This window comes from Hemicordylus capensis, chromosome 1 (assembly GCF_027244095.1).
Source record: "Hemicordylus capensis ecotype Gifberg chromosome 1, rHemCap1.1.pri, whole genome shotgun sequence".
NCBI lineage: Eukaryota > Metazoa > Chordata > Lepidosauria > Squamata > Cordylidae > Hemicordylus > Hemicordylus capensis.
The window spans coordinates 138064609-138341353 of NC_069657.1; the positions used below are offsets into that span (position 1 = coordinate 138064609).

Genomic DNA, 276745 nt, shown 5'->3' on the forward strand with positions numbered 1-276745 from the left:
TCTTGTACTTGGGGGGGGGGGGGGGAATCCCCGGCCACCAACTTCTAAGCTATCCCAGATCTAGTTTTTTGCTTTCCGTGGCTGCGGCAGCTCAGTGCAGCTGGCCACGAAAGGCAAGGCACAATAGCCTGCCCTGCCCCTTAGGCCATATTCTGCTGACATTGCCCCCTTTTTGTCTTTTTTCTCATCTGCCCCTCATGACGTGCACTATGCTTGCCTCACTGATGCCACCACTTCTCTCTCTCTCTCCCTCCCCCCCAACTATTTTTATTGAAAGGAATTATATGGTTTACAAACATTTTTCACCAGTATCCCCCAGTATCCCCCTCCCCTCCCTGTGCCAGCCCTCCCCACCCCAAGCCTGCCTTCTCCCCCCCATGCCAGTTGGGGAGAAGTGAGAAAACAAAGGAGAGACAGAAGGAAAGAGAGAGAGAGAGAGAGAGAAGAAAGACAGAAGGAAGAGAGGAAAAGAAAAGAAAGTAGAGCAGGAACACACACCTTTGCATCTTTAGACATAAGTAAGTTTTTTTAAGGCTCTTATTGTATGTATAGTTGAAGGAAGTTGTCCATTTTTTTGACCATTTATCTGATTTATTTGTCTTGACAAGGGCCCATTTTTCATGTGCTGCTAATTCAAGCAGGCCATGCACCCAGTCCTCAATCCTTGGGGGACTGGGGTGTTTTTCATTGCTGAAATATGTGTTGTTTGGCCACTAGCAGGCCTCTCCATAGCCATTGTTTAGAACTTGGATTTAGTCCCCAAGTAGGGATGTGTGAGCTGGCTCAATTTGAACTGTGGTTTGAATCAAGCCAGCCTGGTTCAGCCGGTCCAAATTCAGATCAGCTCAGCCCCGGTTCTAAGACCCGGTCCGTGTGGTAGTTTGGGGGTATGCTTGTAAAAGGAAATCTGACGAGGATCCAAGTAAAGGGGGCATTCCCTATCCTAAAGGCTGCGGTGTGTGTGAGAGAAGGGCTCTCTGTAACTTAGTGAAGGCCGGTGGAGACCAGCAGCAGATATCGGCAGTGGCAGCAGCTCCTCCAAGCTCCCTGCCAGCCTCCTAAAAGACAGCCTGGGTCAGCGAAGGCCCAGTTCGGGCTGTCATTCAGGAGGCCAGTGGGTGCTTTGAGGAGCCCCTGCTGCCAACCCCTACTGCCTCCGGCGCCAGCCTCCACTGGCCTCTGCTAAGGTACAGAAGACCCTTCTCTCCCACCCCCCAGCCTTTAGGATGGGGAATGCCCCCTTTGGGCATTCCTCATTGGATTCCCTTTTACAAGTATACCCCCGAAACCGGCCTGCAAACCAATTTGGCCCAGTTGGATGGCCAAACCAGACTGGACCCGGTTCAGATGGACCTGGAGCTGGACCAGGCCAGGTTGGTTTGAATCTGGTCCAGATTTGAACTGAATCAGCCAAACTGGCAACTCGCACATCCCCATTCCCAAGTAGTTGGGATGTACCCCAATACTGTACTGAAGTCCTTCAGTTTGAGAGAGGTAGCCATTACTAGATTAATTCTAATATTAACCTCCTTCCAGCAGCACCAGCCTCACTCTCTTGAGTGCTCTCTACCTGCCCTCCTACCAGTGCCCTTGCAGTAGAAGCGTGCATCTGGCTTCTTTAATGCTAAGTTGGGCACTGTCTGCCATCACTGCTAAAGCAGCAGCTACTAGCTGCTGATCCTTAGCCCAGGATGCATACTGTCCTGGAATAAACATAGAACATACAAACAACCCTGCTGGATCAGGCTCAAGGCCTATCTTGTTCAGCATCCTGTTTCCCACAGTGGCCTACCAGATGCCTCTGAGAAGCCCACAGGCAAGAGGTGAGGGCATCCCTCTCTCCTGCTGTTGCTCCATTGCAACTGGTATTTAGAGGCACCTTTCCTCATTGGCTGGAGCTGGCCTATAGCCATCAGCCTTGTGGCTTGCCTCATCACATTGCCCCAGATAGTCCAATGGGACCTGTGAATTTAGTTAGCCTGCATAGTTCAGAAGTTGGTTTTTGTGGCTCTTTTTCCAGAATATTTCCCCTGAGTGTGTCTAATACATCCCACTGTTTGTTTGTTTGTTTCTTTTTCTATGTAAACTGCTTTGGAAACTTTTGTTGAAAAGTGGTATATATGTATTTGTTGTTGTACCAGTGCTTGGGGAAACCCCTTGTGACAGTTCCTTTAGCTACTGTTTTTAGGAGGCTACAGCGCTCATTGGATTAAAATTGGAGAAAGTAAGTGGATGGAGCTAGTCCATTTCATAAATTGCCCCCCTATTTCAGATCTATTCACACATTATGTTAAGTGCACATACAATCTGTATACAATGTACCCATGTACAGATATCCACTCATTATGTTCAACACACACAGATACAGACACTTTATATCTGTATCCTTTTAAAATGAGCACATGTACAGTCATTCACACAAAAACATGTACACAGGCAGGTTCAGATGATACTTCACCTGTTGGCCAACCACACAAGAAAAAGATGTTAGTGTGCATGCCCTCCCCCTTTCATGGTGTACTGGGGAGTCCTTCCCTAATTGTGTCGGGGGTGGTTCATCTTAACAATTCCTCCTCTATACATGGCCCAAATGCACTTTGTAGAGCAGCAGTGAATGTCCCCAGCCATGTGATTAGGGAATTGCTCCCAGATGTGCCATGTGGGACTCAAGAAATATCTGAATTGGCCCTATGTGTACAGCCAATTGTACACATATGCACAACATAATGCCTGGATAAGGCTCTCCTCTCCCATAATTTAAGTACTGGTAGAACCAGATTTCAGAAGGGCCTGGTATTGGGAGGGGGGCTGAAACTGGGAGAATAAGGACACAAAGGGAGAGAAAGAGTCAGGGCCGTACTGGGGGCACTGAGAGGGCGTTGGGATGTATGTGGGGAGGGCGCCAAGTTTTGAGCAGAATGGGTGCTTAAGGGTGGAAGTATGCACTGCTGCTGAGTGTGGCGGGGCATGCACCCTCCGGGTGGGCGCACCAGGAATATGCCCTGTTGCCCTGTGGGCCAGTCCGAGCCTGGAAAGAGTTCTACTCCACTTCCTCCATTGTCAAGGATCACAATTTGTTTCATTGTTTGCAAGCATCTATTCTGCTGATGTTTTTGCAGTTTCTCATTTTATATTATATAAAATGAAGCTTGCAGGAGAGAAGAGGAGAGACAACATCTGCTCCTAGGTAGACCCCTGGGTGAGAGACTGGGTGCCTGCCTGTTTGCTTCTCCTGCTGCCCCCCTGTCTGTTATCTGGCCCCAGGACTGGCTGCTGTGCTGAGGTGAGGCCTTGCAGGACTGGGGCCCAGGGAGGAGGGTGACTTGGTAGTTTCCTGGATTTCATCTGCCTAGAGCTGCCTGCTCAGGGCTATATAGGGTTCTGCCAGTGACTTCAGCCCCACAGAAGCTTGCAGGAGAGAAGAGGAGAGACAACATCTGCTCCTAGGTAGACCCCAGGGTGAGAGACTGGGTGCCTGCCTGTTTGCTTCTCCTGATGCCCCCCTGTCTGTTATCTGCCCCCCAGAACTGGCTGCTGTGCTGAGGTGAGTGAGGCCTTGCAGGATTGGGGCCCGGGGAGGAGGGTGACTTGGCAGTTTCCTTGAGTCCATCTGCCTAGAGCTGCCTGCTCAGGGCTATATAGGGTTCTGCCAGTGGCGGCGGGGTCGCCACCAAAGGGGTGACACCAAAGGGGGTCACCCCTTTGGGGGAGCCACTTTGGGGGATGGTGAGGGCCAGGTCCTCTGGCCCAGGTATTTGTATGTGGGGGGCCATTTAATAGTGGGGCTTCTGTTTTAATTTGTCCTGGGTGAGATAGTCCTATGATGTGTCTGGGCTTACCTGGAGATGTGGAGACAGGAGGTGTGTCCACTGACTATGGGGTGGCCATTTTGGTGGTGGTGGGGAACAGAAGAAGTAAAGTTGGCAGGTCAGCAGGCCGTTACAGGGGAAGGGGACTTAGAAATCTAATAGCTGTTTCCCCTTCTGGCTGTCCTGCCAGCTCTTTGACCTTGTGGAGCTGTGCCGACCACCCTTGGAACCTCACCTTGCTCCTCTGTAATGCCAGGTCAGTCCAGAATAAATCAGAAACCATCCATGATTTGATTCTGGATGAAGGTGCCGACCTGGTATCTGGGGGAGGCTGGGGGCCCAGTGTGGTCCCAGCTTCTCCCTCCAGCGTACTCTGTTGAGGAGTGGGTGAGGGACTGTGGGTGGGGAGGTGGAGTGGCTGTGGTCTATAAGAATAACCTTTCCCTTACCAGGATCCCTGTTAGAGTGTCGGACCATATCGAATGTGTGTACTTAAGTCTGGGGACCAGGTATAGACTGTGACTTCTGTTGATGTACCGATCACCCCGCTGCTCAACAGAGTCCCTAACTGAGCTGACAGACTTGGTCTCGGACTTGGTGTTGGAGTCCCCCAGGCTTGTGGTGCTGGGGGACTTCAATGTTCACTTTGGGACTGATTTGTCCGGGGCGGCTCAGGAGTTCATAGCAGCCATGACAACTATGGGCCTATCCCAAGTGGTCTTGGGGCCGACACACATTGCTGGTCACATGCTTGATTTGGTCTTTCACTCTGATCAGGGTGATGTTCCGTGGGTGGGGATCCTGTGACTTCCCATTGTCATGGACGGACCACCATCTGGTTAAGGTTGGACTCACAATCACTTCTCACCTTCGTGGGGGTGAGGGACCTATTAGGATGGTCCGCCCGAGAAGGTTATTGGATCCCATAGGATTTCAAGAAGCCTTGGAGGGATTTAGTGTTGGCTCCGCTGGTGATCCTGTTGATGACCTGGTGGAGAATTAGAACAGCAAATTCACTGGGGCAGTAGAAATGATTGCTCCTAAGCGTCCTCTCAGCCAGGCTGGTCTCTAGGTCATCTATGAGAGACCATATTACTCCTGTATTGAAGGAGTTACACTGGCTGCCGATATGTTTCCGGGCAAAATACAAGGTGTTCGTTATAACCTATAAAACCCTAAACAGCTTGGGCCCTGGGTATTTAAGAGAACATCTTCTTCGTTATGTACCCCACCGCCCATTGAGATCATCAGGAGAGGTCTGTCTGCATTTGCCACCGGCTCATCTGGTGGCTACTCAGGGAGGGGCCTTCTCCATTGCTGCCCCGAGCCTTTGGAATGTGCTCCCTAGTGAAATAAGAGCCTCCCCATCTCTTTTAAAAAGTCTTTAAAGGTCTGTTCACCCAGGCTTTTAGCTGATACTGTTTTGATTGTTTTGAATGTTTTAGAATATTGTTTTTTAAAAAATTATTGTGTATTAAATTTCTTGTTTTTGTTTTTAATTAATGTTTTAATGTTTTTATCTTGTTGTAAACCACCCAGAGATGTACGTTTTGGGTGATATAAAAATATGTTAAATAAATAAAATAATAAATTATGCTGATGCCTGTGAGTGTGGTTGCAAAGAAGCTTGTGCAGTACTACGGGAGATTATTGTTAAATAAGCATCAATCTTTATTACGGTCACAGACCAACATAAAGTTAAAAGAGAAAGTAGCTAAAAGTATCCAGGATAGAATATCTAAAACCAAATGGCAGTTGCTATTAAAACCTGTCTGTCACATTTCAAAGCCAGGATGTATAATGATTACTATACAATTACAAATACAATTTGCAATTACATGTTAAAAGTTAGGATAGATAAAAGTGATTACGTATAAAATGGTACTACAAGGACTAAAAATACTAAAAAATAGTAAAAATAGAATCACTCCTGAGAAGTGGTAAAAATCATAAAAATGCATAAAAAGCATTAAAAAAGAAGGGGGATAAAGTTGTAATAAGGTTAAAGGATATGGGAAGAGAGAAATATATAAAATCCTGAGTAATAAAACTGGAAAACAGCCAGATTGGAGGTTGTAAGGAGCAGTGAAAAGGGAGGTGCATGAGCAATTGCAGGGCCTGCCCAGAGTCACCGGGAGTCAGATTAAGGCTGGTAGGAATCACTGCCTGCCATCCGTCAACAAATGCTGATGGCAGCCGCATAGTACCTGGCAGTGACACTATATGTGATGACAGGCTTAGAGTCAGAGAGTAGCAGGGAGCTGTAGAATTGGCTCGGATGACCTGGATACTTGCTTAACAATGGAAGGATGAGGGAGGCACAGATGTCTCTATAGAACAAGCAGTATAGAAGAACATGCTCAGTGGTTTCGACCTGCCCTAAGCCACAGGGGCATAGTCGCTCTGCAAATGGGGTCCTTCTATAACGGCTTTCTAGCACTGCTGAGAGGAGGCCGTGGCAGTGAGCCAAAGTGAACGCCCTTCTATGCTTTGGAACCACCAGTTGGGTGAGATATGCTGCTGGAGATGCAGAATTAAGCCTGTCACAGATATGAAATTTTGGGACACCGATGAGATCTGTTTGGCACTCAATGTCTATAATGTGCTGCTTGATGGTTGCTTTTGCCTGATCGTAGCCCATGTTGAGCAAGGTCAAGGGGGAAAGGCCCAGAGTAGCTATATTTGTCTCGATTGTCTGGCTCCAGGTAGATTGATAATCGTCATGTAGGGTTAGGGGGGCAAGACCAATTGGGCAAAAGGATAGTCTGAGCCAATAACAGAGAATAGCCACCCACACTCTAGCCTCCAGTTTGATCAGGCCTGTCTCCAGGCGCAGAGTGGCATTGGAGTCAAATCTCAGTACTTGAAACACTGCCCTCAGGAATTTAGGTTGTACAAGTTCCAGGGTTGTGATGTTGGGAAAGGAGCCCAATTGAGCACCATAGAGGAGCTGAGCTAGTGACTTGGCTATGAACAGTTCAAGACCCGCAGGTACAAAATGGCCTCCTCTTGTCCGCAGGAATTTAAGGATGGCAGAGGAGCTTCTCTGGCATTTAAAGTCACGTGTTCTCCATGAGCTTTCCTAGAGCCGTCAGAATGAAAAACTACTCCCAAGTATTTGAAGTTGTAACTTGCTCAATCTTATGTCCCTCAGTCCACCAGGAGTGAATCTTGGGCCTCCAGGCGAAGGCCATAATTTTAGTTTTGTGGTAATTGATTTCCAGGTAGTCCTCCCTGCAGTGCAACATCAGGGCCCTCAGTACTCTTCTAAGGCCAGTAGAGGTCCTTGAGAGTATGGCTGCATCATCCACATATAACAGGATGGCAATGTGTCTCCCCGCGAACTTTGGAGGGTGGAAATATGGGTTGCTAAGCTGGCCCACCATAGAGAATGTAGAAATTGAAGAGGAGTGGGGCCAAAGTTCATCCTTGTTTGACTCCCTTCTGAGTTGGAACGGCTCTTGTGAGGTTGCCTTGGGGGCTAAATCTCATCTTGAGTGATGTATCTACATGCAGGGTGCGAAGAAGGTATAACAGGTGCTGGTCAATGGAGGAGGCTTCCAACTTCTCCCATAATTTGACTTGTGAGATGGACACAAAATGCTAGATCCAGTCACATTGATATTGACAACCATTACCACTCTCCCCACCCCTACAGCCACCCCTCTCGGTGAACTTGTGCAAGGGCAGTGAGCTCCTGCAGAAAATAAAATAACATAAAATTAACAAGTACAACACACACATACAAACCTCTAAAAGCAAGCCACACTATAAGCTGAGATCCTATGCAGTCTTACTTGGGAGGAAGTCCATTGAACTAAAGCATTTACTTCTGATAATCCCAGCAAGCCTGCAAACTGTTCTCAAAACTCAGGAAATCAGCTGCTATTTTATGATACGTATATATACTTTAAGCCTGAAACATTAAGATAAGATGTGAAAACAGGCTGTGGCTGTGCGATACGGTATGCGATACAGTGACCCTGTATGCAATTATACAGTGTCAAAACCCAGATCGTACCAATGCACAGTAAGCTTATACAGTACATTGTGAAGCAATTTCAAGTTGCAGTCTGGAAAGCCTAATCAGCTAAATTAATCTGCTAAAATAAAATGCTAGAACCCCATTCTCCGGTCAGATTGATATTCACAACCACCACCAGATGCCGCTCTTTCTGGGTCAAATTACCGGAACCTGAGAATATATCTTTCCTCTCCTCCCAGTTCTCCTGTTCGTAGTGAAACTTCCGTGTTGCTGATGGGTATTGTAAACAAGCGGACTTTTGGAATTGTCATAGCTCTTGAGGAAAAACTATCTTCAAAAACAGAAAGGAGAAACGGAACTGTTTCTAGAACTACTAGATAGATGATGAGTTCTTGGACAATCTTGAAAACTGTTTATGACTAAAGAGAGAAATCTTCTGCATTCCAGATTAAGAAACTTTCTGAGTGAGTTTATTTTGTTGTTTCAGCCCAGAAATGCCACCAATATTCCCAGGTAAGTGTGTTTGGAATTATAGTTGATCTTGTGGTAGCAAGCTTGACTTGTCCCCTTAGCTCAGCAGGGTCTGCCCTGGTTGCATCTGAATGGGAGACCAGAAGTGTGAGCACTGTCAGATATTCCCCTCAGGGGATGGAGCCGCTCTTGGAAGATGATCTAGATTGCAAGTTCCCTCCCTGGCAGCATCTCCAAGATAGGACAAGTTTTGGTTTTTTTTAGAGGACAAGATTTTTTTTATTGAACCAACAAACTACCGGCTGAGAGAGATTCCTGCCTGCAACCTTAGAGAAGCTGCTGCCAGTCTGTATAGATAGATAGACCAATGGTCTGACTCAGTATATGGCAGCTTCCTATGTAACCACTTCCAAGAAGCGCATTGCCTCCTGCTGTCCTCTTCAGATCAGCTAGAGAGTGTAAAAGTCCTTTTGGCTTTCTAGGGCATAGCTAGGGGAGAGGGGGCCGTGTTCGTTGCTCTCTCTGGTGCCCCCCCCCCAGTGTGGGAGATAATGAAGAAAATAGGGAGGGGTGTAGCTGGAGGACCCTCAGGAGCTGGGGGCCATTGTTCTTTGAACCCTTTCGCTCAATTATAGCTACGCCCTGAGACTTAAGCAGCCAAACTGTGTGCAGTTGGGCAACCATTGCTAATTGGACATGCAGTATTGTGAGAAGGGAACTTGGAGAGAGAGTGTCATTGGCCCGAAAAGAGAAGCAGCTGCTATGATTTTCAGACTGTGCTTGAAGAGAGAAGAACATTCTTGACAGGATTACAATATCTGGGTTGCCAAACTGTTGGTGAGATTAGAATTAAGAAATGGGGAGGATGACCTAATGGAAGGAAATAGGTGTCAAGGTGATGTCTGAACAGGAAGAGAATTCCACCCCCCCCCATTCATCCTATAGTAGCATGTTACAGGAACCTCTTTCGTGTTTTAATGAAAATGGATTCATATTCAGTTCAGCTTATTGCAATCTTTGATCAGATATACACATTTCAATCCAAACCCAAATAAAAAGAACCTTGGGGTAAATATTACTACAGATAGATAGATAGATAGATAGATAGATAGATAGATAGATAGATATAATGTGTAAAAAAACTATTACATTAAAATAAAATATAATAAAATGAAACAAACTAAAAAACCTAAAGCACACCATGTAGGAGCCACCTAATGGCGCAGCAAGAGGTTGCCGGTTCAAATCCCCACTGGTATGTTTCCTAGACTATGGGAAAGATAGACTACATAGAAACATGGCAGCAGCAATATAGGAAGATGCTGAAAGGCATCTCACACTGCGCAGGAGAAGGCGATGGTAAACCCCTCCTGTATTCTGCTAAAGAAAACCACAGGGCTCTGTGGGCGCCAGGAGTTGACACCGACTCGATGGCACACTTTACTGTAGCATACCATGTACAGATCTTAATCGCAGCTGTACAGAATCCGGTTACCTGATACATTACATCGGGGTGTTTATTGAAGAGAAGTAAATTTATATAAAACTCTTCAGAATTATTTGGGTATCTAGAAATGAGAAGAGTAGTGTACTAATTTATCTAAAACGTAAATCAAAGTAAAAAGAACAATACAAGAGCACGTGGACAACTATCTCAATATCGCCAGTCCCACAGCGACACAGTCTTTCCAGACAGGGAACTCTCTTGAACCTATTCGCCAACACCACAGAGGGCAGCATGTCCAGCCAAGACAATGTCAGGGCTCTTCTATGTGTTGGCATGTCAGATTTTACAAATATTTAGCTGGTTTTTGCAAAGGCTTAGCAACTCCAAACCTCACATAGCTTGATGCCTGACTTGGATCTAACTTGTGTTCCATATCAATAAAGCACTGCTTAAGGATCACCTTGGTGTTATCATAACCCAGAGGGAGTAGATATTCCATTGACAAACCATATGATTTAAGCTTTTCAACAATTAAATACATCCAATCAGAGGGATATTCATCCTTAAAAATTAAGGGGGCTAACCTAGAAGGAAAAAAGATCAGTCTCAACCATAAGTTGAAAATATCCATCCATCCACTTTATTACGGCCAACGGCCAAATAAAATAAAACAACTACAGAATAATACAATCAGGTTACAGAGTAAAAGCAGATAATAATACAATAAAACAAAAAGAAAGCAAATACTAATACAGTAAACCTTCACCAAATTTCTGCTACTCAAACCCTGCATCACTCCTTTCGACCCTTCTCTGCCGTAGTTTGCCTGCTATAAAGCAGAACTTTGCAACTCTCAAGGAAATAGAATCGTTCAAATCCGCCAATAAAAAATCTACTTTCACTTGCTCTGAAGCTGACCCACACTGACTTAATACAGGGGTAATTAACTCTTCTCTGAGAAGTTGAAAATATGAATCCAGGCACATGTCTCCAAACTTAACAGGCCTGCTTCCAGTCACAACTTAGCATTAGGCACATAACTGGGAATTGAAAAACTGGCCCTAAGAAACTTAGACTGTACCCTCTATATATTCAAATCTGAAAGATATAAAGAATTCACCACTCTAATGATTTAAGATGGTGTGTCTGAGCTTGCTCCTCTGTTGGTATTAGTAGATTTTCATTTAAAAACCTTGAAGCATATGATGTGAGGAAGGATTGATTAATACAGCCTCTTTAACTTGCTGGCTAAACAAGAACAATTAATAACAGCATGCAAAACTTCACAAGTCTAAAACAGATGCTGGCTTAGTCCATTTTAGGGAGCAGAATGGGTTTACCATAAGAGGATTATTCCAGTTTATTTTTGATAAATTAATTCTCTTACAGTGTGCGTTGTGGTGTGTAGGCTGTTCTTTAAGGGGCAGAAGATGCAGAAAGCAAGGGAAGCTGACTGAAGTGCAGTTCTTTTGCTAAAGGGAACTGTATCGATGGCATCGGTCCTTTCCCCACTCTGATTCTCACACCAACTCCTTGATTCTGTGCTCACCATCACTAAACACAGATTTGAATATCTATTATGCTCATAGGTGTGCAAAAGATGATGGGCATTAATAGCCTTCCTTGACCCAGCGTATCAATTAATGGTGAAAATGCCCAAAAGATACCTCACCATTGTCAGCTATGAAAATTATGAGTCAATATTATTATTATTATTATTTATTTACACAGTCAGACAGATGTTATTGACTGGTTTGTTTTATACAGACATCGAGTCCTTCCCAAGGACCTGGGATGGCTGAATTTTATTGTCAATGTTGTTGCTGTTATAGATATCGTCACAGAAAATAGGCTGTTCCCAGTAAAGCGGCTTTTTGTAATTGGCTGATGGTGATTTCTGTGGCCCCTATGGTGTTGAGGTGCTCTTCAACGTCTTTTGGAACTGCACTCAGGGCAGCAATTACCACTGGGATTATTTTGGTCTTTTTCTGCCACAGCCTTTCAATTTCAATTTGTAGATCTTTGTATTTGGTGATTTTTTCTATTTCTTTTTCTTCTATTCTGCTATCCCCTGGTATTGCTATGTCGATTATTTTGACTTTCTTTCTTCTCGACTACAGTTATATCTGGTGTATTGTGTGGTAGATGTTTGTCTGTTTGTAGTTGGAAGTCCCATAATATTTTTACATCTTCATTTTCTTCAACTTTTTCTATTTGATGGTCCCACCAATTTTTGGCTACAGGTAGCTTGTATTTTTTGCAGATGTTCCAGTGTATCATCCCTGCTACCTTGTCATGCCTTTGTTTGTAGTCAGTCTGTGTGATCTTTTTACAACAGCTGGTTAGGTGGTCCACGGTTTCATCTGCTTCTTTACAAAGGCGGCACTTGCTGTTTGTGGTGGATTTTTCGACTTTGGCTCTTATTGCATTTGTTCGTAGTGCCTGTTCTTGTGCAGCCAGTATTAAACCCTCAGTTTCTTTCTTCAAGTTGCCATTCTTAATCCATTGCCAGGTCTTGCTGATGTCTGATTTTCCACTTACATTGTGCAAATATTGACCATGTAGGGGCTTATTTTTCCATTTTTCTGCTCGGTTCTTGACTTGTTCTTTCTTGTAGGCCTGCTTTGTTTCGTTGGTGTTGAATAGTTTCTTGTTATTGACCATTTGAAGTGCATCTTCTTCACTGTCCTTGATATATTCTTCAAGGCCTCTTTTCTCTTCCTCTACTGTTTGATGGGCTTGCAGCATTCCTCTTCCACCTGAGCTGCAAGGGAGGTATAGCCTATCGACATCACTGCGGGAGTGCAGAGCATGATTGATGGTCATGATTTTCCTGGTCTTACGATCTAGCATCTCTAGCTCTGCCTGAGTCCAGTCTATTATTCCTGCAGTGTATCTGATAATAGGTGTAGCCCAGGTGTTTATGGCTTGTATGGTGTTCCCGCCATTGAGTTTGGACTTTAGGATTTTTCTAACTCTCCTGATGTATTCACTTCCAATTTTTCTTTTTATTATTTATTTATTTATTCAATTTCTATACTGCCCTTCCAATAATTGCTCATGGCGGTTTACACAGAGAAATAATAAATAAATAAGATAGGTCCCTGTCCCTAAAGGGCTCACAATCTAAAAAGAAACATAAGATATACACCAGCAACAGTCACTGGAGGTACTGTGCTGGGGGTGGATAGGGCCAGTTACTCTCCCTCTGCTCAATAAAGAGAATCACCACGTTTAAAAAGTGCCTCTTTGCCAAGTTAGCAAGGGTGTGTGTGGTGTGTTTGATCCCCTGCCTCTAATGTAATTCCAATCTAATGTGCTGAGTGGGAACTTGCAGCTCCCATCCATAAGACCTATCAGCTGGCTCCAGCTTACTTCTGGCTCAAGGTTCTTGTGTGGGTGAGGTCCCTGAGTTTTGGCTTCACATAACAACTTGTTTTATGTATGTAAGTTTGTACACACTTCTGTCCCTGGACCGTTTACAGCAAAATAAAACAAATTAAAACTTTAAAACAATTAAAAACCGCAAATCTGGTTAATGAACTCAAAGAGTTCATTTATTTCTTATTAGTAAGAAATTTCTTACTAGTAAGAAATAAATGGTAGTAAGAAATAAATGAACTTTTTGAGTAAATATAGAATTTTGTTGAAGGTATTTCAATGCTAAGGTGATATATGTATTATTGTGATTTGGTTCACTGTAGATTTCTCCTGATGAAGTCCTGCTTAAGCAGGAGGAAACAGGTTAAAAGCTACCTAGGACACTGGTAGAGCAAGAATCTGAACAAGAATCTATGAGAGTGAAGACCAATAAGGACTTTGAAAGAACCACAAAGATTGTCTTTTACATTATATTCCTTCATTATATAGCATTTTACATGCATAAATAAATTTTGGATACAATATTTGACTTTCAAGTAACAACATTCGGGACTCATGAAATAGAAATTATCTCTCCCACAATTCTCTCAAAATTCCATGTGTTTCATCATTGTATGTAAATTTATTATAGGAGTTTTAATTGATTACTTGTGTTAAAAACATTTATATATTTGGTCAATTGCAAATGTTAATTGAATTGAAAAGATTTATTGAATTGTAATTTTGGTATAAATTTTGGTATAACCCATTTAATATGCTTTCCATGTGAGTTTTGGAACAGATAACTATACACGATGCATATATATTTCTTTATGTATATGGTCTGCTTTCATGGTCCATGTATCCTCTAATTCTTTATCCAGTTCTGTAGCCTGGCTGTTAGCCAAACCTAGTTCTGTAGCCCGGCTGTTAACCAGGGTTAAGAGTGGGAGCGCACACTTAACCCCCATTCCTTGGTCATGTGGTCACAGAGATGGGTATCTAGAGTGCCCATCTCAGGGGGGAATCCCCCAATGCACTGTGCTTATTGTGTGATGCATTGTGAAATTCCTGGAGGCTGGGAAGCATTGGCTCCCGGGAAAGCTGTTTGTGCGTGTGGCCAAGAGGTGGCAGGAAGGGCATGGAGATCACTGAGTAGGTTGGGGAGGGGACACCCCACACACACTTATTTTCTTATTTTATTTTATTTATTACATTTATAAACTGCCCCATCCGAAGGCTCTGGGTGGTGTACAACAAATTTAAAAAGACATAAAAGCACACACCATTTAAGACAGTGCTGAAACCGATTCAGAAAACGATTCAGAAACTTAGAAAGAAAACGATTCAGAAACCTTGGAAGGCCAGGCTAAACAAGTAAGGGATTTGTAAGCTTCTGATTTGGTGCAATCCTTTTGTTCTCCTCTCTTCTTAGCTAGCATCCCCACCAATGTAAGAATTTTTGATGTCCAGGAAGACTTTGATATGGGAGCACTTCCAAACAAGTGAGCATTGATGTGCAGGCTGAGGTGGTACAGCCCCATTAGAGGACCATACTATTTGTACACATGTGAATTTAGTTCTTGCTTAACTGTCAGTTATTCCTCTCTGTACCAGTTTGCGTGTCCCATTTTCTCGTTATGGGCATGGGCATTGCTTCTGGAAGAAGTCTGGTGCCTGCAAAAATGTAAGACTTGAATACAACCTACTTTTGTATATTTTTCCAAACATTTTTAGAAAGTGCAAATTTGGCAATAGGTAATGTTTGCTGATTTTCTTCTTGGGTCCATCCACAATATTTAATAATGAATACTGTCTGAATTAGATTACAGGGAGAAATACAGAGACTGTGTTAGAAAGAAATACCAGACACCAGAAGATGGGAATGCTTGCCACAGGGCTCATCTGTATCTAAATGAAAGATGCACTAAACTAATTAGTGCAAATGTAAAGGAAGGAGAGCATGACATATTGAACAGGCCATGGAGACATACAGGGATCATATCGGAGCAAACAGCTGCTATTACCATAGATTCCCTCTTTGGTGAAGACACTGACAGAGCGCAGACAGCTGTGCTTCTGGGAGCGGCTGGTGTTGGGAAAACCACGATGGCAAGAAAGATCTTGCTGGACTGGGCAGCTGGAAGGCTCTTTCCTGACAGATTTGATTCTGTATTCTACTTAAGCTGTAGGCAAATGAATCTTGTTGTAGGGCAGACTAGTTTGGCTGACTTGAGTTTAAATAGCCACCCTGAATTTACTCAAAAAGAAGCACAACAAGAACTTCTAATGAGTCCTGGTAGACTGCTCTTCATAGTTGATGGCTTTGATGAACTGAATTGTTCCACTGAGCAAGAGGAAGGCAACCTGAGTACTGATCCCCATGAGAGGAAGCCAGTGGGAATCCTGCTGAGCAGTTTATTCCAGAAAACTCTTCTTCCCGAGGCCTGCTTAATAATCACAACCAGGCCAAATGCTTTGGGGAACCTTGAGAAGTGCTTACAATCTCCTTGCTATGTGGAGCTCCTGGGATTTTCTGAGGAGGGGAAAGAAGAATATTTCCACAAGTTCTTTGGGGATAAAGCATTGGCCACACAGGCTCTTAATTACGTTAAAGGGAATGAAGCATTTTGGACTGCATGCTTTGTCCCTAGTGCGTGCTGGCTTATCTGCACTGTGATGAAACAACAGTTAAGTGGTAGGGAAGATCTAGTGCCAATGTGTGAAAACCTCACTGCAGTGTATGCACTCTCTCTCTCTCATTTGTTGACTGAGTCTCCCTGCAATAGATCAGAGCAACAGAATGTGAGAGGGTTTTGCTCACTGGCTGCTGATGGAATCTTGCAAAAGAGAGCCTTGTTCAAGGAAGACGAGATCCGGAAGCAAGGTTTAGATCCTCTCTCTTCCACTTTGTGTGAGCATCTTTTTCAAAAAGATCCTGATTGTTCTGGCATCTACAGCTTCATCCACTTCAGTCTGCAAGAGTTTCTTGCCGCTTTGTTCTGCCTTTTTGAAGATGGCCCTGAAGATTCTCAGACCACCAAGCAAGATATCAACGTGTTGCTTGAAAGCTGTCACAAAGATCAAGGAGATGTAACCTTAATTGTGCAATTCATCTGTGGCCTTTTAAACAGAGAAATAATGCAATATATAAAAGACCAATTTGGGTGGAAAATATCCTCTGCGGTTAAGACTAATGTACTGGAGTGGCTTAAAGGAGACACACAGAAAACATTAGCTTATCCCAATTATGATCAACTGGAGCTCTTTCATGCTTTGTATGAGAACCATGAGGAGGAATTTGTTCGAAGTGCACTTGCTCATTTGACTGAAATAACAATGGACAGGTTGAAATTTACACCCATGGATCAAGCGGTTCTCTCTTTTTGCATAAAGAACTGCTTAAATTTGGAGGCCCTTTCCCTGTATACATGTGTGTTTCTGTCAAAGGACCATGAGGCAGAAGAACTTCTGGGATTGTCTAGCTGGTCATCTCAGTAAGTATTACTGGAACCGTCACATCTATCTTCTATATATTTAACTCTCTTAAACATACCCGTCGCTAATCCCATGCGTGGCAGCTCTCATGAGAGTTTGTGAGCAGCTGCATGGATAGTGACGGGGATGGGACGGGAGAAAATAGTGGGGAGCAGGCAGCGGGTAGCAGGCGGTGGCTGGCCAAGCCGACCACCAGGAGGAAGAGGAGGAGGTGGTGGCGGGCCGGGCCAGCCGCCGGGAGCAGGAGGAAGAGGAGGCGGCAACAGGCCTGCTGTAAGGAGGAGGCAGCAGCGGGCTGGGCTGGCCACCAGAAGGCAGTGGCCGCTTCCTGAGTGGGCGGCGGGAGAAGGTGGCGGGCCGGCTTTCCAGCCAGCCCACCAACCAGAAAGCGCAGGGGGCAAAAAGCGGGGGTGGGGAGAAGAAGCTGACCGGCCAGCCAAAAAGCCGGGTATGCCGGCAGGGTGGGGGGGAGAAACAGGTGGTGGGTGGGCTGGCCGGAGGGGCAGATGCTCTGTGCCCAGCCCAGCTAGTTTATTACTATTTGGCAGCTTTTCATATAACTGCTTCCTGATAATGAACTTTAGCACAGGAGCGCTGCAAACATTAGTGCAGTTAACATGATTTTTTCCTTTACTTTACTGAAGGAAAATCATTATTTGGTTCATTTTTAAAATTCTTTTGCAAATCCTCATTGCTGCTTAATCCTCCTCCTGGTTTTCCTCTCAAGATCTAGATTAAATTTGTGTTAAATTTGTAGGACATTTCTGGGCAGAGATCTTGACTTAGTGTAGGACATTGGGTATAATGTCTATGGACCGAATCCTGCCCCATGACTGTGTAAGGTGTTCACACAGCTGTTAATGGGGTAAGACAAGTGTCCTACCCAGCGTGCTCTTGGTCTTCATTCATGTTCTAGCAAAAACCTCAGTGGTGGGGGGAGGGAGTGATCATCTGTGAGACAGGATCTGAGTAGGGCAGGACAGCTTTTCCTCCTTTCTCATTAAAGTACTGGGTAGGATCCTACCCAGTTCCCATCTCACAGCCCATCACTCCCTCCCCGTGTACCTAGGTTTTTGCTAGCACATGACTGAAAATTGGGAGCACACACAGCTCCTGATGCTGGGTAGGATGCTTGTCCTATCCCATTAACGCTTGCATGGACAGCCCTTATATCATTTGGTAGTATAATGTAGAATAGAATAGAATCCAACTTCTCTTTCAGATGCCTCCACCTACCAAAGAAGGGATTAGACTAGTTAGATTAGGAGGCTCACCTAGGATTCAGTTATGTCATAGCATTTCCATTCCTACCATACATATCCTGATTGCACTTTTCAGAGAAACATCACATCTGCTGCCTGATACACATCTGGGCAACACTGTCTGAGTGCAGAGCATGGGTGGGAAGCCGGGAAGGGATGGGATAACTGAGTGGAAGAGCCCAGTGCAGATGCAAACTCTTCCAGGACATTCACCAAGCAAACCCCCTGACACAGCATATCTGTTCTACACATTTAAACTATGTTGAGACTTATTTAATTGGCATGATGATTGATTCCCCAGCCAATGAATTTTGGAAAGTGTAAACTTTGGGAAAGCCTAGGCCAGGGGTCTCAAACTGCAGCCCTCCTGCTGCTGTTGGCCTACAACTCCCATCATTCCTGGCTACTGGCCATTGTGACTGGGGATGATGGGTGCTGTAGTTGATCAACAGCTGGAGGGCTCCAATTTGAGACCCCTGGCTTGGGGCTTTCTTACAAAGAATTCTCAGCATCCTCACAATACATCAACTTCCTGTTTGTTTTTGGAAGAAGCAGTGAAGCAAAACCTGTTTCGGACCTATTTTAAATGTGCTGCATAGGTGAGTGTTTGTTATTTACTATCTCAATAAGCAGAATGCATCAATAAGCCTGTATTATATCCATGATACTCTTGATATATTTTTTTTGGGTGGGGGGGGGATACGGTGAATCATGTGGTGAGAAACCCTTCTGTCTTTTTAGACCATGTCAGAAGACACGGAAGCATTCACCAATTTATCTGCTCTGCGAAGCGCTGAAAGACTCAAACAGTAAAATAAAGAAACTGGAGTAAGCCATGATAGCCTTCCCCCCTGTCCTGTCTCCTCACTTTTTCTCGAGTTACGTATCAGTCTGGTTCTTCTGCCATTATTCACTGAATGTGCCATAATGAGGTTCAGGTATTTCCACTGCAGTGGCTGAATGGGGCTGAATGCCCATACCCACAGAGCTGCTGCAAAAGTGAGCTGGATGAGTGGCAAGTGGATCTGTGTATGGTCATGTACGTTTGGGGAGGCTACAAAGGTCTGCCTGCTAGAGCACTTGTCGTATAGCAACAGAGAGCCACTCAAGCAATATGTATGTATGTATGTATTGAATTTATATACCACCCAATATCGAAACCTCTAGATGGTATACATAATTGAAACATAATATAAAATATAAAACATTTTAAAATAATAAAAAGATAAAAACCATAATAGATAAAAACACATCAAAATTTAAAAATTTGGTATCAGTTGAAGACCTGGGAAAATAGGTACATCTTCAGGGTACTCCTAAAAACAGACAGAGAAGGAGATGCTCTTATTTCAGCAGGGAGTGCGTTCCAAAGCCCTGGGGCAGCCACAGAGAAGGCTGGGTCCCAAATTGCCATCAAATGAGTTGGCGGCAACCATAACTGGACCCCTCCAGATGATCTTAATAAGTGACAAGGTTCACGACGGAGAAGGCGCTCCCTTAAGTAACTTGGACCTAATTTCCACAGCGTCGCTGAATGCAGTGCAAATCTATTGTAGATAATTATACTAAAAGGCCCAATGCTTTTCAAGCTGCACCAGTCAAGGGAAGACATATTAAAAAAAGCAAGTAAGCCATTATTTCAGAGTTCTTTCCCTTCATACATTTTAAATCTCATTGTCTATACTGCTTTCATTTTTATTTACATTGGCTCTGGCTGACCTTGTATGTGAGGCATAATAGTCAGAGTCAATAGGAAGGAAAGGCAGGCCCAGGCAAAGACCAGCTGCCAGGGCAAGACATGGCCAGGGGCGGAGCCACCATTGAGAAAATGGGTTCAAAGAACCTGGGCCACTGCTAATCAGGGGCCGCGCCTGGCGCTCCAGCCACACCCCCTGTGTCTGACATCAGACATAGTAGCGTCTGATGTCAGATGCAGGGGGCATGGTGGGGGGCCACCGGCGGGAGGAACATGGGCCACCAGCTGGCTTCCTTGTCCAGTGAACATGGTCATGGTGGCCAAGCTTGATGTTAACCTGGAAGTCCCCCTCCCACTATTCTCAGTATAATTATTAGAGGGAAGTTGCTGGCAAAATCAACTCTGTACAGACCTGGTGTGAATCCCTGATGCAGAGCAGTCTTTAGTGTGCTTTCAGGTGTCCTGTGGGTGACGGTGGCAACTTTCTTTCCAAAATGCTCATATTAAATGGATGATGTTTTTGGAGGAAAAGAGTTTGCTAGCGTATGTGGAATGTTAAAGAACACTTCTGCGCAAACCGTCTGAGGGCCAAAAGACAGGCCAATGCCAAGGGCCAGTGCCACAGGTGTTGGTGAACAAATATTTGTGAGTAGGCTGCTGAGCTATGCACAATGAGCATCTGCAGCTACAGCCTCCTTTAAGAGAATCTGACTAGTGGGTGTCCAGAACAAGAGCTGGATTGATGGAAGTGCTTTTGTCCCACTCTGCAGGCTTGATGGATGTAAACTCACCGACAGTTGCTGTGCAGATCTCTCCACTGTTCTCTCCACATGCCAAATGCTGGTAAATCTGAGTTTACAGATGTCTAATCTGAAAGATTCTGGAGTGAGACTGCTGTGTGAAGGCCTGAGTCACCCAAACTGCAAACTAGAGAAACTTGAGTAAGAATGTTCAGATGTGCAAAATGCTATTAGATAATTGCTAAATGTCTTTGCTGTGGTTTTTTTAAATTTTAATTAAAAATAGCCATAACACCCTCTGTCTCTTAGATAAGGGTCAGTCTGGAAGAAAGTTCAACAGTTTTTAGACTAGAACCTGCATTGGCCTCTGAACTTATTTTATTGCATAAATTTATGTTTATCCCTCAGCGATGCATTTATGATATTAACTAGGCCACCTCCAATAATCTCCCTGCTAGATAGAAGCAGCCAAGTCAGACAAGTGTGTTGCAAGCACCTGGCTTTTTTTGTGAACAATGAGAATCAAGTAAGATGCAGCAGGGACAGGATCACTTGATGACGACAACAACAACTACAACTACAACTACAACAGCAACAAAGATTTCCAAAGTGGCTTACAAGGATACATAATAAATAAATAAAATGGCTCCCTGTCCCCAAAGGGCTCACAATCTAAAACGAAACATAAAATAGACACCAGCAAGTCACTGGAGGTAGTGTGCTGGGGGTGGATAGGGCCAATTACTCTCCCCCTGCTTTATAAAGAGAATCGCCATATTAAAAAGGTGCCTCTTTGCCCAGTTATCAGGGGTTAATATTGATTAATATTAATATTGATTCCTCAAACTATGTAGAAGACATTAAACAGGAATTTACTGTAGTTCGTGATCGGTCACAGAATGGGCAAAGTGACATATGTCTGGTGAGTCATCAAAGGCGACTTATACCTGGCAATTTTCAGATAAAGAGGGTGGAATAGCTGGGGCTTTTTCTGGAGGCCAGATCTGTTCATTTATCGGTGCACCCAGCCCTAGCCAGCCACATGCCCCCACAGCTGACGCCTCTGTCTGCTCGCTTATCCCTGTGATCTGCACCACAGCTAGGGATGAAAGTGGGCCATGTGCACTCTGCCCTGTCCACACAGATACAAGGTTGGGGATGAGTCCATCGCACAGTGGGAGAGCATCTGCTTTGCCTGCAGAAGGTCCCAGGTTCAATCGCTGGCAGCATCTGCAGGTAGGGTTGGGGAAGACTCCTAATTGACACCTGGAGAGCCACTGCCAGTCAGAGCAGACAATACTGAGCTAGATGGACAAATGCTCTGACTTGGTGGAAGGCAGTTTCCTATGTTTTTCCTATGTCCTCCTCAGGTGTACCATACGTTCTTTTCCAGGAGATGTAGTGGTATGGTGAGAAGCCCCATGTTGTCCATATCACTCATGCCTCTCTCTTTCAGGTTGTGGGACTGTGACCTGACCCATGCTGGCTGCAGGGATCTCGCTGTCCTTCTCGGGACCAGCCAGGCCTTGACCGAGCTGAAGCTGAGTGAGAATTCTTTGCTGGGAGATCAAGGAGTTGAGCTGCTGTGTCAAGGACTGAAACATCCCGACTGCACGCTGCAGAGCCTGGGGTGAGTAGCCAGGTGGCTTCCTCTGCGGGCAGAGACCGGCAAGACCCCTTTGCTGATACAGGAGAACTGCAACCTGAATGTGCAGGAATAGTAGCCTCATCCAGATGTTACGGAACCGCCCTGCTGTCGCCATGTACAGCGAGGTGAAGGGGGAGCAAGTCCCACCCCTGCCGCGTCAATCAGGATCGCGCCCCTCTGCTCACATTTACAGCGGGGCTTGTCTGAAGAGGGGAAAGCCCAGTGTGTGACACAGCAGGCACTTCCGCAATTGCAAGACCAGATCAGTCCAGTCTTGCAATCACAGAAATGCTCCCCCTTCACTCACCGTACACAGCTACAGTGGGGCAATGCCATAACGTCTGGATGAGGCTATTGAGACGCTGGCGCCTGGTGCTTATTTCTCCTTAACCTGCTGCATCTGCTCGCATAATAGCATCTGCGCATATGCAATCACTTTCAAATCAGGCTGAGTTAATCTTGTTCATTTGAAGGGTTGTTGCCTTTATACCATGACCAGGGCACATGGTAGTTCTCTGAACTGTGCATGGTTATCCTGATGAGGGATGTAAACACCTGGCTCTGGTTGCCAGCTGCCTCTTCCTTTCAGGGATTGCCACTGATTGCAGAACAGCCCAGCTCTCCATACTGGACCGTGGACGCTGCTTGTTTCCGGTTTTGAAACTCGAGGATCACTTTCCGTTCAGATACCTGAACTTACTTTGAAATGTTTGATATAGCATGGCGATTTCGTGTAGCATAATGCTTTGAAGAGTTAAGCATGCCTAAAGCCATTGAGATTAATCAGTTTGAACACATCTAACTCAGCACTGGACTGTAGCCTTAATTGCTTTTCATTTCAGAGTGGCTTGAATATTGCACAGAATTCAGCCTTACCTACCTCACGGGGCTGTTGTGGGGATCAAAACGAGATGGCCCTGTGTAGGGCTGCCTTGTAGGGATGTGCCTGAACCGATTCAACACCCATATCCGAACCAGTTCAGCAGGGCAGGGATCAGGTCCTTTAACAAGCAGGTAGGCAGGTCCTTACCTGCTCCTCAGCTGGCCCGCCTTTTCTGGGTGCAGCGCTTGCTTTTTCAAAAGGCCGTGCACGGCTACAGCACTGCTTCCAGCAGCCTGTGTGTACCAACAGTGCTGCCGCCACACGCGGCCCTTTGAAAAGCGAGTGCCCTGCCTGAGAAAGCGTGGGGTGGCAGAGGAGCAGGTAAAGACCTGCTTTTTAAAGAACCCAATCCCCGCCCCACCCACGGCTGCCTGAGCCGGTCCGGGCACATCCCTACTGCCTTGGACACCTTGAAGAAAATGTAGGATTAAAATGTAATCAATAAGCAGCGTCCCCTTTAGCAGGGATTCCCAGATGTTGTTGACTACAGCTATCATCACCCCCAGCCAAAGGCCACTGCAGCTGGACATGCTGGGTGTTGTAGTCGACATCTGGGCATCCCTGTTACAGGGAACGCTGCCAAAAAGAGTTGTGGGAGAATGAGACCCAAGAGAAGGGTCCTCTTGTCAATCTGTAGCATAGTTTAGGCTTCCATCCTTCACAGAGAAATTACTCACAATGCTCATGGCCAGAAAGAAAGAGCAAAGGCTGACTGAATAACAGACGTGTATTTCTGTCACCGTAACGGCACACTGAGTGCCAGGCACTAAGCCGAGAACTTTAATAAATGTGCATATAGCCTGAGCCACCCCATCACTACAGCTGAGATCTGATTGCCTGGAAATATATGGCCCGCTCTGGGAGATGCTCTCTGGGTGTGTGCTGGATTCCTCTGGCCAGGCTCCTTCCTATAACCAGACACGTTCTTCTCTCTCCTTCACTGATCACGGGCATGTAAAGTTTGCTAGCAGACCCTGTTTCTGTCACTTAAGCTGGCTGTGCTCACCCGAGCACAGTGTTCGAGTGGTGTTCTTTCTCGGAAAGGCTCTTGTGTCAATTTTTACACACTTCAGGTTAAAGGTTGTGTTTTTCCACAAGGCAAATCCTCTCCATCAAAGCCAGGTTTAGATTTTCTGGAAATCTTCTCTACTCCTTCTCCTGAATTCCTTCATGCAATGGCTGTAAAAGCTGTGGTGTACTGAATCAGTTCAGACAGCAAAGAGGATTTGAGTGGTGTTGATCCAGGCTCAGCTGGTGGCCCCATTTCCCAACAGAACAGTAAACCCAAAGGAGGGGTGTGTGAACAGCACCTGAGGCACTCTGGGAAGCTGTGAGCTGGCACCATTGGCAACAGTCATGTGAACCAATAATATTGCCTGGTGTGTGAAGTAGTGGTTATGACACAGAACGGATTCACTTGGGTCCATTTCCAGAGGGACGGAAACTGACAGAACGGAAATGTTTTCCTTCTTGTGCCATAATGCAAACCGGAACCAGCTCATCTTGGTTGCAGTTTGAAGTACAAACAGCACAAACCAGTGTGATTGGATTCAAAAGAAGGACAACAATCTACAAAGAATCCAATAATACACCTAAATTCACAATTGTATGATGGCACATCCTATAATTTACTAGCAGGATATGTGCAAAGTCTCATCAATATCTGGAGTTGTACTAAGATTCTGAAAGGAAGTAATTCATTGAAGTATAAGTATCATTATATCCAAATTTGGATGTTACACCCAAATAATAATGAAGTTGTAGCCAATGATTCACCATTCCCAAAAGGTGGAATAAAGACACATAAGCGTTCTTGTTAATGTTCAAGATAATGATAAATTCCCCAAAAAGGATATCTTCATTTGTCCTAAAGGCACCCCAAATGCATTTCGACTGAAAATAGTCTTCTTCAGTGGCTGTTGTTTTGCACTCTGGTGGTATTTTTTTTGTAACTTGTTTTGGCTATAAACTGTATTACACCAGTCATCTTAGTTCCGATATTGTGGACCATGCTGTGGATACCCATTGTCCTTCCTATGTTGATGAATTATTTCTTTTTGGAATCTTCATACAAGTCCAGATATTGATGAGATTTAACTTTGGACATACCCTGCTAGTAACTTTCAGCCACATAGGAAGGTTGTATGGTTTTTTAAGCTCATTAAGTCTTAGCTCATTTAGTCTTAGAAGCCATGAAATCATGTGTGTTTTCTGTTTTTGACATCTGTATTTACAGTTTATAATAAATGTGCCATCATATAATTGTGAATGTAGGTGTCTTACTATATTTACATAGCAGTTTTATTGGATTCTTAGTAGATGGTTGCAGTTTGAAGTACACCAGCAGCAAAGCTTCAACAAGAGGCTCAAAGAGAACTAATCATTCTCCTTAATGTAGGTTGGAAGACTGTAAGCTCACGGCTCCTGGCTGTCAGGCTCTTGCCTCTGTTCTGGGCACCAGCCAAATGCTGACAAAACTGCACCTGGGAAACAATGGACTGGGAGATGCAGGAGTGAAGCTGCTCTGTGAGGGACTGAAACATCCCAAGTGCAAACTGCAAACTCTATCGTAAGTTGGAGCTGAGTGACTCCTGGCTACGTCCTCTCGCTGTTTACTCTGTCCTGAGTAGTCTTTGGGAGATCAACAGGCCTGAAGAGCACTGCTTTGTTCCTTTGAGTGCTTCATGTTGCAGTATTGACCCTCCCCTTGGCTTCGTGCAGAGGGGAGGGCGATTTGTCCCAGCCACCCCGCACGAGGCCAGAAAAGGCAGCCCATTGGCTGGGAGTGGGCGGGGCTTGTGGGCCGTTTGCTCGGGCTGGCCCGCTCTAAGCCCTCATTCTCAAAGTTGTGGCCCTTTACCCAAAGTGAATCATGTCTCAGTGTCTTTTCTGGGGGACAACGGGGCTTTGTTCATTTCAAGAGAACACAGGAATACTACCTAGAATGTTTCTGACAGAGAGGAATAGAAATCTGATTGTAGACTTCAAATACCTATTTTTCAGATAGTCAACCCTCCCTTAACTGTACATTGATTTCTACATTGGCTGCAAATGGAAAGAAATTTACTTTATCTATCTATTTTTATACCGCCCCATCCAAAAGGCTCTGGGCGGTGCACAGGGACAAAACCCAACCCGTGACTCTATCATTTAAAAACAATCAATAAAAAAGCAAATAAACAGTTTAAAACCATCAAACAATTAAAAACAATTTATTGAACGTATTGCTGGAACATGTCCGGTCTGGGGGAGCCAGTTCTTTCATGTCAGCTTGCCATAGCATACTACAGGACGTTGGGGGTATGACCAGGCAGTGATTGAGCAACACAGATTTTGGGGTGTGTGTATTTGTCTTTTGCAGACTGGCTACTTGTGAGCTGACATCTGCCTGTTGTGGGGATCTTTCCTCTGTGTTGAGTGTCAGTCAGACATTGACAGAGCTGGTCCTGGAATACAACAAACTGGAAGACACAGGAGTGAGGCTGCTCTGTGAGGGACTCAAACAGCCAAACTGCAAACTGCAAATATTGGGGTGAGCAAGAGTTGGGTGCGTGGCGCTCTCTCTCTCTCTCTCTTTCTTTCTCATGTTTTGTTTTAAGCCTCTGTGTTGATCAGCACTACGAGGGACTGTGGCTTGCTGCATTTCCAATCATGAACATGGGATGCTGTGAAACAAGTTGCATCACAAGAGAAACAAAAGACTTTCCTCCCAGTCATGAAACTCACTGGGTGACTCTGAGCCAGTCGCATGTCTCTCAGCCTAGCCTACCTCACAGGGTTGTTGTAAGGACAAACATAACCATGTACACTTCTTTGGGCTCCTTGGAAGAAGAAAGGGATATAAGTGTAATAATTAATTAATTACTGGTGCATTTTGAAGATGAGCAATTGAAGCATATGGGGGAACATTAAAATTTATTTAAATGGCTTTAAAAAAAAAATCATAGTGATACGGATAATGATTGTTGGTTCTAAGAAGAGAAACATTTTTCTCTGACATAGCAGACAAAGAAAAGACAAAGGTGGAAAAGCCAGGCAAGAAGGGGAAGGGAAATTTGTGAGAACCATCCTCCTGCATTCTTAATGAGCTTTGGAGGTGGTGGCTCTCAGTGGCCGGTCCTGCTGGCTTCTCAGTTCTGTCAACCATTTCTGTTTCAACAGTGAGAAACGCCACTCCTAAAACAATGTGCTGTAGTCCTCTTTTAGGTTCCCAGTTACAGATTGAGGTTCAGGAGTTTAGTGTGCACTCATGTCTGCCTCCCCACTGATAGTAGAGCAGAGCCAACCAGTTTCTGTTTTCTCTTCCCTTCTAAAAAGGATCCTGGCAACAGCACTGCAACCACATAACAATACATAAGCCAGTTGGTGCAGTCTACCATCTGTGGGGATGAATGCCCATTGTGATAAGGTCTACACCCCAGGGATGGGGAATAGGCTCTATTTTCACTGCAAAACCTTCAGTTTTCTTTATGTTATCATGCTTTTATTGTCCTGACCATCAGGCCCATAGAAGCAAAATTAGCAATGGTGTTTTAAAATTTTTTAAAGCTTTTAAAAACACATAAACTACTGTAAAATTTTATCAGTCTTGTAAGCAGGATGGAAATGAAAATTGGCAGGAATGTCCTCCAAAGATTACTCCTCTATGGAGAGAATACAGCAACTTGTTCATAACCCTTTCCTCTGTGCAAAATGACTGCAATGTTAGCCTCATCATTTGGGGCTAGAGATAAAGAAGGGGTGGTAACACAGAGAAAGCAACGGTGCTAACGTGCAACAGTGCTATCACTTACTTTCCATCTTTAGGAGCAGAGATGTTGCCAGAAATCACCATGAGCATTTGTCCCCTGAGATGATATTGATGGCCAAAATCTGTGGGCCTTGCTCATGGACTATAAGGCAGTCCAGAGTTACTCGGACAGCCTTTGAATCTCATGCATGGGGAGGAGAGGGTGCACACACCCAGCATTTGTATGGCAGCACAGGTGATTCTGCTTGAGAACATGAAGGAAATGACTGCACAGCAGTACAGATTGCTACCTCCTCTGCATGAGGACTGGACTGGTCCTAGCTCTGGAGAGCAAGGGAAAGAGTGGTCTTTTCACACCAGATCTGATCTGATTCAACACAGCAATGAACAGAGTAGGGTAATTTAAAAAATCTATACAGGTTTTGACCCTGAGAAGGTGAAGCAGGCCAGTCACCTCAGCGTAAACCAAGAAGCATGTGTGTTAGCCGCTGAGCATGTTGGTCACTCCTGGGAGTGTCCAAGAGGAAACATGTGTAAACCGGAATGGCATGCAAGAATAAATGGGAGCTCCTTCCTAAATGTATGAACACAGACGGAATGTTTCAGCAGCTCTGCATAGAACAGGGAATGGGAGCTGTTCTGCGTTCTTGTATGGCAGTATGGTTCCATTCGAATGTTGGGGGAATGATGACTACTTCTAGCAGCTATAGATGGATCACTGAGCAAAACGCAGAAGGGAGAAGATAATCTTGTCCTTAATAAAGATGTTTTTTCTCTCTCTTCCAGGTTGGGGCAGTGCAATGCAACAGCTGCTTGTTGTGGGGATCTTGCATCCATTTTCGCCACCAACCAGGCTCTGATGGAGCTGGTTGTGGAATTTAACCCCCTGGGTGATTCAGGAGTGACGCTTCTGTGCCAGGGACTGAAGCATCCACGTTGCAAACTGCAGACACTAAAGCAAGTAGCAGCTGGGTTGCTCTGGGATGGGCGGTAGTGCTGAAGCCTGGCTTGGGCCTTTCAAATAAAATGAAAGGATCCTAGAAAGAAATGCTGCACCCAAAGCATGAGCCAATCCTTCTGAGCTCTCAAGAAAAATAACTGAGCAACCCATTGATGTTTCACTTGGTTCTGCTTCAGGTCACAAGGCTCTGCTTTTAGTTTTGGGGTATTTTTAAAAATGCTTTTATTAGTATTATAGAAACAGAAAAGGTTACATCTCTGAGAGTCTAACAAAACCATACAAACAGATATTATCTATAATCAACAACAAAAAGAACTCTGCTTTTAGGATGAAGGGCTGAACCAGATGATCAGAGGTCCCTCCCATCCTGACTCTCTGATTCTGTCCTCCTAATGCTCCAAAAGTTTAGCATACTTCCCTCCCATGATACTTAAATGCCCTAATACAACTAATAGCAGTGCCACTGCCAGTGTGGTCTGCTCCAGATTCAGAGTGTGAAGTTCCTCCAGCTCCTGGAAACTCCTAGGAATATGGGCTGACATGATGAAGAAAATTACTTAAAGTAGTTCCATTGGAATTAAAAGGAGAATTAGGCAATGCCTATCTTGGCCTTTTAATTTCAACGGGAACACTCTGAGTAGTGTTCTTCATCATGTCAGCGATGGAAACCAGTTTTCACTAATCCAGAGGAGCTTGTTAGAAGATATCCTCATCTGCCATAGAAAAAGATGAGGGTTCAATGAGAAAGCAACAGCATGTTATGTTGTCTGTTATATGCATAGCTCATATTTGAATACAATTGTGGGATGATCTGGGGAAACAGGGGAGGCAATCCTTCCAGCTTGTTCCTTTAATCAGAAAGGAAGTGAATACTGTGAGCTGTGAAGTTCTGGCATGCCAACTCTGCCAAACCAGAATTAAGTTCTTGGTACCAATGAAGTGGGAACTGGGAGGCCTAGAGTAATCAAGGACTTGTTCTAGTTTTGGAGTGAACCTAATATTTATTTATTTTTTTGAGTTATATACTGCCCTTCCAAAATGGCTCAGGGCAGTTTACAACAGAATAAAAGCAATTAAAACCAGTTAATTAAAATCAAAACTATAAAAACCAATTAAACATTCAAACAGTTTAAAACCCTGGAAAACCAGGGCAAACATCTAAAACAATTTAAAACAGTTTAAAAACCCTGGAAGGCCAGGCCAAACAGATAGGTTTTAAGGGCTCTCCTTAAAGACAGTAATGAACAGAAATTACGGATTTCTGCCGGGAGGGCATTCCATAGCCCAGGAGCAGCTACAGAGAAGGCCTGCCTCTGAGTCGCCACCAGATGCACCGGTGGTAACTGGAGACAGACCTCCTCAGATGACCCTAACATGCGGTGGGGAGCATGCAGAAGAAGGCACTCTCTAAGATAACTCAGACCTAAGCTGTTCAGGGCTTTAAAGGTACTAACCAGCACTTTGTATTTTGCCCTGAAACATATTGAGAGCTGTTTGTCTCTAATATGGCAACTGTCTGTCTCTCACAGCTTGTACAATTGTGACCTCAGTGCTGCTTGCGGTGGGGATCTTGCCTCTGTCCTCTGCAGCAGTCAGACACTGACAGAACTGCTACTGGGAGGCAACTCACTTGGAGACCTGGGAATGAAGCTGCTGTGTGAGGGGCTGAAACATCCAAACTGCAAATTGCAGAAACTGTGGTGAGAGCCAGCTGGATTCTTTTCTAGTCATGAGCACGTATAATACCTGGCATTGTGTTTTGTTATGGGTGCACAGTCCGGCTTTCATGATGAAATGATCTATCTTGTCCTATCCATGACTGTTTCCTTGGCTCTTGTTGAAATGAGTCTTTCTCCCCCCCCCCCCCGCCAGCCTAGTTTGGACTGTATCTGTTTTCACTAGAGCTCTTTGCCTCTGTGATCCCTCCCACACCTCCTCCAATCCACAGCTACATCATCTTCAAAGCAATGGCAACCTCTCCAACTGGCCCGATCTTGTCATCTTGGATGTTTCTCAAGGAAACTCCCTTCCTCCTCCCGTCCCACTTTTGTCCTCACTAAACCACAGGTGCCCTCTCTTCCTTCCCTCTCCAAGCCCATGTCCCCCTTTGCTATGTAAGACGTGGTCAAGCAAGGTGTGTGTTTGTGTGTTGCAGCTTGTGCGAGTCCGAAATCACAGCAGCTAGTTGTGGGGAGCTCTCTTCTGCTCTCAGCACAAACCAGATGCTGGAAGACATTGATTTATGGAACAACCAGTTGGGAGATTCAGGAGCGAGGCTGCTTTTTGAGGGGCTGAAACAACCAACCTGCAAACTTCAGATTTTGTCGTAAGAAATTTGCTTAATCAGAATGTATGATGTGTGATTTGCTTAATCAGAATGTATGATGTTTGCACATAACAATTTTATCAATGTGTGCAGATATTCTTTTTGCTGAGTGTTTGTTTTGTAATGTTAGTAAATGAGTAACAGTTAACACCAGGAGCTTTCCCAGACAGTGGGCTTTACTGCAAGGCTTTACTGTGAGTTCGAATTTGCCCCCCACAAAAGCTGATGCAAAAAGTGGATTTTTTTTAACCCCAGACATAAATCAGGCTAGTCTCTAACAAGCAATGAAAAACCTGAATCATGTGTGAAGTGCTCCCCAATATCTCGCATGGACTTCAGCGTGAATCTGACTGATGTGAGAACAGACACCCTCCATTCCAAATTAAAAGCCCCCTGTGGAAATGCTCTGGGTAATGATGAGAAGAAGATGAACATATTATTAAACTTTTCTGTACAACAGTCAATGAGGAATGGAAACTTATATCTTTTCTTCTCCATCTCCTAAAACCTGAGATACTCCTTAGGTGGCATTTCCTAGCGGATTCTATGTCATGAACATAGTGTGAACATACCAATAGCATGAAGTAGAATGAAAAAAACAAAGCAATGAATCTGAATTGTAAGAAAGCAGTAATATGTAACTGTTGTGTGTTGTTTTTTTAACAGAATGTGTAATTGCAAGTTGACAGCAGCTTCCTGTGGCGACATCTCCTCTGCTCTCTGCACCAATCAGAATCTGAAGGAGCTGCGGTTGGATGCGAATGAACTGGGAGATTCAGGGGTGATGTTGCTGTGTCAGGGGCTGAAACACCCCAATTGCAGACTGAAAAAAATAGGGTCAGTAGCAGCTAGATACTGGTTATGAAGCAGTTATTTATTTGTGATTGTGTTCTCCCAGGGACAGACATGTGCTTGACTTTAAAGGGAAAGTCTCGCATAAGGCAGCAGATGCAATAGTTTGAGTGATGGAATTCAAGCAGTGAATATGACTGCAGGTGAAGGGAATGTTTTTAGTTATACATGGACGTGAAAAGTTATACATGTGAGTGTGAGAGTGGGCATGTGCAGGTATTGATTGTGGACTGTTTGTGGACTGCATTCTGGGTCTGTTCCCAATAGACTCGATTAAAACTACCATGAGAAACATGTAGCTTTGTTACTTTATGTATAAAGATGGTGAGAAGAACCCCCAGGAAATCCTTTTCTTGAGCATCACAAGGTTTGGAACCCAGTATGTTTGTAAAGGATCAGACACCCTGTTATAATGGCATGTCTTCTTCCTTGCAGAGAACCCCAGTTGCTTCAGCTATACTGTGGGGTGGTGGAGGGTTGCCACCAGAAAAATTTCAACACCCCACCCCCGAGCAAACCTGCAAAGCCCAGAGTTTCTTGGGAGGAAGCCACACAAACTGCTTTAAGACCCCTTTTACTTTTATAGTGTACAGAGGTACCCTTAAGCTGTGAATGGTTTCTGTTGCAATGTGCAGGCACCATGAGCATTTTTCCTTCTTTTTTGTTCTCAGGTTGGACAGTGACCAGTTAACTGCAAAGACAGTGAGGATGCTGAGTGCCCTGAAAAAGATGAAGCCGGATCTCCTTATAGACATCTAGAGGGCAACAGTGAGATGGGGCAGGAACAGACAAGTAAAGAATACCAGGATAGCAACACTGGGGGGATTTCACTGAAGGGTGTCCTCTTTATGTATCAACAGAGACAATATTCTGGCTCCCCTTCCAGGTGGTAGCCAAACCAACAGGCAGGATGGGAAAGAAAAGGATATGACTCTTCCAAGATCCTCCTGGAGACCCTTCCACCTACTCCCACAGCTTGGAATTTCAGCTGCCAGCTTTCTTTATTGGTCTGGAGGCTAAATGTCTTTTGTGTGCTGAATAGAGCAGGATTCTTCATTGGCATCAAACCGAAGTGTGTCCTCCTGACTAATTGCTTATTGCACCCATGTGACACTCCAGCCAAAGCGGAATACTCTGCACGGTTCCCCCGGCACCATGTGAAGATTATCATTCTCACCATGCAGTGCTGCACTTTGCTTGGTGCTGGAGTGCTCCTTTAAGGGAAACGGAGCTGTCTTGAGCCTCTGCACTAAGTGGTTTTGTTACACCTGAAAAAACAACATTTTTTTTAAAAAACAAATGCACTACACTCAAGTTGGTTTGTGATCCAAAAGGTTTGCATGAAAACTGTGAAGCGAAGGTCATGTGCTGTGGTTTTATCCACCACCACCCCCGCCTGTCACCGCCTTATGAATGCTCTATATGTCCAAGTTGGTTTTGTGTTTGAATTGTGGAGCCTCTCAATTAGTTTGTGAATGGTCAGGAAGCTGTGTAAATCCATTGGGGCTTGTGTAGTCTCCTCCACCTGCCTTTCCCCCCAGTGTACTCTGGCCCAGACCTATTGGGGTTTTGGTGAAATGTATATCATACAGAGAGGATGCTTATTTTGCAGGGGGTCCCCCATAAGCTCATTAGGTCTAGAGTGCAAAATTTCCTAGCTATACATGCTATACAGCATCTCTGAGCTGAGGAGACAGTCACAAGCCAGCAAGTCAAACAGGAATTGAGAACAAGGCAAAGGTTACACCAAGCAGCCAGCCAGGAGAACCCTCAATATCAGGGAACCCTGATACTGAGGCAAGGCCTGCACTAGCCAGGAAACCTCCTGTACTTCCTGCTTCAGAGAGAGCCAATACTGATTCTTCAGAAACGTTCTTGCCCAGGGCTTAAAGACTAGAAACCCTGCTGCAGTGCATTGACCTGCCACAAGGGGCAGCAATGTGCATAACTTGGACCAGGCAGAACCGGACACCTATGAAAGACTGCAATGCATTCTGCGGAATCCCTTCTTTTTGACTTGCAAGAACAACTCTGTACACTGCTGCTGGTGTTATAGGTGCACCACAGGCAGTGAAATGATCAGGGAAGATGGCTGTTTGCCCTAGACAGTTGCTCTGGAGGACTAGGATCATAGGAAGCTGACGTATACAGTCAGACCATGGGTCCATCTAGCTCAGTATTGTCTACACAGACTGGCAGCAGCTTCTCCAAGGTTGCAGACAGAAGTCTTTCTCAGCCCAATCTTGGAGATGCCAGAGAGGGAACTTGGAACTTTTTGTGTGCAAATGCTCTTCCTAGCGCGGCCCCATCTCCTAAGGGGAATATCTTACAGTGCTCACACATGTCTCCCATTCAAATTAAAACCAGGGTGGACCCTGTTTAGCAAAGGGGACAATTCATGCTTGCTACCACAAGACTAGCTCTCCTCTCTCTTCACCTCCACCAGGAACCAGGGGCACACCTATCTGATTTGGGTGCCCAGACCTCCCAGCTGCAACTTCCCTCCCCGCACAAAGCCCCCCCCAACCTACTTTTGCAGGGCCTTGCCAAACCTCCATTTTTTCCCCTTTTACTACAGCCGTCACGCTGCCGAGGGGTAGCTGCTGGGGGTGAGCGGAGCAGTCCTTCTCTGCTCTTCCCCCTCCAACAGAGGCGGCAGCAGCAGCAGCTGGAGTGACACTGGGCCTGTCTGCTCAGGCCAGCCTCTTCTGCCAGCTGCAAGGCACACCTGAGAAATCATCGCAAGCCTGTCATGCCAGCACAGTTGAGAGATAGTTGCAAGCCCGTGAGGTCACAGCCTTGCAACAATCTCTCAACTGTGCAAGCACGCCTCACAGTTGGCAGAAGACGCTGGCCCGAGTGGACCGCCCCAGTGTTGCTCCGGCCACTGCAGCTGCAAAAGGGGGGATGGGGAGAGCAGAGAAGGACTGCTCTGCTCACCCCCCAGCAGCCACATCTCAGCCGCGTGGTGGCTATAATTAAAAAAAAACAAAACATGGAGGTGGGGCAGGTGCAGGACAGCTGCCAGAGGCCCACCAGCCATTTGGTGCCCCCCCCAAACATTGGAGGCCACGGACCGGGGCCCCAAGGTCTGGGGGTTAGAGCGTCTCTGCAGAAAGGGGCAGGCATTCCATTATCACAACATACAAAATGATTCAATACTGAATAACGAATGGGGTGGGGTGGGGGGAGCCATAACCTATCCAGAGCAGATCCATTAAACCACAGCAATACATAAATTCTTACAATGACCAGTAATTTCAACAGTCTTGTGCAAGAACCAGATGGACTGAAACTATAATAATTACAGATTTATTTATTTATTTGTTATTGATTTGTTTGTTATTTCTTCGTGTAAACCGCCCTGAGCCATTTTTGGAAAGGCAGTATAGAAATCAATTGAATGAATAAATGTATGAATGGATTTATAGTTATGAGGAACCAGTTTTATCTAACACTGTAGCAAATTATTGTAGGCTGGAAGGAATTTTCCTCTCCTTCCTGCCTCAGCCAGTTAATGCTTAACTCACTGACCAGTCCAAGTCAGCTCTGCAGTACGTAGAAGAATTTAGTGCTGAGTCATCCCTGTTCTGTGCTCTGAGATGCAGTCTGGCTGGTTTAAAACTCTAACTTTCAAGACCTGGAAAGCTAAGAAAAAGACTCTGGTAGGGTAAATCTCGCTGCTACCAAGTCACCACTTTAGGAAGTCTTTCCGAATGGGGTTTGGGGTGACTAGCAATCCCCATTTCCCTTTGCTCCCCTTTGTCATCATGCAAGAATAAATCTTCCCTCCGGGCGTCTGCTTGCATGTGGAGTTAATTGTTCATCTGGCGAAGCTGTCTTTGAGACATGTTTCTGCACCAGAGGGGAACGCCCCCTCACTTAGTTATTGATTAACCACCATTGGAGGCTTGAAAAAGGTAAACAAAGAAAAAAACTTTTATTCAATTATTACAGGCATTTAGCTTATAGATACACTTCAAAATACTTAGTTGTTGCAAATAATACTTCAAAAATACCCCAAATGATGCTGGGGGAGCACACTTTAAAGTTTAGTTAGTTGCAAATAACAGATATGTAGGAAATTCAAAGCAGTACACACTAAAGAAACAGAAATTCTAATGCAAATTCTTACCAAAATATTTTCTCCTGCCCTAAACTTCCGAAGCCACTAGCCTTGGCTTCCTTTTTCCTTGAACTCACCAAGCTCCTGATGAGAATCAAGCCTCCTGAAATCCTGTCTTACAAGGATCTACAGCCATTCTTCTGCAACAAAACTCCATTGCCGCATGTCCTCCTTGCTTCTCCAGCAGAGAACATCCTTTAATGTTCCCAGAATTCCCAGCAACAGCTCTCTAGGTCCCTCTCACCTGGTGTACTGATTGGTTGCGCCCTGGAGTTTACCAGCCTGTCAGTCGAGACAAGGGTCCACTTCCTGCTAACTCTTTAGAGGGAGGGGAGACTGGTCACTACACACACTGTCATGTGGAAACTTAAAATGAACCCTTCTGCCAAACAAAACACTATAATCTTGCAGATTATGACCAAAGGTACAGTACAAAGTACTCAGCAGCAGCTGCTGATGAGTGGGAAGTATTGGAAAATCCAGGAATTCCTGGCATTTCTCTAGAAATGGTTTTGGCTGTAAATATCATGGATTCTGCTGACCTTGGAAAGCAGGCATTTTGCCAGGCATTTTGCCAGGCAAAATGACTGCCTGGATTGGCTTCCCTTTGGCTCTAGCTGTCCTGACTGGTGTGTCTATGGAGCAAGGGAGCTTTGGACAGGAGACAGAAGCCAGCTGCTGTATCCGTGAGTGTGAATGTGAAAGGAATCCAAGCGGTATCTGGTTTTCCTAGACGTCTGGAATCAATAGAAGAAAGGACTCCTGGAGCTTTCCCAGGCTCTACCACGGGTTTACTGTGAGGCGGTACTGTGGGTTTGGGGCATATTGGATACTCTGATGCAAAAAAGGATACTCTGATGCATATTGGATGCTCTGATCCCAAACATAAATCAGGCTAGGCTCCAATAGGCAGGGAAAAACCGGAATTGTGTATGGAGTTCCCTCTGATATGTTGCACAAACTTTGGGGTAAATCTGGCCAATATGTGCATGCACACCCGCCATTCTGGTGGAGATGCAAGCTAATTGCCCCTTTTGGGAATGCTCCTGGGTCTTTCATGGTGGTGCAAAAGGAAGAATATTTGCAGATGCACCCTTTCCCACCAATGCAGCAATGTGATGAGAAAAGCTGTGCCTGCCTCAGTTCTCTCTTCTGCACCATGATGAAGGACAAAGGACCTTCTTAAATCCCATCTGACATGCCTTTTGGACATAGCAAAGTCCACATCAGTTCATCATGTGGCTGCTAGTCCCTAAGGAAAACTGCCTCCCTTCATACACTTTTTATTTTTCTCTTGTTCCTTTTTCAGAGCTGAAGGGCCTGTCAGAGTGTGGGGCAAACAAGGTCTTTCTGCAGGGCCATCCAGGCACACCAGGAATTCCAGGCATACCAGGAACAAGTGGGCTGCCCGGGGTGAAAGGTGACACAGGCTCTCAGGGGCCCCCAGGTGAGCAGGTGCCCTTTGCCTTTTGAGACTTGGCGCCAGGCAGAGAAGGAAGCTTATTTGCTTTGTCCCACTGATGTAGCTGAGGGAAACAAAGTCCTTGCCCCAAGGCCTGTGCTCTGCATTTAGGAGCCCCATAGCAAGGAGGGGTGGCATTAGGGGAAGGGGCAGCAAAGGATGCTGAGTGGAAGGAAGGAAGATATTCCTGGTCTTGAAAATGCTCGAAAAGAGAGGAATGTGTCAGGGAGATTGTTCACAGTTCCCTCTCTCTCCCCCTCCAGCTTCTTCGGGGCCAATTTGTGTGTTAGCAGAATGGCTGGCAGCTGCTTCTGTGTGTGACTGGGTCCCAACAGCAGCCTGAAGGAAGGGGGAACCACATGGCTCTGCCAAATGGAATGCTTCTTCCTACATCACCCTTTCCCCTTTCTGGAGGCGAGAGAATACTGGTCCGGGTGGGCTCAGCATCCTTCACCCATCTCAAATTGATCCTTCCTACAGACATTAGGAGAGTGGCCAGGATCCAGTCTCATGGCAGTGACTTCCATGCTACCCCATCAACTGAGCTGAAGAGGCGAACCCTAGGCTGTTGGGCTGTGGTGAACTTAATCTTATTCTTGTGGGCCTCGACTCCACATCATGTGTCTTGGCTAGTTATTACTATTTACTCATATTTATCTACCACTTTTCAACAGCAAATGTTCTCCTCGTGGTTTACATCGCAAAAGGTATGAAAAAAATGGTCCCCAGTCTCCAGAAGGCTCACAATCTAGAAATAACTTTGAGGGAGACACCAGCAATAACCCCTGGAGGGGCACTGTGCTGGGATGAGTGGGGACAGTTGCTCCCCACTCCTGCTAAATATGAGAAAGTCACCACTTTTAAAGGGGCTACACATTTGTGTTCATCACTTGATAATGGAAGCATTGCAATCTGTCAGAATAAGCAACACAGACTGAACAGTCATGCTGCACTTTAAATGCTAGACAGCTTGCTTGCTTTCTGACATCAGGGAGGATGTGGGGAGGAAATGTGTGAAGATGCTCAAAAATGAGGGACACTAATGAGCCCAAGTGGGGACTCTGGAATCCATACAGCCTTGAGCTGAATTTGAAACCGTGAACTCAGTTACAGTACCAGATTTCCTGCTTCCCCCTTATCTCATTGGTGCCCTTTTGTGTTGTGCTCTTTGGCTTGTCTTTTACCAGCACTGTACAGTTTGGAAAGGCTGTTTCTTTCGTGGGACATTTAAAAGAAAATGCGCTTTAGAGACATCATTGATCTCTTCCCTGCAGGGGTGAGAGGATTTTCTGGGCTACCTGGCAAAGCTGGACCCAAGGGAGAGAAAGGAGACCAAGGTAATGCTCCTACAACTCCATGCAGAATGCAAGAGCTGGTTCACAGTTGAAACCTGGCCCGCCCACTCTGACACCCCTGACCAATGCAGCTGCAATGCTGGCTGAAACTATGCCAGGAGGGGCTTTCCCCATTTCCCTAATATCTTTCACAATAGCAAGCCATTAAAATCTCCCAGATCGCTCTCAGTCTGGGAGGGCTGGCAAACCTACTGACCACCACTTCTCTTGGCAAAGCAGTGTCACCTTCATCTCCAAGTAAAGAGAGGGGGAAATAAGTCAGCATAAACCTATATGAGCCTCTAAAGAAGCACACGCGCGTCTTTCCCTTTTGGCTTGCATCATGCCCTCCCTGTCAACTCAAGCTCAGGGCTTCCAATGGGAATGGAGCACACTTTAGATACCGCAGTCTCCCTGTTTGTTTACAGGAGAAGCCTGCACTCTGGAGAGTCCTGACAGTTGTCAACAGCAAGGTATGCTGAGTCCTCAACCTCTCACGCGTTAGTCCTACTTGCTTGATGAGCTGGTGTTAGCTTCACAGCTCTCTCAATTCTAACGCCAGAAGGATGCAATCTTAGATCATGGTCTATGTTCCTGATGTTTGTTCTTCACTTTGATTCCAGGTTTTTCACAGGAGGCTTTTAAAGCCCTTTAACACACACCTCCTCTGGAATGGAGGTGCTGCATTCACATGTTGGCCAGATTTACCCTGAAGTCCCTGCAAGTTATTGGGGAGCAGTTCACACACAAGAAAAATAAAATAAAATAAAATCACAACACATGCTTCACAGTTCTCACTCAGACCTTCTGGATTGCAAAACAACTTGAACATAAGTGCATTTATGAATGAATGAATGAAAATAAATAAAATATACTTGTTCCAGAAGTGTTTGTAATTTTCTGACACGAAACAAGCCACTTATAGGCCTTTTTAGATAGTTTTTGTTTTTAAAGCCAGCACATTTTCCAGTCTGTTTTAAATTAAATATTCAGAGACTTCTCAGTCTCGCCCCACCCCCCCACCCCCATATCAAAGCCCTATGGCAAGCAGATCCCTATATATGGGGGGTAACCACAAAAAGGAATTCACAGCCTACCTAGCAATAGCTGTTCTGGATGGTCTGGTCTGGGCAGAGGGTCTGCTGCCTGCTTCCTCCTTCCTTCCTTCCTTGCTTGGGGCCTACTCGAGTTCAGGCTTCAGGGAGGCCTACTCGGAGACCTCTCTGGAAGCCCCGCCCACCCGCCAATCAGCTGAGAGGCGGGGAGAGAAGAGCTCTGCAGTTTGCAGGCTGCTCCGATCCTAGGCCTCTTTGCCGATCAGCCGGAGCTGGAGGCAAGTGGCTGAGGGGCCCTGGGGCTGGGCAGGTGGGCAATGGGGTGAGGGTGGCAGGGACTGGTATGGCGCTCCCACCTCAGTGGCGCCCGGGGCATGTGCCCCCCCTGGCCCCCCCCCAGTTACGCCTATGAGCGCATTAGCATATTACTTATATGAATACGAAGAATATGTATATACCACTTTTCAAGCTAAGTTCCCAAAGCGGTTTACATACAGAAATTAATTAATTAATTAATTAATTAATTAATTAATTAAATGTCTGCCTGTCCCCAAAGGGCTCACAGTCTAAAAAAGAAACATAAGACACCAGCAACCGCCACTGGAGGAATGCTGTGCTGGGTTTAGATAGGGCCAGTTGCTCTCCCCCTGATAAATAAAGAGAATCATCACCACTTTTAAAAGGTGCCTCTTTGCTCAGTTAGCAGGGGTGACTGCTAACTGAGCAAAGTTAGCAGTCTTCCAGAGAGCACGGTGCAACCTCCAATTATGCGGCCTCCAGAGAGCCAGAGACCCCAGTAATCTCCCCAGTACTTGGTCCCAACTTTATTTAAGGAACTGGCACCTAGTGCTCACTCTTTCTCACGTCCGGACCCCATCGACTTAGGGCCCCATGCCAGCCCAACTCACCACCAGGTATGTCAGGAGACTCATCGCCCTTTTCTTCCCCATCTCCATGAATTCCCCCCCCCCCCAAGATTCTCCTTCTGTGTGTGGATGGGTAGGTTTGGGTTGCTACAAGTAGGATAGGATGATTTGGGATTTGCCCTTTGGTTATTGGATTCTTGATCTATTTTTGACACCAGTTGGGTGGGGAAGGGAGGCAGAGGCGTAACTAGGGAAAATGGCGCCCGGGGCAAGCATTGAAATGGCGCCCCCCGCGCCCCCAACATACTGCATTATACTTAGGTTTTTCCTCACAAGCGCCTGCCGCTGCCGCCAAGCCAGGCCACTGACTGGCCGCCAGGCGCCAGCAAAGCAATGGGGGGGGCGGGGGCGTAGAAGGGACCGCTCGTGGGGGAGGGGGCGCCGACGCGCTCCCTTGACTGCTGCAGCGCTGCTGCACTGAGCAGGAAACATTTGTATTAACAAAAAATTTTTAAAAAAATTTAGATTTTTTTTTGTCATGGCGGCGCCCCCCATGTGACCAAAAAAGATGGCGCCCGGGGCACGTGCCCCCCCTGCCCCCCCTATAGTTACGCCTCTGGGCCCAGCCCCTTCCCCAGGCATGAAAACATGCTCAGACTCAGCCAAGACTCATGAGCAGAGCCATCCATCTAGAACTGGATATCATCTCAGGGGAGATGTTTCCTCTGTGATGATGACAGCTAATCTGGCTCTGGAGTGGACCACTCTTACATGAGAGTGCTTGGCCACGGAGACACACGTGTGGGCTGGAGGGCTTTTACCACCCGGCCCAAATAAAGGTTCCATCCAAGCCTCAGGGAAGGGACCTACAGCCAGTCACCTCCCTCTCAGTCCTGGCGGACTCCACCGACTGGGACATTTAACACCCCCTATAAGGAGTCTGGTTTGCTAATAACACAATCTTGTGCCCAGGGCCACCTTTAGCGGTTGCTTGGCTAGCCAGAAACTGCCACCCCCACCCCGTCAGGTACTCTCCCCAGGAGTCCCCTGCTCCAGCTTATTTGCATCAGTCCAGCCCAGCCCAGCCGGGCATGACTTGCCCCCACCTATAATCCAGCTACACACACACAAACACACACACGCTTTCACTTTCTCTCTCTGTCGATAGATATAGATATAGATATTCTATCTTTTGAATCTCTTGGTATACAGAAATACCCCAGGAGTGCAGGAGAACCTCTTGTTTGCTGTGCCCAGTCTCTCTCTCTCCAAACAACTCTCATCAGAACCATCATGACAGATTGTAAAAGAGACTCATAGACAAACTCCTGTCTAACAGGACAGATTGTAAGAACCCATTTTCATAAACATACAGTGATATTGGATCCAAGGTGCTTTTGATAGACTGCAGCTTCCACTGTGGTTTGCAGGGCAGAACTAACTCTTTGCTTTCTTTTATTTGCTCCACAGGATGAACATGTCGCCTGCCTGACCATCTCCATTTTTGTGAACAAAAAAGAATGTCAGGATTATAGGCTGTGAAAAACACCAAACCTGATCTTGTTATTACCTATAGGATTACCCATCAATTGCAGCAGTAACACTGGGGCCACATTCAGACATAATGGCTAACTGAAGTTAAAGGGAGCCAAGGTTCCAATTTTTAACTCTGCACTTCAGGCATTCGCCAAACTCCAGTTGCAGGAGATGGGGGCCCCTCCCTGCTGCTCAGCCTCCAAGCTTGATACCAGCCAACTCCATTGACAGACTGTGGGCAAAGCATCACCATGTCAGCGGGGCAGCCGTGATTGGCCACAATCTTGAAGGTGATGTGCTGAGCGTGATCATGCATTTTCAGAGCACTCCGCCTGCCCATGGCAGGGAAAGGGAATTTTGAGCCCTTTAAATGCTCTGCAATGTCTGCACTGCTTCTGCCAGCGATGGCACGGCCACCCCCACCCTCCGCAAGTAGCCCTGCACCCTGAAAGCACCACACAAGCACAAATTCTCCAGTGGTTTGAGGGCTGGAGGGTGGAATTATGCTTTCACTACAGGAAGGGGAAGTTCACAGTTGTGAGCATGGGATATGCAGACAGAGAAGGACAAAGGATGCTGGGGTGTGTGTGTGTCCCTCCATGGCAAGAGAAGATGTTGTGAGGGGTGACCCCGACAAAACAGTCCATGTAGACCCATTCAAAATCCGTTGTCTGGCAGTTTGTTGCCAAGCGGGCTAACCCCTCATGAGAGGGCCAGTCTACTGGAAATATGGCTGTGCGCTGCTCACAGAAGGGTGATTCCCAACCTCTAGACTGAACCCAAGGGGGACCTCCTTTAGTGGGGTCCCCAACTATATATGGTAGAAAACAGAACTGACACTCCACTACTTCCATCTCCCTGAATTCTTCTGAAATCTTGCATGTACCCCAGACAAGATTCTGACTCCCCATGTGCCATAGCCTGGCCGCGTGCATGACTGTGATGTGGAATGCGCCAACAAAACGTACATTTACACAATTTTTTAAATCCCAGATCCGCTCTGTGTGCCATATGCAGATAAGCGAGCAGGGGAATTGTGGGAAAGGACACTTTCCTCTTTTCCTCCTACCATGGGGCAACAAGGGTCACACGAGAGGGTGCACCCATGCATAGGTGGAGATGGTCAGGCAGGCGACATGTTTCCATGGCAGCTTGGCCTCTGTACCCGGGATCAGGAAAACAGTCTCAGGGGTACCTCTGCCCACCACTTCCCAACACACAGCAGCACAGCATAGCTCTGCTTAAGGCACCCATGGCCTGATACTCGCGTGAGCAGGTGTAGTCCATGATGGCTTTGGTAGCCATCCTTAATGCAGAGGGAAAATCGTTCCAAAAACTGGAGTGATTGTGATCCTGCTGGCCCTGCAAAACTGACAGCAATTAGCCAATCCTGTTACAATACTAATATGAACCAATCCTGTCACAACCCCTTCAATGTTTCATAACAGGAAGGAGAGAAACATTGGGGATTTTGTAACAGAATTGGTTGACACTGTAACAGGACTGACTAATTTCTGTCATTTTTGCTGAGTCATTATGTTGAGCCAGAGTATTTAAGAGCACGTTTCAGACACTAGTGTATAGCACCGAAGCTAATGTGTCACATCCAAACATCTGCTAATTTTTGAACATCTGTTTTATTTTATTTTATCTACACATTAAAGATGTCTTTGAAAAAAGCTTGTGGAATTTGGAAGATGTGTATCTCATCATCATTATACCGTCTTATTCACATAAATTCTTACAACGTATTTAAAAAAATTTTTTTTATTGTTTTAACAGAAATATAAACAAAGGGACATAAGAAAACAGAAAAAAAACCCTAAAATAAAATAACCAAACAAAGCAAATACAATGATTCTCATGACAGTCTATATCAACCTGAATTCTTTCAACCAACATCTATCGCCCTTCCTTTCCCTACTCCGAAAAATATATACCTGCAATTCTTACAATGTCTTATTGTGCAAGAGCCAAATTAATAGAAACGGCAGTGAATACAAATAAATTCTTTCATAGTTATAAGAAGGGAGCAATTTTATTTAGCACGGTCATATGGAAAATTAAAAAGAATCTTTCTGCCAAACTAAACTGCACAGTCGTGCAGATTACAGTCCAAAGTACTAATAACACTTGGTACTTTGCAGATTACTGTAAAGTACTAATAACACTTGCTGATCAGAACTCTTGCACAATCCAGGTGTGGCAAACATTGCTCTCAGAAAGATATATTATTCTTAAGCATTATTGATCCTACAGACTCTTGTGAAAGGAGGCATTGCACAATAAAGGGGCTCTACATAGTTCTGCTGACCAGGAAACTTTGGCATTTCCTCATTTCTCCATTTACAGAACTATTTAAAGTTGCACTGCAGAGAGTATACAAGGGAGTCCCACAGCCCTGAATAACAGAAGCAGCAGAGCGAGTTCTGTGAAGCAAAATGATGGCCTGGATTGGCTTTCTGCTGGCTCTAGCAGTCCTGACTGGTGTGTCTATGGAGCGAGGGAGCTTTGGACAGGAGACCGAAGCCAGCTGCTGTGCCCGTGAGTGTGAATGTGAGGGGAATGCCAAATGATAGTTGGCTAGAAAGCTGGACTCAGGACAGGGCATGGAGAAGATTGGCAAATGTACCCTCTCCTACCATGGTTGCAATATGATGAGAGAAGCGGTGCCTGCCCTAATCTATCTTCTGCACAACCATTGCAGGGCAAACCAAGGCCCTCACTGTTCCCTCCGTGAATGGCCTGATGGGTACGGCGATAGGTAGAAACTGCAGTTTAGAACCAGAATGGGTTTGAATTAAGCAGTGGTGATTCTTGAGGAGTGTTTAAAGGCTGGGGAGGGGAAAGGTTTGGCAGACTGATATGCTCTGCAATAGACAACATTCCCTGAAAAGGAGGCATCTAGCCACCACACTCCCTGTATTTTCCCTCTCACTAGCTGACGTTCTGACTAAATTTCTCCATAATACTGCATAGGGAGTAGTCTAAAGGACTACTGCATTACAATAAGACTTCATCTACTAAACTTAGTTAGGATGTCAGCCACTAAGATTAGCCTTTCTTTCAATGTCTTGTCATTCCTTTGGATTGCTAGTCCCTAAAGAAGACCGCTTTACTTCATACACTTCTTATTTTTCTCTTGTTCCTTTTTCAGAGCTGAAGGGCCTGTCAGAGTGTGGGGCAAACAAGGTCTTTCTGCAGGGCCATCCAGGCACACCAGGAATTCCAGGCATACCGGGAACAAGCGGGCTGCCTGGGGCAAAAGGTGACACAGGCCCTCAGGGGCCCCCAGGTGAGAGGGTGCCCTTTGCCTTTTGAGACTTGGTGCCAGGCTGAGAAGGAAGCTTATTTGCTTTGCTCCTTCAGAAGGAAATAGACTTCCTGCCCCAAGGCCTGTACTCTGCATTAACATGGCCCATTGAGAAAAGAGGTAGCATTATGAGAAAGGACAGCAGCAGTTTACTGAGTGCAAGAAGGAAAAAAGTTCCCTGTCCTTGGAATGCTTGATAAGAGGAGAATATGTTGGGGTGCTTTCCAGATTACTTGCTGTTTAGAAGTAAAATGCTTTGGCTTGGCAGGATCGTTTTGAAAGCGTAAATAGCTTGAACAACTCTCCTACAATGGGAAAATACAGCTACTTTTATGCAACATTGTAGGACTAATATGCAAGGATGAAATCCAAAAGAAAGCACTGGAAATGTGAGTGGCACCTTGCTGACAGTGCAGGGACTGCGATACCAAAACACAGGCAGTACGGAAGCACACTTAATGGACACATAGTGACACTGTTGTAGCATGTAATCTGGAAAGCACCAGGGACAGAGAGGCCACAATCCTCATGCTCTCTCTGCTTCAGAAGACCATCCCAGAGGGCCAATCTGTGTAAGCAGAATGGCTGGGAACTGCTTCTGTATGCTGAGTCCTGTTCTGCTCTTCTGGCAACAAGTACAAGGAAGGGAGAACCACATGGCTCGCTCAAGCCTTTCTCAAGATCCCCACTGCTCCTTGAGATAATCAGGAGGGGTTTGTCTTCGGGTGCCACCAGTTCATCTGGTGGCATCCTGGGATAGGGCCTTCTCAGTTGTTGTCCCTAGGTTGTAGAACACACTCCCTGTGAATATTTTATTTATTCATTCATTCATTTAACACATTTTTATACAGCCCAAAACACAAGTTCTCTGGGTGGTTTACAAAACAATATGAGGGGATTATCTTCCTTGAAGGCCTTCAGGGCGCTTTCCAGACTAGACCTGACAACGGGGTCAGGACGTATCTCGGAAGTGTGCTTCCACACTTCCTGTGTCGTGACACCGCAGTCCCTATGCAGACAGCAGGATACTGTTCACATTTCCAGTGCCTTGTTTTGAATTTAATCGCTGCGATATAGAGCTAGGACAGCGTATATCCAGTATGTAACAGTTGCTGTTTTTTCGGATTGCTAGTTTCCATAAGACTGCCCCCCTGCTGTTAACGTTTCGAATGTGACTTGCCTGAACAGAGGCATTTTGCTGCTGATGAGCAGCTAGTCTGGAAAGCGCCCTGGAGAGCCTTAAAGACCAATCTTTTTAGCCTGGCTTTTAATATCTAGTATTAATTTTAATTTTAACCTAGTTTTAAAATCTTCTGATTTTAATTGTTTTATTATGGGTTTTTGATTTTAATGTTATATTGTATATATTGCTGGAGAGCAAGGTACTGTGCTGTACTCCTTTTATATGTGCTTCCCTCCTGCATTTTTTGTGGTTTGGGGCAATTTTGGGGGGGGACACACAGGAACCTAACCCCTGGATTCCCACAGAGTTAAGGTTCTGTTAATTGTGGTTTCCATATTTGCGAAGAGAGCTGGTCTTGTGGTAGCAAGCATGACTTGTCCCCTTAAGCTAAGCAGGATCCGCCCTGGTTGCATACGAAAGGGAGACTAGAAGTGTGAGCTCTGTAAGATATTCCCCTTAGGGGATGGAGCCACTCTGGGAAGAGCATCTAGGCTCCAAGTTCCTTCCCTGGCATCTCCAAGATAGCGCTGAGAGAGATTCCTGCCTGCAATCTTGGAGAAGCTGCTGCCAGTCTGTGTAGACAATACTGAGCGAGATGAACCTATAGTCTGACTCAGTATATGGCAGCTTCCTATGTTCCTATGACTATAGGAGAGAATGGAACTCCTGCAAATAACAAGGACCTTTTGTAACTATCTTTAGGTTGCTCTCCTAGAAAATATTTGGCTTCCAATGCTTTCATACCATTTTGTATTTATTTAGAGTGCATGAATCAAAATGGGGGAGGAAGTGGGCCTGAGCCAGGCAATGTGGGCCCAGGCCTTTTAACAATGCCCCTGACCCTACACAGTATGTGTCCTGGATAGTTAACACATGCACGTTCATCACTTGATAATGGAAGCATCATGATCCGCGAGTGTGAATGAGCCATCTCAGATTAAGCACCACAAACTAAATACTCTCACAGCATTTAAAATGCTATGGAGCACACTCTTCTTCTGAGATGGAGATGGCATTTGTATGGGGAACATGTAATGTGTGTAGCTGCTCCAACAATGAGGAACTGTACATCTTTCACCACTAAAAAGCTGAAATGAGGACTTTAGTCCAACAGCCTTGAGCTGAATTTGAAATCACCTCAGTATCAGATTTCCCACCTCCACCTTCCACCACTGGAACCCTGGCCAAACCTTGTCCTTTGGCTCTACCTCTCTTGGCTGTTTCTTTCTCAAAATGAAAAATGTCCACTAAAGACATTGCTGATTTCTTCCCCACAGGTGAGAGAGGATCTGTTGGGACACCTGGCAAAGCTGGGCCCAAAGGAGAGAAAGGAGACCAAGGTAATGCTCCTACAACTCAGTGGAGAATGCAAAGCTGGCTCTCAGGTGAAGCCTGGCCCATTCAGGCACCCCTGACCACTGCAGCTTCCAACTTTGACTGAAGCTATTCCAGGAGAGACTTTTCCAATATTTTTCACTATATCAAGCTATTCAAACCTCCCGGATTGCTTTCAGTGGTCACCATGAGATCAATGCAGACCCTGGGCCAGTCTGGGAGGGTTGGCAACCCTGCTGACCCCGCTCATTTTGCTGCTTTATGTTGCTCAAGCTCTCAGCAAAACAGAATCAAATAGTGGCAGCTGTTATCTTGTTCTCTACTTCTCCATGCAAGGAGAGGAAAATTAAACCAGCATAAACTCATGTAATCTTATACATGGAGCCTCTAAAACAAATCTCACTCTCATTTTACTTCTGGCTTGCAAAATGCCCTCCCTGAGAGGATGGCCTCAGACCTTCCAATAGCAATGGAGCAGGCTGTAAATGCCTCAGTCTCCTCATCCCAATTCACAACACAAACTGAGGCCTTGCCTCATCACAGGCTGTCTACTGTACTGCTGCTCTAACTGGCTTAGTACATGTTTTATAGAGGGTAAAGGTAAAGTGTGCCGTCGAGTCGGTTTCAACTCCAGGTGACCACAGAGCCATGTGGTTGTCTTTGGTAGAATACAGGAGGGATTTACCATTGCCTCCTCCTGCGCAGTATGAAATGATGCCTTTCAGCATCTTCCTCCCACACAGTCTGAAATGATGCTTTCCAGCGTCTTCCTATATCGCTGCTGCCCGATATAGGTGTTTCCCATAGTCTGGGAAACATACCAGCAGGGATGCGAACCAGCAACCTCTGGCTTGATAATCAAGTCATTTCCCTGCTGCACCATTAGGCAGCTATACCCTATCCTTTAAATGGGAGTGTCCTCTGGTGTTGCAAGTGAAATACTGCAGGCTGGGTACTCCTCCCTCTGCTTCCATCCACCCAGCTGGGCTCTTCTTCCTATTTATCTTGTCTCAGTGCTAAACCTTGTTCTTTCCAGTGAGGGCTTCTGGGTTTCTCACGGCACTTCTGTGCCTGCCAAGCCATGTAATTCTGACTGAGCTGGAAATTGCCCCTGATGAATTTTCAACCTCAAATCTGGAGTGGCTGGGGATTTCAGAGGTGGTCAAAACCAAGGCTGATTCCAAGTGGGCGGGGTGAGAGTGGGGAGTGACAAATTCTTAACCCTAGTGGGCAGGAGGCAGCTGTTCTCCTTTCCTTTCAATCTTTTTACAATGCAGTACAACAAATATTTATATGCCGCTTTTCAACAGAAATTTCCAAAGCAGTTTACACAGATATAAATAAATAAAATGGTGCTCTGTCCCCAAAGGGCTCACAATCTAAAAAAAGAAATATAAGATAGACACCAGCAACAGCCACTGGAGGGATGCTGTGCTGGGGATGGATAGGGCCAGTCGCACAGCCCCGTTTGGGACTGAAATAATGCCCCCCACATCTGACATCACAGCCCCTGATTGGTGGTGGCCTGGGTTTTTTGAATCTACAATGGTGGCTCCGCCCCTGGAAAGTGCCCTGCTCAATAAAGATAATCCCCACTTTAAAAAGGTGCCTCTTTGCTCAGTTAGCAGGGGACAGTTTTTTTCCCACTGCCTTGGTGGCAGCAGTGGCAATGTGGAGGTCTTCTTGGTCAGGACAGTCACCACTGCTGCCAACTAGAAGTAAGTAATGCCCCTGAAATTATCTTGGGATTTTCCATCCTCCTCCTTAAAAACTGCTAAAATCCACCACCCTCAGCCCCACAATTCTCACAACCTGAGGCTGGGGCGGCAATTGTGGGAAGTGGCATTTCAGATCAGCTTTAGCCCAATGTGAATTTTCCTCTCTTTCTGGAGCCTCCACTTCCTCAGTGGAATGGGGATGTTGGTGCCCCAGTCTCAGCAGCCTGACATCACTTCCACCCTGTCATGTTTACATCTGGCTGAGGTACAGAGCTGCCATATGTTCCACCAGCACCAGACTGATACCTTGGGTACCATGTTGGTTCACCTTACAAGGAGTTACTTCTGTTGTTGTTGTTTTTTACAGGAGAAGCCTGCAGTTTGAAGAATCTTGCCGAATGTCAGCAGCAAGGTGTGTTTAATCATCTCCTCACCTGTTAGTCCTATCTGTTTGATGAACTGGTGTTGGCCATTCCTGTTAAAATACCCTCCACATGAAGTGGGGGAGGTGGGGTCCTATGCCTTCAAGACACCTAACAGCACTGTCTGTAATACATAGCTACCATGCCAACAGCATCTATAGGATTCCTATCTTTTAGCTTCACAGATTCATACAGTAGATTTCAGGGGGTTTCATCATTTCCCCTCTGCAAGTGTCCCTTGAAATGACAGTCTGGAAGGAAGAGGCTAGAGATCTTAATTCTTAGAATCCTCTACAAATTTCAATACCCAGGATTCTTTGGGGAAGCTGTGATGATTAAACTGGTATATCCAAACCAATAAAGGTTTGTATAACAAACAGAAGAAGCCAATTTGACTGAATGATATGGGACAAGCCATGACAACTGGATTTCAAGTACTGTAGGTATTTGTGCCTACACAAATTGAATCACATGTGGTGCAGTGGACTGATATCAAAACTATCCATTAAAAAACACCAGACATGGGAAATAACTCCAGGGTCTGCAGGCAACAGGCCAGGCTGACATACAGAACAAGGCTTTTAGGCTGCTCTCCTGCTGCAGAGAGCAGCCTAACAGAATTTCCTGACTAACTGCACTGGTGCAGCAGGAAAGTGGCAACTTTTAATGTCTTCCCCTTCCCCAAGAAGCCCTCTGTGCCAGCCCCCCCCCAAAAATATATATATACCCCTGAGGGTTGCTCAGCCTGAGGAAGGAGAAGGTGTCAACAACGGCCCTGCACCAATGCAGTTAGTTGGGGAGTTCTGTGAGGCTGCCCTCCAGTGTTCCCTCTAACAGGAATTCCCAGATATTGTGGACTACAACTCCCATAATCCCCAGCTAAAGGCCACTGCAGCTGGGGATGCTGGGAGTTATAGCAAGCAAAATCTGGGAATCCGTTAGAGCAGGGTTTCTTAACCTTGGGCCCCCAGATGGTGATGGACGACAACTCCCATCATCCCCAGCCACAACAGACATGGCTGGGGATGATGGGAGTTGTCGTCCATCAACATCTGGGGGCCAAGGTTAAGAAACCCTGCGTTAGAGGGAACACTGCTGCCCTCTCACTACATTGCACCAGTGCTCTGTATGTCAGCCAGCAGGGCGCTTTCCAGATTACACAGTGTTCAGCAGTAAAATGCTTCAGCTTGGCAAGATCATTTTGAAAATGTAAATAGCTTGTGCAAGCCTCCTACAATGGGAAAATACAGCTGGTTTTTTTGTGATGCACATGCAACATTGTAGGACTAAAACACAAGGATAAAATCCAAAAGAAGACATTGGAAATTTTTTTTAATATCCCGCTCTTCCTCCAAGGAGCCCAGAGTGGTGTGTTACATACTTAAGTTTCTCCTCACAACAACCCTGTGAAGTAGGTTAGGCTGAGAGAGAAGTGACAGGCCCAGAGTCACCCAGCTAGTTTCATGGCTCAATGGGGATTTGAACTTGGATCTCACCAGTCCTAGTCCAGCACTCTAACCACTACACCATGCTGGCTGTGAGCATGAAATGTGAAATGTGAGCAGCAGCTTGATGACAGCTCAGGGACTGTGATGTTGAAACTCAGGCAATACGGAAGCACACTTAGAGGACAGTGGTGACACTGTTGTAGTGTGTAATCTGGAAAGTGCCCAGAAGGGAAACATAGGGATGGCAAAAACCACTGGAAATAGCAGTATCAGAGAAAGCATAATAAGACAGGGAATGAAGAAGATTCCCTAGTACCAAGAATAGCAACAGGTTGTAAGTAGCCTTTCACACATCAAACTATAAAGAGATTTTCATTGAGATTTGTTCCTGTGTATGTATGTGTACACACACACACACACACACACACACACACAAGTAGAAGCAATACTAGATTACAGTTCCAGCCTCATATTACAATACTAGATTACAGTTCCAGCCTCAATGCATATTAGATCTGCACCACCACCCATGCAGTGCATTTTCAGGAGCATCTAATGCAGATCAGTTAGTCTTTAAATGCCTTTAGATATCTCTTTGCACACATTTACACTTAGTCAAGTCTGGTCATGTCAAGAGTGACACTTGGGGCACTCCACATGAAGTGCTGCTCTTAGCTGCTTCATAGTATACAACCACATTGTTCCACAACCACATTGTGCCTAATCAGAGATGGTGATTTTCAGACTTGCCACCACCAGGAAATATATTTATTTTATTTTATGTATTTAACATATTTCTATACTACATCCCACATCAGTTAGTCTGCCACAGAACTCCTGATTGTTGCAAAGGATTCTGGGGCACTTTTTAAGATGACCAGTTCAGGCAGAATACCAACTAGGTGTGCCCTCTGTCACACACAACACATATTACATTTCCAGAACTGAGTCTGAGTGAACTGGCCCACACTGTCCTTCTGAATGTTTTCCCTAGAGGCAAAAGTTTTCCCCAGAGACTGCAAGGAACTCCTGGGACATGGTGAGACGCTGAGTGGCTGGTACACCATCTACCCTGCCAGAGGGAAAGCAATGGTGGTCTTCTGTGACATGGAGACTGATGGGGGAGGCTGGCTGGTGAGTCTGACCCCTTGGAGCAACGGGCTTCTTCCTTGCTGTCTGCCTTCAGCTCATGTCAGTCCATCGAAGGCCTGAGGCAGGTGATAGAAGGATGCAAGCAAAAGGAACAGGGAGCAAGCAGGGTGGGGCCAAGCAAGGTAGGGAGTAGAGGGCACTGCTAGGGGTGGGAATGAGCAGCAAGTCTGCCCCCCAGCAGGGCTCACGGCTCTGACAGCCTATGCTGGAGCAATGATGGATGGGTGGGGGGCATAGAAGGCATTCTGCAACCCCCCCCAAATGCCCCCAGAACTGCTCCTTGAGATGATTGCCCTATTTTTTTTTTTTTTAAAACATTTATATCCCGTTCTTCCTCCAAGGAGCCCAGAGCAGTGTACTACATACTTGAGTTTCTCCTCACCACAACCCTGTGAAGTAGGTTAGGCTGAGAGAGAAGCGACTGGCCCAGAGTCACCCAGCTAGTTTCATGGCTGAATGGGGATTTGAACTCGGGTCTCCCCAGTACTAGTCCAGCACTCTAACCACTACACCACGCTGGCTCTCTATTTTACCAATGAGCTTCATGGTTCAGGAGGGACTTGAACCTGGCTTTCTCCAATTCAAGTCCAACAATCCAACCACTACAGCACACTATCAATTCCAGGCAGCGTTCATGCTGCTGCACTTTTATAAGGTGAGAGACCAGCTTAACAGCCACTGCGTTCACCTGAGGAAGCCCACCCACTGTTGTCACAGACTAAGAAATGGGCTTGCCTTCTGAATAAACCACTGAGCCATCACCTCCCTCTGTCCCTAGGTGTTTCAGAGGCGGCAAGATGGATCGGTAGATTTCTACCGTAACTGGGCATCCTACAAGAAAGGCTTTGGAAAGCAAGCATCAGAGTTCTGGCTGGGAAATGATAATATCCACCTTCTCACAAGCTCTGGTAAGTCGGGCTGGGACTTCGATCTGATGCTGAAGCATCTCCAGGGGATAGAAGAAATAACTGGGGATTTCCTAGGAATTGTGAAGGTATGTGTGGCTTACTGGAATGGTTCTTCGTATCTCCAATTCCATGGGGAAATTGTTGGGGTGTTTGATTCTTTAGCAAAGCACCAAGGAAGCTACCACTCCAGTTACAGAGTGCAGAGTTTAGTTGTTGCAGCTATTTAGAGTAACACACATGGAGATCATTGTAGAGTCTAAACTAAATTGATTTATTGGTGAAGTACATTTGAGATAGGAAAGACCTATCCTATTTATCAGCTACTATAATGAATGGGGGGGGGAGGTGTTTCCATTTTCTCTCTAGGAGGAAAGGAAGAGGACTGACTCACTACAGGAAGTACCTGAGGAGTCAAGGCAGGGGTCATAGAGGCAAGTAGGGACAGATAAGGAGATCCTCACTAACTACCTCTACTCCTAATGTCCTTAGTGGTCATTAGGATAGTTGGTGCAAAAGGTTGATGCACTGAAACTCCATCTCCAACAAAAATATATCAATGAAAATTCCAGTGTGTTGGCAGGAGCACAGGAAGGCTAACCACACAGGAAGGCTAGCCATACCTGTGTTAGCACAGGAAGGCTAAGTTACTACAGGGATAAGCTTTACAGTGGGATAAATTGTTTCCTTGATTTGAATTACTTTGTTGCAAAGAGATTTTGGAACACTGCCCTTTAATATACCCAAATTTGGAATACCGCCCTATAATATATCCAAAGAAGAGTCCTGTTCCTCCAACACACCCACAATAACATTAGCTTCTTTCTTGTGGGTTCCAGGTATGTGTACTCATTCAGCATTTGCATGCCCTTGTAGGTTCTGCTCTCCAAGTCAACATCAGCAGAGACAAGAGCCCTATCAACACACTATGTTTAACACACATACATTCTAGCCCTATTCACATTGTCTTCAACATGTGTGCAATCTATGTACAGTGTACACATGTACAGATCTATACACACATAGAGTCAGAGTATTCACACATTATGTTGAATACATGTACAGCAGTATACCTCTGTGTCTGTACCCAGGTTCACTTCCTAAATGAATGAATGTGCAGTCATTAAGACAAAAACATGTACATGTGTACAGACACCTGAATGCACTTACAACAAAATGTCTGAATAGGGCTTCTGTCTGCAGTGCAGACATACAGATCAATACACACAGTTATTCATATGTGTGATATTCATTCATACACATTCAAAGCATGTGCAGCAGTCCACTTCCTCTCTGTACCCTGCATTTTAGAGAACCTGTACCCAGGTTTACTTTTAAAGTGAACACATGAGATGAATACACCTGTACAACATAATGTCTGAATAGGGCTAAGATGGCTGGTGAAACAACATTCACTAGCTTAAGATCAACAACGCTGACACTAGCTTAAGCAATACACAACTAACTTGCACATAAGGAGACACAGAAGCAGTCTTCACCCTCAGCCCCCTGCTTAGTGAGCTGGGGGATTAACTCCAAACCATGCCTACAGAGTATACAAGGGAACAGCACTGTTACATTACAAGCCCCCTAAAAGGTGCATTACACATTTATCACACCCACAAGACAGTGTTCTGCTTGTGACTGTCCCTAAGAATGAATTGCTATTTAAAATATATCGTGCATTTCAGATTTACAAAATCAAATTTGACAGTCTAGTCCAACTTCACTTTTCTTCACTGCAGAATATGTAGATGAACAGTGTGGTTCCACAAGGGATATGGGCAGCTGTCCAGAAATAAAATTATATGAAGTGGCAAGAAGCAGAAACTCCCACTCCTTCAGGTGGTATTCTATCATTAAAAAAAGAAAAAAAAATTAAATCTCTTTATTAAAACAAATTACAATACTAAACAACATTAATCAGAACACAAATGGCATTATACATAATACATTAAAAAACCCTTTTTAAAAATAATGTGAATAATAGGCAAGTTAGTCCCCTGCAGCAAGACTATTCCTCTCCCTGTCCTGTCTTTTTATTTTTATTTTTATATATATAAAAAAATCCCACCCCTCTAGCACAATGCTGCTTAGGGCAGATCACAACAGATCACAATAACATATGAATAAACAGGCAGCAAAGCATTATTTTGAAAGGAGGACAAATTCATGGAGAACAGGCCTATCAGTGGCTACTAGTCTGGTGGCGATAGGCCACCTCCAGCCTCAGAGACAAGATGCCTATAAATACCAGTTGCAAGGAAGTAGCATTAGGAGAGAGGGCATGCTCTCATCTCTTGCCTGTGGTCTTCCCAAAGGCATCTGGTGGGCCATTGTGTGAAACAGGATGCTGGACTAGACAGTCCTTGGGCTTAATCCAGCAGGTCTGTTCTTACATTCTTATAAAGACTGGAATTCAAGTAAAACCAAGTTCAAAACACAAATATCAGGACGGTACAAGCAGTAGGCTGAAACATTTAAAAACCTCTCTAAAGATCTTTACATTTTAAAAGAAATTCTAAAAGAGGGAGCCCCCCGAAGCTTGTCTGGGGAAGCATGCCAAAGCTGAGGGGCCACAACTGAAAAAGCTCTGCTCCTGGTTCTTGCCAGCTATTCTGAGTTAATGATGGGGCCAAGAGCAGGGTCTGTGATGCAGAACAGAGGGCCCTGGCACATTTGTAAGGATGAATGAAGTCTGACTTATATAAATACAATGAATATTTATATACCGCTTTACCTCAGTATATAACTCAGCCTCAAGCTGTGTAGGGCTTTTATAGAAAAAAATGTTACATAATTGGAAGATCCAAGTTTGTAAAGAATAAAATGGGGCACTTTTTGGCAAGGAATCGAGGCATTGTTGGTCTTATTATGCTGAAAGGTCTTGCATCAGAAATCAAAACCATTATCAGTGGCTTCTTTCAGTTGAGTTGCCACAGATCCTGCAGTCTGGTGGCTGCAGATACTCCCAAATACTCCAAATCACAGATACTTCTGTGATACTCCCAAATACCCCAACTCAGAGTAATGAGATTCAGCGGCCCATTTCTTCTCCTTTCCAATCCTCATGACCTGGGACTGAAATGACTCACAGTCCCCCTACAATCATGTACCCTGGGATAAGAACCTTCTGTCTTGACTGTAATACACCCATTCCTCCTCTCTGATATTTTCCATTCTTTGGGGGATCAGGAGTACAGCAGCTGAGGATTGATGTGGAAGACTTCAACAACTCTAGAACTTATGCGACATATACCAGTTTCAGAATCTCAAGTGAGACAGAAAACTACACCCTCACGGTGGGCTCCTATTTGGATGGCAACATGGGTGAGTGACACAGAGAATGCACATTTGTTTGGGCATCTGCCTCAGGAGGTAAACATTGCCCTGCTCAGTGAGACCAAGGTCAGCTGATCTGTCTCCAAGAGCATCTAAAGAGTGACAGAATTAATAGCATGGCAGTGCTTACAATTTTATTTTTGATCCCATGCTTAACCATTCCTAGCAGTGAATGTGATTACCACAATACTTTCATACCACCACAGCACCTGTAGTTCAATGTTACAGCAGGGAAATAAATAAATTAAATGCCAGGAATTCTTAAAAAAAGGATCAAGACCAGAATACCATGTATCATATCACATGTCTGGAAAAGGGCAACTAAAAAGTAGAATGGAAAATTTTCCATATGGAAAATACTTAAGCATTTAGGACTTTAAAAAAGGAAAGAAAAAAAAAAACATTAAATGGTGGAGTCCCCTTCCACAACAAGGCAAAAGGTGTTGGGGGTTGTTAATTTTTACCCCAGAAGGTAAAATAGCAGAGCACTAAGGAATGAGCACACACTCCAGTGACAGAGTAGGTAGCAGAGGATGGTTTAGTTGTTGCAGCTATTTAAAGAAAACCCATGGAGATTCTTGTAAAACTAAATACTAAGTATTTATTGGTTAAGTATATTTGGATAGGAAAGCCTAAATCTAATCTAAAGGACTACATAATGAATAGGTAAGGAGGGAGACAAAAGTTTCCATCTGTTCTCTAAGAGGAAAGGAAGGATTGTGACTCACTCAGCACAGGAAGTGCGGAAGAGTCAGATCAGGGGTCATACAGTAGAGACAGGTAGAACAGTTAGGGAGACCCTTACTCACTATCTCTACTCCCAGTGCCCCTAGTGGTCATTAGGATAGTTGGTGCAAAAGGTCGATCTGCTAGAATTCCATCTCCAACAAAAGATGCTGTGATACCATAAAGATGATAGCCATCTAATCCTGCCTTCAGCCTCCCCTCCGTTACCTGCTACTCAGCATGTGGGAGTCCCCTGCCACTGGCCCCCACCCCATCGGCTGCCCTCTAAATCATCAAGAACTATTCTTCTCATGGGATGATTGGACAAGGACCATGCCATGCAGAGGGACAGACTGGATATGGCCTAACCAATGTATGAAACATCAGCTTCAATCAATAAGAACTTCATTAGATGCATGAAATATATAAACCCATGGGCCCAATAATGTGTTCATACACAGTAAAGGAGGGTATCCTTTACAGGGATTGTACCTCTCACTTACGCCAGACAAACAGGGCTTATGAAAATTAGCTTTTCCAGAATGACGTGGTAGAATGATAGACCATCCCAATTCTGATCCTGTCTTGCTCCTGTAAGACAGAAATAACTCCTGCTCTTCCAAAATTATTTGCTATTGCAGCTTCTTTCTCTCCTTCTTCCTCTGCCCCTTGAGTGTTTAGTTAGGGTAGAAAGGGAGTTGAAAGAGCATTACAGAACTACATATAATAAAGGGGAGGACAGATGACTTGTTATCTTGTAGGGACACGGAGGAAGAGAGAGCAAGCCCCAGTGGTCTTGTTTCAGGTTCACTCTCTGAAGAACCCTCTGCTTTTGTCAAGGGCAGGCTTTGCATTAAGGCAATGGTATTCTGTGATAGACCTCACCTTTCATCCTTGCTTCCTTCTAAGTGGGTGGAACCAGCCCATACCAGCTTGATATGGTAGAGTGCCAGCTTGGGCATTGCCCCATGAGAGATGAAGGACTGAGGATCCTTTAGGAACATCCTTGTTGGGTTAAGCAGAAATAGGCTCAATTGTTGGAGCAACAGCTGATGATAATCCTTGGAGGAGGGAGGATGCTTATCCAATCTATAGATGACATGAAGCTGTGTGTGTGTTTGTGTGTGTAACTTAGAAGATGGAATCAAAATTCAGTTTGATCTTGGCAGACTAATATTGGGCCAAAACCAACAAGATGAAATTTGGTGGAGACAGAGTTCTGTATTTGGGTAAGAAAAATCAAAGGGTAAGTACAGAACGGGGGACCTGACTTGGCAACAGTATATGTGAAAGGGTCCTAGATGTCTTAGTGGACTATTTAAAAAAAGCTAATGCAGTATTGGGATGCATTAACAGAAGCATAGTGTCGAGATCAGGAAAAATAATCATTCCACTCTGTTTTGCACTGGATAGATCTCAGTTGGAAAGGGAAGCAACCAAGTTGGTGAGGGGTCTGGAAACCAAGTCCTGTGAGGAAAGGCTGGAGAAGCTGGGTATGTTTAGCCTGCAGGAGAGAAGACTAAAGGGAGAAAAGGTAGCCAACGTCAAATTAAGGCTGACACATAGGAAGAGGAGCAGATTTGTTCTCTGGTGCTCCTGTGGGCAGGACTGGAGACAATTGATTGAAATTACAAAGAAGCAGATTTTGGTTAGACATTAGGAGGAAGTTCCTAACTGTAAGAGCTGTTTGACAGTGGAACAGCCTGCCTCATGAAGTGGTAGGTTCTTCTTCACTTGAGAGGTTTTCAAACAGAGACTGGACAGCCATCTGTCGGAGATGCTGTGGCAGTTTCCTGCACTGAGCAGAGGGGTTGGACAGAGCAGTGGACAAGGTTGAAGGAACCTCCAAGGCTCCTTCTAATTCTACAGTTCTATGAAACACCTATGTAAGAGTGGTTTGGCTGACTTAGCTCTGCTGCCAGGACCTGGACCAAGCAGAGATGAACCACGATATATTTCACTCCATCACTCTCTGGTTTGGGACTCCCGTGCTGGATCTATTTGCCTCACCACTGAACCACAAACTTCCAAGGTGCTTCATGAGATATCTTTGTGACCAGGTCAAAGCCACAGATGCAATGACTTAGCCTCTGGACCTCTGTAGGCATTTCCCCCCATTGCAATCCTAGGGTGGCTCCTCCTGAGAGTCAGATCAGAATGTTCAGGGATAGTCCTCATCGCTTCCAAGTGGTCCAGGTAAGCTTGATTTTCTGGCCTCATCAATCTGTCTATCAATCCACCATGGAATCTTCCTCACCTCCCTGACCTTCTCCATCAGGGCGTGCTTCAAGACCCTTCATGACTTCAGGTCTCTGCATGGAGACTGAGCAGTCACTCCTAGACAAGTGTGGATACTCTGCTGCAGTCTTCAGCAGCACCACAACCTCTTGAAGGCCATCCATGACTTGTACATATGAGTCCCCCTGCAGGACATCCCTACATTAATATACAGTAGAAGGAAGCATTCTTTGCTAACAATCACCAGCTCCTAGCTTTCCTTCAAGAGGATTTAGATTATAGACTTCATCTCAACACAGTTAAGTCAGGCATCTGCTCTGTCATCATCAGACTCAGAGCTAAACTGTCTCTGTCAACATATTCCCATATCAAATGGTTCCTCAGGGGTGCTCCCATTTGGGATCTCTCATCAGTTCACTGATTTCCCACATGGAAGCTCAACAAGGTTCTCATTGCCCTGACCAAGCCTTCTTTTGATACCATCCCTTTGGTCTCATTCAAACTGCTCTCCTGGAAGACCTCTTTTCTCATGGCTATCACATTGGCATACAGAGTCTCCAAGTTAGGCACACTCTTCAGTCTCTAAAGAACTCTGGCTGACATCCAGACTAAATTATGCCTGAGTAGTCCACCTTAAGTGGTGCAAATGGGGAAATGCTTGACTAACAAGCAGAAGGTTGCTGGTTTGAATCCCCACTGATATGTTTCCCAGACTCTGAGAAGCACCTATATCGGGCAGCAGCAATATACAGGTGAAACTCGGAAAATTAGAATATCGTGCAAAAGTCCATTAATTTCAGTAATGCAAATTAAAAGGTGAAACTGATATATGAGACAGACGCATTACATGCAAAGCGAGATAAGTCAAGCCTTAATTTGTTATAATTGTGATGATCATGGCGTACAGCTCATGAAAACCCCAAATCCACAATCTCAGAAAATTAGAATATTACATGGAACCAAGAAGACAAGGATTGAAGAATAGAACAATATCGGACCTCTGAAAAGTATACAGTGTACTGTGCTTGATTGGCCAGCAAACTCGCCTGACCTGACCCCATAGAGAATCTATGGGGCACTGCCAAGAGAAGGATGAGAGACATGAGACCAAACAATGCAGAATTGCTGAAGGCCGCTAATGAAGCATCCTGGTCTTCCATAATACCTCATCAGTGCCACAGGCTGATAGCATCCATGCCACTCCGCATTGAGGCAGTAATTGCTGCAAAAGGGGCCCAAACCAAGTACTGAATACATATGCATGCTTATACTCCAATGAGGCCAGGTTCTTTTCTGCCCAGCGCAACAGAGTCTCGGCTTCGCACATTAAGGGCCAAGACCTCGTTCCCCCCTGACGATTGAGATGTGCCTGGGCAAAATTTTTCTAAATTAATGGACTTTTGCACGATATTCTAATTTTCAGAGTTTCACCTGTAGGAAGATGCTGAAAGGCATCATCTCAGACTACACGGGAGGAGGCAATGGTAAACCCCTCCTGTATTCTACCAAAGAAAACCACAGGGCTCTGTGGGTACCAGGAGTCGAAATCGATTTGACGGCACACTTTACTTACTAGTCCTATTGAAATTAAGTAGTCCTTTAATATAATTTTCTGAACAGAACTGTGGAGCAACTTAGTCCAGACGCTAGCATCTGACTTTTTCAACTGGATTGTGTTATCTTCCACATAGATCCAACCTTTCTTTTGAAAGTAAATGCTGTTTTTCCACCATTCTCACAACATGATCCTGCCCTCCCCCTCACCTATCCATATCACTCTAGAGAAAAACTGTGGCACAACACTGATGTCACAAGAGCCCTTAGAGTTTATACTCATTGCACTAGGAAATTTAGATTGTCAGACTCATTATTTTTGTCTTTCAACCCGGCTATTCTGGGCTCCAACGTATCTAAATCCACAGTTTCCCATTCAAGGCCCTGTCCCTCAGATACCATGAGGCATCACAGTTCACTTGACACATTGCATAGCGACATCAGTGGACTTTTCTGTCAATGCCCCTCCCCCTCAGAAATGTCCAGGGTGGTTAAGTAGTCCTCCATTACAGTTTTTATCAGACACTACAAGCTTCATTCTCTTGCGTCAGCCAACTCCTTCGGTGGTCTCTTACCATTTTTCATACAGTGCATAATCTATGGAGTTCTCTGCCATCGGATGTCGTGATGGCTGCATTCCATGAATACTAGTTGCAGGGGAACAATGGCAGGACAGGGGGCACGCCTTCATCTTCTGTTTGTGGGCTTCCCAGGCATCTGGTGGGCCACTGTGGGAAACAGAATGCTGAACTAGACAAGCCTTGGGCCAGATCCAGGGAGGCTCTTCTTATGTTCATATGGTATGTCCCATGTAAAGGATAGCCTCTGCCCCTACCTTTACTCTTCAGAAAGAACTCTTCATGATGAATCCAATATTCAGTGGGAATAAAAGATGCAAGAAGATGTGCTGATAGCAAAGACACAATCCATGGTTCAATAATTTGAAATAGACATGATCCAATCACTTGAAGTCCATAAGCCCAGAGGGGGGGGGCGGTTCAGGCACACCCAGTGCTCACTGCTTGACATATTTACAAGATGGCACAGATTGGCATTATTGCCCTTTGCCATTGAAAACTGCATGAGATCAGAGGCGGATTAACGTAGTAGCAAATGTAGCATTTGCTACGGGCCCCACGTTTTTGAGGGCCCCGCACACCCAGCTTCCAACTGGGAATTAAAGTTAAAACTTTACTTGTTTTATTTGGTCCATGTTAGATAAAATATCCCTTTTCTGCTAAATGTGCATTTTAAGAGAAGGCCCAGCGCAGCATCTGTCCAGTGGCTGTTGCTGGTGCCTACCACATTTTTCTTTTTAGAGTGTGAGCCCTTTGGAGACAGAGAATCATCTCTCCACTCTTTATTTTTCTATGTAAAAACCACTTTGAGAATTTTGATTGAAAAACGGTATATACATGTTCACTGTTGTTGTAGTAAGTGTGGGTTTGTGGCTTGGTCTCCCATACTCCAAAATATAGCAAATGAAAAAATTGAATTACTTTACTATGCAAGTAAATATTTTACGTTTTAATATTTATGTGCATTTTAAAAAAATTTAGGGCCCCTTTATAACATATGCTACAGGCCCCACACTAGCTTAATCCGGCCCTGCATGAGATTCAGTTTTCACCTTACCTCATGATCTGATCTGATTTCCCTACTGTGTGCTCCACTGCTTGGGTTGTGGTTGGTGTTACAGAAAAGCTTGGGGTGTCCAGCACTCTTTAGACAGATTTCATTCTAGTTTTGCCCTTCACTGTTCTCCCTGGTGTAGACCTGCCCACTACATACACATAAATGTTAGCAATCAGCCTGTATAACACCCATCTTATTTTCTTCTGGGCACACACACACAAAAAGAGGCACCACTACAAAATCACAAAGTGGAAGCTTCCCTTTTCATGTTTTCCCTGTTATTTTCTCCCTTCAGGTGATTCTTTCTCAGGACACAATGGCCTGAAGTTCTCCACATGGGACAAAGACAATGACACCAATGACAAAGGAAGCTGTGCTGTGAGCTACAAGGGTGCCTGGTGGTACAGTTCCTGCCATAATTCCAACCTGAATGGCCTGTACCTCAAAGGGGAGCATACCTCTTATGCCAACGGCATCAACTGGTCTACCGGGAAGGGGTACAATTATTCTTACAAATATGTAGACATGAAAATTAGGCCTCAGTAGGTGGATGAATTTCCAAGCAGCTGATCTTTCTTCTCAGTCCTAAACCTTAGCCTGACAGAGCAGTCTCTTAATTCTGGATATGCTGATACAAAAACCTTGCAACTGCCCCTTACTGGATGTGTATGGATAATCTCCCACATCATTCAGGATCTGTTTCTTAAACTTACATAAGATCTTTTCAGACATTTTTTTAAGAGCATGCCTAGAAGTCCCGCCCCCCACCACCAGCAACAGGAAGCCTCACCCTTCTCACACTCTTCACAGTTAAGGTGTTTCTCTGAAGACAAGGCAAACACTGTAAGGACGGTTTTGGTTGTTTCCATGATGTCTGTTCATCATGGAAGCAACCATGATCATGCTTATGGTGTCTGCCTCTTCAGACAAACACCTTAACGGTGGAGCGGATCAGGGTCACAACAATTGCCTGAACAGAAAAAGAGCAGCCTAATTGATGTGTTTAGAAAACCAAAGCAACTCCATGTTTGCCCAGAATACCTCATTCTAACTTAAAGTAACCCCAGCCCAGCTCAGGGACATCACTGCCTCTCATGATCAACATCATTATCTCTCTCCACTAAATTGTATCTATGAAACTTGGTTCTCACAAGGTTCTCACTGTTCTTCGCTGACAGTTAAGAAAACAGGATTTAACCAAATAAGGAGTAATCACCAGATGAACAATGAATCATTCGCATGCGTAATAGATACTTAGACCACCATTTTATTGTCACGTATACTGTGTCTAGCGTGTCAGCATCATTCAGATTGTTTGTATAAATGTAAGATGCACCTGTAACCAAATTGTAATCAGTTTGAGAGCGTAAGCCTACTGATTACCTATTGCTAAACTGCAGTAGCAATAAAAGCCTCTAAATTATTCCCACTGAGTCTGTTTGATTGACTTAAGAGGCGGACCCAGGGACGAACCATGTTCACATCATAATGATGCTAAGTGCACAGCTGCATGAGGCCACCTTTTGTCCAGTATGGGCAGTGGTGGCTGCTGGCTGTTGGGGCTGCGGGGGGACAGCGGGAGGGGTAGCTAGGAGTAACCATAGGCGAGGTTAAAAGCAGGCAGGTCCGACCCCGAGACACGTTTTTTAAAAATGTGGAAGGGCAGTCACCAACCCATGATTTTCTCCAGTCTGTAAAGTTATTTACTTGTCTCAACCAAGATCTCCATCATTCTTACCAACACCTTACAGCTGGCTATTTAGTGCTAAATCTGCCCCTTGGTTGGCCAAGAGTAAAGGAAGCCTGTCCTTAGAATGGTTCGTGGTGGGTGTCAGTGTGGAATGAAGCAAGTTCCCTCTCTAAAGTCCCCATGCCTCTTCTTCCCCTCATAGCTCCATCCCTTGTATCAGCATTGCTTGCATTTCTTTTCCTCCTTGCAATCTCCGTGCTCTCCTCCCCATGCAGGGCTTGGAGAAGACGGCCACCTGAAGTGGGGAGGGGTCGGGTTTTTTTAGTACCTATTTGCAGTTTCACTACATTTTCAAGTTCCACTCTGCTTGAAAATACTACAAGCTATTTGCCCCGACCCGCACACACAGAGCCCACTAGTTTCCTTTCTTCTCACTAATATGCACATGCATACTTTTATTTTTTGACAAATGCAAGCCTTTTCTCTCTCTCTCTCTCTCTCTCTCTCTCTCTCTCTCTCTCTCTCTCTCTCTCACACACACACACACACACACACAAAATATATATATATATATATATATATACATTTCTGGGATATGTCCTTAGGCTGCAAACCTATACACACAAGTTTCTTGGGAGTAAGCCCCTGTGATGAAACATACATGCAGAAGCTGGAGAAAGAGTGATGGAGAGTGTGTGAGCAAGAGTTGCCATAGCAACCTAGCATGGAATGTTCAGGGAGGGATTTAAACAAGGACAGTTGGTGACAGAAAGGGAGTTGGAGCTGGGCATTGGGAGAGAGAGGTTGGACAGAATGTAGCTAAAAGAGAGATTTATTTCGTGTGGTAACTGAACAACAGAGATTGTTCAGGGGTTGTGAGAGACTTGGTTGGTGAATGTGTGGAGACTGTAGAACTAGCAGTACACTGGTGCAGTGCTCTAGAAATCTGGAGTGTTAAGCCTGGGAAAGAAACCTTGAGTGAGAAAGGTGCCCTGAAGGAAAAACTCCTGGGAGTTTTTCACACATGGCTCTATGCCTTGGGGTATCTGAAGAATGAATCTGCTTCGCAGCAGATTCAAGGCATTTTAATTCAAGGGATTAGATGGACTATTCCGCATAGCCATCAGCACCTCCATCAACACCTTCTGAGAAAGCAGAAGCCCTGGAGTTTTTTCCCCAAAAGCTGCTGGAAATAGAGGATTTTTTTACCCTGGCTAAAAATAGAGGATTTTTAAAAACTCAGGCTAAGCCAGAATTCGCAGCCTCCATTTGGGGAGAATCAAAGTCCTGTCTGTCCTGGTCCCTGGCAGGGAGGTCGGATTAAATCCAGCAAATATGTGGACTGACACACTCCAATCAGGATTGGAGGGGGGTGGGATGCCCTGTCTGTAAAACCTCCTGGTAACAGACAGAAAGCTCTGAATTATTTGACCAAGTCTGCAAACCAAGTTTAAATACCTCTGTATACACCTCCCCAAGTGTTACAATTATAAAGAAGGAAGAAGCACTCTGAGAGAATCCAACAGCTTTCTTATTTAGCAGCATTGTAGAGAAGTTGATGTGCCCTGCCTTGCAGAGATTTTTATTTCCATCCTTTGTAAACAATAAACATATTCTTATTTTGTTCTACATTTTAAGCCCTGTTTCTTTTATGCACTGAACATATACAGCTATCCTGTGCTCGCAAGACTACGTGACCAAGGAGTTAAGTACTGAGAGCAGGGTAATAAATAATCATATTATATTATATTATATTATATTATATTATATTATATTATATTATATTATATTATATTATTATTATTATTGTGGCAATGAAAGAAAGTAATAACTTAATAAATTCCCAGAACACAGAGACCAAGTTGATATAAAATAATATAAAACAAATTACCTCCCTGGACTTGGGAAGGGCATCAGGGTGGGTTTCTGGCAGTTCCCATGAATTCATTAAGGCTTTACTTGGAAACTGTATAGCTGCAATTCTGTGCAACATTTACTATATCAGATTTCAAAATTAAGCCATATAGATCCCAGACCTGACCAAATCATTCATGGTGAAGGTCTCTCCTTTCAACACTACTACTACTACTCACCGAAAAAAAAAAAAAGGTTAAAAAACCAAAATAACCACCCAACAGCAAACAAAAACTGTTATAAGGACTATAGAGTGGTGCAGCTTCTTGACTATTCTGGAATTCCCTGGTTTCCAAGCTGTGCCTGTTAGGTTGCTCATAAATAGAAGGCAAGAATGTCAGAATTCTTAAAAATTAAAAACACGTATTTATGTATTAAAGATACACATTTCAGACAGGAATAATTTGAAATTGTCCAATTAGTAATTTCAGTTAAAATATCATGTTTTATTTGGAACCTAAAAAACCCTCCCTCCCTCTCAAGGGATGAGAAAGCAAGAGGAAGATGAGGGAGCTAGCAGTACACTTTCCTTAAAGTCCAAGATCAAGGGGGAAGAAAGGTGGTGGCTGTTTGTTATGAAAACAATCCCAAGAGGAAGTGCCAGGCCACCATATTCCATCCCATTCCCACCCCATTTTCTAGATCTCTGAATGTTACTAAGATTTACTTAAGTACTAGCCAACCCTGCACAGAGCATCTGTGCACTCTTTGGGGCCCTCTTTGGGGCTGGTGGTTAACTCTTCCCCACCACCTTTTGCCCCAGTCTCTACTTCCAGAGACTGGAAGAGACTTTTGCCTCTCCTCCCCACTGCCACTTCTGCCCCCCTTTCTCCCTCCCTCCTGGGCCTTGCCTCTGCAGTTGGGCTGGGCCTGCTGCGGCGACCAATCCTCCTGGGTGCGCCTCAGCCAATCAGCTGGGTGCTGGGATGCACATTCCAAGGCACACCCAGGAGAATTATATATGTAGATTGAGAGCAGGGTAATAAATAATCATATGGTGGCAATGAAAGTAAGTAATAACTTAATAAAATAGAGAACATAGAAATTTTCAAACAGAAAAAAGGAAAGGAAAAGAGAAAAGCTCCCAGAAAATGCCGGAGAAGTCCAATGCTTTCCGAGGGCTTGGTTGCACTCCTACCTCCTGAGTGGAAGGCATGAAAGGATGCACCCAGCACAGGGAGCTCTAGTCCTCAGCTCCTGAAAAGACCAACAGCCTGAGGCAACGTTTTATTGACATTCTGTATTTTGCTTCTTTTGATATTGTAAACCACTTTGGGTGCCTTTGTCAAGGCAGAAAGGCAGTATAAAATATAGTAAATAAATAATAAATACCTCTTCTGAACTCCATTTGATTGTGGACTGAGTGCCCCCATTTTGCAAAAACTACAACCACATTTCACAAAGCATGAACACCAACACAATGTGCTCTTTCCAATAAAAGTGGGACTTCCTGCTTCCTTCCAGCCCCATTCAAAAACTGTACCTGCCTCCAAATGCTTCTGATTAGTGGTCAGGTAACTAATCATATCTAAGCCTTTCCTTATTGGTTGAGGCTCCTGGAGGACCTGGAAGTGGTTCATGGAGGACTAGCCCACCTTGTGACAACAAACAAAAGCCTGATTATTGGCTAGCAGGTTTTTTAATATTAAAATTGGGAATTCTTATACTAATGTTGCCCATTAAAGGCACAGAGCCTGGAGTCCACCCTAGCCACACAAACTGCAGGTCCTGGAGTAGCAGAGTCTTCAGAGACAGAGAGGCTGCCTATGTTACTGAATTTAAAATGATGCCTGATAACTTAGAGTAATATGGAGTTTCATGTGGAGATCTTTAGGGGGGTTGTGCCCATTTTGCCCCTATACAGAAGCCACCACTGATTATAGGGAATTACCTGCCATTATCTTACCTAATACCAGGGTGGATTTTATTTAAATCACAGTTTAAATCACGATTTAAATCACTAGCAGGGTGGATAAAAATAAAAAAAAATCCGATTTAAATAAAAAAAATCCGATTTTTTTGATTTAAATCGGATTTTTGATTTAAATAGGATTTTTTTGATTTAAATCGGATTTTTTTGATTTTTATCCACCCTGCTAGTGATTTAAATCGTGATTTAAATCAGTCTGATTTAAATCAAATCCACCCTGCCTAATACCCTTTTGGTCTACTTATTGTTGGCAACTTTATTTAATGTATTTATTCATTCATAGTTAAATTTGTATACCGCCTTTCATTAAAACAATCCCAAGGCGGTTTACACAAAAATTAAAAACAAGACTATAAAAATGACACAATTAAAATATTAAGCTAAAATATAAAACAAATCTGAGTAAAAAGATCTAAAATACAAGCATAAAAACTGTACAAAAAGTTGTACAAAGAAGTAGCAGTAGAGATAATCATATAAAGGCCTGGGTAAAAAGCCAAGATTTAACAGGCTTTCTAAAAACTGTGATGGAGACCGAGGAGCAAATAGCCACCGGGAGAGCATTCCTGAGTCTGGGGGTAGCAACAGGCCCTGTCCCGCGTGCACGTCAACCGAGCCTCCCTCATTGTCGGCACCTGGAGCAGAGCCCCCTCAGATGACCTCGTCAAGCAGGCAGCAACTCTTGGGAGCAGGCGGTCCCTCAGGTATCCTGGGCCCAAACCGTTAAGGGCTTTAAAGGTCAAAACCAGCACCTTGAATTGGAACTGGAAACAAACTGGTAGCCAGTGCAGCTCTTTCAGAATGGTGTGATGTGATCCCAACAAGCAGCTCCAGATAAAACTCATATTTTGCACTAGCTTCAGTTTCCGGATATTCTTCAAGCGCAGCCCCATGTAGAGCGCATTACAGTAAACCAGCCGTGACGTTACTAAGGAATGGGTAACTGTGGCCAGATCTGCCTTCTCAAGAAAGAGACGCAGCTGGTGCACTAGCCAAAGCCATGCAAAGGCACCCCTGGCCACCACCTCCACCTGAGCTTCCAGAAGCAGAGCCAGGTCCAGTAATACCCCCAAGCTGCATACTTGTTCCTTCAAGGGGAGTACAACCCCATCCAGAACTGGTAAAATCTCCTCATCCCGATTGGCTCTCCTGTTGACCAGCATTACCTTCGTCTTGTCCTGATTCAGTCTCAGTTTATGAGCCCACGTTCAACCCATCATGGCCTCCACCCCCCCCTTCAGGACATCCACTGCCTCTCTAGGATCAGGTGACAAGGAGAGATATAGCTGACTGTCATCTGCATATTGCTGACAACTCAGTTCAAGTCCCCAGATGACCTCCCCCAGCAGTTTCATGTAGATGTTAAACAGCATGGGGGACAAAACCAAACCCTGTGGGACCCCACAGGCCAATAGCCCATCAGAATTGCCAGTTTTTGAAAAAGAAATATGAGTAACTGGAGGGCAGGGCCTTTTAGGTCAGGATGTGGGACGCAGAATTGATTCAGTGGTGGAGCCAGAGCACAGCCTAGCGATTACCGATAGACCCCAATGGGAGAGACCAGTGCAAAACGTGGCTATTCAGATGTATAGCTAAAACAGACATTGGGGGCAAAGCTGGCTTTTCCTCTTTCTGTTCTGGCAAATGTCTCCCAAGCACAAAACCCAAACAAGCCAAACCTTTTAAAAAAAATAGTGGGCAGCCTTAGCAAAAATAGTTGTCTGTGGTTATCATATGTATATGACATATATCCTTTGAAGATTTTGGACTATCTTTCAAAAGCAAAATGCTTGTCACTTGCCCTGAGTTCTTAGAGCAGGGCAGAGCATATGTCCCCCCCCCCTTTTTTTTTTTTAGTTCTTGTCACCAGGCTGGGGGCATTTTTGTTTCTGGGCAATTTTCCCCCCACCCATCCCCACCCAAGGAAGGGCAGTAGCTATTACTATTACAGTAATTGGGCATGTGGTTCCCTCACACTGGAGTTCACAACACTGGGGAAACTGCTTTTTAAAGGGATATTATCATCACTTTTATCACATGACAACTTTCCTCCTGAGGCTGAAGTGTGAGGATGTCTCATATTTGGGTTGATACAGAGGCAATAATAGTTGGCCAAATAAACTTGAATTGAGGTAAGGACTTGAGGAAATCATCTTGCCCCTGCTAACTTGGCAAAGAGGCACCTTTTAACATGATGATTCTCTTTATTAAGCAGGGGGAGAGTAACGGGCCCTATCCACCCCCAGCACAGTACCTCCAGTGACTGTTGCTGGTGTCTATCTTATGTTTCTTTTTAGATTATACCGCCCTTCAAAAAATGGCTAAGGGCCCTTTGGGGACAGAGATCCATCTTATTTATTTATTATTTCTCTATGTAAACCGCCCTGAGCCATTTTTGGAAGGGCGGTATAGAAATTGAACAAATAAATCAAAATCGAATAGACTTAGTTCTTAGTTCATTTGTCATTGTTAGAAGTTCTGGGTTGAACGACTTGTACCTTAACAAGACTAGCTTGACCTTGAAACCAGCTGGCTTCACCTCAGGGAACTGCATTTTGAAAGCAATTTGGAGACAGCAAATCCTGGGCAAAATTTTTCTAAAATCTGCTATCCCTATCTCACTAGTTCCAGTCACTTGCATTTAAATGGGGTAAATAGGTTTTTGCCTCTGGGCAGGGGCGTAACTATAATAGGGCAAGGGGTGACAGTTGTCTGGGGGCCCACTGCCTTGGGGGGCCCCCAGAGGCAAGTCACATGACTGACTCCCCCAGCCACACACCCGCCCGGGCTTCCTTCAGTTGTATTTATCCTCCGAAACTGATGTGAGTGTTAAGACCTGGAGCTACCAGAACAGCCTGTCTTTCTCTAGTACCATTAAATGACTTGCATCGTCCACAATGTACAAAACCTTTTAAAAAAATAATTTAGGATGAAGTCCTATTGTGGCACATAGGAGATAGACATAGATATAGATATATAAAACTATGCTTTTTGTTACCACTATTCAGCCTCATTTAAGATTTCTTTATTTCATGAGCTGAGCTTCAGTGAGGGGGGCGCATTTTAAAATCTTGTCTCTGGGCCCACTCCAACCTTGCTACATCCCAGCCTCTGGGACAAGGCTGTCCTTCCTGTAGCAAGATCATTAAGGGTCCAGAATCACAGGTTGGCTGATGTAAGCAGGATGGCATGCCCATTCTCCAAAATTTGTGAACATCTGTACATGCAAGAATACCACACCATGAAAAAACAACCGTGCACCTGGTTTTCAATAACCTTTCTGGAGATTACCACCAGTTTTCCCAGTTCTGTTCCTTTATTGCTTAATGGACTATATGTACAATCCCATCAAGACTGATATTGTGCAGTGTTTTATCAATGTACACATGGCTCAGTGAAATTAGCATTTGACACAGACATTTTGAATTAAAAGCTCAAAATTACAGGCTGTTTTCATTTGATAATGTGACTGATATACTGAATGTCCCAAAATATCCAGCTTGGTGAAACCTGGCATAATTGGAAAAATATGGATTTCTCGCTGTTTAGCTAAAAGCAACCACATCACTGAAACTATTAAGAGGTATCTGAAACAAACAAACCAAATTGATTTGGGGGGACTTTCTGTCCATTATTTATTTATATCTGGTGCCGATTATATATCGGCGGAGGTAATATCTTGCAATTTAGAATGGTGGACCCCTGTATTGGCAGCATTGTTTTCTTATATTGACAGGACAGCGTGTGTACCAAAAGACTGGGGAGTTGCTATCGTGGTCCCCATATATAAGACAGGTGATCGGAAGCTGCCAGGGAATTACCGCCCTATCAGTCTTCTTAGCATAGTGAGTAAGCTGTACACTAGACATTGTATAATCGTCTGGTAGATTGGCCTGATACAGAAAAGATCCTAGCAGAGGAGCAAAATGGTTTCAGGGCAGGTCGTTCGGTAGCAGACCCAGCCTTGGTACTTCAACATTTAGCCGAGAAATATACAGGAAAGTCAAATTTTACATTATATGCTGCGTTCGTAGATTTTAAATATGCATTTGATTTAATCTCAAGGGAAATACTGTGGGGAAAATTGGTAAGATCATCCATTGATAGGCGGTTGTTACTCTTAATAATTAAGATGCATGAAAATTCAAGAATAAGGGTGTGTTGCAGTAACAAAGGGCATCTTACAAATGAAATCAGAACGAGTAGAGGGGTCAGACAGGGGTGTATTTTGGCCCCAATGTTATTCAATTTCTATATTAATAACTTAGTTACTCAGATGAATAACCTGGATTTTCACCCCCCTAAGCTGGCCAATAGACACTTGAATATACTTCTATATGAGGATGACGCAGTGATTTTATCACGGACCCCAACTGGCCTCAAGAGAGCCCTTAATGCTTTGGTGTCCTACTGTGATTCCCAGGCGATCACCATAAATTATGAAAAGACCAAGGTGATGGCTTTTATTATTATTATTATTATTAATTCGATTTCTATACCGCCCTTCCAAAAATGGCTCAGGGCGGTTTACAAAGAGAAATAAAACAAATAAGATGGCTCCCTGTCCCCGAAGGGCTCACATTCTAAAAAGAAACATAGGACACACACCAGCAACAGTCACTGGAAGTACTGTGCTGGGGGTGGATAGGGCCAGTTACTCTCCCCCTGCTAAATAAAGAGAATCACCATGGTAAAAGGTGCCTCTTTGCCCAATTAGCAGGGGCTAATTTTGCCAACAAACCTAAGGATGTTGAATGGACATAGACTTGAACAGGTATCACAGTTTAAGTATTTGGGTATAGTCTTCCAGACCAATACTAGGAGGAATGCACACAAGGAATAGATAATGCAAAATCCCTCGAGGGCAGCAGCAGCTATTAACTCCTTTCATAGGAGGCAAGGTGCACAGTTTGTTCCAGCTGCCCTTAAACTTTTTTCGGCCAAAGTCTGGCCATTACTCCTTTATGGCCATTACTCCTTTACGGAGCACAGCTATTCCAAACTTGCCAGGCTGGAGGCAATTCAATCAAAGTTCTTGAGAAGTGTGCTCCAACTACCCCGGGGTGTCCCAGTGCATTTCTACTATTGGAAGTAGGCTGGATTCGGGTGGAGGCAAGTGTTTGGCTGGTAATATTTGAATATTGGCTGAAGCTGATTTTTCAGCCAGTAGGACTAGCACCCCTAGTGTTGAGTGATACATATAAGTCTAGGTGGAAATATTATGTGGAGAAGGGGTTGAATTACTATGGCTTATCCAGCGATGCTTTGGTTGTCTTGGGCTATGGGAGAGCAAGATCATGTCTGCGCCAACGCATTATGGATATGGAAAAACAGATGGACAGAAGCCAGATAGGGGCTGACACCTATTTAGTGTCTCCCCTGTTGGAGGCCTGTCATTCTAATACAGTCCCTCTGAAGGCGAGAGAGCCTGGGGAGGCCAGGAGCTCTCTCCTCTGCCCTGCCCTGCTCTGGGCAGGCACCTTCACTGCTGCATTTCCGTTCTGCAAGAAGCCACGGAGGAGGCTGATGAGATCCGGGCCTCTGAGCTATTCTTTGGGGGCCTGTGGCCCATAGGCCATCCCCTATTGGTCTTGTGGTAGCCAGCATGACCCCTTTGCTAAGCAGTGTCTGCCCTGGTTGCATATGAATGGGAGACTTGATGTGTGAGCACTGCAAGAGATTCCCCTTAGGGGATGGGGCCGCTCAAGGAAGAGCAGAAGGTTCCAAGTTCCCTCCCTGGCAGCATCTCCAAGATAGGGCTGAGAGCAAATTTCCGTCAGAGGCTCTCTCTCAGCTTTTAGTTACAGGTAAAAGAAACACTCACTAGTTGCAAGAACATTTCAAAAAGCACCCCGGTTGCAGAAGGTTCCAAGTTCCCTTCCTGACAGCATCTCTAAGATAGGGCTGAGAGAGATTCCTGCCTGCTGCTGTGAGTCAGTGTAGACAATATTGAGCAAGATGGCCCTATGGTCTGACTCAGTCTATGGCAGCTTCCTGTGCTTTTGGCAGCTCCCTGTCCTCAAAGAATCCACAATTCTCAATGTAGAGATAAATACGATTTGACAATCTTATGAATTCAGAGCCAAATAGGCCAATAAAAGGCCAAGTCCAGACCGTGGTATGAATCAATGACTTCTCTCCAGTGGTCCTCATGATTAAAGAAGCAGAGGGAAGAGGAAGAGGAGGGAAGCAGCCAGAGAAGGCAGCCAGCCTTGGTGCGTGGAGGAAGGGAGGGCCCAGAGAAAAGCCGAGCAACTGGAGGGGGGCCACTGATGAGGCCTGCCTGGGCTGCGATGTGTAGAGTACGTGGTTATTTATATCCTCACAACAACCTTGTGAGGTAAGTTAGGCTGAGAGCTACATGACTGGCCCAGAGTCACCCAGTGAGTTTGATGGTTGACTGGGGATTTGAACTTGGGTCCTCCCGCTCCTAGTCCAACACTCTAACCACTAGGCCATGCTGGCTCTTATGCAACAGCCCCTCCCCAGAGCTCCAACTGCCACTCAAGCCATGGGACAACTTGAGTGGCTGCCTCCACCTCATGTCCCTCCCCCAACAATGCCCACTCAACCAACCAATCGTAAAGCACTCATCTGCATGCCGCTCAGACTATGGGCCTCTGTGGCATATACATATAAAGTTTTAAGAAAAACACACCTCTTTGAATGGAAAACCAAAAATTCCAAGATATGTGAACGATTGTGGATGTTTATCCCGGCCAGCTGTTCTATGCTGTTCCTTCCCAGTGCCCAATTAGGAGGTGTATCTTCAGTTGGAAGTCCTGTACTCCCCATCACCTGCAGGTCTCAGGCCTCTGGCTCATTTAAATAGCGATGGGGAACTACTATCTACTGGGTATGGAGGTCTTTGCTGGCAGCACCCAGCCGGGCAGAGAGGGGAATCCGAGAGAGGGGTCCCCTGTAGCTACAGCAGCAGCAGCCCTGTGGGGTGCCCGGGATCTCCGGGAGAGGAAAGTCCGGGAGAGGAAAGTCCCCCATCCATACCGCCTTTTTCAAGGGATGAGGAAGAGGGACTTGGTGGGGGTCTCCGGGAACGGTGCTTTTTAATTGATTCATAAATGATCTAGAAGTAGGGGTAAGCAGTGAGGTGGCCAGATTTGCAGATGATACCAAACTCTTTTGGGTAGTGAAATCCAAAACGGATTGTGAAGAGCTCCAAAAGGATCTCTCCAAACTGGGTGAGTGGGCAGCAAAATGGCAAATGAGTTTCAGTGGTCGCAAGTGTGAAGTGATGCACATTGGGACGAAAAACCCCAACTTCAAGTATACGCTGATAGGATTTGAGTTGTCGGTGACTGACCAATCTTGGGGGTCATGGTGGACAGCTCATTGAAAGTGTCGACTCCATGTGCAGCAGCTGTAAAAGGGGCCAATTTCATGCTAGCGATCATTAGGAAGGGGATTGAAAATAAAACAGCTAATATTATAATGCCCTTATACAAAACTATGGTGCAGCCATAGTACTGCGTACAATTCTGGTCACCACATCTAAAAAAGGACATTGTGGAAATGGAAAAGGTGCAAAAGAGGGCAACCAAGATGATTCGGGGCCTAGAGCACTTTTCTTATGAGGCAAGGCTACAACACTTGGGGCTTTTTAGTTTAGAAAAAAAGACGACTGTGGGGAGACATGATAGAGTTCTATAAAATCATGTATGATGTGGAGAAAGTGAAGAGATAAATTCTTCTTTCTGTAACATAACACTAGAACCAGGGGTCATCCCATGAAATTGATTGCCAGGAAATCTAGGACCAACAAACGGCAGTACTTTTTCACACAACGCATAATCCATTTGTGGAATTCTCTGCCACAAGATGTGGTGACAGCCAACAGCCTGGATGGCTTTAAGAGGGGTTTGGATAAGTTCATGGAGGAGAAGTCTATCAACAGCTACTAGTAGGAGGGCTAAAGGCCACCTCCAGTTTCAAAGGCAAGACGCCTCTGAGTACCAGTTGCTGGGGAGTAACAGCAGGAGGGAGGGCATGCCCTCAACTCCTGCCTGTAGGCTCCCAGTGACATCTGGTGGGCCACTTCGTGAAACAGGATGCTGGACTAGATGGGCCTTGGGCCTGATTCAGCAGGGCTGTTCTTATGTTCTATGTTATGTACTGGCGGCAGCCATACAGGCACAGGTGGCCTCAAGGACGCAGCATCCGCCACTTCGACTCCAGCTCCCTTGGGGCCTCTCTAGCTGTCAGCCACCTCCAGTTTGTGTGGTCGGGCTGAGGCTACTGCGATGGTGGTGGCTGCTTCGCCACCCCAGCTCGTGAAGCTGCTAACTCCGGTTAAGTAAAGCGAGCTTATATGTGGCCTGGGGAGGTGGCAGTCAGTGGAGACTGAGGGAAGAGGCTGCTGGTGGTGCCTCACCGGGGCTGAGGTCTACTGGAAGTTCATGCAGCAGAGTTCCTTTCCCCCCGTTTTATGAGCTGCCTTTTAATTTCGTGCTTCTACCTGTCAATTTTGGAATAAAAATAACTGTCCACACCACACCCTGCTACAACACATAAGCTCCGTTGCAAGCCTCCCTACCACGGAAAAATACAGATACTTTCCTGAAAAGCTATTACAGTGTTATAGGGCCATAATGCATCACTAAAACCCAAATCAAGGCAATGGGAATATGGACGACACCCTGATGAACAGCGCAGCGACCGCGATGTCGAAACATGGGGAATGCAGAGCAGTGCTTAGCGGACACATTGCTAAACTGCTGCAGTGTGTGATCTGGGACATGCCCTGCAGACACCTTGGTCTTCCACATTAAAAAATGCTGGCATAATGCTCCTCCGTGCAGCAGAGCAGCACCCGCTTTCCTCTCTGCCCACTATGATTTGCCCACTGTTGCTTCAATGGGCAGTGTTGCATGCATACCACAGGAAAACAGCATACTTGTTATTGTGAATATTGTAAGAATATTGTAATAATAAACTTGTTCTTATTTGTACAAATAAATGCTTTATTGTTTTTACTTAGGTTTGGCTGTGATCTTCCTTGTCCCTTCCCTTCTCTTCTTCCAGTCAGCAAAAATGTGCTCTGCTGTCTTTTTTCTTTCATTCCCTGCTTCATCACTTCAAACATGATGCATTCACCACTGAAGCAATGAAGCGCCCTGCAAAGCAGGGAAAGAAAAAATAAGAAAGGAGTGGAGCAAGTTTCTGCTGACTGGAAGAAGAGGAGGGGATATGAATCTTCATTCTATATGAGAGCTCACTTCCCTTTCCCACAGTAGCAGCACAGCTGGCTCTCTGTGCACTTTGCAAACATCGCTTGCACATGGTATGACTGGAGAGTTGGGAGCACTCATTTCTCTCTCATGCACACACACAGATGCAGCTGAAGCCTCAGCTATCCCTGATCTGATGAATAGCACAAGCTGACTGAAGAAGAGAAGAGCAAGGAAAGGTGGAACCGGACCAGTAATGACAAAGGAGAGTGCTTCTGAGCACCTGTGGTGCTTTTTCCTCACCATTTAGAAATCACAGTAAGTTCAAACATATCTGCGATGAGGAGGGAAAAGGCTTCCATGTTGGAAGGCATTATTTAGATATTCAAGGGGCAGAACCCCCTGTTCCCTTAGAAGTCAATTACTGATTTACTTACTTTTCAAAATTATTCCAGAGTTTTGGAAATTGTAGATTTAGAAAAAATTGGTGTGAGAAGAAAAGAAGCATACTATATAGAAAAAAGAAGCATACTACATACATGGATAGTTGCAGGGGAAAGTATTCATAGACAGGGGTGTTCAGAGGCGTAACCATGGGGGGGCGGGGGGGGCACGTGCCCCGGGCGCCATCTTTTCAGGTCACATGGGGGGCGCCGCCATGACCAAATTTTTTTATTAAAAATTTTTAATACAAATTTCTCCTGCTCAGTGCAGCAGCGCTGCAGCAGTCAAGGGAGTGCGTTGGCGCCCACTCCCCCACGAGTGGTCCCTTCCACGCCGCCCGCACCCCCCCATTGCTTTGCTGGCAGCCAGTCAGTGGCCTAGCTTGGCGGCGGCGGGCGCCTTTCATGCTGCTCACTGCGCCTGCCCGCCCGCGCCCCCCCATTGCTTTGCTTGCGGCAAGTCAGTGGCCTGGCTTGGCAGCGGGCGCCTTTCATGCTGCTCACTGCGCCTGCCCTTGGCTGAGGCTCGCTCGCTCTGTCGCTCGCTTAGTCTGGAACAGCCAGAAAGAGGCCCTCTAGTGGCTTGCCAGCCAGAGGGTCTCTAGTCAGTGACGCACGAATGCGTGACTCGGCCGGCATGCCGAGTCGCGCTGCGCATGCGTGCGGTGCGTCCATCCTCCTCTGTTTGCCTGCAAGTGGTGGCGCGGTCACCGTCGCGGAGGTGGCTGGGGCTGGGGTTGGGGCTGCACTGCAGCAGGCGCAGGCAGGACAACGAGGACACACACGGACACCCGCACAGAAGAAAGGATTCGGCGGCGGGCGGGTGGAAGCAGCAGACCAAGTGTCAGGGTGAGAAATTGAATGAGTTGCAAAAACTACAGAAACCACATGTGGGGGGAAAAACATATTAAAGAATCAGGCTTTTATTTAGCTGCCCAACTATGGTTCTCAGGTGCCTAACAGGTATTAATGTTTGCATTATACGCTCCTCTCTCCTCCCCAAAAGAAAGAAAAACAATCATAAAGATTCTTTGGCACTCAATCTTAAATGCATGCATGTATATGGAACTGAGAGTCAATTCCCACAGCCTGGGTAGTAGAGCAGTGTGAATTGACTCAAGCAGTGTAACATAGCTGCCTGTGCATTGTTACAAGGTGTTTCAAGAGAGTTTTACCATGAGTTCTGCTTGCTGGCATGCTCGTTTTTGCACTGTGAAAGCTTGCCTTGTGATCTCAGTTTACGCTGAAGTGCTCCTATAACAGCTCCATCTCAGAAAAACCTGCAGTGTTAGCTTTAACAAGTGCCTGTGGTATCCTGCTAAAGACACAAAGTTTGGCAAGAAAAATGGGGGAGGGGGTTATATGCCAGGACCTTTGGAGATATTCTCTTGCTTGTGAGGAAAAATCAAAGTATAATGTGGTGTGTATCATCAATCATTGCATCATAATTCTGTTGTTTGAGATACAAGCCAACTCCACAGGGTTGTTGCTTGTGAGGAAAAACCTAAGTATAATAGCAATAGCAATAGCAATAGCACTTACATTTATATACCGCTCTATAGCCGAAGCTCTCTAAGCGGTTTACAATGATTAGCATATTGCCCCCAACATTCTGGGTACTCATTTTACTGACCTCGGAAGGATGGAAGGCTGAGTCAACCTTGATGTAGTGTGTATCATCATTGCATCATAATTCTGTTGTTTGAGATTCAAGCCAACTTCACAGGGTTGTTGTGAGGAAAAAACACATGTGTTCCAGTCAGATGTATGCTGGTGGGGCAGCGGCGGGGGAGGCGCGGCGGGGGGGGGGGGGGGCGCAATTTCAGTCCTTGCCCCAGGTGCCGTTTTCCCTAGTTACGCCTCTGGGGGTGTTGTTGTGTAGAATACATAGCTCCTAAACATGGCTACCTCAAGTCTACCAATAATTCCTCTGTTGTATTTGTATAATTTGCTAAAGATCTAAACAATTTCAATTTCTCCACAACAATGATAAGATGAAATAGAATCTGCCAAGAATTGTCATTTGGATTCTTCACAATTGACCCATTTTGAACTTAGTGGCACAGAACTGGGACCAAATCCTATTTTGGTACTTACTTACTTCCCCCTTCCTTCTGTTTTAGTACTTTGCTTGCTTAACACTTCTTATCCCTCACTGAGATGTGTCTACAATGAGCCATCCACTGCCATCTTGTAAATTCCTGGATGTATTCTCACTAACCATGCCAAAATAAAGCCTCCTCCCAGGTCTATTCTTGTGACTGCGACTGTCCCATTTCTTTTCCAGGCAGCCTGCCTTTGAAACATGTCACGTGTGTGTAGCACAATCCTAACCATACTTACTCAGAAGGAAATCCCATTGAGTTGAGTGGTACCTCTTGTTCAGTGTGTTCAGAAGCGCTGCCTCTCATTCGATGCACCCAACATTCCTTTTCATCAAACTCTGCTTTGATTCCATAACTGGTGATTTGTTTTATTGTTTAAACGAAGAGTCTTCTAAGCACCTGCTTCTTTCAGTCAACTATCAATTTTAACCACTCCCTCTTTGGCACAGGAGGACTTTTCAAAGCAGTAAATAAACGGGCCCGGGCTTTATACAGGTCTCTTGCGGTATGTGAGAGGCCTTGGGAGCCTCTCCCTCACATGTGTAAACTGTACTCAACATCAGACGCCCCTACTTGGTGGTGGTGGTGGTGGTGGTGATCGGGCCAGCCTCCAGGCAACCCAGCGGCTGAGCGCGGCCAATCGGAGCCAAGCGTGGTGCTAAATTATTAACCTTGCAGGAACGGAGTAACCGAACCCGCTTATCGCTGTCGCGCCGGAGCAAACGCTTGCAAGAGCCTTTGGACGAGGAACTTGCGACTGCGGCAGCTGCACCGAGCGAGCTCAGCTCCGAAGCCGAGCCAGTTGACGCGGCGGCTCTTTGCAGGAAGGGCAGAGCGCGAGCGAATCCAGCTAGCGGGTTTTTTTTGGAGTTGGGACGAAAAAACCTCCAGGCCATGCTGGGTTTTCGGAAGGCGGTCCGGTTCCTGAATGCAGGCATGAGGAATCCGATGGTCCCCAGAGCCAATATTGTGGGGAATCCGGCGAAGCACCCCCTCTCCGTGGCTGTAAGCACTCCCCACCCCCACCCCCGCTTGTCTTCCGTCTAGAATAGATAAACGATGTTCTGCAGGGACGAGGAGTGTTGTTTTGGGCGTCACTTTATGAATGCTAACGGAGTGTCGCATGCGTGCATGTTTCAGGAGGCAAGAAGTTGACCCCTCGAGAAAGGGTCTCCTCAGCTGACAGCTGCTACGCACCGTGTTTAGCCAAAATAATAACTATCCCCCACCCCCGCGCGCTTTTTTAAATTTTCTTTTAAGGAAGTTCTATTACATGGATCGGAGAGAGGAAAGACAGCTGTTTTAAAAACGTTATTTTAAGCATTTTATTGTAGGTAACCTTCTGGCTGGCGTAACAGGGAAGTGTGGGCCCTTTTTATTTTGCCCGCGAGCTAAAATGGGCTGGAAGTGGAAGCAAACACGAAATGGGAAAGTGCATCGAAAGACAAGTCACCGACAGCCTATTAGTGGGAAAAACATGTTTTGTTTGTTTAAAAAGAAGAAGAAAAGGCTTGTCGAGACAAAATGTGGCACAGGGACATGAAATGTACTTCAGAGAGGCAGTACCCTGGCCCTCTCCGACCTCCGCGGATTAGCCAGGAGGCTTGAACTGGGCAAATACAGGTGGCTGCACAGAATCGCCCCTTTCATCTTTTCCAGCTGATGGTCACAGGTGTGAGGGTGGGGCCCGCAGGGGTGAGCCCTTTCCCTTCCTCCACAAGTTTAGCGTAGGGAAAGTGTACAATTCCTAGCCTTAGAATGAGGGGGTGGGCGGTGGCAGCCTTGGAGTGAGGAGATCATAATCACAGAATGTGAATTTTTTATTATTGAAAAATTAAATAAGAAACACTCAGCATGCTCCCTCCAGTCACAAATTTCATCCTTCCTCTTCTGACTCTTTACTCTCAGACTCTCCCACCTCACCTCACTGTGTGGTAATGTATTTTTAACTGCCTAAATAAAGGCAGTTGTCACTCCAAGGTCACCGCCACCACCCACCCCCTCATTTTAAGGCTAGGAATTTTACACTTTCCCTACAAATCCCTTTCAGAAGCTACCTCCAGGCAGAGGCTAAACCTGCTGGCCCCACCCTCACACCTGTGACCAAAAGATGAAAGGGGTGATTCTGTCCAGCCAACTCTTATGTGCCCAGATGCCTGGTTCAGGCCTCCTGGCTAATGCACAGAGGTCGAAGAGGGGCAGATCACAGTCTCCTTCCCACCTCTTTGCCTGTAGTCTTTGTCTGGACACACTTCTGAATGGGGCTTATATTAAGACTGAGGAAACAAAATGTGTTGTGAGCTTTTTCTGTGGTGGGTATTATAGGGTTGGGGGGAAAGGTGTGATCTCTGCGCAGCTCCCAGCACCACTGCTACTAGTAGGAGGTTTTCACATGGGTCTCTGTGTGTACATGGTTGCTGGATTCTAACAATTTATTTAATGAGAACTCTGTCACCTTCTAGGGGAAAGAAACGAAGCATGCCTCAATTCAGGGCAGCACCACCCTTTATGTACATGGATGTTTCCATAACAAAGTGTGGGTAACACATATATATACACACACACATCTTTATAGAACACCAATGCACATACTGCACATCTCAGATTTGTACTTTTAAAGATACATGTAATTCATCTACACTATCTGCATGCTGTGGGAGACAAGTACTAGATACTACCGTATGTATCTAGTGTATTATGGTATAATAATAATAATGTTTGCTGCATGAAGTTTGGAGCTTGCAGCAAAAGAGCTACACCTTAGGTATACTTTAAATGGAGATTGACCTAAGAGAGTATGCTCTTGCTACAAGTTCATGCTATAATTAACTTTTCACAGCCACATTCCGAATATTCCTGGCACGGGGATTTAGATCTACATTAAACAGCAAAAATGCATTAGAAACAATTTTAAGGAACTGACCCAACTCACTTACACCTAATACTATTCTGTTTGGTTTCCTCAATCCTGCCAACTACTTGGTTAAAGAGTGTTAGGAACTTTGGCAATATGCCCATTCTAAGCCATTATTCTGAAGATCTGACACACGTACCAGGAAACAGAAATGCAACAAAACTCTACAGCTCACTCATGGCAGAATAAAACTAAAAGCAGAAGCCAAACTAACCTCCAATAGTATGAAAGACAATAAGTGCACAAACATTTCCCCTTGTACAACTGTTAATTTCAATAAGGCTTGCATAGATGTTGCTGGAGTATACAGAAAGCAGAAGATTGTATTAATACTATCCTAACTTTGCCTTCATTTTTATAATACTCTAACTAGCTTCCCAAGTTGTACTACCACAAAGATGAGAACATCCAAAATCACCTTTCATGTATGAAGATTTGTATCTCTTGTGATGTTATCTGATTTCTTCCCCCTCCCCAAGACACTTAACATTATTAGAACTGTTTATCTGCAGTACTACATATAATGGAATTTTCTATGAGTTTCCAGAATAAGCACATAATTTAATAGCCAACAAGCCAGAACACCCCCCGCCCCGCCCCCACAAAATTAGCTTTAATTAGATTTCTTGCCATTATGCCCAAGTGGATCTAGGCTTGACTAATAATAATAATAATTATTATTATTATCTTGTTTACACAGTCAGACAGGTGTTATTGACTGGTTTGTTTTATCCAGACATCGAGTCCTTCCCAAGGACCTGGGATGGCTGAATTTTATTGTCAATTGTTATAGATATCGTCGTAGAATATAGGCTGTTCCCAGTAAAGCTGCTTTTTGTAATTGGCTGATGGCAGTTGATTTCTGTGGCCCCTATGGTGTTGAGGTGCTCTTCAAGGTCTTTTGGAACTGCACCCAGGGCGCCAGTTACCACTGGGATTATTTTGGTCTTTTTCTGCCACAGCCTTTCAATTTCAATTTGTAGATCTTTGTATTTGGTGATTTTTTCTATTTCTTTTTCTTCTATTCTGCTATCCCCTGGTATTGCTATGTCGATTATTTTGACTTGTTTTTCTTTCTTCTCGACTACAGTTATATCTGGTGTATTGTGTGGTAGATGTTTGTCTGTTTGTTGTCGGAAGTCCCATAATATTTTTACATCTTCATTTTCTTCAACTTTTTCAATTTTATGGTCCCACCAATTTTTGGCTACAGGTAGCTTGTATTTTTTGCAGATGTTCCAGTGTATCATCCCTGCTACAGTACCTTGTTATGCCTTTGTTTGTAGTCAGTCTGTGCGATCTTTTTACAACAGCTGATTAGGTGGTCCACTGTTTTATCAGCTTCTTTACAAAGGCAGCACTTGCTGTTTGTTGTGGATTTTTTGACTTTTGCTCTTATTGCATTTGTTCTTAGTGCCTGTTCTTGTGCAGCCAGTATTAAACCCTCTGTTTCTTTCTTCAAGTAACCATTCTTAAGCCATTGCCAAGTCTTGGTGATGTCTGATTTTCCAGTTATATTGTGCAAATATTGACCATGCAGGGGCTTATTTTTCCATTTTTCTGCTCGGTTCTTGACTTGTTCTTTCTTGTAGGCCTGCTTTGTTTCATTGGTGTTGAATAGTTTCTCGTTCTTGACCATTTGAAGTGCATCTTCTTCACTGTCCTTGATATATTCTTCAAGGCCTCTTTTCTCCTCCTCCACTGTTTGATGGACTTGCAGCATTCCTCTTCCACCTGAGCTGCGAGGGAGGTATAACCTATCGACATCACTGCGGGGGTGCAGAGCATGATTGATGGTCATGATTTTCCTGGTCTTACGATCCAGCGTCTCTAGCTCTGCCTGGGTCCAGTCTATTATTCCTGCAGTGTATCTGATAACAGGTATAGCCCAGGTGTTTATGGCTTGTATGGTGTTCCCGCCATTGAGTTTGGACTTGAGGATTTTTCTAACTCTCCTGATGTATTCACTTCCAATTTTTCTTTTAACTTCAGTGTGTGCAATGTTATCAGCCTGGAGAATGCCCAAGTATTTGTAAGGTTCTTTCTCTTCCAGGTTCTTGATTTGCTTCCATTGGGCAGTTATATTCCTTCTTTTTTTGTTATTTTCCCTCTTTTCATTATTAATGCACCACACTTGTCTAGTCCAAACTCCATTGCTATATCGCTACTGAATATACGGACAGTGTTTAGCAGTGATTCGATTTCTGACTGGGACTTTGCATACAACTTCAGATCGTCCATGTACAGCAGATGGTTGATTTGACTTGATGTTTTAGATGTTTGGTATCCGAGGCCTGTTTTGTTTAGTATTTGTGAAAGTGGGGTCATGGTGAATACAAACAACAGAGGGGATAGTGAGTCCCCTTGGAAAATGCCTCTTCTAATGCTAACCTGTCCAAGTGTCTCGCCATTGATTGTTAACTGTGTGCTCCACATGCTCATGGCTTTTTTTATAAATATCTGAATGTTTTTGCTGACACCACTTGTTTCTAAACATTTTAGTATCCATGTGTGAGGCAATGAATCGAAGGCTTTCTTGTAGTCAATCCATTCAACACTTAGATTTGTTTTTCTTCTCTTGCAGTTTTCTAAAATCATTTTGTCAATCAGCAGCTGGTCTTTTGTGCCTCTGGTGTTCGGGCAATTTCCTTTCTGTTCAACTGGAAGCTGTTTGTTAGTTAATAAGTGTTGCATCACTTCATCTGCTATTATTCCAGTTAATAATTTGAACATGGTTGGCAGGCAGGTTATCGGTCTATAATTACTTGGAACTGCACCTTTTGCTGGGTCTTTCGTGATGAGATGAGTTTTCCCAGTTGTTAGCCATTGTTCAATATCACCTCCTTGCAAAATGTGATTGAACTGTTTTGATAGTTGTTTATGAAGGCTTGTTAAGTGTTTAAGCCAAAAGCCATGCAGTTCATCGTCGCCTGGAGCAGTCCAATTTTTAATTTTCTTTGCTATTTCACTTATTAATTCTGGTGTTATTATTAGATCTTGCATTTGTTGGTTACATTTTTTTACCTCTTTCATCCAGCCTGCTTTTTTTATTATCATCTATTGTATTGTCCTGCCAGAATAAGTTCCGCCAGAATTGCACTGTTTCTTCTTTATTTGGTGTTTCTAGGTTTCTTGCAGTTTCTCCTTCTGTGCTTTGGTAGAAACGTCTCTGATTCGACTGGAATTGGAGATTCTGCATGTGTTGTGTAGTTCTGGCTTCATATCTGCTAATCTTCTTTGACACTGCTGTTATTTGCTGCTTTATTATTTCCAGGACTTCTCTAATTTTCCTTGAATCTAGGTGGTATTTTTGGATCAGATACTGTTTGGTGTTTTCATTCTTCAGCTTCTTGTCTTTCATATCTTTCAATTTACTAGCATCTGATCTAAGCCTGGAGATTTTATTTTCTCGGTTGATCATTGTCAGGGACACCTCTGGGTTATCCTTTCTCACTAGCTCCAAGGCAGGACAGATTTGATTGGTTGAAGACATTTCAGCCACGCCTCCTTGGTGCTAGGAGGATAACCCCTCCCAGTTCTTTCTGTCCTCGCTCAGCTCCAGGCAGACGTGTTTTCCTTCAGTTCCTCACTTTCTTCAGTGTTTGTCTTCCTTCGTGAGTGTGTTTTCTCCCCCGTGTTTGCTGCCATCCATTCTTTTCCCTCCTTGCCTCATTAAAAAAAAAAAAAAGTGTGAGAGAGAGTCTGTTTGTTATAGTTGTCTCTGCCCCCCCCCGCTCCTTCCCCGCTCCCCTTGTATGAAGTTTGAGCGAAGAAGGAGAATAGTTTTTTAGTGCCCCGGGGGCCCCGCCAACAGCTGTTGGTCCCGGCACTTCAAGCGTTAGGGCTATCTCTCCCTGAGGCCGCTATACCTCCCGCCCGGGAGTTTGACTGCCCACCACCGCTTGCATTCCCGCCTTCACCGCCGGTATCTCCTGGGTCAGCGCTCTACTCTTCAGACTGCTCTTCCCCTCAGCAGACGACCGCAGCAGTGCCAGTTCTTCGGTCCTCTGCCGCTCCTCGTTCAGCAACGGCTGCGCTACCAGCGACGGCGACAGCCGCCTCGGAGCCGCCCGCGCCGATCGCTTCTGGCCCCCACGCTGTTCTCCTGCCTGCGGGCCGTGAGACACGCGCTGTGGCGGCCGAGCGGGCTACACAGGCACGGTCTGACTCTGCTCCCCAGCAGTTCTGCAGAGTTTTCCTGCCCCGCCCCGCCTCCCACCTCCCTGGAAATTCGTGAAATCGGGCTAAGGCACAAGCGGGAACGCGCACTAAGGAAGGTGAAAATGGCGCGAAAAGAGGGAGCGGCGGCCATTTTGGACCTTCCCGGTCTACACCCATCAGAGGTACGGTCTCTGGAGCCCCCTTCTGGCAGAAGCGCAGGAGAGCCTTCAGACTCTGTAACTATTAATGTGGGGCTACCTGCTACTTCGGGAGCTTCTGTTGCTGCAGCCCCTGCAACACAGATAGCTATTCCCCAATCCGTGCCCCCAGAATGGCAAGCATGGTTTCAATATGCTATTATCAATTCTGTCTCCCAATTGAAGCCTACAAAAAAGGGCAAGAAAAAATACAAAAAGCGGAAGAGGATCTCCTCCTCCTCTGGGAGCACTTCCTCCTCCTCTGAGGCTAGCCCACCTCCTAAAAAGGCTAAGGCAAAAAGAAAGCACCTCAGACCTAAGAAGGTTCAGAGACTAGAATGACGCTCTTTCCCCTCCCGGCATTCCTCTGAGGCCTCAGAGCACGAGTCAGGGGACCCCACTCCTCTTAACCCCAGGCCAGTTAACCTTTCACGGCCTGTTGTCTTGGACTCTGATATAGAGGTCGACCTCTCTAACCCAGGGGGTCTTCCACAGGATACCAAACCTGTGGACAGTGAGGAAGGGGATCCTATAGAAGACAGGGAGGAAGGAGAATGGTCTGGTGGGGAGGACAATGAGGCACTCTCGGTTTCTCAGAGGCCCTTTGTGGCTGAGGATTATAATCCCCTAATGACTCGTATTTTAAAAACCATAGGGTTGTTTCAGAGCACACCCTCAGAGGTTGTCGCTGCTGATAAGGGTGAGGTGGTCTCCCCCAGGGCCAAGCCCAAGGACATTCTCCTGCTCCTGCCTAGCTTATTCGAGTAGGTGGTTAAACAGGAATGGCTCCTTCCAGCGGCCAATTGAAAGCCTATGTCAATTACTAATCATTTTTATTCTTACCAGCAGGCTCCATCTGACCTCCTCAAGATGCCTTGCGCGAATGCCCCCATAGCCCAGCTGGTCTCCAATTCTTTGGTACCCCGGGACGGGGAGGTGACTCTAAAGGATCCAGCCGATAAAAAGGCTGAGATTGCTTTTAGGAGAACACATGACAACTCTTCCTTATCTACCAGAGCGGCCACCGCAGCTTCTATGGCTGCGAGAGCCTCCCTCTTATGGTTGGATGATCTCCTTAATAATACCCCATCTAACTTGGTCAAGCTAAGGCAACAGCTGGTTAAGGTCCAGAAGGCTCAGGTTTTCATAGCCGATGCCACCCTGGACTCGGTAAGATTTTCCTCTAGAGTCGCTGCCGCTGCAGTTCTGGGGCGCCGTCACCTGTGGTTAAAATATTGGCAGGTTGACAACACCTCAAAGAGTAACCCCTGCGGTTTCCTATCACGCGACCAAACCTTTTGGGGAGGCTGCCCTTAAGGACGTCCTCGTTGAGTCCCATTATAAACGTAAAACCATGCTTTCAACGGCACGTGAATCTGACCGCTCATTCAAAAGGCTTTTTTCACAGTGGCAGCCCTATCGGGGTTCTCGCCCCCTCAGGGGCAGGGATAGGGATACTAAACAGCAGCGCAGCTCCTGGGGCCGCCAGCGCACCCTTTTTCGAGGCAGGCAATTCTTCAGGCCACAGTCTTCTACATCCAAGCAAAAGCCGGCCCAATGATGCACTCCAAGGCTCCCTCGGGGGTCGCCTGGGTCACCTCCTCCCCGCCTGGGAGTCCTCCGTGAGAGACAACTGGTTTTCTCCAGGTCATCCAAGCTGGTTACATAATAGAAATGGACGCCCCTCCTCCCCCTCGGTTCCTTCCTCCCCTTGCTCTTGATCGACTATCAAACACGCAGAGATGGTCCAGGTGATTCCCATCTCCTGGAGATCAGAGCAATAGAACCGGTACCACCGTCTCAGGAGGGGAGAGGCATCTATTCTATTTTATTCACCGTCCCCAAGAGGGACGGCTCCTGACGAGCCGTGTTGGTCCTAAAGGACGTCAACAAGTGGGTCCGGTGAGAATGCTTCCGCATGGACACCCTACGATCCATCTCTGAGGCCCTACACCATCAGGACCTCCTCGCGTCCGTGGACCTCAAGGTAGCGTACCTGCACATTCCGATTCATCAGGAAAGCAGGAAGTTCTGCGGTTCAAGTATGCGGGCCTCCACTACCAACACACGGCCCTACCATTTGGCCTCTCATCTGCACCCAGGGCCTTCACCAAGGTTCTAGCTCTGCTGGTGGCCCTGCTAAGGATTCAAGGGGTGCGGCTCATGGTGTACCTGAACGACTTGTTTCTTCATTCGCGCTCACTCCCAGAAGCACAACAACATCTGTCGTTGACCCTCTCAGAGCTAGAGCGCCACGGCTTCATCATCAACTGCGAAAAACGTCAGCTCTCCCCGTCCCTCCAGCTTATCCACCTGGGGGTTCTCATCAACACAGAGCAAGATCGCCTCTTCCCCCCACAAGAGAGGTTCACAACGCTGACAAGAGAGGTACAGAGTACCTTACAGTCTCCATCCCCTTGGCTGCTCTCTCTGGCGAGACTTCTGGGTCTGATGGTCACTCCCATAGAACTAGTCGCATGGGCCAGGCTCCACTACAGACCTCTCCAGTGGTTTTCTGCTTTCCCACCAGCATTCCATCGCTCGGAGATGAAAGGTGAGAGTGAAGTTACCTCTATCTCTCTGGACAGCCCTCCACTGGTGGCTCTCCCCGGACCACCTCCTCAGGGGAAGGGATTCCCGGACCCCCCCCCCCAAGATCATTGTGACCACGGACGCCAGCGACAGGGGTTGGGGTGCCCATTGCCGCAATCTGACGGCTCAGGGCATCTGGTCAGTCTCGGAGCAAAACCACAGCATCAACCGGAAGGAGCTTCGCGCCATCCGGTTGGCACTTCACTCTTTTCACTCCACAATCAGGAAGCGTCACGTTCTGGTGCAGACCGACAACACAACCGCCAAAGCGCATGTAAATTGGCATTGGGGCACGCGTTCATCCTCCCTTCATCAGGAAGCGGTTCTCTCCTTTCCTGGGCGGAGAAAGAACTGCACTCCCTGACAGCTCATCACGTCAGGGGAGACCTGAACGTTCTAGCAGATTGGCTCAGCAGGGAGCATGTACAGCCAGGGGAGTGGTCACTCCATCCAGCAGTCTTCCAGCAAGTAGTAGACACAATGGGGAAGCCGACGGTTGACCTCTTTGCCTCTCCGCTGAACGCTCAACTGCCCCTATTCATTACCCGGTTTCCCTGCCAGATGGCAATGGCACGGATGCGCTGTCAACGGACTGGCCCTCTGCCCTCCTATACGCTTACCCGCCGACCCCTGTAATCCCCAGGGTTCTGAGGAGAATACGTCTCATGCGGGCCCAATTCCTCCTAATCGCTCCTTTTGGCCCCGGCGCCCCTGGTTCACGGAGCTACTGCATCTCTCCACACAACCTCCATGGGAACTTCCGGTCTGCCCCGACCGGCTAGCCCAGGGGCCAGTCCTTCACCAAGACCCAGGATGGTCAAGGCTTGCCGCCTGGAGACCGAGCGGCAAGCCCTAAGGAAATTCGGGTATTCCAAAAGGTCATCTCCACGATGCTGGCATCCCGCAGGTCCTCCACCAACCGCATTTATCAGTGCACCTGGAGGGCCTTCCTGAGGTGGTCATCTCGACACTCCATCCCTAGGGGCACTGCTATTCTTCGCCACCTCCTTCTATTCCTTCAGCAGGGGTTGGACAAAGGCCTTCGTTCCAGCACCTTAAAACGACAAGCTGCATCGCTGGTCAGCCTAATCTCAGGAAATCCCCCTAGTTCCTGGCAAACGTACCCACACCTGGGACGTTTTTCTTTGGGGCGCAACTCTACTGTCTCCTCCGACGGTTCACCACTTCCCTTCGTGGGATCTCCATGTTGTATTGAAAGCGCTCAAGAGACCCCCATTTGAGCCCCTCACAAGCCTCCCTCTGCGGCTGCTCTCTTTCAAGCTCGCCTTTTTGGTGGCAATTACGTCAGCACAATGTATTTCAGAGTTGAGAGCCTTGTTTATTCATAGATTGTTTTGCATCTTCTCCAAAGAAGCAGTAGGACTAATTCCACCCCCTTTTTCAGACCAAAGGTGGCTTCCGTTTTTCATCAGTATCAAGATGTTTTCCTCCCGTCATTCTGTCCACAACCGACCCATGAGCGGGAACAACTCTGGCACAACCTGGACGTTCGGCATTGTCTCAAAAAATATATTGCGCGTACCGCCTCGTTCAGAACAACGGACCAAATGTTCGTCTCCTTCCAGCCGAGATCCATGGGTTCTCCCGTCTCAGCACCCACAATCGCACGATGGATACGGGCATGCATCTCGTTGGCGTATGAGAAGCAACACTTACCTCCACCTTTAGGCATTTCGGCGCATTCCACTAAGGCAGCAGCCACATCAGCGGCTTTTTCAACCAATGCCCCAGTTCAGGACATTTGCAGAGCTGTTACTTGGGCCGCCCCATCTTCAGGCAGCTTTTGGTAGAAGGGTGCTCCAGCGGGTCCTCCCTCGGGAGTAGGCCGGAGCGCACCCGCCCCTGGCTTGGACAAGCTGTGGTATGTCCCAGAGGTGTCCCTGGCAACGATCAACCGAGAAAGGAGCATTGGTGTTCACTTACCGTGAAGGCTTCTTCTGGTTGATGTTGCCAGGGACACCTCGACCCACCCAGTTTGGCGCTCCAGCAAGGGGGGGTCTCTTCTCAGACCTCTTCTCGAGATTTTTGGACTGTTTTCAGTCGGTTCTCTCCAGATTTTTTGTACATAGTTATACTGGTGGATATTACCTGTTGTTTTTCCCCTGATTATCCAGTCCTTCCTTTAGTGTCTCTCAGTGTCCTTCTCTCGGACAGCAAGAACTGGGAGGGGTTATCCTCCTAGCACCAAGGAGGTGTGGCCGAAATGTCTTCAACCAATCAAATCTGTCCTGCCTTGGAGCTAGTGAAAAAGGATAACCCATAGGTGACCCTGGCAACATCAACCAGAAGAAGCCTTCACGGTAAGTGAACACCAATGCTCCTTTCTAATCTAATCTTCCATTTAGGTGATGTACTACTTTCTTTTTTTACAGATCCACTGATCTTATATCCGAGCTCTTGTGTTGTTATTGTTGCTGCACTGTACATTAGTTGGTTTGTTTCTTGCAAATTATTGGTTGTTATTTCTGCAAGTGCAGCATTGACATCTTTTAATACCTGAGCAAGTTGTTTTTTGGCAACTGTTTTTAGAGCTGGAAGTCGAACCCTGGTGGTTGTTTGGTTCATGTGCTCAGTTATTTTTTGCTTTAGTTCTTGTTGCTTTTCTGTTAAACGGCATTTGGGTTTTTGTGGTGAAGGCAAAGGGGAGGTTGCCTGATTTTGATTTTGAAACAGTTCAGCAACAGTGGCATCTTCTATTTCCAACACCTCCTCCACCTGCGCCTGAGCAACTGCTTCAGTTGGTGGTAATTCTTCTTCCATGTCTTGAGCCTGTGTTGCTCTTTGCAGTTCTTCCAGCTCAACTCCTGTGAATACTTTATTTCTTATTATGAATCTTCTCTGGTCTGCTAGCCTTTGTTCTGTTATTTCTGTGTCTGGATGCTTCTCTTTCCAAATTTGGTACATTCTTTTAAAATAACCTCTTCTAGTTGGACTAGACTTGTAATAGCAGATCATTATTTCCTTGTTGGCATTTTTCGTATATTTTTTTTCGGTTAAGCGACGTTTCTTCCAGTAACTTTGCTGTCTTCAGCCTTGGTTGCTCAACTGAAGATCCTGAGTCCTGTTGCCCACTTGCCACCAGATGTCCAGGGACTATAGCACCTGGCGCGGTCCTTGTTGACCCGGGCAACGACCAATCCGGTATAGATTTATTAAAGTTGCGTGTCACCATATTGTTGATGGGAGAGGCACTCTTTGTCTGGCTCCTCTGGTGAGACCTGTCCAGTATGGTTGGACCTCTGGCATAGCTCTCACCTTCCTCAGAGCACACAAGCCCCACAACCACGGCAAGGTAGTGCCTCACTGGGGCACTATTATTATTATTATTATTATTTATTGCTAATAATAATCAACTTTGTTAGCCGCCCTTAAAAAATTGTTCTCTGGGAGGCTCAAAATACAACATTAAACCATCCAATTAAAACAACACATTAAATCATAACAGACCAAAAGGGGAAAAAGAAAATACAAAATAATTGCACAATACACATATAAACTAATACTTGAATGCAAGCACACCTGAGAGTGCTATACTTGCCTCCGTTTGCTCTTTCGGAACAGGATTGAAGAACAGAATTCACATATGATAAATAAAATAACAGGTTGCACAAACACATCTGAATATCCATGGGCATGTCTGCAGAAGGCTTCACTAAAAGTTGAGTTTTTACACTGACAAATACATTCTTACCACTTCCTCATGGCCTTCAGTCATATCCCTTTCCTCACCACATAGGCTTGCTGTTCATTATTTACACATAAACCTTTTGCTACTGTACCATTTCTTGCAGAAAATTTCCAGAAATTGGTGAAAAACCTATTCAGAATAAAGCATAAAAGTTGAGCAATCTTCAGTGTCAACTTATTTTTGCATATTTATTTTCTGAAACTCTTCTCAGCATTTGTAGCATACAAGCTAGATTTCCCTAATGAAGAATTGAAACTTTGGCACACAGAACAACCCAGAGGCCATGACAATAATAATTTTGAGAAAGTACCATTTTCTGGAGAAAGGGTAATTTATTCATTCTTTGATCACCATTTAAATTATTTGTGAAATTCAAACAAATATTGAAGATTCCCTCTCCCCACAGTTAAAACAAGTGACAAAATAGCTGCTTCATACACTTGTTTGAATTATACATACAAGATACGGAAACACATACTCTGCAACTAATTAAGATTATTTATATTTCGTTGGATCAAGTGAGCCTGCACTACTGCTCTCAGTACAAAGTCACTTGAAAGTCACACACATTGCCAGTGTGCTCTCTGCAAATATGTTTTATACAGGCTTACAGTTAATCTAAAGACCTGGGAAAGCCAAGGATCACAACACTGTCTAGTAACTAATTTATTTATTATTTAATTTATTTTTATTTTTTACATTTATATCCTGCTCTTCCTCCAAGGAGCCCAGAGCAGTGTACATAGTTGTTTCTCCTCACAACAACCCTGTGAGGTAGGTTAGGCTGAGAGATCAGTGACTGGCCCAGAGTTATCCAGCAAGTATCATAGCTGAATGAGAATTGAACTTGGGTTTCCCCGGTCCTAGTCCAACACTCTAGCCACAACACCATGGTGCATGGATGAATGTAGCCTTTACTTAGTTAGCAGTTATGAGAATCCAAAGAATGGGCCCTATTTATTTTATTTATTTATGTATTTATTCAATTTTTATACCGCCCTTCCAAAAATTGCTCAGGGTGGTTTACACAGAGAAATAACAAATAAATAAGGTGGATCCCTGTCCCCAAAGGGCTCACAATCAAAAAGAAACATAAGATAGATACCAGCAAGTCACTGAAGGTACTGTGCTGGGGGTGGATAGGGCCAGTTACTCTCCCCCTGCTAAAGAGAAGAGAATCACCACATTAAAAGGTGCCTCTTTGCCAAGTTAGCAGGGGTTATGACAATGTTATGTTTGTTAAGACAATGAAAGTTGTATGAATTAAAGGTAAAGTGTGTCATCAAGTCAATTTCAACTCCTGGTGCCCGAAGAGCCCTGTGATTTTCGTTGGTAGAATACAGGAGGGGTTTACCATTGCCTCCTCTAGCACAGTAAGAGATGATGCCTTTCAGCATCTTCTTATATTGCTGCTGCCCAATATAGTACCAGCGGGGATTAAAACCAGCAACCTTCTGCTTGTTAGTCAAGCATTTCACCACTGTGCCACTTAAGGTGGTCTGCATAATATCCTTAAATCAGGAGTCCCCAACCTGTGGTATTCCAGATGTTGCTGAACTACAACTCCCATCACTCCTAGGTAGAATTTATTGTGGCTGGGGATGATGGGAGTTGTAGTTCAGCAACATCTGGAGTACCACAGACTGAGAACCCCTGCTCATATGTTCTGGCAGTCCATATTTTCTGGAATCACTGGTTGTCAACCAGACTAAATTACTCTACGTTGAGTCCTATTGAAATGTAGTAGACATATAGAGTAATTCCTGAATTACTCCTGTTGAGTAACTTAGTCTGGATGTCAGCCAGCATCCCTATTTTTGTCCCTGTTTTTGCACAAGGGACACCTTGTTCAATTCCTGCCCCCCAACACTAAGCAAGTGTCAGTCAAAAAGAAAAGTGCCCTGACCCCCCACAAAAGCTGGTGTGTGTCTGAAAAACCTGTCCAAGTGTTCCTCATATGTCATCCAACAGTTGCTAGTTATTCTTCAGGATTCCTCTCCCTCCCCAGAGTCTAGATAAATTAAATCTTCAAGTGAGTGCCTGCATCATGGTTCTAGGTCACCTGCATGTTAATACAGTAGATGTACAACCCTAAGGCACAATGCAGTGCATTCTAGATAGTGGTTGGAATCCACTCTTCAGCTATGTTGAATAATGGAGGATGGGGGCTTGAACAGTAATCCTTGCTGTAAAGGTAAAGTGTGCTGTCAAGTCAATTTCAACTCCTGGTGCCCACAGAGCCCTGTGATTTTCGTTGGTAGAATACAGGAGGGGTTTACCATTGCCTCCTCCCACACAATATATGCCTTTCAGCATCTTCCTATATTGCTGCTGCCTGAAATAGTAACAGTGGGGATTTGAACTGGCAACCTTCTGCTTGTTAGTCAAGCATTTCCCTGCTGTGCCACTTAAGTTGTACAAGTGTACTATTTCCCTCTGCAAAATGTTGGAAAATATGTCTTGGTTCATCTGCTTTGGTGATCTAGAATAATGTGCTCTACATACATTTTACCATCTGCTTTCCATTTGTGCAATGCGTGCAGTCAGAATTCTGCATCACACCTCCCAGGTTGCTTGGCTATGCCCCCAATACATTCACAGGCATGTCCCTATTTTCATTAGTGGAATGTTGGAGGGTATGCTTAAATTGCTGTAGAAAGTAAAACAACATGGAGGCAGAGCAAGAGAAGCCCTTTCTGCTAAAGATTTGACAAACTATATACTCTATAAGTGTAAAAAACAAACAAACAAACAAACAAACCACCTCTCTAGTTTTAGCCAAGCTGTACAGAATAGTTGAGGGCCTAATTCAGCTAATGACAAATATCCTATGGACATCATGCTCTCTAGGGAAATGCAGACAAATTGTGCATAAATAACCATGTGGTACCTACCTTGTTGTTTGTGTGCTTTTTCTGAGTGAAATAGGTAATAACAGGCCCATTACTTACTTTAGGGTCCCAGCCCTGACATAACTCTTGCTGCATAGAGCATTCACACCTCGGTATTTCTATTTACAGGAGCAAGCCATTGGACTGGTGGTGATGTTTGCAACCTTCCTGGTTCCATCAGGCTATATTCTGGCAAACCTGGAGCATTACAAGCAGCGATCTGACTGAATGGCAAGTGAGAGGAATCTGCTTTGAACATGGATCACCAAGGAAATGTCAGAGAAATTTTATTCTTCTCTCATGGAAGATCCTCTGGAGGTTTTGATAATTAAAAATGTTTTAAAATCACAGCAAACAAGTTTTTATTCAGAAAATGCACACATACCACTCAAGGCAGAGATTAACTAAGATGTAGGGCTAGAGTATAGCAGATTCCCACTGTTCTGATATTAGGGGGGGAAAGAGCATATATTACAGAAGACTAGGTTCACTGCCGATTTCATCTGCAATTTTAATTAATGGGTTGGATCTAAAGATGTCCTTCCATGGGAGGAGGTAGTCCTGCTCCCAAAAGGGCATGGCTGAATCTAATCCAGTGTCCCTGAGGCTGGAACTAGACATTACAGATAATGCATGGCTGCCACCAAAAACAGCAATCCCTGCCTTTGGCAATCAGAAGTGGAGCATCTGTAGAAAATCCACAAAATATGTTGCAATGTGCATTTTGTATGAGCAACTCTGGCCCTTTTTCCACTCAGTACTCACATCCCAAGGTGGTGGGGAAAGGACCTGTAAGAGCTAGGGCTAGGTTTTGTCACAGGTGCTTTCGTATGTCTCAAGCGCCCCCCACACTTTCTTCTGTCTCTAGGAAGCAGAACAAAGGGGTGCCTTCTTGCATTTGCATTCATAGCTCAGAGAAAAGCAAGGTGTCAGGTCCTTCTCTGGAAACTAGGCAGCTGCTCACAGCTAGCTCAACCTTAGATAGCATTCTCACCAGTTTGAGTGGCAGTAGCAAGACAGCCTTTGTTCAAGCCCCCTTTTCCGTGTTTTAGAAGAAACTGTCCAGATTTTATGGAATGGGTGAAGACTTCTATAAGTTATTGCCTCTTCAGCACAAACCAGGTTACCGGTAAGTGACCCCTGGACTGCAAAGGGAACTAAGGCAGGATATGTCAACATTAGTGGATTCAAACAAAACAATCGAGCTATTGGAACCTAGAATAAGAGAAGGATTTGCCAGCAGGGGGAGGGGGTGCACATCCCAAAGGCAGTGGCAACCTCAGGTGTCACAATTATTTATTGAATTTCTATACCGCTCAATATAGAAATCTCCAGGTGGTGTACAAGCTGACTTATAATAAAAGAACTTAAAATTCATAAAACAGATAAAAATCTCAACACACACACATTAAAATTTAATGTGAGATCCAATTAGATGGACCTCTCCAGATGACCTTAAGCAGTGGGGATCATGTAGGAGGTGCTCTCTTAAACAACCTCATCCCAAGCCATTTAGGGCTTTATAGGTAGTTACCAACACTTGGTATTTCATCTGAAAGCCAGTGCAATGCTTTCAAAACAGGAACATGGTCTTTCCAAGTTATCCCAGAGACCAACCTAGCTGCTGCATTTACCAACTAAAGCTTCTGGACCGTACAAAGGCAGCTGCATGTAGAGCACAGACAGTAGTCAGGCCTGGAGGTTTCCCACATGCCCACAGTTTTAAGGTGGTTCTTTTCCAGGAAGGGATGCAGTTGGCTTTGTTATCTTTACCACCGTTTTGCCACGGTTCCTGCATTTTGTTTTTACAGCATTTCCTCTTCAGACTTGTTGATTAGCCATCCTGACAGATTGGTGGGTAGTTCCTACCTCTCAGCAAGTGGCTTCTCAGCCTTGCCTTCCCAGTCCAAGAAGCAGGGCCTAACCCATCTGGAAATATCCTCCTGTAAGTTCGCCAGGTAAACTTTGCTTTAGCCACAAACTCGTTTTTGCCATTTTAAGGATTAGAGACTTGCCTAAATTTCCCCTTGCAAGATGTTGAATTCTCAACCCACTATAAAATTCAAAACCTTCATTGCAACAGAACCACAGTTGTGTGTGTGTGTGTGTGTGTATTTTTCTTCATTCCTGCCCATAAAGGATTAAAATCTGTAAGACACAATATGCTGTTAAAACATTGTTGATCTGCAGCACATTATTCATTTGAATTTGTGCCCTGGTACAACACTAACATTCACAGTATGCTTAGTCAGTGATACAATAAAATATATTGGAAGAAAATCTATAGGTGCTGGTAGTGAAGTGTTAACAAGCAGCCAATCCTACACATATGAAAAAGTTATTGAGCGGAGTTGTGTTTGGTGTTCCACCTTTCACTGTTCTTTACAATCAGTATAACTGAGCAGAGCTGTGATACTGCAGCCATCAGGCAGACTGCTTAAAATGCCAGCCGCCCAGAGGCAGCAGTTGACTAGCAGCCTGTTTGTCACAGGGTTGTTGTGAGGAGAAACTCAAGTATGTAGTACACCGCTCTGGGCTCTTTGGAGGAAGAGCAGGATATAAATGTAATAAATAGAAAACCTACCTGGGGGTTGTGTTTCCTCAACCTCTTCACTCTCGATACACCAGCAGATGATCAGGTATTGTAAATCAAATGCTTTTTACTTAGGGCAAGCCATTCAACTGCTTTACAGTAGTGAATAGCATTTTAAAGCAATTACTCCGTATCAGGGATTCCCAACTTTGGGGTACTTGGAAGGTATCCTAAGGGGATCCTAAGGGATACTCAGAGCCCTCTTGCCTCCCCACACTGCTCATAAGCAGTCTTATTGAAATTAATCGGACAAATTCACTTCAAATGGGAGCAACTTTAGAAGGTTTATTTCAATGCGAACAATCATGAGTAACTTAGTTTAGATGTAAGCCAGTGACTGGAGTAGCCGGACTCATAACTGTAATGTTTAGATTTGTGTGTACCCACACAAAATCTCTATGGGGTATCCAAGCTTTTGTAACAGAAGGGGTACACTTGATTAAAAAGGTTGGGAACCCCTGCTCCACATCATCATAATTCATGTGATGCCAATTTAGATTTTTAAGAAATCTAATGCTGTAATATCTCAGGGATTATTACACCATAGTAAATCTACTTCTCCCACCTTCACGTATTTACTCTAAGAAAGTTACAGCACTTTTCCATTTGCCTTCCCCATACCCCTTGGAAGAAACCTTATCCAACCTAAACACACAAGCATTCTTTTAGATTACTTAATCAACTCATGCTTAAGGCAGAAGCCATACTGACATAATATTCCCCTCAAGGTGCTCTAACTTTAACAAGTTAGCTCCACCCCTGCTTGTGAATAAAAGAGAATGTAGACTTATGAGATCATCATAAAGCCCTATGCATGTTAGATTAACCCACATCTTTAGATGCCTAGGGCAGGATCCAGATGGTTAATAACGAAGTTCTATAGAAATAAATGAGGAATTAACCCTGGCTTAGTCCCATTAAATTCAATGGGACTTAGACATGACTAATTTAAGATGCATCCTGTCCCTAGTTTTCATCCTGCAATATATTTTTTCAAGATCACTGTATTGTTAATTAGTAAGTAGCAAATTCTGAAATGATTTTAAGAATGCAGCATGTAGAAGATACAGCCCTGCATGGATAAATTTGAAAACTGCAGTGTATAATCCTTTCCATGATCAAGTCCCGAATAATCCATTAGTGCTGTAAGGTGAGACTGAAAGAAGGGGAGGGGGCATAGCTGAATGGTCGAGCATATGCTTGCATGCAGAAGGTCCGAAGTCCAATCCCTGACAGAATCTCCAGCATCTCCATCCTTGCCTGAAACCTTGGAGAGCTGCTGCCAGTCACTGTAGACAGTGTGAGCTAGATGGACCAATGATCTGACTTGATGTAAGGCAACTTCAAATACAAGGAATAATATCTTCCATAAACATGTGATCAGCAATATATTTTTTAAAAAAACTTTTGATCTCTGAAGAGTACAAATCACTACAGTAACCTTGGTTTTGGATTTAGGATTGCTGCTCAATCCAACATTCAGCGGAAAAGCACACCAACAGAACTGCACAGGAGGGAAGGCAGAGAAGTTTATTCCAGCAGTTATTGACTGCATCACACTTCAGGATAAAATGTTCATAAAAGACAAGAGCAAACCCAAGGAGAATATAAAAACAAATCCACTAAGTTTATGATTTTATTCTTGGAAAACTCATTGATGGGACTGAGCAGCTTCCTCTACTGAAAAATGGGCGGCTAGGGGAAAGAGTTAGTTGTTCTCAGTTATGCTGCCTTTAGGCTGGCAGGGAGAAGGTCATGCTCTCCCCCCATGACCATCAGGAATGCCTAACAATGTTTGAAGGTGACCCCTCCTTCTTGCACACCAAGTGCAAAGTGGAAATTTGCTGCCACCCCACAACTGAGCTAGTGACCTCCATCCCTTTAGTACATAGCCCCCTAGCATCTTCCCGTGCAACAGCCTCACACCAAGACCGATTAATCCACCATTATGGAGCCCTTATCCCCCCTCCCCCACCTTTGGTGACAGCAGGATGGGAGCTCCCACGGTGAGCACTAATTAAATGCAAATGCATCAGAGGGAATTCCTGACACCAAGCACCAAAGGGTTACATAGCAAAGGCCACTTAGTCCTCTGTACAAGCATCAGAAAAGTAGTTCTTCCCCTCCTCCCCTAGCCCCCCTTTTAATAGAATTCAGTACAGAGTCAGTGGTCAGGGCACTGCCAGTTGCAGCAACAGTACAAGATATTTCCTCAGCCAGTACAAGGTCCTCTATGTTAGGATATCATGGGCTTGGTGCTCCACCAACATCTCCATGCTCTTCACATCTGTACACCAGAATTCCAGGCGATCTTTCATGCCCTTTATCTAGGAAAGAAATCCACAAGCACTTTAGGAAATGGGACACAATCAGAAAAGACAGAATAAAGGCTATAAAAGCTAAGAGTAAAAACAATTCTTTATTAATAAATTTCCTCCAACAGCCATTATGAAATTTTCTTTCTGAAAGCCACAAGTTAACAGGTGGTCTCCCAAAAGTATCTAGTTTTGGTAGCAAATAATCTTTTGTACAGATATGGTGCCAAAGTTTGAGGCAAGTGCTGGGAACCAAACTTAATGAACTTGATTAGTCTGCCATTGATTAGTCTGCCAGTTCATTAATTCAACAAGTATATAATTTCCGTTTGCTTTGAAGGCTAGACATACGTAAATGCCGAGTGATGGATACATAACATTCTATCAACTGTCTCCCCTAATTCCACCCAGAAATTCTTCCTAAAAGTCAATGCTAACTTGGAGGGGGTGGGGGAGAGAACATCAGCCAACATTACCTGTTGTAAATCCAGCACCCGTGGTTGAACCCATGTCATGTGAACCTTTTTGTCCACTTCATCAATACTACCCTTCACCAAACCCACTGAAAGCGCTTTCATTACCAGCAGCTCCACCTGCAGGAAAAGAAAATGAAGAGTTTTCACTGGGTTCAATTGTTCCCAGGCAAGTCACTGTGTAATGCAGCAGTCTGAGCACTTTAACAACTCAAAATGAAATAGTTAAAAAACACAAAGGGCAAGCGATCAAGAAAATGATCTGTGTAGATACTACTTTGAAAAACATTAATGAAGCCAAGTTTAACAATTTAAAATGAAAAGGTGCACACACACCAAGATTTTCATCAGTGCGTGAATAAGTCCAATTGAGCTTCTGCATATTGTTCCCTCATGCATTAGCTTCAATGGTAACTCACCTCATTCACAGTGACTTTGGCACTTTTAGCAATCTCCTCAAAAGTGAGTTGCCTGTGGTTAGCTGGTCGGGTGAAGGTCATCTGCAGCCAAGTAAAACTAGAGTTAAAACTAATTTGAAGGAATATAAACTCTCAAGCAACCACCTAAAGCCTGACTTTACATCCATACCTGTCTTTGCCTAAGAGCTTAGGAACAGAGGAAGCTGCCTTAGACCAGGTCAGACCATTAGTCCATCTAACTGAGTAAGACCACACTGACTGGCAGCAGTTCCCCAGGGATTCAGGCTCTGTCTTACCTGGAGATGCTAGAGATTAAATCTGGCATCTTCTGCAAGCAAAGTATGTGCTCCACCACTGAATGATGGCCCCTCCACATGCTTCTGAAATACTATGGTATTTTCTACACATACTGAGGCTTTCAAACTTGGGACTACCAGTTCAGTTGTTTCCATTATAATGAACTACGGAGAATGGCTATTCCTTTTACTTCACAAGATAGGACAGCAACGTGCTGTCCTCACAAATCACACCACCACAGATATTGATGAAGTGATTATCGAGATCACTCCTTTTCCTTTCCCCTTTGTATTAATACAATACAAAAGAAAGAAGTCACATCATGTCAGATGACCAAATACTTAAAATGATCTACTACCTGACTGAAAAGACATGCTCAGACACCATTCAAAACAGATACTTTGGGTCAAAAGGACACAGCGTTATACAAGTGGGAGCAGCATAGCTATTTCTGTTACAGACTCACCTCCATGAGGCACAACAGCTGGATCTTCTGTAGGAGGAGAGATTCATTTGCAGCCAGATCTGGCTGTAAAACATGAAGGTCCAGAACTTTAGCTATGCAAAACACTTTTGTGCTTTTTCAGTTCTTCAGACTTGTTAAGATACATGTCACACAATCACTGATTGTTTGTCTTGCTTCTGTAACAGGAAGCTACAACCTAGAGCACACTATAAACCATTCAGAGGTATATTTAAATATAACCTTTCAGATCGATCAAGTCAATGTCTTTTCTTTGGCAGGAATGTCAAGATGAAGTGTTAAAAGGATTTCAATAGGCTAATTGTTTTCAGAAATGACTACTATTAGCAAATATCCTACTCCACTTAGGATATGTAGGTAACATCCACTGTAACTAGGTAGCCCCATTCAAAAGTTAGAAGAGACTTGCACTATTTATAACCTGTTAATCAGAATACAGCCTACCAGCCATATACTATGGCCTGCCAGGTGTCTGACAACTTCAATTTTTGTAATCCCAGGCAGGAAGCAAATGCAAGAAATCTGAACCTTTGATGGGCTATGTTCGGTCTGATCAGAAGTTATACAGGCCTGAATTAGCATAACCAAGAAGAATCCAACTAGCTTCATTCAATCTTCTGTTACAGGGAGTTCTTTAATCACTCTCTTTGAATTTGTACTTAACTAATTTTAGTGGACTGCTGCAATAATTCAAACAGGATAATAGAATTGATACATTTGAGTGAATAACAAGCACAGAAGGCAAGAAAACCACTCCTTTGTCCTTGTATATAGTCATGTAGAGCCATATGCATTACTTGCCTGGTGCTGTCAAGTTACCCACCTGCTGGCCCCATGCTGATTTCAAAGCCTGGAATTTTTCCACATTGCCACTGTTGAAGGCATAAAGTGTGTCAATAAGCCATTGTCTGTCAGTATTCCTCAAAGACTCCAGAACTGGGTGCATAAGCTGAGGATATAAATGAGACAGGACGTTATTGACATACATCAGTCATCTTCCTCTACTACAACAACAAATATTTATATACCGCTTTTCAGCAAATGTTTCCAAAGCGGTTTATATAGAGAAACAACAAACAACATTTGTTGTTTCTACCCCAACATTTTAACCAATAAAGTTCTACTTACCAGTTCCCCAAAGTTATAGACTCCCTCACCCAAGAGTCCAGCCAGCCCTAAAGTAAAGGCTCTCTCCTGCTGGTCTGCCACTGAAAAGAAGAATGATCAGGCTCAAGCAACCATCCTACAGTCCTCCCCCCATTTTAACATCTGTGGCTTTCCCAGCCCTCTAATGGCTGGCAGAGATTCCACTGAGTGGCAGTCACATAATTTTATATCAAAAGTCAGCACACACACTAACATTTCCTGTTATTAGTGTACATATGTAAGTATTACTGCACATACTAATGCTAAGTTTGGTACTTTCATCTAATTTGTCAAGCAATGAGTTAACAGGAAAGGGAACGTCATGACAATTGGGGATGAGTGGTTGGCTGCATGAAGGAAGAAGCAACTGTTGTCATAAGAGGCAGGAGAGAGATAGATATGTGTGAAGGCATCCAACATCCTATCCTATGAACAAAGGTCTTACTCAGATAACCTCTATCTCAGGAGGCTTCAGAAACAGCCTTAGATTGCCAAGTCTTCTGCACAATGAGAGCTCTCTCTCTCTCTCACACGCCTCTACAGCATTCTAGCTCACCATATTACTGATTAAGCAAAACATCTCTCACAGTAGTAGAGTACTTAATTCCCTTTTCTAGACCTGTGCTCTGAGACTCAGAAGTTCCAATAACAATGAGGAATATTTCAAATGTTGTATCTACATTTACCCCTATTCAAAACAACCTGCCATTAGTGCAACAGTTGCAGCATGTTCAACTTGGAAAGAAAAAGTAGTACTACCTGGCAAATCCTTGACATCTATACAGCCCAAGAACCTTAATGCATCCTTATAATAAGAGGCATGATTCCCGATTGTCTGATAATACTTGCTGGAGAGGTCATAGAAACGGCTGTGAACGGATGTCACACCAGGAAGATTATTCAGCATCTCCTCAACCTCCTCAATGGTTTCCTACAAAAAGTAAAACGGAGGGGATACCAGCTATTAATCTCCCCAGGAATTTTAGGCACATTTGCATACCACCTTTCTTGTGATGCTTGCTCAGAGCAAAGTTACAGAACTTTAACAGCAAGACAGACAATTAGCAATAATATTTCAAGTGGAGCAGAAGAATCCCCAACTCCAAAGGTGATGCTAATCAGATTATCTCAAGGATTGGGGGATACATCCATCGTTAGCATTGGACAACTCATAGGTACCCTTCAGTAATGCAAATAAAATATAAGACAATTGTGATGACTGCTTGGATTATGATATACCAAGGGTTAAAAATATATGCTGGCAAAAGGAATCAATTAAGCATATCAAAAAGCTGTGATCTCCAGCTATCGGAAGTGAACTGATCACATTGTTTTCCACAGGCACAAGCACCATTATTGCATATTTAATATGCAATATGCACTTGTCAGAAAAGCTCACATTTTTGGTCTTGTGAATGACATTGTATTTCCAGTAAAACACAAAGACAAACACAAGAATTAGATGATGTTTATTCTTTTTTACAGAGTTTAGTACTAGGAACAGACACCCACAAGCACTAGAAGATGAACAAATACTAAAAGAATTCCATAAAAAGTAAAGAAATCATCTGATGAAACAGACAACACTGCATTAATAGAAGTATAGAAATATGAGTATTGTCTCACCTTTGTGACTTGTAAGTCACCAATATTTAATTTCAAAGCCCCAATGGCTGTTTTACAAAGAATTACGGCTTCATCACTGCTTTTCACCTGCAGCCACAAAGAAAGTTACACATCAGAAAACAGTTTGTTTCAACTATGAGGGTGACTGTATTTCTATCCCTGGTCACTGTCTTAATGAGAATGAAGACCAACATAGTAGGTGCTCTAAAGCCAGTTCCATTTGAAAGGACCAAATATATTACACATACCTTTTCTCGGGTCTTTTCCAGAAAAGTAAGGGCCACATTAGGATCTGCAGAGGTGTAAGCAAGAAATCATATTATGGTTCATATAATCTCATTTGATTAGATCACAAGGGGTCATTTTACATATTGAAGCTCTTCTCACGATCGGTGAGAAGAGCTTCTTCCAGGTCTGTGGGGAGAGTGAGTTTAGCCCGTTCTCCCTGCAGACAATCAAAAGGCAGCCCTGGGCGGCCAGATCAGCCATCCACACGACTGTCGGCTTCATCACAGAGCCAGCGGGGGTTGCGGGGATTGGGGGCCGCACTGCCCCCGGAAGTTCCAGGATGCCCCACACATCCTGGAGAGACCCCCAAGCCAGGGAGGTTGCTTGCAGCCTCCCGATCGGGGGTCTACTCGTGTGTCACCACACATCACAGCGACACACAAGCAACCAAATGAGGTTAACGGAGCGCTCACTCTGTTAACCTCATTTAAGGGGAGGGGGAATTAGGCGGGCTAGCCGCCTTGGGAGCACTGGACTCGCCTGCGAGCCCGGTGGTTCCCACGATCCCTGGGAAGCGGGATAAGCTCCCTTAGCCTGCTTTCCAGTGATCGTGGGAATAGCTTCATTACGTTAAGCACATTAAAGTACAACAGTTCTCATTTCCCCCCTAAATAGAAGCTGTGGGGTGTGTGTGTGCTGATCTGGATCAGCCCCTCCCCTCAGCCTAAATTAAAGGGGCAAAGAAACAATCATATCAGCTCTAATCACATGCTTAATGTGCCATGTAGTTTGGCCATTAGGACTTAGGGTCTGTTTAAATGTTCTTTCCCCCCTGGGATTGTTCTTGAGGGCCTCAGGCTTACTACCTTCATCTATTGCTAAGAGAAGCAAATGGCCAAGTGTTTGCCCAGCCCTCTGGTCTCAAGTGCCTTCTGGTTTAACACCCCAGAGTCAGAAGTGATCTCATATTCAAATAAACACAGGCAGTTCATCTACGTCTGCATTGAGGGGAGGGAATATGCAAGCCTGACACCTGCTCCCATTTGCTCCCTAGGATCAGTCCTAGGGGAAAACATACCCAAACACCCTGTACAGGAGCTTCTGCATTTCCTAAGGTTAAAACTCTCAACTGCTACATCAATATATTTCTGATGAACTTAATGTATATATACATATGTCAAGGTTAAATACATTCCGCATATCCATAAAAAGCTACAAATGTACCAGTTTCTGCTCCCAAGACTAAGAATGCAAACTGCTCTGCTGCTTTACTAAAGACGTTACTATAATTGACCTCATCCAGTTATATCCTGTACCAGTTAGTACCAGAAGATAATTAAAAGGAGATGAAGAAGATGTTTTACCTGTCATCTGCCGCACTACATGAAGAATTATTTCTACAAGGGACAAAGGATTCACCCTGAAAGAAAGAGGTGGTATTACAAACAACTGAAGCTATATTCAGTTACATTAATTTTACAATTACTGTATTTAAGAAGCTTTACCTGTGTTCAAATTCACTGATAAAGTTCTCATAAAGCTGTAGATCAAAGAAAAAGAAGCTAACTTTAGCAACATACATATATTGTCATTAACCAGTTGATCATCTCCGCATCTGGAATGCTTTCTACAGTCAGAGTATTTTTGACCAGCCCTGGTAGAACTGTTCAAAAGGCAGCGATATCAATACCATAGGAAGTATAGCACCAAACAAAACTTTGAGAAAATGAAGTGCACAGGAAGAGACCATCTGATTTGACTTACAAATCTTAAAAGATAACCCTTTCATGCATTTTTCTCACCAAAGTTTAGGAGTGGCAAGGGACACTTACAATGATACTTCATTCTGCATACTATGTATATGAATGTGCAATTGCACTACAACCAGTATTAAGAATATTAAGCCCCCCGTCACAGGAAAGTGCTCAAACAATTCAATATTGTCAGTACTAACAAACTCCTGTAGTACTGCTCTTAACAGATGCTCAGTTAAGAACAGATGCTCTTAACTGGTGTATTTTAGGTAATCTGTCTAGCTGTAGCTCTAAGACCACTTTTTGAATACAGAGTTTGTGTTAGGAACAAAAATTGGTATTTATTTCTCAATATCTTATTAATTATCCAAAAATTCAATTGCATTTATTTATTTAGATAGCTATAGATAGAGAGAACGAACACGAACACTATCTAAATATATCAAAGCTGAATTTCAAGTCTGAAGATATTTTTCATATTTTTCACAGACTGAAGAGGAATTACCACTATTTAAGGGTTCCAAACTCTCGGAAGACCTTTTCCCATCTGCTTATTTCCACTATTATGTCTCAGCCACATTAAAAATATAGCTTGAAGAATATGATGTGGTAGTTGCATATGTCATTTTACATCAACAATGTAAAGCACCAACATTATTGATAAGAGCGTCTGATGCTGATGAATCTGCAGCACTCCCATTCCAATGCCAGACAAAGTGGGCCACTCACACTGAGGCCATCACATCTTCTTCTACAGAAACAGGAGCGCACAGACCTAGCTAGGAAGGCATGTGCAGGCATCTGAGAACTGTAGTTTCTCTCAATGCAGATATCCCATGGGGTACTGCTAAGAGGAACTACAGTTCCCTGATGCCCACACATGCCAGCCCAATGGGTCCATGGGTCGCATTCCTGTAGAAGAGCCACTGGCACTGTATGGAGATGGCCACAGCGGGAATGGCTGGCATCAGATGTTCTAATGCGCAGCTCTATTACATTATATAAACAAAATACAACCCCCTTTAATCAATGGATTAGGAATAAAACTGTGATCCTAAATGCACATAAATTAAGTTACAATGAAATGAGCAGAACTGACAAATAAATAGAGTATAAGCCTAAAAAGTCCTGGGAAGTGATGTGTGACATAGAAGTACTACCTATGTTGTCTTATCACCAGCATGTTTGCATTCACTGTAGGCTAGGAATGCACATTTATTTCCAACACTGAAGAGGTGGGTTGCCTTGCTAGCTTAAGACTTAAAACAACAACAAAAACCTATGACAATTCCAACATATTGGTCAAACAAGATTGTTCAAAATATAATCTGACAACCATCATAGCTGCTACGACATTTATTAAATTAGGAAACTTACCTTGATGAGCCCATCTCCTTGGGCAAAGCAGGGGTCCTGCACAAAGTCCAGAACCTGCAAAGTCAGCTGGTGCCAGAGTCTGTAACACACCCACCACAACATAAATGATGAATTCCAGTAGTGACAAATTCACACATACAAAAACTGTTTGAGGTTGACAGCCAGATGAAATTACTCATGATTCGTCCTACTGAAATTAATGGGACAACTTAGTCATGACTAAATGTTGTCCAATTAACTTAATGGAACTTCACGTGAATAACCTTGTCTGGATGTCAGCCTGACAGTTCTATGTATTCACCGGGATCCAAATCCTATATCTGTCAAAGGACCAACAGAAGAGTTTGAGAGTTATTCTAAGTGTATGCTTGAGCAGTTAGAAGCCTAGTTTGAATAAAACCACCACCAGGCCAGGACACAAAATAAAGGTAGAACCGAAGCAGCCTGTTAGAAACACTTCACAGAAACAGTGGATCCTTGTAGAGGACTTCAGGAAACCAGGGTGTTTTTAAATATATATATAATTTTTGCATGAAAAACTTCTGCCTGAAACCACTGAGAACTGCTACCAATAAGAGTAGACAACACTGGTCTAGATAGGCCAAAGATCCGATTCAGTACAAGGAAGCTTCACACGTTCACAATAACAATTCATGGTATTGCACAGTAATTTACACAGCCAATATCTTGTCACTTTGCAGTTAAACAGCAACTCCTTCATGGCCTAGTGTAATGTCTTTTAAGGCATCACCACAGAGCATACTGATGTCCTGTTCATAACCTAACATTTTAAGTCATGCTGAAACAAATGAAGCAACACATTGCAGTTTATATTTTTTAAAAAGCAGATCACGTCTTCAGATAAATTTAGGTTTCAAATAGATTGTTATCAACAAATGGTAGTGTCAGCTTCGGTATAAGCTTTACAGAAAAACTTCTTACTGAGCTATGGTAAGGACTGAACAGACTGCTGAAAGCATCAGACACTAGTCTGACAGGCTATAGGTGTACAGAATGAGAAAAAGAACAGCCAAGAAGCCACAACATACATTCAGATCTGTGTACAGTGTTTACCCAAACAACATGTGCTGTACATTAAAAAAAAACAAGCTCTTGCTCAATACCATCCAGGTTTTGGAAACCAGTGTGCAGAATCTGATTGGAGGGTGTCGGGAACCTCAAAGCCCACCGGAAAACCCCCGTTTTGTCAAAAGGAAATGATATTTGGCTTGAGTGGTAGGTAGTGAAGGCCACCTATTCATCTTCAGAGCCAGACACACTACATCAATCAGTTTCTTCTGGGGCAAATTAACCCATAAAAGCATTTTATATTTTCCAGGAGTAGCAGAGCTGACAGAGTTTGACTCGGAGTGCAGGGAAGGAGGGGAGACATGTGGGAACCAAAGACTAAATCCCAAACTCACCTATAATGAGGTGCGGGGGGGGGATTTCAATAGCAAAACATCCCAGAACTATTCTCCAAACCTCGCCTTACAGATCTCCAGATTGAGGCACTTATTCAACTTGGGGGGGGAAACGGGAAGCGCAGCTCAGCAGCTCCCAAATACGACTCCCCCCGCCCGCCGCCGCCACCTACTGACTTGCCACCCCCTACCCCCCACCCATCCACTCACTTCTTGTTGTAGAGTTCCTCTAGGCGGTGCCACACGGCGGCCTGGCCGGGCCCTGAGCTCTGGCTCTGCTGTAGAAAGCCCGGTACGTCCTTCATGGCAGGGCCGGGAAGGGGGCAGCTGGAAACAACGCGCGGTTATTCCAGGGAGCAGCAGAAGCAGGAGGCCGGGCCACTCTGCCGCCGGAAATGCACACTCACTTCCGGAACCCTCGGCGCGGGGCATGCCGGGTACCGTATGGCCCCTGCATAGCGCAGCATCACTTCATCACAATTCAACCGCGGGAGGGGGCCGGAGCACAGAAAAGGCAAAGACACGCTGGTCACCATGGCAACAACGGCCTAGAGACGTCTCTGAAAGGCCTCGACTTTGCAACAGAGCGGCAGAGTGGAGCTGCCAGCGTTCCAAGTTTCCCCGCACCCTTGTGGCGCCCCCTGTAGGCTCCGAGTGTCACCTTCCAGCCCCTTAGTGGTTTATCTGCCCCTCGCGCAGTACCGCTCATACTCTCGGAATGGGGGAGCGCCCGACTCCGAACGCCTCCTGTCACTCAGCGCCGCTTCACGTCACGGGAACAATAAGCGAGAGCACCTCGACTGAATGAAAATTGCCCCTACGTGAAAACATCGTCATTATTATATCGGGGCACACAGGAGCGTCATCATCGTTTTCCTTGGCACAGTTTCCGTCTTATTTGTGTGTGTCAGCGTATAAGAATGGCTCTTAACTATCTGCCCTTGGAAGGGTTCCCTTAACTACAAGGGGACAGCCAGTCTGGAGCGAAAAGATGGCAATGAACATCTTGTTAACTAACTGTGGAAGGAACCTTAGGAAAAAGTGCATGCAAGGAAAGGATGGGATGAACTTGGGTCGGGGAGGTTACAGGAGGGCTGGGCCCATGTGTTTCAGTAGACCCCACCCCATCTTTCACTATATTTGCATTTTTGAGGGAGAAAAGTAAAAATGTACTTTTCTAAGTGGTACATTATTTCAGGAAGACTTAATAGAATTTATGGTATTAATCCTATTAGCTGTTGGAGGAAAGTGCTTTGTGTTATTTATTAGATAACATTATTATATTGGTGTCTCATTCATTTCGTGATATTGATATGTTATTTTAAATTTCCTGATAGTTGTATAACACTTATTGAAAATCTGTGTGTGGCTACAAAGAAAATAATAACATTAGCTAAAGCTAAACAGCCACCTTAAGTGGCGCAACGGGGAAATGCTTGACTAACAAGCGGAAGGTTGCCAGTTTGATCATCACATACTGCATGGGAGGAAGCAATGGTAAATCCCTCCTGTATTCTACCAAAAAGAACCACAGGGCTTTGTGGGCACCTGGAGTCAAAATCGACTTGACGGCACACTTTACCTTTTAAAGCTAAACATCTAAATTGCTACATCTAAAGAACTGCTTCATGTGTCAGGCTGAAAAGAGCTTTGACATTGAGTAGAGCAGATTAATATAGCTGACAGAGGGGATGGAAACTGATATATCATTCAATAGGTGGGCATTTTCCTTAGTCATTGGAAAAATTATAGTATATACCATTATTTAGGGGTGTTTAATTTTTGTCTGGTAACTTCATGTGTGCAACATCTGCTGTGTTGTTTGTACTCTGTTTTGCTTGTGTTGCCAGCCAGGGCTGTAGCAAGTTTGAAGTGGACCCTGGGAAAAGAAGTGAAAATGTTCCTCTGGGTTGTCGTCTTCTCCCCCGACCTATGTCTTTGCTGTAGAAGTACTATATGGACATGGTGAAAAGCAAAACATTCTTGGCATGCCCTTTCTCTTAAAGTGTGCCATTGAGTCAGTGTCGATTACTGGCAACCAAAGAGGCTTGTAGTTGTCTTTGGTAGAATACAAGAGGGGTTTACCATTGCCATCTCCCACACAGTATGAGGTGATGCATCTTCCTATATCGCTGCTGCCTGATATAGGTGTTTCCCATAGTCTGGGAAACATACCAGTGGGGATTCAATCCAGCAACCTTTGGCTTGCTAGTCAAGTCATTTCCCCGCAGCACCATTAGGTGGCTGACCTTTCTCTTGCTCCTGTGCAAATCGTATTACATGCTTCTTCCCGCACTTTGATCAGGAGTTAGCAGCTTGCCACTAAGTCAGGGAGGTGGGAGGGGAGAGCAAAGAGCTGATTATTTTCCAGTCAGTGGGCCCTCCCTTTTCTCATAGGCCCAGGGACATTCACTTATAGCTGCACCATTGCCGCCAACATAAGCAGTGAATAAATTGAGAATTCTTCAAACTTTGGACAATTTTGTTGTCAGTGTCTCCCCCCTGCCAGCCCCCAGTTGATGTTGCAGATGTAGAATGTGGAAGTGAATGGCAAGCATCTGTTTCCCTATGGCTTCAATTTTTTGTTAACACCACTGTAGTAATAAAACTAGAGAGAATGCAACTGATCTGCAGTCAGAAATCTGTAATAATAATTAATAATAATAATAATAATAATCTTTATTTGTTAAAATAAATGCTACTGAAGCCATGCCATTTTTCATAAATTCTACCTGTTCAGTAGATGCTGGGTTACTTTCTCACTCTGTGTGCCTGTTGCAGCTTTATACCTGCTGCTGCAGCGTATTGTTCAATTCCAATAGCAATTTTCATGTTTTGACATAGTTGCTAAGACTGTTGCTGATTTTCATTGTTATCCACTGGCTGACATCCTGTCTAATGACAAACAAAGTTGCACAAAACTAATGCAAGAAGATCCTGTAGCTGCACAAAATCATTGCCCTCTTGTGCAAAAGTTCCCGGCAAAACATATGAGGTGTGCCACAGGTTGTTCACCCTTGTTGTGCAAGCACAAACATGTTTGCATGGTTTGTTTATTTATTTATTACATTTCTATACTGCCCTATCCAAAAGCTCTGGGCAGTGCACAACAACAGACTAGCACAGTACTCATCTGGAATGCATGCTCCACACTTAGTCCAGCTAGCTAGCCTCGCACAAGCACAGTGTTAGTCAAGATGCCAGCCACAGTATGTTGGAGCTCAATTTGTACAGTATGTTGCATTTTTTAAAAAATGTATATTTAACACTCTAGCAAGGACAGTCTGTAAGAGTGCTCGGGTGCACACATGTGCATTTGCACTGTACACTGAATGCTAAATAAGTTGAGTTCTGGTAGTTCTGGTAGAACTGATCACAGGGGAGGGGGGAATGGGTGGAAGAAGGCACTCATACTTTGTGCCTTAACAGGCAATCACTGGTGTGTTTTGATGTTTTTGGATGTGTGGGAGGTCCTTGAATGCAGCAGCAGATGTTGGGCCTGTTGCACTCGAACGGAATCAGAAAAGAGTTCCTGATTGGGACTTGTAGTATCTGAGTATGAAATAAGATGCTTTCCAGTATATCGTTCTGCAGTGTGTGCTTGTACATGGGTTGTTGGCCTGGAGATTGATGATGTTTAAGGAGCAAATGGACAGACTCTGGCAAGAGAGTAGGATTAAGTGGCCTTATGGTCCCAACCCACTCTAGTTCTAGGATTTCTAAAATGTCCATGGCATATGTCAGCCACCACACCCACACAGATGCCGCTTGCTCATTTTGTATGCTCACTCAACTCGGTCTGGTGAGCCAGTGTCTTCATAACTGTAAAATAAACTGAACCTATTTTAATTTTATTCAAGCCAGAAAATAGACACTTCTGCAGTTAATAAAAAAATAATTAATAAAAAGCAGAATAAGGTGGTGGCTGAGGATGTGCAAGGGACATTGATGCCGCTAAAAACATGGGGATTAGAATGATAGAAATAGGCTTTGCCTCAGTGTGTGCGGAGAGTACTTTCTTGAAAGAGTTGTCTCTTGAACGAAATATAAAGTCATAGTTCTTGGGCAATTATGGCAATAGAGACCAAATGGAACACATTTTAAAGCCGCTGTGACTCTTATTATCTGAGATTACATCCAGCAGGACCTACATTTTCCCTGTAGCTGCGGAGAAAGAAGATATTGCCAGTTCTGAAAGTTTTGTACAAAAAGCTGTTTTGTAGTGTAATGGCTTAAGCATTGATACATTTCACTGCCATACTGGTTGTGTCAGGGTCAAAAACACCAGATGGGAGGTTTTTAGTGTGCGCTGACATAGGCTCTGCTATTAGGAACATTATGGTAAAGAGCTTTTCAGCGGTTCTGCCGGACTCAAGCTCACTGAAAGTAAACAGAGCAGTGCTTTGCCCTATGCTCTAGATTTTCTTCACTGACAACGAAGGTTCACCGGAACTGGCATTTATTTGTCAGCGGCATGGAAGCAGATCTAGAAACATTCTTTTTGCTTTTTCTGATGCAGGTCAAGGCTGACTGAAGGGAAATGAATTGGAGGTCACACTGCAGAGTCTCCACAGGAAGACGTATATTTTGTGCAGCAAGTTTTCAGGGACTGAAAAGTAAGTACAGTAGGAACCAGTTCAAAAGACTATGGATCAGGGGCGTAACTACCATTAGGCAAGGGGAGGCGGCTGCCTGGGGACCCCCATGCCTCGAGGGGGCCCCCAAAGGCAAGTCAAATGTGAAGTGAGTGTGTGTGTATCAGCGAGGGGCTCATTTTAAAATTTTGTCTCTGGGCCCACTCCAGCCTCGTTACGCCCCTGCTATGGATAATCTGGAAAGGACATGCCAGATTTTGAGAAGAGTAAATAGAATGTGGAGGGCTGTGATCTGGGAAGCAAGAGATGCTTGGGGGTTCTGATGTGGAACATAGGAAGCTGCCTTATAATGAATTAGACCATCGATCTGTCTAGCCTGGTGTGTTCTGCACTGACCGGCAGTGACTCTCCAAGGTTTCAAGCAGGGATGCTTCCCAGCCTTACTTGGAGATATCAGGAATTGAACCTGGGATCTTCAGCATCATCCAAAGCAAAAGCTCTGCCAGTGAGCTATAGCCCCATGTGTCAAAATTGCTACTGTTTCTGTAATGAGGAAAGCCTGATATTGGAAGCTACCTTACAGTGAGTAAACTGTAGGTCTCCCTAGCTCAGTAACAATTACTGTGATGGCAGCAGCTCTCCAAGATTTCAGGCAAACAGGTCTTTCTTAGCCCTACTACCTGGCATCCTTTAACTAGGGATGCCAAGAATTGAACCTGTGACCTTCTACATGCAAAGAGAAGTGCACTTTCACTGATCTTCGGCTCCTCCCTAGTTAGCTAGTTCAAAGTGAGTACTGTTTTACATCCATATATCCATGCTCTTATTAACTGTTTGTAGAACACTTTCAGTATGCAGCATGGTTTATAATTTTAGCATCCTCTCAGTAGCTATGTGAGTCAAGTAAAAATTAACCTCTGGCTATCTATATGTATCCTCTCCGTCCTACTTCACTTGTCTTACATAGATTGCGGACCTCTCTTTGGGTCAATAATCTGTTTTGATGACTTTGTATGTGGCAAACATATGGTAGACACTTTCTGCACATCTACAGTTAATTATTTACGCAATTTTTCATTTGTGTGCAAAAACTCCCTTTAACTCACTGTGTCAGGGTGTGAATTTGAAAGTGATTATTACAGTATATCTTTTAGGATGGAGACATCTCTGGATCTGTGTCCAGCGCCATCATTGCAGGAGCTCCTCTGGTTCTACAGTCTACAGAAATCTGCCCACACTTTCATTGGGTCCTGTCTTCCTCTCTCCTAATGGAAGCTACTTGCTGCAGAGGACCGTAGAAGGCAGCATGGCAAAGATGGCAATCACCTGTGGAGTTAGGTATGGTCCGATTTCTCTTTTGTGTTTTCAGTCCTGTCCTTTGGGCTTTGGACTCTGGCACCCTCCTTCACAATCCCAGTGTGGCTCTTATTTATTTATTTATGTATCCATCCTATCCTGTAAGAGCCACCTTTGCTGGATCAGGTAATCTAGTCTAGGATTTTGTTTCCAGTAGCAGCCCTGCCAGATGGCTCTGCAAAATGGCCATCCCCTGTTGTTCATCTCCAGCACCTTACATTCAAGAAGATGTGCTGCCTTTGAACATGGAACTTCCATTGAGCTATCATGGCTCTGAGTCATTGAGAGACCTGTCTTGCACAAACTGGATCAATGACTTAGGACAGCTTACAACATTTTAAAAGTCTCTACTTTTGCAGTCTCTTATTCCAGGACAGCTTACAGCATTTTAAAAGCCTCTACCTTTGCAGTCTCTTATTCCATCCATTTCTCCCTTACCATAAGTGTTTTAACACTTTAAAAAAAATCCCATAGCAAATGTTCTTGCACCAGTTCCTGCTGCAAGCCAAGCCTCCCATGCAGTTAGTTTATGGGATCCTTGTATGGCTGTGCTGCACGCCAGCCAATGATGCCAGGGAGGACAAGCTCTGGGGTAAAGGAAGAGTTAATCTGGTGACATGTGGAAAGAGTGGGTGAGAGAGAAGAGAGCAGAGGGATCAGGAACTGCTGGTGGAAAAACATTTGCTTTGGAAAAACAGGTGCAAAAACATTACTTCCCTATCCATGCAGCTAGGCTGCAAGCCAGGCTTCATACACAGCTAGTTGATTAGATCCTTGCAAGCATGGAGCTCTTGCTCCATCCTCATAAGGCTGTGCTGCATGTCAGCCAACAAAATTAGTACCACCACATCTGAAATAATGCTAAGAACCCTGGAAAACTTGCCATTAAAAATTACAAGAACCAATAAGCATAAGTGGAATAGAAATTGCCATGGAGGAAGGTGAGATGTTGAATGTAGTGGAGAGGAGTGTACCAGAGACAAGAATATTCTTTCTGGGAGAAGCTGAATGGATGGGGGCTTATATCAAGCCTAGTGTTTACCTGATCGCTGCATTTAGGGCCAGGAAGTAATTTAAATCCCCCAAGGTATGTTTTGCTTGTAGTAAGGGTGGGGATGGGATCATAGCATGTGGTTTGACTCAGTTGTTTAAGTCATCTGAGGCTTCGATGTGCTTAACTTTGAATTATGTCCAGAATTGGCGAAACAGTACTTTTTGTTGGACCTGCTGCTATATAGTAACCTGTATCTTATTCTTAAACTCCAGCAATAAGAGACTAGAGATATTATTAAGGCTGGACATTTAACCAAAAAAGATTTGGTTAATTGATGGGTCAAATGTTGTCGAAGTACATTTTATCCTTTGTTAGACAATCATATCTAAAAGCTCTATTTTAATCATCAGCAGATTTGATAGTGATGTTAATTACAGAAATAAATTGGCTAACTGTTGTTATGCACCCAAGAAAGTAAATTTTAAACATTGTAATAAATTATTATGAAATTTATTTTAAAGATTTTATATGCTGCCATTCTTCATATGTGATTTTATGGTGGCTTACAACAACATTCAACAAAGTTATTTTTATATTTTTATTATTTATTAGAAGATATCAGTTTAATATGCATAACACAAAAATTATGAGTTACAAGGAAGGAAAAAAAGACATTACCAGTTACAAATTATAAGAACTTTATTAACATTAGAAGTTTGCTTAAAAATGTAAATTAACTTTTAGCTTCTCTTCATGCTGCTTTATACAACTCTCTAAAGAAAGGAAAACCTTACGAGAGTCTTCATCCTGCATATTATTATTCCAGGAGCCTATAAGTAGATGCCATCTCTCCAGAAATCTGTCCTGTTCACATCCCTCTAATACTTTATTATAATATGCCAGTTTTGACATGAGGGTGGTATGCCAGATTTTCTCAAGGCTATTCTGGAGGGATGCGGTCCCCTGCAATTTCCATTTTGCTGCTATGTAGACTCTGCCAATAGATTAGTAGACAAATATTCTTGGGTTTTTGGGGAACACATATCCAGTTATTTCCACTATTTTCTGCAAAGCATTGTTACAAAAACCATCCGTCAATGGGCATTTCCACTATCATGTGGTCTATATCTGCTCCTTCTGACTTGCACTTTGAACATTGACTTTGATTCAGGTTGTAGATGTGTTTTCTGATTGGAGTTAAGTACCAACTGAACTGGGCTTTCAGGAAACTCTTTTTCTCTCAATAGTCCACTCATCAAACTGTTTGACCAGATATTTAAGCTTCTTTGTAACCTGTTGTGTGTATGCTGTGTTGCTGGCAGGATCCAGGGAGCCACCAGGTCCTTTTCCGTATCCACTGCCCTAACGATGTTCTTTGGATCCAGCAAAGGGGGAAATACTGGTGGAAATGAGAAGCTCACCCTGAAGTCTGTGGCAGAATTAATTCAGAAGAAAGAATGCCAAAGGGTAGTAGTGATGACTGGAGCAGGGCTCAGCACCCCCAGTGGCATCCCAGATTTCAGGTAACACAATGGCTTCTGCTTCTGACTACAATCATTGCCCTCAGTCCCCTAGAGGAGTCTCTACCTTGCAGAAGCAATTTTCAGTGGCCACCCTACTGCTCACATCATATGAAGCAACCTTGAGAAACAGAGAAGCAGCAGGAGTGGAGTATGGTCTAGGACCCCTGTTCTCATTTTAGGAAGAATGAGAATATTTATCAACCCCCAAGCGCCATCATACTGGGCTCCTGTTTGTTTAATGTTAGAGCCAGCCCCTTTAGTTTGCTGGTAATCTCTGCTGCAGAAGAATTAAAAAGATGTCATAAAAATTGTAAGACCCAGAAATGGTGCTACATGACCCATGTGCCACTATATGTTCTGTAGCTGCTTGACTTGACTTCTTACATCCATCATTGGTCCTTTTGTGGAAAATAACCAATGGGTGAAGGCAGATGCAACATAAAAGCAGAATGCACAGTGAATCCATTAGCTGCTATCAAGTGTAATTTTCCCACCTGAAATGACAACCATGTGTCCCACTAAACAGAATGCTGATTTGGTCATTAGTCTTGGCCTTCCCTGCCATGCTTCAGGTGGGCTGTGTCTGCCTTTTAAAAATAGTGTTTAAAGCATTGCATGAATGTTTCTGCATTTATCCGTTCATTTGTTACTTCTTAAGTGAAAAAAAGGAATCTTTTATCAGTGGAAAACTGCTTCAGTAGGAGGCTTGTTGGTGATATCACATGGTGCCAGCCAATCAATGACATGCACAGCCAGCTTCTGCTCCAAATGTCCAATCATCCCCCCCCCCCAGTTATATCATGAGAAGACCAAGCACAAGGGTGCTTCTAGAGTAGCCTGACACTTCTAAAAATGTAATGTGTGCATTCATTCCACGTGTATAATGTTTTAAACAAGATTGTGCCCCTGAATTTGACCTAAAAAAATTGATTGTGCTCAGTGTCTAAATAATGATTCCAAGGTCTTTCTTTCCCAGGAACAGAGAATAGAAAAGTTTTAGTTTATTTGACCAAGCTTCTTTTATCTGCTTTCCCATTTGCTTGTTTGAACCAGAGGCAAAAACTTAGACACTTGAGTAACAAAGCAGTAAATGCTCCAGTAAATGAATCTTCTGTGAATTCCTCTTTACCAGGCAGGCCCATCAATTACTGTCTCAACCTTTTTTGGGTGGCAGCTGTCACAGTTCCTACTCTCCTTTCTCCCAACTCCTGTGGCTCAATTAGACACTACTTTATGAGATCTGTGATTTCTAAAGGTTAAGAGACCTTTAAAACTGTTCCCTTTCTATTGATTTTTGAAAACTATATATAATTTAGATATTAATTTCTATAAATTAAGTATTATTCATTTTTGTAAATATATCTCATTCGTAATTTTTATTCTATATTTGGAAACATTTGTATATTCCAATAATAATAAAAGTTTAAAACAGCTGAAGGGGGATGCAAATAGTACCCTTTCTCCCCCAGGATACTCCCAATCTAAATCCCTCCTGCCAATGCTGATTGCCCACAAGGGGATACCTACAATTACTATAAAAGCAGCCATCCCTGAAGCCCCCCTCCAGATCACCAGAAGATGGTCGAATAACAGATTATTTATCATCTGGAGGATATACCAGTCTTTTCTGGGGAAACAGTGGCTGACATCCAGACCAAATTACTCCTGACTATTCCTATTGAAATTAAGTGTTACTCCAGTAATGATTTCAGTCCAGTAATGATCTCAGTCATTACTCAGTAATGATTTCAAAGATGGACAATAAATACCCTGGGGAATGCTGGAAATGCACACAACAGAAAGGTACTTTTTATCATGTGATGGACATGTAAAAAAAGCTCAAAAATTCTGGAAAACAATACATTTGAAGAGGCAGCAAATTTTACATATAGATTTTTCTTTTCTCCCCCAAATTTTCATGTTAAATTTTACTAAACTGTATATTCCTGCAAGATACACTGAACTGTCTTTATATATGATAACGGTGGCAAGAATTGTCCACACTTCCTGTTGGAAAACAAATCTTATTCTGACTTTAGATGATTGGCATTTCAAACTTTGGGAATATGCATCAATGGCTAAAATTACTGCATATATTAAGAATAAATCTGAAGATTTTTTCCCCCAGACATGGGAGCCATTTATCCAGTTATAATATGTCACAGGGTTTGGTACTTCATCCGAGATTCGTCTTCTCTTTATAGAGAAATTTAATGCAGATTGCTCAGTGTAGATAGCAGGTGCACTAATTTTGTTGTTGTTATTACTATCAGTTCTTTTAATTTTGCTGCCATTTATCTTTTAGAGTGGAGAAGCAGGGGGAGGGAGATGCTGGTGGGGAAAAAATTCAGGTGGTTGTATACAGATTGTAATGAGAATCACTGTAATTGCTTTGTTTGATTAGTTTTTCTTTTCTTTTCTATTTTTTATGTTTCTTTGTTTGTATTATAGATAAAATGATAAAAATAATTATTTAAAAAACCCTGAAATTAAGTAGTCTTTTAGAGTAACGTTTGAATAACTTTGGATGTCAGCCAGTGTTCCTAATTTTGTTCTTGTCCATATTTCCCTTTTAAAGGTGAACTTGTAAAAGGGAACACACTACCACATAAACCCCCTAGCAGTTTGATCCTGCCAGGGCTCATTCCAGCCTAGCTGCTCAACTGCAGCAAAATGTTCAGGCAAGTTGCATTCAAAACATAAACAGTAGGGGGAGCAGTCTCATGGAAACTAACAACCCGAAAAAACAGCAACTTTTTAATGTCAGATATACAACGTCCTAACTCTATATCACAGCGATTAAATTCGAAACAAGGCATTGGAAATGTGAACGGCACCCTGCTGTCTGCGTAGGGACTGTGGTGTCACAACGCAGGAAGTGTGGAAGCACACTTCCAAGATACATGACCCCTTTGCAGGGTCTAATCTGGAAAGCACCCAGGAGATGCCTTGCAATGGTTTGGTTCTCCTGGCACATTCACATCCTGGTTTTCATCCCCTCTTCTCTCTACAGATCCCCTGGCAGTGGCCTCTACGATAACCTCCAGCAGTATAATATTCCCTATCCAGAAGCCATATTTGAGCTTAGCTATTTCTTCCACAATCCTAAGCCTTTCTTCATGTTGGCAAAGGAGTTGTACCCTGGCAATTACAGGCCCAATTATGCCCACTACTTCCTCAGACTTTTGCTTGACAAAGGGCTTCTTCTGCGTCTGTACACACAGAACATTGATGGGCTAGAAAGAGGTAAGTCCCAGAGGAGAGAGAAGCTGGGGCAAGTGTCAAACTCAGTGAGGTTTTGCGCGGTGGGATGGTATCATTTACTGACTTTGGCCTGATCTTCTCTCTGCCTCTTGTGTTCTAGTTGCTGGGATCCCTCCAGATAAACTTGTGGAGGCTCATGGCACATTTGCTTCTTCTACATGTACTGTCTGTCGAAGAACATATGCTGGTGAAGACTTCAGGGTGAGTCTCAGCAGATGCCCAGTCTCAGGAATATCCCACATATTCCAAGAGGATGTTTGTTATGTTGCACTTGGGTACCAAGACCCTTGTTTTAGAGAGCGCACAGGGTTTTTGCTATCATTAGTGTGTGCAATGATTAGGATCCAGGGAAAGTCCTTTTTAATTACAGATGAAGTTAGTTAGTTAGACTAATTAATTAATTAATTAATTAAAACTTTTATACCGCCTTTCCAAAAGGCTCAGGGCGGTTTACATTAAATGTTGTGAGAGACTAGGGCTTGTACTTAAACTGAGATGTGCATATATCCCGTTACCTTTGATTTCATTTCAGGGGGATGTGATGGCTGACAAGATCCCCAGATGTCCTGTGTGTACTGGAATAGTCAAGCCTGACATTGTGTTCTTTGGGGAGGATCTCCCTCATCGGTTCTTCTTGCATGTGACAGATTTTCCTATGGCAGATCTGCTCTTCATCGTTGGAACCTCCCTTGAGGTCTGGACTATCAGAAAGATGGGAAGAGAATCAGAGCTGGGTTATTGAGACACAGATGGTTCAGGGCTACTGGACAGTACAGAGTGAGCAATGAGGATCCAAAGGAAAAGGGAGGGTGGCTATTCAGGGATCAAACACATCTTAGGGCATCTGAGATAGGAAACACAGGCCACTGATATCTAAGAAGAGATTTTGAGTGCATAGTAATGTAAGAAAAATTGGCAAATGAGTACAGTAATCCCTCAGTGACAGAACACAAATAAAGATGACTTTAGCACATGACATGCTAGAACGTGGAGGCTCATGCATCCACCTGACCGTTTTGCAAAGCCAGAACCGTTGGAAGTGCACGTAGCTTTTCCTGTGGACATGATTATCCCTGCACTCATGCTGGGAAGTCCAGTGTGCAACCTGCATCTTCACAGGACCTCTGAAATAAAGGAGGGAGCGGGCAAACCACACCTCCCTAGTTAGGGAGCTCCAGAGGAAGCAAACCACCACAGAGAAGGCCCTACCCCCATGTGACTGCCAAACGAACCTCACCTGAAGGCCACACATGCAAGAGGCCCTCATCTTACTGGTCTGGCAGATTCATTTACTGTAGACAGTGGAAGAGCTGAATTGTCACATCTGATGCCCTCAGCAAGAGCCATGTGTGCTGCTCCTTAGCAAGAGCCATGTAAGCTGCTGGAATGTTCCTTGTTAACTAACACTTCAGAAGAAGAGCCAGTGAGCTTTATGGCTGGCATAATGTAATACCAGAGAGTCTGAGCTATGAGACAGGAAGGTTCAGATGTCAGCTCAGCCTTGAACTCACTGGATGGCTTTGAGCAATAAATTGTTTCCCATCTTTAAGCCCCTCTGTTTACAGGGATGATATTGGCCTTCCTGTAAGGATTACTGAAATAATGTATGTGTGAAATGTTTTGAGAAGTTAACAGAGTATAGAAAAGTCAAGCATTTGATGCCCTCTCATTTGACTCACTCAGGCAGCAAAGTGCTATGTGTTTTTTGGGGACAGATGCAACCCTTCTCTTTTTCTCCTGGTGTTTGATTTTAGGTGGAGCCTTTTGCCAGCTTGGCAGGTGCAGTCCGCAGCTCTGTTCCACGTGTCCTGATCAATCGGGATCTGGTGGGGCCGTTTGCATATCAGCCACGGTACAATGACGTGGCTGAACTGGGAGATGTGATCAGTGGAGTGAAGAAGGTGGTGGAACTGTTGGGTTGGAAAGATGAGTTGCAGAAACTAATCAAGAAAGAAACAGAAAAGGTATGGAAGCTTGCTTGATTTGCAAACCTTGCCCTTCATCCTCTTGCAAAACCTCTCACAATCACAAATGCATTGCAGAATTTCTGGAAAGAACCAGAGGAATGACCCAAATCCAACATAGCACAGTCCATGTAAATTGACTTCTTTATCCATCAGTGCATGCTATTGTTCATATCACATATTTCCCAGTGCCCTTTGTGTAGGTTCCATCCCAGATAAATCCATGGTCATGTGCCTCATTTGATTAGTTCAGAAACAGCTCCACATTTAACTTTAGTTCTGACTGATTAAGTGCCGTCAAGTCAGTGTCTGCTCTTAGCGACCACATAGATAAGAGTCTCTCCAGGATGATCTGTCTTCAACTGGGCCTTTAAGGTCTCTCTGTGGTGCATTCATTACTGTTGTAATCGAGGCCATCCACCTTGCTGCTGGTCGTCCTCTTCTTCTCTTTCCTTCAACTTTTCCCAGCATTATGTACTTCTCAAGGGAGCTGGATCTTCGCATAATGTGTCCAAAGTATGATAGTTGGAGCCTGGTCATTTGTGCCTCGAGTGGAAATTCTGGATTGATTTGTTCTACGATCCATTTGTTTGTTTTCCTGGCTGTCCATGTTATCCTCAAAAGTCTTCTTCAACACCAAAGTTCAAAAGCGTCAATGCTTTTTCTACCTTGCTGCTTCAAAGTCCAGCTTTCACATCCATAGAGTGTCATGGGGAAAACCATTGTCTGAACTATTCTAATCTTTGTAGGTGTAGACAAGTTATGGTATCTATTATCCTTTCCAAGGCCTCCATTGCAACCCTACCAAGTGCTAGTCTGCAGCGTATTTCTTGACTGCTGGATCCTTTATTGTTGACAGTTGATCCTAAAAGGCAGAAGCTATCCACCACTTCCATGTCTTCGTTGTTAATTCTGAGGCTGGTTGCTGTACCAGTTGTCATTAATTTAGTCTTCTTTACATTTATTTATTATTGTTATTTTTTGAACTCCTATCTTCCTCTTCCTCCGAGGAGCTCAAGAGTGGTGTACATGGTTATTTTTATCCTCACAACAACCCTGTGAGGTAGGTTAGGCTGAGAGATACATGACTGACCCAGAGTCACCCACTGAGTTTCATGGCTGAATGGGGATTTGGTCTTCCTGGTCCTAGTCTAACACTCTAACCACATTTTTTCACTGTGCTCCTTGACTTTCATTACTAGAGCTTGCAGATCATCCACATTCTCAGCTATCAGAGTGGTGTCATCAGCGTAGCACAGGTTATTGATGTTCCTTCCTCCACCTTAAACCACGCTCATCTTCCAATCCAGATTCTCTCAGTATATATTCACCATAAAAATTGAATAAAGAGGGAGACTGTAAACAGCCTTGTCTTACTCCTTTGCCGATCTGGAAACAGTCTGTTTCATCATGTTCTGTCTGGACTGTGGCTTCCTGTCCTCTGTACAGTTTCCCATGAGAACAATGAGATGTTCTGGGATGCCAATTTTCCTAAGGATATTCCATAGCTTGACATGGGCAACGCAATCGAAGGCTTTTCTGTAGTCAATACAGAAACTTTTTTAAAAAAATTAGGTTGCCTTAAAACAAAATAGTTTGGCATAAGATAAGGTTACGTAGGGAATTCGATCTTAAAATATTTGCTCAACCTTTATAGATGCTGGATTCTTCCACATAAATGCTGTGATCCAAAGACAAAGGCCTTTCTCACTATAAAAGGAAATCTGTGTGCTTAGATGTCCTCTCCATTCATAACCACCTCTGCTCATAAGATATCATATTTCTTTTGATCAGAGTATAGAGCCTGGAAGCTGTGATAAGTTCTGAGCATGTCTGAAAAGCTCTGGACTGTGTCAAGCATATTTTAGAGTTTGGATTCTAGGCTGTTGCTTCTGTAATTCTGACTCTGTTCATTTAACACATGTATATACCGCCAAAACAAGTGTCTCAAGGTAGTTTCACAGGTTAAAATACAACTTAACACAAAAATAAGACATTTTAAAATCATTTAAAACTACTTGAAATTACCTAAAAGCCTGGTTAAACATTTAAACTTGATGCCTAGGATCTTCAATCCTACACATATATAGCTTCAAAATATTTTTTTTCATACCTCAATGTTGCCATCTGGGTTTACTTGCTCCCTGCCACTGGGATTATAAAACCACCAGGGATAGAATTTCAGGTCCAAGTTCACACCAATAGCTAATGCCAAATATTACCTGGCAAAATAAGTGTTTAACTGGCTTCTAAAAGGTTAGATGGAATACAGAGAGCCCACATGCAGCTTCCATAGTACAGCTGTAGAGTCTTAGAACTATTACTTAGAAAGGAAAAAGAGATGCTTTGACAGTGGCCCATTTTCAACCCTTTTCTATTCTACTTTTCCATATTGAAACAAGCACACGATGACTTGCAATGAACAATTAACACAATACCCAATTGCAGCACAAAGAAAACCAGTACAGAGGCAGCAATGGCATAAAAAGTCACTGGTCTCAAAAAAGGGCCGATGAAAGAAGAAAGTCTTTAGATGCCATTGGGAGATAGTTGCACAGATATGGTGCTGCCACTGAATTGGCCCTGCTCTGAAGCCTGTCATATATCTCAGAGGCATAAAGCAGGGTCTGTGATGCTGATCTGATGGCTCAGACAGCGTCATGTAGGCACCTATGGTAAACAGAACTGCATTTTGGAGACAGTGGCACTATCCCCTCTGCTAGGTCCAGACAGATACCTGGAATAATCCTACAAGGAAGTGTGATGAACCATCACAGTAGCTTTGGGGTAATGGAGAAATAGCCTCAGCAGGTTGAGTTGTGGTTGGAAAACCGTCAGCAGCAATGAAAGGAACCCAAGAACTGTGGTGGTGGTGGTGGTGGGGGAAATACAGGAATTTTTAATTCTCAATGTGTTTCAATCCTGTCTCTCAAGGGAGTCTGGTGTTTAAAAGTTAGAGACACACTTTTGTGGAAAACCATCCCTTTTATAATTATTTTCAGGGCATGACAACTTCTGAGCAAACAGTACTAATGCAAATTGTGACTATTTATTTAAATAATCTGGTTTATAATTGTGGAAAAGTCAGCCCTGTGTTTGGGAGGGAGGGTTGAAACAAGAATCCATGATGTCAGCTTGCTGACTTTGTGCCTATAGGAACATAGGATAGGAAGTTGCCTTATACTGAGTCAGACCATTGGTCCACCTAGCTCAATACTGTCTACACAGACTGGCAGCAGCTTCTCCAAGGTTGCAGGCAGGAGTCTCTCTCAGCCCTATCTTGGAGATGCTAGGGAGGGAACTTGGAATCTTCTGCATGCAAGTGCTTTCCCCTAGTGGTCGGCCCCATCCCCTAAAGGGAATATCTTACAGTGTTCACACATAGTCTCCCATTCAGATGCAAACCAGGATGGACCCTGCTTAGCCAATGGGACAAGGTATGCTTGTTACCACAAGGCCAGCTCTCCTTTCCTCTGTTTCCCTCAACTCTAGCTGTTATGATCTGAGATTGCCAAGGAGATATGTTTGTACTAGATTCATTTAGCAATCTGTACGGAAGGGACATTACAGCCGATACTTTTTTCTGATGTACTGCTGATAACTCAGCAGTAGTATGTTTGCATTTAACTATTAATGCCAACACTTCATCTCTCTCTGCTGTCACTTTTTGGCTTCTGTCACTATCAGCCATTGAACTGGTGTACTTTGGAACAAAGCATCACCAGCAAAGCAATGTACTGTATGTTCTTTCTATTTTTAGCTGGATGAAAAAGTCAAATAAGAAATCTGACCTTTGCTGCTGGAAACAATGTTTACTTCCAAAAGGAGCAAGACTCACCCCAGCCAAGTGTTCCAGTTAACAAGATGACGACTTAAGGAGAAAATGCTCTCCCTCTAGATAGCAGCAACCGAGAACTCAGATTTATCTGAAGAGCCACTTTAGTTACATTGGAGTGTCTTCCAGGTGCCAGATGTTTAAGGCTCTAACAAAATGGCAGTCACATGATGGGTTGTGATTGGCATTTGCCTAAGGAGAGGTTATAGACCTCATGTAGGAGACAGGGAAGTTCAGCACAGCTGCTACCTCCTATTAGAGGTGTCTCCCATTTCTTCTTGGATTATTTTGAGTGCTGAAAAGATCTCACTGATCATGTGATATTTCAGGAGCAGCCTTAGGTGGAATAGCATCACAATTCACAATGAAGCTGAATCCTGATTCTCCTCATTTGTTCAAGGACTTTGGTGATGCAGCCTTCTTTTTAAAATAATGTGTGTTAATTTGCCTTTTATCATTTACATAGCATGGGAACACTTCTAGCAAAAAACAATGCAAAAGATGTGTTGAAGCTGCTATTTGAATTTTAATTAATGTTTACTCAATAGCAATAACTGTCAATCAAAATAAAAGCACCTTTGATGAAGCTTCTATAATCTAACATCTCTGTTCACAAATTTCCCCATATTTGTTGGAATTTCTAATTTTTGCCCTTGGGTTATCCTTCAGTTAACCGTCACATAAGACACTATTCTATCCTAATATTGGTCCAACCTTCTCACAGTATCTGTGAAATTTCTGCAGACATATTGAACATCAGTGAATTATAAGTTTTTATTTGTTCATCTGGAGTCCAGGGCTGCTTCTTTCATAATGAAATAGTTGATTAGTACATGGAAGTTAATTTCCAGTGCTTAAGAATGTGTCATTGGTAATTCCGCCCTACATCAACCCCAGAAACAGTGACATTATTGCTAATGTAGTATTGGTAGATTAGGATTATTCAAATCACTACTATTGATATAGAGTGAGAAACACCAAAGTTCTAATCCAACCATATCCCTATCAACTGAGATTGAGTACGTATGTATGTAACACCAATCCACTGGAATGGGAGTGGTGGGAGAGAAACTACCTCCTGACTGGCACTGTTAAGAGTATCTAAGTAGGGCTTCTGTATCACTGGGTCAGGGTGCAAAAGTTACATGCAAAATATTTTTATTATAATAATACAATAAAACAGATTCTAAATTCATAAAAATAGATGCAAAGCTTCCATACATAATCTCACCTCTAGGTACATGCCCATCATGCATTGCTAAATGTTAAGTGTTGTGCCTGGTGGCGCAGTGGTAAAACTGCCGCCCTGTAACCAGAAGGTTACAAGTTCAATCCTGACCAGGGGCTCAAGGTTGACTCAGCCTTCCATCCTTCCGAGGTCGGTAAAATGAGTACCCAGAATGTTGGGGGCAATATGCTAAATCATTGTAAACCGCTTAGAGAGCTCCGGCTATAGAGCGGTATATAAATGTAAGTGCTATTGCTGCTATTGCTATAACAAACACATTAAGGCTGCAATTCTATGCACACTTACCTGGGAGCAAGCCCCAATGAATATAGTAGTACAGTGGCCCTCTTTATCCATGGTTTCAACAAGCGTGGTTTACATATCCGTGGACAGGTCTTAAGAGACCCAGTTTATCAGTGGTATAAAAATAGGCTAAACTTTGCCTGTTCAGTTTTGAGTGGCTGATAATGACCCTGAAATGACTTCAGATGTCCGTACCAGCCACCATTTAACAGCACAGAGCCATTCTGCGGCTCTTTCCCCCCATGACTTGTGAAAATTGAAAGGATTTGGGGTCGGCAGGGGCAGTGCTAGAAATCTGGAGAGCAAGGTGGAATAAATTTCCTCTTATTTATGGTTCTCCTACTCTGTATGTGTAGGAACCTAACCCCTAGATTCCCAGCACAGTTTCCATATTTGCACCTGTAGGCAAGAATGGAACCCTCATAAGGGCTACCTGTTCTTATGTCCAAGTAGAACCTTGTAGGATTGGGCTGTAATAGCTATGAACACCTGGGATTACTTGGCCTCTGTGCAACACACAGAAATTGAAGGAATTCCCAGTCCCCAATTGGAACAGATCTATTGATTTATCTCCAATTGCCATCTACCTCAGGCTACATCAGGAAAAAAAAAATCTCTAAAGCAGTTATTTGCAGCCAAGGAGCTTTTAGCTTGTGACTGCACGTTTAAATGAACAGATTTGTTTATCTGAATGTGTGATTCAAATATTGGAGCAGAAAGCTCTTGAATTTAGGATAAGCTATTCAAATGAGATATCTCAATCACCAACTCAATGAAAAGCAGAAGTATGCATTTGTTATTGTATACTGTAGAGCACCAGCTAATTCACAGGCCAGAAGATGTGCTTATATGAACCATTTAACACCATTTTGGATATCAAGGAAGCTTGTCCCATTACAAGTGAGCATTATAAAATGAGTTCCTGCTCCTACAGATTTAAAATGAGAAACCTTAAGGAATCATTCTATATTTTTTGTGCTAATCCTGCTAGAAGTCAATCCCCCACTCCCAACATTGCTGACATGGCTACAGAGTATCTAATAAAAAGTACATTTGCCCGTTGCCTTGTGCATGTCACTTTCTGGAGAGGGGGACGACGTTCTACAGTAGATTATTGGCTTGTGTCTTGTAACTTATCCACTTTTTTGGTGAACATGGTGGTTGAGCCCTGCTTAGATAGTGACCATTTTCCATTGATCTTAGGAATGTTGCTCCCTAATGAACACCTTAGACAAAGAAAGGTACGCCCTGACCTTAGAGGAAAGTGATCTTGCTATGAGAGTCAGATGGAATGAGAGATGTGCTAAAGCTTCATCTGACTGGTGAAACCCGCCACCTATACTAGAAATCCAACTATATATTTAATCCTCCTGGGTGCGCCTTTAGAATGTGCATCCCGGCGCCCAGCTGATTGGCTGGGTGACGGAGGTGCCTGATAGGCTGAGGCACACCCAGGATTGGTCTTCTGGTGGCAAGGCGGTGGGCCCGGCCGCGGAAGGAAGGCAGCGGCGGGCCCAGCCACAGCACTTACACCACTCGCGACTCAAGAGTGGTGGGCCGTTTGGGGAAGCTGGCGGCAAGGCAGCTGGCTGCTTGGGGAAGCAGACAGGCGGCTGGCGGTGGAGGCCAGGTCAGGAGGGGAACAGGGAGGGAGGGCAAGAAGTGAGACTGGGGAAGGAGGTGGGGTGAGGGAGGTCAGGAAGAGAGACAGGGGCATGAGGAGGGAGGGCAGGAAAAGAGACTGGGGCAGGAGGCAGGGGGGAGTGTACAAGAAACAACTAACCAATCAAATTATTCCAACTAAACCCCTAAAAATAAGTAAACTACTGCACAGATGCTCTGTGCGAGTTCAGCTAGTTCAACTTTAATAGGACAGGTTGATCAGTACAACCATCTTAGTCAATTGCAGAGCTTTTACATCACAGGAAAAACGACAAATCATTTTAAGGTTTTAATTTGTAGGTGATTTTTAAATTGTTAAATTGTTTTAAATTTTTGTATATATTTTAACTTGTCTGTTTTTAACTGCCAAGAGACAAAAGTCTGGGGCAGTGTACAAATTTGATTAATAAATACATAAATCACCCCGACAGGGCAGTAGATCACAGGAATGGTTTGACTAGGAATGTGTGGAGCTCAGAAAGAGATGTGTTGCTGGCTTCAAAGCCTATAAGCAACACTCTCCGACTGTTTCTCCACAAGAGTTATCAAAACTTAAAAAACAATAAGACTCTCATAAAGGAGACAAGTTCTATTAAGAACTAATCAGCCTAGTTTCCTTTCACTGTCTCTACATCTGGACTAAATCTGGTGCAAAAAGGTCCACAAGTTAGATCTCTTGTGCCTCAAATGTTCATGTGTCCACTGTATTGGATCAGGGTGGATGTCATCATTACAAACTGCACCATTGAGGTGTGCCTGTCTGTCACTCACTACAGCTGTTCCAAATTTGGTTCAAATTGGTTAGACAGTCCTCAAGTTAGTGCACTTGTGCCTCAAAAGTGTATGCATCTGCCATCTTGGATTGGGGTGGGTGACATCACAAACTACACTATTGGGGCATCACTGTGTCCATTTAGCTGTAGCAAATTTGGTTCAAATAGTTTAGACCATGGATTCTCAACGTTGGGTCCCCAGATGTTATTGGACTTCAACTCCCATAATCCCCAACCCAAGGCCACTGGGGCTGGGGGTTATGGGAGTTGAAGTCCAATAACATCTGGGAACCCAACGTTGAGAATCTCTGGTTTAGACTGTCCACAAGTTAGCCCAAACGTGCCTCAAACGTCCACATGCCCACCATCTTGGATTGGGGTGGATGACATCATCACAAACTGCTCCGTTGAGGTGTCCCTACAATTGTACCTAATTTGGTTTATATTGGTCCAGGCGTTGCAAAGTTGACGGGGTGCGGGGGGCAATGGATGATATACGCACAGAATGCCAGGTGATCTCATAAGCCTACTGGAAAGTAGGCTAAGAGAGAGAGTTTACAAAAAATAATCATCCTGCAGCTGTTAATTCAATCAGTTAAGGAGAAGGATTCTTCTCTCTCTTGGCGGATCACAGCCAGAGGCTTTAGTAAAACCCCATTGAACCTGATCAACCAAGTCCCTGTACCAGTTTGGAAGGAACATTTTAGATCCTTATAACAAGACTGAGCCAGGGTGGAGCTGGTATGATCTTGATATAGATTCGTTACCGGTTTGGCCCGCAGTAACCCTAAGGGAGGTGGGTGGTCTGATTGACACCCTGAAACTGGGGAAGGCCCCAGGTAGTGACCTTGTCATTCTGGAGGTAATCAAGGTGAACCCCAACTGGTGGGTTCCTCTGCTAGTGTCCTTATTTACACACATAGACCAGACAGCACACATCCCTAAGGATTAGGGAGTAGCAATAATTGTCTCTATTTGTAAAAAGGACAATAAGGGTGATCCAGCCAATTATTGCCCTATTAGTCTGAGTGTAGTGAGCAAGCTCTGTACAAATCATTTAAATCAAAAGTTCCAAGAGTGGCTGGAATCTGAAGATGTTCTTGGGGATGAGCAAGCGGGATTTAGGTCTGAGCACTCAACTATTGACCATATTTTTGTGCTCCATCATTTATTAAACAAATATACCCATAAGGCCAACTCTGCCCTATACATGGCTTTCCTTGACTTCAAATTCACTTTCAATTCAATTTCAAGATTCTTTGAGAAAAACTTTTAAAGACATCTATCGAGAAACGTCTACTTGTCCTCATTCAGAAGCTTTAAAAAATACCACTCTGAGATGCAACCCACAAGGGCAACTCTCAAAAATAATCCCCACATATAAAAGGATTAAGCAGGGATGTATCTTGGCGCCATCTTTGTTTAATTGCTACATCAATCCAATGGCCACAAGCTTAGATAATCCAACTTTCCACCCTGCTAAAATTGCAGGCACTGATATTCCTATACTTTTCTATGCAGATGACACAGCAGTCATCTCTCATAAGAGCTATAATCCATTGCTGTAAGAACAGGTTGGTTATTAACTTTCATAAATTGAATATCATGATGTTCACAAAAAGAGAGATCACAAAAATGTATTGCTGAAGAAAATAGAATTATACCTTCTACCAAAGAAAACCACAGAGCTCTGTGGGCGCCATGAGTCGGAATCGACTTGATGGCACTCTGTACCTTTACCTTGGAGTAGTTCTCCACCCCATGGGGATCTGGAAGTCCCATATTGAGTATATCACGTGAACAGCCTCAAGGTCTTCAATGGCTATTAAGAGGTTCTTTTACACAAAAGGAGGAGAAATAATTCCAGCAGCCCTGAAGCTTTTTGAGGCCAAAACCCTGGGCCAAATCCTATATGGGGCACAAGTGGGTATTTCTATCAATTGAGATGATATATAGAGAGTGCAAACAAAATTCTTACTGCCCCTAGATGCAGCACTCAGACTGGAGACCGCGATGCCCAAAATTGAGGTGAGGGTTTGGAAGCACATAATCAATTATTGGCTTAAGGTACAGTTTTCCCCATCTGGAATAATTCCATTAATTCTTCTGGATGATAATCCATCCAGCCAGATAGAAATCGGAAATCACCAAGAAACTACTCTCATATGGTCTTTCAACAGAACTCCTTATCTCTTTAGGATATGAACAAGCCAAACAAGTATTCCTTCAGCGGGTGAATAATATAGCAATCAATTATCTTTATTACGGTTCAAGACCAGCATAGGGTGGAAAATATAGAACATCAAAATGAAGTTAATGGGATGTCTCGGAATGTGCAGGGTTGGGTGGCAAATGCTGTTTAGGAACCAGCAAACTATTTAACAACACTTACTTTCTCTAGGCTGCAGAAGGAGTTTTTAGGGCCAGACATAACGTGCTCCCTTCTGCACTCCTGCAAGGTAGGTACTCCAAAGTGCCACTAGTGAAGCAAACGTGCCCATGCAGGTCAGAGGGGGTAGAAAAATATAACATGTTCTGTTCTATTGCCCCTTTCATTAGGACTCCCATACAAGGTATATCACTCCTCTACTGTCAGGATATCCAGACAAATTTATTGCTTTTAGTTACAAACCACTTCATAACCTGTATGATAGCTAAATTTTGTGTAGCAGCAGTGAAAGCACATCAACAAAAGACTTAGTCATGATCCAGCTGGTTGTAATATTCTTATTTTGTTATTGTTAGTGTATGTATTTGATCTATTTTTCAAAATACTTGTTAAAATTATAATTTTTAAATGATTTAAAAATTGTTTTTATTGAGTTATGTATCATTTTCAGTTGTGTACACTACCTTGAGATCCAGGTGTAGGGGTGTGTATAAATGTAATAAATAAATATTATAAAAGTGTACATTGTAGATACAGATCTGTACACAATCACAATTATTCACACATTATGTTCAACACAGGTACAGCAGTACACTTCCTATCTGTATCATGCATTTGAGAGGCTTGCACCCAGGTCCGCTTTTAAAATGTTCACACAAAAATATGTACACTCATGCAACTTAATATCTGAACAGGGCTAATATATTTAAAGACAAGTGTGTTATAGCTAACACTCTCTAACATGCATTATGTGGATGGGCCACAGAATAATACCAGCCATAACAATACAGATCAAAGTTAAGATAATTTATGGAAACAATCCAAAGTTTCCAACATTTTATAATGTCCATTGTTAATAGAAATCATAGATCGAACTGGCTGGAAGATCATCTTCCAATCCTATGCACGAGGCAAGGTTCTCCACATATGAGATCACTACAGATTAAACCATATAAAACTATAACTCCCTCAGTGAGGTTCACTTCATTTCCTATATAGAAACAGTTCTAGTTTTAGCTTACCCCATAGCATTGTGCTAGAGAATAATGTTGCTGTGTCTAGTGTCATTCTGGCTTTGCTTTGACTACACCTTAGACCCCCTAAAAATCAGTTTGTTTCCAATTACTCAGACACAATAACCCAAAGAAAAATATATGCACACACAATTATCTGAAGATTTCTTTTATTCTAGTGAAAATCTTTTGTTTATATTTGAGCTACGTTCAGAAACGGGTGGTACAGTGGAAACAAGCTGGAAAATGGGAGTGCTTCTTTAAACTGAAAAGTCCAAAATCAGACTGAGGATTGAAAGCACCCCATCAGCAACCTGTGAATGCAGAGGGCTATGGAAATGTGGGAACTGAAGCAAATTATTTGTAGAGTGCAATTTAGAAGAGCACAAAGAGTGAGAGCATTAAAAAAAAAAAACTAAACATGATGAAAAGAAAAACACAGCACAGTGTCAAACTATATAGGGATCAGAGCCTTTCTGGCCCCAAATTATCTGCAAATATCAATGTGAGTGTTACTGTGAGCAAAGGACACCACCGACTTTCTCACATATCTCCATATCCCAAATATACATGTTTTCCAACTCCTGCGCCACATGTAAATATTTCAACAATGCATGTACTTCCTATCTGCATGTTTCTATACATCCATAATGCACCTTAAAGAGGACTGCCTAATATATGTCTGATCACCAGTATGTTCTCCAGATGCACATAGTTTTACTTATCACATGTATTAAAAAAGAAGAAGCAAATTTAGCTTTGTTTACATATTCCTCGCTGTCCCAGTCCTATTTCCTGCAGACACACATTCACATTTGCCCAGAGCATCCAAATGTTCTTACGACACCACCACACTGCATGGTTGCTACATTATATGCTTGGCACAAGTATCAACACATCCCTTCCCATCTGCGCGCGCGCGCGCACACACACACACACACACACACACACACACACACACACACACACACACATACCCCTACCTTTCTTCTCATACCATGGGCATTCACAACACTCCATGTGCTACAAACCTTCTTGGTATGATAAGGAGATAGCCCTCCCCTTTCTCTCCTTCCCAACTTTCACCAAATTTATGCTAGAAGGTCCTGGGAATGAATAAGTGTGTGAGACTCCCATGACACTGAGCGGAAAAGAGATCAAGACAGAACCAAGCTGTAAAGAGCTCTCTGAGAAAGGAATGTTTACAGAGCTAAGGAAGAGGCAGGTATTATACCAGTCCGGGCAGTGGAGATCCAACCCAAGGAGGTTCCTTTCTTGGACTGATCTTCTGATACTGCACCTGTTATGGGCGGAGAGTGGAGGGTTCATAGGTTAAGGAACAGGAAAGCTTGGTTCAGTCCAATTCCAAATCTGAGTCAGATGATAACCTCTCCTCAGCTATCTGATGAACAGCTTCATCCATAGAGGTTAAATTGAGAGAGGTTAAGTTGCCATCTGAACCCATCCCCATTGGTTGGATGACGTGCTGTCTGCAATGGAAAGAGGAAGAAACAGCAGAGTTATGATGGGAGAGGAAATCTTCCAAGAAAGCACCATCAAGGGAAGTCATATAGCAAGGCAAGAAATGTGTCCATTTTGAGATCTGTACTGCGTCTGCCTGCCTGCTACAAACTCTCTTAGTATGATAGCCCTCATTACATGAGATGGCATAAAAAGCCCACATCCAGAACATGCACACCAACACTCCTGAGGACTGCCTTTTGCCTGAGTACAGATATTGTTCCACTACCATTTCTGGGGACAGGGTTGACGTTTAAGGCTCTTGAGCTCTGTTCATCTACTTTACATATGCACTATCCAGAACTAGACCAATGGTTGAAAGCACTCCAGGGTCTTGGGCAGATGTTTCCCAACCTAACCTAACATCTTTTTCACTAGAGATGGCAGGAACTGAATAAGACTTTTATACTAGCAAAGCATGTGTTCTCTCACTAAGCTACGGCCACTTTTAAGGTTGACTGAAGCAGCTTATTTATGTATTTATTTATTTATTGTTAGATTTATATACCGCCTTTCATTAAAAACAATCCCAAGGCGGTTTACAAAAGTTAACACACATATAATAAAAATGAGTTAAAAGTGTTTAGCTAAAAATATAAAAACAGTCTGATATTAAAATATAAAATATACAACACAGAAAACTATACATGGATAAACACACACAGAAGCAGCAATAAAACAATCATGTAAAGGCCTGGATAAAAAGCCAAGATTTAACCAGCTTTCTAAAAACTGTGACGGAGTCCAAGGAGCGAACGGCCACTGGGAGAGCATTCCAAAGCCTGGGGGCAGCAACAGAGAGGGCCTTGTCCCGAGTGCACGACAACCTAGCCTCCCTCATTGTTGGCAACCGGAGCAGAGCCCCCTCAGATGATCTCGTCAAGCGGGCAGAAACCCTTAGGAGCAGGTGGTCCCTCAGGTATCCTGGGCCCAAACCGTTAAAGGCTTTAAAGGTCAAAACCAGCACCTTGAATTGGACCCGGAAACACACTGGTAACCAGTGCAGCTCTTACAAAATAGGTGTGATGTGATCACACCAGGCAGCTCCAGATAGAACCCTAGCTGCCGCATTTTGTACAAGCTGCAGTTTCCAGATATTCTTCAAGGGCAGCCCCACGTATCCATCGCTTTCACATCTTCTCCTAGCACCCTATTAATCCACCATCAGTTCTTCACAAGATCTGCTGAGCCTCAACATTTTGAATGTAAAAGAAGGCAAAACCAGTGGATGCAAGGCAAGGCAAAGTTGTTAAGTTAGTTTCCAAATTTGGAAACTATTTCAAGCACATATATCCTGATTTCCATTTATGTAGTGAATCACTTCCCCAGAAAACAACATTTATGGGAACCAATCTATGAGTTAATAAAGTTAGCTTGTATCCACTGGTCTTGCCTTCCCTCATTCCTCTGGGTGATGCAGCCCTCACTCTCACTGCATCGCTAGTAAAAGAGCACCCCTGCCATGCACCAAATACTAAACATCAGTCTTCTGAAACCCTTCCTGACAGACATCCTGTTAAAGCAGAAGGGTGTGATTTTGAGAAGCGTCTTTCAACTGCAGTGCCAGAGCAACACTAGAATCCGTCCTGGAGCTCCTCTTGCCTTCTGCTTCGGTATAGTCAGTGGCAGTGAGGCAGCAGTGGGGAAACAGTGGCAATGTAAGGATAGCACTTTGTCTAATACACACTAGAAACACAGGACACCTGCATTAATCAGGCTCCCTGATACCGTTTTCCTGCCCACCAAGAGGTCTTTTAAACTCTTCAGGTAGATCCTGGACTCCCGCTTGCACTGATTCTCAATGATGTATGAACAACTACTGTTGAGTGCATTCCAGCTGGGAAGGAAAATTGGCAGCATCAGCTGCCATCTGTCCTTGTAATAATACTTCCTACTAGCAGCCATCCAAGGACAATGAACTCTGTGGAGGTGGCAGCATTCAAATGCATGGGGAATGGATACAATGAGGGCAAACCCTCCCAGGAAGTGGACTCTGGGGTCTTTGGGTTTTATTTCTTACATTTCTATCCTGCAATCTCAGTCCAAAAACAGTTCTCAAAAGCTTAAGGGGAAAATCCTAAACTATTTTACTTATCAAAATCCAATTCTGCTGATTTCTTATCTTCCTAGAGGTCACTCCTAATTTATCCAAGGCGTGCATTTTCCAGCATAGGTTAAGCCAGAAGCCACAACACTGAGCTTGGATTGTCTCTCTCACTTTCTCTTCTCTCAAAAACCTAGGAATTTCTGCCTTGACCTTTTAAAATTTTATTTTTAAAATACATTTCTCGTGGTTGTGGGGGGAAACGTGAGGCTAGATGTGTGGCGTGTGCGATATAGCTCAGTCATTCTAGACATGTATATCCAGTAGGGTCACTCAGCACACAGCCCTGTAACTTCCTGTTGGCTGCCAGTCACTGTCTTGTTCTTATCTACTGTCCTCGCATGGGCCTCTTTGTCGTCTAACACTTTAGTGTCTACAGAATATTGTATGTGGGAAAATGATCAAAGATGTTATATGCTAAACTGTGGAAATCAATCCAGGTTTGCTTTTGTATTCTAGAATTACTCTCTGCAGGAATGAATGCAACGTGTGCGTGAGAGAGAGAGAGAGAGAGATTTGCATTGAGAAGTTACACCTCCCCTTAAGCCCCACTTCACACAAGGCTTCACGGAAGTAGAGGTGCTCTTACCCCTGAACTTCAGGGCCAAAGTCTAGGGCCTCCAAAGCCCTTGGGGGCCCCCAAATCTCGCCTGGCCAAGCATGATGGTGCTTAATTTGCGGGGCGGGGGGGGGGGGGGCTCCAAAGGCCTTTAGGTCCAGGCTTCAAAATTACCTAGGTGTGCCTCTGAACAGAAGCAGGAAGACTGGTTATACAGGGCGGCCATTGGCCTTCACTTCAATCGTTGATTAGTGTTTGCAACACCATCTGTGAGCACTGGGCTTTACTCTGGCCTTTCTGCTCTTGAATTTGGAAGTGATGGCTGCGCTGGACTCCTTGGACCACTCCCTTGATGGACTGGGATTCCGAAATAAGCTCGGACACTACTCCGCCAGGACTGTTGCTTTGCTCGCATACATTCATGCCAAGCATGTTCAGTATTGGCATAATAGGCTGAGTTGTTGGTCTCCATGAGGCTTGCCCCAGTTTGGGTCCCTCAGAAGTTGCGGGGGGTAAGTACGATGCTGGTCAGCTCTCACCCTTCTCCATCCTACTGGAGGTTCCAGCGGAGGTTCAAGGCCCCTCGAATCTGCCCTGGACCAATCAGTGGTTGGCTAGGGTGGTACATTAAAATGGGGTGCAGATGTCCGTCACCGGCACTGTGGGCCATCCTGCATTTAGTATTTGGTGCTCCTCCACTTCTGGACCCATTTTCCTTCAGAGTCAGGTTTGAAATCGATGCAAAAAAGAAGCACTTTGAGGCACGGGCATGGCAGCCATGTATAATGCAGCCCGTCCTGCCTTTCCTGTTGGTGCTCCTGAAGGGGTGTCTGAGTCTCTCAACTCTGAAGTATCATGGCGGCGAGATCCAGCAAGGGACAGTGAGGAGGGAACATCCATGTGGGATAGAGGGATCCATGCAGGAAAATCCATGTGGGATTTTTAAATTTGAATGTGTTTTAATCTATTATCTTTTATCTTTTTATGAATTTTAGATGTTTTATCCTATATAATAAAAGGCTAAGTGAGTGGCCATGGCTTTGGAACGTTGGGGATCTGCGTCCCTGCCTCCCTGGGCTGTTCTGGGCCTGCGCGAAGCGCAGGCCCAGAAGAGCCCAAGGGAGACAGGACCGCAGATACCAGTGTCCCACAGCCACGGACGGCCATTAGCCGGTGTGTGGCGGCGGGGGAAACTGGCCGAGGCGGCGGCAGAGCCGCCGCCTCGGCTATGAGCTGCAGCACGGCGATAGGAGGCCGAGGCAACCAGAAGCGGCCGCCCTGAAAAAGGCGAGGGCAATGGCGGTGGGGGAAGACCGAGACGGGGGACAGGGAAGCTGGGCGAGGTGGCGGTGAAGCCGCCAACGAGGCCCCCGCCCACTCACAGCCGCTGCCCCCAGCTGCTCACCCGCCCTCCCAGCTGCCCAAAATGAAGCTGGGCGAGGTGGCAGCGAAGCCGCCAACGAGGCCCCCGCCCGCTCACAGCCGCTGCCGCCGCCTGCTCACCCGCCCTCCCAGCTGCCCAAAATCACCTTCCTCGCTCCCCCCCAAAAAAGATTAAGGGCCAAAATGGCCCATGAGAAGGTCGCCGCCCCCGCCTATTGCCCTCCCGCCCACCCAGCTGCCGAAGACCACCTTACCCGCTCCAGCCCGAGGGAAAAGAGAGGAGCTCACGAGCAGAGCTCCTCTCTGTGCTAAGTCACTGCTCAAACTGCCGCTATGTACGCAAAGGACGCCTATTGCGTCCATTGCGACAGTATGGGCAGCAGCTTAACACAGAGAGTAGCTCTGTTCCCGAGTTCCTCTCTTCTCCTTCGGGCTGGAGCGGGTAAGGTGGGCTCCAGCAGCTGGGTGCACGGGAGGGCGATAGGCGGGGGCGGCGACCTTCTCATGGGCCATTTTGGCCGTTATTCATCCACACACACACACCCCCAAAAAGTAAAAGCAAAATAAGGGAGAAGAACAAAAACAGAGACAACAACAACAAAAAAAAAATAGGGAGAGAGAGGGGACAAGGGGGAAAAAAAGAGACAGAAAGAGAGAGAGAGAGAGAGAGACAGAAAAGACGGGATAGAAAGCTAGCGCCCGTTATCATAACGGGCTTAAAAATACTAGTATTTTATATTATGTTTTAATTCTGTACACTGCCTAGAGATTTCTATATTAGGCAGACTATAAAATAAATAAACAAACAAACAAATAAACAGTGGAGCAGATGGTGCAGCCGCTTGAAACCTGAACACGCTCCAGTTATTCGATCATAACGGTTGTTGGATTCCCCATAGGCCCTGCGCAGCGGTCGGGACCTAGCCTGGGCATTGTTTGCAACATGTTTGCCATAGCAAACCTGTGTTCCCTGACCGCTGAGGAGTCTCCTCCAAGTGGTCCAACTGAGCCTAGTTGATGGGGCCCAATGGTGGTTGGGGCTGTTTGTCATGCAGGATCCCCATTTGTGGGCTGCATGCTGTTTACCTAATGGCTCAGCAGGGAAATGACTAGCAAGTCAGAGGTTGCCGGTTTGAATCCAGCAGCGATATAGGAAAATGCTGAAAGGCATCATCTCAAAGTGCGTGGGAGAGGCCAATGGTAAACTCCTCCTGTATTCTACCAAAGACAACCACAGGGCTCTGTGGTCTCCAGGAGTCGACACCAACTTGACGGCACGCTTTACCTTTATGCTGTTTTCGCAGGTAGTCATTTGTTGGGGGCACAGTGAGGTAGGATGCGTTCGCTGGTATAAAGGCTTGTACGGTGCTGCTCCCTAGGGTTTGGGCTGCCTTTCTGGGCCTTGGCCTCATGCCTGGCCTCTGGGCTGCTAACCAACACTTGGCGGCATCTTTTCGTGCAGGGCTGCTTCACCATGATTTTTGGAAAACTGAGATTAGAGGCATGGGCATTCATGGTCTCCATTTTTTAGGTAGTTCACACTGAACACACTTGTTTTAACTTTTGTTTCTTTCCTTTTCAGACTGGTTCTGCAGTTCATCAGTTTTTTCTTTTCAGCCTCAATGCCTCTAGTTTTTATGTCTGTTTATATTTTACATTCCCAAATAGCCTGCATCAGTTCAACATACATATGGATTGTGGATTACGGCACCCCATTAAGCACATCACAGCACTGCAAAGACCCCCACCTCTGTTTCTGCCTGGGAGCAGACATTTACTGGGTGTGCCAAGTTGCAATGCGGTAGATGGATCTGCTGCCTGTGCTGGAAGCCTTGGTTTCCTGGCAGACACTACCTGGCCTGCTGCTACTGCACCCTGGAGAGAACAATCTTGCCTTTATACCCAGTCTTGAACTTTTGTCGCACATGGCCAGGGACCTGAACAAGATTGCCCCAAGACCTGCATTGGCTTCATGGAACTCCTGCCTCAACAGCAGTGACCAGGGGCACACAACTTGAGTGCCCTCAATTGATCCAGAAGAAAGATAATTTTTAAGAAGGAAAAACAGGTTGCTTACCTGTGAGCACAATTATCCACGATCCAGATGTATGTTGAACTGATGCGGGCTATTTGGGAATGTAAAATATAACTTATGATCTTTGTGAGGATCCATGGTCACTCACAGCTGGGTCTTTTGCACCTGTACAGAAAACCACAGGAGAATTTTTAGCTCTGATTAGGTGCACGCTGGCCCTTTAATGTGTGGTGATATCGGAGCCTTCAAAGGGTGCCTATAGTAGAGAGCCTCCCTCTTCGGTTCCTGAAAGGGCTGTTGCTGCAAAGAAAACTAACATCGTCCAGAGGAGGAGGAGGAGAAGACAGCAAGCATCACAGCAACGTAAACAGTATATATCAAAAGCAGAGGGGATGGCCGGGCGGGTGTTGTGAGTGACCATGGACCCTCACAGAGATCGTAAGTTACAGGTAAGCAACCTTTTTATCTCTGTAGGGATCCCTGGTCACTCACAACTGCGTGAGTGGCTAGCTCCCGTGTAAAAAAGGAGGTGGGTGCTAGCTGTTACAGTACTTTCTTTAAAACCGCCTGATCAAAATTGGCCTCTGAAGCAAATCATGCCTCACGGCATAGTGTTGGACAAAGGGCAGATCCGAGGATGAGGTAGCAGCCTTGCAGATGTCCAGCATGCTGATGCCCAACAGCTGATACCCTGTTCTTATGACCTTGTGAGTTTAGGGCCCCACAGCCATGCATGGAAGCATCGGTAGTAACCAAAACCATTTGTTTTAACAATAGAAAAGGCGTCCCTTGTGTCAGGGAGTCTGGCTGAGACCACCACAGTATGTCCTGCAGGATATATATTGGGACAACTAACCACTTGTTTTGGCTGTCCAGAGTCAGCCGGCAGATAGACAGCAGCCAGAATTGTAACCTACTCATCCTGAGATGTGCATTTTCCACTGTTGTTGTACAAGAAGCCATCAGGCCCAACAAGCATTGGATGGAATGAACTGGTTGCCTGGGGGCAGATTGGAAGGCAACCACCATGGTGGAAATGGCCTGTATGTGTTCTGCAGGAAAGTACGCATGTTTTTTGGCCACATCCAGGACCACCCCAATGTACTGGAGAGTCCTTTGTGGGGTGTGTGTGTCGAGATCAATTTTTTCAGATTGACAGTGATCCCTAGGTCAGCCAGAAGAGAGAGAGTAAGTTGCAAGTTGAACTGCAAAGTCAACCTTGTAAAAAGCCAGTCATCCAGGCAGGGGAAGACTGATACACTCTGAACACACAGGTAAGCAACGACAGCTGCCATACACTTTGTAAAGACCCTAGGGGGGAGGGGTACAGAGCCTAAAAGGGAGTACCTTAGACTGATAGGCCTGGGTGCCTAAACAGAAGCGCAAGAATTGGCAGTGTCTAGGGCATATAGATATGTGAAAATAAGCATCCTTGAGGTCCAAAGATGCAAACACTCCTCCCATAGGAGCAGCAAAATCGTTTGAAGAGAAATCATACAACATTTAGAGCGTTGAACAAATTTGTTCAGTTCTTTTAAGTCCAGGAGGGGGCGGAGGCCACTATCATGCAAAGGGACCTGGAATTATCTTGAATAGAACCCAGTGTGCATGGATGAAGATGGAACTGGTTCTATGGCATCCTTCTGAAGCAGCAAATCCACTTCCTCTTCAAGGATAGGAGTTGTGTGGGCATATTTTATGCCCGCGTGGGTGGGAAGGGAATCAAATTCAATGGCATTGCCGCCATGCACTATGCATAACACCCAGGTGTCTGTTAAATGACACCAAGCAGATAGGTAAGGGGCAAGGTGGATTCAGCTGAAGAGAGAGGTAGAGGCACTTCTAGGACCAAAGCATTAAAAGGACTGCTTCAGCTGCTCTCAGGCCTTTGCTTTCTGCAGACTTTTCTGACGCTGGTGGTAAGGGTGCCTGGAGTACTGCCTAGAACCACCTCGGTAAGAGCCTCTTCCTTGGGAAGGGCGAGGCTGGAATCTTTGCTTAAAGGAAGGCCGATACCTTTGGTGGTAGGAAGACGATGGTTGCGATTGTGCGAAAGTCTTTGCTGTAAAACGTGACTTCTTCAAACTCTCCATGGTATCATCCGTATCACTAGAAAACAATCCTTCCCCATCAAAAGGGGAGATTTTCTATCTTGTCTTTCATCCCTGGTTCCAATGATGTACAGCAGAGCTAGGCATGGCGGCACAGAGCAATAGACCCAGCCAACATCTTTGATTCAGTTTCAGTAAGGTGTTTAGCTGTACTCAGCTGTTGCCGCGTGAGGCCTGCCGGCTTCAAAAGGCTAGCTAGAAATTTTCCCTTGAACAGCTCAGGAAAGGAGGCTGCTTCCTCCTTCATGTTGTCCCATAAGGACTGCTGGAATTTGGCCATACAGGCCAGATAGTTAGCCACTTTGAGGGAGAGGCAGCCCGAGGAGTAGAACCGTTGAGAGCTATTGAGTCCATCTCCCAACCTTCCTTATCCACTGGGGCCAAGTCTTTACATTTGAATGGAGCACACAGTCAACCATGAGTGAGTTTGGTGCTGGGTGCTTAAACAGGAAGGGACAGGAAACTCTCTGAATACAGTATAAGTTCTCCAGTTTTTTGCATGGCAACATGGCAGTCACTGGCACAGAACAGGTGGTCATAGCAGCTGCCACTAAAAAGGACAACATTGTGAGAGCCGTGGGATGTGTCACAGAGGAAGCTGACAAGTAACTATACACCGGATTAATTACTGTAACTTCCAGTGGTGGAGTTTCTAGGCCTAAGGCCTCAGTCAACTCTCGGATCTGGGCAAGGTAGGATTTAGTCTCCTCCGATGGGCAGTCGGAAGGCCTATTGCCTATGTTATCAGGTGAAGTTCCCACATGTACTTCATATATGTGTCAGATACAACTCCGGGTCAGAGCTATATGAAGATTCGTCATCCAAATCTGGATCCAGGGGCAGAGGATCAGCAGGCGTGGGAAGCAACTGTGTAGATGGCTGCTCTGAGACCAACAGCAGAAGCACCAGGTCAGGAAGTACAGGTGGAGGAGAAGATATCGGCCAAGCAGGTACACATGGATGTTCAGGAGCCAGCAAGACCGGTTGTACTGGCGTAGGTGGCGGAGCCCTTGGCATTGGCATATAAGGCCTAGAGGTAACCGGTGGAATGGCCAGCACATTAAACTGATCCACAGGAGGAGCATGCAGTAGATCTGGTAGAACCCCTCTATGCCACATAGTTTCCCAAAGTTTATATTCTTCAAAGTCATAAGGAAGGGCTGGAGAGCTATAAAGAGAACAAGGATGAAAATGTTCCCTGAGCCTAAGGTGAAGCGAGTCAAAAGCCCCTGGGAAGCCATAGTAATACAGAGGGTCACAGCAGGTACACAAAGTCGAAAAATGTAGCTGTTCCCTAAAGGGTAATGCCAATGAGCATTGTGGTGTTGCAAAGGGCAGGATACCTGTGGGAACTGGCCTGGGAGAATCAGGGTCTTCCACATCCAAGCCTTGCAAAAGGGTAAACCCTTGAAAAGTAGATCCTGAGAGGGTTGAGTTTGCAGAATACAACAGACTCTCGAGTTCCTGTAGCTTTAGAACTTGGAGTGCTGGAGACTCTAAAGAGGGTGTTGCTGGGGTCTCTGGCGACTGCGCTGGTGTAGTCATGTGGGAAATAACTATTGGTGACGACAATGCCATATGAATTGGTGAGAGGTGATGAGATGAAAGCTGAAGTTGTGCCAGCAGCGGTATCAATGCTGACAATGTCAAGTACAAGAACTGGTGCTGAAACAACTTGTATAATCAGCATCCTCGGTGTCGAGCGCCCTTGAGTTGAGAGTGGATCCTCCGACACCGAGGTATCCGACACCGAACACTCCGGCGCCAAGATCCAACTGACGACAAGGTCACTGTGGTGGAGGGTCTTGATGTCGATGATGTTGAAGCCGGACATGGAGAGCAAGATGTCTGAGGCTGTGCCGATGACGGTGAAGGTGTCTTCGCCGGTACTGAGGTCAAGTCCTTCGGCGCCAATCCAGACGCTGAGGCAGACATCACCGTCGCCAGCTTTGCCTTGCCCAAAGACCTTGTGCAGCTATGTTACTCCTTCTTCTCGTGGGGCTCCAAGGATGCAGAATGAGCACAATTGTGCCTATGCCTATGCTTTTCCTGCCCTCTTTCCAACCGTTTCTTGAAAGAGGCAGTTGATGTCGAAGGCATGGACATCAAGGGCACGGGCGCTGAGATAGACGCCGAGGGCACCGACCTGCCAAGTGGTGAAGGCGGGCTTGGTCTCAGCGTCCTCAGTCAGAGTATGTTCTCATACAGGGATGCCTTTAATCGCAATTCAGTACTCAGTTGTGTTTTCTTTTTGAAAGAAAGACATGCTGCACAAACACTGGTGTTATGAGAATTCCCCAAACAAATTAGGCAATCCAAACGCCCATCAGAGGAGGGCATGGTGCCCTTAAAAGTTGAGCAGTGCGTGAAACTTTTAGGAGTAGACATAGTGTAGCCAGAAAGCAGTCTGAGGTCAGTCCACAAATCAGCAAGAAAAGCCAAAGCAGAGGGGGTAGCAAAGCCAAGTTCAGAAACCGTCCGAGTCGAAAAACCAAGTCAGAAACAGTCCAAGACAAACCAAAAACCAATCAGAAAGAACAATCTCCAATCTCTTAAAGAACTGAGAGAAACTGGAGTAGATCCTCCCGAGGCAGCGCAAGCAGCAGACAGGAAGGAACTGAAGAGAGAGGTGCGCTACTGCTGGTACTATAGGTACCCTTTGAAGGCTCCGATATCACTATGCCTTAAAGGGCCAGCATGCGCCTAAACAAAGCCAAGCATTCCTCCATGGCTTTCTGTGCAGGTGCAGAAGACCCAGTTGTGAGTGACCATGGATCCCTACAGAGATCAGGATTTCCGTGCTGTCCAGCACAAATATTTTGGATCAGATGACATTGGGTTGTTGTCTGTGGGTGGCAAAGCCTACATTGGGGGCTTGGAGGAGGGCACCACTGGCGCTCTTAGTGGGCAGTCTGAGTGGCGAGTCAGGCATGCCTGACTGTGGTGGTGCAAGCTGGAAAACAGACGGGGTTTAAGTCAGAGAGTGAACTGTTGATCAGACTTTAGATGGTTTTTAAAAATTAATTAGTGAGTGCCTGCTTTAGCTTAATAGCTTGGCATAATCAGTTCACAATCATGGCCTAGGCTAAGAGGAGGGAGGGGCAGCCAAGGGACCGGACTTGCTTGTTTTCATAACACGGCATTACCTCTGGCCCCACTCTCACCCTTCCCAGAAGTACATTTGGTCACATGGTTGGGTAGGGACAGCATCCACAATATTGTTTGGATTACACAAATTATGCTCCCCAGATTCCTTTCAACACATCAGCCACCTTGACATAATTTGATTGTTATGAAAATTTTAATAAAGTCAGCCAGGACATTGCCCAAGCCCATTTTACCCATATTTCTGTGTCTGGACTCATTTCCTCCATGTAATAGATTTCAACATCCATTTTTTGATGTTCGTGAGAGAACATCACCAAATGATGGAAATCCAAATAAGCCCCCACGGCCTTTTGTAAATCTGTTGTTACTGTTTTGTTGGCATATTTTCCTTGGAAAAACTGTCCTATTGCTTTGGTGGTATTAGCTGCCCTGATGATGGAGCAGAAAAGCAGAACATAAACAACAAACAAAAGGAGTGATGCCATCAAGCGTGCCATGATATGCCTGCTATATGCATGCCATGCATAATATCATGATATGTGTGCCATGATGTACCTCACGCTTTAGACTCTTTCAAAAACCTTGTTCTATTATATTCCTACTCAGTGATTACAAAAATAATAGCTCATTGGGAAAAATCTAGTTGTTCTATCCACATTAATTCTGGAATTCCAGACCTTTCAATCACAACTGTTTTAAGCACATTCCCCCAATCCACTTCCCCATAATCTCTCATGTAGTACCTGGACAGTTTGTCAAACATGTTCACCAGTTTCATTGCTTCAACCTCCTTCTGCTCATCAGTCATCCCCTCCATTGGGTTGGGAAGTTTTTCCTCCACACGACCAGTTATAGGGTTAATGCTGAATGGATAAGCCCCCCCAAAAAACAGAAAGAAAGTGATAAAGGCAGCAGAAGCATGTTCACTTAAAAGAAGGCAGAGACTGTAACCTCAGAAATCATGGGAGAATAAGCTTGACTGTTGGCATCACCAGGGATGTAGCCAACATTCTTCGCATTAGACCACAGTGTTCTGTCTACAACTTCCTCACAACTGAAATATTGAAAACAGCACAGAGGATCTGATAGGAAAAATGGCGATTCTCCTACTTATATATGTATGCCAAATTCTCCTGATTGGAGATAGATAGATAGATAGATAGATAGATAGATAGATAGATAGATAGATAGATAGATAGATAGATAGAAACACAGAAGCCCTCAGAAATGTCCCCATTAATCCTGAAACTAATAGAAGTGACTATGGGTGAATTATGAAAAAACTTCACAATCCCATCTCAAGGTTCGTTTCTCCCTTCTCCCATGTTTCTTTTTCTGCACATGGCACCAGATTTTCGGGATGTTTATGGGTGCAACTGCACAAATATAGCATTTATTTAAAGGGAGGAAAAGCCTGCAAGTCCAGGTTGATGAATAGGAGAGGGAGAGAGAGCCCAACCGCAGGGTGGGGATGCCTGATAATGGAAGAGTGGGTGGGACAAAAGCCAGGAAGAGAGAGTGCTGTCCAGACCAACTACAGGAAAATCAATACCCCGCAATAACATACATGCTTTTGCATAACTAAGCCCCCACTCCCATCAATGGAGTACTAAGCAATGGAACAAGGTGCCACTCCTTTGTAAAATTCTCTGTAGCAGATCACCAAAAAAACCTACTGGTATGAACAGACATCACGTTCCCAGTTGCAACAGTGAAGACAAGCTAGCAGGCAGTGAGTGAGGCTGTTAGACAAGAAAGCAGGAAACTGAAGCATTAAACCACTTTGAGAACTTCTTCATTAAAAAGTGGTTCACGAGTAATAGTAAAGGATGCAAAAAAAAAATGAAGGGTTTACCAAGTTGAGAGGAGAAAATGAGTAATGGGATGAACATGGGAAGAAAATAAGCAAGCACAGAAAGAAACTTGTGCTAAAAGGAGAGGAGGAACACAGAGCACTTAGGGAAGCGATGCAAACAAATGGGTCCCTACTTGGGTTTTGCTTCTTTGTATTCCTCTGTATCAGTGTCTTCGTCCTCAGAGTATTCTCCTTCCGTCCGACCACCAGCCATGAGGCCTCGTGCTGCCAGGAGCCCAGCAGCATTCCCATATCCTGTGTACTTCACAAACCGTGACACTGTCGGGCCAAATAAAAAGGGAAATGGTCACGTTCTCCTGCTGCATGATATCTCCCATGCCACCCAAGGAAAGCAGCTGAATTGCAGTGGAAGCAGGGCTTATCAGACTAACTTGCAAGGAAGATGTTTCCTGAAAACCTTTCAGTCAGTGAGACACATGCAGGCAGTATTCGTTCTTGAGCCCTCATTTCATCCAACACAGAATAAATTTACAGAAACCATCGTATGGAAAAGCAGTGTCCTCCTTACATATCTGCCATGTTAATTCCAGAAGAATTAGGTTCTTCTCCACTTCTACAGGCCATTTCTCACAATACTTTTTCCTCAGGCAAATATTAATACTCACACTAGAAGATGTGTGTGAAATGTCACATGGGAATGATTGTGTTGATACCGAAAGCTCATGCATGTATCAGGAGGGAAAGATTCCCATCCTAGTCCTGGAAGAAGAAACTTTAGAATCCACCCTCACTGTCCTAGTTCCTAGCTATAACTGTTGTGAGGGGAGGGAGGCCCTTTGCTAGAACTAGACAGAGTATGAGAGCATGACATCACTATCAGTGCCTGGGCTTGTGTTTCCCTCCTTTTCCCATCTAGGATCTTTCTCTTTTAGAAGCATCCCTAGTGAATGTTTGGTGTGCCTTATTTACACTTGTTCCATTCACTATTTACCCAAGCAATGAACCCCAAATACAAATTTTATTTATGTTTTAAATGTGTTAATTTGTTTGGCTTTGTTATAGTTGTAAACCACCTAGAGACTTTGATAATGGGCGGTATATAAATGTGTTAAACACATACATACGTACGTACATACGATTTGGCTCGGCTCAGCTCTTAGCTTTTATCATGAAAACATGCTCCCTCTGTCCATGCCAACACTAAGAATCTCATCGTGATTATCACACTTTAATGGACTAGCTAATCCATCCAATTCCCTTTTGCAGACACCCAACAAATGTTACAAGGCAACCTGCACCAGGTGAACAAGAATAATGTCCTATACTCACCACTCTCCTTGCAGAGAACAAAGAGGAACTCGGCGGCACAGTGCTTCACATCTGTGTCAATGTGAGTCATGAGGCGCACAAGTTTATTTCTCAATAGATTCCCCACTTCGGGCCTGTTTTTCACATCACGCAATGGTGGGAGGACCTGCAAGTCCATGAAAAGGGAAAGGCTACATCAAGAGGCCTTCCTACTGTGGGCCCTGCAAATACCACACCAAAATGTCCCAAACTCATTCCTTTCACCAGACGTTTCGTTGATGCTATTTATCAGTTTTTATGTACTATGCAGCTTTCATGCTAGAGCTGTACATCAGGAGAGTGCACAGCCTTCAAAGAAATAGAAATTTTTAAAAGCAGCTCATAAACAAAAAGAGCATAAGGAGAGACTCTCATCACTGGTATTAAAATATCCAGAAGGAGAAAAACACTCCCACAACTGTATTCCCCACAGCAATCACAACAGCTAATGCTGCATTGGGGAAGGTTGAAGAAAGGAATTTCCTGGGTTCTAACACTTTTAGTACCAGCATCTCCATTACCAGAAGCACAAGCTTGAGAGGAGACATGCATATCGAGCAGCAACTGAGGCACAAATGCATGTTTACTGTTGGCTGATTAAAACAGGCCTTTAGGCTTCTGGATAAGTACTAATGTGATCACGCCACCACATCCACAACACAAAGCTAAGCAGGTATTGCTAAGCTACTGTAAACTTCCAAAAAGGGATCGGCTGTGGAGCAATAAGCAGTAGCTTCACTCTTAGCTGGGCACATAACAACTGCAACCCTAACAACTGCTTCACTACAAGTCCAGCTCAACATAGATTTTTCAAAATTGCTGTGTGCATCAGCCCTCATTCAGCACCCTCTGGGCCTTGGCAACAGGCCTGGTACTTTTGGAACAGCAGGCTGAAATAAAAGGCTGTTCCGAGTCAAGAGCCACCAGGATGGTTGGTGTGACTGGCCAAGCAACTAACTCGCTGTCTTGCTATCTGGGCAAGGAGGTGGTGATGCCCACCTTGCCTGCTGTGCTCATATGCACAACAACGGAGGCCTCAGGAGCCTCCAGGACAGGGTAGAGAAAGCGATTTCTTAGAGCTCAGGCAAAGCTGTTATTTCCCTAATCCCAACTGTTGGTTGCCAGCCAGTTTAAGTTAGTCTCCATTACAAAGCAGTAGACCACACTAATCAGACTTCAAAATGCTAAGCAGCAACCAGTTAAAAGACTGCAAGACTAATGGTAGAGAATATGCTACTAATCGAATACTGCAGTATGCACCAAGCACCATGGAAAAACTTGTATGAAAAATGCATGTTATTTTTTGGCACAGTCAATCAAAACTATGAATAAGACAGCATCAGAGCTCAGGCAAATTGAGCAGCTATGCATACACTGAAGCTAAAAGCCTCTTTTCCTCTCCAGCCACTTGCTGTGCTCCTTGGGAACCTCAGCCTTCCCATCATACACTGGAAGGGAACACTGTGTGTAGCAACAGCTGCACCTAGAAGATGTGGCAGGAAGAGGGAGAGAAAGAAAAGAAAGATGTACCCCTCAGGACATGAGGTGACGCATTCCCATACTTCCAACATCATCCTCCCACAATGTTATGTGGAAGATGGAATATAACAATACTGTGTAACTGAAATGTAATATTAATGCAAACACCAACATCCCACAATCCTCACAGAGGCAATTTCACAGCTTCTCCAATATACAACTCCAGGCAGGCTGGTGGAACAGGTGGGATGTGCCTCCCCCCCGCCCCCGACTCCAAAGAAAAACCCCTGCTAATTTGGCAAAGAGGCACCTTTTAATGTGGTGATTCTCTTTATTTAGCAGGAGGAGAGTAACTGGCCCTATCCACTCCCAGCATAGTACTTCTATTACTATTGCTGGTGTCTATCTTATGTTTCTTTTTAGATTGTGAGCCCTTTGGGGACAGGGAACCATCTTATTTGTTTGTTATTTCTCTGTGTAAACTGCCCTGAACCATTTTTGGAAGGGCGGTATAGAAATAGAATACATCATCATCATCATCATCTGCCACACAATACACCAGATATAACTGTAGTTGAGAAGAAAGAAAAACAAGTCAAAATAATCGACATAGCAATACCAGGGGATAGCAGAATAGAAGAAAAAGAAATAGAAAAAAATCACAAAATATAAAGATTTACAAATTGAAAGGCTGTGGCAGAAAAAGACCAAAATAATCCCAGTGGTAATTGGCGCCCTGGGTGCAGTTCCAAAAGACCTTGAAGAGCACCTCAACACCATAGGGGCCACAGAAATCACCATTAGCCAATTACAAAAAGCAGCTTTACTGGGAACAGCCTATATTCTGCTAGGATATCTATAACAACAGCAACAACATTGACAATAAAATCCAGCCATCCCATGTCCTTGGGAAGGACTCGATGTCTGGATAAAACAAACCAGTCAATAACACCTCTCTGACTGTGTAAATAAATAAATAAATAAATAAATAAATAAATAAAAATAAAAATAAAAATAAAAATAATAATAATAATAATAATAAAGGAAGCTTTCATTTTTCTGCATTCTACCTGAACCAGACACAGTACCTTAGCTTTAAGGAATTTCCTTGTCTGCCGATGGACCCGGGCACTCTCAGTCAGCAAGCTCAGCACAGGGGTCAGACTCTCCTTAAGCTTGTGACCCTGTGGGAAAGCCCACAAGAAATAGGAAGTCATAATCACACACACACACACACACTTGTCTTTCCCAAGTATGAAAAGATTCATGGCAATATCAATCTTTATGTAAAGGATCAAGAATGCCAATTCTAGCGCATCAACTCCACACCAACCTGCAGCGAACACAAAGTACAAAGAAACCTCATGCCCCATCTCTCTCTCTCTCTCTCTCTCTCTCTCTCTCTCTCTCTCTCTCTCTCTCTCTCTCTCTATGCATAACTAAATGTTTGGACTGCTCAATTGCTGCCCAAAACTTCAGCCCCATGGAAAGTTTATTCATTTAAATGGTGCACCTTCAAATTCTCTCAAGGTAGTTTACAATACTAAAATCACCAGTATAAAAACAATAAAAACCATGAACAATCCAAAAATGCTGGCCAGCAAAAGTATAAAAAGTATTTTTAAAAAAAATCACAGAAGCATTGAGATAACCAGGGAATCCTACCAATTAACATAAAAGCTTGTTTAAATAAAAAGGTCTTCACTTAGATATCTAAGATATCTCAGGCAGGAGGGGGCCAAATGAGTCTCTTTGTTAAGGGAGTTCCATAGGGTGGCTACAACAGAGAAGGCCCTATCTTGCCAAGTTGCCAAACAAACCTCAGATGGCAGCAGCACAGACAAGAGGCTCTCTTTATCAAATTTTATGGGCTGGGCTGATTCATGTGGGATAAGGCGGTCCTTCAAGTACCCTGGTTCTAATCTGTAATAGGCTTTGAAGATGTAACAATCAAAAGCAGGATAATACAAAATCCCTCCTCTAGGTTTAAGGAGGCTGCCACCATCTAGTTTTTTTATATGAGCAGACTCACCCTTCCAAGAGTAAAGTAGAAAACCTCTCCCTACAAGAAAGGCTTAAGCAGGCTTAAGCCTTCAGGAACATGTGACTAGGGCAGGACCCAATAAGAAGAGACATTCTATAAAAACCAACAAGGATTTATTAACAATTGGATGATATGGAAAACTACAGAAGCATCAACAATCACTGCTTCCATTCAAGTAAAATCCTTCCCCAAGAGCTACAAGAACCATGCAGTCAGATCCAAGCACTTAAACAAAAATAAATTCCCTGTTGCATCTAGCTAAACTTCCTATTTACGTCCAGGAAAGGAACTTCCAGTTGATTCGCAGCCCAAGGCCGTTACTCTCCCCTTTCATTACATTAGTTGCTAATCAGACCTCACTCTAGAGGCCACCAGGGAAGACCTGAACTCTAACACACCCCTCCCCTACTTCTCTATAGGCTGTTGTCCAGTAAACCCTGCTCCTCACTCTGAATTGGGCCTCAGAGATTTTGATTCTCCCGGGCTTTTCTTCCTTATTTGCAGAGGCCCGCTTTCCAAGCAGTTACTCTAAATGAGGCCCAGTCCTTCCTCAAGCCTGACTACCACTACAGAAGGTCATCACCAGCATCCTGAACTGCATTCAGAAGCAAACTGGTAACCAATACAGTTCCCGAAGGATTGGGGTGATACGATCCATGAGTTTTGACCCTGTCAAGACTCTTGCTGCTGCATTTTGGGCCAGCTGCAGTTTCTGGAGAGTTCTTCAAGGGCAGTCTCATGTAGAGTGTGCTACAGTAATCCAATTGGGATGTAACAAAGGCATGAATCACTCTAGATAAGTCTGACTCGTCCAAGAATTGGGTGAAGCCGATATGCCAAGTTCAGCAAAAGGCCCCTAAGCATACCTGGACACATAGCAGGCACCTGGACATCTGGATATAAAGCTGGCTTAAGGAGGATTTTCAAATTATAAACCCCTTCCTTACTTGCTAAAACAAGTAGTATAACTTAACTTGTTTCCTGATACCATTATTTATTGTTCCATTTCTATACCGCTTTTCATTAAAATAATCTCAAAAAGGTTTACAGTATAATTAAAACTATGCAAAATTAAAATACAAAAGTACAGATATTAAATATAAAAATAATATATATTTAAAAGTTTAAAAACCTATATGAAACAGTAATACACAAGCCACAAAGCAGCAGCAGTAAAAACAATACGTCTTAACTTGTTTCCTAAGAACTGTGACAGAGGCTGAGGAGCGGATGTCCACCGGGAGAGCAGACTAAAGCCTGGGGGCAATGAGTGAGAAGGCCCTGTCCTGCGTGCTCGACAGCAGAGCCTCTCTCACCGTCGGCACATAGAGCAGAGCTCCCTCCGATGAGCTTGTCAAGCGGGCAGAAACCCGTGGGAGCAGGCAGTCCTTCAGATATCCAGGGCCCAAACCATTAAGGGCTTTAAAGGTTCTTAACATTTAGTTAGCAGTCAACACTGTGGAGCAGGGGGCATGGTGCCAGGACACCAGGCAAAAGCTTTACTACACAAGATGTGTGTAGTAAAGGAGAGGAGAGGACTCAGTATAGGTCTCCTATTTTAGGCGACAGTGCCATGATGCTTATATTGTACTGTTTCCCCTACAGTACATGAAGGCATGCTCTGTCACCTGATTACAGGCAATAAGCAACAGCAAGTGACTAAGAGCTGGTTCAAGTATGACAGGAAACATGGAAGACAGAAGCATGAGTGATCTGCATTGCTACTTTACACACTTCTCTGGTAATGAGTGAAATGGGACTTCTGCATCTTGCCTGTGGTAAGATTCACAAGACCCAGGGGCCTTCTGGATTCTGATGTGCAAGTCCCCAACTTCCTATAATGTATGAACCAGCTCTGAGAGAAAGCTGTGTGCCATCCATCAGGCAGCAGTCTGGACTGCTGTCAATTCTCCCTTTGGGACTCTGCAGGATCCTGTTAGCTCTTGCGATGATCCCACAAGAGAGGCAAAAAGCTAAACACATGTTTAACTATGAGAAAAACAAAACAATTTGGTTATGATGAAATACTGGACACTAGACTATTTTCAATACATAATGGGGGTGGGGGAACAGAGAGCTCATCAATACCAATGGTTCTTATTCTACTAGGGAGGTGCATGAATCAAGATTTGTAAACAGATTCTGAGCCGAATCGGTTCATGGGGCTGCCGAACCGATTCAGCTAGCGGAGAGTGGGGCTGGAGAGAGTGGCAGTGGCACCTTTAAAAGTGAGGACGGCAGGGCCTTACCTGCTCCTCCACTGCTCCATGAAGCATCTTGCGGCAGTTTGCCCCAAGCAGCCTGCACGTACTGGCAGTGGCATGTGCGGAGGCCATGTGCATGCCACGGCAGCACAAGGGCTGCTGGGGGGAGCGCCGCTTCCATGCGTGGGCTCCTAGAGAGGTGTGCCGCCGCAGCAGGAAGCTGCATGGAGTGGTGGAGGAGCAGGCAACGACCTGCTGTCCTCACTTTTAAACCGCTCGCCACCCCCTCTGGCCCCACCCTCTACCAGCTGAATAGGTTTGGCAGCCCCACAAACTGATACGGCTTTGAAGCTGTGCACGAATCTCAATTCGTACATATCCCTATATTCAACCAGCTAAATTCTGATATGAAAAACTAAGCATTTTACATATCAGTTAAATGTCATTTCTAAATCCAACAACACAGAACATTAAAGGTGGGACATCCAAGCATGGGATAGATGCCCCAGACCTGTTCAACAGTGAGCACAAAAGAAATAAAATCAGATCAGATACAGAACAAAGAGTAATGGTGAAAACTATACATTTCACCTACCCTGTCAAGACGTCGATCAAGAAAATCCAGCAGAACATTGACAGCATCCATGTTGACTCCCATGTATTCCAGCGAGCCTGGGTGCACTTTGGGGGACAGCAGGACATCCAGACACTTGAGGGGCAGATTGCCCAAGAGGTTGACTGTGTGGCTAAACAAAGGCAAAGATTAAGAACCCAAATCAATGGACTCTTTTGAATTTTTTTGTAACCTATAAAAGATTTGGTTAACTTCCAAGTTCTAGCAGCTTAGAACAAGAGCCGAAATTATCATTTCCTTGTGCTGTGATGGGGACAAAAGAAATTGCACATTAAGTCATATGCACCAAATAAACCTAAATATACTTGAATATTCTATACCAACTGTATAGCACACAAGATCACAGTTTTTCAGGGTTAAGTTAATTTCAGCAGCAGCACTCTCCCCTCTAGTTAAGAAACATACTGGGACTGAAATCTTTGAGCACGGCAATAGTCTTCACCTGTGGAATTCCTCTGTCCGGTCCTCACCATCAGCTGAAATCATCAGGCAGTGACGAAGGAGGGCACCCAAGCGGCGGTACAAAGCAGCATCTTCCTGGCCCCAAAATAAAAATGAAAAGACCAGTTATGGGAGAAGACCACATCTCTCTTTTGCACTGTCTGTTTATTTGCATGATTTGTTACAACAAACCACCTTGCTGTACTATCAAACAATGCTCTCTAGAAGTTTGAGTTAAGAAAAAGCTGCGTACAAGAGGTATGGTCAATGTTTATGGTTGGAAGCTCAGAAAACAGCCTTTACAGTTCCAGGTTCCCAGTTTTGTAGAAAAACATGTGGGTACTCTAGCAGGAGCTGGGACTGAACAAGGTTTCCTGTGATGCAAGACTGCTTTAATCAGCATTTTTAGAGCTCCTTCCCTTATCTGCAACCCTTGGCCTTCTGTTTCTGCATCTTTATTGTCTTCCTACAATATCTAAGGTCCAACCTTTCCCCTCTTCCTTCCTTACCCCCAAAATGTCAAAAATCCGCAAAACAACAGAACCAGGTAGCATGAATATAATATTTAAATTAAAACAAATGTGTACACAGACTAGGCAAATTTGCAAAACAGATTCTGGTTAGACAGTCTGAGTTGTCTGGTTGCTCAATGTGGAATTTTATTTTTTTAATTTTAGCAGAGCTCCAGATTTCACTGATAAAGTGCAATAAAATGCAAACATCTCCCTAGCAGATGTCCAACTCCTGGACCCTGTGCTATGCTTTACCATTTCTCCATATCCTTCACAGCTGTTCCTGGGCTCCCCATCAGAACAGAAAATTTTGCTAATCCAGAAAGTGAAAGAGACCACAGAGCTTTATCTTAAGCGACTATTATCCTTCCAGTCTGGTTAGTAAGCAGAACCTGGGGTGGCAGGGGTGCTTTGCTTTAACTATTGCCACAAGTGAATTCAGCAGGTATTCTACTCTCTTTTCTGTTTCAGTGATCACACATTCCACCAAATTGCAACGTACATGATTTTACCACGTTAGGGGGCAATGAAAGGAAACATCACATGATTTTAGAAAGGAATGGTTACTGCTTCTTTTTCCTCCCTTCCATCAGACTATAAGGCTGCAATACTACGCAGAATTTGGAAGTGCTTAAGACTACTGCAATCAATGGACTTAGGCACCAACTCTTCATAGGTTCAGGCAGCAAGATTTTTGACTGGAGTGGCTGCCAAAGGATTGTGGATGAAAGGAAGTGGATGATAAAAAACACAAATACATAATACACATCACTGGTTGCCAGGGACCAGAAGTCTCTATACCACTATAGAGGAGCTGCTTCTGTGGGCTGACATCTTTAACACTAGCCTGACCCACCTACAGCTAGATTCTCAAACACTTCAACCTAAATGTGGTACTTTTTAAAAAATTTACACTGTAAGCTGCTTTGGGAGCCTGTTGAAATGAAAAAAGGGGAAATACTACATAGTAAAGCTGAGAACACTGAAAGTCGCTTCCGGGTGCCTTACCTCATCCACCTCCCGTTTATTGGTATCAAAAGTTATATTGAAGAGCACCTTCAGGATCTCCATGGCACGCTCTGCCTCCTGTCGAGGTAAAGGCAGGGAAGGGTTCCCCTCAGCAGCTACTTCATGAGGGTCTAGCCACTTCACTCCCAGTGTCAGCTCCAGGGTATCTGTCATCAGACCAATGCCCCGGAGTTCTTGTGCAAACTGCTGCCGGATGTCCACCCTTAGTGCAGTCAGTAAGAAGAGAAGACGCAAATCAAAGAACTTGACATCATGGGGGAGGTTTCTTTCATTGTAGAGTTTGATGCGATCCGTGAGGCCCACCACGAGTCGGGCTTCAGAGGTCAGCTCCTGAGCCCGAGGACTGCTGAAGACAATATTGCACAGACACTTGAGTGCCTCCAGAATCACATCCAAGTCTGGGACCTCTAGAATCTGTTCTTCTGCGTAATCTATCCCAGCATGCCTAGCGAGCGTCTTCAAGCCTTCCATGGTTGTGAAGGGGCCAAGGCAGCTTTTGTCCCGGGAAAGGATTCGGATGCTTTCCAAACATGTGACCTGGCAGGATGGCTGGAGCACCCTCTCCAAAAACTTGATCAGAAGTGCAGCCAGTTTCTGTGGCATTAGAAAGGAAAGAGGAGAAGCTCTGCAAGTCTAGTAGCAAAGCAAAAAGCTTCCATGTGAGAAGGGAAGATTAGGCCATGTCTGCACCTGTGGACTGCACAAGTTCAATGTACCTCAAACCTGCACAAGCCATGCCATGCCCCAGTCCAATATCTGACTATACTTTAAGCATTGTTAGCTAACATTGTGTCCACATGATAGCAGCACTACCCCAAGAGCAAGGAGCAGTCTGTCTTATAACCCATCCTCCTTCATCCAGCTGGAGGGAACTGACCATAAACTCCGTTTGACCTTAAAATTTTTTGGCAGGGGATATCTGTGTATGAGCCAAAGAGGCAGAAATGCTTCAATTTATTAGACTTCAAAAACTGAGAAAGTATACAGTACTGTTCCCCTTACCAGCCGTTGCCTCTATCATGAGAAGAGCCAAATGTCACAATAAACTTGATCAATCCTGCCTGAGCTGGACGAAAAGCAAAACAATAGACTTGTCAGCCTGAAGTCTGGGCCAGGTAGATTGAGCAGTCATGACACAAACCAAAGAATCAGGCTAGATCTCAAACCATAAGGAAAATGTACTTGGATTTGGTTTAATGGTATATAGGTCTTGGGATGTGTACAGGAGAACCTCATTAATCACAGACTCACCATCCGCAGTTTCCCATATCCACAGTTGGGTAATGGACACCCAACCTCAGTATATATGGAGGGAAATGGGGAAAAAGGGCAAAAACTTGTGTATCAGTAGGTCGGGAATGGTCCATTTTTTAAAGGACCTTGCAGGTCATTTCTGGCCACCATTTTGAGTTCAGGGACCATTTTATGGCTCTTTTTTAAAAAAATGGCAAAAACACCCATGATTTTTGGCTGAATTTCAGTAACAGTTTGACTTGTTGGGGGGCATCCTTCGACTCCTAAAGGATACTGGAGCATGGTAGGGCACTTTATTTGGCCCACTTTCTCATTTTGAGGAGCGGTTTTTAAAAAATAGTTCAGCAACCTAAACCCCCCCCCCTTTACATTGACTTTAATGCCCTGTAATCCACAGATTTGCTATCCGTGTCCCCCCACCCATGGAACTAGACCCCCCCAAATAATGAGGTTCTCCTGTATGTCATAATAAAACAACACAATGCAGCAATGAAGAATGGTTTTTGCATGGTGAAGCTTGGACAAATTTGTCATCTGGCAGGCTTGCTTACTGATCTGGCTTTTTCCTTTCCTTCTCTTTGTACAGTGGGTATAGGAAAGAATCGCCCCCTTTGATAGACAAATTCTGGTCTAGATGTGCAAAACCTTGCACATCTAGACGGAGCAATATTTGCCCACTCCTCCATACAGAACTGTTCAAGTTCGGTCACATTGGATGGTAGGTGTTGGTGGACTGAACTTGAATGTGACCGAACTTGAACAGTTCTGTATGGAGGAGTGGGCAAATATTGCTCCGTCTAGATGTGCAAGGTTGATAGAGAAGTATCCCAACAGACTCAAGGCTGTTATTAAAGCAAAAGGTGGTTCAACAAAATATTGACATTGGGGGGGGGGGTGATCCTTTTTCAATCTCAGTAATTCTTGTTTTTTGTTTCTGACACTTTTTCTGGACTGTAACTGTGATGTTTTTCAGTTGGATGTTATAGGTTGCATTGGATAAGTACAGCTGGTGAAGGGAATTTTCTTTGTGTTTTCATTTCAGGATGTAAGGGAACCAGAATTTAAGGTCTATCAAAGGGGGTGATTCTTTCCTATACCCACTGTATGTATCCTGATCATATGCCTTTTTAGCTGATGCTGGTGAACAGGTTTGCTTATATAAAAAACTGCTGCCCTCCTAGAAGACTTGTCGTTCTTTCATGTCTAGACCCAAATCCAGAGACTGGAGTCAGTTAGGAAGAGAAGAGAGTGAAACACACCAGTTTTCTGCCCCACAAGTAAGTGTAAGACAGACACCTGCACAATCACAAGTAGCTGCATCTCAGATTATTCTTGCCACTGCAATGTTTCACTAAGAAGGGGGTAAAGGCCTTGGTTCCTGTACTTTGGCAATACTCTCAAATCTCTTGAACAAAACTAAAAATGTATTGGCCTCCATGCATACTGAAGAATGTGCCCACTTCTAGAATATGCAGCTGGGATTTGCACACATTTTCATTAGCAATAAGTATGTAGTTACAAAAGGATCAAACACCACTGATTTACAGGACTTGTGATACCTCAGTGTAATGGGCTTAACACTGCCACCTCACCAGGGATAGCTCACAAGGGAGTCAGATGCTTAATTCCTTATTATGACTGCTCTTCTCCCAAAGAAAGGCCTCTATACAGAAATAATCACATCACACACCAGGCAGGTATATTTGCCAGTTATTATGACTACTTCCTACATAACATTTATCAAACACAAGTATGCTTTTGGAGTTTCTACACATAACATTATTCATTTACACTCAGGATCATCCATGTGCAGTGCAATCCTATGCATGTTTACTCAATGTAATTCTCAATATATTCAATGGAGCTTACTCCCCGCTGCTCAGGACTGCAGCCTTAATCTGACAGCAGAGTGTGAAGCCTTCACCTGGAAAATGTGCCTATATGTTCAAAGGTTCTGCACTACCCAAAGAAGATTCAGTCACTACATCTCTCGACATGCTCTGCTTCCTCTCCTGCTGTGGGGCAGATGGGAAAGGAGGCTGAGTGAAGGGATTGGGGGAGCAGCAGGAAAGAAAGTGCTGAAAATACAGCCTCTCTTGTTGCTGCAGAACACCATCACCAGATGAATACCAGGCCATCTGATTCATAACCAGGTTTAAGACAAATCATAAAATGCACACACAAGGTCATCTATGGGCCTGATTGCCATAGTACATTGTGGTCTCCACTAGCATAAATAGCTGTCAAAAGGGTATGGAGGACAAGCAAATTGTTAGCTACCAGCCACAGAATCCCAAGAACTCAACCTCCATGCTCACAGATAGTACAACATGATTACTAGCTAATGTGGATGAACAACAGATCACTGATACTGCCAACATGCCCTGTTTGCAAATCTCTCAAAGGCATCTGCCTGGCCACTACTGGCTAATTAAACTCTATGTTATAGATCATCTGACACCAACTGTTGTGTTGTCCAAAAAGAGGGCTTAAAAAAAAAGATCACAGCTGTGCAATGGGCTTCTTTGCATATAGAAGGCCCAGATTCAGACCCCCACATCTTCAAACAAAAAGGATCTCCAAAAGAAGGCTTAGGGAAAACCTGTCCCAAGACCCCAGAGCCTTACTCCCAATCAGAGTACACAACTGAGCTAAACAGATCAATGGTCTTACACTGTACAAGCCAGGTTTAGGGCGTGGGCAGGGGGCACACAGGAATCTGTCCTGAATGCTGTGGCACTTGTTATCAAAGCATTCTGCATCCAAGCACACAAATATAGGACCAATTCACACAATTATTGGGCATATAGTAGCTGTTGAACAAAGTAACCCCTGCTAACTTGGCAAAGAGGCACCTTTTAACCTCTTAATGCACCTTATTTAGCATGGGGAGAGTAACTGGCCCTATCCACCCCCAGCACAGTACCTTCAGTGGCTGTTGCTGGTGTCTATCTTATGTTTCCTTTTAGATTGTGAGCCCTTTGGGGACAGAGATCCATCTTATTTATTTGTTGTTTCTCTGTGTAAACTGCCCTGAGCCATTTTTGGAAGGGTGGTATAGAAATGAAATCAATCAATCAATCAATCAATCAAATAAATAAATAGTCATTGTGCAGCCATTGATATGCAAATATCACTATGCACATGGCTCAGCTTTTTGCAACAGGTATCTTCGAATATTCACTGATATGTGCTAAAAGCTTAATCCTGTGTATGGTGGTGACTGCACAGCTGGCTATGAGATGAAGACACTATGCACAGGCATTTCCAGTGACAACCACATGCTCAATAGTCAGCTAAATGGTCCAGACTCCTTACCTAGCATATGTCCTCATGTGTAGTTTCATTCTAGTGAGGCAATATCAGCCTCCCTCTGGCTGCTGCCAGCAGGACCTCATAGACCTGACTGTTCTACCAATAGCACAAACGTGTGATGTAGTGTGGAGTGTTGGATTAGGACTGGGGAGACTGAGTTCAAATCCCCATTCAGCCATCAAACTCACTGGGTGATTCTGGGCCAGTCACATCTCTCTCAGCCTGACTTCCTTCACGGGGTTGTTGTGAGGATAAACATAACCAAATACACCGCTCTGGGCTTCTTGGAGGAAGAGCAGGATAGAAATGTAAAAACAAACAAAACAAATAATAAGAAAGCAAGGACTTACCTTCCTTTCTTCTTGACCCTCATCTTCAAAGGTGAAACACTGAGATTTCTAAGAATGGGGAAAAGTACATTAACCCAAGGTAATAGCCACCTCAAGGTCTACCTATTCAGCATCTTGTTTCTCACACTGGCATCTCCCAAAAATTACACATTTCTCTAATCCCTTTTTAAAGCCATGTTGTGATGGGGAATCCCATAAATTAATTATACACTGTACCAAGTACTTTCTTCTGTATATCCTGAATCTACTATCAATTCCACTGAGTTATCCTGAGTTCCAGTAGTATTTAGGTAAGAGGAAGAAAAGGTTCTCTATCTGCTTTCTCCAAACAATGAGGTTGTTCTCATGACCAGCCCTACTCGAGTACAGCCGTGCTAGCCCAGGTAGGGCTGGTCATGAGAACCGCCAGGATCGGGACTGATCCTGGCACTCCTCCACTAGGTAGCCTGGGTTTTGTACTGGCCTAAGAGTAAGGTGGAAGGGTGCATGCACACCCTCCCACCTCACCGCCCGGGCATGTGAAAGCTCAGGCTGCCAGAAGCCTGAGCTTCCACAGAGCTGAGCGGACGGAACACCAATGCACTGTGCTCCTTGCACAGTGCATAATGGGATCCTGAAGGATGTTGTGAGCTACACCTGCTTTCGCACTCTGTATATGCTCAGAGGGAAAGACACATCATACATAAACTGAATTGGTTCTTGGAGATAGTGACCACGTAGGATCTGGGCCCGTAAACAGAGAAAGAGGAAGACATACTCAGAAAGTTCAGTGGACTTTATTATAGAAAGTTGCTCGTCATGATAGAATTCAAATAGGTCATCCAAATTAAACATGTTTCCAATTCAAAAGGTAGTGCAATGTGCCTAGCTATCACATGTGTGTGCAATCAATAATTACAGCTGTCTAACAAATCCTAATAAAACATTTAGAGAGAAACAGAGAGAGAAGAAAGAAGGGAGGGCTTAGGAAAGGGATGGCAGTGATTAGCAGGGAGGAGGGAAAGGGGAGCAGGCTGAGCTGTTAGTCGAATAGGCATCTCACCAGGTTCACAAAGAAGGCTTCAAAGGACTTGTTCATTGCTGGGGCTTGGGAGTGATGCAGGCTTCAAGCAGCAAGGCAGGCTGGTGGAAGATGCTCAGAGCAAGGCAGAGAGAGACAGCCAGCACCATAGTGGCTGGGTAGTCTTGACTTCTCACTCACAGCAGAGGTCACAGACAGTCCCTGTCCATGGAAAGAATTCCTGCTCCAGCCCCACGGCTTGATCAGCGAACTCTGGGATCGCTCTTGAGCAAAGATCTGCTGGTTAGGCAAAGCTTGCTGATTTGCCATGTCCAGAGACCCCTTTTAATAGCAGCTGGCTCCCATAGACCTGCACTAGGAGTTCTTTCAAGATAGCAATCTCAGTCCTGGATCTCCAAAGTGTCAGTCGCTCTTATCATAAAACTTCCCTCTCATGACAAAACTGTTTCTTTGTTAGACCAGTTTCAGAGCATCATCCTCTGCATACTGTCTTTTTGTTGCCATCTACTTAGTGTGTAATTCGAAAGAAAGAAAAATGTTTAAAGTGACAGCCAAGGGGTACATGTTTGAGGCTAGTTAATCAACGCATTTGATGGGCAGAACAATATAGGTGACATCAACATGATAAGTATTCTGTCAGCAGAAGTAAGAGAGTAGCTTCCAGCTTGTCCCCTAGGAGTTAATCATTTCACTCAGAGTTGAGCGAGACCTTGCATCTGTGTTTCTCTCAATGGAATTGCTGGCAAAGACACAGGCCTCAGCCTGACCCGCTGGGCTATGAGTTCTGGTCCAACATGAGTGGCCTGGGCCATAACAAGGACGCAAGCAAGTTTCCCGTCCTCCTCACCACTCCGAGAGCACTTGCACACCGATCATGTGGTTGTGTGGTGAGGACAGAAGTGGCAAGGATCATGTGGGGAGTGGGGGAGGCAGGTACACTTCTGCCTTCCCCCTAGCAGCTAAGGTTGTGTGAACGATCTTAATGAATCATTTTATAAATCTGGATAACATCCTTCCTTGGTGGTTGTTTTTACGATCTTAATGAATCATTTTATAAATCTGGATAACATCCTTCCTTGGTGGTTGTTTTTACGATCTTAATGAATCATTTTATAAATCTGGATAACATCCTTCCTTGGTGGTTGTTCTTCTAAGTCAAAATCCACACATTCTTTAGTCCTTCCTCATAGGGCAAACTATAAAAATAGGTTTACTCTAAATATACAAAAGAATGTGGTTATTTAAAACAAACAGAAGATCAGCTGAATTCTGCTCATCAAGTGGTGAAACATAAAGCAATAGCAAAAGCAATGAGTTTAAATCCGACAAAGGAAGGCACTTCATACAGAGATGCTTGGTTAGGAAATATGTGGGGCCTTTGGACAAAGCTCATGTAATGTTATCCAATGTCTTCAGAGTAGCAAGATTAGATGATTTTTAAGAAGTCTATAACATAATGCACAAAACAAAGCAGCCTGGGGCTGCAATTCCTAAACACCCTTGCACCTGGAAAATCCCTCTGACGCCAATAGGGATCCATCAAAGGATACATACTTAAACCAGACTTACTAAGATACCACAAGCCAGAATGGACAACGTTCCTCAAGCTGATGATTACAAGATAAATTATGCTCTGGAATATGCTAATAGAAGGCTGATACATGTTTGTGACATAAGGTTAACTAACTGGACTGAGTTTTTGAAGAAAACAGGTAATACTCCAGGCCAGAAAAGAGCGAATAAGTCACTATGTCACACTAGTCTACAGCATCAGGCTATTTGGTGGCAGTGATATCTCTTGTCTAGCGTAGATGAAGAATCTGTAAGAGAGGGGACATTTTTAGCAAACATTTTACTTCCTTGAGGCTTCTCCTTGTGGCAACTGTTTTTCCTTTTAGTTTGCCTACAAATCTGAGACGAGAGTGAATGCTGATGAGCCAGACATTGAATGCATTTAGATTAAAAGCCTGCAGACAAGGGCTGTATTTATCAACTAAATATTCTAGTTGCTTGAAATTTTTTAGTAACAAGAAATCAGGAAGACCCAGACAATTTCTCTTGATTTTAGAAGGCAAAGTTTAAATATATTATCTTAACCAGTTACTACTTCTTCCGGGCAAACATTCTTATGAGCTGCAGTATGGAAACATCTCTCATACTCCTTAGATCCTGAAGTCTGTATAATCTTCACACATTTTAATCAACAGTTAGCCACTCCTCATATTATCATAATGTCCAATAATATCTTGCATGGTTTCTTTCATCCTAGGAACTTAATAAATTAGAAAGCTCAGAGCCTGCTTAAAAAGAGAGCCCAGCAAAGATAATATAAAATCCTACACTGAACTAGAATGTATTATAAGGGCACTGTTCAGAATTTAAAAGTCTAGGCCATCCCAGCTCTGATCCTAAGCACACTTAACCTAGAAGCTTTCCATTAAAATTAATGGGGCTTATTGCAAAGAACACATGATCTGCACTGAGGTATCAGTCTGCCCAGCAATCCAGACATCAACACAAGTGTCACAGTTATATACTGTAGTTCTTTAAGTTTCATACACACCATTCAGGGATTTTTCCAGAATTTCACACAACCCACATTGCTACTTCTATTTCATGGGGCAAGAAAAAAGGCTTGACAACCTTATAATATATAATCAGTCTCTTCACAACTGTGCTCTTGAGCACCCAAAAATCACAAGAGTGTTCCAAAAAAATTAGTGCCTTGTTAGCGGTGTGAAAAGGGTTGTATAGCTAGCATTACTGTAGCTATCTGATGCAGGGGTCTTGTATTCGAGAAAGCACCAAAACAGTTTTATTAACATTTCTCCATAAATCTATTACCCTCCTCATTCATGCATAAATCATACCTTAATAGTGCATCCAGACTCTTTTTATTCAATGTTAAGACATCTGATCAGACACACCCCATATCTTAGCTATTTATTTTTCCTTCCATTTAAACTGTGTGCATCTTTAAGCTTTGTTTGTTGTCCTACACTTTCTTCCACACCTCCTTCTGTTGGAATTCACTGTCCTGAGGGTACCTTACAATCAGCTTAACTTAGGTCAGATATCAACATTTCTTCATAATGAAGCGGCATGAGAGCTTTGGGTGCACATGGGATTCTTATTGGGACTGTCTTCTGGCATTCTTATACCCAAGGGTACTTTTCTGTACAAAAGACATCAATGTATCTCCCTGCCCCCAAGGAACAACTGGGCAATAAAACAAAGATCCCAAATTCTAAACAAATGCAGATGCAAATGCAAAACAAAAACAGACAATAAAACAAAGACTCCTTTGGCTTTTCTAATCTGTCTTCTAGGTTGCCTCAGAAAATTATACCACTGTGTAAACATTTCATAATCATCATGTCCATAAAGTTATTTTGCAAATTTGCTTTTGCCAGCCACATATATGGCAGATCTTTGATAGCTACTATTCATGCTGACCCAGGCATGCCCCAACTGCTGATCACCCTTCCCTTGTGGGAATACCAAATGAAATGGATTTAGGACTATATTGGCTCACTATCCCTACCTTGCTTCACAAAGATAATTAGCTTGGTAGGAGACAAATTTAAACACCAGCCAAGTCTGGGTACAGCTAGTGCTGGACAAGAGATTTCTGAACTTGAGGGAATTTGGTTCGCCTCCCATCACTATAAGCATAAATCATGAGATTTTTACCCAGATCCAATGTATTTGTTCCCAGTGCATTCAATGGAAGCTTTGCTTTAGCTCAGTGGTTTTCAAATGTTCCATCTTCAATGGACCTTTTCCATATCAGCTTGCTTGCCGAGGAAACCTAGAGCTTCTGCCACAGATCCCCTGCATGCTTCAGAGGATTCTGGGGCATGTTCTAATGCAAATCCCGTAGGCCTGCTGAGCCTCAACATTGCCTCTCATTAGCTGAAAACGCAACCTAGAACACCCTCAACACTCCCCTACAGCTGCATATTACAATGACAACCAGTAGTAGCAGGCAGGCAGGCCGAGTTGTCTCGGGAAGCTGATTTACCATTACTGATTTTCTCATTCAGGAACCCCTAATAAACTTTCAAAGAACTGCAGGGTTCCCCAGAACACTGTTTGAAATAAGAGACCGCTAATCAAGAACATTGTACGAGCTGAAATATTAGGCCTCCTGGCTCAGTGACAGTAGAAATGCTCCTCATGCAGCCAAAAGCGTAACATGTCAAATTATTTTTAAAAGAACAGGATCTTCCTTATTGTGCTTGAGAAGAAAGTGTATGCCTTATGAGTTCCTGGGAGCTTTCCCACTAATGTTAGTAGTGAAAAGCTAATGGTTGAACTCAGCTAAGTAAGATGTACAACTTCCTCCCAGTTACCATCCTGAGTAATTTTTCTTTTAATAGGTTTTGAGATGGGCAGTATAGAATTTCATTTATTTTAATGTGACAGAAGGCTACTCCAATTTCCATCTACATAGTTATTAGAATCTAACACAAAATGGGCAGAATCCTAACTATGCTTCCCAAGACTCAGTCCCATTAAAACCGATGGAGCTTGAACACTAATTTTGCTATAAGCTGTAATACCTGTAAAATAAAAATAAGCAGTTATTTTAAAAAAAAAAATCAGTCATGACTGTCTCCTTTATTTCCAATGGTACTTAGTCATGACTAACTTAGACTGGTTCCTGCCCATTATCTTGACTGAATATGCCAATCGCTTGCTATAACTTTCAAACAGTTAAAACGAATAATGAACCATCTTGCCTGTGGGTGGTGCAGCGGAGGGAGGGGGACAACAAAGAAGGATGGCCTATTTCTGCCCAAGTAGCCATATTGATAAGGGAAGTGATTTTCAGACTTTCTACCATTGGGGAACCCTTTTCATGTTGATTTGTTGGCTGAGGAACCCCTGTACACTGTAGAAGATTCTGAGGCACCTTCTAAAGTGGAGAGTCAACTCATGTAGTACACAGGCCAGGCCTAAGGGCCTCATCATTCCCTATGTGAATTAAGAACACACCCACAATCTCCAGCAGCTGTACATGGGGGCAGTAGGGGCAGATTAGTACTGGTGGGCAAGTTGTCCTGAGCCTTTAATTGAGGAACTCCCAATGAGCATCCAAGAATCTCCAGGATTTCTAAAGACCACTGTTTGAAAATCTCTGGACTAGAACAGTGCATATCTTAGTTCGGGTTTTATATTAATCAAAGCGGCAAACATTTGTGTCTTAATGGTATAAGACAGCAAAAGCTTCCCCTAAGTTTCCGCAATGAATTATTTTACTTGGCTGGAATTTCCGAGGTATAGGAAAGCTTTTACCTTGGTTCGTTGCCACTGCTTACCCTCAGAGGTCCTATAAGGGCGTTACAGAGGGGTTCCACTTGCTGATAGATTTTGCCCTTGTGGGCTGGATCAGGTCGAAACTATTGAACATGTTTTATTATTCTGCCTGTTAAGCATATTCGTGAATCTTTCATCACACCTTTGTTATGTAAATTCCCTGGTCAGAAGCAATTGTATAGTTCCTTGTTGCTTTCGGACTCAGAGTTTGTAATTAAATCTAATGTTGCTAAATTCTGTGCTGCCTCCATAAATATACATCACTGGATGGTTAATAAGGAAATTGTATTGTTTTAATTTTTATTATTACTGTTTCCAATATTGTTAAAAATTTTAATTAATTTTAATTTTAACTGTTTTAATCATATATACTCTACTTACTGCTGTATAACTATAATCTTTTTATTTTGTTTTGGCTTGTGGCCATAACATTAAAGATTCTGATTCTGATTTCCCCCCGAAAACCACTAACGCCCTGCAGCAGCAAGTTTTGGTGGCCTTTACAACTGCTTTATATTGTCTAATCCAGGGATTCTCAAACTTGGGTCCTCAGGTGTTATTGGACTTCAACTCCCATAATCCCCAGCCTCAGTGGCCTTTGGTTGGGGATTATGGGAGTTGAAGTCCAATAACACCTGAGGACCCAAGTTTGAGAATCACTGGTCTAATCTATTCAAACACATTATTCATACAAATGCCCACTAAGTTGGTGATGTCTGCTAGCTATACTTACCACAGTGGTAAACTGTGGTAAAGCAACGTGTAAAATATACAGTGTCTGAAAATTGCTTCTCTTTAATGAGATTAATTAATATTAATTTTGAGATTAATTAATATTAGTGGGGTCTGAGGGCATGAGAATCAGTCATCTTGCTGAAGCAAAGCAAATCTAGGTCTGGTCAATGCCTGGATAGGCAACTACCTAGAAACCCTAAGTATGCTGCCTTAAATTCCATGATGAAAGAAAGGGGGATATAAATGTAATAAAATAATTAGCCCCCAAACTGTCTTATCTTTTTCCATTTCTCCTCTCTCAAAAAAAAATTTTTTTACATCATCAGCCTGAGATAACCTGCTGTGCAGACACACTGTTAAAGTACCCACACTCCACAAGCTAACTCCCCCACTGCTCCAATCTGAACCGTTGCTGGAGTTCAGGACACAGTTGCTTCCTTTAAGCTTATAGCAGGCCTTTTGAAACAAATAATATATCTCTATTATCATAACAAAGAGCTTTGGAGTAGAACATATCAATCTCCACCAATACCGAGAGGTGTACATGAATCCATTCTGAGAGCATTCTGGGGATGGCATCATCCCACCGTTTCCAAAAGAGATTTATCTCTTAGAGCTACAAACCCTATAGTTGCTCCTGAAGGTCCCTGATGGGATAGTTTACTGAGTTAATGAAAAATGTTATTGGAATTTTAAGGATTCAGGCAGTTTGCTCTATTCATGATTTTCTAATATTTTATCACCTACTGTCCAATTTATTCCTTTTATCACTGCTATCCCTGAAATTTTGACCAAGGTAGAACTGCCCAATTGAAATAGATGGGGAAATGTTTTGCATTCAGAAGATCCCAGATTTAATTTCCAGAATAGTCAGTTTAAATTGTTTTAGGTCAGAACTGAAAAAGATCTCTGCCTGAGGTCTTGGAGATTTGCTGTCAGTCAGAGTAGACTGTACTAGGCTAGAAGGATCAGTTATCTGATTCAGTATAAAACAGCTTCATATGCATGAAATTCATTTGATCCGCTCACTCACAACCATTTCCCCCCTTAATAATACTATTTGTGCTATATGAATATATACTGTGTATAGTGTGTGTGTATATGTGTGTGTGTGCGCGCGCACACACACACACACACACACTGTGTCCTATGTCCAGTAATATGGTCAGTTAGCAAGCCGCAGTTTAAGAGGGATGTAGTTAAGGAAACTAACAGGTTCAGAGAAGGACAAAAAAGATGAGAAAAGATGGGAAGGAACTGGGCGAACATTTAGCCTGAAAAAGAGAAAACTGGGAGGGGGGGATAAGGGTTATCACACAGAAAAGAGCACTTGTCCTTTGCTGCCCAGAAGACAGAACCAGGACTAATGGTTTTAAATTACAGAAGGGTAGATTGTGGCCAAATCTACCCCTGGTAGATTTGGTAGGATAAGTTTCTTAATGGGAAGAGCAGTTCGATAATGGACCAATTACTTGTGGTGTGGGAGCTCTCCTTTACTGGAGGTCTTCAAGCACAGGCTACAACCCTCTGTTGGAGGTGCTCTCTGGATTTCCTGCTTTGAGCGGGTGGGGGGAGCACAAGATAGGCTACAAGGCTCTCTCCAACTCTATAATCTAGCGTTAATTAAAATTGGTGGTTTAAACGTCCTTTTTAAGCAGATTTATTTAAACTGATTTTTAAAAAATCATAAAGAACCTAGGTCAAAGATATCATCATGAATATTAATCATAACTTCTAATTATATTTCATCAACATGTTATTTTTAATTTTATTTAGCAAATTTATTGACTGCCTGACTTCCTTAGACTCGAGGTGGTTAACAGCAGTCTATGGGGAAGAGAGATAACAGACCTGATCAATCCTATTCTGCAGGTGATGTACATGCAGCGGACACACACGTGCGCGCACACACGCACACACGCACACACACACAGTCCCTTGCTCCCCCACTCAAGAGTACAAAGACAAAGAAAGTCAATAAATGAATAGAGGACTTGGGGGTGATGGAGCAGATCTGAGCAAGGAGGTGGTGTCTGGATATAAATGCACGGGATGGGAAGGGGAGGGGGAAGGAATAGAAAGTGAAACCAAAAGTGAACAGAATATATCCATGCAGAACATATCCATGAATCTTTCCCCTCATTTTTCAATGGAATGTATCCTCCATTGCTCCATTGTTGAAGGGAAGCACCTATAATGGCAGCAGGCCACAAAAAAGACCCCATTTGGGAATAATTTAATGAAGTTCCTGTACCTGTGGGCAAGAAAGGCATGCACGCAAAATGCAAAACAGTGCAATAATGAAATGCAAGGCCTAGTTGCCTGAATGAAACAACATTAAGAGAAGTGTGCACCTATTATAGTGTGTACCTACCTTATAAAAATGAAGCCTACATCTATCTCTGAATATGTATTAAGGTTATATTAGACAACAAAAATATATTTTATAGAAAATGATGATTAAACAGAATCTTCCCGAGTAGTAGTTTAAATTGTGATTCAAATCATTAAAATAGAGTCCTTCTGTGAAGTGATTTAAATTGTGATTGAAATTGATTTGATTTAAATCAAACCAACCCTGCTATGATCCTATACAGTATGTGCAGTTCTGCTTATTTCACACCTATTCCGGAGAAGTAGTGAAGGGAGGAATCTGTGTCAAACCAAACATATCCTTGATGCAACTGCCTATACATTAATTTCAGAAACCCAGATTCATTGGAGATGAATTTAGATATGCTTATTATTGAATTACCTGGGACCTTTGTGCAATATTCTGAAACAATGCTAATGTTTTAGATCACTTCTGCTCACATCTATTTCGCTCCCTATCTGTTTTCAAATGCTACATCTATAGCAAATCCCTTGGTTAAGAGATTTTTAAAATTATCTTAAATTGCACCCCCAAGAATACTGCTCCATGTACAGCTCCTCTGGGGGCTGCGTGTTTGTTAATACCATACATCTGTTTGCCACATAAAGCTCCTCCCCTCCCTTCTGATGTCCAAAACCTGCCCCCACAAGTACTAACATCTATTTCTCCGGCATGTCTCACTCTGGCCAAAATAGCACAATCTCCCCACTGCATCTAATTTTTGGCTAGAAAGGAAGAACACAGTCACAGTCTATACACACACAAGACCTTTGCGAGCAAAAGATATGCTTGCTTACAGAGGTTGGCAACATCTTACTGAAACGCTGCACAGGCAGATGAGACTGAAGGCAGCATACTGGGAATGGCACTAAAATGCACAACATGGATCTCCTTCAGATCCTTCACAGTGACAAGAGGCAAACAACTCTCAATGAAGACTCACCTCCTGGTTGTAGATCTGCAGCACTTTGAGGATAGTATCTTGTTCCCCACTTTCGACAGTCTCTAGCACAGTCCGGAGCGCCATTGCTCCACAGATGGAGGTGGGCTGGAGTGCTGTCAAGCGCAGCAGGAGGCTTTGCAGTCTGGCTGGATAATTACAGATGCGCAGGGGCCTGGTTGTCACACAGCTGAGAGGGAGGGAAGCAAGCGAGACTGCTCACTCCAGTGCACAGAGCAGATGGATGATCCTAGTAAAACCAGCCAGTAGCTCACTCACCCGCTCACGCTAATCCTCTTCCCCTCTCCCTTCTCTGAGCTTTTCAGTGTTGAATAAATGCCCTCCTGGCAAAGCACCTAGCAAGCCTCCCCATCCCCCAGCCTAAGGATTACCTCAGAACAGATAACTGCATGCAGCAGCTCCCTGAAATAGCCTTCCTCCTCCTCCTCCTCCTCCTCCATCAATTGTCCTGATTTCTGTCACTGCACAGAAAACCACAGAAATGTCCCAGTGGAATAAAAAGGTTGCTATAGATAAACACACACTTTGTTAAGGTAGCAAAATCCTTTTCAGATGTAGATGAAAGGGAACTGGGGAAGACAGAGAATCTAGTAGAAAGGTGCACTCAGATTTGAAGACCACCTAAATTGATTGACATCTTCAATCCAAATGTCTGATCCATTTACAAAACAGGTTGCTGGGGAAGAGGGACACAAAACACTGGCCTTTGTCCTCTGCCACTTCTGATCCTGAACTCGGATGTCAATGTTTCCTCTGCATCACCATGCTGAACATACTATGTGCATGCAAAACAGCCCCTACAAGGTAACTAAGATTTGATTTATTTATTTATTTATTTATTTACACAGTCAGACAGGTGTTATTGACTGGTTTGTTTTATCCAGACATCAAGTCCCTCCCAAGGACCTGGGATGGCTGAATTTTATTGTCAATGTTGTTGCTGTTGTTATAGATATCGTCGCAGAATATAGGCTGTTCCCAGTAAAGTTGCTTTTTGTAATTGGCTGATGGTGATTTCTGTGGCCCCTATTATTATTATTATTTTGATTTCTATACTGCCCTTCCAAAAATAGCTCAGGGTGGTTGACAAGAGACTGGCAGCTGTTTAAAGGGGCACAGCCATGTTTGTTTCCCTCCTGCAGTCATTCTAATCACAATACAGGACGTGACAAGCAGTAGAGTCCAGGCATGAGAAATCATCAGGCTGCATGCACAAGATGGAACAGGAGTAAAAAACCTCCATCCCTAGCCCACCCCACACCCCGAGTGCTCAGCTTTCTAATCTAGAGCTCAAGAGGATCCTCCTGTATATAGAATCTGGCCTGAATAACCAGGAAAGGCTGGACATGATGTATGCCTCCCGCCTGGAGTTGCAAGCCTTGCACAAGCCAGAATGGCAAAGCCTGACAACAGTCCTAAGATATCTCAAGTTGTACTGTCTAAGAGTTATGTCTCACTTTAGAAGGTGTCTGCCCTTCACACTTTACAGAGAAGATCACCAGTGTAACTCCACTACCACATAAAGCAGTTCTAGGATACATACATACAGTAATTAGATACATGTTTACATGTAAATAATTAACTGCTTGCCACGACTTCTTTCCAAGCTGCTAAAAAATACATCACCAAACAATTTCTAAATAAAGAAATAAAGAACAATATCTCTATGACTGGATACAAGTATTGTCAATTCTCGCAAAGCATGATCAGTCTTGGGCCAAACTGGGAAATGCCTCATCTCATAAGAATTTAGCTCTCTTTTAAAACAGAATGTAACCAGACCCCCTAAGTGAAGGTTGGGCGAGGAGGAAGAAGAGTCTGAAAAGCATAAGAAGAGTTATTACAAACAAATAATACAATAATAAGCAGTCTTCTTTGCATCTGTTAGTTACATGTAACTAACTACATGTAACTAACTGCTTGCAAATTGAGTTGGACCAGGGTCCATATCACTAGATCCTGGAACACTGTTGGGTTTTAGAGAAACTATCTGATCCACATTTAGTAACATTCCAGAAAATTCTGAAGAAATCAGATCACCCAGCTTCACCTGATCAGGGGATAATGATAGAAACACTCTACCAATTTTCTAGAGCTTGGCCTTGCTCTAGACAAAAAGATGAAAGTGACAGAAGTTCTCACTGTTACATTAGCGTCTGTTAAGTTCAGAAAAACTGTCCCCATTGTTCATCTTAAATGCTTGGGTTTCATCTTGTTTCTACCTGCCTAATCCATCCCAAACAAGTCCTGACCAACACACATGTAAACTCATTTCTTTCATTTGGCTTGGATTTGAGTCCAGATAGTAGCAGAATAGGAACTCCGGGTCTAATCCAAAATCCACCCAGTGGAAAAATTTGCATTAACCAGCAATTCTGGATTGGGGTCTCAACGTTTTCACTACAGTTATTAAGCCAGACCAACACTAAGCAGCTCCATGGAGCTCTATGGAGGTAGGGAACAAGAGGGCCCAAGAAACAGACCAACTCTCTCTACAGTGTTCCATTTTATTTAATTGCAACTGGGGAAGTGGGCTAATAGGGGAGCTTCACTGTCCTGTTTTAATATTTCCCAAGTTACATCTTATAATATTTCTCTAACTTATTTTTAAAACCACACCATCACTTTGGGCATGTTCATCCCAAGTTTCACCATGACCCACTGCTAGATGGGTCACTGAGATCACTTGTAACAGCTGCAAGTTGGCACACTGTTGCTCAACTCATATTAGGAAGGTCTGCATTTGAGGGGCAAACAATGTTTATGCCCGATGTTTATGATTCATAAAGACAATCAGGTTGCCAAACAGCATAACCCATTTGCCACAAAGTAAAATCTGGGCTAAAAAACAAGGCACAAAATAATTGTGTGAATCATATCTATTTCTGGAAAAGTTGGAAATGTTATTATCCTTATGGACACATAACCAGAGAACAGGTCTTGTGGTAAAACAAAGTGTGCCGTCAAGTCAGTGTCAATTCCTGGAGACCACAGAGCCCTGTGGTTGTCTTTGGTAGAATACAGGAGGGGTGTACCATTGCCATCTCCAGCATAGTATGAGATGATGCCTTTCAGCATCTTCCTATATCACTGCTGCCTGATATAGGTGATATAATCATAATCTGGGAAACATACCAGCGGGGATTTGAACTGGCAACCTCTGCCATTAGGTGGCTTATTGGTCTTGTGGTAGCAAGCATGAATTGTCCCCTTTGCTAAGCAGAGCCTGCCTGCTTAGGCAGGCCCCTTAGATTGCATTTGAATGGGAGACTACATGTGAGTACTGTAAAATATTCCCCTTAGGGGATGGGGCCACTCTGTGAAGAGCACATGCATGTTTACATGTAGAAGGTTTCTGGTTCCCTCCCTGACATCTCCAAGATAGGGCTGAGAGGACTCCACCTACCTTGGAGAAGCTGCTGCCAGTCTGTGTAGACAATACTGAGCTAGATGGACCAATGGTCGGACTGTTAAATGGTCTAAACATATGGCAGCTGCCTGTGTTCCCATGTAAGAGTGGAATATAAATACTGGCTATATTCCTAAGAGGAAGGTATCAGCAGGTACATCAGTTTCACAAAAATCTGGAGAGGGAGTAACCTAAGGAAACAAAAAAAGCCCTCAAACTGCCCAAGTGTAACTCAATGGAACAGAATGTTTGCAGACTCAGAGGGTACTTAGCAGAAAACCAGGTGGGTGGAGCTAATGGAACTCAGGGGCAAGGGTGGGAAAGAAGGTCTTGAACAAAAAGAGTGGGAAGTATCTCAGCTTGAAGAATGCTCCCTCAGGACAGTCACAACAGGATGAAAAGGAACTGGGATTCAGCATCAGTACCCACACTCACACACACAAACTAGAAAGCAGGGCGGCGGCGGCACTCAGGGGGGGATGCATATGAAAACTCAAGTTACAGTAGGAACTCCTGCCTTTGTTGCTAACTTCTGTTTCCCCCCCACCATGCTCAAACAGAGGCTCCGATAATATATGAACACCAGGAATATACTGCAACATTTTGTTATGGTCCATACTTGTTGGCCCCTAATTGCAAAATGCACTATATATCTTCCACATATCATGTAGTTAAATACTGAGGTTATCCAAACTGGGGACAGGGAACCATCTCATTTATTTTTGTGTGTAAACCACTTAGAGAGCTTTTGTTAAAGAGCAGTATATAAATATTTATGTTAGTAGCAGTAGGCTATTTTCATTGGACCTGCCTAAATGTATTAAATAAATATACGTATGTTTGTCATCTTACATTTTGTATTGACTGCTACAACACAAAAGCCCAGGTTGTATTAAAGAATGTCAACTTCCATCAATGGAAGCAAGCATATCAACAAATGATAATTTACCAAAGGATAAGGCTACTATCCAAATTAATTATATGAATAGTAGTTTGTGAAACAAGATCACTTTTTGTAGTTGCGATAGTCTTTAAAAAAAAAAAAGAGTACGGCACTTAGGAAAGAGATAGCCCTTCAAATAAGATTCAAGTGTGGGAGAATAATCACCCATATGTAGCTTCCATTTTATCCACAGTTCCACATCTGTGTATGAGGATAATACTTTGTCATTTAGCAATAACCACATTAGTGTGTTTTTCATCCACCCAACACAAAAAATTTCCAATTTTTTTTAATTCATCAAAATGTTCATTCCTACATTAACAGAACATACAAATCCTCATATACAAACCTGTACATATGAAAATATAAGACTGAAATCAGATGGGTTTTTGTTCAGCCAGACCATTTCTACATAATCAGCTAAGTTAATCTTTCAAAATACATCAGAACCTACTGCCATCCAAATCCCTTTGGAAAGCATCCACAGGCTAGAGAAAAAAGGTCAATTTTCCATTCAGCCTGCCCTATGCCAGCATACTAATGCTACGATTAAAAAAACAAACAACTTTCTGCAACCATGGTTAAAAGAAGTTATATTATCAGAGCTTTCCTAAGCAAAATCCTCCCCCCACTAGTACTACCTAGTGTACCATTCCCCTTAATTAAATCAGAAACTTTAAAAACCAAACCAATCAGTAATTAAAATATTAGCAAGGGGAAGAAAAATGTTACCTTCTTTTTAGTTCCACAGGCTTTTGTATGTGCAGCTTTCAATCAGGCTTCCTGCTTCATTTCCTGAATGCAGCAACGCTCCCGCTCTCCTTCCCCCAACCCTCCAAATGCAGTTTTCAGGAGGAGCATGTAGCTTTGTTGTCGGTATGCTGGGAAATCCTGCTAACAGAAAAAGCAGAAGGAATCACAATGCTGCGGGGTTACTCGTCCTGAGACAGGAGCAGAAAAAGAACTGGCCCCTTGGGAGTTCCGCCTCTCCCACAACTCTGCTAGTGCTCTGCCCCAGGCTGACAAGACGAAGACGAGAAAACCACACGGAAGTGAGCAATGAGGGCACTGGGAGACTAATCGGCGGCACTCAACTCTTCTTGACCTTGCTTCCGAGAAAACAGTCCAAAACGGCAAACCAGCATCAAATATAGGACACCCCAAAGGGCAGAAGACATGGAGATGTACCGCTGGATCTTGTTTTAATCTCGGAGAGTTACTAAAATCCTCCAACCATTTTAATTAAGAAAATAAGGTTATCTTCGATTCCAGCTGTTTTGATACTTCCATGACAAAAACAACACACCCAATTCTTCTGTAAAAGGCATTTCTACAAATATATGCACCTCTCCTCCAGATTAATGAATCACATGTTTACATATATTCATTCTGAAGTAAGTCCTCCTGAGATTTTGCTCTCTTGTGTTCAGGATTGCAACCTAAATCCCATTTACTTCTAAGGAATATAAGCATCCTTTGTGCAGGATTGCACTTGAGTCTCGATTTTTCTCTTGATGTCATATGCTTTAAGTTAATGTATTTAACACCCCACCCCACCCACCCCAAAAAAACACCATGGAAAGGTATGGCTGTAACACATACAGCTTCTATTATTGTTAATGGGTCATTCCTTTTACTTGTCTCCAGTGGTGCTCTGAGCTTCTTGCTCCCCTGGGGTAAAATAAGTACTTTCATCTGCCCAGTGTTGGGACATATGCAGCAGCTATGTAAAATGTGGATGTATGGGGCACTAAAAAGATTCTATGGTCAGCATTCCCGTATCGGTCAGGAAGAGATGGTGAGCGGAAGGTGGGGCAGGGTTGCCATCTTTTTTCTTCCCCCTGGCTGGTTGTGCTCCATATATTTTAACCAGCTGTGTGACAGGCAGGAATTCGACCACTGCAGCTTTCCCTTCACAATAAAAAGGCAGTAACGCATCGTTCGATTTTCTGCCTATCATACGGTTGTTAAAAGCAGATTAAAGGATCCATACTAAGCGGGGAAGGGGAGAGACCACCTTCCCCTCCCCGCAATCTTCAGTACAGAAAAGGGGGAGGCGGAGTAGTCAGCCTTTGAACCAGCCCCTCTAGCTTCTTTCCCGTGAGCAGCAGTTTGGTCTGCAGTATCGCGCAAGGGAGGGTGTGACAGGCTTTAGGCTCTCTCTGCCATGAAGAGCTTCACCCGCATTTATGCATCTCAAACCTCCGTTGAGGGCACAGGAGCAAGCCGGGCATGTGCCCAGCAGCTGCAGGGGATGGGCAAACTTGGTCCTCCAGCTGTTGTTAAACTACAACTCCCGCCGTCTGCGGGCGGCCACTGTGGCTGGGGATGATGGGAGTTGTAGTTTATGAAATCCAGACCCAATCCAAGGCATTTTAATGCCTGAAGGGTTACATTCAGATCTTACCCACCCGCTTAACGGGGGCAAGATCCAGTCTTTTTGAACAAGCCCCACCAAAACAAATGGGGAGCTGCGCAATAATCAGCCGCTGCCTCAACAGGACCCAAATCTTTGGCCCTGTGGCGGCCGCATCGGCCCCCAGTGGCAGGGCCTTGCCGGCAACGGGAGCCTCTCTCTCGGCTGCCTAGCATGGCAGACAGCGCCCCTTCATTGATCCCCCGCAGCAACACTGGCGCCGGAGCAGAGGAAGCCCTGAGCGCCAGCAACAACACCAGAAGACGCCCGGCCGCCAGTCCTGCGTGCCTTCTTTGCCAGCAGAGGGGCGGGCCGAGCGCCCCTGACGCCGCCGCGAGCCAGCATTCCCTCCTCCCCCGCGTCGCCGAGAGAGGCGGCTGGTGCTCCGCCCCCGCAAGGGCGGAGTGAGAGACACCGAGGCCGGAAGCAGCCATGGCAGACTGGGGCCGAGGTGAGCCCCCAGAAGGGGGTCCGGGGCCGCGGGGGTGGTGCTGGTGTGGATACCGAGCGAGCGGGACGCGGGGCAGGAGGGCCCGCCCGAGAGAAGGAGGCCCTGTTGCTTTTGCTTCCCCTCCTGCCCCCAGATGGGGCCTCTCTCGTCTCCTGTGCTGCTGATGAGGAAGCAGAGTGGGCACAAAGGAATGCAGGGAAGAGAGGGCTTTCTGCTTCTCGCCAGCTTAGAGTTGCCACCTTTTCTGTGTCGGCGCCGGGGCTCCTGTGCCTTTTAACAGCCGTGGGACAGGTTATTATAGTGCCTGTCACATCTGGTGCTGCCAATTGTGCCTTAAGCTGTTCCTTGAGTCTCTCTCTCTCTCTCCCCTCCCCCGCCCCGGATGTGTTATAATATCAAGCCATTAAAATGTCCAGGGTTGCTCTTCGGTAATCACCTGGAGATTGATGCTGCTTCCTGCAAACTCCAGGGTGATCCTTAGAGAGTTGGCAAACCTAATCACATGGCCACTTGCCCAGGTCGGTGTGAAAGCTGTGCCTGTTGAATTTTTATTTGCCAGGTAGCTGTGAAAGACAAAGCCCTGTGGAGGGAAAGAAAAAAGATGACTACAAATTCTTCATCCTCCTTTCCTCCTGGCACACTGTGTTTCCCACTTGTTCACTTTCTGCCTATGCCCCTGACTTGGGGCATAGTGAAAGGAGACAGTGCTGATTGAAGTTACACCAGAACCAATGAGGTGGTGGTCAGGTGTGCTGTTCAGGGAATTGGACACACAGTCTGTTGGCCTTCCATAATGGTGATGTGAGGACCTTTTTCTAGCACACTTCTTATGTTCCCACCCTGGTGTAACATCAGTACCCTGGTAAGTGGGGAAGTCACTGCGCTTTCAGATTTTGCAAGTTTGTTTGTTGTTAAATTTTTATACTGACTTTCATTAAAATAATCTCACGGCAGTTTAAAAAAACATTTAACACAATCTAAAACCATAAAAACTGGACAATAAGAATTCAAATGGAATATAAAAACACAAATCTAATCAAAAGCTTTAAAAGCATGTACAATATAACCATAAAATACAAAGCAGCTGCAAACAAAACACTCATTTAAAAGCCTGGGTAAAAAGCCAAGATTTTACTTGCTTTCTAAAAACTGTGATGGAGACTGGGGAGCGGATGCCCACCGGGAGAGCATTCCAAAGTCTGGGGGCAATGACTGAGAAGTTGGGAGAAGGTCTGCAAAGAAGCCCATCTTATTTCGATTCATTATGTTTAATGACTTCGTATGGCTTTGCAATATGTATAAGTGGCAAGACATTTTCTCTTAATTTCAGGTCAGAACCCAAGTGCTGTGGATGATATGCTAGATGAGGAAAACAAGCGCATGGCAGAAAACCTATCCACTAAAGTCACCAGGCTAAAATCGGTATGTTAATGACTTCATCTGCTTGCTTTTTCATCACTGTGTTACTGTACACTGATAAGTGTTGTTCCCCAGAAGTTTTGAGGTTTAGGTTTTCTAATTTCTGTTTTATTTTACTTATTGTAGCTGGTCATAGAATTTGTGACGGGAGGGGTTATGTTGAAGATATATATTGTTTTTGGGAGAGGTTGGAAGCGTGGTGTAGTGGCGTGGTGTTAGTGGCTAGAGTGCTGGACTAGGACTGGGGAAACCAGAGTTCAAATCCACATTTAGCCATGATACCTGCTGGGTGACTCTGGGCCAGTCACTTCTCTCTCAGCCTAACCTACTTCACAGGGTTGTGGTGAGGAGAAACTTATGTAGTACACCACTCTGGGCTCCTTGGAGGAAGAGCGGGATATAAAATGTAAAATAATAATAATAAAAAAATTAAAAAGCAAATGATGCTCTTTTTCATTTACCTGCAATTCTTATTAGTCTTGTCCAAGATTTTATTTTATTTTTTTATTATTTTTCTTTGCATTTTAAATTTTGTTGGATTTTACAATAGCTTTTACATTCAAATTCCATTCATTTATCTAATTTCTACACATAAGTGAATATTGACTTCCGCTTGCCTATCTGTGAAGTTCACAATAACTATACATATAAACCATTGCTATAATAATTCAAAACATATATACTCCACAATGCTACTAGATTTTACCCAACACAACCTGCTGTTATTACTATATTTTAAACCCTACTGAAAAGTCCATATTAAAAAATTATTCTTTAAGTAAAGCAAAAATCATTCCCAATATTCTTTAAAACATTCCAAATTGTTCTCTCTTATAAGTGCTGTAAGCTTTGCCATCTCAGCATATTCCAAATTTTTTATCAACCAGTCTTCTTTTGGGGGCATTTTAATGTCATTCCATTTTTGTGCCTATACTGTCCTGGCTGCCGTGGTTGCATACATAAAAAATGTTAACTTTCTTCCGGAGAACTCTCTTTCAGTTATTCCCAGCAGGAAGGATTCTGGCCTCTTAAGAAATGTCACTTTGAAGATTTTCTTCAGCTCATTGTATATCATATCCCCAAAGGCCTTTGCCTTCCCACATGACCACCACATATGGAAAAAAGTTCCTTCACATTGTCCACATTTCCAACATTTGTTTGAAACATTTTTATACATTAACGCTAATTTTTTCGGTGACCTATACCACCTATACATCATCTTATAATAATTTTCTTTTAAAGTATAACAACATTCAGTAAACTTTAAATCAGTTTCCCATAATTTTTCCCAAGCAGCCATATCTATATTATGACCCACATCTTGAGCCCATTTTATCATAGTCATTTTGACCACTTCATCTCTTGTATCCTCCAAAAGCAACAACTTATACATCTTAGAGACTAATCTTTCATCATTTTCACTCAACTTCTTCCTTTCCAAGATTTTATTATGTGGTTTCAACAAATGTTCATTTCTGTGTTTTGAATAGCTTGCACTGGACATTGACAAAGATGCTGAAGATCAAAATCACTACCTGGATGGCATGGTGAGGAACTATTTGCTCTCCGTACAAACATTAAGTATACGAATACACCTGATCTAATCAGAGAAAAACTGATTGATATGGAAATAGTCCAGCAGTTTACAATTTCTTATATAGAAGGCACAACCATGTATGGAAAAAATGTGCAAACTTCTGTAGACTTTGACATTTATTGTTAAATATTTGAAGGGCAACTGTGAAAGTGGAATTTAGTTGAGCTGAATTCAATGTCTTTGAAAGTAGTTCCTCTAAAATTGACTTGTTCTTTTAAAATCCATTTTAGTAGATTTAAATACACTCACTACTTCTGAGCCAGCCAAGAGCCCATCCACACAGCTTCCAAAGACTGAGGCTGCACCATGCCTCTGAAGCTACGCATTGGGAATAATGGCAATAGGAGTGCACAATAATGACGCACAGCTTCAAAAGCACAGAACAGCCTTCACCTTTGGAATCTGATTGATCAGGCTGTTGACTGGCTCGGAAGCAGTGAGCATGCACCCCTCTTGGATGGGTGGATTGCTGTGTATCATCTTTGCCCCTGTTGGGGTTTGCAGTATAATTCCCTTTGCTAATAGAGTAAAGGTACCACCTGACATCCAAACGAGTTGTTCAGTAGTACTTCCTAGGAATTACTCTTTAACAACTGCTTAATTTCAGTTCAAGAGTAATTTAGTCTGGGTGTCATCCACTCTTTTTCTTCAATAAACAATGTCTTATTTTACCTTTTTTCTGCCTCAGGATTCTGACTTCATGAGTGTGACAGATCTTCTAACAGGGAGCGTGAAGCGTTTTTCCACTATGACCCGGTCAGGGAGAGACAATCACAAACTCCTGTGTTACGTGTCTACTGGACTAATTGTTGTCTTCTTCATCCTCTATTATTTGGTGACAAGGACTTGAGAGAAATTGTCAGGATCATTACACTAGAATGCTTGTTGAAGGAAAAAAAACTGATAATTGGAAAGTGGGGGGAAATGCTTTGGAAGACTTTCAAATGTGTATCCTGGGAAGGATTGTTCACATGTTCACAGTGGTCCAGAGACTTCTTTATGAACTACAAGTGTCACCTTTCTTGGTGGTTGTGTGTGTGTGTGTGTGTGTGCGTGTGCGTGCGTGTGCGTGTGTTGTTTTTATAAAAAATATACTGTATTTTGTCATTCTCCCTTTGAACGCTTAAATACAGCATAATTCACCTCCTTGTTGAAATGAAGCCTTCATACATTTCCTTAACCACACTGTTGGGCAGGAGGGGAAGCTTGCTGGTGATGTGCTTCCTAGGGTTTGGAGCTCAGCAAGAACATCCTGATGCTCATCTCACAGCAGAGATGTTCCAATGTTCAGTTTATTTGAAGATGTTGCCTAGAGGAATGTGATATTAGGAGGCATACATCCGAGAACTAGTCTAGCTTTGCTGTGGACACTTTCCTTGCAAAACTGTTTAGCTTTAACTCTACTTCTGGAAACATCAGCACTTACACAGTCCTGTATTTACTTGTTACTTTGAGGTCTTGCTTAGTAGTATAGAGATACTTAGAATACTTATAATGAAAGGGGAAAAGACAGCTTGAACAGATGTTATCACTTCTGCTTGCTTTCTACTCAGTGTCCTCGCTGGATTATTTATATTTGTCTGTGGCTATACGCAACCAAATAACAACATCTGTTTTATATCTGAAAGCATTTCATGTATTTAAGGGGTTTCCTTCTGTTTCCAAATTAAACTTTCTGTGGAGTGCTTTATCTGTCATAGCTAGCTCGTAAATAGTTATACCCTTTAATCCAAACACCTCTCAGAAATTACATAACTTTCTCCTTAGGTTTTTTTTAAAAATCAGAGTGTGTGTGTGAAGGAGAGGGAGAGAGAGAGATAGACTAGGCTTTGGCACCCAGAGTGCCAAATAGGTTTGACAGAAAAATTGGAACTAAGCTGGGGTGTGTGGGTGTGTTTATCTCATCTAGTAGCCTAACATTCTGATTTCCCTGAAATTATTTACTGTACAAACAGAAGAATGTAATGATTTGAAAAGAAGAATGTAGTGGCAATCCATTCTGAATCTTGCTTCAATTGGTACACTGCTCTGATTTGGATGCATTTTATCTTGGGTAAATCACTTGTGTTTGTCAATTATTCCACAACCTGTCACTGTAGCAATAGCCTCTTCATGTTGCTTTTTAACTTTAAAATAAAATTAAGCAGGTTTTAAATACTTAACAGTGTATTATCTTCTGCAAGTACATCTGTCCTAAGGATAAATTCTGAAATATTGCAGGTGGTTTCATAGTGAGCTTTGGTCTGCTATGAGATTTGGAAAGCAAATATGTTTGTAGGTACATGCATACAAACAAGAATAATCAAGATAGCTTTTATGACCGCAGCCTTAGTTATTTGCAGTATAGGAGTTGGTGTCTTTACTGCTTGACGATTGCTCACCACTCTTTAGACCAAATTGACATGTTAGTCAGGCTTGTTCAGGATTTATATATAAGTTCTCCTCAACAACAAGAGCAGCTGCTTTAGCTTCTTCTGAATTTGGGACATTTCACACTTTATACAGAATCAAACCTGGGTTTACCATCTGCTCTTCCAGCTATATGGAGCTATAACTTAGCATGGCTCTTAGACAAGTGTTTCTGTATATAGATTTGTTGGCAAACACGTTTGTCACATTCATACCACTTCTTCAGGTGGCACTTAAAACACTTCAGATGTAAACTTCAACATGTAATGTGTGAAATGGTTCTGAGACCACTGACATCCTAAGCAGCCTTTCACCCAGGTATGTTATCAAAAGATGCAGAATTATTTAAATCACTAATTTTCTGATGCCAGGAAGGTATTAAAAACCATATTATTTATCTATATCTGAAGCCAGACTGTGGCACACTGTTGCTGCCTAACTTCACAGAGTAATGTGAGACCTAAACATGTATAATCTTTCAGGGGCCAGTACTGACTTAAAAGCAGTTTGTAGGGGAGGACATTGGATCAGTGTATCAGCAGTGTGCTTACAACAAATTCAGTTATTGTGTGGTAGTGATCAAGTAGGCAGAGAGTAGAGACTTGTAGTCTCATTCTGTGACTTTTTAGAAAGAACCTCTTACAGCCTCAGATGCCAGTCTCTGAAATAGGAATAATCAAGGCCTTGCTTATAGGGAAATGGAAATTAATACAATAAATATGATAAAGTACTTTGGAACTGAAACATGAAATGTGCTAAATGTATATAAAAAATTAAAAGATGCTGAAGAATGGTACCTGGCGCGACCCCTGTTTCCTCATATCAGATACCTTTGTAGGGGGAGGGAACATAAGAACAGCCTTGCTGGATCAGGCACAAGGCCTATCTAGTCCAGCATTCTGTTTCGCACAGTGGCCCACCAGATGCCTCAGGGACACCCACAGACAAGAGATGAAGGCATGTCCTTTCTCCTGCTGTTGCTCCCCTGCAACTGGTATTCAGAGGCATCCTCTCTCCAAATCTGAAGGCAGCCTATAGCCCTCAGACTAGTAGTCATTGATAGACCTGTTCTCCATGGATTTGTCTAAGCCCCTTTTAAAGCCATCCAAGCTGATGACTGTCACCACATCCCATGGCAAAGAATTCCATACATAAATTATGTGCTGTGTGAACTTCCTTTTGTCGGTCCTAAATTTCCTGGCAATCAGTTTCATGGGATGATCCCTAGTTCTAGTGTTTAGAGAAAAATTTCTCTCTATCCACTCAATACCATGCATAATTTTATAGACCTCTATCATGTCTCCCCTTAGGCATTTCCCCCTCTAAACTAAAAAGCCCCAGATGCTGTAGCCTTACCTCATGAGGAAGCTGTTCCAGGCTCCGATCATCTTGGTTGCCACCTTCTGCACCTTTTAAAACTCTAAAATGTCCTTTTTGAGATACAGTGACCAAAACTGTACACAGTACTTCAAATGTGGTGACACAATAGATTTTCAAAAGGGCATTATAACATTAGCAGTTTTATTCTCAATCCCTTTCCTAGTGATCCCTAGCATGGAATTTTCCTTTTTCACAGCAGCTGCATACTGAGATGACATTTTCAATGAGCTGTCCACTACAATCCCAAGTTACCTTTCCTGGCCAGTCACAGACAGCTCAGACACCATCAGTGAATATGTGAAGTTGGGGTTCTTTTGCCCCATTGTGCATCACTTTATACTTACTTTGTTTGTTTGTTTGTTTTTATCAGAAATAGTATCTTTATTTTCCTTCCACAACATTTAACAGTTTTCCTGTCTAAGACATTCAGCATGTTGGCTCACTTACTAGAACACAAAGCCCTGCATATAGCAGGCGACGTCAAGACTTAACCCTCCATCTGCAGACACTCCTATGAAGAGAAGGAGCAGTGTGTGTGCAGAAGACCACTTCCACTCAGTCTTCCCTGAAGACTACTTCTGCTCATGGAAGGTTAGTCTGGATGCCACCCACTATGAAAATCTATTAACACTAAAAAAAAAAAAAAAGGATTTTTCTCCCATTGTCTCATTTCCACTCTCTCATTCTCCTATTTCTCCATCTTCTTGTTATTCTCTCATTTCTCCATCTTCTTCTTCTTCCACACCCCTTATATAAAGGACATTATTGCACCTTATCAGAACTTTGCCAAGATGTCCAGATAATACACCATCAATATGTTCTTCAGTATTTGCAAGCTGCATGTTCATATAGCCATCGACAGAGACGAGGTAGCCTTTGTATTCCATCCCCCACTTCAGCTTCACCATCACTGGCTTCTCGGTTAGCCCGTTTAGGAAGGGCTTTGGGTTAAAAGGCAAACTCATGGCAACCCAACCGCACTAGGAGTGGCTGCAACAACAAAAAATTACTCGCGCGCAGCACTTGCGCCCACCAGAACTCCAAAAGCAAAAAAAGGCAAGGAAGTGTACTTACTTACTTTGAACTACATTTGCCATTTTGTTGCCCACTCACCCACTTTGGAGAGAACTTTTTGAAACTCCTCACAATCTGTTTTGGATTTCACTACCATAAATAGTTTAGTGTCATTTGCAAATTTGGCCATACCGCTGCTTACCCCATCTTTGGAATCATTTAGAAATAAACTAAAATTTTTACTTCCCTCCATCATGAAAACTGTCCATTTATCCCTAACGTTTAATGTCCTTCAACCAGTTACCAGTCCACAGATGAACCTGTTCCCTTATCCCATGACTGCTAAATTTACTCAAGAGCCTTTGATGAGGAACTTTATCAAAAGCTTTTTGGAAGTCCAAGTATACTATGTCAACTGGATCACCTTTATCCACATACCTGCTGATATTCTCAAAGAACTCCAAGAGATTAGTGAGGCAAAATTTACCCTTGCAAAACCATGCTGGTTCTCCTTCAGCAAGGTCTGTTCTTCCATATGTTTAACAATTTTATCCTTAAGTATGCTTTCCATCAATTTACCTGGCACAGATGTAAAGCTGACTGGCCTGTAATTTCCTGGATCCCCCTTGGATCCTTTTTTGAAAATTGGAGTTACAGTATTTTCCAGTCCTCTGGTACAGAGCCCGATTGTAGGAACAAGTTATAAGTTTTTGCTATAAGATCAGCAATTTCATATTTGAGTTCTTTAAGAACGCTTAGGTGGATACCATCTGGCCCTAATGATCTGTTAATTTTTAATTTTTCAATAATGTAATCTCTTGTCACCTCTACTTGATTCAGTTCTTCAGCCTCCATCCCTGAGAAACTCAGTTTAGGCATGGGTATATGCTCAGTATCCTCTTCCATGAAGACAGATGCAAAGAACTAATTCAGCTTCTCTACAATTTCCATTTCCTCCATAATAATCCCTTTCACTCCCTTGTCATCTGTCCAACCACCTCTCTGGCAGGAGTCCTGCTTCTGATGTATTTACATAATTTTAAATACATTTTTCTGCCAAAACCCCCCATTTTTTGTACTTATTGGACACCTTGGAGAATATTAAGGGCTGGTTGCAGACTCCTAAATGTTGGGGGTACAATCTGTTTTTAGGCACACTTACACATATGGTTTGGCCCTGTCTGGTTATTGTTCCATTTTGGCTTGAAATTCATAAGACTATTAGCATGCCTTTGCAGTGATCATTACTTGTCAAGGATGTTCATCCCCAGCATATGGAATCGAGCACTACATCAAGCATTGTGGATTCTTTGGGGGCGGGGGAGGGGTTACCAAAAGGATCATAATATGGCACTGGAAGGACAAATTTACTCCTGTCTGAGTTGCAACTTTGGGTAACCAATATGTGTTCCTTGTCAGCATTTGAACTGATCCACACCCCACCCACCCCAATGGAAAGGTAAAGAATTTGAATTTTCAGCAATTTGGTCCAATTTTAACGAATTGTTCATGTTTTGAAGAAATACATTATTATTAGAAGGACCCACTCTCCCCATTTCCTTTTGGTAAATTATGTTTAATGTTAAAGTCAATGCTTAAGAGAGATTATCATTTTCTGTCTTTCAATTATATATCTATATCTATCTATCTATCTATCTAGTTGTTATATTTTCTAGAATGCTGTAATTTTTAGCTAAAATAAAGTTTTTTATTCCCTTTGATGCTGTTAGCTATATGTTCCTCATAGTGTCTCTTCACATCCCCTATCACCTCCTTGCCTTTCCTTTGCAAGCTTTTGTGTTCTTTTCCATTCTCTTCATTTGGGCAAGACTTCCATTTTCTGAAGGAAGTCTTCCCTTTTTTTAATAGTTTCCTTTACTTGTTAGTGATGCTGGCATCCTCTGGACTTGGTATCTTTCCTTCTTCTTGGAAGGAATGAACTGAGCTTTCATGATTGTGGTTTTAATTAAGCTCCATGCTTTTGGTAGTGATTTGACCCTCCTAACTTTCCCTTTCAGCTTTCTTTTTACCTGTCCCCTCTTCGGAAGTCTCAAGTCTCCATGTTGGACTTGCTCGGTAATTCTTCACTCACATATATGCTGAACTGGATTGCATTCCGAATGGTTCCACAATACTGACATCTCACACCAGATCTTAGCCACCACTCAGATTAAATCCAAGGTCCCTTCTGTCTGGTCAGTTCCATGACCAACTGTTCTAAGGCAGTCATTTAGTGCAGTGTTTCTCAAACTTTTTGGAGTCAAGGACCGCTAAATTCTTCGTGCAGAGTTTCAAGGACCGCTACATTCTTCATGCGCAGTTTCCCGGACCAGCAGTTAGTAAAGGGGTTTCAAGTCTGTCGATCTATCTCTCTATCAGACTTCTATACTGCCCCAAACATGCATCTCTGGGCAGTTTAGAATGAAAATAATATAAGCATTAAAATAATTAAATTTGGAATCTTTTGCAAACATGGAATATTAGGGGTTCTTAACCTTGGGTCTCTCAGTTAAACTCCCATAACCCCCAACAACAATGGCATTTGGCCATTATGGCTGGGGATTATGGGAGTAGAAGTCCACCAATGTCTGGGTACCCAAGGTTGAGAACCCCTGAATCTAAAAGCCTGGGTGAACAAATTTGTCTCCAGTATGTCTTCAGTATGTGCGGGGTGGGGGTGGAGGTGCTTCTGATTACTCAGTGGAGAGGGTATGTTGGGCCATTAGAAAAATTCAAAAGCTACATGGGGCCAATGAAAACAACATACAAGCAAGCCCCACTGATGCAAGAGGGAAACAGCGTTCCCTCTCAAGGCGCCTTGACCACAACAGGCAGCTGGGTTTCAATCAACCAACCTTTGGCTGCAAATAATGAGCATGCAAGAACCAGCAGCCCTTCAAGTGGTGCCCACTGCCATACTTTTTCCTCCATGCCCCCGCACCGCATACAGTTTGAAGCTGTAAAGATAGGGAATAAGATAGCTGTAGGAAGATCTCAGCAGCACATGGAGGCAAGGCACAAGAAGGGTCCCATGCCTCCGTGATACTCTTCCTCTTCCGTGCCATGTGCAAAATTGAGGAAGTGAGTGCCTTGATTTCAGTTTGGGGGGGGGTTGACTCCCAGTCAGGGACCGGCACTCAAGCCTTCGGGGACCGGCAGCGGTCCAGGGACCGGTGGTTGAGAAACACTGATTTAGTGTATCTAGAAATTTGGCCTCTCTGTCATTACCTGAATGTGAATTTGACCACTCTATGTGAGGGTAATTGAAGTAACTCGTTATTACAACTCTGTCTCTCTTCAATGTCTCCCTGATTTCCTTCTCCAACTCCAGATCGCACTCAGCATTTTGATCAGAGGGATGATAGGATGTCCCTACTGTTAATGCATTTCCTTTCAGGCCCTGTATTATCACCCACATCATTTATGTGGAGGACTCCAGCCCTCCTAGGTTTTCTAGCTTATTAGATTCTATCCCCTCTTAACATGATGGGTAGCCCTCCATAGATGTGATGTTAGGGACCTATTTATTTATTTATTTATTTATTTATTTATTTTTATTGTTAAATTTATATACCGCCTTTCATTAAAAACAATCTCAAGGCGGTTTACAAAAGTTAAAAAAACACAATAAAATGAAAAGAAAAATATTAAGCTAAAAATATAAAAACAAACCAAATTTAAAATCTATAAAATACAAGCATAAAAACTATACACGGGTAAAAACACATATAAGCAGCAATAAAAACAATCATGTAAAAGCTGCAAGAGTTATGCGAATCTCAGGGACAAATTTGGTGATGCACAGTAGGCTTCAGAGGAAAGAGAAGATTGGCGAAAATTGCCTCTTCCCCTACTCACACTGCTGCATGTGTGTAACGCTAGTTCAGATATCTGTTACTGTATTGTAAAATTCATTAGTAACAATGAATGGATGCCAACGCAATATTAGGCAAATCCAGCAACTTCAAAGTTAAAACTAAATGTGAATGTTATGCACTTTTAAAAAAATACAAGTTTTATGAAAATGAAAATTTTGAATGGATTTTTTTCCTGGAAAACCTGATATCTCTGGTCCCTATAATGTGTGCAGTGTGCCCTCTAAAGGCAGGATTGAGAAACTGAATAGCTAAGACATGCAAAAATATATAACATCAGGTTCCTTCTTGCTTTATTGTTTTAAAAACATATTCCACAACTGAAGACAGTAAAAGGGATATACACAAGACTTTATCTGAGACTGCAGGAATGAAAACAGATTCCATTCAATTGTTAGGAGCTAGAGCCTTAGTAGCTTTCCCACAAACACACACACACATATATATATAACATATTGGATCCCAACTTCTGGAGAATGACACCGCTGTCTGTATACTGGTGTCCAAATTTAGACATGAAGATGTATTCAACGGCCTCCAAACAGTGGAGCAAGTGATAGTTTCAAGGGGTCCTCATCACCAGTGAGGACTATGGTACATTCCTTCATCAGAGAATATAATTTTATTCTTGAACAATAATCAGTTTCTGCATGGTTGAATTGGTCCTTCAGTGTAGTATTTGAAAAAAAAAACACTTAAATGGATGGTGGCTAGTTTAGTAGTTCTGCAAACAGGCAGCTTTAAAATATGGAGAAACATGATATAGATGTGTAAGTAGAAAAATATATTTGATTTCTTGCAAGAGACAAATTCAGCAGACATCCACAATCAGGGGTGCTGTATAATCAGAGTGTCTGATTCCAAAAGTGAGAACTGGAGCACAAGATTTGATCAACGATACCTAGCAGCAGGGGAGAAAAATATGTAAGGTGAACAGGATAGGCTTCTGTTAGTTAACAGATGATTATATCTGCTTTCTCATCTCTTCCTTCTACTTGATAAAATAGGGGCTTGTATAAGAAACTGAAATAAATACAGATAATTTATAGCCACAGAATTCAACTCAGACTATCTTTCATGACATATTGTTGGGACAGATATCCTGGAGAATATCCTTGAAGTTGGATGTGTATCTTCAGAGGCTATGTTTTGAGGCTACAATAACTGATCCTTTTGAAGTCAGCCCATTGCATGGTGCAAATATACTCTAGCTCAGGAATCTCAAATTGTGGCTTACAAATCCCATCATCCCTGGCTGCTTGCCAATGTGACGGGATGATGGGAATCCTGGTCCACTATCTTCAGGTGGGCCATGGTTTGAGACCCCTGCTCAAGCTACAAAAGAATATCCACTTTAGTGTGGTGATGGTGACTGATTATATCCCAAAGCAGGGGTGGGGAACCTTGGCCCTCCAGCTGTTGTTGAACTGCAACTCCCATCATCCCCAGCCACAATTATTGTAGCTGGGGATGGTGGGAATTGTAGTTCAAAAACAGCTTGAGGGCCAAGGTTCCCCACCCCTGTCCTAAAGGATGAACTTAGGAACTTGCCCTCAGGTTCAAGGCAACTTGGAGGTTAAAAACCCTCCAGTGAACTTCATCAAGACTGCAGGTTGTTCTAGAAGGAAAGGAATGTTGAGTCTGATACTGAATTTTGTGAACCCCAGTCTTGTAACAGCAGCCATCTCTAGACAGTTATTTCAGTGACAAATGCTTTTGTATATCACACCTCCAGGACTGAGCATATGATGCTTAAAGGTGTGGGCTCTTTGCACAATTGCTGAGAGGAGAGGAAAGAAAGCCCTGAAGGTAGCAGGGGTATAGTGTCCATTGGACAAGCGGGGACAAATGTCCCTGAGGCAAATGGGTCAGGGGGCCCCCAAGAAGACCGCCTGCCCTGCCTCACCAGCCCTGCTCCTGCTGCCACTGCCCCCCTTCTTATCTTGGCCTCCAGCTCCAGAGGGTGGGTGGGGGGTATTGAGTGGGAGAGGCGGTGGGTGCAGCAGTGGCAGTGGGCCTCTCCACTAGCCGAACTGTGCGCGTGTGCAGTTTGACTATGGACGTCACATGCCCGTGATGTCATGGGCATGCAATGTCCATAGTCAAACTGCGCAGGTGTGCAGTTTGGCCAGATTGGAGAGGCCTGCCCCTGCTGCTGCTCCTGTCCCACTCAGATCACTCCCCACCCCCTGGAGCTGGAGACCACGATAAGTAGTGGCGGCAGGACAGGGCAGGGGCAGTGTTTGGGAGATGTTGGCTGCCCTGGCCCTTGCACCTGACATCCAATGCAGGGGGCGTGGCTTGGGGTGCAGGGGCATGTGCTTGCTTTATGCACACGATGGGGGCCCCCAACCTGGGTTTTGTCCCCTGGCCCCCAGGGGTCTTGCTATGCTCCTGCCCCAAAGTATTGCTCAGCCCTGTCCCCAGCTGCAATGCTAGTCCCAGCCACAAGCAGAGAAAACAGCAGGGTCATGTCTGCACCATGCTTGCTGGAAAGGAGCAGTGACCTGTCCCCTGCTCTGTCTCCTTTTCTCCAACTGTAGTCTGCCCCCTGGTGCTACAGCCAGTGCATGAGGCGAAGCTCCTCTCCCCAGCTACAGCCACTGGCAAGCAGAAAAGAAAACAAAGGATGGCTCTGGAGCACATTAGTTGCTGCTCTCTCCCCAAGCAACAATCACTCAGCTGATGAGTGAGTGTGTTTGCAGCCAGCTACCACGTGACCCCAACGCTGCCCCGATGATCACTTAGCTCAGGGGTAAGCAACCTTGGCTTTCTAGCTGTTGAACTACAAATCCCATCATCCCCAGCCACAATTCATTGTGGTGAGGAATGATGGGAATTGTAGTACAACCAGGGGCAAGGGAGCTCGGTCACAGCTGGAGGATGAAGTCCTCCAGCGGCTCCCTCACCCCTAGATTGTACACATGTGTGCTCTAAGCCATGCCCCCTGCCTCTGACATCAGATGCAAAGGGGCAGGGCCAGTGCCGAGGTTGGGGCCTGTCAGCTCCGGCAGTACTTCCCTTCCCCATTCAGCGGTTAGTGGAATCACTGACTGGGAGCTTCTTTCCCTGCCTTCTCAAGGAGGTAAAGAAAGGAGCTCCCAGTCAGCGACTCCATGAACTGCTGACTGGGTAAGAGAAGCTCTGCCAGGGCCAACAGGCTCCATCCTTGGCATTTGCCCCGCCCTTTTGCATCCGGTGTCAGATGTAGGGGTGGGGCCACTGCCTGGGAGCAGATCCATTTGGGAGAGGGACCCTCTTCCATTCCTCCATTCATTGAAATGCTGGCTGGGCTCCACCCCACACCCTTAGCACAGCCTGCATTTTAGTGAAACACTGGCTGGGGAGAAGAGAGACACACCTCACTCTTCCAGCAGGCAAGCACTTCATTCCCTGGCTGGCTGCAGAAGGGGGCAACGGGGTGCCCTGGCCGAGGGTTAGGGAGTGACACGGGGCCCCCTCAGACTCTGGTGGCCAGGGGACAATTGTCCCCCCTTGCCCCATAGTCCCTATACCCCTGAGTGCAACAACAGCTGGAGAGCCAAGGTTGTCTATGCCTGACTTAGCTGCTGGAGGTGCTGGAAGAGGGCCTCAATATTATATCATGCCCCAAGTTACCTCTTTATTTGCAACCCTGGCTCCTTGTATGCTTTACATAGATTAGAGAAGGCAAAACAATTGGCCATGATTAGTCATTGTTTTTCCTCATTGTCAAGTGTAATTGAATTTGCCATTCTACATTTATGATGGGACATGTGCCTTTTCCATCTTAACTGAGGTAGATTTACTTGAAATAAGGTAAGCCTTGTATTTAAAGGTGGGGGGCAGGGGCGTAACAAGGCTGGAGTGGGCCCAGAGACAAAATTTTAAAATGGGCCCCTCGCTGATACACACACACACACTTCACATGTGACTTGCCTCTGGGGGTCCCCTAAAGTTGTGGGGGCCCCCAGGCAGCCACATCCCCTTGCCTAATAGTAGTTATGCCCCGGGAGGGGGCCTCTTTTAAATTAATCACTTAAATTTAAAAGTGTTAATTTAAACAAAAATTAACAATGAAAACTCACAGGAAAAAAGGGGGCCATCCCCCCCAGCAGCTTTCTTTACTACCACAGCCAGCATTAGGAGTTGGCATCCCTGGATAGCTGCCAAGGGCCCCTGGCTCTCAGGAGGGCCCACTGCTCATCCCTGTGCCCATGGCCCTCACATGATGGCAACAAAAAGACACATTTTTTTTCAGCCAGGGTTTTAGTAATCTCTGAATGTTTTTATATGCTGTTTTTAACAGTTTGTTTTATTTTGTTTTTCTTGTGTTTATTTTTGTGAAGCGCCTAGAGCCTTTGGAGTCAGGTTGTAGGGTTTTATTTATTTTACATTTATTTACATTTATTGTTGGGTTGCCAGCAGTCTCTCAATACATGGGACGTCCCTCATTTCAGGGATGAAATGTTGGATCCTATAGGGACAGAATTTGCCCCTCATTTTGGTGGTGGGGCAAGCAGCTTCTTATTTTTAGACATTTTGAGTTGAAAAGTGGTATAACTGGAATATGTTCTAAATAATAGCAATGCTAGCACTATTCAATAGCATATAATTCAATTGCATATATGTCAATGATACTCAAGCTCTTGATTCCACTGCATACACCTGCAGGCCCCACAGGCAGCCCCCCCCCCCCCAGCCCCTGTCAGCCCCCCCAACCCAAAACCGGTCTCTCTAATTCTGGCAATGAAATGTTGGCAATCCTAGGACTCAGGTGGTGTGTGTGTGTGTGTGTGTGTGTGTGTGTGTGTGTGTATATATATATATATATATATATATATATATATATATATATATATATATATAAAAAATGAAATGGTTATTTCAGCAAGAGTCACTCTGTCTCCTCTCACATTCCACCCCCCAATGGGAGCTTTTCCACAGAAGCCCCTGAAATCTAACATTTTACTCCCCCACTTTCACCATTATCTGAAGGGAAATCTTGAGTTTTACTTCAGGAAGAAAAAGTGGCATCCATATACAACTGCAGGCAAGATCTTATAGATAGCTACTGAAAAACATTACCAATGGAGGGAGGCAGGTTTTTGGTTTGTCTGTTTGTTTACCTTTCCTACTTCATAGTCTGCAGGTCCAGGTGCTATTTTATTCACGCCTAGAGTCTTAATGCGGGCACCCATGGAGTACTTTGGTGATCTCTTTTTGTAGATCTCTGCATCTGGCTTCTTATATGCAGCAGGACCTGGGGTCTGTGAGAGAGAAGCAATAGGAGGATTTTCGATGATTAATCAGAAATAACATAGCTGTGGCTGCAGTGCTATGTATTTACCTATTGAATTCTATTGTTCTAAGTTCTATTGAATTACTGTAAATGGGACTTAACTTCTGAGTAAACATGTGCTGTTTATCTCCAATTTCCTAGAAAAACTGAACAGGGCTCTATGATGCATAGACATGCATGGGGAAGAATTTTCTGTTTAAAAAACTTCTCATTTTAAATTGCCCCCCCCCAGTCCATTCTGATTTGTTCCTCTTAAGCTCTCACTAAACAATACTCCTTGAAGCCCCCTTTTCCTTTCTTTTCCTTTCCTTTTTCCATTTGGGTCATGTCTGTTATACTGGAAACCTGTGGACAGTCTCACATCTTCTGTCATAGGTTTTGATCTTTTTACATTTTTTACAGTAATACATTATTATTATTTTATTATATTGAGAATATAAAACTTGTAACAGATAGCTAGGATTCCCTCCAAGGACTGTCAGTTCCTCTTGCAGAGAGATATGCATACCATTATGTATTTGCTGCTTATAATCCACCTGAATAGATTTATTTAATTGTTAAATTACCCTAGATCACAACTTGAAATAAAGTGGGGTTTCCCCATTGCTTCACTGGCATGCTGTTTAAAGTGTTCACAAAATCTAAGGTTAATAGTAACATTTCCTTTTAAACATCCAGTTGGACTTGGTTGATCACTATGCTTATCTTTGAAGACAAAACTGTAAATGGACATTTGTATCAAACAAAATAAACTTTGTGAGACAGTTCATCTTCATACTACTTAGCTCAGAACTCTGATTATGTTACAAACTATGGCAGCAGATCTTTCTTGTGCATCTGTTTGTGTTGTATTGCAAACACACACACACAAAACCCCACCCCAACCCATTAATCTATTAATTATAGCCATTTAGTTTGTCGCCTTGACCTTAGGTAGTAACAGACAGGGCTGGAAATAGGTTTAATAATGTAAACAGCTGTGCAACTAACAATTGGATTAGAACAGATTGCATAAATAAAACTTAAAGAAGAGGAATATAAGCCCAATGTACATATTCATTTAAATGCAGTGTGTGTGAGTGTGAGAGAATGAATGTAAACGGCAGTGCCAGGAAAGGCAATTGGGATTGTGTCGTGATGCATGGAGCAAGGGTATTTAAGCATTTGCCCCATGCCTTAGCCCTGACAAAAATTCTCCCCACCACTGTCTACTCAAAGCTACCCATGGCTAGGATGAAATATGGCAAAAAGGTGGGCCCAATGATCATTGCTAAGATTAAAAGACAGCATAGTCGAGCTGATATATATTCTGAAGTAGTAATTTTTGTATTCAAATATGCCATAACAGCACAAATCGAGACAAACTATGATATTAGGCTTGAGTCAGGGCCGGATTAAGCTAGTGTGGGTCCTGTAGCGTATGTTATAAAGGGGCCCTAAATTTTTTAAAAAATGCACATAAATATTAAAACGTAAAATATTTACTTGCATAGTAAAGTAATTCAATTTTTTCATTTGCTATATTTTGGAGTATGGGAGACCAAGCCAAAAACCCACACTTACTACAACAACAGTGAACATGTATATACCGTTTTTCAATCAAAATTCTCAAAGTGGTTTTTACATAGAAAAATAAAGAGTGGAGAGATGCTTCTCTGTCTCCAAAGGGCTCACACTCTAAAAAGAAAAATGTGGTAGGCACCAGCAACAGCCACTGGACAGATGCTATGCTGGGCCTTCTCTTAAAATGCACATTTAGCAGAAAAGGGATATTTTATCTAACATGGACCAAATAAAACAAGTAAAGTTTTAACTTTAATTCCCAGTTGGAAGCTGGGTGTGCGGGGCCCTCAAAAACGTGGGGCCCGTAGCAAATGCTACATTTGCTACTACGTTAATCCGCCTCTGGCTTGAGTTGTCCTCCTAACAAGCAATATGCACTACATAGGAATACAGAAAGCTGCCTTCTGCGGAGTCAGGCTAACTCAGTATGGACTACACTGACCTACCGTGGCTTCTCCAAGGTTACAGGCAGGAGTCTCTCTCAGTTTTATCTTGGAGATGCCAGGGAGGGAATTTGGGACCTTCTGCATGCAAATATTCAGATACACTTCCACTGAGCTTGGCCCCATCCCCCAAGGGGAATATCGTACTGTGCTCACACATGTCTCCCTTCAAATGCAAACCAGGGCAGACCCTGTTTAGCAAAGGAGACAATTGATGCTTGCTACCACAAGACCAGCTCTGCTCCCACTAGATAAAAATATTAAATAAAGGTGAAAGCAAACTGCACAAAAATTGCCCAGAACAAACGTACCTTTACTATTAGTAGCCAACAAACAAGCTAGGCATTAAGTGAGCGAACAGCCTACCTTATGAAGGTCTTCATGGAAACACCCAATATAACTCTTCCCTACCATGGAATAAGAAGGACTGGCTGTTGTTGCCACTGCATGTGGTCCAAGCACCTCAGGGATTACATAAGCATTAGGACCTGAAAGAGGAAATTGTAGCCAACGGGAAGAGTACTACCGTAGAGACTTGCAAATAATGCTGGGGAGCAGATAGTGAATGACTGGGATCCAAAGAAATACTTGAAGTATGCCCAAGAGCTTAAGTACAGCCAATGGGATTTTGGTTATTTTTTCTCAAAACAGCAAACCACAATATATCACAAATTAATTTCGTATGCCCCCTCAGTTTCAGAGTGTGTTAATTTAAATTGTATGGGAGGGTGTGTAGTCATTTACTGCAGCACTCAAGTACACAGGTCTGACAGTTTTTAAAACAAATTATTTCCCACACCCATCAAAATTACCTTCCAATTACCAGGCTAGCTGCTTTCTTTTCCATAACTTGGAAAGGAAAGATGACACCCCTGCAGTTTATGACTAGTGCTAATTGTCTACAGTAGTACCACCATGGAAGAAGACCTCCCTGTATGTAAGAATCCTAAGGCTAAATCATTATTTCATTTATCAAATTTGTACACCACCCCAAACTTTCATCTCTGGGCAATTAACAATAGCATAAAATATATACAAACACTTAAAACAATTTAACAATTTAAAAATCAAACATAGAATAAAACCTAAAAGCCAAAAAAGCTTGGGTGAAGAGGTGGGTTTTCAAATGCTTTTTAAAAATTGTCAGAGATGGGGAGGATCGTATTTCAGTAGGGAGCACATTCCACAGTCTCGGGACAGCAACCGAGAAGTCCCGTCCCTGTGTGGCCACCAGCTGAGCTGGCAGCAACTGGAGACAGACCTCTCCGCCCCAGACAACCTCAATGGGTGGTGGGGCTCATAATGAAGAAGGTGTTTCTTAGATACCCAGGGCCTAAGCCGTTTAGGACAGGAACATGTGTACCACTGTTTTGAGGTCGATCATCTCAAGAAACGTATACTTGCAAGTAAGTCCCATAGAACTGGGCTTCATGTATTGGAGTTCATTGGTATGAACCAATAATAATAGGATCTAAGATTTAATCTTTAAAATAATAATAATAAATACTAATTAATATAAAAAGGTTGAGTCGTACCTGGAGTGCTGTCTACTTTGGCACCTGGAGTTCGGAACATCATTTGATGTGCAGGAGCACGTTTAAATACAACTTTGTTTGCCTTTTCCGGTGAGTAGGAGGCTAAGCAAAAGGGAAGCCAAATTAAATTAAATTAAATTAAATTAAATTAAAAGGTCACCTTTATTTTTTATTTACAAGAGTTTTATTCCACCTTTCCTTTTGAAAATAAAGTTCAATGCAGCACACATTAAATATACAATCAACAAAGGCAAATCAAATGAACAAAATGAGATCATGAAATTAATAACAGTGCTTGAGTTAAGGAGGGCTAGAGGGCACCCATTACCTATTGTGATGGCCATCTTAGCTCTGTTTTAGAAGGCTATGGGGATACATGATTTGGCCAAAACTGGGGCAGGCAGGAGGCTACTTATGAGTAGCATTCCAGGACTTCTATCTTCCCTGCCCCCACAATTGGACCATTGATTAGAAAATCAGCAAAAAACAAAACAAGTAAACAACCTGTAAGACAGTAAATAAACAAGAAACTCTAAGGGCCTACTCTTATGGCTCTGGCAAGTGTAGTTAAAAGATTAACTACAATTGTCAAGTGGGGCACTCTCCCAAGCAGCTTGATGTGAAAACCTGCACTGTTTCGGTGATTAGAACCCAGCCAACATGGTTAACTAGCATGAAACTACGATCAGCAGCTACAATCAGATCCCAGCTGCTGATCATAGTTTCATGCTGGCTTAAATTATATGCCTGTCCCAAGGGCCTTGCCCCCTTGGTTCTGAAAGATGAGTTTCACTTATCCTGGTGCAAGAGCCTCTGACAATATGGGCAGATATGGCTTCTCACCACAATATTTATTGGCTTTGGGTCATGATGCTGCCAAAGAAATTATTAAACAGTATGTGGCAGATATGGAGAAGCAATTTAAGTCTGGTTATCACCAGTAATACTTTAGGTGGTTTTTCAAACTACCCCCGGCCAGCTGCATACATCACCCACTTGACCACCTTAAATTAGAGGAGAGCCTTTTCGCTGCCGTGGTTTAATGCCTTGCCTTCTGTTGTTTTGGATAGCAGATTTAAGGGGATACCCCTAAGGAACCGGTTATGTCCATGTGGTTCAGGCGACACTGAGTCTGTCTTGCTTGTTCTTTTACACTGTGCCTATTATAGAGGCATTCATACTATCTGGATCAAACCATTTTTTAAAAAATAGGCCTGGTCAATCAGAAGAGTATTACATTCCCTATCTCTTGGCAGATCAACATGCAGTTGTTACCGCAGGGAAGCAAGATTCTGTGCGGCAGCCTGTAAACTGAGACAGGAACAACTGAGTAGTTGTAACTGAGATTTTTGTATAGCCTGATGTTTTGTTATCTAGTTTTACTGTTTTGATTTTGTTTTGTTTTATGCTGATTTATATTTTGGTGTGTATGTTGACTGGTGATTGACCATAATACATTATTACTTACTTACTAGTTTCAAGCTAGTTAACCACAGTAGTGGGATTACGATCCCCAGTACAGTGTGTGAGTTTTTATGTCATGTTGCTTGGGAGCACGCCCAGTTCAGCGACTGTAAAGGTAAAGTGTTTCATCGAGTCGGTGTCGACTCCTGGTGACCACAGAGCCCTGTAGTTGTCTTTGGTAGAATACAGGAAGGGTTTACCATTGCCTCCTCCTGCACAGTATGAGATGATGCCTTTCATCATCATGCTCTATTGCTGCTGCCTGATATAGGTGTTTCCCAGTCTGGGAAACATACCATCAGGATTCAAACTGGCAACCTCTGGCTTGCTAGTCAAGTCATTTTCCCACTTCATTGACGCTTTAACAGCTTTCTCCAGGGTTGTAAGAACAGGCCGTATGCTAACTAACCAAAAGTCTGGTTTAAAAAAAAAAAAAAGATCTGTAAAAGGTGACAGAATACAGACAAACTGGGCATCAAGTGGCTTTCCTGAAGCAGGGAGTTCCACTTTCAGGATGATACCACAGCGGTTGTCCTTTCATGGATCACCACCAACTGAAGCGCTGAGGGTTGTGTAGTAAGCCCTCTCCCGCTGATTTTAATGAGTGGGCAGATTAATATGGGGAGCAGCTGTCCTTTATATATCCTGGTTCCAAGCTGTTCAAGGTTTTAAAGGTAGTGACCAGCACTTTGAATTGTGTTTGGGAACTAACCAGTAGCCAGTGCATGTAACAATGCATCATGCCCCCAAGAATTAACTCCAGTCAAAACTTAGGCAGCAGGATTTTGCACCAATGGATGTTTCCAAATGGTCTTCAAAGGTAGCTCATGGTGGGCACACTCTCAGCACTACCCCTTCTTTGAAGTGTGTTGCTGCCCATGTTGCAGAATCCAGTCGAGATTTAACTAAGGAATGCATGATTATAGCCAAGTCTGCTTTCTCCAGAAACATCCATATTTTTGGCACATATTACCTAATCTGTGCAAAAGCACTCCTGGACACAACAGCCACCTGAGCATCCAGGAGCAATGCCAGGCCCCGGGGCACACTCATATGCAGTGCAGATCCTTCAGACTTTCCAGACAGGCTGGCTCCCTATCCCTGGATCAGCAGTTCCCTTAACTTAAGGAAGTTAGCAAATTAGAATACACTAGCTGGGTCGGTGAGCACCAAAATGGGCCAAAAACAGCCCGACCTGTCATTTGGGTGGCAGGAGGGTCCACGGAAGGAGCTTTCACTGTCTCCATCACCATCCTGACCTCAGTCTTCCCCCTCTGCCGCCAGCGCTGCACCCTGCTGGCCGCATCCCTGCTGCCATGCCCGCTTCGGTCTCCCCTTTCCACCGCTGGAGTGCCGCACCCCACCAGCCGCATCCCTGTCACTGCCATCCCGCCTGCCATGGCCGCTTCGTATCTGTGTCTCCTCCTGCAGGCATGGGCCCACATTTTTATTGGTCATGACTGCGGCAGGGGCAGGGCTTGTCATGTACCACCTCAGCGTTATAGAGAGAGAGAGATACAGTAGATTAGCAAATAGAGAGTTCTAAACATAACATCTGATATCCAAACTAACACTGTGTGTGCCAAAAACCAACTCAGGTGCACACTAAGGGATTTTTTTGGCCAATCTCCCCTTCCCTCTGCAGTCCACTGTGCTTCCCAAAAACATGTCCCTGGGCAGCAAACTGAACAAAGGGCCAGTTTGGACAAAACAGCTGCAACACCACCACCACCACCACCACCACCACCACCACCAGGATTGCATTGATAGCATGCCTCCAGTGGCATTGACAGCAGATGTTTAAAGAGGTTTTTGGAGCATGTGTAGAGGCGTGATTCATATGAATAAAGCTTCAGCTCAATAAAGTTTCTTTATTATTAAATTTATAATGAACAGCCCCCTCATATGATAAAGGGAAACACCAAGAGTGCATTAGGGCATCCTCCACTGATGTCATGTTGGGCACACTGTCAGCATGACCCCTTCTTTGATGTGTGGTGGCGGTCATCCCATCCAAACCAGCTCAGTGTTTGTCCCACTCCCCTAGAGTACTGCCCGCCCCTTCAGGCTGAGTCTTGCTGAGTAGCAAGAACATCTGCCTTACTGGATTTAATTTCAGTTTACATGCCCACATCCAGCCCATCATTGACTTCACTGAGTCAGGACCTCCAAACCTCCCTGAACTGAGAAGGAAAAGAGATGTGTGTCATCACCATACAGTTAACCCCAAATATCCAGGCAATCTTTCTCAGAGGTTTCATGTAGTTGCTGAAGAACTATGGGGACATAATAGAACAACATTACCTGTTAAAAGTCATGGTGTCAAACAGGTGTACCCCAGCACCATCTTCTGAAATCTACCCTCCAGGGAGAACAAGTCACTCCAGCCCAGTGTCTGCAAGTCCTATCCCAATCAAGTAATTCTAAAGAATAGCATGGCTAATAGTACTGAAAACCACTGAGAGATCAGCAGAACCAAAAGGGCACAGAAGGGGAGCCAGCAGAGGGGAAGGCTTGTGGGGGGTTAGGTTGCCCCACCCTTTGCATCTGACATCAGATGTAGGGTGTGTGGCTTGGGCGCTGGGGTGTGTGCAGTGGAGGCCCCATAGCTCTGATCTGTCCCCCAGCCTCTGGGAATCTCGGTACACCCCTATATTGATGAGAATACAGTATTCTAATTAGATGGCAGAGACAAGTACAGTTCACACCATTTATTCTAATTGCAAATGGCTTGTGGTGTGGTGGTTAGAGTATTGGACTGGGACTGTGGAGACTCAAGTTCAAATCCCCATCCAGCCATGAATCTCACTGGGTGACTCTGGGCCAGTCACTTCTCCCTCAGTCTAATCTACTTCACAGGGTTCTTATAAAAGTAAACATAACCATGTACACCACTCTGGGCTTCTTGGAGAAAGATATGTATACATAAATAAATTAAATGAAAGGCAGATTTGAAGAATATCTTATTCAGCCGATGAAGAGAAAAAACTGTGCATTAGGAAGTAAGAAGAGTATATGAGACCCATAAAGTCTCATGTTCAAAGTACTGGTAGGGAACTGGGTGAGTGCCAAAATCTCATACTGTGATCAGTGAATGATCCATTTAGAACCCATTTGGGGTTTGAGCAAATGGCACACAGATCCTGCATATTTTTAAACCTGTATACCTTATCTATCAGAGGGGAAACATTATTTTAGAGCACTTATAACAAACATGTAGATCAGGCCTGCTCAACTTAGGCCCCCCAGCTGTTTTTGGACTACAACTCCCATAATCCCCAGCCACAGTGGCCAATAGCTAGGGATTATGGGAGTTGTAGGCCAACATCTGCAGGAGGGCCGAAGTTGAACAGGCCTGATGTAGATGAATCTTTTGACAAAACTCTACATAAAATAAAGATAACCCTGTTTGGTGAAACTGGATAAGACAGATTTGACCTGGTTCAGTCTCTGAGCAACTTGTGATAACTGAGCAAAAGAGACCTTTCAAAGTAGTGACTTCCTTATATTTAGCAGGCAGAGAACATCTTTCTCTGTTCAAACCGGTATCGCATGCTTCCAGCAACTGTGGCTGGTGTCTTCTTTATTTTGGATTTAAAAATAATAATATTATTATTATTGTGAGCCTTTTGGGGACAGGGAATCTCCCCTGCCGCGGCACATTTGTTTTGCTATGTAAACCACTTTGAGAACTTTTTTTTTGGAGGTAAGGCAGTATGTGAATATTTTAAATAAAATAATGCTAACCACTTCTTAATCAGACAAAATATTCTTGCATTCTCACATCTGCGGGGAATCTTTCCAGATGACAACTTCAGAATGTTTTGATTTATTTTTAGAAATTAGACTCCTCCAGGGCCATCCCTCTAATGAGCCCCAGGGAGGAGGTCTCCTCAGGCAGTGAACTGAAGATGGTGACATTGGAACTTGGGTTACTGCCTTGTCGGATTGTTGCTGCTGTAGTTCGTCCTCATCTCTCTTGCTGGTGGCTTCTACATTCGTCACTTTCCCTCCCTTTAAGCCGTGGGGATGGTGAAGCAGGAAACATGGGCTGATACTTCCTGTTGTTGCACTCTCCACCTACTGCTGGCAGGGATATTAAAAGTGGCCAGCAGCGAGGGTGACAAGGATGAGCCTCAGCAGCAGGAGCAATTGCTGTCATCTCCATGCCTGGTAAGGAGGAACTAGGTAGGAGGCGCTGGTCCACTGCCCCAGCTACTGGTTGGACTTGGGCCAGACCTAGAGTATTATTACTCCCAGGACAGCTAACAAATAATGAAAAACATCAGTAACATTGCATATAAACAAGAAAACAGCAGAACGGTAAATGCATAATGGCAGAGGCACAATAAAACCAATTCCACTGGAGTTTTCAGCTGCTGATATATTCCCCTGGCGCTAAAGAAGCAAGACAGTAGGAGGCAGGCAAGCCACACTAGGGAGGGCATTCCAGAGGCATTCACACTAGGGAGGGCTGCAATTGAAAAGGCCCACTCCCTGGTAGCCAATGCCACCTGCCTGCCCTCAGGGGTCAGGGGAGTCTGGAGTCTCCGGGCAAGAACCTCTCTGGTATGCAGGCTGCTTCATGTAGGAAGAAGCAATCCTTCAGGTCCCAAACCATATGGAACTTTAAAGGTATTTGGAATTGTGCTTGGAAGCAGACTAGCAGCGAAACACTGCGCCAAAATGCTCCTTCTGTCTTATGTGAGCCGATACAATGAATGTATACCTTGAATGGAGGATGATTACTCACCAGGGCCTGGGGTGACATTTGATTTCGCTCTGGGGCGTCCAGTCATCGTATAAGCTGGAGCTGTTTTCTTTCCCCTGTGTGTCATAGAGCTCTGCACATTGTAAGGACCTGGAGTAGAGTCTTTGCTGAGTGAAGGTCTTGTGCCATGGATGCTGTAGGCAGGAGCTCTCCTTTTGGTTGGCATGTGTGATACATATCCTGCAAAAACCAGGACATATTTAATGCAGATATTTTAGACATAAGATTCATATCCATAAATAAATTAAATAAAGAGCAACATACGTTGTCCTAAGTCCGCCCGTTGGTCAATCCACCCCACTATCTTCTATTCCAGGGGTAGTATTAGGTAGCTCAGAGCTACTGATAACTCCTGGGTTCATCTGAAGCAGAGCTCCAAATTTTGGGCTCCCTCCCTTCCCTGCCAGTGAATATTGTAAATATTGGCTAGCTGTGTGGGGGCATGGCTACGCCACTTCTAATCTCTCTCTCTCTTTCTCTCTCTCTCATATCTAGTGGTCAGGGTTGTGTTTATTTTCTCTCCAGTTTCTCCCCCCACATAGCTCCTCTTCTGTCCTTCAGCAAAATTCTCCCGGAATTTTTTCAAACCCGGCTTTTAGTTCGCAGCTTCTCTGGAATGGAGGGTGTGTGTTCACATATTGGCCAAATTTACCCCGAAGTCCCCACAAGCTATCGGGGAGCACTTCACACATGATTCAGGTTTTCCAGTGTGTGTTAGAATGTAGCCCGATTTATATCCAGGGTATAAAAATCCACTTCTTGCTTCAGGTTTTGGGGGCAACTTTGAACTCTCGATAAAGCCTCACAGAAAACCCTTATTGATGTTGAAATCCCTTCTTCCATCAATGTTTGTACAAGCTGCCATTTTGTGACTGTTTCCACCTTCCCAAGCTGCTAATTTGTGATGGTAGCTCCCAAGGCTACAGAAAATTAAAAAAAAAGTGGCCCCTGGAAGCTTAAGGTCTGCCCATCGCAGTTCTCTTCTGACTGTCAGCAGTTCTCTCCAAGATCTCAGATAGAAAGATCTTTCTCAGTCCTGCTCGCTGAGATGTTTTTAACCACAGGCATGAGAGACTGAACTTGGAATCATTGACATGCAGGGCATCTCTTCTACCATTCGGTTGTGTATACTAGAGATTGGCACAAACCTTTTCGGAGGCCCTTTTATGGGCCTCCAAAGAGGTTCGAAAGACTGGCGGTTTGGCCGGTTCGAAGGTGGGGGGGGGGGAGATACCTTTTAAGGGCAGGGGAGGCTGCTCTTACCCCTCCCACCATCTTTACCCCACCGGCGCTGCACTTTAAAAGGGTACAGCGGGGCGGCAGCATACCTCCCTGCCGCCCCATTGCCTCATCAGATGGAAGTGACTGGAAGTACCCAACGTGCATGATGCCCTTTTAAAGTGCCACGCCAGTGGGGGAAAGGTGGTGGAAGGGGTAAGAGCACCCTCCCCCATCCTTAAAGGTATCCCCCCTCCACCCTCGAGCACACACACCCCCCACACACACCGCAGGTTCTGTGCACATCCATAGTGTACACCTGCTTTGGATCATGTTGTTGGTCTCACAAGTTCCTTGTAATGGTACACAAGAGTAACTTCTTATCTCTCTCTTACCTCCCTTCATTTTATAAAGGGCTCTGGACTAAGGACTTATCTATAAATTTCTCAGACTATGACTGTAGAATTCTAGAGACCACCATTTAAAGACTGCAGGTATGCAATCATATTTTTGAATTCTTAAAGCTTGCATATAGTAAACTAGTCCATCAGGATTATATTAAATCTTTCTGTTTTGAATTAGGAAAGCAAGATTAGTAATAATAGGGGACTTCAGCTACTCTGATATCTACTAGGGCTGTTCACGCAACCATAAACTGGGTAGGACCAGCATCCTACCTAGCTTCAGGTGTTGTGTGCACTCACGATTTTTGATCATATGCGAGTAAAAACCTAGGGAGGAGGAGGGGGAAGTGATTGTGTGGGAGCACTATTATCCAGCTGTTTAATGTGGTAGGAGGAAAAGCCAGCCTACTCAGTTCAAGGCTCCCATACGATCACTTCTCCTCTTACCTAGGTTTTTAACTACACACGATACAAAACTAGGAGCTTGCGCACAGTTCCTGAAGCTGGGTAGGACACATGTCCTACCCAGTTTATGGCGAGAACAAGTGTACTGTGAGACAAACTCCACTAAGCATCAAATCACCAACAAATTCCTGACATGCCTTGCTGACAACTTCCTCTTTCTCAACATATTGTTTTATCTAATTACTCAGTCATTCCATTCAACTGAAGATAACCTGAATGGAAGTTAGTGAACTTTATTCTCCAGGACCTTGCAAAGTGTGTCATTTCTCTGCTGGCAAATGGGACATGGATCACTCACTACCACTTGTAGGATGCCATGCCCAGGCCTGGCAAACACAGCTTTTCATTTTAGAAATGACAGAATGTGCTGGCTGGTTTGGCAAGTCCAGAAGACTTCAGGACATTTTAAAGAGTAGTCAGCTAAGAGCAAGCATTGGTATATTCCAAGTAGTAAATGTCAGCTGCTGTTTTGTGCCCTGGCAGGTATGGGATTTCATGGGATGGTAGTGGCTTCTTCTCATTACTTGGTTTCTGCTCCTGACACTCTCTGCATCATTCAAACAGTTGTTCTATGTGCTGGTTCATCTGTGTGATTTAAGTCTTTGAGGTCCTCTGGGAGTAGGCCTCAAAGCAACAGTAACACATGCTGCAGGACAAGTGTAGGATTCCACCTAAATCAATACAAAAAACAGAGCCAACTATACCATTCCCTAAATTTATATAGTAATCTGCTGGGATCCAGTAATGAGAGATTGTATTATTATGGCAGAGAAACTCCATAGAGAACCTTTCCTGAACAAGTCCCATTGAAATCAATGGGAGCTCCATGCACAGGAGCTTTTGCAAAGCTCCCATTCATCTCAATGGGATTTGTGCAGGAAATCCCATCAGAAGATTGTTCCCAAACTGGAAAAGTTTCACCAGAACATGGGAGTTAATTTTAATTCATGACAATCAATTAAGCCACCGTGGTGTAGTGGTTAGAGTGTTGGACTAGGACGGAGGAGACCCGAGTTCAAATCCCCATTCAGCCATGAAACTAGCTGGGTGACTCTGGGCCAGTCACTTCTCTCTCAGCCTAACCTACTTCACAGGGTTGTTGCGAGGAGAAACCCAAGTATGTAGTACAGCGCTCTGGGCTCCTTGGAGGGAGAGCGGGATATAAATGTAAAAACAAATAAATAAATAAAATTAAAACACACACACTCACCTAAACCTCTACCTCTACCCCTTTTTACCTGTTGTTCCTTGTATGTAGTACTTGGGCCCAGGACTGGAATACTGGGCCATGACTGGGCCCCTTGGATGATGAGGCCTCCATGTTCCCACCCAAGGTCCGTTACTCATGATGGGAGAGTATTCCAAAGCCTAGAAAATAAGACTGCAGATGAATTCTTTAAAAGGTAAGCCTGAATATGTCTTCTTGTGTTTTACAGTGAAAACTCTGGATTTTGTCTTGTATTATGGCTGACATAGAGTATTTCTAAATGTTGGCCTACTCCAACATGGACACTGGATTTTATGGGCAGTTTTGTAGGTCCAGGTGGTGTTCTGCACATCCTGCAACTTCCTTGCAAGGTCTTCATGACAATCCATGAAACACCAGTGTCTTTTCATGCTACATTTTATTCTTCCACTTTAAAATAGTAATGAAAAGAGATAGAAAAGTGCTGACTTGCAGGTGGCACTGTAAAAATAGTGCAAAGGAGGCACTCAGCATCTTGCTGGCAATATCCCTACCCTGACTGGTAATAGCTTGACAGGGTATTAGACAGTGGTCTTTCCTAGCCCTACAAGGAGCTTTCCCAGATGGCAACTTTACTTTGGGATCGTGGATATGCGTCCACATATCACCCATATTTACCCTGAAGTCCAGAGAGCATGCCATACAAGATTTGGGTTTCCCCCTGCTTATTGGAGCTTAGCTCAATTTATGTCTGGGGTTAAAAAAAAAATCCACTTTTTGTGTCGGGCTTTTTGGGCAAATTTGAACTTGCTGTAAAGTCTCGCAGTAAACCCGAAGTAAAGCCTGCTGTCTGGGAAAGCTCCTAGAAATACCAGGGATTGAACCTGGGGCCTTTGGCATGCAGTGTAAGTGCTCTACCACTGAGCAACAGCTCCTCCGGAAGCATCATTTCTAAGCTGTCAGTTCAAGACAGAAGGAGAGGGAGAGGAAGAAGTGGATTAGATGAGAAGACCTCCAAGGGTTCCTTCCAACTCTGACAACCTATGCTTCTACACTCAGCAGTGAAGGAGAAAAGCCCTCTGCACAGGTTCAGAGACACTTCTCTTTATTGTTATGACACATATTCCAATACTGAGCTGTGATGACGAAAAAAGATTTCAGGGCTGGGCCCTGATGAGACCTTGCAGAAATAAAGCCCTGCTTTAATATCTATGGATGAGTCCAAATCACAGCGGGCTGTTCCTGTCCAAAGTGATTGTTCCATAGATTTATGAATGTGGTTTTCTTTCACAGCTTCTTGGTAGAGTTTTGTTGCTCTGTTATACAGTACCCTCCAGTGGGTAACTACTATGCACTCACCAAGTCTATGAGCCTCCTCTATTTTATTTTATTTTATTGAATTTGTAGACCACCCCAAACTTCCATCTCTGGGTGGTTTACATCAACAAACAGGTTAAACATGAAGACTTTAAAACCACAGTCCAGTTAAACTGTTGGACAGTCCAATTGTAGACATCTTGTAAAAGGTTTTTAGTTATGAGTGTTAGCTGGGCTACTCTTTTGTTAGGCAGATCACTGGCTGGCTCATAATCAGGGGCGAATCTAGGGTAGGGCAGGCAGGGCACGTGCCCTGGGCGCCACTTGAAGGGGAGGCACAAATTCTTAAAATTAATTTAAAAAAAAAAAAAAAAAGGCCACCAAAAACAAAATGGCCACTGCACATGCTCAAATGGCCTCTGTGAGGACCTAGGCTATGCCAGGCCTCACAGAGGCCATTTGAGCATGCATGATGGGCATTTTTTTCCCCAGCGGCCATTAAAAGAACCACAATTATTTAAAAAAATGGCCACTGCACATGCTCAAATGGTCCCTGCTAGGCTTTAGAGGCCAGCAGTGGGAGGGGTAACCTTTGCAGACACCCCCCCCACAGCCTATAGGAAGCACCCCAAAGGGGCTACAGGTAAAAAACAAAAATTTAATATAATATAAGTCACTGTACACATATTCAGTTTGGCACTATGTACAGAGAATCAGGGCTTGTGAATACTGAGCTGAAGCTTATAAGCTAGGATTGTATTCATTTGCTCTTACTTTGCTTCTTATGATAAGTGAGTTAAATGTGGTGTCTTAAAAATATGGTTATTAATGGTGAGTTTGTCTTTGAATCAGTGTGAAATCCTTAGTATTAAGGCCTACTGGGAGTTTCTTGCTCTCTTTCTCTCATTTTAACTGTCTTTCTGAAATACTAGAATATATTCCAAGCAGTGACACAGTTTACTCTGCATATCCTTTAATTATTTTCAGAGTATCTGGGAAAAGTCAAATTCTCCATTTATTTTTAAAACGTATAGAATGGTGATGCTAGTAGATGCGTAGTAGAGAATTAGACAGGCACTTCTGTTTAGTTTTCCAAGTACACCTCCACATAGTATTTGGGTATTTCATGAGCCCCAGCATACTGAAATTTGTAGTTTTCCAGCATTTTTTGGTCTGGCTACGTCTACTGCTAAATAGTTTTTGAAATTTTAAAAGATTAATGAGCTTGACTTATATTTCTCAGCTGATATTATAGTAAAATTATCTGAAAGATGGGTGTCAGATGTTTGGACAATGGGCACAATGTCAGTGCTTGCCCTAGGCGCTATTTTCCCTAGATACACCTCTGCTCATAATTCTAGTGTTTCCTGAGGTGAGCTAATTCCCGAAAGATAATTCTCTAGGGGGAAGCCACCAGGTGTCATGAAACCATCTTACGACAGCAATGTTGGGGGGGGGGCATAGCTATAGTTGAATGAGGGGAAGGAAAAAGGTCCCTGGGCTCCTGAAGGAGAAGGGGCCCACCAGCTGAGAGACAGCTTGCTCTTCACTTTCTCCCTCTGTCTCTCCAGGCAGGGAGGTGAGGGGAGGCAGGGGCCCATTTTCACTTTTTGTCCCAGAGCTCACTCCAACCTTGCTACATCTCTGGCCAGGTATGTGTGTGTTGTTCAGTGAAAAGAGACAGCCGTTTCAGTCAGCTTCTGTGTGAGAGAGAGAAATGGATGAGTTTTAAGCCCTATTCAGACATTACGTTGAACAATCCTTGTACAATGAGTGTACAGTTATTCACACATTATGTTGAACGCAGGCAAATCAGTACAGTTTCTGACTGTACCATGCATTTGAGGGACCTGTACCCAGGTTTACTTTTTAAATGAATGCAAGTACAGTCATTCAGACAAACATATGAATACATCTGTAGACTTGTACAGCATGATGTCTGAACAGGGCTTCAGGGAGGCTGAAATAAAGAAACTGGGCAGAAAGCGGAAGCATGTTAAGATGCAGGGTTTGGTTTCTGGAGAACTGATATGACCTGTTTCTGACTTACAGGAGTGATTTGCTATTCCAACTCAATTTAATGATCAACTTGTATATTTATAAATAAACTAAATATTGCAAAGCCTCAGTGATCCCTTCTCTAGAGGAAAGCAGAATTTGAATAGAAACTTCTCAGTGCTCAGAGACTTGGGCTAACAAACTGGCCTAACATTGTCATGAATCTAATGGGAAATTAGCTTGCCCAGGGTCTGTCCAGTTTTTGAGCCAGGTGCAATGGGAAACTGCACTTTTGAGGGAAGTTTGAGAGGGCTCATGAATAGGATAACATTTAGAATTATCTTTGACATCGGCCTCTATACATTTTTGTGCCTTGTCAAATTTAATGGAGAAAATTTGTTGTTCAAACAGGTGCATCCTGAAATTTATGGTAGCACCTCCCTTAGGTGTCAGAGGAACAACCAACACTACAAAACAGGGGAAATTGAAAAACTAAAAAAAAAATTAAATGACTGAAAGCTAATTCACCTTTTTGGCCCTTGGAGATATAAGTTATGCAGATAACCTTGTTGTCAGCAGTTTCTTTCCTTGCTTTCTTTCAACAGTGCTGTGGACAGTTTGAGGAGGAGATAGAATTCTGGCCAGGCAGGGCCCATCTCTGTTTGCATGGCTTTATCCTTCCCTCTGATTGGGCTTGAGAAGAACCTTCATGAAATTGTCATAGAAACAAACAATTGCTCTTCATAGTACCTCGGGGTGTTCTAGAACACCAGGTTAGACTTGAAAGTCTGGGCTGCATTTCATGAATTGTTCTTCAAGAAGTGATGGATTATTTGGAAATAATACATGCTTGGAAACAGTACTAATACAAACACAGAATCTACAAAGACTGCAGTTCACAAACTCCTTGGTTGACAGTAATACAATATCAGAAACATCCCATTTATGTTATGGGCATGCTCCAGGAGCACTATAATTAATCAGTTTGTTAGATTGCTGCCACAGTTTGTTTGCTTGTTTGTTTGTTTATTTTTCAAATTTGTAGACTGCCCCAAACTTCCATCTATGGGCAGTTTACAACATAAAACAAATTAAAATGAAAACCACTTAAAACAATTTAAAACCACAGTTTTTATAGGTTGTCAGTGATGGGGAGGCTCTTATTTCAGCAAGGAGCACATTCCAGAGTTTCGGGAAGGCCCATCCCTGCGTAGCCTACCAGACGAGCCAGTGGCAACTGCAGACAAACTTCTCCAGGAGGTTTTACAGACAGGGCTCCCCACCCCCCCGCCCCGAATCCACTCCTGATTGGAGTGTGCCAGTCCACATATTAGCTGGATTTAACCCGACCTCCCTGTGGGCTATCAGGGACCAGGACAGACAGGGCTTTGTTTTTTCTCCAAAGGGAGGCTGCAAATTCTGGCTTAGCCTGAGTTATGTCCAGAGTAAAAACAATCCTCTATTTCCAGCAGCTTTTGGGGAAAAAACTCCAGGGCTTCTGCTTTCTCCGAAGGTGTCTGATGACTATGTGGAGGAGGTGCTGATGGCTATGTGAATGGTCCATCTAATCCCTCGCTTGCTCTTCAGATACCCCGAGCCATAGAGCCATGTATGAAAAACCTCCAGGTGATCTTAATGGGCGGTGGGTCTTGTGGCGAAGAAGACGTTTTCTTAAATACCCTGGGCCTAAGCTGTTCAGGGCTTTATAGGTTATCACCAGCACCTTGTATTTTGCCCAGAAACCTATTGGGAGCCAGTGTAGCTCTTTTGGTATAGGAATGATATGGTCTCCTTGAGATGACCCAGAGACCAACCTGGCTGCCGCATTCTGTACCGACTGTATTTTCCAGATTATCTGAAGGCAGCCCCACACAGAGCACATTGCAGTAGTCAAGTCTGGAGTTTACCAGATGTACCACCGTTCTGAGGTCATTTATCTCAAGAAATAGATGGAGCCAAAGTAGAGGGTGCCAAAAGTTGCCCCTCTTGCCTACACCTTTATCCCACCCCCCAGAGAACTGCATGGCTAGCTCAGCATATCAAGCATAGCTTTGGACTTGAGTTTCTGAAACATCTATACTCTGCCCCCGCCAATATCAGTGATGGCTCAAGATCTCTTTGCACCTGAGGCAGGGTGCCAAAAGCTGCCCCCCTTGCCTAGACCCTTATCCCTCTCTTCCCCCCCCTTTTAAAATTGGAGGGGACAGGCAGACATCTTGCCACCTCACTGGCACCCAGTAATCTGCTGCCTGAGGCCTCGCATCACGAAAGAGCCATTCTGCCCATGCTTGTAGCAAGCTACTCTTCAAATGGATGGGGAAGTTTCAAATAATGTATGATACTACCTGAAGGATAGCTGTTCAGTTGGGTTTGGCCAAATATACCCCCCAGACATGCCTAAAGCAGTACTCTGGATTTAGGCTACTGCAGTATTTCATTGTTTCTGCCAGAGATTATGAGTGCTCAAAATAGAGCGGGGAAAGAAGTGGGATTACAAATCCATTAAATAAGCGGGTTGGCTAGGCCACACTCATGTGTTGAAAAGAAGCAGATTCATTTTAAGTCTGCCTGAAAAGTAATGGGATGACACCCAGCCCCATTTGCAGCACTGGCCACAGTATTGTACTGCCTAGGGGGAAATCAGTATTTGAAATAAGTTGCACATTCCATCATTTAATTGGGGTGGGGGGAGCATAATGCTTTGTTTTCAGGTTAAAATTGAATTAATTACGTACTTGCTTCATGTGATCCATAGATGCTCAGAACCTCAGAGAACATGTAGCTGTTAAATAGCCTCATGTCCCTTTTTAATTTGTTGTTGTTAGGATAGAGACAGCAGATGCCCATTTAACTTTCATTGGAATTGATACCTACAAATGTGGCAGCACTGGGAAATGATTGTCCCCTGTTCCTGACCCCACTCCCACCCCCCAGCATCTGTGGTTCATAGCGCATCCAAAGCCTACAGATGACCATCCCTTATTCTTGCATGATTTGATCCAGACTGAATTTACGTTAAAATACAGTGTAGTGCTTAGAAGTTAAAAAACTGTTCAGGAAGCAATTTAAACATGAAGAGAGAGAAAAAAGAGGGAATAAATGGAGGAGTGCGGAGGGAAACAAGTTGAATATATGTCTAAGGATAGATGAGCAGACAATGGGTCAAAAAGAAGCCCCATAGGTGTTGGAGCCCAGCCTGGGACCTGCTCTGAACCCAAGGATTTGGGTCCCAGGAATCAGAGGAGTCCTCAGAAGATGAAGACTGGCCAGAGCAACCCCAGATGCAGATTCTGAACCTGCTCCACTATTGGCCCTTGCTGAAGACCCTCTGTCTGAACTGTCCCTGGAGCCACCCATCCTCACTCAGACCGAAGGTCCCCAGGATCCCTCCTCATCACCTCACAGGGAGGAACCTGAAGAACCTAACCCCGACACACCTCCAATTGCGGTGGAACCCATGGAAGACACCACTGGTCCCATAACCTCCCTAGAGGCTTCCGTACCAGAGAGACCCCTAGACTCAGCACTGCCCCCCAGATGCTTCTGGGATCCCCAGTCAAGCTCCACGACCCACAGGTGGTACCAGGCTAGAGAGGCCTTCCAACAAAGGTGCAGAAGTGCTCCTTTGGGGTCTGGAGCCTGACAGGTCTCCTCAGGAAAGGAATAGCAGAAATACTCTTCTAGAGCAGGATTTTTTTTGCTGCTAAACACCTGGACAAGGCATGGCTCCCTGCAAGGCTACTTAAGCAACTTCCTTTCTTGGAGCCCTTGCTGGCAACACTGGCTCACATAGGTGCTTCCCTCCTGAGTTTTTATACCAGCACCGGGCAGTTCTATCTCACCTTTGCCTGATCCTTGAGGACCTGCTCACCCTCCTGCTGACTCTGCCGGAACCCAGACTGCTGCTGAAGTCCCCAGTTTGCTGTATGTTCTTCTGACACCCACCTCCCAGGGACATCAGCAGGCCCTGCCTGAGACCTCTCCTGCCCTCAACTGACCTGGTGAGTCCTGTAGTGGGGGTGTGGGGATGCAACATGACAATAGGACTGGGACAAGGAGGAGTGCAAAGCCCCATTTCCTGGTCATTGGAAGCATGTGTTTCCACTCTAATGGAGCACTTCTGGAGCCTGGGGGAGCTCTGAAAAAAAATTGTACTCCTGCACAAGTTTTTCATTTCCACACTTTGGAAATGTAGGGATCAGTATGGGGGCTACCACCATATGCACACTGAAGTTAGAAGCACATATGCTGAGGTAGTCAGGATGTCAACCAGTGCTTTTTCAGTGGAATCCGTTCACATGTTCAGCTACAAAATGTCAAGTACTGAAAGGGGTGTACATGTGTGCACAAGCCATCCCTTGACTGCATGAAATGTGCACAGATTAAGAACATAGGAAGCAGCCTTGTATTGAATTGGACCATCCACCTCAGTATTATCTACATTCACACTCACTGGCAGTGGTTCTACAAGGTTACAGGCAGGAGTCTCTCCCAGCCCTATCTGGAGCTGCCAGGGGCTGACCCTGGGAACTTCTACTCTTCCACTGAGCTATAGCCCCATAAGGGGAGTATCTTACAGCTCTCACATATAGTCTCTCATCCAAATGCAAACCAAACCTGTTTAGCAAAGGGGACAATTCATGCTCACCACCACAAGGCCACTCTCCTCCCCAAAACAGATGCTGTCAGGAGTGGGCTATATCATTGACTTTTCATCCCTAGGTAGAGGGAGCTTGAAAGAAAGAAAGAAAGAAAGAAAGAAAGAAAGAAAGAAAGAAAGAAAGAAAGAAAGAAAGAAAGAAAGAAAACAGGCACTGCTGCTTCAGGCTCAAAAGGGTTAAAGTGACGGGAGAGTTTAATGCCTCAGGTTCACACATGTAAAAACAAAAGGTTTAAGAACAAGCTCTAAATCATGCCTGTAAGGCAAAGCACAATGCTTGGAACATATAGGATATAGTCCCACTCTTTGGAGCAGTCCTTAGGCAAGGTGTCTTAGCTGGATCCCCTTCACTCATGAGGGGTGCACCAAACAAAGTGAGAATTTTAGCACTGTTGACATCATTTGGTCATGCCTGTGGCCAGTCTTTGGTGCCAGCAAATCCCTAACCCTGCTCAGCTCTGGCATATTAAGGTTTTCATTTTTAGATAATAAATTTAAGAATCGTAATACTGGTTGCTTTTGTTTCATTTCTGTTTCACAGTTAGAGATAAAGCCAAAACCACTCCTTTGTTCTTCTCAGAGTAGGTCCTTCCAGTCTAGAATGGATTGGCCTTGTAGTTGCCCTGGATACACTGGAACAATGACAAAGATAATGGCATGGATCTAACACATGCACTAGCACTGATATGAGAGGATTCCTAGAGTCCTCCGCATTAGGAGTCCACATCTGGGGAGTAGGGAAAGTGATACAGGGAGTAGGGAAAGTGATACACTCTGTAGTAAAGATGAGCAACTAGAAGCCAAGGGATCAGATCTAGTCCCCAAAGCCTTCAATATAGCCACCAGCATTGTTCTGATCCAAGGCTGTTGCCAGATTTGAAGGAGCCCTCAGTAAGGTTCCCTCCAGTGGTGCCCTGCATCCTGTCATGATCCCAGATCCAGGACCCTGACCCACCCCCATCAACCAGAGGCACCAGAACCTCCCCACCCCCCCACACACATACCAGCACTTGCAATTGCAAATACTCAGAGCAGACCACACCAAACACAGCTGTCAAACTCACCTTCACTGAGTTTTGGAAAATGCCATGGCCACTCCACACATCAAGGGAGAAGCAGTGGGTCATAACAAAAGCCCTGGGGGTCCCCCCACCCCAAAAGCCACTGAAACTAGAGGATTTTTAAAAAGCCGGACATACTTTGGGCTAAGCCAGAATACACAGCCTCGATTCGGCCGGGGGTGGGTGGGGGGGTGGGAACTGAGTCATGTCTGTACTGGTCCCTGATAGCCCACCCGGACTTTGGGGTAAATGCAGCTAATATGTGGACTCTGGCACACGCCATTCCGGAGGAAATTTGAAGTAAAAACTATGTGTGTAAAAGCCTCCAGGGAGGGAAGGAAGGGAAATTAAAAGTAACTGACAGTACTAGGGATCTCTCACTGAGCAAAATACTCGCTCGTCAGCCTGCTTGTCCAACAGTGTAAGAGCCTCCTGTGGTGAATGTGGACAAAGAAAATAGCAGCCCCTCTCCCCTCGACCCAATAGTTCACTTCTTTTGAACTGTCTGGATATTTGTAGCAAAATTTTCCTTGAAACGAACAGCTCGCACTTTGCATTTACACATTTAAAGATTAATGTCTCTCTGTGTGGTGCAGATTAATGCATAGAACAGGGTAACATACTGTAGAGCTGGTCAGTTAGAAAGCATGCTCTTGTGAAACTCATGTGCTTCTGAATTGCAAGTCCAGTATGCGGATATTAAAATATTTTTCTTAAATCAATAAGTTTGTATTAAGGAGGTATAACTGCAAAAGAGGAAACAAATGAAAAAATAATTACCACCACTTGCATGCCAAAAATATGTTTGAAAATCGATAACTTGGAGACAAACGCTCTCATTTTAAGTGTAGCATTGAAGGCATATTCATAGGAAGCTGCCATATACTGAGTCATACCATAGGTCCATCTAGCTCACTATTGTCTTCACAGACTGGCAGCGGATTCTCCAAGGTTGCAGGCAGGAAGCTCTATCTTGGAGAAGCCAGGGAGGGAACTTGGAACCTAGATACTCTTCCCAGAGCGGCTCCAACCCCTAGGGGGAATACTTTACAGTGCTCACACATCAAGTCTCCCATTCAGATGCAACCAGGGCAGACCCTGCTTAGCACGCTTGCTACCACAAAACCACCTCTCCTTCCACAAGTTCATCACTTGTATACTAAGAAATTTCATTCTTAAGTCCCGCTTCCAATTCAAAAAGCATTTTTCTCATGAATCTTGTGACAGGTTTACATGAAGCAGAAACTGGATTTTTTTTTAAAAAAGACAAAGAATGGATGATTTAAAAAATACTTTATGTACATTTTATTTCAAATGTCTGGGTTTTCAAAATTAATTATGACTAAAGTAATAAATTTTACCATACACTGAAACAATGTATGGCTTCACTGACTGGAGAACTCCCTGACTCAAGTTGGCACCGGACTTTAACATGGAATGTAGATTGGGCTAGTTCAAATTATTATTTGCCCAGCTGGCCTGCCCCATGTAATAAAGTTGTGAGAGCATCATGAGCACTCGTATATCTCCTCCCCTCCCAACACCCCAATCCTTGGTTCATCTAAATTGCTCCTCTAAATACTGTCCAGTACTACTTTAAAGTAGTATTTGAGCCAATGTAGAGGTCCATCCGCCCACGTGTTTAGTTTGGATGAACCACACCTCTATGCAATTAAACAATGGTACCCTAGTACGTTGGTGAGGGAGGAGGCCACCTTGCATGGTACTCGCCCCCTTTCAAATGCAACCCTTGTAAGCTCTGAAAGTGGTGCTGGGGCAAAGAGGAGGGAAGGTTGCTAGCAGCCTCCTCTTTCCTCATACTCCTTGCAAGTTCTGAGAAGAGTGTAAGGAGAGGGTTGCACCCATTGTTTCCCTTCCTTTGGGCCTTTATTCCAAAGCAATATTCTGAAGCAAAATTCCTAACTCTGGACCAAGCACTCCTGTTCAAGACTGAGTCCTGTGGATGCTACCCTGTGATTCTATAAATACAGCCTAAAATGGCAGTAGCCTTTTTTGAGGCTGTATCACTCTACTGGCTTGTGTACAGCTTGTGATCAGCTGCAATCCCAAGATCCTTTCAATAGGTACTAAGGCTTGGCCAGGTATTTCCCCATCTTATACCTGTGCATTTGACTTTGGGTGTGGGGGGGAGGCGTTCTATGTACAGAGCTGTCCACTTACTACTGTTTAATTTCATTTTGTTTAGTTCGGTTCTCCGTTCTATTAGGATCATTTATATTAACCCTCACCTGCCTTCTCAGGTGTTAGCTGTCTCTCTCAGTTTTGTATATTCTGCAATTTGATGAAGATTCCCTCCATCACATTATCTAACTCATTGACAAATATGTTGAAGAGTATCAGGCCCAGGACAACACCCTATAGTAGAACCCCACTTGAAACTTCCCTCCGTTTTGATGAGGAGCCATTGAACACTACTCTTTGAGCACCATTTTCCAACTGGTTGTGAATTCATACAGGGTAGGTATGTATTCATGTATATCCTGCTCTTCCTTCAAGGAGCCCAGAGTGGTATGCATGGTTATGTTTTTTCTCACATCAACTCCACGCAGCCAGTTCCTCCTCCTTTGCCGCCTTGCAGACCATTCTCATCTGGGAGCGCACCAGGGGAATGGAGGCAAACTGCGGGTCTGTTGGATCTGCGGTTTGCATTATGTCCAGAGGCAGCCAGTGAGTTTCATGGGCGAATAAGGATGTGGACTCAGGTCTCCCTGGTCCTAGTCCAGTACTCTAACCACTACACCACACTGGCTCATAAACCCAGCATAAACCTTCTCTTGCTGGTGTCTGCCTTCTGTTTCTTTTTAGATCGTGACCCCTTTTGGGACAGGGAACCAACTTACTTAAGGATTATTATTTTTCTTGTAAACCACTTTGAGAACTTTTGTTGAAAAGTGCTATATACTGTATAAGTAATAATACTATCATCTAGCCTGCATGTGATCAGTTTGCTAACCAGAAAATCCTGGGGAACTTTGCCAAATATTTTGGTGACTTTTACCTATCATATTCCATCCTCATTTGGTCCCTCATTGACTGGTCTAGACTCCAACAGGAAACCATTCTCCCTATCTCAGACTGCTGGATTACTCCTGTTCTCAGTAGTCTCTGTACTTAATCTCTTACATTGTAGCTTTACATAATAATGATCAATGATTGTACCTCTTCCATTCTCTAGACCTTTGACTCCAATTTTTGCATTCCCCCTCCCTTTTCGCTGTCCCCATGTGTTTCTCTCTCTACCTATCTGTCCTTCTATCTATCTGACAACTGAGGATAACCATGCAGTTGATAAAGTGGACACTAGTTCACAAAAGCTTATGCTGAAGTACACATGCAGGACGTACTACAAGACTCTTTGTTCCTTTTCGCTGCAAGTTGCAACAGAAGAATACAGCTACCCTTCTGTAAATTCTTCACTCTCTCATTTACCTTTGCGAATGAACATTGTTGTTACTTCTAACTGGTATACTACAGGGGTTTTTTTGTTCATTTGTTTACCGAGTTTGTTGATATAACAGTGCTGACAGGGGCGTGCCCTCTCTCTTGAGGGCGTGCCCTCTCTCCTGCCATTACTCCCCTGCAACTGGTACTCAGAGGCATCTTGACTTAAAAAGAAAGAAAGAGAAAGAGGTGAGTTTCCTCCATGAGATTGCCAAATCCCCTTTTCAAGACTGGAGGCCTTGATCCGCAGATCTTGGCGGGGGTCGGAGTGGGGGGGAGTGCTGTCCATCCATCATCATGTGCTGTGTGCTTGGAGGCTTTTGCTGCCAGCCTCATTGGCTGGCCCCAAGCTTCAGTCTTCCAAGGAAGAAAACCCTGGTCCACCTTCTCTCTCCCCACCCCCACGCATTACTTTATCAGCCTCCATCCCTTTCCCCCCACCCCCAACCACGGATGGTCTGGAGCCTCCCACCCCACTGCAGTCTTTAGTTTCATGCCCCACACACGTGTGCCCCAGTGTGGGGAAATTTCAGCAATGGATTGCCACTCGTGAAATCCAGATGGGCAACGCTTCAGCTGCACACTTACTTGCAGGGGAAGGTTAGAGACTGCCTAAAAGAAAGGGGAGCCTCCCAGAGGTGCCACTAGAAACATAGGAAGCTGCCATATAGTGATTCAGACCATAGGGCCATCTTTCTCATTATTGTCTACACTGACTCGCAGTGGCAGGCAGGAATCTCTCAGCCCTATCTTGGAGATGCTGCCAGGAAGGGAACTTGGAGCCTTCTGCAACTGGGGTGCTTTTTGAAGGACTCTTGCAACTACTGAGTGTTTCTTTAACCTGTAACTAAAAGCTGAGAATGCCTCAGATGGAAACTATCTGTAGTGTTTTTGAATAAAGTTTTTTTCTTCTGCTACTTGCAATTTTGATAAGCCTCTTGAGTGGATTTTTAACTTGGGAGAGTCTAAATTTTGATTGTTCAGCAACTCTACCAGGCTTCTCACCACGAGCATGCTGCACGTGGAGGTTTTCTTGTACTTTTCCAATAGTAAAGAGAAGGAGAGTTCCCTGGAATTTCACCCAAGCCATGATGGGGGAAAGAAGCTCTTGATAAGTGGGTGTGGTGGCAGCGTACTATCTATCAGGAAATATTTGGGGAGAAGCATTGGTGGAGCAAGCATGGAGGGAATGATTTGAGGGCTTGTTCGAAGACAAAGGCAGGGATTCAATCCCTTAGGGTCCCTAAGTTAAAACTCAAATCCCTAAAGGGAATCTCTTACAATGCTCATACATCCAGGCCCTCTTCCTCAGGGTCTGTCCTGGCCAGGTCAGGCTTCCCCCTGCATCCCTTGTAGGGGAGATCCCCACCAAGACCCTAAGTTGTCAAAACCTATGTCATCCTTCTTGAGGGGTGTGATGAAGTTTGGTGAGTCCCCTGAAGCAGAAGCACCCCCAGAGCCCGCCAGGCCTCCAAGAGGGGAGACACTCAGCAGATGTGGGCTGAGGGTGGGGGACAATGGTTAGGCTCTGCCAGGGGGCTGGCCACCTGCTCCTGCCAGGGTGGAGCTCTTCCTCCCCCTGCATCCCCTCAGCACTGGCACTGCCCTGGCCATCCATGGTGCCACACAGAGGCCCAGTCCAGCCCGGATATAAATCTGCCCTGCTGTGCCAGGTACAGCCAGCCACTTGCCGGCCTGCCCCCTCCGCCTCCCCTGGCATGACTGCTGGCCGGATGCTGCTGCTGGCCTGCCTGGCCCCTGGGGCTGTGGGGCGCCTCTACTGCATGATGCTCAACGTGACCAACGGGGGCACTGCAGGGGAGTGGGGGCAGCGAGAGTTCTGCCCTTCTGGGTAAGCAGATGGCTTCTCTGTCAAGGTGAAGACCCACTGGCACAACCCCTTCTTCCCCACAGGCGTGAGTTCCTATGGGGAGCAGGCTGCATGCCTGAGAAGCTGAGCCATGGAGGACGGTGAAGTCCTGCCCTGGCGGGGGGGGGGGGGCAAGGCAAGGTCCAGCCTCTGGCCTTTCTGCTTGCCCTTTGCTTTCATACCCTTGTCTCCCGGATGCTTTTGCTGCAGAGTAGCCATCATCAGGACAAAAGAGGCCATTGCCCCAAACAGCTTACAGTCTAGAGTTCAGCGGCTGAGAACAGAGAGCACCAAAATGCAGCTGTGTGGGGAGGGGGTGGCGGCCCATGGCTTGGCCCCACAGAAATAAACCTGATTTCTGTGGGCCTGGCACTTATTGGCATAGAGGAGAGCAGAACTGCAATTCCCCCCTTGCTTTCCTCCCCCCTCAGCTGGAGACCCACCGGGGCTTCCTCCCTGGCCAGGATGACACGACGCTGAATGGGATCCGCCTGCATTGTGCTCAGGGAGGCAACGTCACTTCATCAGTGGGCAGGTGAGTGGTGCCTGGGGCAAAGGGGGGCCCGGTGGGGCTGACGCGATGGGGGCAGCGGGAGAGGCAGGACTCCTGGGTCCTATTCGAGGGGGGAACCAGGACCAGCAGCGGGGGGAGAGGGAAGGAAGTTGGGGACCTGGGCCCAGAGGAAGGAAGCTGCCATATACTGAGTCAGACCCTTGGTCCATCTAGCTCAGTGCTGTCTACACAGACTGGCAGTGGCTTCTCCAAGGTGGCAGGCAGGAGTCTTCTCTCCCTGCCCTACCTGGAAAGCCTGCTAGAGACTGATCTTGGGGCCTAGAGAGCAGAGCTGGTCTTGTGGTAGCAAGCCTGACTCGTCCCCCTTGCTAAGCAAATCATTCATTTACCTGGCTGCATATGAATGGGAGAACAGCACTATAAGATCTTCCCTTCAGGGGATGGAGCTGCCACTCTAGGAAGAGCATCCAGGTTCTAAGTTCCCTCCCTGGCAGCATCTCCAAGATTGGGCTGAGAGAGATTCCTGCCTGCCATCTTGGAGAAGCCGCTGCCAGTCTGTGCAGACAATACTGAGCTAGATGGACTAATGGCCTGAGTCAGTATACAGCAGCTCCCTATCTTCTCCTTTCTGCCTGCAAAGCAGGGGTGCTAACCCTGAACTTCAGCCCCCACCCCACCCCCTAAGGGAAATATCTCACTGCACCCACATGTAGCCACCCATCTAGATGGGAACCAAGGCAGACCCTGCTTAGCAAAAGGGAGCCTCCACGCAAGACTAGCTTCAGTTCTGAAGGACCAGCCATTACATTGCAAGAGCAATGTGTCTGTGCATCAGTGCACCTCTGTATATATTTTTCTTCAGTGTGTTTTTGATACTCATGTGATAAAGCTTCATTTAATGCATAATATAATAAATTCTTAAAGATCCTACTGCTGTTATGGAGGTTGTATGTGACCATACATTAATGAAAATCATGGGCATAGCATGGTTGGCGTAGGCCCTGGAGCAGAAAGTGAAGATAGGCCCTGACCCCCCCCCTTTCTTCTTCAAAGAGGCCTGGGGGGGGGGAGGAGCAAGCTGCCAAGGAGCTGGCCTCCATCAGAGACCCAGGGATATTTATGTGTGTCCCCCATGCCTCCCCCGTTCAATTGTAGCTATGCCTCTGATGTACATCAAAGTGGGTCTACAGCGGGAGTGGTCAACATGTGGCTCTCCAGCTCTTCTTGGACTACAACTCCCATCATCTGTCTCAATTTATTGCAAATGGAACTATACTGGACCCAACAGAGTGCTAATATATACATGGCCTGGGAGAGAAGGGGGAGGGACTATTTTCAGTCTCTCCTTGTGGTCTGTGGAATTCTTTGCCATGCAATGCGGTGATGGCCATACACTCAGATGGCTTTAAAAAGGGTTTAGACACATTCACAGAGAGCAAGTCTATCAGGGGCTATGAGCCTTGGTGGCTATAGGCTACATCCAGGTTCAGAGGCAGGATGCCTTCAAATACCAGTTGCAGGGGAGTAGCGTCAGGAGAGTTGTAGGCATCCCAGAGGCAACTGGTGGGCCATTGTGGGAAGGATGCTAAACTAGAAAGGTCTGCTCAACTGAGCCCCCCACCCCCCGCCACCAGCTCTTTTTGGACTACAACTTGCATAATCCCCAGCCTCAGTGACCAATAGCCAGGGATTGTGGGAGTTGTAGGCCAACCTCTTCAGGAGGGCCAGAGTTGAGCAGTCTTGGACTGGATCCAGCCAAGCTCTTCTTATGTTATTATCCCCACTTTTTTTGGTATAAAGTAAAACACAAGAACCTACTGATTTGCTTTTAGTTTATGCAGAACATTTTAAGTGAATTGAAGAAGCATCTGAAGATTCCAGATCATGATGAAAAAGGACGATTATTTTTAAAAGTGATGGCTCTTGAAGCCAATATTTGATATGTTTCTGCAGGATGAAGATCAGCAGAAGGAAACTGCAACCAATCAGCAGCATATGCAGTCATGTTTTCCTCAACGTTTCTGTGGTAATTCTGCACACTTTTCCATGACATTTTGCTGTGGAAAAAGATTGCCGATAAATAAGTATGAATTCTATTATGGCATCCATGAATGTGGAGAGTGGATGAAATGAACATTATCAATAAATCTATCATAAGTCCCACTGTAAAAGTGTGGTGTTCTCCAAACTATGTACTGTACATAGGCCATGTTCCAGTAGTCAATGCAGGTGAATTTTTATTTCTCCTCTTCCTTCATGTGGTAAGCACTCTTTTAAAACTACATCCATGTTACCACCTCCTGAAAATCTTCATTATAGTATCTTAGTGGCATTAAGGGCAGGAGAATTTAACATGATTTTTACAACATGCACACATGGCACTTACACAAAATCATATGATGGCTGAAATGAGGCTAATCTTGGGTGTGATGTCTGGCCACTCAAATGCTGGGCATGTGGGGAAATTAGACTCACCATCTCATGTTTTTCAATCTAGATCTTGAAAGCTGAATGAGTCCTGACCCTACCATGTGTCTGTGACATTTCAAAGCATTTAAATGGTGGTCTCCCCACCATGCCAGAAAGAGAGAGAGCTCTGGTATAGGTTCAAGAACACAACATATCTCAAAAAATGTGTATACGTAACTTCTCTTTTCTTGATTGTTCAATATTTGATTTGAAGCCAAATGGGTGAAATGATTCATCTATGTATGTATATATGTATGTATGTATGCATTTTTGTTTGTTTATTTATTTGATTACATTTTTATACCGCCCCACCCAAAGACTCTGGGCGGTTCCTTTGGAATGTTTGTCCTTAAAATGGTGTGCGGAGATAGTGAAGTTTTCTCTATCTACTGTTTTTCTTCTTCTTTTTTGTAATGCTGGTTCATTCACACACAGCCTCTTTGGGCTGTTAACATGATAAGCAGGCATGTGAGTGAATCATCAGCCCTCCTTGATTGGCAGGTGAATGTATATGCTGTCCCCACTGAAACACAGTAGGGCCATTCACACCATCATAATTAAAGCAGGAGAAACCTCCTCCCCTGATTTGGGAGCTGTGCACATTCCTGTTGGCTGATCGTCTGTCAATTAAAACCAAGGTTGGAGGTGCCGTCTGGGCTCCTGTGCTAAGCAGCTGCTGGACTGGAGGGAACCAGCTCCTGTACCCAGCTGCTGAATGAGGTAGGAGGGAAAGTCTTCTAACCCAGCTGCTGTTTAGCACATGAACATGGACAGTGCCTCCAGCCTTGGCTTTAACGGACAGACGATCGGCAAATGGGAGCACGTACCGCTCTTGAATAAGGGTAGGAGGCTCCTCCTGTGAAGCTGCCTATTGTGCTTGTGATGGAGTGAGGTGATAGGAAAATCACATCTCTGATGGATCTCCAATGGCTGTTTCAGACATGCAAGTCTTTGTCAGCCATCATCATGAATGTAAAAACTCCCTCTTACTTGAGGCAAAATGATTACTTTTCAGAAAAAGAAATCCATACTTACTATAATTTGGGCTTTTGCTTCTACAGTAGCCCTTGGAAGCTCACTTACGCATTGCTTCAGCTCAGAAGTAGCCTGCTTCATTTCATCAGTGGGTGCAAAAGGAGCAATTGCCTCCATGTAGTCCTCATGTGAGGCAAGGAGAAATTTGGTGACAGCATCAAGAAGAAATGGGCAAGTCTCAACAGTGGTAGCTGGAATGCAAATATTGGAAATAGGAGATCAACTACAGCATAACAGCCAATGGCAGACAGGTTGTATGGGGAAATCTGAAAAGCAGACACCAAGTTAGCAGACTCTGAATGGGTTAAAGACCTGATTCAACACTCACTTGTCATACAGAATTAATTGTGTGATTCTTTGGACCACGCTATAGGCACCAAGCCATAGTTCATGAAATGTGTTCCGTGGTAGCCTCATACTACTATTATCATACTGATATTTTCACAGTGATCTGAGTAGCATAATCTCTAAGACTTAACATTGTTAGCTATTTAACGGAAAGAGTGTCTGCTGCTAAGATGCCCAGTAGTGGCATCTTAGAATGTATACTTACCCCTTCAAGAATGTATACTTACCCCAAACTACACCGAGTTCAGAAATAACATCCTCACCTGAATTGCAGCAAGTCATCAGGGTGACTAGCAGAAGAACAGCTGTCAGCTTCATTGTGGATAAAGTTTTCTGCTGGGTTTTGGATGGCAACAACAGGCAATGGACTCTCTTTGAAACCTCATGGACCAAGCCAAATATATATAGGAGGCTGTTGGTTCCATCCCACCCATATGACTCTATGACAGGCCACATCATACATCAAAAATGCAATCCAAGCCATGTTTGTCCTTGGAGTGGATCCCAAGAGGGGGAAAATGTAAATATAACTCTTTGTTCTTGTTTGTATAATGATGGAATGGCCTTAAGAATTTAGGCTCACCCTTGCCACACACAAGAGAATGAGGAAAGGATATTTTGCTGAATTGACCCAAACACTTATGAAAGGTTTCTCCAAATACTTGAGCACCCGACTCAAAATCACTCAAGGACTTGTTGATGCAATCGTGGCACACCCTTTGATTGCATGTGAGGGTGACAATCCACCCTCTTCACATGCTGGAACCCCCTTTTTAAACAAGGCACGTTTGTGCTGCAGCCCCAGAATTATCATATGTAGCAGTGATTGCAGGTTGAGGTTCACCTGAACCAGCCCAGCGTGTGATAAAAAACAGGAATCTTTGAAGTACAGGTGCTCCCCCCCTTTAATCCCCCCCCATTTTATTTGTCACCCCTGCTAACTTGGCAAAGAGGCACCTTTTAACATGGTGATTCTCTTGATTTAGCAGTGGGAGAGTAACTGGCCCTATCCACCCCCAGCACAGTACCTCCAGTGACTGTTGCTGGTGTCTCTCTGATGTTTCTTTTTAGATTGTTAGCCCTTTGGGGACAAGGATCCATCCTATTTATAGCTTTCATTATTATTTGAGAAAGCTATAACCTTCTATTATAGCTCATAATGAAGTTAGTTCATTATAGAGCATAATGAAGCTTTCATAATGAAAGCTATAATGTTCTATTATAGAACATACACCTATGTTCCTAATTATATAAAGCAAGTTATCCAGTATAATGACAAAACTGCCCACCCCAGAACACATGAAGTACCATATATTGTCTTATGAGAAAGAAAAGGAAGATGGTTCAGTCACCAAGTGGCAATAAGCTTGAGTTCAGCAGCTGAGTGAATTGGATCCATGTCATGAGAGACACAGAGGCAAAAGGGTTGCCATTCTAGAATAAAAACGTGTGCTAGCCAGGTATGGGTCTTGTTTTAGCTTTTAGGCTATTTTGAGCATTAAGTCCCAGACTGGAAAACGATGAACAGATTGTGACCTTTCTTTTTCCAGTACTTACAGATTACTGGTTTACAGTTAGTTGGGTCCAGTGGGTTCTAAATGCCTCATTGAGAGAGAGGGAGTAGTCCTAGCTCCATTGAAGTAGGCGTCTATTTGACCACTCCTAAGGAAACCCAGTGGACCCAGAGGATGTAAACAACTATAGGCCTGTGGCCAATATTCCCTTCCTGGGCAAGTGCTTGAGCATGTCATGGCTGACCAGCTCCAGACACTCTTGGAGGAAGCGGACTATCTAGATCCTTTTCAATCAGGCTTTAGGCTCAGCTTTGGAACAGAATTGCTTGGGTCGCCCTGTGAGATGACCTATGCAGAGAGAGAGGGGGGGGGAGTGCAACCCTGTTTGTTCTCTTGAACCGGAGAAGAGCAAAGATGGTTTCCTGGAAGGAAGCACCCGACTAATCTCTCTCAGGTGTTTTCACTCCTGTTTGGTCTAATTATCTTTCATCAGCAAGATGAAGATCGGAATGCCAGCAGAGCTAGGCCCTCCCCCCTTGGGAAAGTCTGGAGGACTCTGGACGACCCCCGGGAGAGACCTTTCTGCTTCAAGCATCAGGCTGAACGGAGAGAGGTTTACACCAGCCTCATAAAGGATGGCCTTGCTACATTTTATCTCTAACTTCTTGCCTAATAAATCTCTGAGAGGAACATGGCTTAACACTAGATTTCAAGCTGACAAGATCTCCTGCATTTTTCTTGTTTATATTCTGATTTTATCATTTTTGAATCTCCATGGACCCCCCAGTAGATGAAATGGCACCAAGAGGAAGATTGACTGGGAGAGGAATAGAACTCTGTATGACCCACACTTGACCTTTCTGCTTACGTTTCTGCAGAGTCCAGCATCACCATGCCTTACTATCTATCCATTCCCCCCCCCCTTACTGAATGCCTGAGGTGACCATGGCTTTTGAGCTTGCAAGATCTTTTTCTGATTTTTCCTTCTTCTGTTTTTACAATTTTTGAACTCCCTACTGACTTTGCTTGAGGTAATTATGTAAACGGCTTTAGAAAGAGGGCTGGCTGTGAGGGGACTGAGACATGACCAATGTGGCTTTACTGCTTAATTCTTAGCAGAACGCAGCATTTAATTTTGATCAGCTTCTAGTTCTATCTTGAAGAATTTCTGTGAGAGTTTTTGCAAAGCGTTTGATGCTCCAGTGACTAATTACTTTCATTTTGAACTTTATTTTATTATTTATTTATTTATTTATGAATCAAATTTGTACACTGTCCCAAACTTTTGTCTCTGGGCGGTTAACAATAGCATAAAACAAGTTAAAATATATACAAAAACTTAAAATAATTTAAAAATTTAAAAACCACCAACAAATTAAAACCTTAAAATTTTAAAGAACTAAAAAAGCTTGGGTGAAGAGGTGGGTTTTCAAATGCTTTCTAAAAATTGTCGGAGATGGGGAGGATCGTATCTCAGTAGGGAGTGCATTCCACTGTCTCAGGGCAGCAACCAAGAAAGCCCATCTCCATATGGCCACCAGCCGTGCTGGAGACAACTGGAGACGGCTGTCTCTGGATGACCTCAATGGGCGATGGGGCTCATAATGAAGAAGACATTCTCTTAGATACCCAGGGCCTAAGGCTTTATAAGTTATAACTAGCACTTTGTGTTTTGCCCGGAAACCTATTGGCAGCCAGTACATAAGAACAGAAGAACAGCCCTGCTGGATCAGGCCCAAGGCCCATCTAGTCCAACATCCTGTTTCACACAGTGGCCCACCAGATTCCTCTGGAAGCCACAGACAGGGGTTGAGGGCATGCCCTCTCTCCTGCTTTTACTCCCGCGCAACTGGTACTCAGAGGCATCCTGCCTTTGAGGCTGGAGATGGCCACTAGCCCTCTGACTAGTAGCCAATGATAGACCTTGAAGTTATCCAAACCCCTCTTAAAGCCATTTATCTCTATCCACTTTCTCCACACCATGCATGATTTTATAGACCTCTATCATGTCTCCCCACAGTCATCTTTTTTCTAAACTAAAAAGCCCCAGGTGTTGTAGTCTTGCCTCATAAGAAAGGTGCTCTAGGCCCCTGATCATCTTGGTAGCCCTCTTCTGCACTTTTTTCCAGGTCTACAGTGTCCTTTTTTAGATGTGGTGACCAGAATTGTACGCAGTACTCCAGGTGTGGCTGCAACATAGTTTTGTATAAGCGCATTATAATATTAGCAGTTATATTTTCAATCTCCTTCCTAATTATCCCTAGCATGGAATTGGCCTTTTTTACTGCTGGCGCACCTTGAGTTGATACTTTCAACGAGCTGTCCACCATGAATGCAAGATCCCTCTCTTGATCAGTCACTGACAGCTCAGATTCCATCAGCATATACTTGAATTTGGGTTCCATCATCCCAATGTGCATCACTTTACACTTGCTAACAGTGAACCACAATTGCTATTTTGTTGCCCACTCATCCAATTTGGAGAGATCCTTTTGGAGCTCCTCACAATCCGTTTTGGATTTCACTACCCGAAAGAGTTTGGTATAATCTGCAAATTTGGCCACCTCACTGCTTACCCCTACTTCTAGATCATATATGAATAAATTAAAAAGCACTGGTCCCCGTACAGATCCCTGGGGAACCCCACTTCTTACTTCCCTCCATTGTGAAAACTCTCGATTTATACCTACCCTCTGTTTCCTGTCTTTCAACCAGTTAGCAATCCACATATGTACTTGTCCCTTTATCCCATGACTGCTAAGTTTCCTCAGGAGTCTTTGATGAGGAACTTTGTCAAAAGCTTTTTGGAAGTCCAGGTATACTATGTCAACTAGATCACCTTGATCCACACACTTATTGACACTCTCAAAGAACTCAAAAAGGTTTGTGAGGCAAGATTCACTCCCAGCAGGGCCTCTTCTTCTGTGTGCTTTACAATTTATTCCTTGAGGATGCTTTCCATCAATTTGCCTGGAACTGACGTCAAACCAACCAGCCAATAATTTCCCGGATCACACCTGGATCCCTTTTTGAATACGGATGTTACATTTGCTACTCTCCAGTCTTCTGGTACGGAGCCAGAAGATATGTATATATATATATATATATAGAGAGAGAGAGAGAGAGAGAGAGAGAGAGAGAGAGAGAGAGAGAGAGGATATGTTATATATTTTAGCAAGGAAGCTGGCAATTTCACATTTGAATTCTTTGAGGACTCTTGGATGGATGCCATCCGGCCCTGGCAATTTGTTAGTTTTCAGTTTTTCCAGATAGTTTACAACATCATCTCTTGTCACTTCTATCTGACTCAGTTCTTTAGCCTCCATCCTTAAAAAGCCTAGTTCAGGAACAGGTATATGCTCAGTATCCTCTGCCGTGAAGATGGATGAATAGAACTCATTTAGCTTCTCTGCAACCTCCATATCCTCCTTAATAATCCCTTTCACTCCCTCATTGTCTAATGGTCCAACCGCCTGCCTGGCAGGTTTCCTGCTTCTGATGTATTTAAAGTTTTTGTTATTCCCCTTGATGCTTTTAGCTAATGCGCCTCAAACTCTTTTTTTGCCTCCCTTATTTTCACCTTGCATTTCTTTTGCCAGAGTTTGTGTTCCTTTCTGTTCTTTTCATTTGGACAGGCCTTCCAATTTTGGAAGGAAGTCTTCTTCCCTTTTATGACTTCCTTGACAGTATCTGTTAGCCACGCTGGCATCTTCCTGGACTTAGTGGTACCTTTCCTCTTTTGGGTATACAGCCTAACTGGGCTTCTAGTATTGTGGTTTTGAGTAAACTCCATGCACTCTGGAGCGAAGTGACTCTCCTGATTTTCCCTTTCAGCTTTCTTTTCACCATACTCCTCATTTTGGAGAAGTTTCTTCTTCTGACATTCAAAATGTCTGTGTTAGACTTCCTTGGTGATTCTCTCCCCGCATGTATGCTGAATTTGATCGCACTATGGTCACTGTTCCGTAAAGGGTTGATGAAACTAGCATCACGCACCAAGTCCTGGGTGCCACTCAGAATTAAGTCCAAGGTTGCCTTCTCTCTGGTTGGTTCCAAGACCAACTGTTCTAGGGCACAGTCATTTAGCGTATCTAGAAATGTGACCTCTTTGTCATGACCTGACTGTGAATTTACCCAGTCTATGTGTGGGTAATTGAAGTCACCCATTATTACAGCCCTGCCTCTCCTTGACGCCTTCCTGATTTCCTGCTGCAACTCCCAATCACTGTCAGCGTTTTGATCAGGAGGGCGATAGCACGTCCCCAGTAGCACGTTCCCTTTCAGGCCTTGTTTTGTTACCCACAGGGTTTCTGTGGAGGATTCCAGTCCTCCTAGATTTTCTAGCTTGTTAGATTCTATGCCTTCTTTAACATACAGTGCTACTCCACCTCCAAGGCGCCCCTCCCTGTCCTTTTAGTGTAACTCTATCAACAAAGGAGTGATGTGGTCTCTCCGAGATGACCCAGAGACCAACCTGGCAGCTGCATTCTGTACCAACCAAAGCTTCTGGACTACATACAAAGGCAGCCCCACATCGAGTGCATTGCAGAAGTCAAGTCTGGAGGTTGCCAACATATGTACCTCTTTTTTGAGGTCATTCATCTCAAGAAACAGACGCCGCTGGCGTATCAGCTGAAGCTGATAGAAAGCCCCTCTGGCCACCACCTCAACCTGAAAAACCAGGGAGAGGTGTGGATCCACAAGTACTCCTAGACTGTGAGCCTGTTCCTTTCGGGGAAGTGTGACTCCATCCAGAATAGGGAGATCAAAATCATCTCTGGAGTTCTGACCCTGCACAATATGTACCTCCGTCTTATCTGGATTCAGTCTCAGTTTATTCTCCCTCATCTAGCCCATTACTGCTTCCAGGCAGGCATTTAGAGAGGATATGCCAGCTCCTGAAAACGTTGACATGGAGAAGAAGTGGATCTGGGTGTCATCAGCATACTGATAACACCCTGCTCCAAATCCCCTGATGATCTCTCCCACCGGTTTCATGTAGATGTTAAAGAGCACTGGAGAATGTATGGAGCCTTGGGGGACACCATAATTAAGCTCAGATTTTGAAGAGCAGCTGTCTCCAATCGACACCATCTGGAATCTGTCCGAGAGGTAGGAGCGGAACCACTGTAAAACAGTGCCTCCCACCCCCAACACTCTCAGGCGTTCCAGAAGGATACAATGGTCGATAGTATCAAAAGCCGCCAAGAGATCCAAAAGGACCAACAGAATCACACTTCCTCTGTCAGTTCCCAATTGGAGATCATCCATCAGGCCGACCAAGGCAGTCTCCACCCCATAGCCCACCCGAAAGCTAGTTTGAAATGGGTCTAGATAATCAGTTTCCTCCAAGACCACCTGGAGCTGAAAGACAACAACATCTCAATTACCTTGCCCAGCCATGGGAGGTTGGAAACAGGCCTATAGTTGCTCAACTGAGGGATCTAATGCAGGCTTCTTAAGAAGAAGTCTAGTAATTGCCTCCTTACGACAAGGAGGCATCCTGCCCTCCCTCAGAGAAGCATTTATGATTTCTACCAGGCCTCCTACAACAACCTCCCTGCTAGATAGAACAAGCCATGTTGGACAAGGGTCAAGAGAATAAATGGTAGGCCTCACCATTCCAAGCAGTTTGTCCACGTGTTCAGGAATCACATACTGAAATCAATCCAGTCAAACCACATAAGAGGAGTTGCTGGACACCTCCAGTTCAGACATTGAATTAATTGTGGAGTCTTCATCTAAGTTGGCCCAAATCCGAGAGATTTTATCTGCAAAAAATTCTTTAAACACATCACAATGGGGAACTGATGGCTTTAAATTCTGATTCAAGGAACGGAGGCACATACTAGCCCCCTCACAACCCTGAACCACTCCAATGAACGTGAGCTTGCAGATGCAATACAAGCAGAAAAGAACCGCTTCTTTGCTGCCCATATTGCCTGAGCATAGAACTTTAACCACAGCACTGGAATTTCGAGACTGATAAAAGTGTTTTATTGCTGGTAATAAAGTTATTTGCTTCTTGTTCGGCATTTTCTGTTTCTGACTTTTAGTAGCATTACAGAAGTTGGGATGGAATAGATGAATGAGGGTTTTTAAAAAGTTTTTAACGGCTTGAATACAGTTGGAACCTTTAGCAACATTATCGGTTGGGACTGTAGAGATAAATGAAAAGGGGGATTTTTAATTTCTGAGCTTTTGAAACTTCTCTTTCATTATATTATGGATTATGGTGATGAAAATACAGGGGGAAAGAAATAACTCTGAAACTTTTTAGCATATTATTATTATTATTATTATTATTATTATTATTATTATTTTAACATTTGGACTCTCTTATTTTTGCTTTATAATAATTAGATGAATATCTTTCATTACTGCTGATGGAGTATAAATATCATTCAACAGTATAAACCCTATTCAGAAGTCTGGCTTGAAATTCAACATTTGAAATTGAAATTATCAAAATAGAAGACCTAAGACTTTCACATATGTGACCTGATAACACATTTTCTCATACTCAAGTTTCTCTTTGTTTGGAATTAGTTCCGGCAGTGTTTAGTCTTTTGATAGTGCTTTTCCCCCTTAACTTTCTACAAGGAATGTTTAAGACTTTCATGTTAACCCCTTGAAGGACTACCAAAGACTCTTTTCTGGGACTCTTTATTACTCTGTTTTGATGTTGAGAAGTAAATGATACCCCAAAATTAAAGAATATGCTTTCCCTTTCCCTTTTTATTTTAAATTCATTACCCTTATTATCCCTCATCTTTTTTCATTAATGAGATTTTTTAATTCTTTGGGTTTATTTTAAGGTAGAAATGTATACATTTAGGTTAATACAATTGATATGTTTGGTTGGTTATGTTGGCTATTATTATATGCTTACCTAATATGAATATATGCATTTTATTCCCTTTGATGAAATAGTGTATTTATGACGTTGGTGAATAGGGAAATCTGTGCTTAAAGGCATATAGGGGAATTTGTTTGTGGAATTTCTCATTGGATTCCCTGTTATTGTAGTTTCCAAAAGTATTACAGAGACTAGGGAAATCACTCTATTAGGGTTGCACATTTTGTATTTTTTCTGTTTTGATTTGTACCAAATCCGAATCAACCCCGTTTTGTATTTTGTCCAAAATTAAGCCTTCTGAATCACCCCAGTTTTGTTTTGTATCCGAATTAATCCGAATCTGAATCTGAATTAAGTCAGATTTTAAAATGGGTCACATGGTCAAAAGAGTGGGTGGGGGTTATAGTGCCCAATGAATGGAAGCTACCACAAAAATGTCAAAGGAATTGGGCAAACTGCTAATTTTTGGTGAATTTTTGAAGTTTGCGCATCTTTCAGATTTTCCCCATAGGGTATGATGGAGGTTTCAGGAAAAGTATAGTTTCACGTGGTAGGGGAGGGGTGGCCAAGAATGGAGTGTGGTTGGTGGTAGTGTCCAGTTGATACAAGGAAACTACCACAATTTTTTCAGAGGAATTTGGCAAAGGGCTGATTTTTAAAGAATTAATGAACTTACGCGTCTTTCCGATTTTCCTTGTTGGGTATAACGGAGGTTTTGGCAGTTCTATAACTCCACTTGAGGGGCACTGGGGTGGCCCAGAGCAAGTGGCGGTGTAGTGCACATAGGGTGCCAACCACCCACATGGGTTGCCAACCCATGAAGTACAGGGTTTTGTTGTTCTAGAGGTGTTCTAAAAGTAGATTCTCTAGTAGCATATGAGAGTGGATTCACGGTTTTTCATTAAAAATCTCATTTGCTACCAGAGAATCTAAACTCAACACCTCAGAAAGAACAAAGCCCAGTACCCCAATGGGTTAGCAATCCAGGGAGGTGGTTGGCATCCTCTGTGCACTACACCACCACTCGCTTTGGCCATCCCAGTGCCCACCAGGTGGAGTTATGGGGCTGCTGAAACCTCCATTATTGCCTATGGGGAAAAATCTTAAAGACGTGTAAACCTCAAAAATTCCTAAGAAATCAGTCCTTTGCCCTATTTGGAATCTGGGGGCACCACCCTTGAGGCACTGCCACCCAACCCATTGTTTTGCCCCTGAAGCCCCACATAAACAATTTGAAAGAGTGAAGAGAATGATGAACAACAGCGACACTTAATTTTTTGGCACAGTTATTTGAGAATTTTGCAGCAGGTGTGAGCCTGTCCCTGTGGCACTAGCACAGCTGCACAACCCATTTGTGGATTCAAGCAATCTTTCAATAAAAACACTCCCTCCCCATGGAACAGTGACCACAGGTCATTTGAGATAACAAGATAGACCAATGAGCCAGCGTGGTGTAGTGGTTAGAGTGCTGGACTAGGACTTGGGAGACTCAAGTTCAAATCCCCATTCAGCCATGATACTAGCTGGGTGACTCTGGGCCAGTCACTTCTCTCAGCCTAACCTACTTCACAGGGTTGTTGTGAGGAGGAACCTAAGTATGTAGTACACCGCTCTGGGCTCCTTGGAGGAAGAGCAGGATATAAAATGTAATAAATAAAATAAAACAAAATAAAAAACTGCCTTGGTACTATGGAACAGCTTCAAATGTTCATTTAACTGAAGTGGAGTGAGCCATAGCCCAAAAAAATCAGCCTACTGTTCAGAATTGTTGATATTTAGCATCACTGCATTTAAGAAAGTGCAAAACCATGGATCATGGTTACAAGAAAGAGAGAAGCAACTAAGATTCCTGGGGATGTCAATAAATTGACAGGGATATTCCCCACCCCCCTCTTTTTGTCTCCTGTAGTCCCATGTGGATGACCTGTCCCTGCAATGGCAAAAGTTGTGAACCACTGGCTTAGACATCATGTCCCACCAAATTACATTGTGGCCTAAATGACATCAGACTGCTCAACTTGGGCAACAAAACTTAGACACCACTATAACTCATAAAAATCAGAAGAAAAACAAAATATCTCTTCAAAAGAGCCCTGAACAAGTCAAGAGATTCTTTCTAAACCTTTGGAAAGAAACACCTGTGTAATTTCAGAACTTTCCTAACCAGCTTCTCGAAAAGCTTCTCCGCACAATTTATACCATGGCTTTTAGCAAGAGCTTTGGAATTGCATTGAGTTCCCAAAGATATTTGGGTATTTCTGTTTCAAAATGCTGTCTTCCAAATCCCTTTGCAAGGTCAGTTTGCATTTCAATCACACTGAATACAACACATACTTAACTAAACCATTCAAGCTCAAAAGCTTTTTGCATATCTTATCTTCTGCTAACCACTCAGTGCCTCAGCTGGAGTGGAGAGAGTCAGAGAAGTCAATTTCAATTGCAATGCTTTCCCAAAGAACAAAGCATTCGGTCTGAAACATAGTCATTTCAATTTGGAAACAAAAATCTCTGTTTTTTAATTCTTGATTTTGCTTTGGTTACAAAACCTCCGAAATTGCCATTTTCAGGCATAAAACGTTTTGTACCCGAATAAAAATGCACAAGCCTACACTCTATACATTTATACATTTAGTTAAATTCAATTAATGTTATATTTTCGTCTGTATGTGTAATTAGTCTTTTTTTAACAATGAAGAATTGGTTTTATGTATTCCCTGTCAATTTAGCAGCTGTAATAAAAAATTATTGTGAAGAGGGAAATCTTTATATTTAAGGGTAATGTTACTTTTTCTTTATTGTCTTTATTTTTTCAAATCATGGGTTAAAACTGAAGTGTGATTTGGTGATATTGCATTGGATGATGGCACTGAAGATATATTTGATTCCCAGAAGATTGAGTGTTTCAGATGTAGTTATTTTTTTCTTGATTTTTCTTAGAGGAATTCTCTCTGGGCTTTTTAGGAGGTAATTAAGTTCTGTTGGGTAATGAGAAGCAACAGCGGAGCTTGACCGCCAGCAGCCTGTGTGCCACCGCAGCCCCACTGACCCCCCCCTGCATCTGACATCAGACGCGGGGGTTAGCCACGCCCCCACGTCTGACGTCAGACGTGGGGGTTGGGGGTTGGTCTGGCTCCCGAACGGAGCCTTGAGGCTCCGTTCAGGAGTTGGGCTTTAACTCCTGAAGGGGCCGCGCGGCCCCTTCGGGAGCTAAACTAAGGCTGGCCCTGCGTTCGCAGCACAGCCAGGAGTGGCTCTTCCCTGCGAATGCAGCGCCAGCCTTTTAACTTCTGAAGGGGCCGCACGGCCAATCAGGTTTAGCAGGTTTAGCTCCCGAGTGGGGGCCCTTCAGGAGCTACTTTGGCTGGCACTGCAAATGCAGCACCAGCCTTAGTTTAGCTCCCGAAGGGGCCGGGCAGTCCCCGCTCAGGAGCTAAACCTGCACCCCCCACATCTGACGTCAGACGAGGGGGCAGGGTGTTGGGGCCGCGAGGCACAGCTCCTGATTGGGTGCATCCCGGGTTCTTTGAACCCGTTAGCCCAATGGTGGCTCCACCCCTGATGAGAAGATAGCCGGCACTGAGAAGAAAACCAGTATGCAGTGATTATTGTGATCTGCCTAAGATTTTGCTGCTTAGATTTAGCACAGAGTTCTGCATTTATTTTCTCTCATTCCTTTTTCCGATTAACAATTTAACACCACTAATGGAGTTTGCATTTATTGCTAATAGTAGGGAAATTTAGGATCGATTAAAGGAAGTACTTTTTTTTAAGAGCACATAATTTATCTATGGAATTCTTTGCCATGGGATGTGGCAATGGCCACTAATTTGGATGACTTTAAAAGGGGTTAGACAAATTCATGGAGAACAGGTCTATCAATTACTACAAGTCTGGTGTCTGTGGGTCAGCTCCAGCCTCAGAGGCACGATGCCTCTGAATACCCATTGTAGGGGAGCAACAGCAGGAGAGATGGCATGCCCTCACCTCTTGTCTGTGGCCTCTGCAGAGCCATTTGGTGGGCCACTGTGTGAAACAGGATGCTTGACTAGATAGGCCTTGGACCTGATCCAGCAGGGCTGTTCTTATGTACTACTTATTTCCACTGAAAAGGGAGGAAGAGCAGGAAGGGAGTGGGTAGCACAGATGAGCAACTTCTGATTCTTCACCATCAACCTCTCTGCTGTATGTCCGCATGTATGTGACTGACACACCGCCAGCTTTGACAGCAGCAGTGGGGAAAATAGGGTGTCCTATTAGTTCAGGAACCAAGTCCCCATTTATGATCTTGTTTCTCATGGGAAAATAGGGTCCAAGTTAAGATGTTTCAACTTAAGACACAGTTTTCAAAACAAACATGATACAGTTTTCAGGAACCAGTTGTGTTGTAAATTTGAGGATTGCCTGAACCATAGAATTCCTACCAAGGAACATAGGCAGCTGCCTTATACTGAGTCAGACCATTGGTCCATTAAGCTCAGCATTGTCTATACTGACTGGCAGCGGCTCTCCAATGTTCCAGGCAGAAGTCTTTCCCAGCCCTAGAGATACCAGGAATTGAACCTGGAACCAAGATGCTCGGCCACTGAACTAGGGCCCCATCCCCATAAGCTACAGCCGCCTTTTTCAATGGTAGTCCCATGTCAAGCTTTAGCCTCATGCATATATACATGATAATTGGAGAAGGGGAGAGGACCCAATTACAAACAATAAGAGGAAGGAGACCTCAAAGGTCAATAACACATTAGTTCAATGTGTTTAATGTTCTTTGCTTTAATGCAACACTTCATTCATCTATGTACAACCATGGCCTTGCCCATACTGATGATCTGTGGATACAAAAGGCCAATATGGTAGAAGGCAGTCCTTAACGAATGCAGGTCGTCAACCACTTAAAACTTTAAAGGTGATGGCCAGCACCTTGCATTGACCCCAAATAAAAGATCCCTATGGGCATTGATTTCCCATGCAGTGTTTTGTACTAACTGAAGTTTCCAGAAGCTCTTCAAGGTCAGCTCCACTCAGTGTGTTTTATAGTCCATTCTGGAGGTAAGGTGCATGATTACTATGGCAAAATCAGACTTCTCCAGGAAAGGGCATATGTGGTGAAGCAGCTGAAGCTGGTAAAAGGTGCTCCAGTCACCAAGGCCACCTGAGATTGGAACAGGAGCCCAAATCCAGAAACACCCTCAAAATGCAAACTTCAGAGAGTGCAACCCCATCTCATTTTCATTCCTATGTCTTCATAGTCCCAAAGAAGAGAGGTGAACTGTCTTTCCATAATACAATGTATTGTTGGTAATGAGTAATGGAATGTTATTTCTCTGGATGTCTTGTAGTCCACGGTATCCTTCAGGAGAGCTGGTCTTGTGGTAGCAAGCCTGACTTGCCCCCTTAGTTAAGCAGGGTCTACCCTGGTTGCATATGAATGGGAGACTAGAAGTGTGAGCACTGTAATATATTCCCCTCAGGGGATGGAGCCACTCTGGGAAGAGCAGAAGGTTTCAAGTTCCCTCCCTGGCTACCTTGACTCCGAGACAGGGCTGAGAGAGATTTCTGCCTGCAACCTTGGAGAAGTTGCCGGCAGTCTGTGAAGACAATACTGAGCTAGATAGACCAATGGTCTGACTCAGTATATGGCAGCTTCCTATGTTCCTATCTACCTCATCACTGAACTAGTCCAATGTCACATGCAACTCTGGTTGGTCTGCATAGCTTGGAAGTTGGTGTTCAAGACCCTTTTTCTGGAATACTGTTTATTGTTTGAAATGATACTTGAACATATAATTTGTAGGAGCAAAGTGGCTTGCTGTATCTTTCCCATCTAGTCCAAAAGAACTTGTGAATTTGGTTGGTCTTCACAGCCTGGAAGTTGCTGCTCTGAGTCTTTTTTCTATAATACATTTTTTTACCCAGAATGGGACCAGAATGTGGATTTTATACAAGTTTTGTGGCTCACGGCATCAATCCCTCCTAGTGCTATGTGGCATGTCAATCTAGTTGTGTCTGATGTCTTAGAGCTAGTTCCAGTCTCCTTTGCATTTAAATTTATTATTTATTTATTTATTTATTTATTTATTTATTTATGGCCCAAGATTCACATCACTGGGGTGTTTACAGTAAAACAGCACAAACTAAAACAAAATTAAAACATTAAAACAATTGTGAATTTGTTTGGTCTTTTGAAACAAGGTTAAAATCTATTAATCTAATTAAAAAGCATGAGTGAACAAATGTGTCTTAACTAAAAAGTTATCAGGGATACACAAAGGCTCTTATTTCAACAGAGAGTGCATTTCGGGGCAGCAACAGGGAGCCTCAGGGCAGCAATGGAGAAGGCTCATCCATGAGTAGCCATAAAACGAGCTGGTGACAGCTGCAGCTAGAAGCACCTCCCCAGATGATCTCAATCTGGGCTTCTTAAAAGCCTTTTGAAGCCAAGCCAGCAAAGGGGCGGCAGGGAGTTATCCTGCCGCCCGATTTCTATTGAGAACGGGATTGAAAGGGGTGGCAGGGGGATTGGGGGCGGCAGAGGGATTGAAGGGGGAGGCCGCGGGCCAAGCTGGGTTTGAAGGGGGCAGCAGGGAGGTATCCTGCCGCCTGGTTTTTAGTTCTTAACGGAGCCAAGCAGAGATTGAAGCGGGCGGCAGGGAGGTATCCTGCCGCCCGATTGCTCAAGTAAATACGGCACCATTGTTGGGAGGGGTAAGTAACCCCCCCCCCGCCCTTAATGGAATCTCCCACCCCAGTGCCGGACCGCAGCTCCGCGGTTCCGTGCACACCCCTACATGTGGCTAAATGTCAGCATAAATATGAATACATTGTATGCACACCATGCATATATGTGTTTTGTCATGACACTTCTATCCTGCTCTTCCTTTAAGAGGCTCAGTGTGCATGATTCTTCCTACTTTTATTCTGACTACAATCCTGTGAGGTAGGTTAAAATAAAAACTTTTGCTGTAAACTGTTGTTGTGGTTGCTTAATTGGTTAAATGCCTGCCAATAAACAGGAAATTTGCCCTAATAATTAACAACCTATAACTACATAGCCACCCCCAGTGTTTCCTCTAACAGGGATTCCCAGATGTTGGGTCAAAACAGATTGAACAATCTCACTCTAATGAGCATTGAACATGAACTTCTGCATGAAATAGATGTTGTTTTCCTGTGGTTGCTTCAAGTAGCAGATTTACTGCAGAGCCAGCAAGGCAGCCAAATTCCACACCAACACCCCCCCACACACACACCGCTTAAAAAAAGAAGGTGGAAACGGGTGTGTGCACAAGGCAGTGTGCATGGCATCCTTCCTCAGGCACACAGAGGTCTTGAGCCACCATTGATCAGAAGCATGCTTTTTGGGCCACATGTACACACTACAGGGGTCTGGGGCCAAGTGTGACTCACCTAACACATATACACACAGCATACATGCGCTTTTAAAAGGTGGAAGAGCCAACATGGTGTGATGGCTAGAATGCTGAATTTAGATGTGGAAAATCCTGCTCACACACACAAAACTTGCAGGATAGCCTTAGGAACTCACACTCTTTCAGCCGAACCTACTTCACAGGGTTATTGTGAGGTTGGAATGCCACTCTGAATGTCTTGGAGAGAGGGCAGGATACAAAAGTAATAAATACAATAAAATCCATCCCTCTCACATATTACACTAAACTGCCTTGACACCTGGTTGCAGATGGTATAAAAATATGTTAGATAAATAAATAAAATACACATAAGGTACAGGCTGTAGCTGCTGAATCTGTTGCAAATGACCACAGAGGTGCTAACTTGTATAGTCTTTGGGCTGGTTCAGGCAATACTTCAGCCAACTGGCCAAGCCCATGTGATAAGGATGTGAACGCACTGGGAGTGCACAGCCCTCTCCCTTCCAGTGTGCTGGGACACCATTCCATAACTATATTATTACCTCCCCCACATGGTTATGGAAGGTGCCTGCCAGCACATCAGGGGTGGAAGGATGTGCACACTCGTGGCATGCTCACATCTGTATCATGTGGTTAGACAAAATATCATTTGAAATGGCAGTTTCTCGCAAGCATACCAAGTGCAAAGGTGTGAAGATTCATGGTGACCATGTTTCAAGGACTTGTGCATGTATCTGAAAGCCCTTTGAAAGCATGTATTTAAAAGTCAGACAGTACTCCACTTCCAAAGGAGATTCACAGTAACAGCCCTGTGTGGAAACGCTCCTGCTGGTTTCTGCAGATCAAGCTGCAATTGAGAGCACTAGAGCAGGGCTGGGTGTCTCCCTGCCCTGCAATCGCTTGTCATTCTTACGGATGAGCAAGCAGAAAGACAGCTAGGAATCATGCCCAGCCGAGAGCTCATCTGTGGAGCGTTCAGATATAATAACTGAGCTTTAAATAAGTGTCGATACTTAATAGATGCTAGTGTTGGGCATGATTGACAGCAGGTTAGATGAGAATTTTCATAACCTGTGTTACTCTTACCTCTCTCTGTGTATATTTTTCTTCGGTTTGCTTTTGATACTCATGTGATAAAGCTTCATTTAATGCATATATAATAAATTGTTAAAGACCCTACTGCTGTTATGGAGGTTGTATGTGACCATACATTAATGAAAATCATGGGCATAGCATGGTTGGCGTAGGCCCTGGGGCAGAAAGTGAAGATGGGCCCTGACCCCCCCCCTTTCTTCTTCAAAGAGGCCTGGGGGGGGGGATGGAGCAAGCTGCCAAGGAGCTGGCCTCCATCAGAGACCCAGGGATATTTATGTGTGTGTCCCATGCCTCCCCCGTTCAATTGTAGCTATGCCTCTGATGTACATCAAAGTGGGTAAACAGCAGGAGTGGTAAACATGTGGCTCTCCAGCTCTTCTTGGACTACAACTCCCATCATCTGTCTCAATTTACTGCAAATTGAACTATACTGGACCCAACAGAGTGCTAATATATACATGGCCTGGAAGAGAGGGGGGAGGGACTATTTTCATAGGGGCGTATGTAGGGTGGGGCAGGCAGGGCACATGCCCCGGGCACCACTTGAAGGGGGGCGCCATTCTTAAAAATTAAAAAAATAAAATTAAAATGGCTACTGAAAACAAAATGGCCACCATGCATCCTCAAATGGCCTCTGTGAGGCCCTAGGCCATGCCAGGCCTTGCAGAGGCCATTTGAGCATGCACAGTGACCATTTTGTTTTCAGCTGCCATTTAAAAAAAAATTATTTTGAAAAATGGCCACCACACATACTCAAATGGTCCCTGAGAGGCCCTAGAGGCCAGCAAGGGGAGGGGGAACAGTTGCAGACCCCCTACACATGGCCTTTAGGAAGCCCCCCTGAAGGGGCTGCAGGTAATTTTTTTAAACTATAATATGTCACTGTACGCATATTTAGTTTGGCACTAAGTACAGAGAATCAGGGCTTGTGAATACTGAGTTGAAGCTTATGAGCTAGGATTATATTCATTTGCTCTTACTTTGCTTCTTATTATAAGTGAGTTAAATGTGATGTCTTAATAATATGGCTATTAATGGTGAGTTTGTCTTTGCATCAGTGTGAAATCCTTAGTATTAAGACCCACTGGGAGTTTCTTGCTCTCTTTCTCTCATTTTAACTGTCTTTCTGAAATACTAGAATATATTCCAAGTAGTGGCACAGTTTACTCTGCATATCCTTTAATTATTTTCAGAGTATCTGGGAAAAGTCAAATTCTCCATTTATTTTTAAAACGTATGTAATAGCTATGCTACAATGCATAATAGAGAATTAGACAGGCACTTCTGTTTAGTATTCCAAGTACACCTCCACATAGTATTTGGGTATTTCATGAGCCCCAGCATACTGAAATTTGTAGTTTCCCAGCATTTTTTTGGTCTGGCTATGTCCACAGATAAATAGTATTTAAAAGGTTAAAAGATTAATGAGCTTGACTTGTATTTTTGAGTTGATATTATGGTAAAGCTGTCTGAAAGATGGGTGTCAGATGTTTGGACAGGGGGTGCAATTTCAGTGCTTGCCCTAGGCGCTATTTTCCCTAGATACGCCTCTGTATTTTCAGTCTCTCCTTGTGGTCTGTGGAATTCTTTGCCATGCAATGTGGTGATGGCCATACACGCAGATGGCTTTAAAAAGGGTTTAACAAATTCACAGAGAGCAAGTCTATAAGGGGCTATGAGCCTTGGTGGCTATAGACTACATCCAGGTTCAGAGGCAGGATGCCTTCAAATACCAGTTGCAGGGGAGTAGCGTCAGGAGAGTTGTAGGCATCCCAGAGGCAACTGGTGGGCCATTGTGGGAAGGATGCTAAACTAGAAAGGTCTGCTCAACTGAGCCCCCCCCTCCCGCTACCAGTTCTTTTTGGACTACAACTTGCATAATCCCCAGCCTCAGTGACCAATAACCAGGGATTGTGGGAGTTGTAGGCCAACCTCTTCAGGAGGGCCAGAGTTGAGCAGTCCTGGACTAGATCCAGCCAAGCTCTTCATATGTTATTATCCCCACTTTTTTTTTAAAGTAAAACACAAGAACCTACTGATTTGCTTTTAGTTTATGCAGAACATTTTAAGTGAATTGAAGAAGCATCTGAAGATTCCAGATCATGATGAAAAAGGACGATTATTTTTAAAAGTGATGGCTCTTGAAGCCAATATTTGATATGTTTCTGCAGGATGAAGATCAGCAGAAGGAAACTGCAACCAATCAGCAGCATATGCAGTCATGTTTTCCTCAACGTTTCTGTGGTAATTCTGCGCACTTTTCCATGACATTTTGCTGTGGAAAAAGATTGCCGATAAATAAGTATGAATTCTATTATGGCATCCATGAATGTGGAGAGTGGATGAAATGAACATTATCAATAAATCTATCATAAGTCCCACTGTAAAAGTGTGGTGTTCTCCAAACTATGTACTGTACATAGGCCATGTTCCAGTAGTCAATGCAGGTGAATTTTTATTTCTCCTCTTCCTTCATGTGGTAAGCACTCTTTTAAAACTACATCCATGTTACCACCTCCTGAAAAATCTTCATTATAGTATCTTAGTGGCATTAAGGGCAGGAGAATTTAACATGATTATTATAACATGCACACATGGCACTTACACAAAATCATATGATGGCTGAAATGAGGCTAATCTTGGGTGTGATGTCTGGCCACTCAAATGCTGGGCATGTGGGGAAATTAGACTCACCATCTCATGTTTTTCAATCTAGATCTTGAAAGCTGAATGAGTCCTGACCCTACCATGTGTCTGTGACATTTCAAAGCATTTAAATGGTGGTCTCCCCACCATGCCAGAAAGAGAGAGAGCTCTGGTATAGGTTCAAGAACACAACATATCTCAAAAAATGTGTATATGTAACTTCTCTTTTCTTGATTGTTCAATATTTGATTTGAAGCCAAATGGGTGAAATGATTCATTTATGTATGTATATATGTATGTATGTATGTATTTTTGTTTGTTTATTTATTTGATTACATTTTTATACCGCCCCACCCAAAGACTCTGGGCGGTTCCTTTGGAATGTTTGTCCTTAAAATGGTGTGCGGAGATAGTGAAGTTTTCTCTATCTACTGTTTTTCTTCTTCTTTTTTGTAATGCTGGTTCATTCACACACAGCCTCTTTGGGCTGTTAACATGATAAGCAGGCATGTGAGTGAATCATCAGCCCTCCTTGATTGGCAGGTGAATGTATATGCTGTCCCCACTGAAACACAGTAGGGCCATTCACACCATCATAATTAAAGCAGGAGAAACCTCCTCCCCTGATTTGGGAGCTGTGCACATTCCTGTTGGCTGATCGTCTGTCAATTAAAACCAAGGTTGGAGGTGCCGTCTGGGCTCCTGTGCTAAGCAGCTGCTGGACTGGAGGGAACCAGCTCCTGTACCCAGCTGCTGAATGAGGTAGGAGGGAAAGTCTTCTAACCCAGCTGCTGTTTAGCACATGAACATGGACAGTGCCTCCAGCCTTGGCTTTAACGGACAGACGATCGGCAAATGGGAGCACGTACCGCTCTTGAATAAGGGTAGGAGGCTCCTCCTGTGAAGCTGCCTATTGTGCTTGTGATGGAGTGAGGTGATAGGAAAATCACATCTCTGATGGATCTCCAATGGCTGTTTCAGACATGCAAGTCTTTGTCAGCCATCATCATGAACGTAAAAACTCCTAGGGGTGTGCATTTTGGAAGTTTCTTGTTTTGATTTGTATCCAAATTGAAACATCCCCGTTTTGTTTTGTACCCAATTTTTCTGAATCCAAATCAGCCCTGTTTTGTAGCCAAATTTTCAGAATCTGAATTGATTTGGATTTTTAAAAAGGGTCCCAGGGCAAAAAGAGTGGGTGGTGGTGGTAGTGTCCAATGGGTGGAAGCTACCACCCAAATTTCAAAGGAATTAGGCAAAGGGCTGATTTTTTGTGTTAGTGCCCCATTGCAAAGTGGCGGCAGGAGAACTCCCTGCCGCCCCTTTGCCTGCTCGGCTGCAAATTGCTTGCCATTTGCAGCTGAGCAGGCAAAGGGATGGCAGGGAGTTCTCCTGCCGCCCGATTGCTCCTTTTAGAAATCGGGCAGCAGGAGAACTCCCTGCCGCCCCTTTGCCTGCTCAGCTGCAAAAGGCTTCTTAGAAGCCATTTGCAGCCGAGCAGGCAAAGGGGCGGCAGGGAGTTCTCCTGCCGCCCCTTTGCAATGGGGCACTGGGGAGAAGGGGGCGGCAGGGGTCTTGTAGGTGGCAGGGGTCTTGAAGGGGGCGGCCGCCAGCCGAGCGGGGTTTTGAAGGGGGCGGCAGGAAGGTATCCTGCCGCCCGATTCTGAATACTTCAGGAGGAGCCACAGCTAAGCAGGGATTGAAGCGGGCGGCAGGGAGGTATCCTGCCGCCCGATTGCTCTAGGAAATACGGCGCGGTTGTTGGGAGGGGTAAGTAAAGCCCCCCTTCCTTATTGGAACCCCCCACCCCATCTTCCCGAACCGAACCACCCCGTGTCCGGACCGGTCCGGAGGCCCTTAGAATGGCCTCCGAACCGGTCCATGCACATCCCTAATGCCCAGTTGGGTCTTTACCCAGATCTGTCCCCCCTAGAAGTGGTGCAGTCTAAATTCTTGAGACACCCAAGTGCACTTGTATATTTCAGTGTATTCAGTGAAAGTGTATTTCAGACACCCAAGTGTACCTCTAACGCGAGGCTCAGATTGGAGGCGGGTCTCATTAGAGTTGAGGCCAGATGCTGGCAAATGGTGCTGTTTTATTGGCTAAAGGTTTTTTCCTCGGGCACAGGGCTGAGCAGCTTAGTATTAGAGGATTCCTATCAGTCGACCTGGAAGTGTGCTCTGAACCAAAAGATGACCACCTTGGGTCTCGATCAGTCTGCCTTGCTTATGCAAAGTTTGGAGACAGCTAGGAAGCTCATTAAATAGAGAATAGGGGATACTGAGAGACAAACGGAGATAGCGAGGACACCTGACTTTCAGAGCCAGGAATCAGTCAGGTATAGTTTGTCCCCAGCATCCTATCTCACTATCTTGGAGGTGCTCCCACTTAGAAGAGTTTTTACCCTGGCAAGATGCAATGCCCTGCCTTCAGCCCTCTTAGAGGGCAGATATAGAGGGACTCCCTATGGGGAGAGGCTCTGCCCATGCGGGGAGGGTCAAGTGGAAATAGTCACCCATGTGCTATTGGAATGTTTGTTCTTTAGAGACCTGCGTCGGGATCTCATTTACCCTTTGATGGCTAAATGCCCAGGTCTTGATTCTCCTCAGATGATTGGCAGGCTGTTGGAAGGAAGTAATTCCAGTACTACAAGACAGGTAGTTAAATTTTGTAGCACAGCCCTCCGTTTGTGTAAGAGTTTAATAAAAGGAAAATAGATGATGGATTTAAGGCCAGAACAACTTTTCTAACTACAGTGTGGCTAGCTGCAGGTGGGCACGCAGGTACTGGGATCACTTGTATATCATCAGTAAATCTAACAAATTTTTTCCCCCAAGCTCCTGAATTATTTAACCCTTCTCGGATTCAGGAATTGGGAAGGCAACTGTTTGAGTTTAGATTTGTGTGCAATAGTCTCATAAGTATGAAATACTGCTATCTACTTTTATTCTTAGTTATGTATTTTTAGTAGTACTTTCAGTACCTTGATCTATGTTAAGGAGGACTTTTAAAAATGTATTTGACTTTTATTGTTTGTAGTAGAAGTTTGATTGTCTTCTCTTCTACATTTGTTTTAATCTCATACTGGTCGCTGACCGAAATAAAGAGATTTGATTTGATTTGAGGCAAAATGACTACATGCTTTTTAGAAAAAGAAACCCATACTTACTAAAATTTGGGCATTTGCTTCTGCAGTAGCCCTTGAAACCTTAAGTGTGCATTGCTTCAGGTCACAAGCAGCCTGCTTCACTTCATCAGTGGGTGCAAAAGGAGCAATTGCTTCCATGTAGTCCTCATGTGAGGCAAGGAGAAACTTGGTGAGAACATCAAGAAGAAGAGGGCAAGTCTCAACAGCGGTAGCTGGAATGCAAATATTGGAAATAGGAGATCAACTACAGTATAACAGCCAATGGCAGACAGGTTGCATGGGGAAATCTGAAAAGCAGACACCAAGTTAGCAGACTCTAAATGGGTTAAACACGTGGCAAATTCAGACAGTTGTAAACAGCACTCCTGCATGAAGATTGCAAACTTACGTGCCCTCCATTCAAACCAGTCCACCCATCTGGAGAAAGAGGAAAAGACACACACACACCCTAATGGAAATGATGGAAATGAAAGGGCAAGCAGAGGGAAACGCAAGTACAGAGAGAACTGTTAAGAGTAAGAACAAGGAGCAGCAATGGATACACAGGCCCCCAGCCACACTTGCACAATACTGGTCATCTGTTACGAAAAAGGGAGCCTGTCTCTAATCTTAGTCTTCACTCTGCCAAACAGGCCATTGGCCAAGAAGGCAGAGCTGATCATCTAGTTACCATTGTACAGGTACTCCCAATGGGATATGGCCCATATGGTCCCAACCCAACCAAGGGAATTGCATATGCAACCCATGGGAATGCAGGGTCCAGCAAGCAATGGCAGCCACCTTGACCCATGAAGCATGTGTTTAGGGTTTGTGGGGATGCGGTGGGGGCCCTCATGCAACTCCCCAGGCCCCCTTGCACTCACATGATGGCCCCAGAGCCCAACTAGTTCCAAGTGCTTCCTGCCCTCTGGAAGAGCAGAAACAGGTTGCTGACCCTCGGCGACATGTTCCCACTCATACAGAGTGCTTCTGAAGCACAGGCATCACTCGGGCTCGGGCTCCACACAGCGCAATTACAAGAGGGCTGGGGGAGATGCACATGCTCCTGCTGCGTCACACAGACCCTACTAAGGGGCACGCTTCATTAGTCAGGATGTCCGCCAGTGTTTGTTTGTTTTAATTCATTGATATATATACTTTTAAAAAGTCATATTCCCAACCATTTTTGGAAATTCTATAGTTACACATTTTAAAATGACATACTGAATCAATGATCTAATACGACACATTTAAAAGTCTCCCAAATAAATTATCAGTCTCCCAAATTAAAAGAGCAATATGATTACATTATAGCACCAGACAGAAAATGTCAAGTCTTATATAGGAAACTGCCTTCCACTGAGTCAGATTATTGGTCCATCTAGCTCAGTATTGTTTACACTGACTGGCAGCAGCTCCCCATGGTTTGAGGTAGAAGCCTTTCCCAGCCAAGGATCATTGAACCTGTAACCTTCCGCTTGCAAAGCAGGTGCTCTATCACTGAACTAGTCTATGGCCCCATCCCCCTAAAACTGGCAGTAGCTCTCCACAGCTTCAGAGAGAAGTCTTTCCCAACCCTCTCTGGAGACACCAGGGATTGAACCTTGGATAGAAGACCTCCCCAGCACCTATTATCCACTCAAAATACTGTTGGACGTTTATACATTTTACATGCCTTGAAACTGGCTCCAGAGCTGAACATTGGGCTAGGATCTAGGTTAGCCTCAAAATTTCAAAAAAGTGAAATTCAGAGTGAATGTTAGGGTTCCTCCAAAGGAGGAAACATCTGAGGATTTTCAAGAGAAGCCAGATGAGTTTATATCCCATAGGTTGCTGCCCGCCTGACAAGATCATTGGAGGGTGCTCTGCTCCACGTGCCGACAATCAGAGAGACTTGGCTGCTGCACATATAGGACAGGGCCTTCTCAATCATTGCCCCCAGGCTTTGGAATGCTCTCCTGGTTGTCATCCACCCCTTAGTCTCCATTACAGCTTTTAGAAAACAAGTTAAAACATGGCCCTTTACCCAGGCTTTTATATGAGATAACTATTTTTGCTGCTGCTGCTGCATCTTATGTTTTACTGTTTTGTTTTATATATGTTTTTAAAACATATATATATATGTTTTATATGTTTTTTAAATAGATGTATTATTTTTATATTTAAATTTAATATTTGTACTTTCAATTGTGTATTGTTTTAATTGTGTATTTTAAATTATATTGTAAACCGCTTTGGGATTGTTTTTAATGAAAAGCGGCATATCAGTTCAATAAACAAAGAAGTGAAAATTTTCAGGGAGTTTCTGCACAACCCTATTTAAGGATTCAAAGAGCTACATTAGGCATGGCCAGTCGCTTGGACATGCCCAGTGGAATTTTTTGATACTTTATTTTGATGGCCTCATCATAACCTACTTCTAGAACTTCTATCATTTTCAAAAACTTGCCATGTGTTATGGGGGGGAAGAGGAAGTTCTGTTTAGAAGACACAAGTTCAACACTCACTTGGCATACAGAATTAACTGTGTGATTCTTTGGACCAAGCTATAGACCCCAAGCCATAGTTCATGAAATGTATTCTGTGGTAGCCTCGTACTACTATTATCATATTGATATTTTCACACTGATCTGAGTAGCATAATCTCTAAGGCTTAACATTGTTAGCTATTTAACGGAAAGAGTGTCTGCTACTAAGATGCCCAGTAGTGTTACCCTTTTATATGGAGGAACATATACTTACCCCAAACAATCCACTGAGTTCAGAAATAACATTCTCACCTGAATAGCAGCAAGTCATCAGGGTGACTAGCAGAAGAACAGCTGTCAGCTTCATTGTGGATAAAGTTTTCTGCTGGGTTTTGGATGGCAACAACAGGCAATGGACTCTCTTTGAAACCTCATGGACCAAGCCAAATATATATAGGAGGCTGTTGGTTCCATCCCACCCATATGACTCTATGACAGGCCACATCATACATCAAAAATGCAATCCAAGCCATGTTTGTCCTTGGAGTGGATCCCAAGAGGGGGAAAATGTAAATATAACTCTTTGTTCTTGTTTGTATAATGATGGAATGGCCTTAAGAATTTAGGCTCACCCTTGCCACACACAAGAGAATGAGGAAAGGATATTTTGCTGAATTGACCCAAACACTTATGAAAGGTTTCTCCAAATACTTGAGCACCCGACTCAAAATCACTCAAGGACTTGTTGATGCAATCGTGGCACACCCTTTGATTGCATGTGAGGGTGACAATCCACCCTCTTCACATGCTGGAACCCCCTTTTTAAACAAGGCACGTTTGTGCTGCAGCCCCAGAATTATCATATGTAGCAGTGATTGCAGGTTGAGGTTCACCTGAACCAGCCCAGCGTGTGATAAAAAACAGGAATCTTTGAAGTACAGGTGCTCCCCCCCTTTAATCCCCCCCCATTTTATTTGTCACCCCTGCTAACTTGGCAAAGAGGCACCTTTTAACATGGTGATTCTCTTGATTAAGCAGGGGGAGAGTAACTGGCCCTATCCACCCCCAGCACAGTACCTCCAGTGACTGTTGCTGGTGTCTATCTTTTGTTTCTTTTTAGATTGTGAGCACTTTGGGGACAGGGAGTCATCTTATTTATTAATTATTTCTCTGTGTAAACTGCCCCGAGTCATTTTTGAAAGGGCAGTATAGAAATCAAATTATTATTATTATTATTATTATTATTATTATTATTATTATTATTATTATTACCAAAATAATAATAATAATGACCAAAATAATCCCAGTAATAATTGGCACCCTAGGTGCAATTCCAAAACAACTTGAAGAGCACCTCAACACCATAGAGGCCACAGAAATCACCTTCAGCCAATTACAAAAAGCAACTTTACTGGGAACAGCCTGTATTTTGTGACGATATCTATAATAATAACAGCAACAATATTGATAATAAATTTCAGCCATTCCGGGTCCTTGGGAAGGACTCGATGTCTGGATAAAACAAACCAGTCAATAACACCTGTCTGACTGTGTAAACAAGAAATAATAATAATAATAATAATAGTTTGATAGAGACAATAATGAAAGCCATAACCTTCTATTATAGCTCATAATGAAGTTAGTTCATTATAGAGCATAATGAAGCTTTCATAATGAAAGCTATAATGTTCTATTATAGAACATACACCTATGTTCCTAATTATATAAAGCAAGTTATCCAGTATAATGACAAAACCGCCCACCCCAGAACACATGAAGTACCATATATTGTCTTATGAGAAAGAAAAGGAAGATGGTTCAGTCACCAAGTGGCAATAAGCTTGAGTTCAGCAGCTGAGTGAATTGGATCCATGTCATGAGAGACATAGAGGCAAAAGGGTTGCCATTCTAGAATAAAACCGTGTGCTAGCCAGGTATGGGTGTTGTTTCAGCTTTTAGGCTATTTTGAGCACTAAGTCCCAGACTGGAAAACGATGAACAGATTGTAATGTGACCTTTCTTTTTCCAGTACTTACAGATTACTGGTTTACAGTTAGTTGGGTCCAGTGGGTTCTAAATGCCTCATAGAGAGAGAGGGAGTAGTCCTAGCTCCATTGAAGTAGGCGTCTATTTGACCACTCCTAAGGAAACCCAGTGGACCCAGAGGATGTAAACAACTATAGGCCTGTGGCCAATATTCCCTTCCTGGGCAAGTGCTTGAGCATGTCATGGCTGACCAGCTCCAGACACTCTTGGAGGAAATGGGCTATCTAGATCCTTTTAAGTCAGGCTTTAGGCTTAGTTTTGGAACAGAATTGCTTGGGTCGCCCTGTGAGATGACCTATGCAGAAAGAGAGAGAGAGGGGGGGGGGAGTGCAACCCTGTTAATTCTCTTGGACCGGAGAAGAGCAAAGATGGTGTCCTGGAAGGTGTTTTCACTCCTGTTTGGTCTAATTATCTTTCATCAGCAAGATGAAGATCGGAATGCCAGCAGAGCTAGGCCCTCCCCCCTTGGGAAAGTCTGGAGGACTCTGGACGACCCCCGGGAGAGACCTTTCTGCTTCAAGCATCAGGCTGAACGGAGAGAGGTTTACACCAGCCTCATAAAGGATGGCCTTGCTACATTTTATCTCTAACTTCTTGCCTAATAAATCTCTGAGAGGAACATGGCTTAACACTAGATTTCAAGCTGACAAGATCTCCTGCATTTTTCTTGTTTATATTCTGATTTTATCATTTTTGAATCTCCATGGACCCCCCAGTAGATGAAATGGCACCAAGAGGAAGATTGACTGGGAGAGGAATAGAACTCTGTATGACCCACACTTGACCTTTCTGCTTACGTTTCTGCAGAGTCCAGCATCACCATGCCTTACTATCTATCCATTCCCCCCCCCCACCCCTTACTGAATGCCTGAGGTGACCATGGCTTTTGAGCTTGCAAGATCTTTTTCTGATTTTTCCTTCTTCTGTTTTTACAATTTTTGAACTCCCTACTGACTTTGCTTGAGGTAATTATGTAAACGGCTTTAGAAAGAGGGCTGGCTGTGAGGGGACTGAGACATGACCAATGTGGCTTTACTGCTTAATTCTTTGCAGAACGCAGCATTTAATTTTGATCAGCTTCTAGTTCTCTCTTGAAGAATTTCTGTGAGAGTTTTTGCAAAGCGTTTGATGCTCCAGTGACAAATTACTTTTGTTTTGAACTTTAACCACAGCACTGGAATTTCGGGACTGATAAAAGTGTTTTATTTCTGGTAATCAAGTTCTTTGTTTCTTGCTCGGCATTTTCTGTTTCTGCCTTTTAGTAGCATTACAGAAGTTGGGATGGAATAGATGAATGTTCCTTCTGGGGAAGTGTGACCCCATCCAGAACAGGCAGATCAAAATCGTCTCTCGAGTTCCGACCCCACACAATGAGTACCTCCGTCTTATCTGAATTCAGTCTCAGTTTGTTATCCCTCATCCAGTTCATTACTGACTCCAGGCAGGCATTTTGGGAGGTTATGCCCTCTCCCTATGATGATGCTGACATGGAGAAATAGATTTGGGTGTCATCAGCATACTGATAGCACCCTGCACCAAATCTCCTGATGATATCTCCCAGTGGTTTCATGTAGATGTTAAACAATATCGGAGAAAATACGTCTCCTTCATCTTCAAATCAGATGAAGGACAAAACTGGAGTGGGGAAATTACATTTATTGATTTTAGTGATCTGTTTCTACGTGGACTAATAAGTGGTGTGGGCCGGGATGGGAATATCTATTGCAGAACACTGTGCTTGAATTACTTATATTATCTATCTCTTTTTTGTCATGGTAGAATGGGTTCTTGACTCCTTAAATTAGATAACTGTTGGATAATTGGTTCAATATACTGAATTCTCCATGAACTTTTTAGGAGATAACTAAGTTATATAGTGTAACGAGAAGATAGCTAGCACTGAGAAGAGAGTCAATATGAAGTGATTATTGTGATCTGCCTTGCTGCATGGATTTGCCACAGAGTTTTACATTTATTTATTTTTTACTTTTTTCCATTTATCAGTTTAACACCCCTAATGGAGTTTGCATTTATTGATAATATTGCTAATAGCATTTAGTATTGAAACTCTGTATTCTTGCCCAGCTCCTTCATCTGTTATTCACACTATGAAATTAATATTGGAGAGATAGCATTTTACCAGAGGCGTAACTATAGGGGGGGCAGGGGGGCACGTGCCCCGGGCGCCATATTTTCTGGTCACGTGGGGGGCGCTGCCATGACAAAAAAATATTTTTTAAAATATTTTTTTTAATTTTTTGTTAATACAAATGTTTCCTGCTCAGTGCAGCAGTGCTGCAGCAGTCAAGGGAGCACGTCAGCGCCCCCTCCCCCACAAGCGGTCCCTTCTGCGCCGCCCGCACCCCCCCCATTGCTTTGCAGGCGCCTGGCGGCCAGTCAGTGGCCTGGTGTGGCGGCGGCGGGCACTTGTGAGGAAAAACCTAAGTATAATGTAGTATGTTGGGGGGGGCGCCGGGGGGGGGCGCCATTTCAGTGCTTGCCCCGGGCACCGTTTTCCCTAGTTACGCCTCTGCATTTTACTGGGGAAGCTTGAAGCAGAAGCTTTCTTATGTTCCTGCTCTTTTAGAATAAGGATCTTAAAGACACTGAAGTTTGTCATGGTAGAATGGGTTCTCGCCTTTTTAAATTACAAAATTGTTGGATGATCAATCAGTTTAAGGGGAGTTTTCCTTGAGAGGTTTAAAATCCTTTATTGAAGGTTAGATTCAGGTTTAGACTTTGCGAGGCCTGCTATCCTAATAATATATTAACAATATTTCTTTCTCTTTATATATATATACACATATAGATATATAATGACTATTATTGTTTCTTATGTATGGGGATCTTCTTTGCTGTTGTTGATGGATAAGATCTGTTTGTATGTTTTGTGGGATTCTCAGAGATGTAACCGTTTCTGTTTCTATAATACTAATAAAGGCATTAAAAAAGAAAATCTCTTGGACCTCTCAGGGGCTTTCGATACCATTGACCATGATATCCTTTTGGGTAAGCTGGGCAAGTTCGGTTTGGATGTGGTTCCACTACCGCCTTGAGGCCCGGATACTCATATCTACTTCGAGGCCCAAGCAGTGGAAACTCATGTCACGGTTGGCGAGCCAGTTGCAGATACTTAAATCCGTGATTGGGAAAACTGCGATAGGCGAGGGACGACTGTACTTGGATTTCCAAAAAGCTTTTGACAAAGTTGCCCACCAAAGGCTCTTGAGTAAACCTAGCAGTTATGGAATAAGGGGATAGGTTCATGTGTGGATCAGAAACTGGTTGAAAGACAGGACACAGGGGGTAGGAATAAATGGACAGTTTTCAAAATGGAGGTAAGTAGGAAGTGGGGTCCCCCAGGGATCGGTCCTGGGACAAGTGCTCTTTAACTCATTCATAAATGATCTAGAAGTTGGGGTAAACAGCGAAGTGGCCAAATTTGCAGGTGATACTAAACTATTTAGGATAGTGAAATCCAAAACAGATTGTGAGGAGCTCTAAAAAGATCTCTCCGAACTGGGGGAGTGGGTGACAAAATTTCCCTACCTTCAATTGGGATGAACCCTGGTTCTAATGTGAGAGAGGGAGAAAATTTCCCTCCCATGACAGTCCCATGTCAAGCTTTAGCCTCATGCACTATTAATCATGCATATATACATGATAATTGGAGAAGGGGAGAGGACCCAATTACAAACAATAAGAGGAAGGAGACCTCAAAGGTCAATAACACATTAGTTCAATGTGTTTAATGTTCTTTGCTTTAAAGCAACTCTTCATTCATCTATGTACAACCATGGCTTTGCCCATACTGATGATCTGTGGATACAAAAGGCCAATATGGTAGAAGGCAGTCCTTAACGAATGCAGGTCGTCAACCACTTAAAACTTTAAAGGTGATGGCCAGCACCTTGCATTGACCCCAAATAAAAGATCCCTATGGGCATTGATTTCCCATGCAGTGTTTTGTACCAACTGAAGTTTCCAGAAGCTCTTCAAGGTCACTCCACTCAGTGTGTTTTATAGTCCATTCTGGAGGTAAGGTGCATGATTACTATGGCAAAATCAGACTTCTCCAGGAAAGGGCATATGTGGTGAAGCAGCTGAAGCTGGTAAAAGGTGCTCCAGTCACCAAGGCCACCTGAGATTGGAACAGGAGCCCAAATCCAGAAGCACCCTCAAAATGCAAACTTCAGAGAGTGCAACCCCATCTCATTTTCATTCCTATGTCTTCATAGTCCCAAAGAAGAGAGGTGAACTGTCTTTCCATAATACAATGTATTGTTGGTAATGAGTAATGGAATGTTATTTCTCTGGATGTCTTGTAGTCCACGGTATCCTTCAGGAGAGCTGGTCTTGTGGTAGCAAGCCTGACTTGCCCCCTTAGCTAAGCAGGGTCTACCCTGGTTGCATATGAATGGGAGACTAGAAGTGTGAGCATTATAAGATAGTTCCCTCAGGGGATGGAGCCACTCTGTGAAGAGCAGAAGGTTCCAAGTTCCCTCCCTGGCTACCTTGACTCCGAGACAGGGCTGAGAGAGATTTCTGCCTGCAACCTTGGAGAAGTTGCCGGCAGTCTGTGAAGACAATACTGAGCTAGATAGACCAATGGTCTGACTCAGTATATGGCAGCTTCCTATGTTCCTATCTACCTCATCACTGAACTAGTCCAATCAGGGGCGTAACTATAATAGGGCAAAGGGAGACAGTTGTCTGAGGGCCCACTGCCTTGGGGGCCCCCCCAGAGGCAAGTCACATGACTGACTCCCCCAGCCGTGCACCTGCCCGGACTTCCTTCAGTTGTATTCATCCTCCAAAATTGATGTGAGTGTTAAGACCTGGAGCTACCAGAACAGCACGTCTTTCTCTAGTACCATAAAATGAATTGCATAGTCCACAATTTACAAAACCTTAAAAAAAAAAAAAATTAGGATGATGTTCTATTGTGGCACATAGGATATAGATATAGATATATAAAATAAATTTTACTATGCTTTTTGTTACCACTATTCAGCCTCATTTAAGATGTCTTTCCTTCATGAGCTGAGCTTCAATGAGGGGGGTGCCATTTTAAAATCTTGTCTCTGGGCCCACTACAACCTTGCTACGCACCTGAGTCCAATGTCACATGTGACTTTGGTTGGTCTGCATAGCTTGGAAGTTGGTGTTCAAGACCCTTTTTCTGGAATACTGTTTATTGTTTGAAATGATACTTGAACATATAATTTGTAGGAGCAATGTGGCTTGCTGTATCTTTCCCATCTAGTCCAACAGAAATTGTGAATTTGTTTGGTCTTTTGAAACAAGGTTAAAATCTATTAATCTAATTAAAAAGCATGAGTGAACAAATGTGTCTTAACTAAAAGGTTATCAGGGATACAAAGGCTCTTATTTCAACAGGGAGTGCATTTCAGGGCAGCAACAGGGAGCCTCGGGGCAGCAAAGGAGAAGGCTCATCCATGATGAGTAGTCATCAAAGAAGCTGGTGGCAACTGCAGCCAGAAGCACCTCCCCAGATGATCTCAATCTGGGCTCATAACAAAGGAGTTCTCTTAAATACCCTGGTCATAGGCTGTTTTGGGCTTTATAGTTTATAACCAGCACTTTGAATTTTGCCCAGAAACATATTGGTAGCCAGTGCAGTTCTTTTAGTATAGCTATAATGTGATTTCTTCAAGATGATCCAGAGACCAACCTGCAGGGGCAGAGCCACCATTGGGCAAACAGGTTCAAAGAACCCTGTCCATGGTTAAAATTGGGAGCACAACGTCCATGGTTAAAATTGGGAGCTGCAAGCATAGAAAGCTCTCCACGACCTAGCATGCTTTCCCAGTATGCTTTGTCCTGCCAGCAGAATGGAAAGTTTTATGACATCAGCAGCTGTATCTCTGATTAGTCACAAAGGAGCAGGAGGTGGACCCAGCCCTGCTGAAGTGGTTCTAGCTACAGGATCATAGAGTGCACTTTACAGAATGGCACATCAATGGACAGCAGCCCCTATAGCCACAATTCTCTATTGTTTCCATGTGAGGGAGGCTTGCTGTATCCTGGTAGCTGCATAGAAGAGGTGAGTGGTTCACATGATGATGATGACAATGACAACAACAACAACAAATATTTATATATCGCTTTTCAACAAAAGTTTCCAAAGCAGTTTACATAGAGAAATGATAAATAAATAAGATGGATCCCTGTCCCCAAAGGGCTCACAATCTAAAAAGAAACATAAGATAGACACAGCAACAGTCACTGGAGGGGACCAGAAAATTAAGGTAGGAGAGCTCTCCTCTCCTCCTATCTCACTTAAGAGCAAGGTAGAAGAGCTGGGTTACCCTACTTTGAGCAACCTGGGCTGGAGGGATTTTCTGAATTCACACAGTCATGCAAACCGGAGAGGAGAGCTGGTCTTGTGGTAGCAAGCATGACTTGTCCCCATAGCTAAGCAGGGTCTGCCCTGGTTGCATATGAATGGGAGACTTGATGTGTGAGCACTGCAAGATATTCCCCTCAGGGGATGGAGCCACTCTGGGAAGAGCAGAAGGTTCCAAGTTCCCTCCCTGGCTTCTCCGAGATAGGGCTGAGAGAGATTCCTGCCTGCAACTTAGGAGAAGCTGCTGCCAGTCTGTGAAGACAATACTGAGCTAGATAGACCAATGGTCTGACTCAGTATATGGCAGCTTCCTATGTTTCCTAAACCAGGTAGCCTGCCTCCTACCCTGATTTTGATGGTTGTGTGAACCAGCTTCCTGATTTACAAAATATGAAGAGCAACTTGGTTGGCACAGATTTATAATTATTGCTCTTTTAGAAGAGAGGGCCATGCACATGACCATTTACTGCAGGCAGGGAGGGCACGGGTGTAAGGCAAGATTGAGCTTACCTTCCCTCCAGATGATTCCGCCCAACATGTGTGACAGTCTGTTCTCATGTCATGCCCCCACAATCCATGCTGTTCCTAGCAGCACAGATCCCTGGAGGATGGGAAAACATCCTGGATTCCAGGAATTCCTAAATGCAGCATGTGAGCAGCACGGTGCATTTAGAAATTCCCTTGTGAGTTGGGCACTCTAGGCACCCACCTCTGTGTATGCTAGGGCTGTGTGAAGGCCAAACATACACATAACCCCTGTGTCAGGATTAAGGGCTAAAGGCTGGGTAAGCCCTGCCTAAAGGCCAGGGTAAAAAGGTGGGTTAGGCAGGGCGGCAGTGCCGGGATTGGCCTTGATCTTGGTGCTCCACATGAGCGCCCTAACCCAGTCTGAGCTGCCTTAGTCTGGGTTAGGCTGCTTGTGAGAATAGTCCCAAGGCCTTGCTATTGAGTTTCTGGGATTCTCAACACAAATAAAATCTCAGACCAGTCTGGCATCAACATTTCTAAATTTTGCTTAGCTTGGATCAAGTAGCTGCTTCAGAGATGTGAGCGTAGCCTAGTAGCTAGAGTGTTGGAGCAGGGTTGAAATCTCAGCTCTGCCATTAGCCTCAATCATGGATGGCCAACCTGAAGTTCTCCAACTGTTATTGGATACAACTCCTATCAACCCCAGCCACAATAAGAAGATACAGTCAGAGGTGATGGGAGTTGTAGTCTGTTCTGGAGAGCTGGAGAGCCTCAGTTTGTTCATCCCTAGTAGTTTAGGTACCTTGAGGAACACAAACTCTCCACCTGTAAAATGAAAACTTCTTTCCCTTACAGGTAAGGTAGCTAGATGCAAAAGAAGACAAGGTTGGGGTGGGGGGTGGGCGTTGTTAATATACGAGTTCTGGGGTGTTTTGTGTCCCCACCTCCCAAGCAATTTGGGTGAAAGACACAATAAAGTCAGCCAGCTGGATCAAAGATGGAATAGAGGAGTTGAACAAATAATCTTGGCGAAGGGTCTCTGAGGGTCCCACAAATATTTCCAGTAGGCACAGAGTGTTGCAGAATGAAGGGGGATTGGTGAAAATCACCCCTCCCCAGTTGCACACACAAAACATTCATCTGGATGTTGGCCATTGATTGTTGCAATCTTGAGTATATAAAGTTTGGCAGTTAGAGACAAAATTGGCAGGACCAAGACTTGCCCTTTTAATATTTGGTTTTGGCTTCCCCACAAATTGCACTTAGATTTGATTTGCAACACATTATATTTACCTGTGATTACTGGTAAATCCTGAAATGGAAATCTGCTTGAACAAAAGTGTAAAGCGTCTAGGTTTAAAGGATTAGCCAGAAGACTGGCCTTCATTCTAGATAAACAACCTTTCTGCTGGCCAATGGCCGTAATAAAATTGATGATGATGATGATAAACCAACTTTCTTTTATTGTCCAATAAATGTACCACCATCATTACTCAGTTATTGCTTAGGGTCTTTTCCATTGCAACCATGCGGGTGGCAGGGAAATCTATTTTTTCCTTTCTTCAGCATTTAAGCCACAGTACTTTATGGATGGGAAATTGCAGTTGTCCCCCACCATCAATTGCAGCTGTGGCCCACAAGAGACAAGCTGGGATCTTTCACAAGCAGAGGAATAGTGGAGACAGAGAGCAATATGGCATTTTTATCAAAGTAACAGGAGCATTTGAGAGAGAGAGAGAGAGAGAGATTTGGCTTACTGGGTATTCTCTGGAGAGCCTTAGTCCCTCAACTTAACCTGGGCTGTTCTGAAGCTAAAACACTGCAACCTTCAGAGGGAGGAAAGGATGCAAATGTCACGAACAGTTTTCTCACAAATGGGTCCCATAATAGTGTAATGCACCACTCAGAAGTTTGTGGAATATAGGCCTGTGTCTAATTTCATTTTATATTAAGAAATGGAATCACACCTGAACTCTGGGTGAACTGCCTGCTCTGCGAAGGGAGAGGCACATTCCAGCATTGCATTGTGAACTGGATACTTAAGAAAACACAAAGGGCCGGGCCTGAGCTAATCAATATGCTAAAATGTAACTCACTATCAGATAATGTCTGTGGAAGAAATCTATGTTAATCGTTTTCAATGATTGGTTCTGCTATGCCCAAGGGGGATTACTCAGTTGCTGTCTATAGAAATTCCACCCTAGGAGAACACCTGTAGATTTAGTCTTTCTACTAACACTTGCTCCCCCTCCTAATCCCTTCCAAGTGCACAGTTTGCAGAAGATGAGATTCAGATTTCTCTGAACTGGCCAATATCCTGAATAATTAAAAGACATTGTCCAGAAAGTAACAGCTTTGTCACCCCTTCTGGGGAACCCAGGAAAAGATGAGATTTGAATAGATCTCTGAACAGATCAAAGGAAAATACACTATAAGAATGAGGCGACTAGACAGAGAGTCAGCAGTTCTGTGCCTACGGGCAATCCTGCTCACACAAGCCATCCCAGAGTTTGCTGCTAAGCCACATGGCAAAAGCAGGAACTCTGTCCATGAACAGAGGCTGCCTGTGACTTCTACCGCGCAGTGAGAAGCCAAGACTCCCCAGCCATGGTGCTTTCAGCTCAGTTTTCATCTGAGCAGCTGCAAAATGTTCCTGTCTCCAGCCAAGAAGCCTCTTGTCTCAGCTGAAGAGATCCACCGCTCTCAAGTCTCTCTGATCCTGGTAATATGCTGCTCCATTGCAAGCCTTGGGTCCCCTCATCCCTTCCCCTTCTCCTGCCCCCCCCTTCACCTCTCCCCCTACTAATTTCTGATCCCCCAAACCATACCAGCCCTTAGCCTTCCTTCCTCCCCCACCCCTTTTTTCTGTCTATATCTGAATTGTATTAGGCTCTAGGAAGATTTAATTGAACACACATATGTTAGTTAGGCACATTACACTACACCTTGAATCGGAAACATGTTTTTATTTTGTCCTGATGAGCAACTTTTTTACAATAAAGCCCATAGAACTTTCTGAGTGTGTCTCTCTCTATCTCTGTTTGCGCGCCCAGATCCTACATGGTCACCATCTCCAAGAACCAATTCAGTTTGTGTATGATGTGACTTTGCCTCTTTCCCTCTTGTTATGAATGGTCTATAACATATCAGAACCAGAGGTACCAACTCAGAAATGGAGGCCTGTGTCTGACCTCATTTTATATCAAGAAATGAAATGATGCCTGAACTCTGGCACCCAGGTCAACTGCTCTGGGAGCAGGAGGAACAGCATTGCATTGTGAACTGGATACTTAAGATAACACAAAGGCTGGGCCTGAGCTAATCAATATGCTAAAATGTAACTCACTATCAGATAATGTCTGTGGAAGAAATCTATGTTAATCATTATCAATGATTGGCTCTGCCATGCCCCAAGGGGGATTACTCAGTTGCTGTCTATAGAAATTCCATCCTGGGAGAACACCTGTAGATTTAGTCTTTCCACTAACACTTGCTTCCCCCCACCCCCTCCTGAGTGCACAGATTTCAGAAGATGAGATTCAGAATTCTCTGAACTGGCCAATATCCTGAGTGATTAAAAGACATTGTCCTGAAAGTAACAGCTTTGTCACCCCTTCTGGGGAACCCAGGAAAAGATGAGATTTGTATAGATCAAAGAGAAAAACCCTATAAAGAATGGGGTTTTTGAGACAGAGAGCCAGCAGTTCTGTGCCTACGGGCATTCTGCTCACACGCTAGCATTCTGGTGCCTACAGCAAGATTTGCCCACACGCTCTCCCAGAGTTTGCTGCACAGCCGCAGGGGTTAAGCAGGAACTCTGCCCGTGCTCAGAGGCTATGACTCTCGCTGCGCAGTGAGAAGTCAAGGCTCCCCAGCCATGGAGCTCTCAGCTATGACCTGAAGCAACTGCACAACTCCTGTCTCCGCCAGCACCTCACTGCTTCAGCTGAAGTGATTCATCTCTCTCCAGCCTCGGATCCTGGTAATATGCTACAAGCCTTGGGAATTCCCTTCATCTTTTTCCCCACTCCCTTCTCTTTCCCCCCTTTCCTCTACTAATTACCCCAAAACCATGTCAGCCCCCAGCCTTCCTTCTCCCTCCCCGTCTTTTCTGCCTGTATCTAAAACTGTACTAGGCTCTAGGAAGATTTAAGTGCACACACATATTTAGTTAGGAACACTGGGTGGAATATTGGTGATGGCTAGAATGTTCCATTTAAATACTGTTGCTAATATTAATAGAGTATTCTGCTTTCTGCTTTGCTAGATTGTTGCTAAGCCTTTTATATTCAATAAAGCCCATTGAATCCTGTTTGAGTGGTTTGCATCTCCTTTCTTCCTTGCGCCCAGATCCAACATGGGTCACCATATAAAAGAACTTGAAGCCAGACCTGATTTTGTATACTAGCTAATGAGCATATCTGGTATACCAATCGGACCTGGTCTGTAACACTCTGAGCATGTACAGAGTGCGAAACCAGGTGTAGTTCACAACAATAGTGTTGTCAACTCTGACTGAAGATTTACCTAGAGATCTCCCCACCCCCAATATTTTTCACCATAACAAGCCATTAATATTTTCACATTTAAAATTTTTTATTGGTTTTCACAATATCTTAACAGTCAAATTACATTTAATTAAGTAAATATTGACTTCCCGCTCACCAATCTGCGCGGTTCATATAAGCTCTACAAATCTACCATTGCTATAATAATTCAAAACACATATAGTCCACATTGCAAACTCGATTTTACCCTACCCAGCCAGCTGTTATTACTAAATTTCAAACCCTGCTGAAAGGTCCATATTTGAAAAATAGTTCTTTAAATAAAGAATGGCTCCCAATCTTCTTTGAAACATTCCAAGTTTTCATCCCTTATGAGTGCTGTAAGTTTTGCCATCTCAGCGTATTCCAAATTTTTTATCAACCAGCCTTCTTTGAGGGCATTTTATTATCTTTCCATTTCTGCGCTTATACTATTATAGCCGCCGTGGTTGCTTACATAAAAAATGTTAAGTTTCTTCTGGAGAACTCTCCTTGGATTATTCCCAGCAGGAAGGATTCTGGCCTCTTAGGAAATGTCATTTAAAATTTTTTCTTCAACTCATTATATATCATATCCCAAAAGGCCTTTGCCTTCCCGCATGACCACCACATATGAAAAAAGGTTCACATTGTCCACTTTTCCAACATTTGTTTGGAACATTTTTATACATTAATGCTATTTTTTTCGGTGTCAAATACCACCTGTACATCATCTTATAATAAGCCATTAATATTTTCAGGACTGCTTTCAACTGTCATCTTGAGACTATATTGATTCCTGAAGAATCCAGGCCAATAATAATAGATGAGGGGAACAATTCAGAGAGTTTGGGGCCATTTGAATTCCATGGAAGACAATTGCAAATTCATGCACTGAATTCCTATTCACTTTTCTGGGCTGAATCAATCAATCAATCAATCAATCAATCAATCAACCAACCAATCAATATTAGAGTCCTCTCTGTATCAGAATATAAACACAGTAGAGTAATCATATACTTGCTTTGAGCAGTCATTCAGCAAGCATATCTTGTCAGACTATTTTATCTGCTAATAAATCTTTGAACAGTCATCACTTGGTAAGTTTCCCGCAGCCTCTGGCCATTGTGTATCCTTTAACCCACCAGTGTCAAAGCTAATGACTCCAATAAAAGGTACAACTACATCTTCCAGGCACCAGACGGCTCTCTCTGCAGATTGTATTTATCCTGATTTACGGTTATCTAACATGGCTGAAATTCTAAAAAAAATGATGATTTCAACTTTCCTTTTAGATTTGGAATCCAGTCAGAATGCATTGGAAGTATCACCAAAAGGTATGTAAATTCCATACTGTTATATTTTTAAAGCACTAATTTATAGGGCTAGATTTAACACCTTAAATAGTTTCCCCTTCAAAATCTTCATTGGCTGGTCACCAGAACAGAAGTTTGGACACGTAGTTCTCCAGGCTTCAACTCTTCTCTAGTTCCAGATTGTTATTGTAGAGATCTCAGTTTAGAGTGCATACACTCCAGTCAGGTGCAGTTCTTGGGATAAGTGCCCATGGCCCTAGTTCAAGGAAAGGATAGCATGCTCAGGTCCCTTGGATCTCATGACACCTTTTTCTAAGACAGCCAAAGTATGCCAGTGGGACCTTGAATTCATTAAAAACAACAGAGTAAAGGGGAATAAGATGCAGGCTTATGAAATTTATGAAAAGTGTAGAGCCCATCCCCCCTTAAAATTCTGGAATTGAAGGTTTCCCACTCTCTCTCACACACATGCCCGAAATGTTTCCCCATGATGCTATCTTGTGTTGCTGTTATGTAACCCCATGTGGTTGGGGCTTCATCTAGGGGCCTTTCTCATCCAATTAGCACCCCACGAACAGATGCTGACCAGGTGGGAAGGGCTTGACAGTGCCCCTGGTTACAATGTTCTGGCACATCAAAACCACAAGGAGTGGAATCAGGGGGAGTGGTGGTCCCTGTCTGCAGAGGCCAAGATAATCCAATACAATTAAACTGGCAAAAGGTTCAGGACAGGTGCGAAGTAACATTTCCTTTTGCGATACAATTCATGTACAGAATTTTAAACAAATTCCTCTTGAACTCTTAACCTTTCAGGTTATGTTTCTTTCCATTACCTCAAATCTAAGTCATATGAGAAGGTAGCTTCTATTTTTCCTAGGAACCAGAACTTCTGAGACCTCCACTTGGACAACAAGCTCTGCCAAATGCTGATGCATCCAGACTGTAAACTGCAGGGACTCAGGTGAGTGGCCAATGGTTTTCACAAGCATCGAAAGTTTCATTGCTTGGGTGAATGAAAACACAAACATATACATATACAAGCACAGTGCATACAGCCAGACTTCCAGACAGATGAATTGCATAAAAATGGAGCTAGAGATTCAGCAAGCTAACATTAATGCAGCCAGGAGGAACTATCGAGTACCTCAAACAGATGCCTGCTCAGCTGTACTGTATATTGGAAAACCTCCCAGGAAGGCCTACAGCTGAATGGGAAACAAGCAGTTTTCACTCTAATTTTTTTTTTCATCTGTGCGCAGAATGAGTTTTGTCCTAGGCAGCAGTATCAACTGGGTAAACTAGAGATGGAAAATGTGCTGGAGGAAAATAGTCTCTAACTGTCTGACACCATTTCCTTTCTCAACAACCATATCAGTGACTTAGAAGAGAATTGTCAGCGACCTGGCAGTGAGTTTTTGCAGAACCTAAAGAAAACCTTTAGCTGGTATGAAAAGAGGAATTTTTGTTGGCTGGTGGAGACACAGCCTGCTCTGGGAAAGGTCAGTGCATTCTCTCAGAAAAGTATTGTTAATGGAATACCTCATGGCATTCAAAGAAATGCTGGTAGGTGAACTGAGGAGAGAAAGGGCACCTTTCCTAAATGCTATGGTGGAGCGACAGGCAGACCAGCTGCTGCTCATCAAGCTGGTGATGTATGCTGCTGCTCCGAGAACAAGACACAAAAGCAAATGTGACTCTGCATCCATGCAGTGTCCCCTCTATTTTTCCCCCCATGTGTGTGTGGAGTGAGTTTTGTTCTGGGCAGCAGTATCAAGGCAGTGTGTGTACATGTGCACTGAGAGTGGGGCCTTCCTGAATGGGTTCTAAAATTAACTGAGCGGACATCAAAACATTTGAGAGTGCACACATGCCTTAGAGGGAACACTGGATCCATGTACAGCAAACCCCCAGCTCTGGGTCTCTCCGGATCAGAAGACAGTAAGATACAGAGATCAATAGCAGGTGCTGCCTAATAATCCTGAGAGATTTGATCTTGAGCTCTTTGTGTGAAGGATTCTGCTCGAGGAAGCATTGCGGGTGGGGAACGTAGAGGAAGGTCGGAGTTGAGCAATTGGAATTGCCAGAGAATCTGTGAAGAGGAGAGGATACATCAGCCTCAGTCCTGAGCAAGGTGTCTGGGCTGTGGAGCAGCGTTGGGGTCAGTTCCAAGCACTTACCTCTCACTGGAACCCTCTGTCCCTGTTTAGAAAACCTAGGAGGATCTGTGTGTCTCTAGCCAATAAGAGGATGGGTGGTCTTTTTTGATGCAGATCTTGGAGCTCCACTCTTTAATTTCCCACCCATCTCTTTCAATCAAGAGAAAATCTACCCTTGGTTCTGGCCAGGGCCAGGATCTCATCTCTGCCTTTGAGTGCTTACATCCAACAGCCTTCCTGCTTCTGTTTGTCTTTGTTATGGTTGCTGGGTGGTTCCCTACCACCACGGCCTTTTTTGGGTGTTTTATGGTTTTTACTGGTTAACCAATTTTAAGGTTTTAAATGTGATTTTTTAAGATGGAGTTTTATTGTATGTTAACTTTTGAAAACTGCCTTGGGATGCCTTATGAAAGGCGGTTATGAAATAAATAAATGTCTTATGAAATAAATATTGAATAATAAAAAACACAGAGATAAATGTTCCTGCATATTTGTGACATTATCTATATATTTAATTCTCCTGGACGTACCTGTCTCTAATCCCATGTGTGGCAGCTCTCGCGAGAGTTCACGAGCAGCTGTGGCTGTTCTGCACCCAGCCCAGCTAGTTTGGTTTATTTTCTCCACAGGGCTGGGACAATGGAAGTAGTCCTGCACAAATGCAAAAAACAAAACAAAACCCTGGAGCTTCAGTGCACTTCAGTCTCCTTTTGCAGTCCCAACAGAGCAAGAGAGGACACAATTACATCTCCTTCCAGATCACAGTTTCATATGCAGGAATCTGTCCCCAAGGACTCCAGATTTTTTGCGTCTCTGCAGGGCTATTTCAGTCATGCAGAGAATGCAAACCATCATTCTTTCTGCACACCAGTGCAAATATAAACATCCCTATATAACCATATCTTCCCCAAGATGATTCCACAATTCAAACAAACACCTGCCCCCTCCCCATTCGGTACCTTGGGATCCAGAGCACTTCACTCCAATTCATCATCATCTTCATTTCATTGTGTAAATGGAGGTGAACTTTTAAAAATACATGCATAGGGACTAAGCAATGGCTTTTGGAATCACAGAGGTCTCTACAAAGTAAACGACAGAGTCTTCTTGGGTCTCAATAGGACCGACAGATCACAGTCTAGAGCAGGGATTCTCAACTTTGGGTCCCCAGATGTTTTTGGACTTCAGCTCCCATAATCCCCAGCCATAATGGCCAAATGCCATTGTGGTTGGGGGTTATGGGAGTTTAAGTCCACCAACATCTGGGGACCCAAGGTTGAGAACCCCTAATATTCCATGTTTGCAAAAGATTCCAAATTTAATGATTTTAATGCTTATATTATTTTAATTGTAAACTGCCCAGAGATACTTTGGGCAGTATAGAAGTCTGATAGATAGATAGATAGATAGATAGATAGATAGATAGATAGATGTGAAACTCGGAAAATTAGAATATCGTGCAAAAGTCCATTAATTTCAGTAGTGCAAATTAAAAGGTGAAACTGATATATGAGACAGACGCATTACATGCAAAGCGAGATAAGTCAAGCCTTAATTTGTTATAAATGTGATGATCATGGCGTACAGCTCATGAAAACCCCAAATCCACAATCTCAGAAAATTAGAATATTACATGGAACCAAGAAGACAAGGATTGAAGAATAGAAGATAGACTTAAACTTGAAACCCCTTTACTGACTGCTGGTCTGGGAAACTGCGCATGAAGAATGTAGCGGTCCTTGAAACTCTACACGAGGAATTTAGCGGTCCTTGACTCCAAAAAGGTTGAGAAACACTGGTCTAGAGCACACTTTAGATGCATGAAATCATCTACCTTTTAAAAAACATTTATATCCTGCTTTTTCCTCTGGGGAGCTCAGAGCAGTGTACATGGTTATGTTTATCCTCGCAACAACCCTGTGAGGTAGGTTAGGCTGAGAGATACATGATTAGCCCAGAGTCACCCAGTGAGTTTTGTAGTTGAATGGCGATTCGAACTCTGGTCTTCCCAGTACTAGTCCAACACTCTAACCACTATGCTATGCTGGCTCTCTGCTGAGGAAACAAGATCTGTTAACTCAGGAAGGGAGAGAGAAAGCAAGAAAAAAAGAAAGGAGGAGAAGACAGAGGAAAGAGTGAGTGGAAGGGAGAGAAATCAAGAAGAGGGGAAGAGAAAGAATGAAGGTTGAGGGATGGGCCCAAGCCTGTCTGCGGCCTGAGAGGAACAAGAGGCCATGGTGGTGCCTATTGGCAGCAAGGAAGGGCCCAGGCAACCACTGCTGCTGTTTGGGGCTACCAAGACCATTAGCAGAGGGAAGCAGGCAGGCAGGCAAGAGATGGGCTCAGGCCTGCCAGCAGCCTAAGGGAAATGAGTGGCCATGGCGGTAGCATGGCAGGTAGTAATGGCAGGAGAGAGGGCACGCCCTCAATTCCTGTCTGTGGCTTCCAGCGGCATCTGGTGGGCCACTGTGTGAAACAGGATGCTGGACTAGATGGGCCGTGGGCCTGATCCAGCAGGGCTGTTCTTATGTTCTTAGCAGCGAGGAAGGACCCGGTTAACTGCTGCTGCTCCTGTGGAGAGGAGCAGGAGTGGGGCTTGGAGGTCTCTGGGGACAGGGGGCTGCTGCAGTTTGGCCAATAACCTCTAGCAATGCTGCAGCCGCAGCCAAGATGAGGGGGTGCAGTGAGGGGGATGCAGGAGTGACCAAGAGGGATGAGGGGGATGGAAGAGGAGCAGGAGTGTGGCTCAGGTGAGGGTGGAGAGATCTCTGAGGTGAGGGTGGCTGTGACAGGGGGTGAGGAGAGCAATCAAGTACTACCGTAGCACGCAGATGCTCTGTGCAAGTTAAGCTAGTGTATGTATGTATGTATATGTGTGTGTGTGTGTGTGTATACACACACACATATATACACATATACAGACATATGCTAAAGTCATACATGGCAAGCCCCACCCACACAGTGCTTTACCAATCAGAGATAACAGAGCCGAAACACCATGGTGATTGGGCAGTGGTGATTCCATATGCAGATAGGGAGGAGCAGGTAGGGGGCGGCTGAGTGTGGGTGACTGACTGAGCAATAAAGCAGGGGCTGTGACAGGGGACAGAGAGGGACAAAGCCCTAGTGCACAGATGCTGTGTGGGTTCACCTAGTTCTGCTAAAAAGCCAGCTACAACAGAGTTCTTTGTTCCTGTTTCACCACCACCACCCATCTTAAGGGGCATGGAGCGACATACTGCACTGGAGTATGTTTGGAGTTTAAGTGACTGCTGGAAACAATGCCATACCATCTCTTTGCATGGATTAATTTCCTGTATGTATC

At 44.1% G+C, this 276745-nt stretch overlaps 10 protein-coding genes and 2 long non-coding RNA genes across 24 annotated transcripts; 6 read left to right on the forward strand and 6 right to left on the reverse strand.

The window, feature by feature from the left end:
• Window positions 1-3368: 3368 nt before the first annotated feature.
• LOC128328117 (ribonuclease inhibitor-like) lies at window positions 3369-35018 on the forward strand. Of its 5 annotated transcripts, XM_053257750.1 has the most exons (12): window positions 7947-8307; window positions 14898-16569; window positions 18574-18660; window positions 20299-20469; window positions 21725-21898; window positions 25198-25368; window positions 26161-26331; window positions 28336-28506; window positions 30040-30210; window positions 30666-30836; window positions 31503-31673; window positions 32360-35018. In XM_053257750.1, exons 1-12 carry the CDS (start codon window positions 8289-8291, stop codon window positions 32445-32447), a joined length of 3237 nt encoding a protein of 1078 aa, XP_053113725.1. In that variant the 5' UTR covers window positions 7947-8288; the 3' UTR covers window positions 32448-35018. The 5 variants fall into 5 exon arrangements, with proteins under 5 accessions (XP_053113747.1, XP_053113725.1, XP_053113727.1 ...); XM_053257752.1 differs by lacking the exon at window positions 18574-18660; XM_053257772.1 differs by lacking the exons at window positions 7947-8307; window positions 14898-16569; window positions 18574-18660 and adding an exon at window positions 3369-3544.
• Window positions 35019-44421: 9403 nt separating this feature from the next.
• Window positions 44422-64463, forward strand: LOC128328135 (veficolin-1-like). Its single transcript, XM_053257787.1, has 8 exons — window positions 44422-44611; window positions 45225-45362; window positions 47841-47903; window positions 49984-50028; window positions 52481-52620; window positions 53417-53546; window positions 56739-56873; window positions 63334-64463. Exons 1-8 carry the CDS (start codon window positions 44509-44511, stop codon window positions 63582-63584), a joined length of 1005 nt encoding a protein of 334 aa, XP_053113762.1. The 5' UTR covers window positions 44422-44508; the 3' UTR covers window positions 63585-64463.
• LOC128328138 (uncharacterized) lies at window positions 53616-68090 on the reverse strand. Its single transcript, XR_008309044.1, has 3 exons — window positions 67975-68090; window positions 63039-63179; window positions 53616-55396 (listed from the first exon to the last, which is right to left on the reverse strand). It is a non-coding gene; the product is annotated as an uncharacterized LOC128328138 (long non-coding RNA).
• A 7316-nt stretch (window positions 68091-75406) lies between these two features.
• On the forward strand, window positions 75407-97127 carry LOC128324839 (uncharacterized). The gene is made up of 3 exons (XM_053249960.1): window positions 75407-75629; window positions 80937-81310; window positions 96899-97127. The coding sequence occupies exons 1-3, from the start codon at window positions 75407-75409 to the stop codon at window positions 96995-96997; spliced, it is 696 nt and encodes a 231-aa protein (XP_053105935.1). The 3' UTR covers window positions 96998-97127.
• A 3751-nt stretch (window positions 97128-100878) lies between these two features.
• Window positions 100879-111361, reverse strand: PSMD13 (proteasome 26S subunit, non-ATPase 13). The gene is made up of 13 exons (XM_053279192.1): window positions 111116-111361; window positions 109482-109560; window positions 107856-107890; window positions 107715-107770; window positions 106371-106414; window positions 106123-106209; window positions 105256-105427; window positions 104479-104558; window positions 104174-104299; window positions 103333-103395; window positions 102570-102650; window positions 102154-102270; window positions 100879-101689 (listed from the first exon to the last, which is right to left on the reverse strand). The coding sequence occupies exons 1-13, from the start codon at window positions 111208-111210 to the stop codon at window positions 101594-101596; spliced, it is 1131 nt and encodes a 376-aa protein (XP_053135167.1). The 5' UTR covers window positions 111211-111361; the 3' UTR covers window positions 100879-101593.
• Window positions 111362-111617: 256 nt separating this feature from the next.
• On the forward strand, window positions 111618-135312 carry SIRT3 (sirtuin 3). The gene is made up of 9 exons (XM_053279180.1): window positions 111618-111805; window positions 115425-115521; window positions 116655-116838; window positions 119173-119373; window positions 122387-122619; window positions 122738-122838; window positions 123170-123331; window positions 124392-124601; window positions 128362-135312. The coding sequence occupies exons 2-9, from the start codon at window positions 115446-115448 to the stop codon at window positions 128380-128382; spliced, it is 1188 nt and encodes a 395-aa protein (XP_053135155.1). The 5' UTR covers window positions 111618-111805; window positions 115425-115445; the 3' UTR covers window positions 128383-135312.
• Window positions 135313-135957: 645 nt separating this feature from the next.
• On the reverse strand, window positions 135958-182453 carry RIC8A (RIC8 guanine nucleotide exchange factor A). 4 transcript variants are annotated; one of them, XM_053279140.1, is made up of 13 exons: window positions 182227-182453; window positions 180548-180706; window positions 175835-175924; window positions 175446-175632; window positions 165051-165098; window positions 160111-160725; window positions 158592-158686; window positions 158111-158261; window positions 154356-154451; window positions 151771-151915; window positions 150614-150759; window positions 149369-149505; window positions 135958-137294 (listed from the first exon to the last, which is right to left on the reverse strand). In XM_053279140.1, exons 3-13 carry the CDS (start codon window positions 175852-175854, stop codon window positions 137159-137161), a joined length of 1776 nt encoding a protein of 591 aa, XP_053135115.1. In that variant the 5' UTR covers window positions 175855-175924; window positions 180548-180706; window positions 182227-182453; the 3' UTR covers window positions 135958-137158. The 4 variants fall into 4 exon arrangements, with proteins under 4 accessions (XP_053135115.1, XP_053135125.1, XP_053135136.1 ...); XM_053279150.1 differs by lacking the exon at window positions 182227-182453 and adding an exon at window positions 180911-181352; XM_053279161.1 differs by lacking the exon at window positions 182227-182453 and having other exon boundaries at window positions 149369-149488; window positions 150615-150759; window positions 180548-181352.
• A 60-nt stretch (window positions 182454-182513) lies between these two features.
• BET1L (Bet1 golgi vesicular membrane trafficking protein like) lies at window positions 182514-187855 on the forward strand. Of its 3 annotated transcripts, none has more exons than XM_053279204.1 (4): window positions 182514-182682; window positions 184013-184104; window positions 185592-185648; window positions 186387-187855. In XM_053279204.1, the coding sequence occupies exons 1-4, from the start codon at window positions 182664-182666 to the stop codon at window positions 186546-186548; spliced, it is 330 nt and encodes a 109-aa protein (XP_053135179.1). In that variant the 5' UTR covers window positions 182514-182663; the 3' UTR covers window positions 186549-187855. The 3 variants fall into 3 exon arrangements, with proteins under 3 accessions (XP_053135179.1, XP_053135188.1, XP_053135198.1); XM_053279213.1 differs by lacking the exon at window positions 182514-182682 and adding an exon at window positions 183039-183200; XM_053279223.1 differs by lacking the exon at window positions 182514-182682 and adding an exon at window positions 183236-183544.
• Window positions 187856-190012: 2157 nt separating this feature from the next.
• On the reverse strand, window positions 190013-190517 carry LOC128339650 (small nuclear ribonucleoprotein F-like). The gene has a single exon (XM_053283924.1). It carries the CDS (start codon window positions 190450-190452, stop codon window positions 190195-190197), a length of 258 nt encoding a protein of 85 aa, XP_053139899.1. The 5' UTR covers window positions 190453-190517; the 3' UTR covers window positions 190013-190194.
• Window positions 190518-194652: 4135 nt separating this feature from the next.
• On the reverse strand, window positions 194653-216723 carry ODF3 (outer dense fiber of sperm tails 3). Of its 3 annotated transcripts, XM_053297250.1 has the most exons (8): window positions 216550-216723; window positions 215656-215723; window positions 212759-212888; window positions 209416-209613; window positions 203199-203300; window positions 202030-202151; window positions 199485-199625; window positions 194653-195277 (listed from the first exon to the last, which is right to left on the reverse strand). In XM_053297250.1, the coding sequence occupies exons 3-8, from the start codon at window positions 212865-212867 to the stop codon at window positions 195188-195190; spliced, it is 762 nt and encodes a 253-aa protein (XP_053153225.1). In that variant the 5' UTR covers window positions 212868-212888; window positions 215656-215723; window positions 216550-216723; the 3' UTR covers window positions 194653-195187. The 3 variants fall into 3 exon arrangements, with proteins under 3 accessions (XP_053153225.1, XP_053153219.1, XP_053153224.1); XM_053297244.1 differs by lacking the exon at window positions 215656-215723 and having other exon boundaries at window positions 216550-216722; XM_053297249.1 differs by lacking the exon at window positions 215656-215723 and having other exon boundaries at window positions 212759-212901; window positions 216550-216722.
• Window positions 208737-217033, forward strand: LOC128345380 (uncharacterized). Of its 2 annotated transcripts, XR_008316416.1 has the most exons (4): window positions 208766-208835; window positions 211066-211145; window positions 212779-212923; window positions 216627-217033. It is a non-coding gene; the product is annotated as an uncharacterized LOC128345380 (long non-coding RNA). The 2 variants fall into 2 exon arrangements; XR_008316423.1 differs by lacking the exon at window positions 211066-211145 and having other exon boundaries at window positions 208737-208835.
• A 33299-nt stretch (window positions 217034-250332) lies between these two features.
• LOC128350962 (secretoglobin family 1D member 2-like) lies at window positions 250333-256943 on the reverse strand. Its single transcript, XM_053309911.1, has 3 exons — window positions 256851-256943; window positions 254113-254303; window positions 250333-250571 (listed from the first exon to the last, which is right to left on the reverse strand). The coding sequence occupies exons 1-3, from the start codon at window positions 256903-256905 to the stop codon at window positions 250527-250529; spliced, it is 291 nt and encodes a 96-aa protein (XP_053165886.1). The 5' UTR covers window positions 256906-256943; the 3' UTR covers window positions 250333-250526.
• Between the last annotated feature and the right edge of the window lie 19802 nt (window positions 256944-276745).

Excerpts from the sequence above, each read along its gene's own strand:
- PSMD13 (XM_053279192.1), bottom strand. The coding sequence starts at position 111,210 with ATGAAGGACGTACCGGGCTTTCTACAGCAGAGCCAGAGCTCAGGGCCC. Across the intron at positions 106,210-106,370 it reads TGGAAAAGACCCGAGAAAAG|GTGAAAAGCAGTGATGAAGC; the intron begins GTATGTGTAATA and ends TTGTGGCTGCAG. Across the intron at positions 102,271-102,569 it reads CCAAAGTCACTGTGAATGAG|GTGGAGCTGCTGGTAATGAA; the intron begins GTGAGTTACCAT and ends CTTTTCCTGCAG.
- LOC128350962 (XM_053309911.1), bottom strand. The coding sequence starts at position 256,905 with ATGAAGCTGACAGCTGTTCTTCTGCTAGTCACCCTGATGACTTGCTGC. Across the intron at positions 254,304-256,850 it reads GATGACTTGCTGCTATTCAG|CTACCGCTGTTGAGACTTGC; the intron begins GTGAGAATGTTA and ends TTTGCATTCCAG. Across the intron at positions 250,572-254,112 it reads AAGCAAATGCCCAAATTTTA|CAAAATGTCATGGAAAAGTG; the intron begins GTAAGTATGGGT and ends CTTTTTCCACAG.
- RIC8A (XM_053279140.1), bottom strand. The coding sequence starts at position 175,854 with ATGCAGTTATCTGTTCTGAG. Across the intron at positions 175,633-175,834 it reads ATGCAGTTATCTGTTCTGAG|CTGTGTGACAACCAGGCCCC; the intron begins GTAATCCTTAGG and ends CCTCCCTCTCAG. Across the intron at positions 151,916-154,355 it reads GGAAATTCCTTAAAGCTAAG|GTCCTCCCACCATTGCGTGA; the intron begins GTACTGTGTCTG and ends ATGGACTTGCAG.
- ODF3 (XM_053297250.1), bottom strand. The coding sequence starts at position 212,867 with ATGAGTAACGGACCTTGGGTGGGAACATGGAGGCCTCATCATCCAAGG. Across the intron at positions 209,614-212,758 it reads CTACATACAAGGAACAACAG|GATATGTATCACACATGCCA; the intron begins GTAAAAAGGGGT and ends TGGTTTTTGCAG. Across the intron at positions 202,152-203,198 it reads CAAAGTAGACAGCACTCCAG|GTCCTAATGCTTATGTAATC; the intron begins GTACGACTCAAC and ends TTCCTCTTTCAG.
- LOC128328117 (XM_053257750.1), top strand. Across the intron at positions 16,570-18,573 it reads TTGTCTAGCTGGTCATCTCA|ACCATGTCAGAAGACACGGA; the intron begins GTAAGTATTACT and ends CTGTCTTTTTAG. Across the intron at positions 20,470-21,724 it reads TGCAAACTAGAGAAACTTGA|GTTGTGGGACTGTGACCTGA; the intron begins GTAAGAATGTTC and ends TCTCTCTTTCAG.
- LOC128339650 (XM_053283924.1), bottom strand. The coding sequence starts at position 190,452 with ATGAGTTTGCCTTTTAACCCAAAGCCCTTCCTAAACGGGCTAACCGAG.
- LOC128324839 (XM_053249960.1), top strand. The coding sequence starts at position 75,407 with ATGGGGAACTACTATCTACTGGGTATGGAGGTCTTTGCTGGCAGCACC. Across the intron at positions 75,630-80,936 it reads GGTGGGGGTCTCCGGGAACG|CGCGGCCAATCGGAGCCAAG; the intron begins GTGCTTTTTAAT and ends CCAGCGGCTGAG. Across the intron at positions 81,311-96,898 it reads AGCACCCCCTCTCCGTGGCT|GAGCAAGCCATTGGACTGGT; the intron begins GTAAGCACTCCC and ends TTCTATTTACAG.
- LOC128328135 (XM_053257787.1), top strand. The coding sequence starts at position 44,509 with ATGATGGCCTGGATTGGCTTTCTGCTGGCTCTAGCAGTCCTGACTGGT. Across the intron at positions 45,363-47,840 it reads AGGCCCTCAGGGGCCCCCAG|GTGAGAGAGGATCTGTTGGG; the intron begins GTGAGAGGGTGC and ends TCTTCCCCACAG. Across the intron at positions 52,621-53,416 it reads CTGATGGGGGAGGCTGGCTG|GTGTTTCAGAGGCGGCAAGA; the intron begins GTGAGTCTGACC and ends CTCTGTCCCTAG.
- SIRT3 (XM_053279180.1), top strand. The coding sequence starts at position 115,446 with ATGAATTGGAGGTCACACTGCAGAGTCTCCACAGGAAGACGTATATTT. Across the intron at positions 116,839-119,172 it reads GCAATCACCTGTGGAGTTAG|GATCCAGGGAGCCACCAGGT; the intron begins GTATGGTCCGAT and ends TGTTGCTGGCAG. Across the intron at positions 123,332-124,391 it reads TCGTTGGAACCTCCCTTGAG|GTGGAGCCTTTTGCCAGCTT; the intron begins GTCTGGACTATC and ends GTTTGATTTTAG.
- BET1L (XM_053279204.1), top strand. Across the intron at positions 184,105-185,591 it reads AAGTCACCAGGCTAAAATCG|CTTGCACTGGACATTGACAA; the intron begins GTATGTTAATGA and ends TGTTTTGAATAG. Across the intron at positions 185,649-186,386 it reads ATCACTACCTGGATGGCATG|GATTCTGACTTCATGAGTGT; the intron begins GTGAGGAACTAT and ends TTTCTGCCTCAG.